The following is a 288,358-nucleotide window of genomic DNA, read 5'->3' on the forward strand; positions in this document are numbered from 1 at the left end:
AGATAATCATTGCTGTCAGGCATAGAATTCCACTGACTGCCACCTAGATCTGCCATCAGTGATATTCTAACTAGCACCAATCTGTGAAACCACATAAGATGTGTGATAAGCTGGTACCTGGCCCAGGGGAAGGCAACTTCCTATAGATAGCAGCCATTTTTGTATTTAAAAATGTAAAAAATTGTCTAGCGATATAAATATATTTATAGAGAGCAGCACTTGGCCACTATAAACACTGTGAATGCCTATTAATGGGTGAGGAGTTCATTTGCTTATTTAATAGGATGTAATGTATGGGATTAATATCAAGGTATAGTGCCAATATAAAAGTGCCATGGACCCACGTGCCACTATTAGTCCTGATACATAAGGGATTTTGCATCACCAGGGGGTGAGTATTAGATACCATTACAGCATGCAGCACACATCCATCCGGTCCCATCTCTATTTATTTAGCCGGTCAGTGTGAGGCCTTTCCAGCAGGGACATTAAACCTGTGGCCTTCCCGTGTTACTGTAATGTCCAGTATTGTCAGACAGTTACACCTCAGCTGGAAAACCACCAGATTGATGCCCCCACTATACAGATCTGCAGTCTTTTAAAGGTCCAGCATGTTCTTTGGATTTTTATTTCCTTCTATTTGATGTGTGCCAATTGTAATTCTGTCTTGATCTCAGTGTGCTCTGCTTTCTGTGTATCCTGTCTGTATATATTTACTGTGTTTCTAACAGGCAGAATTTATTGACGAGTTTGGTTTATAGTATGTGTTCCCATTCATTCACTGTTATGTGCACAGAGCATTTGCCTATTTACTGGGGCGCTGCCATATTGCTTTTGCCCTATTGCGCAGTGGTATTCCCATGCCCATTATCTGTATAGAGAGATAACCTAAAACTACTGAAAGTCAGAGACACACGTGGAGATTCGGGGAGATTTAGTCGCCCAGCGAGAAATCGCCTCTTCTTCGGGCGACTAATCTCACCAAACTGCCTTCCCATCGGCTTCAATCAAAATCGCGCTTCTTTTTCTGAAGTTGCCTCACGAGGAAACTTCGGGCGACTTCGGAAAACGAAGAGCTCCGAGTGCCATCCCGCCGGAGATTTACATTGTAGCCGGCGGGAAGGCAGTCCGGGGAGATTAGTTGCCCAAAGAAGAGGAGATTTGTTGCTGGCCAACTAATCTCCCCAAATCTCCATGTGTGTCTCTGCCCTAAAAGTCATGCTGTGTGGCTGTTAGAGTCTCTGATAGATACAGAAGCCAGTTACTAACACCTTGTAAATTACTCAGCTGGCTAGCCGACTCCCACTATAAGGTTTCCAGATCACTTGAACATTATTGGAGCCTTCTGGAAGTCCAGCAAGTATAAATACATCCATTTCAAAGTGATCTGGTAATTTCGTATTTAACTATTAGTAGCAACAAAAACATGGAGTTAGAGGAACAAAGTCATTAAACTTTAAAATAAAACACAGGTCCCGGTTATCCAGAATGCTCGGGACCTGAGGTTTTCAGGATAAGGGATGTTTCTATAATTTGGGTCTCCATACCATAAATAAACCCAATAGGATTGTTTTGCCTCCAATAAGGAGGCTGGGATCTAGTACAAGGTAACGATTTATTGTTACAGAGAAAAAGGAAATCATGTTAAAAATTTTGAAATGTTTAAAATGAAGCCTTCCCATAATTCTGGATAACAGGTTTCCAGATAACGGATAACATACCTGTACCTTCAAAATACATTATATAATGTGCCCCTTTCTGGTAACATCCATTGGCCATTAATGCTATTTGTACATAGGTTGCATTGTACATTTGGGTACAGGGAATTATTGCAAAGCGCAAAGTTAGTTTACCACTGAAATTCGAATGTTAATTTGAATATTTCTGCCAACTGATATAGAATCCCAACGCCTTAAATCTGCCCTCTGTTTCCAGGCTTTGCGCTGCCTTCAGAATAGTAACTGTGAAATGAAATGTCAGTATTTTCTTCTGTAAGAAACAAAAAAAAAAGTTTTATGAAGTTTATACAAGTCTGTCAAAAGTGGATGTATATTATACATGTAAATAATGCAAATACAATATCTTATGCAGCATTCATACTGTGACATGGCATTACTTCTCTTCTACTTGTCTGAGCAAACACTAACAAGGTGCGACTGGGCCAGTGGGAAACAGGGAAAAACCTGGTGGGCCCTGCCGACCTAGACATGCTCTGGGTGCTGCTCCCTTACCTCCACCCCAGCCCACAGCACAGCTGCAACAAGATGAGATAATGTACACATGGGAAAGGGGCTGGGGTGGGGGGCACATGAGTGGAGGGTTGTGGCTGGGGTGGGGGACCAGTGAGGGTGAGTGGGCCCCTGAGGTGGCAGCCCTGGACCCACCAGTTCAACGCTGAACACAAATGCAGTTTAGTATATACAAGCAGCGCTACACCAATCAGATATCTATACATACAGAGGAAAGGCTGGGACAAGAGACTGATGTCGTACAAGGGACCACACACGTGCATGTCCACCTTTACATTTGGCTCTCTTATATTTGGCTGAAACAATAGGAGCACAGAGATGCAGAGAGATCCTCTATACTTGCTTTTAGGCCAAATGCCAGGGCCAACAATCCTTGAAGCACCAGAGTGACTGGACTATGAGACAGAAGGGCCACATTTGGCCAGTATGGTTGAAATCAGCCCAAACCAGATCTTTCCTGAAGAAAAATGTTTTGTTCATACAAAATACCTAAAATGGTAGTGTATATATCGGTATAATGCACAAAAGCCATGAATAGCCTGTAAATTATATCCTTATAAACGGTGAGTTCTGATGTCATCAGTTATAAACGGTGAGTTCTGATGTCATTTCTGTCACATGACTCATTAAAATTTGTGTATTATAATAAATAAAGTACCCCCAGTTGTAAAATATGAGGATATTAGAAGTAACCTCGGAATTCCATGACCTGTATAAAAGCTCTCAGCCTTCGGCCTCGTGTTTTTATATGGTCATGAAACTCCTCGGTAACTTATAATATCCTTATATTTTACAAGAGGGGGTACTTTATTCACTATATATAATACTCTAACAAACAAGGGAAAGTTGTGCTCACCACTAATTTTTAAAACCATTAGGCGGGGGTGCAATGAGGCTGTGACCACAAAATATATATAGACAAATACAAGAGTCCTCTGCACTCAACCCATTATCAAGAGACATTTTGTGCATACTGCTACTAAAAAATGCCTTACCCTTTAAACAACACAGGGATTGTTTGTCCATATATTGCAATATATTTAAGCTGGCCAACTACGTCAAAGTCATCTCATATCTGGCCAGTCCTACGCTCAATTTTCATCTGATTCATTAAGAATTCTATTGCTTCATTATACATTTTACAAAGGGACCAAGTTTTACCTGCAACTTACTAGCTGCTTTCAAAGTAAACCTCCCAAACTTGAAAGCAGCAATTAAGTTGCAGGTAAAACTTAGTCCCTTTGTAAAATGTATAATGAAGCAATAGAATTCTTAATGAATCAGATGAAAATTGAGCGTAGGACTGGCCAGATATGGGATGACTTTGACGTAGTTGGCCAGCTTAAATATATTGCAATATATGGACAAACAATCCCTGTTTTGTTTAAAGGGTAAGGCATTTTTCAGTAGCAGTATGCACAAAATGTCTCTGTCTTAAATATATTGATAATGGGTTGAGTGCAGAGGACCTCTTGCATTGGTATATAATACTCAATATAGCATATGATACTTATAATTTATGGTCCCTCAAATTCAGAGTTTTATCATGAGCCAGTGAACTTGTCTGAAGGTTTTGGGAATGTGGGAGGAAATCCGAGTGCCCGGAGGAAACCCACACAGATACAACAAGACCAGACACACTCCAAAATGCCAATGTCACAAACCAATACTGCAACTTGTCAGTGCGAACTACTAAGCATAAATGTTTCCAAAATACAGTGTTGGTTTCAACTAGACTTTGCTGAGTAAATACATTGCCAGGAAGCAAGAATGTTCCCTGGAAGTTCCAATTTTTCTTTTAGTTGGAATGTGAAGGGAACAGTGACGTATGAATGGCCGTTTCTTGCCTATTAAGCTAAAAACCCTGACTGCACAGAAATACATGTAGTTGAAGCCTATTGGTATGAGGCAGTGTAGGTGCTAATCTCTTAGGGCCTTTACTTTGCCCATCAGTTTCAGCTTAATTATATGTACATCATATGGCCAAAAGTACAGTTAGGCCAATAAATCTTTGGACAGACAACTTTTTTCTAATTTTGTTTCTGTACATTACCACAATGAATTTTAAATGAAAACTCAGATGCAGTTGAACTGCAGACTTTCAGCTTTAATCCAGTGAGTTGACCAAAAAGATTGCATTGTTTGTGGGCCTTTCTGTCCGAAGTTCAGTCGTCAACAAGTGAAATGCAGCTCAATTAGGTTCAGATCAGGTGACTGACTTGGCAAGTCAAGAATATTCCACTTCTTTGCTTTAATAAACTCCTGGGTTGCTTTGGCTGTATGTTTTGGGTCAGTGTCCATCTGTATTATGAAATGACTCCCAATCAGTTTGACTGTATTATGCTGGATTTGAGCAGACAGTGTCTCTGAACACCTCAGAATTCATTCAGCTGCTTCTGTCCTGTGTCACATCATGGATAAACACTAGTGTCCCAGTGCCACTGGCAGCCATTCACGCCCAAGTCATTACACTGCCTCCGCCATGTTTTATAGATGATGTGGTATGCTTTGGATCATGAGCTGTTCCATGCCTTCTCCATACTTTTTTATTGCCATCATTCTGGCACAACATTTGAACAAGCCAATGAAATTCTGGGAGAATATAGACTGGTCAGATGAAACCAAAAATTAACTCTTTGAATTCCATTGCACAAATCATGATTGGAGGAGAGATGGCACTGCACATCACCCCAAAAACACCATACCAAAAGTGAAGTTCAGAGGTGGGAACATCATGGTGTGGGGCTGTTTTTCAGCATATGGTACTGACAGACATTTATATAACTGAAGGAAGGATGAATGAAGAAATGTACCGGGACATTCTTGATAAGAATCTACTGCCCTCTACCAGGATTCTGAAGATGAAACAATGGTGGACATTTCAGCAAGACAATGATCCCAAACACACGGCCAAGGAAACTCTGTTTTTTTCAGATAAAGAAAATAAAGCTGCTAGAATGGCCCAGTCCATCACCCGACTTGAATCCAATTGAAAATCTATGAAAAGAACTGAAGATCAGAGTTCATACAAGAGGCCCCATGGAACGTTCAAGATTTGAAGACGGTTTGTGTGGAAGAATGGGCCAAAATCACACCCGAGTAGTGATGGGCGAATTTCTCCCGGTTCACTTTGCTGAAAAATTTGCGAATTTCCTGCGTTTATTCGAAAAACGGTGATAAATTCGTGAAAGATTGTGAAATCAGAAAGTTCACAAAATAGTTCATGAAAAAACGTGAAATTCAAACGTTTTCGCAAGAAAATTGTGCAATTCGAACGTTTTCACTAAAATCAAGCAATTCGAACTTTTACAATAAAAAATCAAGCAATTCGAACATTTACACTAAAAAATCAATCAATTCGAACGTTTTCACAGAAAAATCGAGCAATTCGAAGTTTTCATGAAAAAAATCTAGCAACTCGAACGTTTTCACAAAAAAATCTTGAAAAATCGAAAATTTAGGCCAGCGGCAAAATGCGAAAAATCGCTGCAAATTCGTGCCAGGCAAATTTATTCGCTCATCATTACACTAGTTTCTCCATACAGGAGGTGTGTTGAAGCTGTCATTACCAACAAAGGCTTTTCCACTAAGTAATACATTACAGTAAGTGTGTTCAATACATACATACATACATACATACATACAGTACATACATACCACACATACAAGAGGTCCTCTGCACTCAACCCATTATCAATATGTATGATTAACAGAGACATGTTGTGCATACTGCTACTAAAAGAAATGCCTTACCCTTTAAACAAAACAGGGATTGTTTGTCCATATATTGCAATATATTTAAGCTGGGCATCTACGTCAAAGTCATCCCATATCTGGCCAGTCCTACGCTCAATTTTCATCTGATTCATTAAGAATTCTATTGCTTCATTATACATTTTACAAAGGGACTTGGTTTTACCTGCAACTTACTAGCTCCTTTCAAAGTAAAACTCTCAAACTTGGCTGCCCTTTTATTAGACACCAGTGGGATCACCTGACTATAATTGGGTAGGATGGGAGCTTCAACATGGAGTCATATGAAAAAGTTTGGGAACCCCTCTTAATTCTTTGGAGTTTTGTTTATCATTGGCTGAGCTTTCAAAGTACCGTAGCAAACAATTCGGAAACGTTTCCAACTGCCATCGGTCTTTTATCAAGTCACCTCAGCAACACCTGTGCAAGTTATTTATATGTTACATCACAGTGACCCCTGTTGGTGTATTTAAACATTCACACCCACCTAAACAATGTATCACATATGCTGTCTGCAACATTTCTATTGGAATGTTTCTATTCCAACACATCAAAGTTACATGTAGATCCTTCTGTCTACCTTAGTGCAACATCCTTTTCCATAGTGTCCATATGTTTTCTCGTGAAAAAGCTTAACTGTAAAAATATACAAAAGATGCACATAAATAAAATATTCTCCATAAATACACGGATTAAAAATTATTTGTTAAAAATTGTTTAATGGTAGATCTTACTTAAATCGTATTCCCTGTTGAGGCCATGGGGAGCTAACGTTTCCAATTTTCTAATCCATCTAACTTCTTTTTTAAGAAATAATTTTACTTGGTCTCCTCCTCTCCGTAATTTGGGTACACTGTCTATTATTTTTTTTTTTTTAAGAAACATTTTTTATTTGAGCAGTTGGTCAATACAAGTCTTCCATTTCCATATACATATATGTGGTTTTTGTTTCCATTTGCATAATACACATAGCTCGTTTATATATAGTAACATACAGTTGGAGTTCTCGGTATAATTAGTGGATCTAGAAATGGGAGGGTGAAGCGCACAATGCAGTATCAAATAGATATTCAGATTGCTGTATGCAAACTTGTAAATATGGGTAACATTTTAACCTTATCATTAACCAAAAAAATAAATAAATAAATAAAAGAAAAGGATGATCATTGCAATTACTCTTTCTTTCTCTTTATAGGTCTTTTCTTGTCTCTGAAGCTGCTATGCCGGAAGCCCCTGCTAGTCACAGATTAATTGGAGGGTCTCCAGTTATTGTCCTCTTGATGCCATTCCATGTAAAGAAAGCACTCGTGGAGTTTAAGCCTTATAGTTTGTGGAATTATGTCAATAAACGTTTCCCAGGTTTCGAAAAACCTTTGGACAATTGCGTTTTTATTAAGAGATGCTTCTATCCAATCCATGTAGAAAACTCGCACCAATTTCTCCAGGAATAGCTTAACAGTGGGGGGGGGGGGTTGTTTGTTATCCAGACTTGTAATATAGTTTTTTTTGCTACTGCTGTTATGATCAACAAGAGTCTTTTTGCACCCCTTGTAATACTGGTATGGGTGTTGGGGGTTGTGCCCCAAAGTGCCCAAGCTGCTGTTAGTGGGACAAAATTCACTAAATGTCTGCTTGCATAGTCTCGTATCTGACTCCAGAATCTTTGTATGTATGGACAGGCCCATAAACAGTGCATAAGGTCAGCTCTGGGTTGTCCACATTTCGGGCAATTGCTATTTTCCCTTCTCTGCATTTTATAAAGTATTTCTGGAGTCAGATAGGTTCTGTGCAGCAAGTTCAAAAACATTTCCCTATATATGCTAGAGCAGGGATCCCCAACCTTTTAAACCCGTGAGCCACATTCAGAAGTAAAAGGAGTTGGGGAGCAACACTAACATGAAAAATGTTATTGGGGTGCCAAATAAGTGCTGTGATTAGCCATTTTGCAACCCCTATGGGGATTGTCAACCTACATTGAGGCTCTGTTTGACCGTACACCTGGATTTTATGCAATTAAAACTTGCCTCCAAGCCTGGAATTCAAAAATAAGCTCCTGCTTTGAGGCCACTGAGAGCAACATCCAAGGGGTTGGAGAGCAACATGTTGCTCACGAGCTACTGGTTGGGGATCACTGTGCTAGAGGGTAAGGTGCACCATAGTTGTTTATACATCCCAAATATAACTTCCATGCTTAGGTCAGGTATGTCCACTGTTCATTGTTTAGGTCCTTTGGGTATGCTGTCATAGTCAGTATTAACCTGCATAAATTTGTAGTTCTGCGATATGGTTCCCTTGGTGGAGTTAGTCCGTAAAAAAAATCTGTCCAAAGAGTTGTCCCAATCCTTATCTGTTAGAAGTCTGATAGACTTGCTAGTATACATCTGAGCTTGTAAAAAGGCAAACACATTATGCATGATGGAGGGAAATGTGGTTTGCAGTTGCACAAATGTAAGTGGTTTGCGAGTATCCGTCTTTGTGAATTGACGTATTGTTGTCACCCCTTCCTTAAGGTGGCCATACACGGGCCGATAAAAGCTGCCGACAGACCGTGTCGGCAGCTTATTGGCCCGTATATGGGGCCCCCCGACGGGCTTCACCGATCGAGATCTGGCCCGAAAGTCGGCCAGATCTCGATCGGATGGGACAAAAAATCCCATCGGATCGCGGCCGCATCTATTCGTTGATGTGGTCCCACGATCCGACCTCCCGTTTAGGCATTGTTAGGATCCAATTGTTGGGCCCTAGGGCCCACGATCGGATCAGCCCGATATTGCCCACCTCAATAGGTGGGCATATCGGAGGAAGATCCGCTCATTTGGCGACATTGCCAAACGAGCGGATCTCTCAGTGTATGGCCACCTTTACCCCAGTCCTGATAATTGTCAATGCCCGTCCGCTCTGGAATTCTGGATTGAATAGGAGAGGTAAGTATAATGAGTGATTACTATTCAAGCAACTCTGTTTTCTCAAGTCTTTCCAGGTTTGCCAAGTGGAATATAATAAGGGATTGTCTATAATGTCAGTCGTAAGTTCAGCTCTATGCATGTGTAGAATATAGAGTAGGTTCGTCTGTAGGATGAACTGTTGTTCTTGGTAGGTATTAGTATATATGTCAGAGTTATGGATCCAGTCTTTTAAATGTCTCATAGTGGCTGCCAGGTTGTATTGTTTGATATTGGGGAAGTTAAGGCCACCGTTTAAGGTGCTTTGCTGGAGTTTTTTGAGACTAAGTCGCGCCTTTTTCCCATTCCATATGAAATTCCTGAACAGGTTGTAAAGTGATCGGATGTCCCTATCATGTACTAATATGGGAAGACTCTGAAGGTTGTATAAGAGTTTGGGGAACGCCACCATTTTGAGCAAATTAGCCCTCCCCATTGCAGAAAGGTGATAAGTTTGCCAGTTTTTTATGTCTTGCGTTATTCCCCTAATACGTGTTATATTACGGGCATAAAGCTCATACGGCCTTTTTGGTATTTGTATACCCAGATAAGTAATTTCGTCCTTAGTCCACGTAAAATTATATTTGTTACCCCATCGATGTTTCCCTTTGTTTCCTAACGGCATTATCACCGATTTGGTAACATTGATGCAGTATCCCGAGGCCAGCCCGTATTGGTGGATCATGGAAAGAATGTGTGGTAAAGCTTGTCACTGTCTATTATTTTATATTTTAATTGTTGAACCCCATGTCCCGCAACAAGGAAGTGGTTTGCGACTGCTTGATCACTTTTTTTAGTATTGATAGCGGATTTGAGTTCTCTTATACGTTCTTTTGCACTTCGTGTGGTTTGTCCAACATTAGCTAGCCCACACGGGCACTTAATCACATATACAACAAAGGTGCTTTCCCATGTATAAAAGCCATTTATTTTGATAGCTGTCCCTTTCCTCGGGTGATAGAACACCTCTCCTTTCTGGCAGTTTGAACAGCAATTACACCCCAGACAAGGATATGTTCATTTTTTTCTGGGACGTAATTGTCGCTCTTGGGAATGGGCCCCTCCTACATCGGCTCGTATGGCCATTGACCCAATGGTCTTTGATTTTTTATAAGAAATAATTGGGGGGTTCTTAAAGTGATTTATATCAGGTAAAACTTCCACTAATATCAAGCAATGTTTTTTTATGGCCTTGTCTACCTGAGTACTTACTGTATTATAGCGGGATATAAATGGGATTCTGTCTTTCTGATTTTTTTTGTTTTTTTTTGATTTTGTGGTCATTCTGTACATCTGAACGTTGTTTCCTTAAGAGTCCCACCGGGTATCCTCTCTCTTCAAATTTTATTTGCATTTGATTTAGTCGGGTTTCTAATGCACTGTCATCAGACACTATTCTTTTCACTCAACTAAATTGAGATTTTGGTACTGACTTCTTCATTTGTATTGGATGAAATGAATTATAGTGTAATAGATTTACACACTATAATTTTTATCAGTAGATTTTATGTATAGGTCTGAGGGCAGTGCATCTCCACTCCGACTAATTCTGCTGTCCAAAAAGGAAACATTGTTTACATCACTGTGTAGAGTCAATTTTAATTTTGTTCTGGTACAGTTCATTTGATGAAACTCTTCAAGGGTCCAACGTGGCCCTATCCAGATAGCAAAAATATCATCGATGAATCTGTACCAACACAAACAATGCGCCTTATATTACTCATTGATGTACACAAAAGTTTCTTCAAATGCATTCATATAAATATTTGCATAGGATGGGGCCACGTTCGACCCCATAGCTGTACCCCTTATTTGTAAATAGAATTGATCCTTAAACAAAAAGAAGTAATTATACAAAACCAATTTCAGACAGTATAGGACAAAGTCCTTTTGTGAACCATCTAGGGATTCATCACGGTCCAACTCGACGCGGATCACCTCCACACCCCCATCATGTGGGATGGAGGTGTAAAGGCTCTCCAAGTCGAGAGTGACTAAAGTGATGTTCTCGGGTAAACCTTTACATTGTTTTATTTTGGACAGAAAATCTCCTGTATCTTTTATATAGGAATGGTGTTTTAGTACATAAGGATTAAAAATTTTATCCACAAAAATTGAGAGTGGGGATAGAATAGACTTTATGCAGGAAACAATAGGACGCCCTGGGGGATTCTCAAAACACTTTTTTGGTAACATATAAAAAACCGGTGTTATCGGGTTATCAATTTGTAGGTATTCCCCCAGGGGTCCGTTAATAATTCCTGCATCGCAAGCGTTCTTTATAAGCGTTGATATTGGTGTCTTGATTTTAAAGAAGGAGTTGGTGGCCAATTTTTGATATGAAGTTTCATCAGAGAGCTGACGCTCTATTTCCTTAATATAATAATCTTTATCCATGACCACCAACGCCCCTCCTTTATCTGCTTGCTTGATTATTATCTTTTACCAAATTTTGTAACAATCGATATTCTTCCGATACATTTTTAGATATAGTTTGTAGGTTATTATTTCTAAAAATTCCTTTCTATTCCAGCTATATCTCTAGTAACATTTTCACAAAGGCTTCGACAAAAATATTTTCACTTCGAGGTATGTACTGACTTTACTTTTGTAAACTTAAATTATTTGCCTTAAATATGCCAAACCCATCAGCTACATTTTGGTCAACCATATTTTGGAAATCCACCTTAGGCTTAATGTTATGGAAAAACCTATATAGATCACAGTCTAGTTCGAAGAAACCAGGGCCTAAGACTAAACCATATGAGAGTCCTTTTGAAAGTACCTGTATTTGTCCCTCTGTCAGAGGAACACTTGATATATTCACCATTGTTTGCTGCGATACCTCGTTACTGGGTTTTTCCCTTTTATTCTTATGTTTCCAGTCTCCTCAATGCCTTCTATTCCTGGGATGACGCTCGCCGTCTGCGAGCCACTTAAAAAAGAAGAGGACCGATGAGAGGGAAGTGGATGCGGAGTTTGAGCGCTCCCGGGTGTATCTTTCTTCACTCCATGCTGCATTACTGCGTCTGTAGTAATCTCCAGGGACTCCCCTTCTCTCACTCGCGGTTTCACTTCTTCCGCGTGACCAGCTATATACATTGCCGGTGCTGTAATCTGCCGCTTTGCGCTGAAACTTCGACCGATTCTTTTCTCGCAGCTCTGCGTCTAATCGCTCCATATGGTCTGTCAGTTTTTTCAGTCCCTCTGCAACCACATTCACAGTGAACTGTTCTTTCAGTTCCTTTTCCACCTGCTCGACTGCCTGTGTAATTTGAGGTATTTCTTTTTGCAAGCGTTCTATTGTGGCCAGCGTGAGATCAGCTGAACATTTATTCATAATGGCTTCCCATTTAGAATAAAATTCTTTTTAATTAGAGAACAGTGTAAATGTACTCTTAAGCCACGAACATATCCTTGTCTGGGATGTAATTGCTGTTCAAACTGCCAGAAAGGAGAGGTGTTATATCACCTGAGGAAAGGGACAGCTATCAAAATAAATGGCTTTTATACATGGGAAAGCACCTTTGTTGTATATGTGATTAAGTGCCCGTGTGGGCTAGCTAATGTTGGACAAACCACACGAAGTGCAAAAGAACGTATAAGAGAACACTAATCCGCTATCAATACTAAAAAAAGTGATCAAGCAGTCGAAAACCACTTCCTTGTTGCGGGCCATGGGGTTCAACAATTAAAATATCAAATAATAGACAGTGTACCCAAATTACAGAAAGGAGGAGACCGAGTAAAATTATTACTTAAAAAAGAAGCTAGAAGGATTAGAAAATTGGAAACGTTAGCTCCCCATGGCCTCAACAGGGAATACAATTTAAGTAAGATTTACCGTGTATTTATGGAGAATATTTTATTTATGTGCATCTTTTGTATATTTTTACAGTTAAGCTTTTTCACGAGAAAACATATGGACACTATGGAAAAGGATATTGCACTAAGGTAGACAGAAGGATCTACATGTAACTTTGATGTGTTGGAATAGAAACATTCCAATAGAAATGTTGCAGACAGCATATGTGATACATTGTTTAGGTGGGTGTGAATGTTTAAATACACCAACAGGGGGTCACTGTGATGTAACATATAAATAACTTGCACAGGTGTTGCTGAGGTGACTTGATAAAAGACCGATGGCAGTCTGAAGCGTTTCCGAATTGTTTGTCTCAGAGCCCATGGCTTAATAAAGGCTTTTTAAAGAAAAGGAAAATCGTGAGTGGTGCTGTCCATGATACAAGTATTTGGCAAACAAGTTGTGTGGAAACTGTTGGACTTGCACCAGCCAAACTGAAGCAATTTGAAAGGCACAGGTGATGACTGAATTGCCTTGTGAATTAACAGAAAATATACAATATGCATCATAACAAAATTAGACAGGTGCATAATTTGGGCACCCAAACAGAGATATTACATCAATACTAAGTTGAGCCCCCTTTTGCAAAGGTAACAACCTCTAGACGCCTCCTATAGACTTTGATGGTGGATTCTGGATGGCGGTATTTTTGACCGTTTGTCCATACAAAATCTTTCCAGTTCAGTTAAATTAGATGGCTGCCGAGCATGGACAGTCTGCTTCAAATCATCCCATAGATTTTCAATGATATTCAAGTCAGGGGACATTCCAGAATATTGTACTTCTCCCTCTGCATAAATGCCTTTGTAGATTTCCAAGTGTGTTTAGGGTCATTATCTTGTTGGAATATCCAACCCCTGTGTAACTTCAACTTTGTGACTGATGCTTGAACATTATCCTGAAGAATTTGTTGATATTGGGTTGAATTCATCCGACCCTCAACTTTAACAATGGCCCCAGTCACTGAACTAGCCACACAGCTCCACAGCATGATGGAACCTCCACCAAATTTGACAGTAGGTAGGAGGTGTTTTTCTTGGAATGCAGTGTTCTTCTTCCGCCATGCAAAGCTCTTTTTGTTATGACCAAATAACTAAATTTTTGTCTCATCAGTCCAAAGCACTTTGTTCCAAAATGACTGTGGCTTGTCTAAATGAGCTTTTGCATACAACAAGCGACTGTTTGTGGCGTGAGTACAGAAAGGGCTTCTTTCTCATCACCCTGCCATAAAGATGTTCTCTGTACAAATTGTGCTGAATTGTAGAACGATGTACAGATACACCATCTGAAGCAAGATGTTCTTGCAGGTCTTTGGAGGAGATCTTTGGGTTGTCTGTAACCATTCTCACAATCCTCCGCATATGCCGCTCCTGTATTTTTCTTGGCCTGTCAGACCTGGGTTTTACAGCAACTGTGCCTGTGGCCTTCCATTTCCTGATGACATTTCTTACAGTTGAAACTGACAGTTTAAACCAGGCATGTCCAAAGTGCGGTCGGGGGGCCAATTGCGGCCCCGTTTCCAAATTTACACTGGCCCTCAGCCTCCATCATGAAATTAATAATAATGAGGTCCCCCAGCACAGTGCGATCAGGAATCCCATAGCAGTAATATTTGGGCACATTAGTGAAATGATCTGCCACTTGATCTATACTGCTGTCTGTGTACTGAAGGTGGTAGCAATAGACACGTACTGGCACGTAGAGACACGCTGTTTTCGCATACTTCTTTAGGGCTGAAGGTTTCAATAGATATACTGACGTGCCAGTACAGTAAACTAAAGAAGTATGGCGTCACTACGTTCCAGTAGAAATGAAAGGCGCATCCGCTGGCTCAATGGAAGGATAACTTCAATGTAAAAGTAAAAACCACGTTTATGCACTCCCCTGCTTTGCTCATTCATTTTTGAATTTCTGAATTTTTGCTTCATGATTCTAAATGATACAATAAATGTGGTTTTTACTTTTACATTGGAGTTACCCTTCCATTGAGCCAGCGGATGCGCCTTTCATTTCTCCGGTTTGCTTCAGCCCATGTGACCAGAGTGGATCGTTTCAGCTGGACGGAGGGTTAGTGCTCTCACCCTACCACACCTTCAGCACACAGACAGCAGTATAGACCAAGTGGCAGATCATTTCACTAATGTGCCCAAATATTACTGCTACGATTACTCGATTCCTGTAATTTAATGTTAATGGTTCAAAGAATGTCGGGCTGAATGGTCGGCCAACACACATTTTCACCTCAACATATCTGTGATTTGCAAAAAGTTTGGGCACCCCTGGTTTAAACCTCTGAGATGTACTCAGATGTTCCTGGGAAATGAAAGACATACCACTGTTGGAGTAAATTATTATGCAGGCTGAGAGGGGTTCCCAAACATTTTCATATGCGCTCTTTACAGAGATTATACATCATTCTCTCTCAGTGCCTGCCCCAGTGGAGCTTACAATCTAAAGTCCCTATCACATTCACAAAACTAGAGCTAATTTTAACAGAAACCAATGAACCTGTCTGTATTTTTTTGGAATGTGGGAGGAAATGGATTGTTTTGGCATTAGCTCAGCTCCATATGAATCAGTATATAGTCACTCAGTTCTTTCCCTTGGGATAATGCCATTACTAGACACAAGACTTGTGAAACAATGGTGACCAGGGCCTCCATTAGAAATCACTGGGCCACGGACAACATTTTCTGGGCCCGCCCACCCACACCACAGTTAAAAGACCACACAGATATCTGGTACCCCCCCCACAAGTTATAAAAAGCTATTGATGGTGAGGCCCCCCTATAAGTAAAAAAAAAAAAAACATTGGCGCCAGCGCCCCTCCATAAGTGTTTTTTTTTGGTTTTTTTAAAAATCATTATTGGTCAGGGCCCCCCATAAGTTAAAAAAAAAACCATCTGCGCCAGGGTCTCCCATAAGGTTTTTTTTTTTTTTAAAAAAAACAAACATTGGAACCAGGGCCCCCTTACAAGTTAAAAAGAAACATTGGAGCCCCAGAGAATTGTTTTTTTTTTTTTTTTTTAAAAAAACAAAACATTGGTGGCAGGGCCTTTAGAGTATTAAAATAATCCATTGGTGGCCAGTGGTTTAATAAAATAAAAAAACACACATTGGTGTTCAGTAGAACTGAACTTGTGGCTTCAGGACTTCAACTTCGGCTCCTTTCGTGTCTTTGGGTCTTTTTGCGGCTTCTGGACTTCGGAGGTTGGGGACTTCGGCAGGTGCGGCACAGCTTTGGCACAGTCTCAAGGGGGGCCCAGCTATTTAGGCCCGGTACAACCAGTACCCACTGTGCCCCCCTGATGGCGGCCATGATGGTGACACATCAAGGTCTGTAATGACTTGGTGAATGAGAGGCTTTCACTGTTCATTGAAATAAGCGCTTTGCCGTTTCTACCATGGAAAAAGCAGCAGACACTCAAAGATCCCACAGGCAAAGAAAAGGAACTGCAGATTTTATTTCAGGCAAGAGGTGAATCATGTCAAATGTTTTGACCGTTATGCTTAAGAATATTTCTTTTGCTCCTTGTTGAAACACTGTATGTTTATCATATTGTCATATTCTTGTATTTTATTGAAAATCTCAATAAAAAGAATTTCAAAAGAAAAGAAAGAGGTGAACACACATCATACTGTGGTGTCTCCAGGTTACCCATAGGTGGCAGTGCTGTTCCATAGCTACTAACAATTTCAAACATCTCCTTCCATAAAGATCTTTGACTCACAGTCACTTTTGTACTAAACATCTCTAGCACATGTATGGTGCAGGCACTTGGCACATTCTGCCACATCTTTTTAAATGCATCAATGTATCGTGTTCCTATGCATTTACTTTTATACAAATTATACTCCTCTAACTTATTCTTCATTGGATGGAATACAATAGGGTTAAAGACACTGAACCTATGACCCTGGCACATTACAGGGAGTAGGGCTCCTTGTAACCTCTGTTAATAGCATTATGGCTGTATTTCATAGAGTGCAAAGTACTGGCCTATACCAAGCCCTTCACATGCCAAACACAATACAAGCTGCTATACACAATACAAGCTGCTATACACAATACAAGCTGCTATACACAATACAAGCTGCTACATGGAGAGGACATTGTACCCTCAGTGCCAGTTTCAGTATTGTGCACTTTCTACATTCAATGAACAGGGCTTTGTTGGACTGTATCTTTTGTAAGTTTCAGAAATAATTAGTGCCAGTCTGCCAGTCAGTTTTTATCCCCAGCAGTTAGAATGTTCTATCACTACATAGAGAAGGGTGGCAGCAGACAGGCCCGGACTGGCAATCTGTGGGTTCTGGCAAATGCCAGAGGGGCTGCTGTAAGATGCCATAGACACTCTCTATTTATTGGACTGTGGGGGCTGTTTGGGCCTCTGTGTGTGAAATGACAGGGCCTAGTTTGCATCCCAGTCTGGGTATGTCTGGTGTCATCATGGTAGGCAATTTTGAGCACCAGGTACATTACCATTCACTTGTAAGTGGCCATTTTTAAAGCTCAAAATTGCCTCCTATTCATATATTTCAGAGAGAGCTGGCGTCAAGCAGAGCCAAACAATGCGCCATTATTTTATCCATCATGAGTGCCCATACACGGCCAAAAAAAGCTGCCAAACAACTCCTCCAGACCAAGTTGGCAATTTCTCAAGACGTGTATGGGGCAAATGTCTCTCTCAACAAAGAAGAGAGGTAGGAAACTGCTTGGCTAATTGGCTGTGATTCTTACATAGATGTGATTGTTACCAGCTATTGCTTCCCAATCCTTTCAATTATACGTATATACTGTATGAGCAAAATATAATTTCTTCCCCCTATGGGATGTAAACGATGCACAGTAGCGCTAACTAGCTGGATACAGCTACACATCTGTTGTACAAGAAGTCAGATTTCTGGCACTTTATGAAATGGCGTTTATTGCATATGTCCGTAGCTTAATGTACATCACAGTAAAACAGTGTTTCTTTTTCAGTCTGAGTTTAACATTCCACTTCCTAAAACTCAATTAATCTACAAGCTGAAAGCCTGGGGCAGAACACACACGTTATATAAATCAGGAATCATTTCTAAAATGACAGAATAAAAGGCAGAAGCGCTATTCACTCTGCACTGACCCATGTGCTTTGTACAGCAATGGCACCTGGTAACGGTGGGGGGGGGGGTTATATACAAAGGTGGACTTTAAGTAAAACTTTATGAATGGATATTAAACTAATATTACTAAAAAGAACATCAAATTCACAAAGCCTCTCCTTACTTCCGTGAATGCAGTGTTCTCATATATTTTGGCGTGAGACTGTCCTTCCCATTAGGTATAATGCAGACCACACCAACTGGTCAGAACTTCTTAAGAACAAATCTGAGAAACAGAAGAGGATTCCTACTCAGCTGTAGATTTCCTTTAGATCGGTCTTGTTATAAAACCAAGAGGCACATCAGAAGCACCAGTATATAGCGGAGGTGCCGACACTGGGTTTATGGGAAAACCCGATAGTGGGGGTTCTACTAGTTTGGCCCTTACAAGCAATGCTCTCAAATACTTAATAGGAAAGGAACACCCACATTCCTATCTTCTCAATGAGCAACTGAGAAACAATGCATAGAACTGAATGTGTGGTGTGAACAAGGAAGGCTCAGCATGGTTACATGGGAAGGAGGGGCATTATTATTATGGGAGAGTGCATTCCTTATAGGAAATACTATACAGGTATGAGATCCGTTATCTAGAAACCCATTATCCAGAAAGCTCAGAATTAGGAAAGGCCATCTCCCAAAGACTCCATTTTATCCAAATAATCCACATTTTTAAAAATGATTTCCTTTTTCTCTGTAATAATAAAACAGTAGCTTGTGATCCCAACTAAGATATAATTAATCCTTATTGGAAGCAAAACCAGACTATTGGGTTTATTTAATGTTTACATGATTTTTTTTTTAGTAGACTTAAGGTATAAAGATCCAATTACGGAAACATCCGTTATCTAGAAAACGCCAGCTCCTGAACATTCTGGATAACAGGTCCCATAGCTGTATAATCAGTCTACCAAAAATTTATTGGCAAATGGCAAACATACGTCTGCAGAAAGGGTCAGGCTTTTGTCAGTCCAGCTTTAGATTGGGGAGATAAAGTTCTGGTATGATACAGCTCAATGCCTTTGCTGGCTATGCTGGGAGACATTGTTGTGTAAAAGCAAAACCTGTTGGCTATCTCCGGCACATGGCAAAGTCTTGGTGATTATTTGGTTGGCTACTGGTATGTTGTGTTTACGTTGCCCATGTTAGCTGCTCTTGACGTGTGAACGTGGGGAAGTTGCTTATAGCGGAAGATACATGGCTTCTTGCTCTAGTGTTAAACAACAAGGATTCTCCGGCAATGTGAAGTGAGTGCACTCTGGTAGAGAAGGCCAAGTGGAGTTTGTGCTAATAAAATGGGCGGAATGGCTCCCTCTCCTGTTTTAGTTGAGGTGACTGCGGCATTAAGTCTCCCCAAAACCAATGGAAACATTAACATTCCTCTCACCCAGTTATATTGTGCCTGACGTTGTGCACAGTGTCCAACTTCCCACCACAAAGTGTGACATAAAGGAAAGAAAGGTGCGTGTGAGGTGCACAAAAGTGACATTGCAGAAAGAAAAACCACCGCTTAGAAACTCGCCGGGAGCTTTTATTTCACAGCTTTCATCAGGCACAAAACATTGGCTGTGCTTGGAAAGTTATTGTACATGGAATCATTAACACGCTAATGCTAAGGTGAGAGAAAAAAGTGAATACATACAAAGTGGGACAAGCTGCAAAAATACACGTTTTGTCCGTGTACGAGAGAACGTATGAAATGAAAGGCAAAGTGGCAGTGGAAAACAAAGTGTTTGCATCAGCACAGCGTGTGCCCCAATACTGCACAGGGAACATTGGCCACATTTTCCCCAGGTTCATGCTCTCCCTTATCAGAGCCGTTTGCATTTAAGCATGTGTCCCCTTAAGGATTCAAAGGTGCATTTACTCCTGTTGAGGTAAAAAGAAAATCCTGTTGTGTCTTGCGGCTCATTAAAGGGGTTGTTCACCTTCAAACAACTAGTTGTTTTCAGATAGATCACCAGAAATAACAACTTTTTCCAATGACTTTCTATTTTCTATGTGTCACGGTTTTTCTAATATTGAAGTATAAAGTGTCATTTCTCTCCTTCTGAAGCAGCTCTGGGAGGGGGGGTCGCCGATCCTGTAAACTGTTCTAAATAGATACATTTAGTTGATACATTTCTTATCTTTGTCCCTGCTGAGCAGAATCTCTGGGTTTCATTACTGGCAGCTGTTAGACTTGATACAATAGTTACTGATACTCCAGAGATGCTGCTGAGAAATGTATCAACTAAATGTTGCAAAATTGTAACAGTTTAGAGTCTGCACCTGAATTACTGAGCTGTCAGACTCAAACACCAGAGAGAGGGACATTCAACTTTAAACTTAGACTTTGGAAAAAACGTAAAAAATAAATAATGGAAAGTAATTGGAAAAAGTCATTATTTCCAGGAAACAATCTAAAAACAACTAAATTGAAAAAAGTGTTTGGAAGGTGAACAACCCCTTTAATGTAATAGAAACAGATGAGGAGATGGAGGCATTGTGCATATTTCTCTGGTAGGTTAAACCATAGCACCGAGGATTGCAATATTAGACAGCACTCTGACTCTCTGCAGGGAGAAGAAAGGTAAACTACAGCTTTAAATCTCTGTGACCCCACTAGGCTTCATACACATGGTCTATTTTACATGCGTCTTTACATGTGTACATGTGCTGGATTTATAGGTGTTCACATGGCAATGCAAGATTTAGTATCAGTCTGTTCTATAAGCCAACACACATGGGTGTAGCGGATTAATAGTATATGTAGGTAGTTACAGCCAAAGTATGAAGCCTTAGAACAGGTTACTGCTGATTGCACTGCAGCATATTTAAAGGTAAAGTCCCTATCTTTACTCTACAACAGGAATGTTAAACATGGGGCCCCATCAGCTATCTGCAGAACAACTGGAGGGCCCTGTGTTTGACATTTCCCATTAAAGCACTTTAGTACTAATTAACATGAAAGGACTGGTTGTGCCTTTAACCAAACAGCTACATGGGGCCAGTTTACAGCAGGGATCCACATCAGTTGGTCTCGAAATGGACCACTGAAAGCAATGCAGATGCAGGAGGTAATGTTTCCTGAAATCCATGCAGCATCAGTTCAGACCCTTCCCATATAAGAGGTGGAGGAAATTCAGCACCATTACCCCCACGTGGTGTAGCTACTCTATTCTGCATACTTACAAGATATGGATAAATATCAAACCCTAAGTTGCATATTGGGTCAGTTTTGTTTCAAATTATGTCATATGACATTATAGGTTTAGCTTTGGTTTAGCTGAATCTGTATCCTGCAAGACTTGATTGTATTAGTCCACATTGCAGATGCAACCCTATCAGAACCCTCAGCCCATCCATCCAAACAATGCACAAGGTGAAAGTTGGAAACGACCAGAAGGGACTCTTTGCTCTTGTTTATTAGCACAGGGCACACAAACTGTCAGCAGACTGTACAAAGCTGGTCTATGGTAACAAACAAGTGCCAAAAAGCCATATGACACCTGGTTGTCCCCTGAGAATGAGGCATAGTACAGATTGTGGTCAGTACTCACAACTTGGGGTACAACGCTGATAACCCCTGCTGCCTTAAATATTCCAGATGATTGAATTCTACTGCAAACAGAGATCTCCCTGCAGGTACAATATAGAGCATGTAAGAGAATGAAGCATAATAAATAAGTAAATAAACAGTTGTGAAAGTGTGTATGTCTGCGGGTTGTGGGAGCCTCTATGTGTAGCTACAGTATGCCTGCTGACTGCTGGAGGGAGGTTATTCACGGTCCCTGAGAGGTGCACTGCCACAAAACCACTGTAACTTCAATTTCTGTAACAAATAAACAGAGCTTTTGGGCCATTTTACAGAACAAAAAGAACAAAGAGAAAAAAAAAAAGACTTACCTAAATGCAAGATGATTCTGGTGTTTTTTTGTTTTTTTACCATTTAATTGATTAAATCACACAATGTTTTCAAACAACAGAAACATGGCATTCCCTATTCCATGGTAAAGCCCCATGAAGCCTTGCAGCTGTTGCATTTTGGGATTTCTAGAGCACAAGAACTGGAGGCCCTATTACAGGAGTCGTCCTGCCCATCACTGCCAAAGCAGTGGCCATTTTGCACTTAAAATATTCTCTCTTTTGTTGGGCGCAGTAATTATAAGAGACAATGCAGCTCTACCCCAAATGCTTTAGCTGCTCCGAGCCTAAAACTTACAGTCCCATGAGATGAAACATGTTATCAGTGGTTACTATGCACATTATTACTCAGCTTTATGAGTGGGGTGAATGTCCGTTTTTTCAGTACAGATCCTATGAACTTATTATTGGTCCAGTAAGATTTACAGAAGATGCAGAGCCCCAGCTTTTTAACCATTGACTATACATTCCAAATCCCTTATATACAGACTGTTCTGTGTGTATATATAAGAATGTAGTTGCCCTCTTTCTGCAGAACAGCTTGTGCTTTTGCACGATATAAAAAACCATTGCAGTGCTTATGTATACATGTGCTGGGTTCTGTACACATATACACATAATACTGCCGTAATTACACCTTCTCTTCCAATCTATATACATACATGTGTGCATGACTATGCACAAACATATGCACACGCAATATTTTACATATGGTACATATGTACACAGACGTTTACCCTCTCTCCTAAGCAGTGTGTTCCAAGGCAGTTGGACAGAGGTTTATATATATATGTATAGTCTGCTAGGGGGTTAAAGGCAGGTAACTGTAATTAATAGTTCAGCTTTGTCACAGGTCTCTCCCGGCTGCTCTCTGTAGTCTGGCTGACTATGCGCTTGCGGTTCCGTTTGAGTTTGGAAAGGTCCTTATCAAAGACTTCGCCTGAACGTAAAGCTGAAACCAAATCATCAAATTCACCCTCTTCTTCGCCATTTTCCTTGGCTTTCCTTGCCTTGCGCTCTCTCTCACGCTGTTCCTTCAGCTGGAAGCACAACAAGAACAATGTGAATAATGCTTCTGAAATGCTTCTTTAACTTTATATCAAATGCACATTGTCGGGATGTTCCTTTAGAACTTTTTCCCCAAAGCAAACAAGACACTGAGGATATGGGAGTGGGTGGGGCATGGTGTGGAAACATGGGGTTAACCCTGCAGAAGATATTTCTAATATACGAGAAGTCTCTTTCATGCATTATACACCAGGATAATTGCCACTGCCTCAAAAGAGACCAAATTCATAAATTTTACTGGCGTCAGAAAGTTAAAAGGAAAAAACGCATCAAAGGGCAGATTGTCTGGAGATGTTTTCTTTATTGGTGACACCAGTTCTTGCAGGATCTCCAGCTGACTCAAGCTTGCTAATTACACATGTGCACTGGCTGACAGCAAACAAGGACACATAGACATATGAACTTTAGAGAGTCAATGACTCCACCAGAAGGAACTGATTAAAAGCCTTCTAGTTCTTTAACCATGCCAGGCAGAAGCCCAAACTGAACTTAACCCAGACTTCCGTTCAGCAAATAATAAGCAGTCTCTAACAATGGAAGCCACAGACAGTTTCTAATATTTATCTTCCATCCCTTGTCCACTGAAAGGATTATAAACTACTTAAACACAATGTGCATTCCATGCTCCTTGACAGAAATTGCGTGCATGGTAAATGAAGTAAAAATACAGTAACTAGGTCTACTACACTTGAGGCAGTACCATGTGAGTACTAGACGGTGCTATTTCATGTAAGTCTTTGGGGAATGCCCCTGCAGTGGCAGCAACTTATTTCATCATACTGAATCAGTCAAAGAGATAATCTATACTTTATCCTGCTGCCCCTTGGACTGGGTGCTGATTCCTGTGTTCCCTGAATTGGGTTACAGGCTCTTGGTGTGATTTGGCTGTATTGTTTTGGGGCTTGGTAACAAGAGAAAGGTTAAAATGCAAATTCATTTAGTTAGGACAGGGTTTTGCTGCTTTCAGTTTTTAAGCTATAACTACCAGGAGGTACAAGAGAAAGCACCAAAACAATTTTCCCATCAAGTTTGTGAGAGGAGGGGAGAGTTGCTGCTGCATTATATCTATTACCTGCGCCTCCATACGTATTCTTCGCTCCTCCTCTTCTTTCCTTTTTCTAATATTTTCATTTTCCTGTTTGGCCTCCAAGAAAGCTTGCAGAAACTGATCGAATATGCCGAAGAACTCATCCGGCTGTATCTTATTTGTCTCTTCTCCAAAACGTTTGGCAGACTTCACAAACTAGAACAATGTTGCATAGGAAAATGTAAAGATGAGTAAATCTCCTTTGTAGGTGCCTTTATGGCAGCATTTTTAAGTACTTACTCAGGTTTAGGCAAACATTTTATAAGGGCACCCTCGTTTATAACACAGTTAAATATAAAAAAAAGTAAGCTACAAATGAGTTCTCACCCAGTTTGGGGACGACTGCTCTAAGGCAATAGTGAGTGATTTTATACAGAGAAGGGCAAAAATCACTATTGAGAAAGAGAGGTTCACTTACATAAAGAATTGAACTAAACATGCGGGACTGCATACTATTAAAGATATTATTGGAGGGGGATAGGTACCCAAACAGTTAATAAAGAAGCATCGATTAAGGTTGCATCACTGCTCACTGGAGAGGTCACACAAACACAATAATGTGCTCATATGCTCTGTTTTATCGTTTCCTTTCATTTCACAAGTGCCAGTAAAATCAGCAGGCCAAGCCTTGCACGTAAAGGCTGAAGGTTTGCACTCTGGGAGGCAGCTCTAATGCAAACCTCTCATTTACTGTGTGTGCTTGGCATCACTTTGAAGTTGTTTTCCTGCTAGTTATCAATTATAGCCACATGGCATTCAATCAAAAACAAATGCGTGTTGGGGGGGGGGGGGGGTGAGGGTGCTTGTTTATGGTAGGCCATTCCATTTCTCATGGGGATCTCTCATCTCCACACTCTTGTATAAGTATGTGTAAAGAGCAACTGAAGGCATGTTCATGAAACTGATGGAACTGAATGTTTGTTACAGACTTCTAGACCTAGATAAAAACAGATAGCACAGCAGTGCTGGGTGATGCAAATGCTGCCTGTTTAGAAAGGGTTTTAAGCATATTCTTTATATTCTAATTTCTTTACTAATAAAGCTCTACTAAAACCTTATGTGAAAGCACTTTCTAGGAATATGATCATAAAAATAGAAAGCCCTGCAAGGGAATTTTTTCCATTTTGCTTCATTTCCATAGAGATACTGTTCATTAGGTTTGTAAAACCTCTAAACACTAAACAGCAATTTAAAGGTTTTTTTTTATGGGTTTAATGATCACATCTGCATTCACATGAAAAGGAAAAGCTATTCAAAGCATTACTGCACCTTCTCTCACACAGGGCACATGTGCCTGGCGGAGCCCCACGTTCCTGGCTTAATGCGGTTACATGTGAAGTTGGAATTCCTTAAGCTCTGGATGTAAATCAATATTCTGACTGCAATCAGCAAGCCTGTTATTGTATACCTGCTGTGCAGTCTGCCCTGGGACTCTGTATAGGCAGTACAGCCCCTGAAGCCTGAGTAACTGATATGAGACGGCTGCTCATGATCTGCTCTATACTCACTAGTTCCTTGGCTTCTGATAGCAGATCTTCTACATCACAAAAGCTGAAGCCGGCAACAGTGATGAACTGGCTGACAACAGAGACAAATTTATCTCCTGGGAGTGTGGGCTGAGTCTTCTGATATTCCAGCTCCTAGAGAAAAAAATACAAGTATTTGGAATTCTCAGATCTGTTTATTGTAAAGATATCCAACCACAGTGACAACTAAACTTTATTGCACTGACTTCATCTGACATCAACATATATTGAAGCAGTGGAATAGATCCCCGCTAATAAACATTGTCTTGTTGCTATATACATTGTGCTGAGGCCTTGGAATATGCCTCTCTGAAGTCAAGCATTATGGAAGCCCTTTCATATTTGTCTTGTGTCTCAATGCCTCTTTCTCCAATTAGAATGCAAGTGCTTTTGAGCTGGGCCGCTATACCTCTTGTATTGGTAGTATTTTTGAATGTAATCAGTATGTTCACACACCCATTTATTGTACTGCACTGCTTTATAAATATGTATATCAATAATAATAGTATAAAGAGAAGGAATGATTTGTGCTGACATGTATCTGGTCATTCAGCCTAGGAAAGTGCATAGTTCCCAGTTCACTAATATTGCAATCACTCCTGATTCATAATAATCACACAGGGGCCTCATACATGGACCTACAGTGCTGGGATTGTATAGAAAATGGCCATTATTAGCAGTGCCAGTTGATTGGTGTGTGAGCAGCTCAGAATATTGTCACAGGAAAGAAGTTTAATATAAGCAGCTTGTTGTTTTTCTTACTTAATATACCAGAGAAGTTTAACAACTGGAATGGCGACAACACCCAAAAACCTGATTGTGTCACAAACACTTAATCATAGGCTAGATAGGATAGCCTATGATTAAGTGTTTGTGACACGAAACGCGTCAGGCTGTGGACACAATAAACCTTTTTCACTTTTGAACATTTGCCTGGTGGAAGTTTGCCTTGTTGAGTGCCTGCTCCATATTGTTTGCTTCAGAAAGACTACTATAGTTTATATAAACAAGCTGCTGTGTAGCCATGGAGGCAGCCTTTCAAGCGGAGGCTCAGGTTACATAGACCATAACAGATAATCCCTGTCTAATACAATGGTGTTTTATCTGTTATGTGTGATGTAACCTGTGAATTTTCTCCTTTTTTCTCCAATTTAAATGGCTGCCCCCATGGCTACACAGCAGTTTATATAAACTATAGTAGTCTATCTGAAGCAAACACACCATTTTTACCAGTACAGAGCAACAGTACATTTTATTATAATTACTTTGATACACTTTCAGTTTTTGGTGTTACTGTTCCTTTAAAAACAGAGGAGTCGGAGATACCATAAACTAGGAGTCGAAGGACTTATGTACCAACTCCACAGTCTTGCCTGTCTTTGCTGGGGAACTCAGACTTTTGCAACATTGTTTAATAAGTAACAAACGCTGCTTTCAATAGCAATTGTTTTTACAAATAACTTTTAAAGTACTGACAATTTTTAATATCTATATATTGGAAAGTTGTTTCCATGAAACTCAAGCACATATTGCACGTTTATGACAGAGATTAAAAGATAATAAATTGCTTGCTCTCTTTTTACCTACCTGGGCAAACAACATTTTCTGTATCCTCCCAACCCGATTCCTTATTATATCACAAAGTTTTTTCAAGACATAAGTCTTCCATTTAGATTCAGGTTTGGGGAGCAATGTTTTAGAATTAGCAGCTCAGAGCATTATTCATTTTGAAAACCAAAACTTACATTTTCCACCGATTTTAAACCATTTCTCAGGGCGCTGATTTCTTTCTCCAGTTCAGTCATACTGAAATTGACAAGAGGTACACAGAAAATGTCATAAATTATCAGGTCAAGTATCATGTGTTTGTCTTCCTGATGATCAGAAAAGCCATCCCATACCAACCAAACAGAAGGAAGATTATAGGCAACTCATTTTTGTTAGGAATTTATGATTTTCTTCTGTGTCAGTATCCTCTTTACTTGCCACACCATTTTGATGTAAAGTCTACATTTTTAAATTTCAAGGCTCCCCCAATAAAAAAGTAACAGTGGGGAGTGGCGGCAAGTCACTTGGTGCAAAGCATAACTTTAGCACAGGGCTCTTTATATATCTCTATCAATTTTAGGCATGAGACAGGTAAGCTAAGAACCAACAGAGAACATTAAATTGTATTTAAACTGCTCATATTATTTGAGGTGCAATACTCAACTTGTATCCCTGACCACACACAGTCCTTCCCTTCAAGTGTGTATGTGTATGGTGGGTAACATGTTGGGCAATGCATCTCATACAAACTCAATAACATAGATGAATGGAACACAATGTACAGATCTTGGATTCAGGAGACCTCCCAATAGAGACATGAGCTGGGAATTGATCCCTCAGTTTGCACTAAAAACAAGACATTTCACTCACTGGAGTGTTTAGCGGAGTTGTGCTATGTAATAATCTCATAAAGCCCAGATTTGCCATCACTTACTTCACTTTTGCTGCCACGGAGATGGTCTGCAGTTCTTCATGCAAGTTTACAATTTTAGGGTACTTCTTCTCGACAACAGTTATAAGGTAGTGCAAGAGGGTGATGTTCCTGTAAACAAACATGGATTTTACTGTGAAGAAATGCAATTTCCAACCAGGGGAAGAACAATTCTACAGCAACCTCAATTATAAAAATATCTGTTAAATGTCTGTTCTTAGTACTCAATGCAATAGTTTTAAAGCTCACTGCAATTCCAGCAGGGGACAACTGATGTGACAGTAATAGTAAGAGAAATTACTGGGTGTCTGTGCCTTCCAATAAACTGAAAAGTCACTATGAACAAATATTACTGCAGATTTCTGCTTATGATAGGGAAAACCTTATCATGGAACAAGATTTATAGTACAGGTATAGGGCCTATTATCCGCAATGTTTGGAGCCTGGGGTTTTACAGATAAGAGATCTTTCTGAAATTTGGATCCCCATACCCAAGTCTGCTTAAAAAATGGAATGATTAAATAAACCCAATAGGATTGTTTTGCCACCATTAAGGATTAATGCAATTTAGGTACCGTCATGTACAAGCTATTGTTTCATTAGTACAGAGAAAAAGGAAGTAAGGAATAATAATAATTTGTTTTATAATTTATGGGAGATTGTCGTTCCATAATTTTGAGCTTTCTAAATATTGAGCTTTTGCATTAAAATAATGCTGTACAGGTAATAAGAATACTAAGGGAATTATAAACCTGTGGAGTGTTCCATTAGCAGCCACTATTCATGAGCCTAATAACGACAGAACATGAGCTAATCCCCCAATGTTTACTAAAACATTTACTAAAAAGTGAATTGTGTTTTTCTGATGAATTTTCATTAAAAAGACAATTGGCAATGACATTGCCTATTTACTAAAAGATGAACAACACACTTCACTAGCGAATTACCTTGTTGCTTCGTGCTTCGCCAGGCAAAATTTTCACTAATCCGCTAATTTATCAAAGTGTGAAAATGTCAGTTTGTTACCCTTTTCACCAAAATCTATTTTGCCAGGTTCTGACTGGAGAATTAATACAATGAGGCTACAGCTTAACATTATTATGTCAGTGATATCATAACCCTTTCCAAAATAGTCATAAGCAAAAGTCAAAACGCTGGTGTTTTTTCATATTTAAAGTGGGATTATGTTAACAAGTTGCAACTGTTATAAATAGTACGCCAGCGTTCCCTTGCAGAGACGTAATTGCGCATTTTGATGAATATTCGTTACAAAATAACGTCTGACGTAGTTGCACGAAATCCGGTGGAGACTTCTGAAGCAAAATTTGCACATAAGCAAATGTGCCCCATGGCAGTCGTACGTGAGAAGTTTCTCTCAGTATAGCGGAGTGATTTAAGATAAATAGCATAACAGTGTGCCTTGGGCAGTATTTTCCCATTCAAGTGAACACGAAGGAGCAACATTCTTCCCAAGATTGTAACAGAGACAACACCCCATAGGAGGGCTATGGGAAACAAGGAGCTTATAGGCATCCCGCTTAATAGAATGGTAGCCTAGGTATGGTAAACATGAGCCAGTAAAACCTTCATAGTAAGAAGGGATAACAAAATAATTATAGATCACTTACTATTCCTATAAGAGAAAAAAAGGATTTAACTGTAGTACATACAGGGCATTAACACGTCTGTACAATACAAAATAAACTGGCCTAGAAATAACCAATGTAATTCTCCTACCGCACACCTGTAGTTCACCAATCCTGCAAGCTGGTGGTGCGTTCCTTCCGTTGACCCGGCCGGGGTCCCTTAGCAACCAATGTGTAAATGAAACAGATCCCCCCGAAACGGTGTTTGGTGGCTGAATAAAAGGGGATAATCCCCGACTGCATTAATCGTTGTGTGTGCGGATCCGTTTCATTTACACACTACAAATAACCAAACCAGGGAAGCACTAAGTGCTGAACTGAAATGTACAGGCCCATCAAACTGCCTCTGTAATCCAAACAGCTGAATATCATCAGAGATTCCCTGTTTCTAACATTACATCATTCGTCCCCCGCAGGAGTGAGTTCTCCATGCATTAAAAAGCCACAATCCTGATGGGAAATGAGTGACTATCCAGCCCACCACCCTCTCTCTTTCTTAAGGGATGTCAGCTGCAGGAAAACACAAGCACTTCCTACAGGAATACAATCATTCTCTGAGATTTATTCCTGCGTCTTCTAGAAGAAATCTTAACACAGACATTTCCTGCTTTGTAAGAGGGTCTCACGCAGATTTAACAGTTTGATGTCAGAGTGGCTGAAATGGGATAGGGGCAATAGAGCAGTAAAGAGGCTTCATAGTATTAAGAAATATACAATGTGTAAATGCCAGGCCCAACACATACACAAACAAAACAAATGAAACTGTCTCTAAAATTATGTGTTAACAAGGGCAAAGTCTATGTCCCTAAGAAAGCAACCAAATGCTTTATTCTATTTTTTTTCACAAACTGGTCCATTTACTTACTTGTCAATACTGGATTTGGTATCAGCAATCTTATTTAAGCTGGAGATTTTAAACCCGTAAGCATTTCCTCTTTGGCCTTTATTCATGTAGTTCCCAAAGGCAAGGACCACCTCCAGCAGCTGCTTTAAGTTCTTACTCTGCAGAACCTCTTTGGAAGCATCACGGATAGCTGATTCAGAAAACATTTAATATTATCATTGGGTTATTTGTCAAATTAAACAATAAAAACTCTGCAGTACAATGAATTTGGCATGACACCAAGCAATAAAATCAGCTATCGGCTCCTTTTGACTCCACCAGAATTAGAGTGGTGGCAGACGGGGAGATTAGTCGCCCATCGTCAAATCTTCGCTACGGCGGGTGACTAATATGCCTAAAACACATTCCCGCTGGCAAGAATACCAATCATGGCGGGATGGCATACGAATCGCTTCAGATTTCCAAAGTCGCCCAAAGTTTTCTTGTGAGGCTACTTCAGAAATTCATAGCAATTTGTTTGCCATCCCGCCGGCGATTCGCATTCTTGCCGGCCGGAAGGCATTTGGGAGATTAGTCGCCCGCAGTAGAGAAGATGTCGTTGGGTGACTAATTTCCCCGTCTGCTACCACCCTTAAAGACTGCCACTTGCTAAAAAAAAGAAACTACATTTCAAACACCTTTCATTAATTTACCTTTACAAGCAGATTGTCCTGCACCCAAGCGAATATAAAATGGCTGCTTTAACATTGATCAGCATCTATCTGCTCTACATTCTTAAATACAATTTTACCTTCCACCTTTGGCTTGACTTCTGCAACCCTCTCGGCAAATTTCTTCTTGAAGTATAAAGATTGCAGCCTCTGCTGATAGTGATTAATCCTGAAATGAAACAAGACAGTTTTGTTAATTATACACAGACATACCTAATGGACTAAATTCTAGAAATGTTTCAGTGAGCTGTGGCACATGTAAGCCTGTCTGTACTGAGCTCAGCAGATTATATACTAGTAAAGACTGTCATTGTCAAACTATACCATAACTGCCACTGGTGGCCCTACCCAACAGAATGCTGCAGCTTTGTTGCACCATATAGCAATACAATACTGAAAATGAAAAAGACAACTCAACCTTGAATGATACATGTCTCTAGCATGAGCTTTATCAGGGGGTGAAGACATCTGGGTACCTGGTTGGAAAACAGCTGGAGCAATGGCTGTTGGGCCAATAGTCTTATCTTACTGCAATGAATTGTTATGAAACTCCAAGATTAGAATAATGTATATAGTAGGAATAAACAGCATCAAGGCAGTATTTTCAAAACTGCAAGTGTTTCATTTATGAGCAGTGTCAACACTACATGTTTCTGGTATAACCCTTTTTTTTTTTTTTGACACTTGAAAAAGGGTTATACCCGAAATATGTAGTGCTGACACTGCTAATAAATGAAACACTTGCAGTTTTGAAAATACTGCCTTGATGCTGTTTATTCCTACTATATACATTATTCTGATTACTTTGGGGAGTGTGACACAGGCTCCTTGGAATCTACAGTAATATATCATTTGGAATTTGCACGCTGAAACCAGCAACTTGCCTTACCTTGAAACACCAAGATTGACTAGAGAAAGTAAAAGAGATCCAGAGTGCAGTCAACTGCAGTACAACCACTATATATCTAAGCCAGAAATTGGGCAGATTAGAGTTGCAGCAGATCCAATAGCACAGACCTTTGTCTCTTTAGGTCAATTAACAATCCCATGATTTATACCTTACCTAATCATCTGAACTTTATTAAGAGCCAGCCACACACTACAGAATTAATACAACCCACAAAACTATTGAAGATTGGCTGTAAATTCGCCTTTAAGTTAACTTTTAATATGTTATAGAATGGCGAATACTAAGCAACTTTTCAATTGATCATCGTTATTTATTTTGTGTAGTTTTTTATTTATTTGCCTTCTTCTTCTTCTGACTCTTTCCAGCTTCTTCTTCTGACTCTTTCCCCATCTAATAACAGATGCCTGTCTTTCTATTAAGGCCCTCTGCTATTCATATTCTGTCTCTTTTTCCACTCAGTGCATGGTTTCTAGGGTAATTTGGACCATAGCAACCAGATTGCTTAAATTGCAAACTGGAGAGCTGCTGAATAAAAAGCTAAATAACTCAAAACCATAAATAATACAAATTGAAAAACAAATGCAAATTGTCTCAGAATATCTGCATCATACTAAAAGTTAACTCAAGGTGAACAACCCCTTTAACCCAAACAACATGAGAACATTTGGGAACTGAAGCAGTCCTCTCTGTGATTTACACTTGTCCATTGACAGCTTAACTGTAAGACAAACAGAGGGCTGATACTGTGTCACCTAACCCGATCACTTGTTTGGACTGCAGGGGCTGCTGTCCTGGGGGGGGGGGGGGCAGCCTTTCTAAACTCAAATATCACCATCAACATATATAGGAATCAATTTACAGACTGCAAAGTTGAAGGCAAGAAATAACAATAACTAGAGATGTTGGTGTTCTTTTAAAGAAGAAGCAGACTATTGGGCTCATGTGCAACACAAGCATATAGAATACATTTAATCCCCCTTTAATAGTAGAGGCTTGCTGTAGATTCCAGTACTTATGACTTTTTTGGTGGCCTATTTTGCTAATACATATTTTTATTACCTCTATAAAAGAGCCATGTGATTCTTGGCATAGTGACTGGGGCTTCTGAAGAAAGCAAATTTACAATTATAATCTACACAAGACCAAAGCAAGCCTCCTGCTGGTATTATCCTTATTGGGAGCAATACTGGGCAGGCAACTAGTGTGCTGCAGTGCTGGGAGTAGTTCAGATTCCCTCCCGTGGCAAACTGCTATAAATTCAATATTAACGTTGTTCTATAATGTGAAAACGTAGGAAGAGAAAATCTTTTGCAGCTGGAAGAATAACACTACCCTCATTTCCAAGACTTTACTGGACAAATTAAAAAATCATGAGAGCGCAGCGCCAGGGAATTCTCTGCAGAAAGAACAGTTTTAGTTTCACTGTAATGCTATCCATCTGCTCAGAGCTGACGATTCTGCTAGTTTCAGGAACCTTTCTGCTTACATTTGTGTGTGCTTTCTATTATCTTACACACAGAGACAGAAAGCTGCCTCTTCACAGAGCTATTGTGGGCCTAAAAGATGAATATTGGGAGTGGAAACAATGAAGAACAGTTTAAAAGGAAGTACAAAAGTCATCGACACATTAAAACAGCTGCTTTCCTAGAGAGCTGGTGGAGGCTTGCCAATAATAATAGAGATAATTAGAATTAGGCATTAATTTGGCAGAACCACATACCGACTCATCTCAAACAGAAATCGGTCAGCTTTGGCCATGCGATCCAATTCGTGCTTGTGCTCTTCTAGAAGGTCTATGTCACTCTTTTCAGGAACAAATTTCAGAAGCTGAAAAAAAGGACAAATTGAGAAATTATTAGGGATGCACTGAATCCAGGATCGGGCGGGGAGGGAAATTGCGTGACTTTTTGTCAGAAAACAAGGAAGTAAAAAAATGTTTTCCCCTTCCCACCCCTAATTTGCATATGCAAATTAGGGTTTGGTTCGGTCTTCAGCCGAATCTTTCATGAAGGATTCGAGGGTTCGGGCCGAATCCAAAATAGTGGATTTGGTGCATCCCTAGAAATTACTAATGGTTTTCAAGTCCCCAGTCAGGAAAGTGTGACAAAAGCATCACAATTCTCATTGGGAAGTGATTTGGGACAGTTTATTGGTATGCTTTCCTCTGAACGTAAACATGAAATGTCATATATTCTGTATGGAGTTCCTATAACGGAGACTTTCAGCAATTTGTAATAACAAAGCCAAAGCATATCCTTGTAAATGGCCCAATGTGAGGCCCAAAGTGTAGCCTACTAATACCGACATTTTGTCACATTTTTGACTCATTGAAACTTGTGTTTTATATAAAAAAAAAAAAAAAAAAAAAAGAAAGGCAACTTTACAAGTCTTCATGACTTTGCATCTTTATATGATCATGGGGTTATATTACAAAGCAATGTATCCTTTATTTACTCAAACTGGCACTGTTCTTATGCATATCCAGGCTACAATTTTTAGTTGCACCACATAAAGGCAATGAGGCAACATTCCATGGGAGCCAGAGATTCTAATCGCAACACCTGTTGCTTCATTTAAAATGCACCTGTTAATGACTAATGCACAGTACTGAGGACTGGCATTCTAACAATGACCATTATCTCACCCCTTTCTTCTGAAATCCCAAAGACTGATATATTGTGACTCAAAACTTTATAAACCAACTCATTTCCTTATCAGTGTGATGGAAAGTATTTATACTGGAACATAATCAAATCCCTTTAGACATAGATCTCTCCCTCACAGCTCCCAGCATCCTTCAAAAAAACAACAACATCCTTAAAAAAATCAATCAGAAAATAATAAGAGATTTTAAATACTAAAATGAATCAACCATTTTTTGCATATGTACATTTCAGAATAATAGCAATAGTTTTATTCAGTTCTTAAAAGTTACAAGACTATGGTTTGAATTAGCTTGGGATCCAGCATAATAACAAAACAACCATTAATTCAGTGCATCCCTAAAGGTGGCCATAGACGTAACAATTACGATCTTTCTTGGAAAAGATCTTTCCAAGAAAGATTGTTTGTTTCAATAGACATGTGTAGAGCTGAATCGTCAGATATACAGGAAGGAACAATAGAATTCTACCTGTATCTGAGGATCCAGCACTAACAATGGCTGATGTTTGGATGCCTTCAAAAGCGCCTGATCAAAATTTTCTGTCCAGCCCGATCGATGAGCCGACCGATATCCAAGTCTTCTGCTGATATTGGTCGGCTTGTTTCCCACCATAAACGCACCGAATATTTTATTCATTTCGTACGATATCTGTGCGTCTATGGCCACCTTAAGGGGCCGGGTAATGCCTACATTCCATCCCTCCCACCCCCCATGAATACAAGGCTGCCTAATGCAGTTAGCACTGTATTCATGGTGACGGCCACAGCTCTGAAATTAAATAGATGTGCAAGTCAAGGTGCAAAATGCAAAAACTGGGAGCATAATTTTTAAATCTTTGCACCTGGCCTTCCACGTTGTAAGAGACCCCTTAAAAAAGTCACCAAAATTGTAGCTCAGTCACAAGAAACAGAAACAAGACATGTCCATAATATGTAACATTTTGGCAATCAATTCTAACCAATCACACCAGTCCTTATATTTTCTGCACCCCATGGGCTGCTCATTAAGCATTTATAGTACCGGTACAAACCTCAAAGTTTCCACAGGTGAATCAAATACAATATAATTTTATGAAGTGCAGAAAACTTCATTTACATGCAAATTTTATTCCCCCCATCTGATACCACTGGTGTCCAACTATAACTTGAAAAAGTTGGTCTTAATATATTCTTCCTATGGCATTACCTGCTCTAGCATATCCTTTGGCAAATCCTCCTGCTCATCCATGGTCAGAATGGCTCGTTTGATCTCTTCATTTGTCAGCTTTAGCCTGCAAGAGAGGACAGAAATGTATTTCTAAGGTGTAGTTTATAAGAGAAAAGGGGTGCCAACATTCAAACAACAACAAACACAGAAGCCTAGTAATCTACTTAGGGAAATACAAAATAACATATATAAACCATTAACAGGCATTGCACTAAATTGTATTCGGTCTGTTTGATTTAATATAAAATAATAAAAATATATTCTTGCAGTGCAGAACAGTGCAATCAAAGCACTTTTGTTTTACATTTCTACCTAACTCCTGGGTTCTTTAAAGCCCGATAATAGAAGGTTGTTAATTAACTTATCCCACTCCACAGTTAAACCCCCTGATGGATTAACGCTTCCTAAATCATAGGGCAGGGAGAGGCAGCAAGAATAAAATACAAAACAATCATTTATCAGTACTTTTTAGTGAACAAACAATTAAACATGACTTTTTTTAAAGCTAAAATAACAATTATAACAGATTTCATTACACACCCTACTTCGTTGTGTTGACTAGACAGACATATATTGCCCTGCAATCTCTGTAATGTGCAGCAATGCATACAGTATATTAACTAGGCTTAGGGATGATTCTCTGTGTATATAATCTATAGGTTTGTTATGTGTAATATATAAAATGCCAGTACATAGCATGTAGTTATACGTGACTCTTCATATTACTAATGAAGGCATTGTTAATGAAAAGTGCAGGTGAAATGGAATTTTTTGCAGGTCACCTTGCTGTTGTCAGGATATTATTGATACTCCAAAGGAATTCTAGAACTCTCAAAAGCAAGTGTTAACATGAGAAATTTGTACTGGCTTGCCACTCTAATGCTTGAGCTTTCATTAACCACAGCTTCTGGTATTTTTGGCTACAGTGGTCTAATGGTACTGAAAATTATTTGAGTTCCAGTTTTTAAAAAGCCAGATCAATGAAAAAAAAAATCACTACACAGAATGTCCCATGAGACCGGAGGAAACTCATTTGCAGGTCTGCTAGTCAGAGGACCTATTTGTGTATTGTAAGGGTGCTCCTATGAATAGCAGTTCTAATGCTAAAGGACAGTACAAGACAAACCAATGAAAGAGAACATTAGCAAGTTTAGAATAAATCCTTAGCGGTTTCATTTTAGCACAATATTTCTGCTTTAATATATTTGATAATTAGCAGTGTGACACTGATGGTATGTAAATGCTATTGTTTGTAATATAGATGTACTGGTGTATACAGGTATATATTTTAAATATATGAATGTGTGTGTTAACTTTTGCATATACCACAGTGTCCTATATTAACTAAAGGTATGCACTGGGCTATTCTAGAAGTCATGTTTGCAACCTGCCCATTTCATACATTTTGGAATCTAGCATGCATATGAAATGCTGCTCATCGCAATGCTACTCAGAATTTCTCACTGCTCTTTTCTTGTCTACTTCTGTTTGCCAACTGCACGGCAGATAAATGGGAAGGATACACACCCTGCATATTTTTACTTGAGTTTCAGCATAAGCACAGATATATAATGTGCCAGCATTCAGAAAGTGCTGCGAAGTGCTCCGTGGTGTCTATTTAAAGATGTCTTTCCCCTGTATTAAAGGAGTGGCCTGGGAATTGGCTTAAGCTCAAGAAAATTTTGGACCAGACCCTAATATAAAACAATGTAACAACAGAAGATCCTTGTAAATACAGCGTGTAATTTAGCTATCCTAAGCAAGTAGTAGACCAATATCAAATGCTGAAAGCTACTATCAAGATGATTTACAAGTGTGTGTGTGTGTGCGCTATATTTTCGTAAGCTTGTGTGTGTGAATATTATATTTTCATAAGCATGTAATCTTGTTGTCTGAAGAACCATTTTATTGCAGAGGCTAGAACCCAAAAAGTCCTAAGACATAGCAAACTTATTTTCTTATTGGATTACATTTAGTTTATCATTAGTAGCCCTTTAACAAGCTGGTTGCAAAACTTTTTTGCATTAAGTTTTGTCAGTACCAACAAATAACCCAGTGAAGGAGAGGCTGCCAAACACACAAGCTGCAGGTGTAGTATAAATAAATCATACTAAGTAAATATCTGTAAGAATTCAGTTTTTCTCACACTGGCAGAATGAATGAATGCACTACAGAAGAATGTAACTGTACATAGCCCATTACAGATGAACCAAATCTTTATTGGCTCTAGAACCATTCCAGGCTATCTGCTTGGCATGCAGCGGAAAATAACTTCTGTTGCACGATTACTCTAGATGATTACAACTGTTTAGTTAACACACTAGCGTGCCAAAGAACATTCTTCGGTCTGGGTCTGGTTTCGTTGTGTTATCATTCTCTAGTGTTCCAATATGCTCAAAATAGCATGCATAGCTCCATAGCAGTGTATGACACAGTGTATGATTTCAGTAACCATTTCACTACCAGAGGGGACAGCAAGGAGGCTTGTTAGATTTAGAGAATCGACTGTACCGGGGAATATATTGGCACATAATAAATATATGTAAATAATAATAGCTTAAAGAATAAGACACGTTTGCAAGATTATCTTCAGATCAGAATGAAAATCTCTTTTAGCGAACCAACAAATATATGGTAAATGCGCTATTGGAAATTTATTAAAGGAGAAGGAAAGGTTAAAACTAAGTAAGCCTTATCAGAAAGGTCCATCTAAATATACCAGTAAACCCCCAAAGAAGTGCTGCTCTGAGTCCCCGTCAAAAGAAACACTGCATTTCTTTCCTTCTATTGTGTACACATGGGCTTCTGTATCAGACTTCCTGCCTTCAGCTTAAACCTCATTGCCCTGGGCAAGAGCATGCTCAGTTTGCTCCTCTTTCTCCCCCCCTCCCTTCTCTGCTGTAATCTGAGCCCAGAGCAGGGAGCGACTCAGGCAGGAAGTGATGTCACACCATGTTAATACTGTAGCTCCTATCCTAAACAAACAGAGAGTTTCTAGAGCTTTTTACTCAGGTATGGTAAAACATTCTACAGAATAAATATAGCATTCTAGCTTGTGCTATTGCAGCTAATCTATTGGCAATAAAACACCTCTGTAGCTTTCCTTCTCCTTTAAAGGGCAAGGGGCACATAAAATGGGTGCAAGTGTTCTTATAGCTAGTAGGCCCAAGGCACAGCCAACAATGATGAAAGGGAGTAAAGTACATAATATTCATATAAGGGGCATGGTGTAGTTACACACCATGCCAATGGCCAGAATGCTCTGGATGCAGCTTGCCCATCATTTTCTCCTTACAGGTACGTAGTTGCAAAGCTGAGCCAAACATGTTGTGCTACATTTTGTTTGTGGCAGGTGCAATGTGGGAAAAAAACATGAGACTGTGCTAATTTTTGGGGCCAAGTGCTAGACCCCAGTTAATAAATGAGGTCCCTGTTTATCTGAAAGTTAAATTTTAGCCAGTGCATGAAAATAATAATAAGAATGTGTACAACTGTATTCTGGTACCTACATGGTTTTCCTGTTCAAGTTTCACTGGAGATTGAAAATGCTACTTAAAATAGCTTTTTCTTGCATTTTGCACACTGCCTTTCTTGTATAAATAATTGCCACAGGTCTCTACGCTCTGTTTTGAAGTATGGAGACACGTGGCTATCCCCATGAATAGCGCTGTATTAATGGGAATAGCCCATGAAACTGAGAGCAGATACAGCAATTATTTATACATAGAAAGCCGTGTGCACAGTGCACATGGCCTGCCTAATAATAATTGACCAATATTGTGTTTGTGATTGGTCCTGGTAGTTGTTGGTGAACTCCAAATCTATAGACTGACAGCTAAAAGCATACTGGGAACTTTGCAGACATTCAGTTGAAGAACCCAGGTAAGAGGAAACAGCATACCTTGAGAGGAGAATGTTGCAGTTCTGGGCTCTTCTTCCATCTACCACTGAAAGTTCCTTCACTTTCATTTTTGAACTGAGCGTATCATCAGTACAATCCATTTCTTTCTGCAAAGAGCACAAAAAAATGTTTCACTAAACTGTTCCAATAAAAGCTATACATTTTAAATGTGTGTGTGTGTGTGTTCAATACTTATCAAAGCAATGCAAACTTGTTAGGACACACCAGTCTCTTTTTTTTTTACTGTTAGTGCAAAAAAAAAATCACAGCAAAAAAAGTTTTTTTAGCAAAAAAAGTTAATTCTGTTATGAAATGCAAAACAATCATCTGCCACTACCAGAAGGGGGCTGCCTTAGTAGAGTTACCAAAATACTTTAATGTCTGTTGGTTCCACTTCTGTGGCTAAATTTGCTTAAACACACCATGAGACATATTAGCAAATAAAACCCACAGATCTAGACATTCAATAGTCGGGATAGCTAACAGCCCTTTTAGTAAAATAAGCAGTGACATTTATGTAATGTTCAGGCAACCATATATTCCAAGCTGCCTGATCCTAAACAGCTTTTCATTTTGGCAAATACATTGAATTGGTATTGGACAATCATGTATAGTCTTTCTGGAATCGGGGTGATGTTACACTAAGAACTCCCAGATGGTGGCCTAGAGTGACAGTTTTGCCAATACAGTATCAACACCAAAACGCCATTACTGTACCGTAGTATTAAATGTCTCCCGTCTTGAAAGTCCCTGTGATATTAAAGTAAATAACCTTAACATAAGAAGGCTGATGCAGATATGCCATGATATTAAATGCAATCTTGAACCCGTCTGCCTTACAAAGTCACAAATTCCTGTCACTGGGCTTAAGAGAGCAAAAATGATAAGGAATATCAGTCAGTGGAATTTGCTTCTGAGATGTATGACAGCTGCCTATTCATCTGTTGCAGACGGTATGCACTCTGATTGGTTCTCTGCACTGAAAAGCATGTGCTAATTTAAATTTACAGTTAACTATCTGCATTTCCGCTGGTATAAAGAGAAATTATATAAAAATATAATACTGCAAATGTATTATTGATAAGTAAGTTATTAGAGGCATATGATAAGCTCTATATAAAAGAAAAATCAATGTTCCGCTACGTTTTTGTATATGTATCATTTTACAGTACATTTGATATGAAGTTAATACATCGTGACCACAGTCCTGTTGCTCTCAACACTACAGGTTGTTGGACTTTTCTGGTCGAAAGATCGCCCAGGAGGAACAAGGCTTGTTCAGCCACCCTTAGTTGCTAACAAAGTTACAGATATAGGAAACTATGTTTAACAGTAATGTAGGTTACTTGTAAACTTGGGTTACAGATATCCAGTCACCCCAAGTTTCAGGGTTATGTAGGAAAACAAAAATAAATTATTCTTATTATTGGAAATTACTGCTCTAGACACTGAGGCAGGCTTGCGGGGCAGCTGGTAGAAGTAGGTGCTGCAATGTTGTAACCTCACTTCCAGTCCTGCCTCAATACTGAATGTATTGAGGCTTTAGATTAATAAACCCAAACATCTTCTCAAGAACTATACTTTCCCGATAATGAATGATCATTAGAAAATTATTAATGCAAATTAAAGCATAGGCGGCTGTGTCTTGTTCAGTAACCAGAAGCCCTAGCTAGAAGTCATTTGTCTGGAATTAAAGCAGCAGCTTACTCACCTGTTTGATGCCGTTATTCACGAAGAAATCCTGAAGCCATATCACAAGCATTGGAAAAGGCAATCATTGCGTGCAATTCAGCGGTCACAGCAAATAAGAAGAGATAGAAAGTAGCCAAAGCATAGTCAGCAAGATTCATTGTACATTTCAGAGTGGCTAGCAGCAGAGAGAGGTATGGGTTCAAACCAAACACTTGCTCAAATGCAAGAATACTGTTATTGAACTGAATAGTGAAAGCATGTGAATCAATTGCATATCATGAAAACATTTAATTGAACTTGATGTGATTTGCTCTTATAAAGAAAGGACATGCTACAGATCATATAGGTGATAATGGTGCCAATAATGATTTATAGCCATGCACAGGTATTCTGCATGGAGCATGCTGGAACATTCCCATAAATCAACATGCTAAGATTTTCAGCCCTGTCCAACTTGTACCCCCCTTCAACTGCTGATGAACTGTTACACATTGGGTAAGAAACACTAGATTTAGTAGAAACCAGCAGGTGATGGATTCTGCCCTGGCTTTTGGTAAGTGGCAAAGTAAAAGAATGCTCCGTCCCCTCCCATGCTGATTAACAGAAAAGACCTCTTCTGTACTTGTTTCATGTTATGAAGCTGTTCAGTAAACCAAGAGGCACTATGAATGCTTGAGATAGATGCTAGCCTGTACTGTATCCCACAGGGCAACATGTCAGATACACATGCAATAACATGACAGCTGACATTTAAGGCAATGAGGTGCTGTCATGATAGTCTTATAGTTATCTAGCATCATGCTGCATCACCTTATTTACTATAGATTCCAAGTCATTTAATATTATACAAGCATATGTATGGGATAAATTCAAATATTTATAAGCAACCACCCTCCTGCATAAATGCATAAAATATTTGAATAGACATATAAACCAATACACAGGAGATTTGCCACCTGCTCATCATTCATTCGAACATGTAATATAAATATGTACATTTGTTTCCTTTTTTAGCAAAATTTCTTCATTGCTCTAAAAGGTGCTAAAAGGAGTGGGTCATGCAACAATATACACACCACCATTAATTTAAATTTGCACCAAGAATGCAAATGCTTTGCAGCTGTTTAGGAATTACACTTCCCATCATAATAATGAAGACTGTAATTCCAATACAACTTTGCTATGCCAGTTTATTTCAGACAACATGCTGTCTGTAACAGATTGCCAGTGAAAGGTGGTGCCACAATGAATAGGTTAATTAAAAAATGCTGACAATTCCTAGGGCAAAACAGAGATCCCTGCGACTTTTAGCTATACACTAGGAGTCTAGGGTGCAGACGAACATAATTTGGAGGCTCCGCATATGCAGTAATGGCATTAAGCAGAATCAATTGGGAGATTGCAGGATCTGTCTGCCCCATGCTACAGGATGAAGGAGAATACTTTTGGGGTTAGGGCATATTACAGTTACTGCATTCATGCAGTGGTAAGAGGGAAATAAGCTTTGATAATTACAATTCTAGCCAGCCTGAATGATATCTGACCAAATATCTATCGGGAAGGTTTGAAAATTTAGTTGGGAAGGCAATACTTTGCCATCTTCCTGTGATAGATCTTGATGATGGAGCAAAGATCCACTGATTTGGTGACCTCGATAAAAAGAGGTGAATATTTGATTTCATCAGTTTTTGGCTCTTCGTTGAATTAAAAATTAAAAGGGTCAGAGACAGAGACACACGCTCAGATTAGGGGAGATTTAGTCGCTCAGCGATAGATCGCCTAATCTTCAGGGCGACTAATCTCCCTGAACTGCCTCCCTCCGGCTGGAATCTAAATCGCCAGCGGGATCGCACTCAGCGATTCATTTTCCAAAGACGCCTGAAGTTTCCTCGAGAGGCAACTTCAGAAAAAGAAGCGCACCGATTGCCATTTTGCCGGCAATTTACATTCTAGCCGGCGCGAGGGAATCGGAGCATGTGTCTCTGCCCTTAAGCCCCCTGAATGCTTGTAGATGAGAGATTATATGGCTCATGCAATCAAACCCCCTTTGAGAACAAAACTGCCCTTTTTTAAAAGTCAGATACTGCAATTGAATATCCATCGAAGATAAAAATGGATCATTACCTGCTGTCTTTGGTAAGCAGAGAAAGTGCGTTCAATATCTTCTAGATCTAAAATCTTCAATACTTTTGCGTCATCAAGATCAATCCATAGCGTTCCCTCCAGCTTGTTCTGCAATTTAACCAAAATGCAATTTGTTACATTATTCAAGACCTAAAGGGAAGGTATCACCAAATGCTGGCCTAATAAAAAGCAGCGAGGATAATTTTGGATTTTTTAACCTATTTAAACCATATATGTTCTTTTATTCGGACTTGATGAAATATACAAATTGTAAAGGGGAACCACATCCAAAAACCAGTTACAAATGCATTTACAAATAACTTTAGAACCAAAATACTTTATGTGTACTGGAAATCTGCTCACAAAAACTTCCATATTTTGTAATTTACCTTATTATACCAGATAATCCCAGCATTACAAACCCATTTTTGTGCTTTGGCACATGTGTATAGAATTATTGGTAGTGGGTACTAGAGCTAAGAAAACCACAGGATGTTTTTCAAATTTCATGTTTCTTCATGGTTATACGGTGTGTTGGTGGACGTGTTTGGTATGTATCTGTTATAAAATGAACTTGCAAACACACCCTTCCCCAATTTCCAAGGTAAATTAATAAAGATGGACGTTTCCTTGTGAATTTCAGATAAACCACTTAAGAAAAAATTTCTGAAACCATTAACAGTACACTGTGTTCAAACTCACATATTAATATTAGATATAAACAATCAGTGTTAAGACTATACAGTTCAAAAAGGAGTGAATTATTCAGAAGAGCATACTTACATCTGGAAGTTTAGACCAATTGAAAGATTTCAGGGGGTTTTTGGGTTGAGGAATGTTTTTCTTTTTCATAGAAAGACCCAGAGGAGCCCCTGGAGGCGCAGCACCTAATAGTGGGAGACCAGGTGGAGGGGGTGGCCCTCCTGGTGGAGGAGGTGGTGGAGGAGGTGGCGCCATTCCCCCGGGAAAAGGTGGTGGAGGAGGAGGTGGGGGTGGCATAAAGTTACCAGAAGGCATAGACATTGGTCCACCAGGGGCACCAGGCGGAGGTGGAGGGCCACCAGGACCTGGGGCACAGACTGTTCTCTGAAATAGAACCAGAACATATACTATTAAAACATACTCTTAAAATGCTTTGTTGGTCAGAGATATTTTGATCATACCCTGTTACTTGCAGCCTCCCTAAAGATCACACAGGTAGATTTATATTCTACTGTATATATCCATCAATATTTGAAATCTTTCTGGCTGATGCAATAGCTGCTGATGCCCTTAGTTATCTACTCATAAATAGTCATTCGGGGCAGGGAGTAATACTAATAAGAATCAGAACTTTTCAGGTAGCCAAGCTCAGGGGCAACAAGAAATTAAATATTATAGGAATAAAATGATACTCAAAAGCTGTTGATGAGTGTTTTTTCCTTAATAACTAACTGTAATGTTAACTATAAAGTATCAAGGACAAGGCCTTATCTCTCTCTTTGCAGAGATCACAAAGCTGGACATTAAACTGCACCATACCGCTAAGGGTTGGGGCAGACGAGCAGATTCGGGAAGATTTAGTCGCCTGGCGACTAATTGCGTCTTCTGCATGGTGACAATCTCCCCGAACTGCCTTCCGTCTGCTTGAATGAAGAATCGCCTGCGCTAATACACTCATGGCGCTTCGATTTCCAAAGTTGCCTCACGAGGAAACGTTGGGCGACTCGGAAATCGAAGCGCCGCAAGTGCATTAGCGACTAAATCTCCCCAAATCTGCTCGTCTGCCCCAACCCTAATACAGTATGATCAGAGGTGTAACAGTATCAATAGCAGATTCTGTGACTGTGGGAGCCAGGGGATATAGAGGCGGCCCAGTGGGGTCCTCGCAATGTAAAATTTAAATTCTCCCAGGGGATGAAGAGTAACCAACAAAAATACTTATGCCACCACTACTTACACTGTTCAGCTCCTGGATCTGTGCTGTCAGCTCTGCCACTTGTTGTTTGACATTTTTATATTCTGTGGTTTCTTTCTCCAGTTTTTCTTTCATTTTATTCAGAGTCTGCATCATCTCTTCTTTCTCTTGGGTTTTGGCATCACACTCCCTTTCTTTCTTCTCCAGCTTTTGCTGCAGTTCATTGTGCTCTGAGAAGGTGGCAGACACAGAAAGAAGCTTGATTAGAAATGCAACACAGACCAAAGCTGGAATTTTAGATTCTCTACATACAATTTTTTTTATTAAATATTCTTATTCTGTTAAGAACAGTAGCGACATTCAGCATATTATTCGTTTATGGCTTTTGTGCAGCCACCACTTACCACACTAATGTATCTATGTGTGGCTCTTTATTATTTAAATGGCACATCACAATTGAAGAAAATCAATAGTGTCATGGCTGTTGAAAACCCTCTGGACGTTGTGCATAAGGGCAAACAAACCAATCAGCTGTTAGTGTTACACTGTAAAGTAGCCAAATGCAGAAACCTCTATAAAAGATTCTGTTTAACTATCAACTAAATCCAAACCCACATTTGCTTCATCAAATATGAGCAAGATTGACAAAATGTCACATGACATTGTTTGAAATCAGGATTTGAGGGAATGAAAGATCAAATCTTGAATTCATTTTAATTTTAAAAACATTTTGATTTTTTTTTTTTACAAAGCTCTGGAAGAGTCCCCACCTCATGCTCCAGTTACTACTTCTGTACCCAGCTTTGCACCATTCTATGGGGATATATTCACACATATACATTCATAGCGTCATGACTATATAGAAATAGAGTTGCCACAGAATGCAGAATCGGATTTAAATCCACTAACCTTTTCTCATTTTTTCAGCTTGTTCCTTCCATTGCTTGACTTCGTTTTCATTAACTAACCTAAAACATGGAGTAAGACATTAGATGAGGACTGCTCCCCAGCTAGAGGTAAAAACTTAGGTACCCCTGAAATTCATATTCCCATTCCAACAAACTTCAACTTAGGATATAGAAGAAGAAAAAGTTGAGTTCCCTGTGACATGTGAACATGACTCTTGATCTGATATGTCACAACTAGCATTCCCCAAAACTTGTGGAAACCAGAATTAGAGCTATCATGCCCAAGCCAGTTTTTAAAGTTGGCCCCGTCCAGGTGCAATGCCTTATGGGTGCACAAATGTCTCTAATCCACAGGATGAGCCACCGCAGTAGAGTAGTTGCTGTACCCTTTTGAGTCCCCCTTTAGGCAAGATATGTGTTAAGCGGCAGTTTCTAGCACCCCCATTCAGTATGTAAGATAGACCCATCTCATGGCCACAGAGCTAGTGCTGGGAACAGATCTTTTTCAAGGCTATGTACTTAACTACAGTGTGGGAAGGAGTGAGTTCATTTGTATATGAATGTAACTTGCTTGCTATTTTAAACTTCTGAATGTAAAAGTTCTCAATACATGATAATGTTCATGATAATTGATTGCACCGTCCCTGGCTTTAAAATTATTTGCTTATATACTAGTAGGTTTGCGTTAAAGGGTTAAACAAAATGGGTCAGACTATGCATGTATAGTAGTTTTTCACTTAGGCTCTAAAGTCTGCTTTATAATTATAGGCTGACTGAGATGTTGCCTATGGAGTATACAATCCAAGTAAGAGCCATGTTCATGCTGCCCATTAAAGGAGATCAACTAATGCTCTGTTGACGTGATTTCCACATATTTTTCACCAAGGTCTTATTTTCACCACCCAGTCCATACCCTTTTGATGGAACAATAACAAAATTACAATTTGGGCTCTGGTAATATGGCTTTATGACTATCCTTTCCTGTTTATCTCCTTAATAAAATAAGTCAATGCCACAGAAATGTTAAAGCACCACTTACATCCGAACAACATTTTTAACATTAAAATTTTCCAGTGGAGAGGTGTCTGGATCCTGTCCTTTTTCATTCTGGATAACTATTTGCTGTACTATCCGGTCAAGCAACAGCCAATAGTGGACAGTGTTCCCACTTCTTTTATCTGGCAAAACAATGCAACAAGGGCTATTACTTCAATCCATACATTATATTTGCAGAACACAAAGCACAGTCTGTTCTTGAAGAATTTTATAGAATAACATTTTGTCTGCTCAAGGTTAACAGATACGCTTTGCTGGAAATAAACCAACTTTTGTTAAAACAACTGCACTCTTAACAGGAACAGTGGACTAAAGGTGAAAGAGAGATAGGCACCAAGTTATTTGTTGTTATTCAGGGCAGGGGGCACAAAAACACAAAAATAAATAGTGTTGGTACAGTTCTGCCCTTTCCTGAACAAACATGAGAATGCCACAAATCCTTCACATAGCAATAGGCTTGCCAAATTCCATGAGGATTCTGGGATCTGTGATAACATGTAAAGAAACATATTTTAAGAATTAAAACAGTAGTTTGTTAATACTAGCTTAAGAAAACAATTTTTAAATGAAGGAACATTATTAACTCCTTTAGGCTAGGCCAGGCCACATTTGTTAAGACTACTTGCCAAAGGAGTCAGCAAGGGGTTCTATCAGAACTACAAATGTGCATAGGGTAAGATTATTAATCACAAATGGCCATAATGAGGCAATTGTCGTGGAATTCAATAGGAAGATATTTGTCTCAATCTGTCAGCTTGGTATGTGGCCTTTGTATGGACTAAGACAAGATGTCAAGGTCAGTCAAAAGAGTTGAATGTCTTCATTTTGCTTGAATCACATGCTCTTATATGAATAAGTTGTTGCTGGCCCATGTCTCTGGTTCCATTTGTGTCTTTATTTAGATTTCAGTACAAATATGAATTTTATCTAGGTTTACTGTGTTTTTGTAAAAAAGTGTGGTTATATTTTTTATTTACATTATGCCACAGTAAAATGGCAAAGTTATACAGCTATCAATTATCCTAATAAACCAAAATAACCCTGGCATGAGCACGCAGCACTCACTTTGTCGCTCTGCATGATACTTACAAGGCATTTGGAGACAGTGGTGCAGTATAGACGTAAAGTGTGGGTAGGACTCTGTGTGTGTTAAACGTTTTCTTATCAGTTCAAACATTTGAGTTGCACTTTTGGTGTCAATGTGAACCTGCAGAAAGAAATAAGCATCCGTAAATATATATGTAAATATACACCAAAATAATTTTTATAATAATATACTCATTATTAGTAATGGAGGTTTATGACGCATACCAGATCAAATCTTTTGGCAAACTCCAGCTCATCTTCATTACGCAGAATTTCAAAGAAATCTAAATGTCTGTTTAATAAACAAAACATTTTTGGATGAGAGGTCAAACTTGAATTTTGGTTGCACTTTATGAATGTTCATTTTTGTATGAAAACAACTGCCAGACCAAGGTGGTGTCAGCCATTTTTTCTTACCTATCTAGTGTTGAATTTTCATGTTCTCTCAATTTATCTATCACTGGCTGGATTCCAAGCATTAGAAACTCATATCGCAGATGAAGCCTGAAGTCCAGGCTCTCCTGGAAATAAACCATATCAGAGGATATTAATATTCTAAATATTCATATAGTTTTTACCAAGTAAAAAAACTAGATAAAAATCCTTACCACGCCAGCCCCTTGGCTCAGAACGGCATTAATAAAGGACATAATTGCTGTCTTCAAACTGACTTCATCCCTGTACCGTCCTGTACTCCGGTCCAAATCATTTATGAGGGTCTATAAAAATAGATCACAAACATGATTACAGTATTTATTTTGCAAAGTACATTATAAAGGATGCGCATCCATAAGGCTACCATCCCCTAAGAAGACCACAAACTTCCTTCAAGGCAGCACCAAAGATCTACATTAAAGGGATGGCAATCTGAAATTGTATAGTGCAAGATTAGCACATATCGTGTGTGTACATATGAATATTCTCTCAGGGGCTACTTTGATTAAGGCTATAATAAACTGGTGGAAAGATATGAAGAGAATTAATAAGTCATTAAAGTCATAAGGGGGTACACAGGATACTGCTGTATAAGACTTAACCATCCTTGATGCCTAAGAAATAGATTTCCCCAAACAGCAGTGATAAAAATGCCAGGTATTGCAGTAAGTTGCTCCTGTTTTTATAGAGTCAATGTTTTAATCATCAAAAAGAGTTGCAGCACAAATATTTGAATAATTATTATGATACTCTTTTTCTATGTGTATTGATGAAAGCTAAAATGATAGAGGGAAACATTTTGTTTCCTTGACTTTATTTATTTGCTTGAATAAACTCTTATTTGGTCTACTACTTGAGTTTCTGGCTTACTAGCATCTGCTCCCAACTAGAGTAAGAGTTCTTAACTTTCAACAGGCCAGTCAGATGAGTAAAACTAGCTAGTTTATTTAGATGAATGATTTATATGCCTTAGTTTAGTTCAGATATCAAGGGTAAATGCCAAGCCTTGGGCTAGACAGCATCACAGCGGCATACAAACAGAAGGGTAGGGAGTTGTTAATGGTTACTGTAAAAGCAGAAGCCTTCTTAACACATAGAAAGCCATGTATTATATGTAAGAGAAAAGAAATATAATATTTAGTCTTTCTTGAATGTAGTTCCAAAGGGGCATACGTACAATCCTTCATCATCCCCTAAGCGATACACCATAAGAGCCATACTGTCAATACTGCACCTGGAAGCGTGTCCGCTCGCTGGCATAGCGTTGGTAGTGTAACATGGCTTCTAAAACTTTCTTGTGTCCTCCCGGAACCAAGCAGACAGCTCCCATTATTTCCAGCACTGCTACTTTTGTTTTTATATTCTCAGTGGCGAGACTCTGGGCTATCACATTTATGCTCTCTGTGTGGGCCAAGACATGAGCCCGTCCCTGAGAGTTGTTCATTAGTGCTTTAATGCAGCCAATGAGAGAGGTATGTATTTGAGACTCTGCTATTTCATAGTCCATGCTTTTCAGGAAGTTCAGAATGCATGTTAACCCATCCAGATCGATAAATCTGGTCACAAACCTATGTCAGAAAGAAAAAAAGTTGATTGTATGCTTAACACTGGCTGGTACAAGTATCTTATTTAAGGTAAATACAAGCTCTACTTTAGAACACGATTGGGCTAAATATTATTCCAAGTATTTCACATTTGCTAGAGCCAATTTTGGCTTTAATACATGGCAAAATAATTAGTACTGAAACGTTAGCAAACTTCTGTTCTTTTGCTGTTGAAGGCCTGAAGCAAAATAAGCCATTTCACTTTTCATTTCAAGCTGTCAAAGGAAAGAGTACAATTTAGAAAGTCTTTAAAGCAAATAATTGATCCACAAAACTAAAGGGCATAGAAGGTCTACTTTTTCTGCTTATAAGATCAATAGATAAAAAAAAGTGCATATGCATATTTCCGTTATATTCCATGCCTAATCGCCATTAAACTTGCTTTCAAATGCACTGTAGGCAATAAAAGCTCTGCCTTCTGTCTGGGAAGAAGGACTACTGAATGCACTTATGTTAAGACATCAGGCACCCCCTCCTCAGGATTCACTTCTGCTGCATAAGCACTTAACTTACTGTCAGAACATAGAAATATCATTAATTAGACAGCAAGCTCTTTAGGAAAGTACTTCTTTCCCCAATTTTTGTTTAAGCCGGATGTGTTTATCATCTTGTTCCACAGAAATACATTTAGCTTTCTTATACTCTCTATATTGACATAGCTTTATGTACAGGATTATATACATTATACCAGGCAGGCACAAAATACCCAACAATATTTAGCCTTTTCTTTCTAGACAAATAAGACAATTGTTCAGGATGCACCATGCAAGACAACTTCAGGTGGCCTCTATATTTCACATTTGCTACTAATTCTCTACTAGGGTCAGTCCACACGAGCAGATTCGGGGAGATTTAGTTGCCTTGCGACTAATCGCCTCTTCAGGGCGAATGAACTGCCGTTGCTTGTCTTCCCGTCCGCGATAATGAAAAGTCGCCTGCGCTAAAGCACATGTGGCGCTTTGTTTTCCGATGTCGCCCGAGGTTTCCTTGTGAGGCAACTTCGGAAAACGAAGAGCTGCGTGCACTTTAGCGCAGAAGACTTTCATTATAGTGGACGGGAAGACACGCAAAGGAAGTTCAAGGAGATTGTCACCCAGAAGAAGAGGCGATTAGTTGCCAGGTGACTAAATCTCCCCAAATCTGCTTGTGTGGACTGACCCCTAAATTGAGCTAGAGCCAGGAAAGATTGTGGTTGTCTAATTAGCAAGTGAAAGGATAAGATAGATCCATAAACAAGCATATAATTAGTAACACTTTTGCATATTGAGCAATTATCTCCTAGAATTAATTAACACAGGAGTCAGTAAACCCTGCAAGATTATCTTTTGTTTAGGGTCAGAATGGAAGCTTCCTCTCGTGGTTTAATCACTGTCAAACTGTAGTCAAATTTGACATGAAAAGAATGCTATGAGCAACATGTTGGCTACTCAGTATGCTTTGTCAGTCATGAGACAACAATGGCAGGCTGCCAGATGAGGGACAGGTTGTTTAATATGCAGCCTCTTACAAAGAAAGGGTGGCAGACTGTTTGTTTATAGGCCTGCTCTGCATCCACACTTTGTAATGAGGATTCTCGCACCCAACTAGTGAAAGATAAATCTGATGGGCGGGGGGCACACTGGCAACTAAAGTCACCACATGATCTAAAGCTTCTTTTGCCTCAACTTATTTCAAACTTTTTGCTGATTTTTTTGCTTAAATCTTGTTCACTACCCATTTAAATCTTGTAGTACAACAGTAATTGGAATTCTATTCTTTCAAGCCTTTTGGGAGGAGTGCGGTAGTGTTTCAAGTAAAGTCTAAAGCTAACAGCATCAACCTCTCATAGCGCTATAATGTGACAGGGCATGCCCATGTTTATAACCAAAGGGCATCATATTCTAAACCCAGATAATTGTTTAGGTGCAAGGGTGTACCTTGGCTCCACCTAATGCTTGGGGCCCAGGAGTACAGAAGACCTGGACAAATCTAAGAAAAGCCACAAGCGTTAAGAGTCTCTTAAGAAATTTTGCCTTGGGTCCCAGTAAGTCCTAGTTAGTTTTTCCACACTAATCACAGGTGGTGTTTTGGGAGGGTTGTGAAATAGGGACATACATTTGACATTACCAACTAAATGGTCAGAAACTAATATATACGGTTTGGTCAATCAAATGAAATAACTGGAAAAAGACAATTAGCTACAAAATGCATGTATGTGTTAGCTACAGATTTCCTTTAGAATTAAAAGAACCTTGAAATGAAATTTGGTTCATTTGGTGAGACAGCCCTAAATGATGTGCAAATTAAATCCCAAAGTGCAGAATAAGTGAATATCATGCACTGCGCATCAGAAAATTAACGTAGCAGTCGTATTAAAATCTGAAATATATTGCCTCATAGGCTTGGTCCTAAGTGCAGTCTTCAGGCTTTCTATTGTTTTGTTTCTTTCTTCTTCATCTTCCTTGTCCATTGCAAAAAGTGTTCTTCTCTGAAAGACAAATGAATAAGATTACGGATTTAGGGATCTCTATTAATACTTTCAAGTAATGTATAAAAGTGAAACACGTTTCTGAATTTAAAACAGTAAAATAAAAGACATCACATCTGAATTTAAAACACAAAAATAACATCATCCAGGAAATAGCTTAAACTAAATGTAAACAATGAACTTGAACATGGTGATTACATAATGGAATAACAAATTTTGCACCCATCTTATCTATCTGTCATGGACAACCCTCAGCATATTTGGCATTATTTCCTCGTTTCAAATTCAAACATCGGTGCACTTTCTGCCTTTTAGGATACATATATATTTTTTAATTCAGGTAGCATTTATTGACCAAATTCTGAAGCATAGATTGACACGTTTGATATTTTTATACATTACATTGGTCTTACATTTAGAGTGAAAACAGTTGTTAAACTGCAGTGTAAATCATAGAGACATAATCTGCACATTCATATCAGAGGCATACATGCGGTACGTGGCATTAACATATCATACATTTATTTTGTTGGTGCCTTTTAGGATATTGTAAGGGAATTATTTTAAACGCATTTATAATAATTTTAAATTGATTATTTTAAACTGATTTCTTAGGTACTTTGTGCATGGGTTGAGGGGTACGGGTTGAGCAATTTGCTTGAGATTGTCCCAAATCTATGACCATAACCCCTTATGTATGACCTAACTGGGAAGAGAAAGTTGAACACCATGATGATGCAGTGCTCACCAGAAGCAGAACTACTTAAAGCATTATAGTTTCTGTTTGATCCAGAGAAAACCCTTAGTATCGTATATTCCAGCATTTAGTGGCTTCCACATTTATAGCCCAGCTGCTGTAAAACAGCTGCGGGTCAGAAGCTCACTCCTGCATTGGAGAACTTTTACACACTCACATACAAGAACATTTCTATATCTTGTTTCTCAGCATTGTGAAGGAGATCAGATGCATACAGACATCAAACAGCAGGTTTCGGTAACAAATAACAGAACACAGTTTGCGGATAACCACCCCTATTATGGGAGTGTATTGCCGTGGAAACAAACATCACCATAAACATTAGCGGAGGATATGGTAATATGGCTACAGTAGAACAGAACAGATATTTTAGCATTACATTCCCTGTTATTCCAAGCCACCGGCCTGCCGAGTTGTTTTTTTGCCCTGGTACAGAATTTCTAAATAACAGTGAATTATTTCATTGTGCTGGTTTCAGGGTGAGAAATAGATGAGGCAAACAAGGACATGTCTTTGCAATAAGAAGTTCTATCTTGAAACAGAAGTAACTTTGTATTAAATATTCTCTTTGTCCTCTAGAAATCTGCCCCATGGCAATGCAAGCAGACAGCTGGGGCCAGTACAAAGCAATCATCTGCCCAGCAGGGATATCTGACTAGTTATGTCATTGACAGCAGTACTCAATCACCAAATTCAACAAAGGAGGGGGCTGGATGTATAACTGCTCAGCTTCCAGACTGGGGCTGCTCCCACTAGGGGGACCCAAAGCAGTGTAAAGGTAAAGGCCAGTGTAAAGGTAAAGGCAAGCTCGCCAAAGAAGTCTTTCCCGATATGCCCACCTTGAGATGCGAGATATTGGCTCGATCCGATCATTTGGCCCTCAAGCCAGGATCACAGTAACAGGGATAAAGGCTGTTAGGGTAAGGACTGCATCAACAAGCTGATGCAGTCCTCATCCCAATGGGATTTTCAAACATGTCCCGTTGACATCTGGGTGATTACGCCAGATATTGATTGGGTAAGGCCTGTAGGAGGGCCCCATGCATGGCATAATAAGCAGCTTTTATCGGTACTTGTATGGCCACAGTACAGATAAACCAAAACAAGTGCAAGGTTTCTCTTTCAAATTGGAGCACCTGTTCACTTTATTAGAAGGGATTGTTAGTTTATTAACCCAGTAATCAAAGCGAATATTGCTGGTTATTGGATATCTCAATAAACAAGACCAAAAGCACCAGTATTGCACACTGGAGTGAAATAACACACAGAAGCCATAAGCTTTTATGGATCTACTGCAAATTAGACTAATGAAAGGAAGGTCTTCACTTGACCCCTTTTGTTTCATTATTAGTGAATGAGCCTGGGCAGCAGTGCCTGAGTGACAATATTAAACCACACATAAGCACTGTCTGAGACCTTAGTATTTGAATTTGGCTTTTATATATGGTAGGCAATGGCTTCAAGACAAAATATTTGAATGAATATATATTAGGTAGTTGCTTAGAGGTATATTTTATTTCACGAGGAAGAAGAAAAAAAACTGATTTTCGGTTAATGCCTTTTTAAGAAATCTGTATATAGTCCAAGGTATTTTTGCTTATCTAAGGGAGAGTGATAACAATACTACAGAGTGCTGGTTTCTTGCTGTGTGGAGCCTTTGCTTTAATGCAATTTCCCATAGAATTATCTCTATAGAATGCAGCATCTGTTATGAAATGTTAATAAGATTTATATACTGGGATAAAAATATATAACTGGAGAAATTGGAGCATTAATTGAAAGAATATGCATAAGTGTTCCTTTAAATGCAATTTGACCGTTTAGAGCACAGATCCTTAAAAAAATGAGAGACAGAGCCAAGATAATTACAAAGTTAACACAACTCAGTAATTCATTCAGTATCTGATTTAAACAATCTAATTATAGCAATTACAATAAGTACAGTTTACCCTTTAATACAAATTAGCTCCAGTCAGGTTCTCATTTGGTCTGTACCACTCCTTTTTGTTTGAATTGGAGTTAATTTCCCTACTGTAATTTACATCAGTGTCCCAATAAGGGCAGAGACACACTCTCAGATTCGGGGACATTAGTCGCCCGGGGATAAATTGCCTCTTCTTCTGGGCAACTAATCTCCCCGAACTGCCTCCCGCCGGCTAAAATTCGTTTTCCGAAGTCGCCCGAAGTTGCCTCACAAGGAAACTTCGGAAAATAAAGATATCCGAGTGCAATCCCGCCGGCGATTTACATTCTAGCCGACGGGAGGCAGTTCAGGGAGATTAGTTGCCCCAAAGAATTGTCGATTTATCCCCAGGCGACTAAATCTCCCTGAATCTGAAAGTGCGTCTCTGCCCTTATAGTGGTGCTATAAGATATTTGTCAGAAGGGGCTGGTGGGGAGTGGCACAAGCCTTTAGTGAATAGAATCAATACAGCAATACACTACACGCAGAACACAGCTGCTCACTGGGAAAAGCTGCCTAACCTTAGGCAATCTACCACAGCAGTGACATGAACAGAAACATCAATACGTAAAGCATTTGGGGATGAGCAGTTTCAGCCCAATTGCAAACAAGCTCTTTCATCTTGGTGCCTTTTTGACTGGAAAAATAACGTCACAAAGCACCCACAGACCAAAAATCTATATACAAATGGCAGAACTTCAATAACATTGTGCCAAAGGCAATGTCTGCTCCATCTGAACAAAACTGCCCATACCGTAGCCAGAAATGAATTTTGCAAACGCTGATAGGAAAACTACACCCTCCGAACAACATGTCTCTATAAAAATATATATTGAAAAACAGCTCATAGGCAAGACCCTGCTTCATCTAAATTAGGGATGCACCGAATCCACTATGTGGGATTCGACCGAACCCCCGAATCCTTTGCTGAAGATTTGGCCGAATACCGAACCGAATCTGAACCCTAATTTGCATATGCAAATTAGGGGTGGGAAGGGGAAAACATTTTTTATTTCCTTGGTTTTCTGAGAAAAAGTCACACGATTTCCCTCTCCACCCCAATTTTCATATGCAAATTAGGATTCGGATTGGCTGGGCAGAAGGATTCGGCTGAATCCGAAACCTGCTGAAAAAGGCTGAATCCAGGCCGAATCCCGAACCGAATCCTGGATTCAGTGCATCCCTAATCTAAATGAATGATTTTAATAAAAATATTAGTTACTATTCTAGTAGCATGTGCCATTGGGTAAATCTAAACATAAAATTGCCATTTTAGGTACTTAGAACGCCCCCTGGGACCATAGACGGTCCACACAGACAAAGCAAGGGCACACATATATGTTAGGTCACATCCGCCAATTAATGCATGAAGTTCTGTCTTTTACACCCACACTTCTTTCTGTTACAGACAGAGCTACATTATTTCTGGTCAGGTGATCTCTGAGGGAGCACAAATACCGTTACACAATGGTGGCTCAAGGTAAACATTTACGGATACCTATATTCCAGTTTGGTAAGATTCTTTTATAGGCCTTTTAATATGATATAAACTGCTGGTTAACTATTCATTATGGGGATATAATTCTCCTTTAATAGGTCAAGACTATGTAACTTAAAGGAACAGTAACACCAAAAAGTGAAAGTGTTTTAAAGTAATGAAAATATAAAGTACTGTTGCCCTGCACTGGTAAAAATGATCTGTTTGATTCAGAAACACTACTATAGTATATATAAACAAGCTGCTGTGTTGCAATGGTAGAAATTGAAAAGAAAGGCATGGGTAAGTGTAATACTGATTGCCATTCACTGACACAAAGGAGATAATGGTATTGGCGAAAAAGAAGTATACTTCAATAGACCTGTAAAATAGAATAAGTGTGTTTTACAGATAAAAGAGCCCACACTGGCACCCACAGACACATTTGTAGAACTCCAGGGTAGCAATTTAACTCATTATTTGCATAGTATCGGCACAACAAATTACAACAGTAGTGACATTGGGCATGGATTCCCTGTGATGGAGCCGTTTAGTCTTTCGGCAAAGTAACCTGATTGTGTACAGTGTATACAGTTTGATAGTTAAAGGACACGTCAACCTCAAAAAAAAAGAAAAGTAAACATAATTTAAAGCAACTTTCCAATACACATCTATTAAAAATGTTCAGTGCTTTTAAAGTTACTTGTAAAAACAATTGCCATTGAAAGAAGTCTGAGTTCCCCTGCAAAGACAGGTCTCTTACTCAGCTGCCTTGTCTTGCATTGTATCAACAGTCTCCAGGGCATAATATATATAAATAATGTAAGAACCATAGGAGATTTGTAATGCTTGTATAATGCAAAGTTGCTTAGAATTATGTTTTCGTTTATTAGGCAAAAATAATTTTTTGGGTTGACAGCCCCTAAGGTTAGTGTCACAAAAGGCATTTCCTTCTCTGGTGTGTGATCCACTGCCCTCTGCCCCAACTTTCAGTACATGTGCAAAATATCACCCTTAAGAGGCTTACCTTACAAATACAGAGTAAGTACACTTATGGCAGGTTTCCATTTCATTATATAGAACCAGCCTGATACAGGCTCTTTCCGAAATGCACTGTAATGATTTAACCAGACAAAGATCACTCTGCCTTTCAGTGGGAAAGCCATGCCAGACTATGGGAAAGACTGGCACACTGCAGTTGGGAAGGTACCTCCTGTTAAACTATTTGGATTTATTTATTGGGGAAGTAAATGACTATGGGTGAGGTTATACAGTCTGTAAGCTGGTAGTAGAAAGGAGTATGTAGAAATTTTTCAAACTACAAAAATATATTACATAATATATATGTTAATATTCTTTCATTTGTTATGCAATCCAATAAAACCATTATAGGTGTCTCTGAGAATTGTCATAATAACAATATTGTGTTACAGCTATGGCATGACGTGTAAACTAAGAAATGATACACTCAAAAATAGGGGTATAAATTCAGTTCAAAGTGCAATTCTGTATGTGTTACAGAACTACAGTCCCCAAATCCTTTGTTAACTAAAGACAGATGTTCCATGATACATATGTGTAACGTAATAAGATATCATGAAACATTTAGTCCTCCATCATGAACTACATCCTACCATTAACATAAGACTTTCATTTTTTCCCCAATAACCCCATCCTAACAGGAGTCACAACAGTCTCATACTCATTTCTTACAAGCAGGTACCTCCACAGCTCAGGCCTTACAGCTGTTAGTGACCTACAACTCCCTTCAGCTGCCCACCTTCTGCCCACTTTAATGGCAAATGTGCTGCCAAGCTCCTGTGCTAGGTATCTAAAGCATTTGTAACCGCAGGTCCTGCTATTTACAAGAAGTACATTGCATCTATACTGAAAACATCTGCTTCTTTCGAAAACCACCCCCTCCTCCTTTCAGTTATCTTAAAAAGATGTTTGGAGATATTCCCTTTATCTGTTTCTTGCACCTGGCAGGCTTCCACCGCAGTTGCTGGACAGCTGTGCTGCGCAATGAGCTCTTCACATTGCCCTTGTCAATGTTATCATTGAAAGCAATTCAATAGACACAGATAAAGGGAAGGGCAAGAAAACAAGACTGCAGTGTGTGACCAACATGCAGTGCCAAGCTTTAACATGAGGAGGAACAGGGGCTTTATTCAAGAAAGTTAAATGTGTAGTGTGTGTGACCCTGTCAGAATGGGCTGCCCATATCGTGGGTGGACATTCACCCTCTTCATTCTTTCTAAGCCAAACAAAAGAGATCCTAACTGCTAAGGAGCTTCATCAGGCAATGTAAACAGGCAACTCATAATTCTAATTATTATTTTATGTAAGTTATACATAGGCATTCACATTTGCCAACAATAACTTCTTAAATAAAGGTAGAAACGTGCAGTAAGCAACACGCAGGATTTAATTGGTAGAAGTCCTGTGTGTACATCTTCTTCGTGGTAGAACGTTTGCTTAGCTTTTCAAGCCATTTATCACAGCATTTAATGAGCGTACCTTTTTAGCTCAGTTTAGTATTCATAGATCCCCTTTAGGGAGAGTTTACCTTTGCAGTCATATTTAGGGTGTTATAAGATGGTTCTATAAAGCCATCTTTTTTAGTAATTTATGTATTGTTTTTAATTTACTTATTAGCCATCCTATTATGTTTCTCCACTAAAACTGTAGGTGAATACACTGACCCTAGCGACCAGATAACAGACTGACTGTGTGGTTTCACTAAACATATATTTTTATTTCAAAACCGTTCCCAGGTTGTTAGGGTAGTTTAAATTCCAAGCCTGAGAAATGTAGAACAAAAAACGTCACTAAAAATTTTTGCATCAGGCCCTCCCTGTTCATAAGCAGTTCCTCTGCAGCAATGCCACAGAATCACCATAGTAAAAAATTAAGACCTGATGCTAATTTCCCTAGAATTCTGCTGTCTAAACCATATCAAAGTTAGTTTTAACAACAAACCCCTTTAAAAGGGAAAACTAAAACACAACATTTCCAGGAACCCAATTAGTATAGTGTACAGCATATTTAAGTTGGCTACACATGGAGCAATATGGGTTGTCAGTCCATTGTGGGGGCAAGATCATGCAAATACCCATTTAGGCTGATCGCTCTGTAGAAACTAAACTGCAAATAAAAAGCACAAGAAAGGGGGAACTATTTTACAACCTCCTGTACTCTATGGCTTCATAGAGTGTTTTGAGTATGAGCTCTATATTTGGATTCTGTAGTTCTAGGCTTTGAAGACAAAGGCAGTTTGCGCAATTTTGTTTGACTTGGGCAAAAAAAGAAAAAAAAAACAGACAAGTATGTGACAAATGCCTTAGAGATTTTCTGCTTCCAGGAGGCCTTGACTGGGACAGCCTGCTAAGTGTGCACCTTGCATTACTTATTTAAAATACAAGTTCTATCACTGCTTCCTATGTGATCATTTCATGTATGTGTTCCATCCACACCAAACAAGGAAAAGTTGTGCTCACCACTAATTTTTAAAACCATTAAGTGGAGGTGCAATGAGGCTGTGACCACAAAATAAATATAGACAAATACAAGAGTCCTCTGCACTCAGCCCATTATCAATATAGTTAAGACAGAGACATTTTGTGCATACTGCTACTGAAAAATGCCTTACCCTTTAAACAAAACAGGGATTGTTTGTCCATATATTGCAATATATTTAAGCTGGCCAACTACGTCAAAGTCATCCCATATCTGGCCAGTCCTACGCTCAATTTTCATCTGATTCATTAAGAATTCTATTGCTTCATTATACATTTTACAAAGGGACTAAGTTTTACCTGCAACTTACTTGCTGCTTTCAAATTAAAACTCCCAAACTTGGTTGCCCTTTTATTAGACACCAGTGGGATCACCTGACTATTCCTACACCAGCCATACTGTCCAATTGGGATGCTGAACCGGACTACATATTCTAAATATCAGTAATTTACATTCATTTTCCTTCCCCCAGTCCTCACAGATTTCTGTTTAACATTGCATAAAAGCATTGGGCAAATACTTACAGCAGCCATTGAATTCAGCTGATCGATGTAGAACTCAGGCCAGCTTGTAGCTCCTTCTTCATGATCCTACAATATAAAAAAAAAAAAACATAGTGCATGTGTGTAATTAGGTACCAGCAAGGGAAAAATTCTTTTCAATTAAACACTACATCAAAAACATATAAACGTTAGGTTTTTGGTTTGATGGCCTTTGTGGTTATTGGGGTCCCAACACCACCGATCAAAATGCAGCAGTCATTGCAATGTAAAATGTTTTCTTTAACACCCTTCAGTCTAGAATTGGAGCCCAAGCTTTGTTCACTACTGGTAGCAGTTCGTCATAGTTCTTAAAGCTGGCCATAGACGCAAAGATCCGATCGTACGAATTCGAGGATTCGTACGATTTTGGGACCGTTTGTGGAGAGTCCCAACATTTTTCGTCTGGTGGAGATCGGTCAGGTTAAAATATTTTGGCTGCCGATATCTCTGCATGTATTGATCATACGATTTTCAGTGGGAGACTGTCACCAGCTCTGTCGGACATAACTTTCGTACGATTGCTGTCAGCGGCCGATCTGTTCTTTTACTACTATATTTGATCTGAATGGTTAGTGGCAGGTCGGGAGATGGGGAAGTCTGATCGTTCGAGGATTTGAACGATCGGATCTTTGCATCTATGGCCAGCTTTACTTCTAAAACAGAGCTTGCTCCTATATGTTTTACAGGAGAAGTAGCAGTTGTTTCTATGTGCAACTGGTGAAATGGACAGCACTTACTCCTATATGTTTTACTGATCAATGATTGAACTGAATAATAAAACTAATTTCAGTGATTCTGCTTCATAGTCTTGTGAATATCCAAACAATAAAACACAAATGGCAATTATAAAAAAAAAAAAAGGTCATATGAAAATGCAGGCCAACATTATCAATGTACTTTTCCAGTTATTTGATAATATACTACGATTTGGCACACCAAATTATAATAGAAGCATGAGATCATACAAAGTAATCTATAATGTTCTTTGATAGGCTGGAGCAGTAAAAATCCTTTGAGGGCCCATCTAGGCCACAGCCTGCCAGCAGAACTTTCTTACAGCTGAATAAGTACTCAAATATGTAATTAAGTATGTAAATTATTTTCTTGACACAACTTGCTGTACAAAGTGTGTGTGTGTGTGTGTGTGTGTGTGTATACACACACACACATATATATATATATATATATATATATATATATAAATCATGTAGTAGAGCCGGCACTCACCCTCAAAACGTCAGGCCCCGGGTGCTACTTCAGAGATTAGCATATTAGATCATTTAAGAGCACTCACGGGTGTTATGAAGAATACTTTTTATTGGAGTGTTACAATCTACCCCACATCAACGCATTTCGGTTCTCTCTGAACCGTCGTCAGGACATATATAGACATATATAGACACATTATATATATATATATATATATATATATATATATATATATATATATATATATATATATATATATATATTATTTTATTGCACAGAAAACAATGGCCTGAGTGAACTGCCAAAAAGATAAGAAAATGCCCATGCAGCGGTCCCAACTTTAGGAAAGCTGCAGGCTCATCAGCATGGTTGAGTGTGGCTGTAAAAATAAAGTAAAAAAGAAAACCAATAGGAAGATTCTGTTATATAAGCCTAATGCAGAGTCCTTCCACAGTCAGAAATATAACCTGGCACATGTCCATAGTTAACATGCATGCTAAAGTCAATAATAAAATCTATAATATGTGAAAAGAATTCATGTGGAAAGGGAGGTGCCCTCTGTGGTTTTGCAATTTCCTTGCTGTCCCAGGCAATTTTTAGACATGTTCCATATAACTGTACAGAACATGGGGCTAGATATCAATCACACTTGTCCCATATCAAATATAGTACGTAATGGATATAAAATTGTATAACAATATATGACAGAAGAATATTTCGAGTACCCAAATGTTTTTTTTAATCCATTTTATTTCAGTTTTACATTTAGTAGCATTATCTGTCCTTCCATTAAAGCAAACAAAACTAAAATAAAAGTAAACACACGTACTCTGTAGTCATTTATATAGTGAATAAAGCCTTGTGTTTTTATACAGGTCATGGAACTCCGAGGTGACTTCTAATATCCTTATATTTTGTAACAGGGGGTACTTTATTTTCGTTCAGCATAAATGGTTGTGGGAGCACTTACCGGTCTTAAAACGGTCTCCCATGTGCATCACATCGACTGCAGTTACAATAATCAAAAGATGGAGCACCAGATAAATCAAAGTCAGTTTAAAAAGTGAAGTTTATTCCATCATCATTAAAAATATTGCATGCCTCCATCATCCAGGGGGCTGCACGCTTGATGCGTTTCATGGCTACCTGCCACTGCTTTTAAGGAAGTGTCAGGTAGCCATGAAACGCGTCAAGTGTGCAGTCCAGGGGATGATAGAGACATGCAATATTTTTAATGATGATGGAATAAACTTCACTTTTTAAACAGACTTACATATAGTACATCGATCTGAATCCGCCATTCTCTTTTCAGTATCTAAGAGGGCAGATCGATTATAAAAGACCAGCAGCATGAAAAAAATTAGGCTACATCACATATGCATACATAGAAGAAAATGCAATCTGTGTAGAATACAGTGGGTTTAGCTCTAACACAGGAAGGTAAACGGGGTCAAAAGTCATTCATGGCTCATTACAGGACTACTGATTGTTAAACTTTCTCAGATAAAATAGTGGATTTGTAGCCAAGAAATAACTTATTTGCAAATTTGTGTGTATCAGAGACAACATGTCTCAATTGATGTGTTGAGAATTATGATGTCTTTCTGAAAAATCCTTCAAGGTTTCTCATAAGAATGTTGAATCTATAACTTACAAGATCCAGTAGAAAGGAATATGTGGTTGGAATAAAAAAAATATGATTCAAGTAACTGTTCTGTTATATTATAACAGGTGTATGGTTACAGTATGTGAAAGAGGTTGTTCACCTTTAAATTAACTTTTAGTATAATGAAGAGTGATATTCTGAGACAATTTGAAATTGGCTTTCATTTTTTATTATTTGTGTTTCTTGAGTTAATTAGCTTTTTATTTAGCAGCTCTCCAGTTTGCCGTTTCAGCAAATTACCCTAGCAGCCATGCAATTGATTTGAATAAGAGACTGGAATATGAATAGGAGAGGGCTTGAAAAGAAAGAGGAATAATAAAAAGTAGCAATAAAAATACATTTGTAGCCTTACAAAGCATTTTTCAGTGAAGCCATTTGAAAGCTGAAAGAGTGAGAGGCAAAAGGCAAATACTTTAAAAACTATACAAAATAATCAATGAAGACCAAATAAAATGTTGCTCAGAATTAGCCATTCTATAACTAAAAGTTAATTGAAAGACGAACCACCCCTTTAAAAACCTGATTAGTAGTAATGCCATAATAAGAAAAACTTTAATATTTGTAATAGCACATACATTTACATTACATATACATAATATTTTCACACTATTTATGTATAAAATGATTTTGAAACATATATTTATAATGGATTAATAAGGCTTGAAAGCCAGCCATATAAGGGTTAATATGATCGTATGAAGCCACTAGCACCTGTACTTCTGTGGGAGGTTGTTGTATAACTGCACTTTGTTCATGCTTTCCATAGATGTTGGGACTTTTTCGAGGCATAAAAATGCAAAGTGCAGTTATACAACAACCTTTTTATGCCTTGAGAAAAGTCCCAACATCTATGGAAAACATGAACAGAGTTGGGAAACTTCAGAAAGTGACAGTCGTGAAGTCCTTGCATAAGCTTGGTAGTGTACTGGAACTGAAACATAATAATCCTATTCATGAAACAGTGTCAAATATGATTTCTACTTAACTGTCCAATGCTAAACTTCCTATGCATTTATTCAGCATATTACCCTTTAGTTTGTAGATTGGTTAAAAAAAAAAAAAAAAGTCCATATTTCCCCTCTATTGCAAATGGTTCAGTCTTAGCTTTATTATATCTTATGTGCCTTGCAAGCCAATATACATTTACAAGCTATATATACCCTTAGTTGTACTTTGAGGCAAACTGGAAAAATAAATTAACAAAGAAAAAAAAAAAAAAAAAAAAAAAGCAGCAGACTGCAGTTCTGAAGAACAAAAAGGATGGTCAGTGAAGAGACTAAACATTTAGGTTGATTAAGTCCAACTTATTTTTATAGATTTCCCCTTTAATCATCTATATAACCAAAGGAATAAAATTTCTACATCAAGGAGTGACCTTGAAAGACACCCACAATACAAGACATAGGCAATATTCTTACTGAAACTTCATGAATGTTTTATATTTAAAATGAAAGGAAAAAGTAATTATGTTAGGCTCCAAGTTTACTCTTTAAATCCATAATTTATTAAAAGAGCACAATATGGTTCCCACATTGTACCGGTTTGATGGTCTGCTGGAAAAAGGAAAACATTCTCAAACTTCAGCCAAATCCAAATTTGGGCAATATAAAAAAAACAAAGTATTTTTTTTTTCAGTTAGTTGCAAGACTGCTCTTCTAGACAGTGCGCCGTTTCATTTAGACGCTATAAAATGTATTCTTACAATTTGGTGTGGCTTAAAATGCCCTTAAATGTGGCGAGCCACTAAAATGAGGCAAATTATTCAGTTAAAATTAATTTTCCCTGTTCAGTTGGATTAAATTTCCATAAAGCTAACTGTTCTTTAAAAAGGACAGGAAGCATAGCACATTATGCTAAAAGACTTGCTTTGTGAAAAACAATCAATGATATGTTGCTAAGACAATGGTGTATAAAATACTGTTCACCTTAAAATACATTTTTTGCATGGCACAGAGAGCAGAACTGCAAGAACAGTTGCAACTGGTCTTCACTAGGGATGCACCGAATCCAGGATTCACCCCTCTTTTCAGCAGGATTCGGATTTGGCCGAATCCTTCTGCCCGGGCCGAAACAAATCCAAATCTAAAATTTAGGGGCGGGGAGGAAATTAGTGTGACTTTTTGTCACAAAACAAGGAAGTAAAAAATGTTCCCATTACCACCCCTAATTTGTATATTCAAATTAGGATTCGGTATGGAATTCAGCCAAATCTTTGGCAAAGGATTCGGGGGTTGGCCGAATCCAAAATAGAGAATTTGGTGCATCCCTAGTCTTCACAGTTTATCATGGTTAACATGGTTTACATTTTTTTGATCTGCAGATCTTAGGCTTAGAATTCAAATGGTTATCTGGTTGCTAGGGGTTACCTTAGCAACCAATCTTGAAATCAAAATGGAAGATGAATAGCAGAGGGCCTGAATAGAAAAATAAGCAATAAGAATACAAATAAAACTGAAACATAACAGCTTATTTAGCTTTTCTTTTTTTTTTTGGTTGCAGGGGTCAGTGATCCTCCACAACCAGACACCGCTTTCAGCTATAATCTAAAATGAGCCGGCTAGGAAGTAAAAAATAAATAAAAATAATAAAATAAATATAGAAGACTAACTGAAAAGCTGCTTAGCATAGGTATATCTATTAAATACTAAAAAATATGCAAAGGTGAAATTCCCCTTTAACTAGCAATTACTTTAGATGGATACTACATGGCTGCATTCAACCACTTCAGTCTGCAGTATGCATCTAAATTAATTGCTTATTAGCCATGCAAGATGTGGATTTAATATTTGGCCAGAATTAAAGGGGAGAAGTGGCAATCATACCTTTAAATCTAGTCACAGGTTCTGTCATAACAATGGGAAATAGTCTCCAGCATGTTGTTTGACAGGTTTGCCCAGCCTGTTGATGAATTAAATCTTTCCCTTATGTGCAGGTGCCAGCCTCCATAAGTTTTGGCCTTTACCTTACTTCATTCTAATACCTAGTGGATTGGGGGAATTGGAAGTCTTCATCTAGAAGTTTATAAAACCCAACCATACCCTCAACTGCCAAACTCGCCCCGCTAAATAAACAGCTCAAGACTCCTTTGAAGGCGCTTGGCACACTGAGCTTTGTGTATTGTGCAGAAACCACATGAGAGGATGCAAGTATAATGCATATTTGTTCAGTATTTTTCCTTGCCTTTTCATCTGCTTTTCATCAGCTTCCCATGTATTATATGTAGAAGAGAAAAAAGAACTGACCCATTAGGCTGTACCACCCCATCCCACAATCAAATCACTCCGTCAATCAACTTTAAAACATAACTTTTACTAAGTACAAATAAAAATGAAAGTCCAGGTAAGTAATTAAAATACGGTTAGAGCAGGGAGATGGAAAGACCCTAGGTAAATGGTTAAAGGTATAAATCTATACTCTTCAGAAAGGGTCTCAGACACTCTTAAGTAAAGGGTAAGTAGTATATGACTATACTCTCTAAAATGGGCCTCAGACCCGCCCAGATGGTTAGGAAGGTTGCCACAATGTTGGAAACATTTCTGTAGATTTATGTGATTTGCTGACTTTTTGACTTGGGAGTGGCCCCTTTAAATTTGGACTTCAGTAAACAAGCAGCCTCTTTATTTGCAGTGTTACAGCCTCTCAAACATCTGAGCAGAGCAGTAAGAGTGGCTGGTGAAAACAAGAAGTTAATACTGATGGGTGTAAGGGTTGAATTGAAAAAACAGAGCATTTGCCTTTTAGGTGCTTTAAGAGGCAATTAAATGACTAGCAGGTTAGCAATAAACAGCCTCTGTGATACTCTCTGTAGAGGGGCTACGAGCTCCAGCTGCAAGAGTGGGAATCATTAGCGCTCAGCATTATCTCTGGCTGGAGTGCAGCGAATGCTTTGAATATACATTGTGGGAATTTCTTATGCGGGGACCATGGGGAATGTCCATATCTGGCAGAAAGTATCAGTGGTGTAGCTCTCTCAATCATCTCAGTCCTGCAGGTTTACATCAAGCTGGCATTGAAGGAATGTGTTTACTGAAGGATCCGAGCAGACATTTTAACCGTTTGTACATTGCTTAAATGTGAGCCATTATGTTCTCTCTCCCCCCTCTGGCCTGCTTTTAAAGGTAATTAAGTGAAACATTAATTGAACAGATCACAGCCAGTCCAATGTCTGACCATATACATATATACGGGCACTTCTGCAAAAGGTTCTGCACAGATTGCAGTTGGTCTGTCCAAACTGAAATTTTCAGTTTATGTTCATCTCGGGGTGTGGATGGGGCATAAGCAGATGCAGAACTTACAGGGGTGACCGCTCCTTATTCCTTCCATTCATATTTGATTTGATTTGGGTTAAAAAATACAAATCTGTGCTTTCAATGGCTACCAGCTGCATAACACATAAATGGGCATTTGCTTCTGCCATAAAGCAGGTATGTCAGACTGCCCTCACAGCCCCATAAACTAGAGTGTCATAAAAAAAGGTAAATATAACAGGTAAATAGCATTTTAATATTTTGTGTTTTAACATTGTAGAATAGCTAACTTGACTTTCAATGAGACATCCTTACCTTTTTCTTGCTGCAGTAAATCTGCCATTTCTTCTCAGCTGACAGGGCAAACATGGCTTCCCTGTGCTTCTCTGACAGGTCCAGTTCATCCTAGAGAAAATAAGACAGTCTTATTACACTTACAGACATGGCTGGATAAGGAAAAGCTTCTCATTCTATTAACAGTATCTTCATGGGCCACATTCAGAAACATGCATCCACCATTTCTATTTGGCATCTGCAGATACATATAACAGACAGGAAAACACATGTATTAACACAATTGCCTATAAAAATTTGTGATCATTTTTCTACATAGATACATTTTTTATTTTTGTCCATGATGAGCAGAATCCCTGCGTTTCATTAAAGGCAGCTGTTTTAATTAATTAATTAAATTAATACAATTGTTGCTAATATTTCAAAGATACTGCTGATAAATCTATCAACTCCAAATCAACTCAAACACTAAATGTATCCAATTTTAACAGTTCAGAATCTGCTCCTGGATTACCGAGCTGCCAGATTGATTGAGACACCAGAGACAGGAATATTAAACTTTAATTTTGGAAAAATTATAAAAAAAAATAAAAATGGAAAGCAATTGAAAAAAGTTTTTAATTCTGATGAACAATCTGAAAACAACTAAACTGAAAAGAGTGTTTGGAAGGTGAACAACCCTTGTTGTTCATTTTATTTTGCCATAAACTATAATAGTATGTAGAGATCATTATGTACATGAAGCATTACTATATATTTTCTGTATTCCATGATATAGATGGAACATCAAATTTTTATCGGTAAAAAAGGAGGTTCAATATTAATGGACACCAAGTCTAGACACCCGAAGCAACCAATAAGATGTTTACTCTTAAACAGATGACTAGTAATTGCAACCTGCTGATTGGTTGCTATAGGTATCTGGACCTAGAGAAAAAAATTGCATTTTTTATTAGTGTGTCTTTATCCACATTACAAAGGACAAAAATGCTACCACGTATGAGAACCACCTGCCCTAGACACACTATTGCTACGGGGGTATGCTGTGCAATATTCCCACTGTGTATAGTAATACATGTACAGTACAGATACGGGGTAATCCATCTTGAAGTTACACATGACACTTGGACCAGCAGTTCCAGCTGAACTATCACAAGTCTGGATCACTCAGTAAGTAACTAATGCAGTTTCTGTCACCATGTAACACAGAGACTTTTCGAATAGGTAAGTGTAAGAACTCCACGGGCGATGGACGCGCTGAGACGAATCGTCACGTCGGATGTGCCGAATCTAAGGTAAGTAATAGGAATGTTGGACGCAAATGCTGCATGTTCCGTCTTTATCCGACAGTCGTGTCGGATGCAGGCAGCGACAACATCCGACATTCCTATTACTTACCTTAGATTTGGCACATCCGACGTGACGCCTGCGATTCATCTCCGCTTGCTGGCACAGACGGTATCGCACTTAAAATCTCCCATGGAGTTCTACCCTAAGGTTCCTCTAAAACAAAGAGAAATTTCACACTTTTATGAATCATCAAGCTTTGCTGATGCAGGAAAGCAAGGCAGTAAAGACAGTGATTCTCCAAAGTCAAATCACACCCAGAGTTCTTTGCTCATTGACTTTATTTCTACAGCTAAAGATCCAGAGACAGAAAATGCATCTGTGACAGAACTAAAACTAACGGAATACACTAACCAAGATGCTCAAGAGCAAATGGGCTCCATTTGGCCCTCCAGATGTTGCTGAAGTGGGATTCTGGGAGCTGTAGTTCAGCAACATCTGCCAAGCCATAGGTTGGACACATTGAATTAAATGCATGAGCTGGAAATCCTTCATTATACTGCCAACAGCTGTCAAAGCCGGGCTGTGCTTGGTCCAAGTCACCCTAAAACAAGGGCTAGGCAGCCTGCCTAGGGTGCAACTTCTGAAAAGGGTTTTTGCTTTTTTTGTTATGGGCTCAAGGAACTTCTAGATACTCCACTGGCACAAGCTCATCAACTGGGTGAATGGACAGGTGTTGTACTACCAACTATGGATGCACTGAATCCAGGATTCGGCTCAGGGTTCAGCCAAGATTCTCCTTTTTCAGCAGGATTCAAATTCATCCAAATCCAAGTGCCTGGCTGAACCGTATCCGAAAAATCATGTGACTTTTGGTCACACAAACAAGGAAGTCAAAAAATGTTTAACTGTGCGTGCACTGTGTTCTTTTCCTCTCTTTTCCCTAATTTACATATGCAAATTAGGGTTCAGCTTCTGTTAGGTTTTCACCCGAATCGCATTACTACCAACACATTGCTCTTTACTCTCGCAGCAATGAGGATAAAAATCAGCTTTTGAGAATTTTACTGAGAGGTTAACAGCAGCAACGTCTCTTTTGGAATTGCCACAGAAATACTTATGGCTATTTTGGTTAAAAGGAAATCAAACATGAACTTCTACAGATCATGCTACATATGTTATCAGTCACATGCAGGAAGATATGTTATGGGCAAGTTTACTTTAAAAAGTGGAGATCTGGTAAATGCACCATGAAATATGAAGCAAATGTTTCACAGCTGAAGGCTACAATATCTGCTGCACCATAAGCCGGCTGTTATCAGATCGGCCCTGCAGAGTGCGAATACACAGAGAAATACTTGGTGTCTGTGTGAGGGAGACAGGCTCCCTAGAGCGGATTTATGAGCCATTATATACTCGTGTGCACCTGGTTGGAAAATGAACACGCAGGCTTTCTCTAAATCCCACTGCTTGCATGCAAGCCCTTTTGCATTCAGTGAAAAATAATTGGTGGCTATTGCAGCTTAAGTGCTCGAGTGATTGATTTATCTGCCTGGCTGATTCATAAACATTGTCATCGTACATAAATCATTCATCTCATTCCAACTAAGCAACCAATATCGCTAGCAAAAACAAAGAAAGCAAGCTTGCCAACAAAACTTCTAACGATTAAGACCAGGACTAAAATCTCAATGGCTGGGACCAGACAGACAAATTTCCATATCTGCAAAACGTCAGGCAAAATCAGCTTCCCACAACTGAGTGGTGGCATAGTTTTTCTCCTAAATCTAGCTCATTACTACAATGGGCATTAGTGGTCATAGACAAGCTCTCAGCTCAGCTGAACGTCAACCAATGGCAATCGACCTTGACAGCGAATGAGAAAAAAGTTACAGACTCATTTGCCATCCAAGAGAAGAACTAAAGCCACTGACTGGGGTGTGACTGGGATTTAGAACTGTATGCCTGTTTTAACAAATGCATGCCACAGATTTGTTTGCAGTAATTTGTAATAATTGAGGCAAAAGTGGCACAAAATGCCACCATGCAAATATCACTGTGGAAAACATGCTACAAAGTGTGGATTATAGGAATTCTTGACCTGTAATCAGGCCCCATGTTCTTTTAAAGGAGAAGGAAAGGTTAAAACTAAGTAAGCCCTATCAGAAAGGTCCATCTAAATATACCAGTAAACCCCCAAAGTAATGCTGCTCTGAGTCCCCTGTCAAAAGAAACACTGCATTTCTTTCCTTCTATTGTGTACACATGGGCTTCTATATCAGACTTCCTGCCTTCAGCTTAAACCTCATTGCCCTGGGCAAGAGCATGCTCAGTTTGCTCATCTTCCCCCCCCCCTCCCTTCTCTACTGTAATCTGAGCCCAGAGCAGGGAGAGACTCAGGCAGGAAGTGATGTCACACCACATTAATACTGCAGCTCCTATCCTAAACAAACAGAGAGTTTCTAGAGCTTTTTACTCAGGTATGGTAAAACATTCTACAGAATAAATATAGCATTCTAGCTTACACTATTGCAGCTAATCTATTGGCAATAAAATGCCTCTGTAGCTTTCCTTCTCCTTTAAAGCAGAAAAAACAGTAACACCATTAAACAGTTTTCAGTCTGTTGCATTATAGAGGATATTAAGCAATTTAAAGGGTCTCAGAGTACATCTATATTAAGCAGACTTGACCCAAAATGCCTTCCCTTTGGCAATTTTTATGCCTCTTGTAAGTAGGCAGCTCTATCAGCAAGCAGATCTTTGAAGTTCGGATGCCGACAAGCAATTTCCCAGCTCCATGCTTCCATTTCACATGGTAAGAATGCATAACACAGTCTGCCACTTACTGCTTGATTACCCAGGCTAAATTCTGGATCTTAGTCCTCTGTATAAATGAAGAGCAGATGTTTGGGGCACAAAGACACCCTTTTGAAGTAGAAATAATGGCATCGTTTTTTTTCTTGAAGTCATTATAAATCAACGTTAAACACTTGTATATTTGACCTGCTAATAGGCTCCACCCTTTTAGATTAAAAGCAGTTTTAATTAAGTTACGGAAGTCAACTCTATTAGTTTAGCCAACCTTTTAACATTGGCAAATTCAATAGAGTTTTCTGCTCTTAACCGTTTTCTTTTTTACATTTAAAAGAACCCCACTCATAAGAGACATTGGTGAAAGGGTCTTGTTTGGTTGCCCCAGTCTCTACACTGGACAGGGGCAGGGTTCCATCACCTAGCAGTCTGTAGGTCTTTGGCAAGTAATTATGACACACCTTCTCGCAATTCCCAATTGGAGTACAGAATGGCCAGTTCCTTCTGAAAATTGTTGTTGATGCCTGCTATAAGTACTAGGTCAACCAAAAGCTTTGATCCCCTAAGTGTGTCCCTTTAAGGTATCATATCCCTAATATCAAGAAGAGCCTAACATAATGCAGCCAGCAGAAAGTACAATATTCTACATCCATTGTACACAATAAATGAATCTTAAAGTCCATGAGGTGATTTTAGTAAACAATACTGCTGTGTCAGAAGACATGCTTCCAAAGGGAACTCCTGATGTCCCTCAAGGCTTATTGTAACTGCCTGCTAAACTGTGAGCAGTGAGTCTTTCCATGTTGTAACCCAGTGAATTTAAACAGCATTCAATAATTTGAGGAGGTTATATTGCTGGTTTATCATTTCCAAATCTAATTTCATGCAGTCTTAAAGTGGCCATACACTGTAAGATTCCTTGGGTAGGTGATATTGTGGTAGGGCCAAATTATCCCATTACAACGAAAGGGATACAAAAAGTCGGAGGGAAGACTGCATCAATGAGCTGATGCAATCGTCAAATCGACAAAATCAAGCCTCCCAATCGAGATCGGGCCTATTTTTAAGGGATGCACCAAATCCAGGATTTGTTTCGGGATGCGGCCAGGATTCTGCCTTATTCAGCAAGATTCGGGCGAATCCTTCTGCCTGGCCGAACCCTAATTTGCATATGCAAATTAGGGGCGGGAGGGAAACAAGGAAGTAAAAAAATGTTTTGCATATGCAAATTAGGATTTGGATTGGTATTCGGCCAAATCTTTCGCACAGGATTTGGGGGTTCGGCTGAATAAAAAATAGTGGATTCGGTGCATCCCTACTATTTTTGGCCAGATATCGATCGGGAAGGACTGTTGGAGGGCCCCACACAGGGGCAGATAAGCTGCTGAAATGGTCTAAAAGACCCAAATTGGCAGCTTAAATCTGCCCATGTATGGGGTCCTTTATTTTGGCAGAAGGTTACAATGTGATAATTAAACAGGCTCATTATTTCAATTTCAAATTCTATAAAATAAATGCTTAGCTCCTTTATAAAATAACTTTTACAAGAGTTTCAGTCACAGAAAATATCTGCTCACCAACAATTACCTTTACATAAAAGATATAAAAATATGCCCCAAGCCCTATAATTACTTACGATCACATGAATCATGGAATGTCCCTCAAATGCCATTATTATATAAGAGAAGCATAAAGGTGCTGCCATTAATACTCTGGGACAAATACATTAATAGATCTAGAGAATACAAACTGAGAAGCAATTAGTGTGGGTGCTAAATACTAGCAACAGCCAGCAAGATAGGATTTCAGTGCATTTAAGTGCACATAGTGTTATTACAATAACAATTCCATGTTCCTTTCAACACCACACTACTGATACATACTACAGAGGATGCATGATGCAACATCCCCTTCCTTTGAAGCCTTTTGGTTTCCTATACTCATACCCAATTTAATAGCTATTCAGATATGGGCAGCAACATTGCTGGTTCACAGGAAGCACAAATCAGCACTTCCTTCTCCAAGTCATCTCCTTCCTTTTTACTCCCAGAAATCAGTCATTCAGTCCACAAACCATGCCACAGAATACTACACCAGGGACAAAAGAAAAACTCATTGTCCTCTAGCTGTTATAAACTACATTTCCCAGTGTCCTTCCTCCCCCAAATTCACAGGTTCACTACATTTGGAGGGCTCAGCTTAGACTATCAGCATGGACACTTTGTGGTACTTACTAATCAAAATGCATTTTATGCACTTAAAATGCAGAGATTTTATTTGGAGTGCATTAGAAGACAAGGTTAAGGTAGAGATGCTTAGAAATATGCATGCTAAGTCTTCAAAATATAAATAAAGCAACAACTATGACATGAGAGCAAATTATTTTTGGTAGACTGCGGGGGGGGGGCAAAATACAGTATTTTATTAGATCAAAAGTATGTTTTGGCCATTGCGAATATGCCCCAGTACATAGTATGTAGAAAGACCGCCACATTAGTAAAAGTACAGCAAAATAGAGCATTTTAGGGGACTTTAATAAACGTAATGCTTTGTTTGTCACTAGTAATATTTATCCAGTCTTCCAAGGTCTTGATAAAGTTCCTAGTGAAGACAAAAATATTAGCTTAAATAAATAATTGGTGATTGTAACACAAAAGATATCTGTTTTTTAAAATTGTATAGTCTCCACTACTACGCTACTGCTTTAAAGGGAATATATAGCCTATTCAGTTGATGGTGAGATGGAACTGTCAGATTGCTGTATTTGAGTGGAATGCAGGGTGGGAAAAAATGCTATACCAACTGTCATTACAGCTACTACTACAGGCAATATTTGAGTTACTGAGCACTTTTGAACTTTTGTCAAGCTTACAGCTGTTGCTCCAAGGGGTTTTACTATGTGTAAGGACCATTGCAACCCTGTCCCAAGACATCATAAGAAACATATTTGAAAAGGTTAGGACGTTGCAACCCTTTCAGTGAACAGGGCAGATTACCCAACAGATTAGATGTTGAAGGGCAACATTAAACTAAACGATGTTGACATACAATTAAGACTATGGGGGCCCTTAGGCAGTTTGGAGCAATAAAAATCCTATAAAGGGTCACATCCTGCCAGCAAGCCTCAAGCCACCAAGTCAATCTCATTTATAGACTGTAGCAAAGCAGTGGCCAAAAGATCATGATAGCCCTGCTTAGTTTACCCCATGATTACATTTGAAATGCAGCACCGCATAGACATATGGGTCAGTTCAAAATTGAGACCTGATGAGTAATTTGTACTGTATCCTCAGAGCCTGATGGACTGGGACATCTCAACAAAAACTGGTAGAAGAAATTGTGACCTTTGATGAAGTAGAAGTTAGAACTATGTGCCCATTAAACTAAAGATGAAAGAAATATGGAAAACCCTTGAAGACTTAGGAAGCCGTAACTACACATAATGACAAACAGGCACCATGGTTCAGAAATTCCCTCCAGCTATTTCATTATACTTTCTTCATTTTATTATTCATGTCCTGCTTTCCAAAATGTACAAAATTAGTGTAAAGCTGTGGAAACTGACAAGAGGAGAAGGAACTTGGCTGCACAATAATGCAAGTCAGAACAGTCACCAGCACTTCACCCATTCTGGGTTAAGCAGAAAATGGTTTGAATGTTAATGAGCATAAGTATAAGTTAATGAGCATAAGTATAACATGATTCAGCTGCCTTAGTACAGTCTGGTGAGACATCAGGCTATTCTTCAACCTGTACACCCATAATTAGCATATTACTCAAATGGTTATACCTCATTAAGATACTCATAATATTTCAGGATTTTTTAGCCCTGTGCTATAAATTCTAATTAAGCAACTTAATCATACATTTGGTGATATAGTGTTTAATCTATGGTGAGTTCATGTACAAAAGAGATTTGCAGATGAAAGTAAGTAGTTTTCTAGTTTAGAATCACTAGTTATATATATTTTTTAAGGCACAACAGTTAAAATTGTGGGAAGCATTTCAGTATGCACTCCTTAGTTTGCCATAATAAACAGTTCCCCGTTAAAATATGTGGTGTTCTATCTAGATACTATATAGCTCAAGAGTCTATGTATTATAGAAAAAAAGTCAGATCGCATTCACAACCAGCACACATGCTATTCATACCTTAGAGATCTTAATAAGCATGGAATAAGTAGCACACATGCTGGTTGTAGTGTCATCTGAATTGGACCTTCCCCCTGCAGAGAAACCCTCTTATATAATACACTGTATGCAAGTACTTGGGTTCCCAAGGGTTACAGTTCAACTGAGGATTCACACTATATTTTTATAATTTGTTATATTAGAGGCACATAAACATATTGCAGGTGACTGCTCCAATGAATACTGTACAATTTTCAGAGGAAAAAAAGACAGAACATTTCCATGTACAGAATAGAAGCCCTGTTCAAATACAATGGGCTCTGTGATAGACTGTGTTGGAAACTGCAGCATACATTGCCTTGGAACCTTTTGTTTCTATGATGCCAATGTAAATATCAATTGTTCACACTTTGTAAACAAACACAGAACATACAATATACTTAACATTTGCATCCCTTTAACACTTTGCATGCCAGAAACATTTCTCTCTCTCTCATAAGGAGTCAAAATATATATAACAGGAGGTCTGGGCCTTTTAGTGTTAAATGCTCTGCAGTAGCAAACTAACCTCATCCAGCTCCCTGGCAATACAGGTTCCTGGGAGTGGTTACTGAATTGGTGCTACTGAGTTTTTCCGCCTTGGGAGGCAGTATAGCCTGAAACGGCCCTAAGGATCACCCTTACTAACAATTAAATTAAAATTGTACCTGGAAAATACCTATGCTGGCACATTTTAAAAGGGTAGTAGTCCAATCAATAGGGCTTCTGCTAACTTTCACTTTGTCTATAGCTAGAAAATAGCTGGTTTTTTTTCAATGTCTTTCACTAAAGAGGGCAAAATCTAAAATAATAGTCACCTTTTACTTCCTTGTTGTATAAACACAATCAAAAGAAATTACCAGTCCACTGAAAATCTCTCTAAGCTGTTCCTTGTCACAAAGCCTAACAAAGACTGCAGCTAGGGGATGAAATTAGTTTGTTTATACCGAGGGCTTTTCACTGCCTCTTTAAATGAGGCAGTTTCAGGCTCCTCCGGGCCCGAAATATTGCCCTTTTGCAGATACACATGGACTTAATAAAACACTGATTTCACTAAGCAATCTATTGGTGTGCTTCTGGATTTTTCACTACAAGTATCTATGAACCTGTGCAAGGGAAGGGTCTTCGGGTAAAGCACCTAGCACCTCCAACCAGTGATGACCAGTCAGGTAGAGCACTCCACTATCGTGCAGTCTTTAAAGGAACAGTAACATCAAAAAAAGAAAGTGTTTTACAAAATACAAATATAATGCAAATATAATACAAATACAAAACATAATACAAATATAATGCAGTTTGCCTGCACTGGCAAAACTGCTGTTTGCTTCAGAAATACTACTATTGTTTATATAAAGAAGCTGCTGTGTAGCAATGGGGGCCGCCATTCAAAGGAGAAAAGGCTCATGTTACAAGGCAGATAGCAAATAAGCTCTGTTCTCAACTATTTAACCTGTGACATATAGCCTTTTTGCAATTTCCGCCATTGCTACACAGCAGCTTGTTTATATAAACTATAGTAGTGTTTCTGACGCAAACAGATCAGTTTTACCAGTGCAGTGCAACAGTACATGATATTTTCAAACTTTGGTGTTACTGTTCCTTAAATGGGATCCTGCATACAAAGAGTTTAATTTATGACTCAATTTGTTTGACTATATCCCCAATAACATCCATGGGTTGTCATGTGATACACCCTCCTGATTTGTGTTAAAGATTACAACACAAGTGGATGGAAAAGAGAAGCTATAGAGAAGCTTGTGACAGTGTACCAGTAAGACAATGACTGGCCAGGCAAGCTAAACTGGTAAGACTCCTTTCACCTTTTACTTTATTCCCTCCAGCATTCCAGCAATGCATTAGCAGCTAGTAAATACCTCATATAATACAGGTGGGAAAAAACCAAAAAGGAAAATATTTATACATCCACCAATAAACATTGCCATTAGACAAAAACAAATAAAAAAATAAAGGCATAGTGGCCCTTTAATCAATCTTACAGTTGGCCATGTCTGACAGCAATAAGTAGCAGCTATTGGTAGAGAACCTCAGGAATGCTAAACATAGCCCTGTAGCCAAGAACATCTGCAACTCTAATTATTGATGCTGGAGGTTTGAGACCCATTTGTGCTCATCTAAGAGGTACTAGAGATTATCAACTCCAAAGGCGCCATTGTCATCATAAATATATTTGTGGCTGGTATATAAGCATCCCTATATGATAAACTGTACCAATGTGATTCCTAAATGTCTTTATTTGCCATTCTGGAACTTTTTATCCTAACCAGGTAATTCAAGATCTAAGAATCTAAATGCATCTGTGTAAAAACAATGGTAACCAATATATCCCGAATGCACAACCAGAACTTACCACCAGTTCAGCAAACATGGCATCCAACTCCTCCACAGGAGGCACTGGCAATGCTGGCTCCATCGACTGCAGGGCAAAGTTACTGTCATTTCGTAACCGATACGTGATCTCTGGGTGCTCACTGCTCCGAAAACAGCAGAAGATGAAGGAGACCCCTCTGCTATTCCTCTTTCTTGGGGCCATGGCCGCAGGTCTGTCAGTTGCTTCTACCTATGAAATCCTAAAAAAGAAAATAAAGGATTTTATAAGACATTCTCCACCATTAAAAGTATCACTATGCAGTCTATATATACATTTATAAACACCTCTTCATGCAGTTTATGCAAGCAAACAAAATATGTAATGTACATTATGATAAGTACTTTACAAATGCTATATAGCACAAAAATATTATATACAGGACGAAAAACACAATACTTTAGCCAGCACACACAGAATGCTCTCTACCATATTTTTATGTGCAAAGAAGGAAATTTCATTTCATATTTGTATAATGGCAACAAAATACACGTTTTTAAATAGTGTATATGTAAAATAAATGTCAACTTCTATCATTATAAAAAGTGATAAGATATTGTTTCACATTAATATCTATAAATACAGTCACATTAATATCTGACCTTCCATCCCATGGGATAAACAGTGGTATATCACGATACTCAGCCACTGTGTAGTAAAATTAACCCAACCTAAACACAATACAGCAGCAGTGTGCACAGATGAAACGGAGAATTAGATACTCTGTGTGCTTTGAGTTCCATATAGTTTTGGAAATTTTTTCATACTGCTCTGTTAATGTTACACCTTAGTGTCCTATTCATTTCAGTCTATAAAAAGCAGACCTGACCTGCTTATTCTGCTAATTCACTGGAATTATTCAGTGAAGGGCAGCACATAGTGGTTTGCTTCTTCACTGAACTTGCTATACTAATGGGCATTTTTATATAGCGGTCTAAAAAAAACTGGAAAAATCAATTTATAAAGCTGTGGATTTATTGTATGCAAATGCAAGAAACTGACACCTGAACTAGTCCCATAGTCATAAGAAAAAATAAAAGATAGACAGATCTATCTATCTATATATATTCTTAATTAAGGTACCATGGTGGACTGAAATATTTGAATTGTAAACAATTTAACAAAGAATACCACACTCACAGGTCTTAGCAACAATACAAAATTGTTTTTATTGAAAATGCAAGTCCCAAATTCCATAACTTCGCAATGGAAGTGAGTGAGAGGATGCATGATACAATAAGCCTAAGGGGAGTGGGGACAGAGATGACCTACCATGATTTCCTTTCAGTCTTTGGAATTTTGTCTGGGTAACATATATACATTTAGGTTTATTTTTGAACATTCATAAAGTGGTTAAGCACCTTTTCTTAATAAGACCAAATACGTAATATTATCCCTTTAATACAGGTATGGGACCTATAATCCTGAATAAACCAACTAGGCTGGTTTTGTTTCCATCAAAGATTAATTATATATTAATTTGGACCAAGTACAAGGCACGATTTAATTATTACAGCGAAAAAGGAAATCGTTTTTAAAAATTTGGAGTATATGGGAGATGGCCGTCCTGTAATTCGCAAGTTTCTGGATAACGGGTTTCCAGATAACAGATCCCATACCTGTAGAAGAATGACATGGATAAGATATATAAGCTACAACAAGAGGTTTCATTGAAACCTGCGGCTAGGTTATAAGCCATGGCAAGCCCTTGAATGCAAAAGAGTGAGGCAGCAGTGCAACAGGCACGTCAGGTGAAAACATGGTGTTCTCTTGGCTATAGCCCTGTAGTTAAAGGGATTCTGTCATTGTTTTTTATGATGTTGTTTTTATTTCTAAATTACACTGTTTACATTGCAAATAATTCACTCTACAATATAAAATATTGTAAATAGTGAACAGTAAAGAGTGACTGAAGTTTATCAGAGCACAAGTCACATGACTGGGGGCAGCTGGGAAACTGACAATGTCTAGCCCCATGTCAGAATTAAAAACAAATCTTCTGGAGCACCACTATTAACTGGTGCGTTTTGAAAGAAACATTTTTCCCGTATGTTACGATGTTGGGAATGTTTCAAGCAATTGATCCTGCTCTTTTCAACAACAACTGATGAAGTCATCAATACACAAAGCAGAATTGGTCTTGGCTGGATGTCAGCACATGTTTACCAGTTGTTTTATCTAGTAATTAAACTAAGATAACTTCTCTGTGACCCACAGCTCTCCAGTGATTGTAACTGAATACACCCGGCATCCATAGCCAGCTGTTGCTGGAAACGGAAAGTCCAAACAGTCTGAGGTTTGCGAGCTTTAAATTCCTGGTCAATACGTATTCCTTAAAGTGGATTTGCCTAGAAAGCCAAGTGTAAATGAAGAGAGGTGACGATAGCAGAATGTAATCCTCCTTTAGCAGGCCAGAGAAATAAAGTCACTCATGCAATAGGGAATCACAAGGCAGTTTAGGGTTTCACCAAAATGGATTATTTTTCAATGAAAGAATTGGACACCATGAGAAAAAAAATATTAGGCCACAGTTATATACTGCGTGTGTTAACTCGAACTTGTTATACAATCCTATCACATGGCTTTCTAAGGGTAGACGTAACACATGAATGCTGAACTCATATGGTGGGGGGTGACAAAAATAAAAAAGCCAAAATAAATCACTTTGCAATCTACTTGTTTCATTAGTCTAACATCAAACGTGAGTTCTGGCTGCAGATCTGAGAGCAGGGATAAAGGAAGAGAAACTGAATATGCCCCGATAACTCAACCTGCTATGGCTCAGCACACTACAATAATGTCTCCATGGCACAGTCTCAAACTTACACCACAACATGTTACAGCCAGAACAAAGATAAAAGCCAGCCTAGTTGCCAACCATGCCCAGCCCTTGGGCTGCTAGAAGATCACTGGCCACTTTTTCACCATAGAACACAAAGACAATGGCTGAGACATTTCACAAGATGTGTACTTACAAACAAAATACAGCTTTGCTGCCATTCTGCCATAACATTATTATATATTGGCTCAGCAAAGCGTGTTTGCCCTGCAACATAACTAGATGTTCCCTTCACTAGAACACCTTCAGATCCCCAATGATCATTGGTTTCATGAACCCATTCATAAAGGATTATAAATTGGGCCCAATAGAGTCCATATGCTATGGGGCCCCCTTAGTCCTAAGTGGAGTCACACCCCTGTTTTTATCAGTCTGTTAAAGTACACTTTCTCTGGACATTTCCCCCAAAACGCATCATCTTAAAAAAATCAGTATCAAAACACACCAATAATTATTATATTGCACTGATTACTGTATCTAATCATAAATAAAGCAGTACATCAGCAGAAAATGGAGTTTATTTCCTCACTTTCAGATCAATTGCTTTTATGTACGATTTGTTTTCTATACAGACTGACAGAAAAGATGAGCAAAGCAAAGGTAAGAAATCCTCAGACTACCCATGGCCGTGGTGAAAGTGGCATAAATAATGCAGCTTTCACAGTATTTTATTCAAAGCCAGTGACTCAGGAGAGCATTGTATTCACATTAAGACCAGCTGAAAGTGATACAGTCCAAAGGGAACTCCCCTGTTCCTACAACTTCCTATTAATGTGATATACAAGTGGTATCTTCCATATATGCCTTATCCTGTTTTGGAATACCCATAGGAAATCCCATTCTATATTTAAAGTGACCACAGCAGATTGCACCGTTAAATGGTGAATCGACTACTAGCCATTTCATAGCACCAAGACAAGCGTGCCATTAGATGAAAGTGCATACTGAATTATGTATCAGGACCCATGCATAATAGATTGATGTACTACTGTAAAATGAACAGACATGGAAGGTTATGGCAAGCAGTAAACACATTACATGTGCAGGGTTAATTAATGAAAACAAAACCAGCTACATTTAGCAAGTTATAATAATCTATGCATTATTACTATTTCCAAAAATAGTTTCATTTGCCTCAAAAGTACTGCAATCCAAGGATTTCCTGCTATGAAACAAATCAGTACGGCAAGCAGACTTCCCTAGAAATAAGGGATGCACCAAATTCAGGATTTGGTCAGGATTCTGCCTTTTTCAACAGAATTCGAATTTGGCTAAATTCGTGTGCCGGGCCAAACCGAATCCTTAAAATCATGTGACTTTCAATTTGCAAATTAGGGTTTGGATTCGGTTCGATTTTCAGCAAAATCTTTCACAAAGGATTCTGGGGTGTGGCCGAATACAAAATAGTGGATTTGGTGTATCCCTACTAGAAATAGTTTGAAGCAATAAACTATACTATTGATGTGTGGGCCGACCTCGCACTCCTCTTCCTGGGGTGTTGGCTTCCAACTTCTGGGATCTTTTTATATAGACGATGTGCCTGCTGCCTCACCCCTTTTGTGACAGATTGGCGCTGGTCTATAAAAGGAACCTGGAAGTCGGGCTCAGGCAGGTGGCAGGTGGGTGCAGGAAATCCTGATCCGCACATCACTATACTTTTTTTCTTACTTTCCTTTAAAGTAGGGATGCACCGAATCCACTATTTTGGATTCGGCCAAATCCCCGAATCCTTCGCGAAAGATTTGGCCGAATACCGAAACCTAATTTACATAAGCAAATTAAGGGAGGGAAGGGGAAAACATTTTTACTTCCTTGTGTTGTGACAAAAAGTCACGTGATTTCCCTCCCTGCCCCTAATTTGAATATGCAAATTAGGATTCTGATTCAGTTCATCCTGACAGATAACATTCATTGGAAGGGGAAAACATTTTTACTTCCTTGTTTTGGGACAAAGTCACGTGATTTCCATTTGCATATGCAAATTAGGATTCGGATTCAGTTCATCCAGGCAGAAAAATCTGCCAGAATGGGGGACCTGCTGTCCATGCCTATGCACTGGCTACAGAATTTGGTGAGGAGGGAGGGGGATTGCTAAGAATGCAGCAACATCTAGAAAGTGCGGAATAGAAAGTGAAAATAACCAACTGCCCAACCTCTATGCCTGAGCAGGCAACATATAAATGACAACTCAGATGTTTAAATACATTTTTATCAGGTATGGATATTTTAAGAAAAAAAGAATTTGGGTTTCAGGTTTAATATGCAAAGGACTTTTTATATAGATTTTTGAAGTGTGGGTGGCCGGTGCCCTTTAAGCAGAGACAAAAATATGACAGAATAAAAATCACCAGTTAGTCCATCTAATCATCCATTTACAGTAAATGCTTTTTTCTGGTTTTCAGTCCTTAAAATTGCTATACGTTTATCCCATGAGTGTTCAAACACCTATAGTGAATTAGAACCCACCACATGTAAAGGAAGGCAGAGTGAGATTTCCTCCTCACAGATGTATGATGATTATTAGGGCACCTCTTCTCTTTTGGGCACCGTTGCATTATATTATGCTGTGAATCTGGTGTTTGGTGCACTATATGCCCACTTCAATCCACCACACGAGGAGACAACAAATGTAGACTGATTCCCACATCGTTTTTACAGTTTTTAAGCAGGCTGGTGCATTGCATATAGATCCTAAAATGTTGGATGGATAGAACACGAAAATGCAAAAGGAATTTTCTTCACTAGGCTTTCTGGAGAGCAGTACAAGTTCTGCTTCTGCTCATGGAAAGTTCCATATAAATGTCACTGTGTGTGCAAGAAGCTACTTTAAGGACTATTCTATTAAAATGACACACAAAAACATTTGACACTCAGCAGACAATCTTTGTTGGCCACAGTTGCAACAGTACTATCCAGAGCAGCAGCTTAACATATTAGTAAGACTTTGTACAAGGGAAGTTGCTATGTTAACTCTTAACACATGTGGTTATAACTAGTTCTCTTGGACAATCCAGTCATGTTATATCAATATGGCATGGAGTTATATATCCCTTGTATTTAAAGTACACAAAGGTCCAAATATTACTAATAAATAGTGGGAGTCTATGGAATCGAAGAGAAGCCACTGTGGCACTTGCCAGAATTGGCAATCCATACCTGCTAGATTTCCTCCAAAGTTTGACTATAAACTCAAACTCATAGATCACTGCATACAGTGCCTTTATGAGTTGACTGGATCATGTTCTAGTTGTGGATCACTAGTTATATCTGGTGAAGCTGTATCAGCCTTTGCTTAAAATCTCCTCCATTTTATTAAAAAGATAATATATGGAGTTCACGGACTGGTTCTACCATTTTTCCTTTGCCAAAACAAACCACCCAAACTTAACCATTAGCCCAACATAAACTTATACCATTAGTTATTACTGCAACTACAGTAATGGTTAATACTCCAGACGGTACACGTCATTATTTGCAATCGCTTTACAAATGAGTTAAGTGGAAAGGCAAGGCATTAATCACAAGGAAAGTACAAGAGCTGCTGTAAATGAGCAATGGCCCAACCTTTGCCAGTTGAGTCATAGGCAGCAGAATGTGCTGCAATACAGTTAAAACCCCACTGTTGTCAGATTTGTACAAAACCAAAATTGAAAAAAATGAAAATAACCACTGGAAATCAGTACAGACAACAATTGTTGGTGTTTCCTTTTCTTCAAACAGTTATTTATATATTTGAAAAATTTAGCACACATGGTGTACATTTGCTAATCTAATATAAACCTCCTCAGCAAAACGAAAGTGCTGACAAGAATCATTAACCGCACGGCCCCCATACCATGTAGTATTTCATTTACACATGCCCTGGGAATCTTAAAATCCCTCTCAAATATGCAGATTAGAATTGCACCAGCAGCACAACTTCAGAAGTCTTTTCCTGCTGTTTTATGCTGGGCTCCAGGTCCCCTAACAAGCAATTAGCAGCCATATAAAAGCCTGGTTTCACATAAGGTTTTATTCTGCATGTTCCATGTGGATGGCCCCTTGTTAAGGCAGCTCTGTGGTGCCACTTGTTGCTGGTGAAGGTAGATTCTGCACAGCAGAAATTTCACTAAAACATCTACATTAAATGTACATTCATTTGTTCATCTTAATTCTTCACACTGACATAACATGTCCATGAATGCAGAACAAGAACAAAATCACTTGGATATCAAGGCATTCCAATGCATGCTACACCCTGATCAGAGGCTGCCTAGAAGTCAGTCTGCTAGGCATTCTTGCATTTCATCCACTGTGAATATTAAGGTAGCATTTACTGTAAATATAGAGCAAGTGAGGGGGGGCAATTTAGTTGCGACCCCTAACCGGGACACAAAGGATACCTGCAACTGGTTTGGGGATAGGAAAGGGTTTTTACAGAGATGATAAAGAAAGACCACAGAGAAGCAAAAAAGCAAGATTAAAGCAACTGCCTAAAAAAGAAAGCAATTTGTTTATTTTTTTTGCCCCAGACAAACAAAATGGAGCAATCAAAAAGCAAACTGCATTCCCTAGTGTTCAACACTTGCAAGGGAGCTGTTCTGCAACAGAAATATTATTCACATTTTGGGTAATGCTATTTGACATACTGTAAGCCAAAACAAGGTGGAAACCAAACAAAAGTAACAGGTTTACTGGAAATCACATGGCTCCTTAATACTTAAATTTGCATTTGTCCCCAACTATTAGGGGACTATAAGGGCTTTTAGCTGTGTACAACACTTAGGGGCCGATTCACTAAGCTCGAGTGAAGGATTCGAATGAAAAAAATTCGAATTTCGAAGTATTTTTTTGGTACTTCGACCATCGAATTGGTTAAATTCGTTCGAATAGGAACGAAATCGAACGAATCGAATGAAAAATCGTTCGACTATTCGACCATTCGATAGTCGAAGTACTTTCCCTTTAAAAAAAACTTCAACCCCCTAAAACCTACCGAAGTCAATGTTAGCCTATGGGGAAGGTCCCCATAGGTTTGCTAACCTTTTTTTGATCGAAGGATTTTCCTTTCGATCGTTGGATTAAAATCCTTCGAATCGTTCGATTCGAAGGATTTAATCGTTCGATCGAACGAAAAATCGTTCGATCGATCGAACGAACGTTTAGTGCTAAATCCTTCGACTTCGATATTCGAAGTCGAAGGATTTCAATTCGAGGGTCGAATTTCGAAGTATTTTTTACTTCGAAATTCGACCCTTAGTGAATCTGCCCCTTAATGTTACCGGGCACCAAAGCAAATTCAATTTAGGGCACGAAAACGTTGGTAAGTCGTCCTATTCTTCCAAGATATATTTAAATTGCCCTTTAATTAGGGCCTCACTGGGGGTCCTACACTCGACCCCCCACAACTACAGGGTCTGCTTCCTCTGTAGTTAAGCTCCTGCCTCAGTGCAACAAAATGAGGGGTTAGTGTACTGAAAATTATTAATCCTAAATAGCTGGAGGCAAGTTTCACATTTGCTGTTAGCATGGTAGATCCTATTTCAATAATGCAAGGAAAGGTATATGGTGTCGGCTGCAGCAAGGCCTTTTAAACTTTTGGCAGGCTTCATGGGATCTGTATTTTAAAGCAACAATTCTCAGGAGTAAGTAGACAAATCAACCAGGTTCCCAGGCCAGCACAATAACGCCCATTCAAAGATGACACACGGGCTTGGGGTTCCACCCATCCTATTTACAAAAGTTCTAGTGTCACTGGCTGCCGTTGATGGCACAGCATTCTATTTTCTCTTGCTGCAGGATGTTGCCAGCAAGAAAAATAATAACAGATGAAACCAGTTACCTTCTCTTGCAAATTTCCTCAAAGTAGGATTACTCGAGAGGTTTCAGCAAGTGAAAAACAAGAAGTGTACCGCACCCAAAAACATGACATGGCTTCCTGCAGAACTGTGCATTGTGGAAACTAGTAGTTGTCAACGTTGACAACTCAGGACATTAAAACACATCTTCATCAATAACTGACATTATACTACCACACAAAAACAACAACTCTTTTGCTTGTTTTGCAGCAGAATGGATATTTGATATCAAACATGATGTAGTATTGAGTGTAACTAAGAACTAATGGAGCACGAAACGCATGCAGCAATAGAGGTGGTGTTTTAATAAAGCTTTTTTTTGTTTTTAAGATTTTTATGGTGGCCTACATGGTTTACAAGTCCCTTACTCCATATATGTTTGAATGTGGTGCCTGCCAAGATTGGGAAGATCTAGAGAACAACATTTAGGGGCATAAGAGCATTATCTGGAGATCAACCCAGACACTGCGTCTTGATTTCAAACTACTCTATTGTTGCTAGGGAAGCAAGTCGAGCAAACAGATAATTTATATGATAAATTACAGAGAGAGAGAGTTGAAAGGTAAACAAATCAAAACTACAACAATAAAAATAAGGTGGGAAAAAATCATTAGTTAATTACTACGGTCTTCAACACGGAAAACATGTTTTCAGGAGCCATTAAGCTTACTTTCCATTCAAAACAAAATGATACTCCAGAGTTAGACCTAGTCATAAAGTCTAAGATGGAGGTGGGTGGGTATTATCAGAGTCACCCAGCTGTTGTACAGTCACTACCAAATAAATCTGGCGGGTGATCACTGTTCCACCTAGCTATTAATCGCAGCCTTTTCTAAATAACTTTGAATACAACACTCAAGTTATTGTAACGTTCAGGTCTCCTGACAAGCATAATACGTTCTTCACTCAATGACATTTTTGCTCCTTAACAATGATTTATTGAATGCATGGCACCGGTTGCTAGGATTTCCATTCCGCTGCACTCCGTTTTATTGTTAATCCCATGAGACAATCTGTGCAATTGCAAAAGGCTGGTGTGAGTAATGAGTTTTCCCAGTAAAGCCCCTAATTAATCGGCATGGAGACTGGCTGTAATCTTTAATCATACAGTACCTAACATTTACTACATCCACACCAATATGAGACATCTATTAGAATCACCATGGCAACAGCCTTCCTGTGCAATGGCCAGCCAACAGCGTGTAAAACCTGGTCACGCTCGGTAGCATTTAGCACATAAAACCTTCAAAAATTATTTCACTGTAACTTTACATTATGAATAAAAAGCAAAAACTGTAAATCTGACCCCAAAAATGGGAGGTATGGGTGGGACACAGATTTAACAAGTTCTGCCAGTCATCTATAGGAAAGCTTTCTTTAAATATTATAGAATTATTATAGCATTATTATATCTTTAAATATTATATCTATATACATACATATATTTGTGTGTGTGCGCGCGTGTGTATAAAGCCAAGGCTTTCAAGGTAGATCAGTGGAGGCTACTGAAATGAATCATTACACAGTTGGGTGCCCTTGGGCTAACATAAAATGACAGATGGGCTTGAGGGGGTTGCCTTGGTTTACCCACCAATCAGAGCAAAATATACAGAAAATAAAACGCATATCTAATGCTACAGCATTATAACTATTCTTTTCAATACATAACACTAGAAACCCTTCCTAATAGATATATATATATATATATATATAGATATATATATATATATATATATATATAGATATATATATATATATATATATATATATATATATATACACACACACACACACAGTATATAGTCATGATATTCAGACACATATATACACACACAAGACACGCGTATCTACACTACTCGCATGCTAAAACTACTGAACATACACACATGCTCACAGATGGATCCATACCTGCTGAGAACAGGGTGAGTTGCAATCCGATTCCTCACTCCCACAAGGCGAGTCCCAGCAAGCCATGAACACAATCTCTCCGAGCATCTAGTCACCTTTCACCATTTCTCTCATGACAGATGTTTTTCTCTTTTAAAGGCTGCAAAATATTCCACTACCCCCCCTTTATCCCCTTCTCCAGCCGCTCTGGCTACACTGAGGGTTACAGATGTGGCTCTTCATTGATGCAGTGGGTATGCCGTGACTCCTCCTCTCTCCAATGACACAGATCTCATTGGACAGAAGGTGCCAGCACCAGCCCACTGGTGAAGCCCACTAGCATGAAGTGACAAGCAGAACTGTCACAGGCACGGCTGAAGGGACGCATGGTAATGAATGAAGAAATGACAAAGCATAGTTTTCAGTGTATACAGCAGCTGTCTGTTAATGAGTAACCCCCTAAGCACATATCATTTTCCTATGCACTCAGCTGCACTGTATCTTCTATACAGCAAGGAATGCTTCCTTTAATGTGCCGCTAATTTACAGTTTTTCGGTTTGTTCTGCCATATATATATATAATTATAATACACAAAAGCCATGAATATCTTGTAAATTATATCCTTATAAACGGTGAGTAGTGATGTCATCAGTTATAAACGGTGAGTAGTGATGTAATTTCTGTCACATGACTCACTAAAATTTGTGTATTATAATAAATAAAGTACCCCCAGTTGTAAAATATGAGGATATTATAAGTTACCTTGGAGTTCCATGACCTGTATAAAAACACTCGGCCTTCGGCCTCGTGTTTTTATATGGTCATGAAACTCCTCGGTAACTTATAATATCCTTATATTTTACAAGAGGGGGCACTTTATTCAATATATATATATATATATATATAGTGCCACTTTGTATATATAGTGCCACCTCTATTTTACAAGAGGGGGCACTTTATTCAATATATATATATATAGTGCCACTTTGCATTTATCAATAATTAACTGCTGTTATCTCATAATTTCTGTTTATTTGGGATAGATGCTTGTTAAAATAGAAATAGTGATTATTTTGCAGTCCCCAAGCTTAAAGGGGTGGTTCACCTTTCAGTTAACTTTTAGTATGTTATAGAATGACCAATTCTAAGCAACTTTTCAATTGGTCGTCATTATTTTTTTATTTGGTATTAATTGCCTTTTCTTCTGACTCTTTCCAGCTTCCAAATGGGGGTCACTGACCCCATCTTAAAAAAAAATGCTCTGTAAGGCTACACATGTATTGTTACTTTTTATTAATCATCTTTCTATTCTGGCCCTCTCCTATTCATATTCCAGTGTAGGGTATTTTGGACCCTAGCATTGAGACTGCTAAAATTACGTACTGGAGAATATCACTCTCTACATCAGTGATCCCCAACCAGTAGCTCGCGAGCAACATGTTGCTCTCCAATGCCTTGGATGTTGCTCCCAGTGGCCTCAAAGCAGGTGCCTAATTTGGAATTCTTGACTTGGTTGTATAACGGGCGTACTGCTATATAGAGCCTCCTGTAGGCTGCCAGTCCAAATAGGTCCCACCAAATAGCCAATCACAGCCCATATTTGGCACCCCAGGAACATTTTGCATGCCTGTGTTGCTCCCCAACTCTTTATTTTTCAATGTGGCTCACGGGGTAAAAAAGATTGGGGACCCCTGCTCTACATCATACTAAAAGTGAACTCAAAGGTGAACAACCCCTTTAAAGAGTCATGTGCCAACTTTCAGGGTCTTCCTTTTATCCTTTATTTCTTCCTTTGTGGCTGTGAAGTAAACAATAAAAAAATCCCAAAAACCTTTATTCTCCAAAGGGTTGGAACAATTTGAACAATGGCAGGAAACAACGTGAATATAAATTATGCATGCTAATAGAGGACCACTGAAACCCATATAATACATAAATAAACACATATAATATAGCTAAAATCCATACACCTCTACAATATAAATCTCACATTCCAGTCATAAAGCATGACAGGACTGATATTTTACGACTACCAAGAAATGCTTATACATCTTTATTTTTGATGACAGACACCATTTAGGAATGCAGTGCTCCTGAAGAACAAAAAGTCAGAGACAAGAATTTACATCACAGAATGAATGCCATCTGAAATACAATTTTACTCTAAACAGAGTAAAAAAGAGGGACATGCCATGGGCACATATATTTGCTTGGTGCCAGGGATGTGCTGATTTAGCGTTATAGGACCTTTGTCTACAAACAATTTGAAAATTCTGGTACAGATATACCTTTTTAATTCTCTTTTGCATCTGTTTCCAGATGGCCCTTTCTCTAATAATCAAAGATCTTGCTGCTAGGCTGTAAAGGCTCACAATCATGTAAGGGGGTTTTGACACAATTGGAGAAAGCAAGACAGTAATAAGGGAGGTTGAGGCCATTCAGGAAAAAAAAAAAAGTGACACATACACAAGGCTGAAGCTGCTGACAGTAATGCCTTCATAGATGCCATTTAACACATTTAACTTTAAATTTGCAAAGTCGTTTAAGAAAGAAATAACTTCCCAATTCTCCGCTTGCGCTCCTCCCCCAGAAACGGCGACAGGGCAATGATCCATCGTGCGGCGCTCAATTTCTCCTCTATGCCTTCTATAGGAGATAGCCAGGGAGGAGAAATTGAGTGCCTCACGGTGGATCGTCGCCCTGTCGCAAGCGGAGAATAGGTAAGTTATTTCTTAATAAAGACTTTGCGAATAGTTAAGTGTGTCTTGGTGGTTTTTCTTTCGTTAAGTACAAAAGATTAGAAAAAAAAAAAAAAAGTTTATGTTACTGGTCCTTTAAACTCTCAAGCAGCTTTCTAACAGAGCAGGTTATATACAGAGCTTATTGTTGAGCAACTGCCAAAGTGTAAATGACTATTGTAGCCCATTAAACAGATCTGCAATACATTGTACAGGTATGGGATCTGTTATCCGGAAACCCCTTATCCAGAAACCTACAAATTACTGAATAACTGTCTCCAATTTCGACTCCAAATAATCCAAATGTTTAAAAATGTTTTCCTTTTTCTCTGTTATAATAAAACAGTACCGTGTACTTGATCCCAACTAAGATATAATTAATCCTTATTGGAAGCAAAACCAGCCTATTGGGTTTATTTTATGTTTACGTGATTTTCTAGTAGACTTATGGTATGATCCATTATCCAGAAAGCCCAGTGCCCCGAGCATTCTTGATTACAGGTCCCATTTCTGTACCAGAAAATGCTGGAGGTGCAAGCCCTTCCAATAATATCAGCAGTTACAACTGTGCAACTATAGGCACAGCTTAACTCTGGCACAGTGTAAAGTTGGCTCCTCACTATCTACTAGAACTAGCTACTTTAGAGAGGGCCAAATCAGCTCATTTATAATCAGCCTAAGAGGCCAATGTAGGTTACTGGGATGGATAGATAGCAAAACATAACATTTTACTTCTTTTCTGTATGTATTGTACCGCGCCACAGATTGTAGCACATTTACTGCTGGTAATATTATTTGTCCTTCAAAACCTATATAAACGAGGGCAGGTGGTGTTATTGCACATCACATCTTTAGGAATGTATTACATGGTTATATGTTTTTTTTTTTTAAAAGCATCATTAAAAAATTGGATTTTGCCAGATATGTTTTATGGTTACAAACTGCTTCATCTCTCATCAGAAACTCATAGGGGCAAATTCACTAAAGGGCGAATTGTCGCCACCCTCCGATTTGCAACCCTCCGATCCACTTAACCAGGCGCAAATTCGTTACCACTATGCCAATTCACTAAAATGCAAAGTTGTGATCTGGGCACCGAATGCTGACGACTTTTCGCTATCAGTGCGAGCATTTCATATCGAAGATTCACTAGGGTTCTTTTGTTCCTAGCTAAAATTCGCTAGTAATCTTATGCTTAGGTCAATATGAATAGGGGAGGCGCATAAAAGTCGTATACACTTCCTTTTTTAAAAATGTTGGTCAAATGGTTGAAGTGGCCACTTTTTATTCCAAATGTCCAAGTGAGGTTAATAAAGACATAAAAGCTCCTCTAATGCCATAGGCATGAGCCTGTCCTAAAATATATGTGGCAGGCCCCTTAAATGTGTTAAAAAAATGATCACACAAAAATCGACTGGCGATAGAGATGCGAACAAACGCTAGCGACAGTCACTTTCTGCGGATTGGATTTCTGTCAATATTCGCTAGCGACAACCACTTCGCACTTTAGAGAATCTACGCCATAGACAGGACAAGCTATACACTGCTCATTGGGTCTGGGGAGCGCATGCAGGATGCTGGCATTTACATTTGGATTTTTAATTTATAAAGTTATGTAAAGAAAATAAGCTAGCTATCTATTATTCAAAGGTTGTCTCTTTAGCTTACCACCAAAATTCTGCTTTAGTTTTATCAACCGGATATGACTCAGCCTCGGCCCATGTCACAAATGGACAGGGCTTGCTCTGATGATGTCATTGGATAGAAGGAGATGGTGTGATTGCATCACAAACAAGGTGGCGGTATGCTTTAAATTTGGCCCTGCCAAACCCAATGCCTGGAGCTCAGTTTTCTGGCCTAAACCTGATCTGCAACATGAATATTTAGCAAAGCTCACTGTGGAGGTTGGTGACTATGAAGGGCTTTTAAAGGGATTGTTCACCTTTAAATTAACTTTTAGTATGATATAGAGAGTGATATTCTTAGACAATTTGCAATCGCTTTCAGTTTTTATTATTCATTTTTGAGTTATTTAGCTTTTCATTCATCAGCTTTCCAGTTTCCAACATGTTGATGGTGCAAATTCTAGTGCATTATCCTATGCAAACATGGAGCTCCCTCTGCACTCCATTATCTTTACTCCTCACACCTGCAAGGCTGTTGGCAGATTATCAGTCTTTTGTCACCTAAACTGCTTAATGCAGTAGGCCTTCTCCCCCAGGTGTGGTAGGCGTGTGGCCACATGTTTTACATGAAAGGTGCTTTATATGCGCAGCATGAAAGGCCCAGAATGTAGAAAAACTTTAATCTAAATACCAGCTACACTAATAACTAGTTGTTATTTGCCTTTTTAAACCACTCTGCAGCAAATTCCCAGTGATGTAAATAAAGTGAATTTTAAGTCGCAGATCTGGCAAGCCAACCTGGATTTATGTATGCAGGAGCAGCTGTCCACTACTTCAATTAAGGAGAAACCTGCTGAACGGTTACATTTTGGAGACATTTTTAAATTGTCGACAAAAGTGCCAATCCATATATTTCTGCCCAAAAGAAACTTGAAAATAATCAGTGTAATGGTACAAACGCATGTCTGGTTCCTATCCAGAGACATTGTGTACACAAAGCACACAGTAACAAGGACAATATTAGCATGCACTTAGCTGCCACAGTAGAGTTCAATCATGTATAAATTGATCCTTCCAAGCTAACAGTCTGAACTATAAGAGAAAAAAAACAAAGTTATACCAACTCACAGCATCAAAACACTCGAATTGCTATTGACCTCATGACGATCAAAATACTGCTGTATTTATGAGGGCAATATTATGTGCCGTAAAATTCTTTAAAAAAAAAACTTTCTGAATGAAAAAGTTTTTCACTTTCCCGAATCCACTATTATAAGAAAAATAGAATTTAGGGAGAACAGCACACACTGCATATTAAGAAATTTTTGAATTCCTTGTGTGTGTGATGAAACGTCACGTGATTTTTTATAATCTGATCCGGTTTGGTCAGCCATTTGGATTTGCCCGAATCTGAATCCTGCTGAAAAAGGCTAAATATCGGCTGAATCTCAAATCGAATCCTGGATTTGTGTATCCCTACTTTAAATAAGCCAGAGCTAACCAAATGATGAAAATCCTACAAAGAACTGTGTACATATTCAGCATTAACAAGTGGCGACCTGACCACACGTTAAAATACATACATATTTTTATGAGTTTAGAAAACAGAAAGGCAATTAATTTTTCATTGGCTCATATATCATACTCCATGTTATAGTTACAATTTCCACACTGTTCCTAAATATGGACATAAAGTTTGCATTCTTGAAGGCCATGTTCTTAGAAGGCAAGGGTGTATATTCTCCTCTGCAGAGACTCTTATGTGTATGGGAAAGTTTACATTTCTTTCACATGGTTGTGCTGCACATTCTGTCACTGCTGTACAAAATGCCACGATTTACAAAGAAGCCATTGTAATACTTGTTACAGTAACCAGCCATGTGTAAAGGAAACACAATTTAAGGAGATATATAAAATGTTTTGTTCCCAGGGTTTTAATGGATTTAGTTTCCCTTAATACCCAGTTAGGTGCAGGCTACTATGTACAAAGAGTTCTACTCTTCATATTCAGTGCAGTAAAGTTGCTGTAGTGCATACTGGGTGAATAAAAATGTAACAGGTATGGTGGGACCTGATATCGAGAATGCTTGGGACCTGGGGGCAAATTTAATAAAGGGTGAAGTGACTAAATTCGCTAGCGAAGGAGATAGACTCTTGCGCTACTTCACTCTCTAACACCAGGCGAATTTACGCTCTGGCGAATGGACGTAACTTACGCAAATTCACTAAGATGCGGATTTTAATGAACGTTACCTCTTGCGCCAGACTTGCCTTCGCCACCTCAGACCAGGCGAAGTGCAATATAGTAGATAGGAGTTCCTATATACACTGGGCACATGTGTAGGGCATTTTTTTTTTTTTGCAATAAGGTTCCCTGGGCTTGTGTATTGCAATGTATTTGCTGCAAAATATACGTCCATTGAAATTTAACTTCCCGCCGTATGCAAATTAGCCAATGCTATCGCAACTTCGCTTTGCTTGCCGAATTAACGTTATCGAAACTTCGCCATCGTTCGGCTCCCTGGACGCAACTTTGCATTTTAGTGAATTAGCGTTGTCCTGGCGAATTTTCGGAGGTTAGTGAATTTGCCCCCTGGTGTTTTCAGGATAACCGATCTTTCAGTAATTTGGATCTTTATACCTTAAGTCTACTAGAAAACTAAGTAAACATTAAATAAACCAAATAAGATGGCTTTGCTTCCAGTAAGGATTAATTATATCTTAGTTTGGATCAAGTACAGGTATGGGATCCATTATCCGGAAACCCGTTTTAAGAAAATTGAGAAAAGACCATCTCCCATAGGCTCCATTTAAAATAATCCAAATTTTATAAAATCATTTCCTTTTTCTCTGTAATAATAAAACAGTACCTTGTACTTGATCCCAACTAAGATATAATTAATCATTATTGGAATCAAAACCAGCCTATTGGGTTTATTTTATGTTTACATGATTTTCTAGTATACTTAAGGTATGAAGATCCAAATTACAGAAAGATCCATTATCCGGAAAACCCCAGGTCCCGAGCATTCTGGATAATAGGTCCAATACCTGTACAAGGGACTGTTTTACTATTACAGAGAAATTTTGATTATTTAATTATAATGGAGTCTATGGGAGACACCCTGGATAATGGACCCCATACCTGTATAAGCTTATTAATCTTATGAAAATAAATATCTAATTATGATCTGTTAAAAACTCTGTACGATTTCTGAAATAGTCAAGTTACTCTTCACTATGAGTAACTATGAGTTGCTGGGAGGGGATACTGAAGAGTAACTTGATTATTTTGAAAACAGTATGGAATTCTTAATTGGTTACAGTTAGAAATATTGTCAGTTCCATGAGAACGTTCCTTTTAAATGTGCATTTTCACTATAGTTCCCTTTAACTGCACTGTTTTCCTTTGCTCTGTACAAGCACTTAATTATGAGAGGGAGCTGTCATATTGTGCCCCTCAGCCAAGTTAATTTTTCATTTGATATTAAAAACCCATTGATTACATATGACTGATATAGCCTTTGCATTGATGTGAAATGCTTCGATATTTCCAATGTTCAGATGAATATACAAAGGATAAATTAACCCAAACTCTCAGGAATTTATTATTACTTTTATAAAACTATTTTACTTAAGAAAAATCCCCTCCAAGAAAATGATAAATTCCCACTATTCCAAGAAGCGTGTTGCCTCCTGAGTAATTTTACAGTTTTGTTTGTGAAAAGAATAAAAGGTCTTCTCAAGGGGTCATTTATTTTCTGCAGGAGCTCTTCAAACAGACTGCTCCTTAAAGTAACATAGTTAAAGTCATACATTGATCCATGCTCATTTCAAAAAGATAGTGGCCCTTTAACAAGCAATTCTGGAATATGCTATCCAGTCACAAAATGTACAAAGGCAGCATTGCTTGTGTTTTGCATTAACACAGGAACAAATTAATCAGCCATGAAGGCCCCTATTGCAAAATTTCAATAAATTGCTCCCGTTGTCAAACTTTCTTTTTAAACTGTGCAAAGTAGGCTCAGCATGGTACTCCATAAATGTTTACGAAAAAGCATGGGGTGTGCACACTCAAAAAATCCCACTTTGTTTCTCTTTTGATGGGCAGAAGGATAGTCACTGATGAACAGATGCTTCTACAAAAAGTACAAGCTGATCATATATAATAAACATGTTGAAACAGCCACAGGCCTATCTAAAATGTTCCATTTCTGAATACTATTGCGGTCTCCAAAATACATTCAACTTGGGTCAGAGAGGCAACCAGGTCTTGTCGAGGGTGGGCAGTGAAGATTTTCTGCTTGTAAATTTGCAAAGACCCCTAAGGTTAGCTTCTCAACAGCTGCTCAGAACCCACTGAGCATGTGAGTGTCGCAGACACTTTCCAAGATGGTGACTCCCTGTGACAAGTTTGAAATCCTGAATCATTGCTGCTATTGAGAAGCTGAAACTTCAGGCTAGTGCAATAAGTTCAGTATGGAAAATATGGCATTTTTAATCATATTTATTTTTAGGGTTTAGTTCTCCTAAAACTACTATCACACAATGACTCTGCTTGTTGACAAAACCAGGTATTACATTGTATACATGTATAGAATTAGAAAGCATTCAATCAGAGTATATGTATAAGGAAATGTGGCCTAATATCAGCCATCTAGGCCAGAATTGTAAGAATGTTACGAGAATGAACTTAGTTATGCAATACAGGGAGGTGCAGACAATGTTTTGTTATTACAGATGTGGAAAATAATTACTGGCTACAAAAATTGCACAACAGAAGGGCAAGTCAGGGCAAATTCTAGTGGAAAATTATATATATATTTATTTATGGATATATATATATATTTATTTATGGATATATATATATATAGTTGTATGTATACATAAATGCCTACACACATATATACACTTTTTTCTCCAAGTACATAAATATATGCCTACGTATGCAACCATTGGAATGCGTTGATGACAGCACTACACATGGTACTGTACAGTGCCTACAAGTTCTGTCTTGCACAGGCTGGATTGTCTGCCAGTTCAATTCTCAGATGACACCATGGGCACTGTTGACACTCTACTTTTAAGCATTATGTCTAGACATTAAACACCTCTGAAGAATACAACAATAAACAATTACACATCTTTTGAATCATTTCTGACATGCAAACGTTATAAAACTGTTGGAAATTATTTTGGGGGCAAATATCAATTACACTAGGAGGAATACATTTTTGGGTAGAGGTTTTGTATGTTTATTTTGATCTAGTACCTGTGCTGTGAGCAGAATTGTGATTGTTGGGTAAAAAAAAAATATGACCCAAGACTGCTTGCTGAACTTCAGAGAGTTTGCCCCACCACACTTCTTTTCTTTGTGTATACAGTCGTTAGGTTACATTACCATAATTTCTATTTCGGACAGACTAATAAACAAAAAATAAAAAAAACAGAATATAAAATGTGGTTAATTCTAGAGTTAAAATTTAAGGCTAGGGACAGACGATGCAGATCTAGGCAGAGAATCCACTGCACTCAGATGTGCCTGCACTGAATACATTGCCAGACAGATGTGGCGTATTTTGGCTCCGAAATGCAAGACTTGAATTTTGCACCAAAACCTGTCTTGTCTGCCTCTAACCGAGCCGAGGCAATGTTTCCTGGTGGCAGCAGAGCAGCAGCAGAGGAGCATATTCTAGTCCTCCACAGGCTGAGATCAGCCTCAAGACCCTACCCTAAAACACAGTCAGTTGCTGAATTGTAGGCTGTCAAGGATCAAATGAATGTGTCTCTCTGCTAATGAATTAGGTTAGTCAGACAATGGTTTTGTCTACTAACATGCCCAATTTATTCTCGAAAACAAATATTTACAAATTCTATACCTAGGAGGGCTGATAATGGCCATTGTACAATATTAACTGGTAAGCATTATCCAACTAGCTGACCCACCACCTCAGCCTGTTGAGATTTGTCTTGCTGATCACTCAAGGTCAGAAGTAAGTGACTGAAAAGACAAATGGAAGGGCCAATGGAAGGTTTGTCTGAAAAATGATCAATAAAGCATTTTCTGGTTAAAAAACACTATCTGCACCATCACACCAGCAGAGATAGTTCCCTGTTGTCTGCAGATCGGTGCGCCTGCAGACAACACTTGCTGCTGGAGAGGCAGAGGCTGCCCTCCTCCTCTTCTTCTTCCTCGCCGGAGGAGGAAAGGCTGGAGTCAAAGTCCGACTGCTGAGAATAGGGGAAGCGCTGCAGAGGGGACCTCTGCCTCCTTCACATACTGTCACTAGAATAGCCAGGGAGGAGAAGTTGAACACCACTGCATGGATGGTCGCACTTTCGCCGTTTTAGAAGAGGACAGGAAGTGGAGTTTTGGTAAGTTCTCTCTTAATAAAGGCTTTGCAATCAAAAAGTTTTATTTGCCTTGATGTTTATTTTTCGTTCTATACTAACGAATTTTGAAAAATAAATTTTTAATGTTACTGGTCCTTTAATACAATAGGTTTTACATTTTCATAAATTTTATGTTTAATCAAATTAATGGATGTTCCCTCTAATTCCTGCTCGGCAATGTGTGCAAAAAAACTTTTTTTGTGTGCACATTTAAAAAACTGTGTTTTCAGGCCAGAATTAATACATAATTTTGCATTTTCATACAAAATTCTTTGTGCGCACCACAATTTGTTATGTGCGCTGGCCTCAAAATTTTTGTGCGCACCTTAGAGGGAACATTAGTATGGAGGCCTTTCAGGGATTAACTTGCTTCACTGCTGTACAACACAAATTCTACAGCACTGGCTGAAAGGGATCTGACTGCTGGCACAGTAAAATTTTGAGTTTTGAGGTTACTCTATACCACTGGTAACAAGAGTAGCAAGATCAAAAGACATGGCATGGGGGGGATAATGGTTATCAGATTCTCATTTAAACTATAAAATTGGCTTGTCTGATCATCTAGTTTAAGGCCAGCTAAAGCAGAGAAGACTGCCGATTGCATAATATCCAGAACTTGGAGAAGGAAGGATGTACATAGTGTTGCCTCTTGTCATAGCTCCTATAATTCAAACTCTTTTCTGGGACAGTCAGGAAACTTTTGATAAACTGTACATCACATCAAAGTGCTGGGACTCCTCCTGGACTCCCCTAGTTTGATCTGTAATAAATTTGCCCCTAAATATCCTAATGAACTTATTTTAATTAGTGTTCTAGCATTGGTCTACTGTGCGGTACCTTTAACGAAGGTCAAGATATTTGTAAGTGTAATTGCTATTGGGAGTAGTATTTGTCTGCCTCTTGGTTTCCTCCACATGGCAGGCTATGACTATTGAAACAAAGTAGCAGCAGCCAGCCGATTAACAGACCTGTGATGAATCATGCAAGGCACTGTAGGAAGTGGGGACTTGAATGGAGGAGATATGAGTTCTGCTACATTTGTTTAAAAAGTCAGAGCCAGCAGTGCAGAAAGGGAGAGAAAAATACTGCTTTCAATAGCAAATAACAAAAAACAATTTGAAATGTGTAATGAATGTATTATTGAACGTTATTTAGAATAACTGCTTTCTTGTGGGGGTTTTTTTCGGTTTAAACCCTCCTTCAATTTTAATTCCTCTTTCTCACCAGATGGAAGCAGCTGGATGACTATAATTTAATGTTTCTACGGCTCCACAGGTTACACAATCATTTAAAGGAACAGTAACATTAAAAAAGTGATTTAAGTGATTTAAAGTAATATAAATATATTGCAGAGTTGCCCTGCACTGGTAAAACTGCTGTGTTTGCTTCAGAAACACTATTTTTTATATAAATAAGCTGCTGTGAAGCAATGGGGGCAGCCATTCGAAGGAGAAAAGGCTCAGGTTACACAGCACAGAACATAATGGTGTTATCTGTTAGCCTCTATTTAACCTGTGCCATATAGCCTTTTTTCAATGTCCGCCATTGCTACACAGCAGCTTGTTTATATGAACTATAGTAGTGTTTCTGAAGCAAACAGATCAGTTTTACCAGTGCAGGGCAACAGTACATAATATTTTCATTACTTTTAAACACTTTCATTTTTCAGTGTTGCTGTACCTTTAACTATGATTCGTGAGCAGGGGGTCTATCATACAATCCATCTGCTATAAGGGAAAAGCCAGAGCTGCTAGAGAGTGATAAGGCAAAGGGAAATTATTTTCTTTGATCTTTGTACAACACATCTCAGTCAAGATATGAGAAATTGTGACTGATAAATAAGCAAACATTACAGCAAGATTATGGTTCCTTTGAGTCACGCAGTACTTACATATCAGTGTAGATGAGAAGGATGGCAGCTTCTTAGATTAGAGATATACTTTGCCTAGAAAACAAAAAGCAACAATTAACACATGTTGCTAGCCTTGGTGCACTTTGTAGTGATGTCCCCCACAAACATCTTTCAATATTTTAGGCCAGAGACAGTGAAACTAAAGGACCCCTGCTATTGCTAAAATATAAACATATTATAACCAATATAATTAGCTGCTGGCAACAACTGGCCAACGAGGTCTTCCTGTAATATGGAGGGTAAATGGTGAGCATATAAATCTCCAGTGTTTATAGAATGTTACTGCATAATGTAAACACATCAGTGATAAACTGTATAAATCTGTATGAATTCAGGACCAAGGCTTTGTGGCTGGGATTTCAGAATCAAGACCCAAAGTTCATGCCCATTACAAGAATCTGCTGTGTCCTGTAATTATTTGGGAATACGCTCATGAATATCAGCTGAGCAACATTCTCCTTTTCACTTCCTCTATTTGTTCCTGTTAATATTTAACTACTAAATGTATGGAGTAGTCACAGAAAAGGTTTTTCTGTTTGTTTATAGAGACACAGAAAATTGCAGTGTTGGATTGCACACTCATTCAGAAAAATTAACAAAAAAAGAAAAAAAAAGAAGTTACAAAAGTATAATAATTAGCCCAAGTTACAAAAGCATAGTCATTAGCCCTACTACGTGTTTCAGCCGACAATCGGTCTTCATCAGGGGCATAAAATATCAAAAATAAAAAAGGGAGACAACCAAATAAGTGAGAGGAGCAATCCATAGGGACTAGGCTGTTGCATACTGTATACAGTATTAAAATGTATGCTCAAAATTCCACATAAGCCCAAAAGTATTACAGATGTGCTTTGCTTTCAGGATTATACCCTCAGGAGACTGGCTTTAGAGACTGTGTAGCCAGACATTTCCCTTTCAATCCAGGTGTACAGGATACATTCTGCTCCCTGTGTTTATTCAGTGCAGTTACTTGTTTCCTTATAGGGAGGAACTTGTTTGGGGAAAATGTTAAAACATCCTATGTGCTCTGTGAAGAGCCATGCACAATACAACACGACACGTAGAATAAGAACGGGTAAGCCTTTATGTTGCAGGGGACACTATTAAAAATCCTCTATTAGGTTTTTAGAGTGTAACTGAATTATGAGTTTTCTGTTTTATAATGGGTAGTTCGAAAACAATTGGTCTTAAAGGTGCTTGGTCAATAATACTATGGATTAGCGTAACCTTGCTAACGCTGCATTTTTCTCCCTCTTTTTAATTTACGGTTAGCTGCTAGCACACATAATGGCAACGCTAATGTTCTCAGAATGCTTCATTGCTATCGATCACAGTAATGCGAATCACAAAGCCTATCTGCCACTCTCGATTCCATTGCCACAGACCACACCAATATGCCAAATGTCAGCTACTATCGGGGCACACCAGGATGAAAGCCAAAGTTTTACCTATATATTAGTACGGTGAGATTTAAAAACTGAACAGTAGCCCTGATGTTCTACAAGCAATGGCTGATTTTTAGTAGTAGTTGTAGCAAACAGAAATTAATGTAGCCATACATGTTGAGATCCGGTTCAAATTTGATTGTTGGCCTGGGGGCTGATGATCAGATCCTACAGTAGGTCTACAGGGATCCTGTCAGATGAGGACCACATCAACACACCAATGTATGGTCACTTTTAGTAGCCAGGTCACTTGAAATCCTCTACCCATTCCATGGCAAACACTTGAGGCAGATAAAAGCTTGTCAGATGACTGCCACCTTCAGCAGCCAAAAGCTCAGACCAAAATGTTGCAAATACAATTCCAGATGCATAGTAAAGGAATGACCCAGTCTATCTTCAGAGGCAGAGCAGCATGAAAAACATACAGTAAGCATTCCAATTGCTGCGGAGAGCCAATTGGGCCAACTTTACAGAAAATACACGTTTTAAACACATTTTACCACATTCTTGGTCTATGAAATTAGTCAAAGAAATCATAATAATACCTGGCTTTTCCAGATAGAGATGATATGATAGTCATTGCTGTCTCTAACAATGCTCAGTCACAACCATGTCTAGGCACAATTTTGTGGCAGTAGGAAAACATGCAAAGAACTGCAAAATTATCGTCAAAAGCATTACATGAAAGCAAAAACATGAAAGAAAATCTGTGTTAAATATATGAACTTATCCACATTTCTACACGGGTTCATGAACAAAGAACATGATTTTGATTACAGTTCGGATCTTGATGTAAGTGTATATTATACTGAGTCACAGCCCGTCTGCTGATATTGAGTTCTTTTAAAAAGGCTTCATTGTCTAATAATGTAAATATTCTTCCATCAGTTAAAATACAATGATGTCACAATCCTTCAATCACCATCTATTGTATTGTACAATATATATTCCTTTACAAACTAAAGTGTTGACATGTGCTCTAGAAAGACTGCCACAAGAAAGCAAATATTTGTGCAACAAATCGCATTCCCCACCACACCCCCTAAAAAAAAATATATATAGCTTATGATACACAAAAAATACATCATGTCCTTGAGCAAGAGCAAAATGTTATCAGCTGTTACTGGTTTGCATTCCACCCTATAGCTGGACATACCAAATGATAAAAGCTGGCAAGGCTAGGAATACATAAGTGCGTTGATGTGGTGCATTCCCAACTGATCCCTGTAGGCCCACAGTATGATCCAATTGTTGGCTCTGGCCTGATTTGTTCCCATGCTTGGGTGGCCATATACTGGCTTCCATAGGGAAAATCGCCCAAATTTAGCCCTCTGCACAGATAGCCAAATTAGGCATATGCTTGTTTTGGCAACTTCAGCTAGCTTTGTCTAAATGCAATTTAAAGGGGACCGGTCACCTAGACATAAAAAGCTGCATAATAAAAGTCCTTTTCAAATTAAACATGAAATCCAAATTCTTTTTTTTTTTTTTTTTTTTTTTTAATTAAAACATTCATAGCGGTTTTAAACTCTTAAAAATCTCAGCTGTCAATCAAACAGTCTGCCCCTACTTTTACTTTCCATTCAGCACTAACTTGATGTCACTGCACTCCCCACATTCCCCCTCTTTCTTTACCATTTAATTGTGTAGCCAGTGCATGGGGATGGACATCAGGTCCCCCATTCTGGTGCACAAAAAAGATTTTGAGATGATGCAATGCTTACCTTAATAACAGTGTCCACAAAATGGCTCCTGCCTCCTTGCTATGATTATGAGTTCCCAGACCAAAGAAACCGATTCAAATATATTATATAGTATAATTAAAGTTCATTTTGTTTGTCTAAAGTGATATAATAGGATTTGTATTATTTTTTTCGGGTGACAGGTCCCCTTTAAAGGGATCTCTACCCCAAATATTTTTGTATAATGAAATATAATTCTAAGCAATTTTCTAATTTACATAAAATTTTTCAGTGACAAATCTCCTCTTCTTTGGGACGACTAATCTCCCACCGGCTAGAATGTAAATCGACGGCGGGATAGCAATCGGTGCAGTTCATTTTCCAAAGTCGCCCAAAGTTGCCTCATGAGGAAACTTTGGGTGACTTTTGAAAACGAATCGCTCAGAGTGCCATCCCGCTTGCGCTTTAGATTCTAGCCGGCAGGAGGCAGTTCGGAGAGATTAGTCGCCCTGAAGAAGAGGAGATTTATCGCCGGGTGACTAAATCTCCCCGAATCTGAGCGTGTCTTTGCCCTTAAGGCCGACACATGGGCGCAGACCTTAATCTATGGAAAAGTGCAGGTTGAGAATCAGCCCCAAAGTTGGCATTAGTTTTCTTATGTGTGTGCCCAGGTGGCGGCAAATGCAGTGGATTTCAGTTCTGAAACTTCATAAACTGCAATTTCACGCTGATTGTTCTCTAAGTCTGGTAATAAGTTGCTTTATGCGACCTTACTAACAGCCAGATACAGCATTAAATAACAATTAAAGTAACATTGAAACCAATGATATATAGTAATTGAATGTATATGGGAAAGTTGCTTAGAATCATATTTTCTTTCATTACACAAAGATAAGAGTACACAGAGAGAAAAATAACTCACCATAAATACTTTGCATGAAGTTCTATGGCTGCAGCAACATAGGTGATTTACATATGAGACACTATCCCCAGCATCAAGAAATGTAGAGATTCCATTCTTCATTGCTGGCTTCTGGCCAGAATGAGATATAGCTTTTATTACTGTACATTAGTACATCAGCTGAAGACACCATCTCACCCAAAAGAACACAGATTCACCAAAGCAACTAAACCAGCTAAATATACTTTGAGGAACACAGCTGTGGGAAAACTGCATTCTACATTCACGCTTAAAGGACAATTAAAGGTAGTGAACATTTAAATTATCTTTTAATATGATACTAACATTGATTTTGAGACCATCTGCTATTGTTTCATAATTTTTCTTTTGTGTGCATTATTTCTGCATCAATAGCGCTTCAGTCTGTAATTTCAGCAGCTGCCTGGTTGCTAAGGTTCAATCTAACCTATCAACCAGGCAGTGCTTTAAAGGTAAGACTGAAAGATGAACAGGAAGGGGTCTGAATAAAATTAGAAGAAATCAAAAGCAATAATAAAATATCCTTTATTTATGGCCAGCTATCAATGAGCAATAATAGTCTGTAATGGCTGATACCTATACACAGCCACCATAAAACAAACTGAGCTGCCAGACAAACACCACAAGAAACGAACATTAAAGAGATCCTGTCATCGGAAAACATGTTTTTTTCAAAACACATCAGTTAATAGTGCTACTCCAACAGAATTATGCACTTAAATCGATTTCTCAAAAGAGCAAACAGATTTTTTTATATTCAATTTTGAAATCTGACATGGGGCTAGACATTTTGTCAATTTCCCAGCTGCCCCTGGTCATGTGACTTGTGCCTGCACTTTAGTAGAGAAATGCTTTCTGGCAGGCTGCTGTTTTTCCTTCTCAATGTAACTGAATGTGTTTCAGTGAGACATGGGTTTTTACTATTGAGTGTTGTTCTTAGATCTACCAGGCAGCTGTTATCTTGTGTTAGGGAGCTGTTATCTGGTTACCTTCCCATTGTTCTTTTGTTTGGCTGCTGGGGGGGAAAGGGAGGGGGGGTGATATCACTCCAACTTGCAGTACAGCAGTAAAGAGTGATTGAAGTTTATCAGACGACAAGTCACATGACTTGGGGCAGCTGGGAAATTGACAATATGTCTAGCCCCATGTCAGATTTCAAAATTGAATATAAAAAAAATCTGTTTACTCTTTTGAGAAATGGATTTCAGTGCAGAATTCTGCTGGAGCAGCACTATTAACTGATTCATTTTGGGAAAAAAAGTTTTTCCCATGACAGTATACCTTTAAACTTAAATGTTGGAAAAACCATAGAAATAAAAGATGAAAAGCAATTGGAAAAAGTCTATTTCTGAAAACTAAACATAGAAAAGTTTTTGGAAGGTGAACAGCCCCTTTTAGAGCAACATATATTAAAGCTAGCAGTTTCCCAGAGGTGTACATACGTGACAGTTCCTATGACTAGCTTTATATGTTTGCCTTCAGTACAAGTGAATAAAACTGGCTAAAACACACGAGTGTTTTAAATTTACAGAAGGAACTGCGTGCCGTGAGTTGACATAAAAGTATGAATAGCTGTGGCAGCTAATGTATGAACCTCACAACTGTGCAGCAAACACACAATATCCAAGGGCTGCCATAAATCTGAAAATTCTGAACCGACATACAGATTATTGTAATCCAGTGCAAATTAAAATGTATTTTATAGAACTTCAATTCCTGGTTTCTTTTTTGTGGTATAACTGGTCAGTTAACTGGAAACATTGGGCCTCCTGTGACAAAATATTGCATTTAAAATATTGATTTGTGGCGACCTCTAGAGCTGTACCACCCCCATCTCTCATGCCTGCAATGCATTTAGAATTTTGCACCAACAAGTACCCTGTGAATGACGCACAGGTAAACCAGATACCTGTGGGCACTGGGTCGGAGAAAATATTTCCAATAACAGTAGGAGCACCTTCTCCAGTAAGATAATGTAAGACTACACAGAACATAAGACCAGCACTAGAGAGTAATTGTGGCCATATAAGATCCGCTCGTTTGGCAAGGTCGATATCTGGCTGATTTTTGGGCTGATATTGATCGAGAGGACCCATTGGGAGCCCCACACATGGGCAGATAAGCTGCCAAATCAGTCTAAAGGACCAATATCGGCAGCTTTATTCTGCCAGTGTATGGCCACCTTTAGGGTTAGATTCAAGTTGTACAGTTGTATGTCCTGCTCATTGCTGCTTTTAAGTCAGCTTTGGGTCCACGTTCTCAAAAGACCTTTAGAAAATATTTATGATTTGGGACAAGCAGTCCAACATAAAGAAAAAAAAAAGGCAGCTTTTAATAAAGGTATGGGATCCATTATGCAGAAAGTTCCAAATTACGGAAACACCAACGCCATCTTTTTTGAAAATTGATTTCCTTTTCCCCCTTATCTGGAAAACCCCAGGCATTCTGGATAATAGGCCCCATACCTTTAATGTATGTTGTATCAGAAGTTTTCGATGATGCATAATTCGATAAATACATATAGAGTGGTATCAGGAAAAGTCTTTTGCCTTCCAGATAATGAAGAATCAGTATTAAATCAGTGCATTGAGTTCTCTGACTGCTACATTGGGCAGTACAGCAAGAATTGCTCACAAAGTTAATCACAGGAATTGAGCATTCAATCGAAGCAGAACAATGCAACTACACCAAAGGCAATGCTTTGCTTCATTGTGCATGAGTGGATCTCTGGCAAATACTGCCACACCATTGGTCTACTGTGGCCAAATACCACATATCTGATAATTAAACCTTGGGCCAAATACCACATACAGAGTGAAATAATCTAATGAGATATTGTACCAAGCTTAATATATGAACATATCATTTGGCAAATGTTATGCCCTCAATGCCTGCCAGCGAAAGAGAAAACTATAATTAAAGGAAGATAATTAGTGAGATACCGATGGAAAATGAAAACATGTTGATTGTGTAATGATTGTACACTACCCGCGATTTGCACCAGCTCAACATTTGTGTAAGGTTTATATCCAGCGCTTTCTCCTGTAAATGCTCAGTAAAACATACGGCCACAGGGTATTCAGAACCTATAATGGGAAATGAAATTCTGCAGCAGAATTTATGAGAGAATAGCTGAAAACAAACCTGACCTGCAAGCAAGCTGATGTAAACAGTGTGCTGTCTGCGAGTGGCGCTCATAGATTATACATAATGCAATATTTTTGAGGTTCACTAGTCAGGTAAAGAGCCTAATAGGATCTCCATTCTGCATCTTGGAGAGGCAGAGGATAATGGCTCCCAATACAATGATGTATATCTTATGACAGATAAGCAGGAACAGTGGTACAAAGAGGACATGTGGCCTAGATTTGATGGGGCAGAGTTACAGGCTTCCACACTGCGCACTGAGGCGTAAAATAAGTGAAAAGATAGAAAATCAGAAACTATTAATGGAGGGAAGCCAAAGTAGGCTTACAGCATTTCCATCCATCTTTTAGGAAAGGACGATGAGCCTAGGCAGCTGAAAATGTTTCACTATGAAGAGTTCTCCATAGACATTAACATTCATCTCTATGATCGATCTGAACTTTCCTTTTTACATAATCATAATCTTGCTCAATCCAAGAAGTTAATTGTTCTCATTATTCAATTGTGAGTGTGACTACTGACATTCCACCAGATTCAACATATAGTGAAACCAGATGTTTTTACACAGGTGTTGTTCCTACACTGACTAAAGGCAACTAAAGTCTTTATTACAGTTAGGTACTTCTAAACATACTTGGGGCATATTACTGTTATTCCATTCCTACAGCCAAAAACACTGTGCCGCATAATTTACTTTTGGGGTAATTCCAGAAGAACCCTGCAACTCAAGGTCTAGACCCCATAAGGAACAGGGTAGTTAATAAGCGTGTGCAGCTATAACCTGTACCCTAGGGTGGTGTGCCACAAAAGAGGGCTATTCCAAAAGACCAAAATGGGTCAGTTAGAACTTTACAGTGCTCTGCTTGCCTGCAAAGAAGAAGCAGCACAAATACCATATCCCATAACAGGCTCTGTTTCCCTTTAAGTAGTTAACAGCCCAACATTCTCTGGGCAAAGGTACACCACATATTTGAATTGATGTAGTCTTCCAAGAAAAACTGCAGCAATTAAACTTACCTGAAACCCAGGCAGCCATTTTATAGTGTACAGAAATCACACTGCATTTGGACAAGCATGACGTGATCAAAATGTGAATTGTGAGTACAGTTGACTACCATGATGAGTGGAAGAGTCATCAATGTCTTTAAGACAGGGAACTCCTTCAGTCAAAGTGACAGGGAACTCCTTTAATCAAAGTGATTCACTGTATTATAATGTTGTTGGGTGCAGAACTTATTTAAAGGGACAGTTCAGTGTAAAAGTAGAAACTGGGTAAATCGATTGGCTGTGTAAAATAAAACATTTTTTTGAATCTCTATGATTTTTTAAATTTTTCAATAAATCACAAAAAAATACAAAAAAAAAAACAACAAAATAAGGTAGCAGTCCTAGGACACAGTGTAGTACATACACATATTTTCATCATAAATGTTATAAGCCAAATATGAATAATTTCCCTCGGCACAACTTCAATCTGTTAGGACTTCTGTGGTAGACTTATAGTTGTTCCAAAGGGCCCATATTTCTGAGTATGTATCCAGAGCACCCTTTAAATGAGCTGTGAGATAATTTGAATGTGATAAAAAAAAATTAATATTTAGTTAACCAACAATGTAATGTATAAAGGCTGGAGTGACTGGATGTGTAACATAACAGAACACTACTTCCTGCTTTTCAGCTCTTCAACTCTGAGTTAGTCAGCGACTATAAGGGGGGGGGGCACATGGGACATAAATGTTCAGTGAGTTTGCAATTGATCCTCAGCATGCAGGTCAGTTTCAAAAGCAAACCGTTTGGACCACGTGGCCGCCTTCAAGTCACTGATTGATTACTGCCTGGTAATCAATCAGTGGAAACCAAGAGAGCCGCAAAGCAGGAAGTAGTGTTCTGGCTATTATGTTAGACCCCACCTTGGAGTTTCAGAATTTGCATAGTTAACTAGTCTAGAGGATTCCACTTACAGCAAATTTATTTTGTGATATATGCAAATAAACATAATGAAATGGGGAAATTAGTTGTTTTTTTATAAAAAGGCTTCATAAATAACACAATGGCAGCAAATAGCAAGCTCTTCATGTCTCCACAGCACACACCTCTCAGTAAGGGACTGCTATATAAGCCTCACAACCTGCTTTTCTATTCAGTTCTTTGTAAGCCAGTTGGAGGCTTTTTGTATGACCCAGATTTTATTCTGAGCCAGACTGTGAAGTGACCTCAATTCTACAGCTTGCAGGACAGCCACGACATAACTATATACACGCAACGCATTGTGGGACAGATCAATTTAATGATTCAGACACAACAAAACAGCACAATAGCCATTGTAAACTGTGACCATCATGCTTTATATCACTGCAAATTGAAAGAGGGTGGATTATAAACACTACAAAAACCAAACTAACCCCAGGAGATATGGAAAGGCTGAGCATGCACAAAGAATTCAAAATTAGTTTATTTTTATTAGCATATGTGCTGTGTGGTGTAAAAATGTTGTAATTCACTGGTAGTTGCACATCTCTCTCTGCTATAGATCACTATAGGCTTTATATACAGACAAATTCAAATTCTATGCTGTTGCCTATGTAAATTGCCTTAATAAGCAGACTTGGCTGCTCTACTGAAACACTAAGGGGGTAATTATTAAACCAAAAATTTTTCTGTTCGGGCTTTTTGGGGCAAAACAAATTATTTCGAGGAAAAAAAAAATACTCATTTATTATACTACAAAAAGCCAAAATCCAAAAATCCTTAATTTCAGACCTGTATAATCATGTAGTCGAGGTCCTGTATAAGTCAATAAAAGAGGCACCTATGTCATTTTGAATCTATTGTGAGTTTAGCCCAAAAATCAAACAAAAAAAGAAAAGAAAATGAGCAATTTTGCAAAAAAAAAAAAAAAGTTTGAAAAATCAGGACAAATCGGTTTTTGCTAAATGTTATTGAGTTTTTCCACAATCCAATTACATAAAGTTTTTTTTTTTATTAATAAATAAGCTAAAATCAGGCACGGGAGTTTGGTAGAGCTATTTTTATTCTTATTATGAGATAAATTCGGATTTTAGTAAATAACCCCCTAACCGTAGTATATTATGGTCATTGCTAATGAAAACAACATGTTAAAACAAAAGGTTGTGGAATAACGTCCTGCATGGTCATTCTAATAAGAAGAGACCTTGACAAATACTCAAGAAAGGAAGAGCCGTAAATCCACTCAAGATTCTTCATGTGGTTCTGGAACGGAGACCTCTGTATTTTTACGACAATAGCTGCTCACATGTCGTCAGCAATTGCTATTTTAAAGTGATATTTAAAAAAAAAAAAATCTAAATATTCTTGCAATAATTATTTATTCTAGAGAAAGAACTACATAAAAAACCCAGAGTGGTCCAAAAGGGCTTTGGGAGGAGAGAAATGGCTAGGAGAAAAATTGTTATCTGTAGGTGAGAAGAAATCACACCTTGGCATTTATACAAGTTTAGGAATATCCACCAATAAGATTATCAAGGGACTGGTTCTTGGATAAACCTGAATGCTTTAAATCTACAGTGCAGATATTACAGCAATTTTTTTAAAAAGATAAGTCCCATAGCATGTTAGGTTAATTTAGTAGAATTTCAAACAGAATCAGTGTTGTCTGTGTAGGAAGCATATCTGGGACAGAACGCAAAATGAATCTTACTTTATTCATAGCAGAAGAACAGCCTTCATTATCAGAGTCTGAACGTTTCCATCAACACCACCTTTCGTTGCGACGATAAACACCAAATTGAGATCAAATTGATAGCGTAACAGAGCCGAGCAATTCTCTTCTTAATACTCGGCTCCTAAATAATGGGTGTGAGAGATCCAATGGCACACAGCAAATTACATTAAGAACCAGAAACAAAGAGAGCTCTTGCCTGCGCATAGAATACTGCCAAATAAGAGAAAACATATATCACTCAGTCTGCAAAATTCAATTACATACAGGGAACAGCCTTGTGATTTGTTTGTTTATCAGACATCTGGGCATTAGTTAAAAAGACTTCATGTGATAGAACAATGGGAGTAAGGAAAAGGCTGAAGTAAGAAAGATGGGGGGGGCATTACTAGCAGGTGGAATGATTTGGACAGAGTAGGAAACAGAAAAATCAAATCTTAGGCCAACTGGGCAATGAAGGGGAGAAAGATCAGATGGGCAAAATAAACAGAAATTTGTGATGCCAGAAGTAGGGTTCCAAAGCCCAAACCAAAACCAAAAATGTCTACACTAGTAAAAGGTGAGGAAACTTCGGGTGAAAACGAAGCACTGCGTGTGCCTTCCCCCAAGCGATTTTCATTTTAGCCGGTGGAGGGCAAGGGGAAGGCAGTTCGGGGAGATAGTCACCTCGAAGAAGAGGAGATTTGTCGCTGGGGCGACTAATCTCCCCGAATCTGCTTGTGTGGCCAGACCCTTAAAGTTAATTGTAAATTCAATTGAAACTGAACTCTGTACTCCTCTAGGTCTGTTAAACAGCTGGATTCTGCCTCATTGTTTCAGGCATCAGAGCAAGCATTGCAAAAAATATAAACAGCTAGACAGATACTGCATTTTATAGCAATTACATTTACATATATCTTTTCAATGTATATTAATGTTTACATGTGAATGGTGAAGAGGGAAAAGGATGATGTAGAATAAAGGGTTTCCATGTGAACTGAACACCACCCTCCCTCATCCTATATGATCAATTTGATTGTTGACAAACCAGAAATCCAGAAAAGTTACAGGGTCACTAATCATGCTGAAAAGTAAAATGGTGATGTTAATGTAGCAATTTGATTGCCGACTTCTGGGAACAAAAAAATATGAAATCTCTCCATAAAATAACAAAGTTGACACAAATTATATATCTAATCACGTGACCTGTAGGCCCTGATGAACAAGGACCCAGAAAAGTAACTTGATTCCAAGCATTTACAAACCATAAACAGTTAAAAGTTCTTCTGGGGTTGTAGCTCCCCTTTAAGATTACACTGTGGAATATATCTATAAAACAGATGACTTGCAGTAAAAAAAAAAGTTGAAACATTTTAATAAGATCAAAAGGCCTGCTTTCAATAAGCCAAGAATATTTATTATATCATAAAATACCTGCAAGCACTTTTGTTCTTTAGAGAGCAACACAAAGTTGCTTTGACATTTCCCATAACTATCTGCTAGAACAGATTAGCCCAGCCAGATACTTAAATCATTGGGGAGGGTTAAGGAGGCTATGGAACACCATATGTTGCAGAACTACAACCTCCAACAACCTGGCCAGCTCAGATGACTGGTGAGTATAGGCTTGTCTGTTCTTAGAGGTCAGAGGCAAAATAACCTTTGTGGGATGTTTAATTTATGGTGCAACCATGAAGCTCTCTTAGGGCAGAGACACACGAGGAGATTTGTCGCACGGCGACAAAACGCCTCTTCTTCGGGCATCTAATATACCCAAACTGCCTTCCAGCCAGCTACAATCGAAATTGGCGGCACGAAGGCACTCGGAGCACTTCGTTTTCCGAAGTCGCCCGATGTTGCCTCACGAGGAAACTTCTGGCGACTTTGAGAAAACAAAAAAAAAAAAGTCAATTTGTCGCTGGGCATCTATATCTCCCCGGGATCTCTACGTGTTTCTCTGCCCTAACAGTATGTGTGAAGACATGTACAATTATAGTTCAATTCCATTACATAGACACCAGAAGAGCTAATGCAATGGAATATTATTATAGAAGAATATGCTCGCATGGAAACAACCTTCTCTTTGGGTCACTAGACAGAAGAACTAATGAATTCTTTGACATTCCTGGCTTGTACGTTCCTGCAGGCAGTCAAATGAGTAGGGAGGGAAGCAACCCTGGGCATCCCAAGATTCAAGTTCAGACTTATGCATTTAGGACTACCTACAGCAAAATGACCAGGGCACAATTTATGCATTCACACTTAAAATATCTATTCAGCATAATTCTTCCACAAATGCCCCAGCCATTCCCTTTATTTTAAAGATGCAATTCTCTTTCAACAAAAATTTTATTTGTATGCTCCTCTACTACCTTGTACACTATATTTTATAATATATTAATTTCCTTAGAATTCCATATTTATAACCGTTTAAGGTCATTTCCCTTGTTTTGCATATCGCATAGGGCAAAGGGAAGGGTGTCTAACTGAAATAAAAAAAAATTGGGCAGTTATGAAGCACAGGAAAATATTTACTAATACAATAAAAAATGTAGGGTTCAGCTCTTCAAGTTTGAGCAGATGGAATTAGCTGGTACTCTGAGTGATTCTTTACAGGAACAGAAAGATTTTTTAAATATAAAAAAAATATAATGTACTGTAGTGCTGCACTGTTGAAACTGAAACACTACTATAGTTTATATAAACAAGTTGCTGTGTAGCCATGGGGGCAGTCATTTAAAGCTGAAAAAAAGGAGAAAATGCACAGAATATACAGCAGATAACAGATAACATGTGTAGTATACAATGGGATTCTTCAGAAGTTATCCGTTATCTACTGCATATTCTGTGCTTTAATGGCTGCCCCCATGGCTACACAGCAGCTTGCTTATATACGTAACTATAATAGTGTTTCGTGAAGCAAACACACCAGTTTTACCAGTACAGGGCAACACTGCATTGTAGTATTATTCCTTTAAAATGCTTTAATTCTTTGCAGTTACTATTCCTTAAAGATTACATTTGCATCATGGGATAGGCTAAAAAAAAGTGACAAGCATCCGTTAACCAGTTTCAAAACTTTTTTTGCAACAGCAGCACTGTTAATGGCTCATATGGGGTCTATTATTGATAAGTGCTTAATAAATCATGGCAGGCACATATGAAAGTATTTAGAGAACAAAGTTATAAAAATTGGCTGTTATTGATTTAAGTGTGGAGAAATCTAGAATGTCTAGATATGTAGCTTGCATTCCAATAATATCTTGAGGTCTAATCAAACAGTCCCAAATCATTAATGGATCAATTCCATAGCAAAAAGGAATGGAAAGGAGGGAGTATCACAGTGTGTGGGTGTACCCTTTTCATAGATTTTATGAACATTGTTGGCTAATAATTGACCAAATATGGCCAAATTGTCCCCATCTAGCTCTTGTACAGCTATCCGTTTTGTCATCCAACCAGTCAGTACAGTCCTGCAATATGGGCAGAGACACCCTATTAAGGGGCAAAACTACAGAGGAAGCAGACCCTGTGAGTGCAGGCAGGCCCAGGAGGTATATGGGCCCCATAGATTCAATAAATATCAGTAAAACTGGTCAATCTATGGGTAGTTTGGAGGCCTGAAAAATGATTTGCTGTGGGGCCCATTAATATCTAGTTATGATACTGAAACATATTTATAACCAATATTTTACTTCCATTAATAAACTAAACTACAGATAATGGATAGTAAAAGGTGCTATTCTGTTGAATTAAATGGACAATGTCTGTAAACATATGTAATCAAATGGACTGGAATATGCAAACAATAAGATTTACCCAGGCTGATACTGTACTGAACTTACAATCATAAAAGTAAAACATCTGTACAATACAATGGCCACTTTTTTGGTTGTAAATCTGTGACGGGAGCCTCATAGTAACATTCTGCACTAACATAAGCAATGGCCATCTATCACTAATCAATTTCATGTACAGTGTGGATTATAGGCAAGCAATGGGAAACCGCACCTCATTCTTCCCTCAAAAACAACTAATCATCAGTGAAGGAACGGCATCTGCACAATCGCAACTGAAAGCATCAGGTACTATTGATAGATTTGCCTGGTGTATGGGGTGCGAGCACAAAATAAGCAGATGCTTGTGCTTTTCATGCAACATGGCATTAAAAACTTCAAATATACCTTAGCTTATGTCTTTATCTTGTATGCAAGGGCTACTGTTGAAATTCCTATGTAAGTCATTCCATGTCCCTGGCTATTACTTTCAATGTGCACTCATCCAGTTAGACCCATTCCCTTCACTTGTGATGACAGCAGAAATGAAGCTTGTGGATAAGAAGCTCCACATACAAAGGATTAGCAACCCAAGCATGTGCATATTACAAGCAAGAGCAAAAGTTTGTTAAAGCCTTTACTTTTCCCAAATATATAAACTTATTTGCTTAAAGCGCTTTAAAAAAACAGTAACAACAAAAAATTAAAGTGTTTTAGAATAATGAAAGTATCATATAGTGTTGCCCTGCACTTGTAAAACTGATCTGTTTGCTTCAGAAACACTACTATGGTTTATATAAACAAGGCTATATGTTACTGGTCCTTTAAATAGTGGATAACAGATAACACCATTATGTTCTACAGAGCTTATCTGCTATATGATGTGGAAGCAGAGCCCTTTCTCATTTGAATAGCTGCCCCCATTGCTACAAAGTGGCATATTTATAAAACCAATAGTAGTTTTTCTGAAGCAAACAACAGTTTTACCAGTGCAGGGCAACACTGCATTATATTTTTATTACTTTAAAACACTTTAATTTTTTGATGTTACTGTTTCTTTAAGTATTTTGGTTCTTTAAATGGAAAAAAAGAGCAGAAGGATACGTGTTCCTACAAGTGCCTACTTTAGAATGAAAATAAATCTTTTAGAAAGTATGAATCATGTGTAAATCTGACAGAATGCCTTTAACCACCCAAACAAGAACAAAAATCCAGATTACAGTATATCAAGTTTAATCTATTCTGGGACCAAGAAAAACAATTGGTAATTAAAATAAAAATGTGAGCCAAGTTTCTACAGAGCTTACTCGCTATTTCATTATGTGCCTGGTTTGGGGAGTATTGATTGCTATGAGATGAATCACTGTAAGAAATGTCTTCATTAAAAAACATCTGATGGTAATGCGTGCATGCAGGTTACAAAACTCAGCAACAGCTGGAGGGTTGCATGCATTTTAAAGGGATATTATTCATTCTGATTACACACTTTCTTGCTGGTACTGCCATGCTGGAGAGGCAGCAATCACAAGGTGTGTGGCTAGGCAAGCAATTTACCATTTTTCATGACAATATGGCCACAGAGGCTATGGTTTCACAGGAATATATAGAGACGTTCAAAGAGCAGGTGGGAAAACCAAAACAATGAAGAAAAAAAGTGAATGGAAAACCTGGTTATAAACAAGGACTATTGTCCTTTAAACTACATGACAAACTGCACTGAAAAAACACAAAAAGGGAAAGAAGTATTTCTCAAATTATACATTACTTTGATACCCATATCACATACAATTAACAGTATATATGGCAAATGCAGACAGCTCGATTCTCATGACATTCTCAGCTGATACCAAGTCATGTGGCTTGTCCTACAGCAAAATTATTTCTATCATTCTGCATAATGGAACCCTGTATGACACTTCTAATCTAAAGCTGGCTATAGGTAAAGATTTTTAAAAGATCTGATAGATAGATTGCACCTGGACCGATACATTTTTTTTAACCTGGCCGATCAATTTTCTCACAGATGTTGGACAAAAAATCGTAAGATGCATGATCGTTCGATTCCCACTAACTTCACGATAATTTGACGGATTGGTCGGATTGCACTGAAATCAATCGTTCAAATCAAGATCTTTGTGCCTATGGGGACCTTAACACTTAAACAGGTAGTTAACTTTCCACTTCATTTTTTCACAGTTAACGGTGTAGTTAACCTTTGGTGTGATTAACGAACTCCCCAAACAAGTGGATTTTTCCCAGATATGCCCACCTTGAGGTTGGCAATATTGGGCCAAACAACTGGATCACAATGATGGTGATAAAGACCTTGTGCCGAAGGGGTTTTCAAACCTGCCTGATTGACATTTTACCGTTTTCCAGTCAGATATTGATCAGTTAAGCTCATCAAAGACCCCTACAACCATAAAACTAATGATCTGGGAGGCTACAATTTTATTGTAGCTTTTTATTAGTTATGTTTCTATTCAGGCCCTCTCATAATTTTCCAGTCTCTCATTCTGGAAAACATTTTTACTTGTTTTGTGACAAGTCACACGATTTCCCTCCCAACCCCTAATTTGCATATGCAAATCAGGATTCGGTTCGGCTGGGCAGAAGGATTTGCCGAATCCTGCTGTAAAAGGCCGAATCCCAAACCGAATCCTGGATTTGGTGCATCCCTAGAAAGAATACAAAGTTGTGGAAGATGGTGCCCTGGAGCTCTGCTGCTCTGCATTTTAAGGTAAGATTTTTTTTTTTTTTAACTAATGTACAGTGTGGGGAGCGAGAGGGGATGGGGGCAATGGCAGGCAGTTAAGGGGGATTTTTTGGTACGGGGGGTTTAGTTCTCCTTTAAAGGTGAACTACCCCTTTAAAGTGAATCCCTGAGAAACTGGCAAATTTCTATCTCCAATGTGGTTCAAGGCATAACCCTAATAACAATTATAAAACTAGACATGCTATTTTAGGTCATAAACACACTGCACCACAGATATTGCCCTTCTGGCATAACACAGCTCTTGCAGTCAACTGGAATAAGTAAACTACATGATCTCAGAATATGTCTGCAGAAGCTCCATGAACAAGTCAAAGTCTCGCTCCTAAATTTCCCCCACAGCAAAAAAAAATCAATACTTGCCTGCATCTCTCAAGAGATGACTGGTAGACTTTATAAGAAAAGCATGTGTGGCATTCTGCACTAGAGTTTATGTAGAAGGGTACAAGGCCCTGCTCCATATTAGGAGAAAATTAGTTAAAAAACTTTAAACCAATGGTATTTGGGTTGAAACAAGACTTCAAGCCAAATAGTCTTATCTAAGGAAGAAGGCAAACAGCATCAAACTATTCAGCCACCAAGCCATTCCACATAATCTCCAGACAGCTCACGTTAACTTCCAACTCATTGTTAACATACAATAAAAACAGTTTGAAAATAAAACTATGCTCAGAGTTTGTTTTAATCTCATTTTATATAAGACAACTGCACAAAACGTTACCACCTCAGAATTGAATGCTTTTGAATAAAATTAAAAGTATAATTCGTTTCTTTACAACATACTGGTTCCTGGATAAAATTTAAAGGTAAGCATATTCTTCTGGTCTTCCACAATTGTTAAGACAACAATGATGATTTATTGTGGTTTACTGGGGGGAAGGGGGCTAGGAGATTAACCTATGACAGCTGGGATTGACTCTGTAAAATATATGGTAGATTATGTGATGGGTTCCCACAAGTGAAACCATTTTCCTTATAAACCCAGCAGAGCTATAGTCACAGGACCATCTATTGTACAGTGCTTCCAATTATGTCGGTATGGGACCTGTTATACATAATGCTTGGAGTCTGGAGTTTTTGGATCACCACGTTTAATTCTACTAAAAAAAACATTTAAACATTAAATAAATCCAATAGGATTGTTTTGCCTCAAATAAGAATAAATTACATTTTAGTTGGGATCACGATCACAAGGTTCTGTATTGTTACATTTTTTAAATTTGAATTATTTGATTAAAATAGAACTTTCTGGATAACTAATTCCATACCTGTACAATCAAGGTTACCCAATGCACTGCTTATCTACATAATTCCTCTAGCTGTCAGCCTTAAGTGTTTTATCACATACCTAATATTTCAGCAGAGAAGAGCCCAAAGCTTTGCCTTATGTATCAATTATTTAGTGTGTTTTTTGTTTTATGGGTTTGCTCACTAAGCACAGAGATACAGAATGTATCACATCCCTAACTGTGAATATTACACCACTGATCTTCATACAAGAGCAGCTTGTAATTTTCCTCTAAGGGTAGGGATCCCACAACCAAGTTCTTCAAATACATATGGCCAGCAATGTTTGGACCTGGATCAATACAGCTATTTAAATCCCCCACATTCTAGTGAATATGAGGTGAGGGATGAACAGTGAGCCCTGTTTGTGAATTCTTCAGATCTGAGCATTCCAGGCACATAGGCTTGTTTCATCAGTTCGCTCCCAAAGGACAGGCGCAACAGAAGGGAATAGCATAAGGACTAACTATGCTATGTGTGCCTTTTGAGTTTCTACTTTCTGCTGCCTCGACACAAACATGGCCAGCTGTTTATCAGAACATGGCAAGCAGCCTAGAAATGACTGGGAATATAAAAAGATCTTAGTACCTTGCACAAGGGGCACTGAGTGTCACAGTATATCCAAATACCCTTAACTGCCACCAACTATCTCACAATTTAAAAGAATGGAAATTAGACTGCTTTTGGCACACTGTGGCACCACACAGTATTGCAGTGCTTAGTAATCCAGAAGTAGACAACAATACATAATTCAGATTTATTAGCCTACAGATTAAATTAAACCAGAGGACCATAACCTTTTGTTTTTTTTGTTTTTTTTTACCTCTGAGCCACATTCAAATTTAAAAAAAGAGCAAAAGGGAAAAAACACAAGCATTAAAAAGTCCCTGGGTGCCAAATAAGAACTTTGATTATGTACTGGCAGCCACCTACAGGAGGCTCTGTTTGGCATTAAACCTGGTTTTTCTGCAACCAAACTTGTCTCTAAATCTGGAATTTAAAATCTGCTTAGAGGCCACTGAAAGCAGTATCCAAGTGGTTGGTGAGCAACATGTTGCTTGCAAGGCACTGGTTGTGATTAGCTGGATTAGACTATCCAGTAACTAGAAAGGTGTGCCACCATCAAATTTTCCACAAACACCACATGTGTCTCACTGACTGATTGGTCAGATGCGGGGTCAACCTTTCTATGGCCACCTTCAGTCTGTTTACTAGAATCAATCCTGCACTATTATGCAAGGTGGGCCAGATGTTAATTTACATTTACCGGTAAAACATTTTAAGGGAGAGTTCAATCCTCCACCTTCACATTTGTTATCAGTCAGCCCCTCTACAGATTTAACAGCCTCAACTGCAGGTAAAAGGCCCGTGGCCCCATGTACCAGCTATGTAACTGTAGAGTAGTGCAGCAGGGTTGGCAGCTGGCATCTTAGGACGCAAGCAAATCTTGTATGTAAAGTTAAATGTATCTTAAGAACATTTGGATAACCTGTGACAGTATAATCTCACCTCGTTGTACAAACTTGGGCAGGAAAAAAAAAAACACTTGCTTAGTTATATACATTTTCAATCCTAGTCATTTATGAAATTGTTCATAAAGGATTAATTAAATATCACAAGATACTCTTCTTATATCAACTATAATTCAACTTTATTTAACAGAAAAATCAAACCACTGGCACAAAAAATACTTTTGACAGCTAAAATGTAATCTACACGACTAAAAGATTCCCCTCTGAATGAAACCGGAGAACAATAGGCAGACTCCTCAGCATTCCATGTAATAAGCTAAACAAAACAAGAATCCACTTGCCTGTCACAACTAAAACCCTGTATAACACATGCTGTATTTTCACGCAAACATGGAATTCTTGAGTACATGAGGTGCAGGGAGATCTACCCAAACATTGAGTTGACAAAGAAACAAGAGCAGCATTTATAAGCTGAAACACCAAATATGATTCAAGGTCAAGAGAAAAAGAGCATACACTGTCTCTTGTATGATGGGAAATAATCTACTGACAGTCACATGCTGAGTCACACTGTATATTAACCCTATTAGTGCAATCACAGTAACCATATAATCAATTGAAGGAATCAACATCAAATGATGAAGATACATTTTTACAATAACAGGAAAAACATGAATGGGAACTGCCATATTGCTTGTCTTATCGGAGGCATTCTCACAAAAAGGGTGACAGCAAAAGTATATTATTTGCAACAAGCAGGTATGCCATTGTTTTTGTTTTAGAGGCAGCTTCAACTCAAATATCACACAACCATTAAAATGCAGAATTTTCTACTTTCTCAAATACTAGCAGAGGCCAGATGGGTTATAGCCTTAAACTGGGCTGCTCCTAAGATCTCCTTACTACAAATACAACAAATACTGGATTACATTCAAAATATGCACAGCTTGTTTAGCATACTCTACCACAGATGCCCCAATAGATTGAAGTTATGCCAAAGGAAATTATCCATATCTTGCTTAAATCATTTGAATACAGTACTGGCAACTTACAATGTATGTGAATTAACATTTTTATGAAAAAATGTATACATACTACACTGCCATGGGATTGCTACTTAACGCCTATCCATTTCCTCTTTTTTTGTTCTACTTTTTATTTTATAGTTTTATTTGTTATTTGAAAATTGATATCTGCTGCCTGTCTAACCCAAAATTAAAGTAGTACAATTTTTAAAAAACCTGAACGATAGGTAAGATGGGAAACCTCTCAGCAAACTATAATCAAATGTTCGGTTCTCCTTGAACTGTCTTCAGGATCAAGGTTCACGGAGAACCGAAACGCATTGATGTGGGGGACTAAATAAATTCACTTTTCATAATGTCCGCAAGTGCCTCCAGTGCTTCTAACTATTTGATTTCATCGGGAAGCACCTGGGATAGATACACACACACACACACGTTAAAGAATATCGGGGAAATGTAATATCCCGCGCAATCGCATAAACTGTTTGCAAAGCGAATTGTGAGTAGTTTGCACGCGAGAGTGGGTATGTAATAATTCGCTCTGCGAATGTTCTGCTACACTTGCGACTGTTTCCGCCGTTTCCCTCCACTTTGCGAACTTCTGTTATTGCGCTGTTGCGCTATCAATGTAATAAAACTTCTTATCGCAAATTGCTTATATTGCGCTTGGTTTTTTAACGAGTCGTGTCTGTAGCCGCTGTTCAGTGCAAATGTTATTCGCAATCTAATCACAATGTAATTGTGTTCACGTGACTTTGCTATAAGTCAACATTTATATATATATATATATATATATATATATATATATATATATATATATATATATATATATATATATATATATATATATATATATATATATATATATATATATATATATATATATATATATATATATATACACGAGAACCCCCATTTTACGGTTTTTAAGGGACCAGAAAAAATGGCGTAAAGTCCAGGAAAATGTAAAATCAGGGAAATGTATTATGCAAAATATATAGGCAGGACCACAAAACAACAATGTTAAATGAGGGAAAACTTAAAATCAGGGAATGTAAAATGGGAGAGAGAGAGCGAGTGTGTGTGTCCCAATTATCTTCAGACCAGCACTCCCTGTTATAAAAACTCAATTGTTTATTGTTGCATAGTATAAATGCCCGACGTTTTCAAGGTGAAAAAGGTCCTAATGAGGACCGAAACGTTGGCCATTGATACTATGCAACAATAAACAATTGAGTTTTTATAACAGGGAGTGCTGGTCTGAAGATAATTGGGACACACACACTCGCTCTCTCTCTCCCATTTTACATTCCCTGATTGTGTGTGTGTGTGTGTGTGTGTGTGTGTGTGTGTGTGTGTGTGTGTGTGTGTGTGTGTGTGTGTGTGTGTGTGTGTGTGTGTGTGTGTGTGTGTGTGTGTGTGTGTGTGTGTGTGTGTGTGTGTGTGTGTGTGTGTGTGTGTGTGTGTGTGTGTGTGTGTGTGTGTGTGTGTGTGTATATACATCAGAGTTCCATGACCTGTATAAAATATGATAATGGAACTCCTCTGTAACTTATAATATCTTTATATTTTACAATGGGGGTACTTTATTCACTATACATATATTTATACAGACACAAACACACATTTCCTTTCTACACAATTGCCTTTGCTTGTTCTATTAATGTATTAAAGTGCAGCATTGCTTATAATGCAATATACACAAATACATTATGGTACAATGCATATTAAAGTTTTACAAAGCAAGAACACATGCATAACATTAGATTTGTTTTACTCAACAGTAGATTCCATACTAATATCAAGTCTGATCAAAGATGTCCCTTTAAGGAAAATGAAAGCAAGCTACTTTGGCTACAGTTTGTAAATTTGCAAGGTTCATGTGTAGCTTTATTTGCAGAGAAATGGAAACATTTTGATGGAGCAGAGAAAATGCCACTGACACTAAGAAAATTCTGCTTGGTGCGCCACAACATGTATACCTCCCGGAAACAGAGCACAGGATCCACATGTTCCAGGGACACAGCTTAAATCTCTGCAGCTATGCATGGAAGGCAGCTAATAAAGAAGACTGACAACAAACGGAGATGTAAAATAACAAAGTACCTTTTCTTGAGATACTTAAAGGGATACTGTCATGGGAAAACATGTTTTTTTTCAAAACGCATCAGTTAATAGTGCTACTCCAGCAGAATTCTGCACTGAAATCCATTTCTCAAAAGAGCAAACATATTTTTTTATATTCAATTTTGAAATCTGACATGGGGCTAGACATTTTGTCAATTTCCCAGCTGCCCCTGGTCATGTGACTTGTGCCTGCACTTTAGGAGAGAAATGCTTTCTGGCAGGCTGCTGTTTTTCCTTCTCAATGTAACTGAATGTGTCTCAGCTGTTATCTTGTGTTAGGGAGCTGCTATCTGTTTACCTTCCCATTGTTCTTTTGTTTGGCTGCTGGGGGGGGGAAGGGAGGGGGTGATATCACTCCAACTTGCAGTACAGCAGTAAAGAGTGATTGAAGTTTATCAGAGCACAAGTTACATGACTTGGGGCAGCTGGGAAATTGACAATATGTCTAGCCCCATGTCAGATTTCAAAATTGAATAAAAAAAATATCTGTTTGCTCTTTTGAGAAATGGATTTTAGTGCAGAATTCTGCTGGAGCAGCACTATTAACTGATTCATTTTGAAAAAAAAATTTCCCATGACAGTATCCCTTTAAGAAAAGAAAATTAATTGGGGTCCAATGAATCTCAGCCAATCAACCAATAAAGTCTGTGGACAGGCAACAATAAGGTCGGTGCTTTGACAGCCCCAAAAATAAAGATATGCAGCAGTTAGAAAAAGCAAGCTGTAACATGAAGATATAAGAAAACATTTCTATGCCTCAACTGATAAGTAAAAGCAGTGTTCCTCTAAATGTTGGGTTAGAATAGATATGTTCATATCTGCCTATAATAATATTTTCTTGTATCACTTCCCCTTCTGCCTGGTACAGCCTAAAAACATAATTTGCAAGATATATACAGCATGTGAGCCTTGGTTACACTAGAAACACATGACAAATTGACTTGGCTGTCTTCAGCAGCAATGTTGACATTATCATCACATTTAAAGGAACAGTTCAGTGTAAAATAAAAAATGTTTCTAATATAGTTAGTTAGCCATAAATGCAATGCTGGAGTGACTGGATGTCTAACATAATAGCCAGAACACTACTTCCTGCTTTGCAGCTCTCTAACTCTGAGTTAGTCAGAGACTTGAAAGGGGGCCACATGGGACATAACTGTTTAGTGAGTTTGCAATTAATCCTTAGCATGCAGCTCAGATTCAAAAGCAAACAGTTATGGCCCATGTGCCCCCCTCAAGGTTGAGGTTACTTATTGGATACTGCCTGGTAACCAATAAGTGGAAACCAAGAGAGCTGAAAAGCAGGAAGTAGTGTTCTGGTTATTATGTTTATACATTATATTTTTGGCTAACTAAATATTTTAGAAACATTTTTTTATTTTGCACAGCCTATCTATTAAGCCAATTTTTATACTTAACTATTCTTTTAAAACCTAGGCATCACAGTTTGGTTCCCAAACTGAGGGACTGATGCCCTAGGGGGGCCAGGAGCAAGGGTTGTTGAACTCATACTGAAGGCCAGCAAGGGTAAGAATTTCTGTTCTCCTAGATCAGGGGTCCCCAACCTTTTTTTACCCGTGAGCCACATTCAAATGTAAAAAGATTTGGGGAGCAACACAAGAAAATTAAAAAGTCCCTTGGGGTGCCAAATAAGGGCTGTGATTGGCTAATTGGTAGCCCCTATGTGAACTGGCAGCCTACAAGAGGCTCTACTTGGCACTATACTTAGTTGTTATGCAATTAAAACTTGCTTCCAAGCTTGGCATTCAAAAATAAGCTCCTGCTTTGAGGACACGGAGAGCAACATCCAAGGGGTTGGAGAGCAACATGTTGCTCATGAGCTACTGGTTGGGGATCACTGTCCTAGATACTACAGGAAGCCTAGTTAGAAAGGCAGTTAAGAGTGAGATTTGTGATAAATACTTGTTTCCTGCCGTAGATATACTTGGAAATAGCTCATACAAGGTTTTCATATATCTGTAACTTTTATATTGGGCATCAAAGAGGAGCATAATCCAAAATAGTTCAAAAACACAATGCTCTACCAAGAATGTGTTAAATAGGGTTTGCACTTGAATGTAACATTGTAGCACAATAAATACTTCATGTGTAGGGTGCAAGAGATTGGCCTAAAGTACCCCAACAAAAGTAATTGCAGTCAGCTTCAGAGAAGAACAAAAGTATCAGTGGTAAATACACCCTCGTAGTTGTTGGCAAATATCTGAAAGAATGTTAGCAGATAGTTAGGCCTCTGCCAGCATCATACCAGCCTTTATGAAACCATGGACTGACAACCCTAGACACTAAAGCCTGACATCAATGTACTGATAAAATCTTACAAAGCAGCACGCAAAGTGGACTGCCGATCACAAACCATATCCAAATACTATGGACACTGGATGGTTTGTCAATTGGGCATGTTATCTGATGATGAATCATAGCTGCCAGACTATACAGGGAAGTGTAAACACTAAATTGGGGGATTACAATGGTGATTTAAATTGTAATTGCTACTGGTTCTCCACAATGGAGTAGAGACCAGTTGGTTAATAGACTGAAGAAGAAATGGCTTACAACATTGTTATAAGATTCAGAACCAGAGAACAGACTGTGATAAACAAATACAGCTTTGAATGGCAATTATAGAAGTCTATGGTCAGAGAACACAAATAAATGAGACCTTGGTTATCAGGGAGAGAATGATAAGAATTCTAGAGGGCTAGTTTCATTGTTGTCTGGAGAATTTTCAGCAACGTTATTTTCCAAGGATTTTATAGAAGCTTATCTACAAAATAATATTTATAAATTGGTTAAAATAAAGGCCACAGATGCCTTTAAGACTGAACACATGGTCAGCTAGAAAAGCACCCAAAACTGTCACCTGAATGGGAACAGCCACAAACACACTACCGAGTTTTTTGAGCTTGAAAAACACCAATACTGGTGCAGTCAGCCATGTGTCATTCAGTTCTATGTGGGGAATTAGGGCATAATTTCATGTGCTGACTACTGACCCGACCATTCAGTAGACCACTAGACAGTGCATGGGGAGAAAACCAGCCTGTCATCAAATAATCAGGCTAGGGCCCTTTCAGATAGCAATGAGGGTGGCTGAACCCATATCCGTGAACTTTTATAAAGAAGCATATCTTGACGTGTCCAGCTCTGATAGACATCATTGTACAGGTATGGGAACTGTTATCCAAAATGCTTGGGACCTGGGGTTTTCCGGATAACGGATCTTTCTGTAATTTGGATCTATATACCTTAAGTCTACTAGAAAATCATGTAAACATTAAATAAACCAATAGGCTATGTTTGCTTCCATCAAGGATTAATTAGACTAACAAATTGGATTATTTGGATAAAATGGAGTCTATGGGATTCCGTAATTTAGAGCTTTCTGGACAACGGTTTTCCTGATAACAGGTCCCATAACTGTAAAATGCCACGGACAAGGCTAGCAACTATATCACGTAATAAATGCAGATGCTGGAAGCAGATGCTGAAAGGCTACTGACTGGACATATCTATTTTGAAGCACAACTACCAGTTTGATAGTTATAGTTCAACTGGATATTCATGACTACCAATCCTGCCCAGCTTCTGCACACCTGTACATAACCATTTCACTTCAAAACAACCTCAGTTACAAACACGCTGTCCTCTGATGGTAAAAAAAAAGCTGTTGTGCCAGATACACAGCTGACTCATGTGAGGCACTCATTTCCATCCCCTAAATCAGTCATTAATCTGTGCCGGTGCACTCTGCAGTGCCTTATCAGTGGCGTGCAACAGGCCTGGGAGGCAGGAAGAGAACAAAGTTCACAATCAGCCTGCATTTACTTGAGCTTCTCTAAACAGCAGACTAGGTGCTAACACCAATCTCTGAGCACACAAAGCACAAGTAAACACGTAAGCAAATAATCCCCGATGAGCAACTCTGCATAACATGCAAATATGAACTGACCACTTCTGCATGTTGTAATGAAACACTCATGGGGGTGGGGGGAGTTGCAGCTTCACAAGTACACAATCCCTATCCCACAGAGCTCTCAATCCATTGTACAGTAACAGGAAGTGTGAGAGATGAATAAAAGCTATGACTTCAGCCTCACCATTACTACAATTATAGGAAACGCAGGGTCTGTGGACAGGGAATGGTTTACTAATGAAGATACTAGAGTCTGGAACAGGCAAGCCTGGCAATGTGTGACCTTGGCCAATACAACCACCTGCTTCACACAATACTGAATGGATCAGTAAAATTAGCACTTATGTATTAATATTCATCATATTTATACCTACAAGTATTAGCAGGTAATGTGCACAAGCATGAAAGCTAATCTGCCCACATGTGCCAATTGCGTACAATTGTAGGTACCTTGTCCAGCAACAGAAACTCAGTAATCAATATACACAGCAGAGCAGACAAGGAAATGTGTCGCTGCTCAATGTGCGCCTTCCTAAGAGGTTCTGCAGCAGCTACACGTCCTATTCTATTTAACGTATTGGTCTTGAGCCTACAGCTGTCAATGGATAAGACGGAGGATATTAGCGCATATTAGAAACGTGCGGGGAGACGCCTTGCAAATGAGCGCATCTGACGCGCTAACCGCATTTAAACGGAGGGAGGAAAGGATCGTCCAGACGCCACATAATCCCGCCGGGAATGAAACTAAATGTTAACAATTGCCGCAGTGCGATTGCGCTGCCATATTAAATGAACAACTGCTGCACCGGCACTTAAACCGCAACAGCAGGCGGAATATCTCGCCTCACTCACCTCTCCCTTCCTTGCCCTCCGCGCACACACTAACACACCGGGACTAGTGCACTAGCACAAGCGTGCAGCCGGCTCCGCCCCCTGGAAACGCCCCACACTGCCTCCAGCGCCAGCCGACCTCTACAGCAGAGCTGCGAGCAGATGCGAACGCTTCATTGGCAGGGAGCGTTACTAAGGCAACGGCAGGCCCATCTCTCGCTCTGCCAGACAGATAGGCAGCCGGCCAGATCCCTGTCTCTTTCAACTATCCCGCAGCTGTGCCACTGTGTAACCAAAGCCCTATCTGCACTGACAATCCAACATGGCTCGCCCGAGTCCATTGTGTAGGTGGCGGAAAAATACTTTTCATGCCATATTCATTTACTACTACTCATGGAAACAGTGCTTTCCTTTTGCCCAGTGTTGCTGGGCAAACATTATCAGCGTTCCCTCTCATGTGACAGCTAGATGTCTCCCTCCATGGCAGAGATTTGATGCCATTTCATTTTGCGCTTGCTCAAATTCAGTTCTTCCTCTTCATCACTGGTGTGTTAATCGCCTGGCTTCTGCTAAATTGGTTGAAGAATAGAAAAATATTTTTTTTTTTTTGGCAAAAGCAACTCTAACAAATACATACTGGAAAGTTCTTTCACCAGGCACATTTATTTTGGGGGTTTACATCTTGAATTCAATTAATTTCTACAAATTGATGGTATGTAGGGTTGCCAACTTTTCTGGGAAAAAAATACAGGCCTTTCTATATGTTTATCTTTTTCCCCTATTAATAACATTGGGATCAACCATTATTTTTACAGGCCAGGCCGGTAAAATGGCAACCCTAATGGTATGGCTTCACCCAGGCCTGGACTGAGATTCAAAATAGGCCCTAGCATTTCAGGTACACAGAGGCCGAAACAGGCCAAACAGCAGCCCAAACAGGCCACACAGCAGCCCAAACAGGCCACACAGCAGCCCAAACAGGCCACACAGCAGCCCAAAATATAGTGACTGTATATGGCAACTATGGCAGCCCCTCTGGCATTTGCCATAACCCACAGATTGCCAGTCCGGGCCTGGCTTCACCCATAATACAGCTGCAGTTTGCTAATCACCTCTAATCCATGCAAAAATACAGTCACAGTTCAAGGAAAATTCCTCTCTCCCCCCCCCCCAAACATACTTTCAGTTATCCCTCGTATCTAACCAATTCCACAAGGCATGCACATGAGACTGGGTGTAATCACTTTCCCCACCAGGGCCCCTACAGTTGTAACATCTGCCCCAGCACCTGTGCTGTATAGACCATACCACAGCTTAAGTGAAAGTTACACAAATGATCCAAACCATATGAGATGGCATAACATAGTACAGTTTAAATCAAAGAACATATAGGCTTTCATAAGCTAGACTGAGCCTAAGGGTAGAGCTCCACGAGCCTTTTTTCGTCGAATCGTTGCCCGCCGACAAAATGCCCGCAATAAGTCGGATGAAGTCGCACGCATGAAGATATAATTGGATTGAATGAAAAGTCGGAAACTATATGGTCCAACTGTTGGATGAAGACGCTGCTTTCTGCTTCCACATCCGACAGTCGTGTCGCGTCGGATGTAACATAGTTGTTACCTCCTGCTTTTCATTCAGTCCAATTAAATCTTCACGGGTGCGACTCCATCCGACTCGTCGCGGGCATTTTGTTGGCAGGCGTTGATACAACGAAAAACGCTTGTGGAGCTCTACCCTAAAGGGGTTGCTCACTCTCAAATTAAGTTTTAGCATGACACAGAAAGCAATATTCTGAGACAATTTGCAATTGGTTTTCATTTTTTGTTATTTGTGGTTTTTGAAATATTTACCCTTACGGTGATTTGAATAAGAGACTGGAATATGAATAGGAGAGGGCTTACATAGAAATATGAGTAATCAAAAGTAGCAATAACTGTGCATTTGTAGCTTTATGGAGCATTTGGGTTTTTTTTTTTTAGATGGGGTCAGTGACCCGGATTTGGAAGTTGGAAAGAGTCAGAAGAAGGAGGCAAATGATTAAAAAAATATAGAAAATAAATAATGAAGAACAATTGAAAAGTTGATTAGAATTGTCCCTTCTATAACATACTAAAAGTAACCCCCCCCCCCTTTAATAATCACTTTAAATCTCCACTCTATCATTACACTTCACTTTTCATCTAGGGCATTTTTATTCTGCTTAGTTTTACAGATACGGACCCAATGAGATTCTTTTCAAAGATCAGCAGGGATAAACTGTAAACATTCCATAGCTATGTAATGGTAGAACACAGGGGTGGGTGTAGGCTGATAATCATCATAGCCTTAGGCTAAGGTAGGGTTGAACTGGAGAACTGTATCAATACAGTGAAACCTGATTATCTAGTCCTCTGGCCAGTCAGCGCCAAACAGGCACATAAACAACATTTTCTAAATACTGATGCTAACATCACACTATTCACCAGATGTGGTTCCACAGCACCCGCTCTATCAAGTGGTATAGGGTGGACTGACAGACAAAAAATGTTATCTTTTTTTTTATTATATCACCATGAAACAAAGCGCTGAAAGAACTTCAAGAAAAATAAGGTTTGATGATTTGCCCAAGGCCACAAGGAATTGTTACAGTAGTTAACTCCTATGCAGAAAGATGCCAATCCAGCCTTTATTGGTCAGATCACTACCATTCTGGCCAATGTATGTATGTGTCACTTATTGCCTATCAATATCTGGGCATAAACATTTTGATAACTTTGATATCTAATATCTAATGAAGTCTGTGTATACAGTTTGCAGCTGACCAAACTTCACTAACCCCCACCCTAAAATGATCTCATTGTTGGCTCAAGAGACAGTTGTTCATATCAAACTGATTTGGCCCATCACCTAGGAGGTGAAGTCACATAAAGATCTGCTCATTTGCAGCCTGGAGAAGCAAACAGATCTTTAAATGTATGGGCCGTTTGGGGCCACTGATATAACCATTTCTGCACCTGAATATGAGATTTACAAGCCAAATGGAGTGTGTGGTTGAGAATCCCCAGACTGAAGTGCTGCATCCCACATCTAGCCTTGTAATTTGCTTTGTTGAGGGTTATTTGTTAGTAACTTGACTAACCTCCTTCCCTTCCATGGTTCATTTTTAGGGCAGAACTCCAGGATGCGGTGCATTGGGAGTAAACGCAGGCGACCAGACGGAGGGACAGAATATAATTTAAGTTAACAAAACATCACAGCACGCTGCATCTTCATCCGACAGTCGGATGCATGTAGTTTGTAGCTGCAATGTTTTGTGAACTTACATTATATTCCGTCCCTCTGACTGGTCACCTGCGTTTCCTTGCAGTACAACCTAGAACACTGCATCGGATCGTGGAGTTCTGCATGGCAGGGAAGGGGGTTGTATGTTATAGAATGGCCAATTCTAAGCAACTTTTCAATTGGATTTCATTCTCTTTTTCTCTTTCTTCTCCTTCTTCTGACTCTTTCCAGCTTCCAAATAGGGGTCACTGACCCCATTAAAAAGAAATGCTTTATAAGACTACAAATGTATTGTTATTGCTACTTTTTATTACTCATGTTTCTATTCATGCCTCTCCTATTCATAATCCAGTCTTTTATTCCAATCAATGCATGGTTGCTAGGGTAATTTGGACCCTAGCAACCAGATTTCTGAAACTGCAAACTGGAGATCTGCTGAATAAAATAAAAAAACTCAATAAATAACTCAAAAATCAAAAAAAAATAAAAGATTAAACCAGTTGCGAATTGTCTCAGACTTTCACTCCCTACATAATACTTAAAGTTAATGGACCAGAAACATCAATTTTTTTTTTTAAATTCATTAGTATAAAAAAGATAAAAAAAACATAAATTAAACGTTGAAATCGCTAGTCTTTATAATAACCTACCGGAACTCCACTTGCACTCCTCTTCAGAAGAGGCGACGATCCATCGTGTGGCGATTGATTTCCCCTCCCTGGCTCTCTCCTATAAGCAGGGTCGGACTGGACATGGGGGGGCCCACCGGGTAATTATACTCCAGGACACTCTGGCCGCACGCCAACGCACATGCGCGAACGTCTGGGCACACGCCGGCGTGTGTGCGCAAATGCCGGTGCGTAAATGCCAGTGCGTATGCGTGAATGCCGACTCGCATGTGATACCGTCGCACCGATTAATTTTTATTTGGGGGCCAGGACATCGAAGGAGGGGGGCTGGTGGGGGCCCATGAGGGCTGGGGCCCACCAGGTTTTTTCCTGGCTTCTCGCCGGCCCAGTCCGACGTTTGCCTATAAGGAAGGCAGGGAGGAGAAAACGAGCGCCACACCATGGATCGCCTTTTCTGAAGAGGAGCGCAAGAGGAGTTTCGGTAAGTTATTTCTTAATAAAGACTTAGCAATTTCAAAGTTTAATTTGTCATGTTGGGTTTTTTCCCTGTATACTGACAAAAAAAATGTAAAAAAAAATTTATGTTACTGGTCCTTTAATTGAAATGTTACCAACCCCTTAATAAGCCACTTCTTAAAATACAATGGTGTCTTGAGAATTAGTGCACATAACCTAGTTAGTTGCCCCATGTAACCAGTGAACCGACTGTGTCTGGAGAGGGAGCTGCCATACATTTCCACACCCAGAGCAGCAATCTAAAGTATTATTAAACTGCAACTCGCAATAAAAATAGTGGCTATAAAAAGAAAATCTTAGAGACAAAATTAGAGAACATATTGTGGCAAGACATTGTAAAAGATTTGTAGCAGCCCTGTGAATCAGCTGGTAAAACCAAAATATAGATCAGCCCTGATTAGGCCTCTCTGCAAAGCACTTCCCTGCTGACATCATTCAGTTCCACATGATTTCCCCTGGTGACTTTTTTGTGGGGTTAACCATCCATAACAACCCATACAAGAGAGATGGATACTAATTACCTTATCTAAGGCCAAGCAAAATAAGTATATATAAATATATATGTATACACACACACACATACATATATTGTATACCACAAATCTGGATGTAGATAACACTGTCTGTCCTATTTTTAAATTAACATATTATATGCACCTTTGAAAATAAACCATTTAAAAGCAGGGCAAGACACAGCAGTGGGACCATTGTTATGCAGTGACTAATACAAAGTGAGCAGCAGATCAGAAAGGCAATTCAATGAACAAGAGGCATGTCTCGCTTGAATGTGACCTTATTCAACAGATTAGCAAAGCCCCCATTAACCTTTTATCACTAAACTCTACCCAGGGTGGCAACTGCTCCTCCCCTGGTTTTAAGTTGCCACAGTGGGTCATTCATTCAACACCCACGTCCATAGCTTGCAGCTATCATAGGATCTATTGATCCACATGAATATCCGGCAGTGACACACCAGGCGATTAATCGCTAGCGATAAATCGCTGCTTCTCTGGGCAACTAATCTCCTGCACTCTCCAGTAAAAAGCTTTCCCATAGGCAATAATGAGAATCGCTGGTGGTAAAACACATGTCGCTCCAGTCTCCCAAAATCGATACAAGAGGAAACGTCAAGCGATTTTGGGAAACAGGTGCGACTCATTTTTTACCACCGAGATTTACATTATTGCCTATGGGAAAGCTTTTTACTGGAGAGTACAGGAGATCAGTTGCCCAGAGAAGCAGCGATTTATCGCTAGCGATTAATCTCCTGGTGTGTCACTGCCCTATTGGTGTCTTAAATGAGTTGTAGAACCAAAAAAAGCAAATGTGCATAATGGAAGAAAATGGGATTCCAAACAACATTCTAACATAAATACATTACAAAATGCCAAAATGAATATAAAGTTGTCTGTAAATGTAACTGCTATTGAAAGCAGTATCTGTCCCTTGTCAGTCCATGCACTGCTGCCTCGGACTCTTGATACAATGCAGCAGAATATGCACAAGGCATTGTGGAGATTAGAGTGAAGAAAGGGACAGAAAAAAATGCTTTCAGTTGCAATGGAATTCATAACTACCTTTAAAAACACATATTTTTTTTAATATTGGTAAGATGCTTACAATAGCATTGTCTTTTATATTTGGGTTTACACCCCCTCTAAGTGGAAGTAACACCTAAAAAATACATTCTCTAAAGCAACTGCACACAAAAGTACAGGCTCTTTCTAAGTTCAAACTGGGTATATACATTAAAGGCGGTAGTTCACCTTTGAATTAACTTTTAGTATGCTGTAGAGAGGGATATTCTGAGACAATTGATTTTCATTTTTTATTATTTGCAGTTGTTGAATTATTTAGCTTTTTATTCAGCAGCTCTCCAGTTTGGAATTTTGGCAATCTGGTTGCTAGGGTTCAAATTACCCTAGCAACCATGCATTGATTTAAATAAGAGACTGGAATATGAATAGGAGAGGACCTGAATAGAAAGATGAGTACTAAAAAGTAGCAATAACAATACATTTGCAGCCTTACAGAGCATTTGATTTTAGATGGGGTCAGTGATCCTCATTTGAAAGCTGGAAAGAATCAGAAGAAAATTGCAAATAATTCAAAAACTATAATAAAAATAAATAATGAAGTCCAATTGAAATGTTGTTTATAATTGGCCATTCTATAACATACTGAAAGTTCACTTAAGGGCAGAGACACACGCTGCTATTTCGGGAGATTAGTCGCCAATCGACAAATCGTTTCCTCTTCGGGCGACAAATCCCTCCGAACTGCATTCCCGCCGGCTAAAATGTAAATCGCCAGCGGGATGGCACTCAGATCTCTTTGGCTTTCTGAAGCCGCCGAAGATTCCTCGTGAGGCAACTTTGGAAAACGAAGCGTTCTGAGTGCTATCCTGCTGGCTAGAATGTAAATCGTAGAATGTTAAGGCTGTTTGGGAAGATTAGTCCCCCGAAGAAGAAGCGATTTGTCGCTGGGCGACTAATCTCCCGAAACAGCAGCTTGTGTCTCTGCCCTAAAGGGGAACCAACACCAAGACAGTAAATCCTATAAAGAGGTTCTGCACCATTTCCTATAAGTGGAAGCAACATCAAGATGACTGACAGCATAATACTGTAAATAGTTTCTGCAAAGTTGCACACACGGGTAAGGCCTGAGCAGTGCTTAAATCATGCGTGCCCATCCTATGAACACCCTGCTGCAACTCTCAGTATCCCATGATGCTGCGGCATTGCGTCCTACTTGTACAACACAGGTAGCACTGCCAAGTCATTGAGTCTTAGGGTAAAGAGCACATGAATTGCACAAATACATGTTTTAAGTGAGTTACTGTGCATGTTTTAAATTTCTAATAGTATAAGAAAATGCAGCACAAGCACAGCAGCTTTCCCCCGGCACACCCATAACCCGAACGACTGGTTTATAGCTACATCCCTGTATCCTGGATTTTATACATCCTGGAGTTCACCATTTTTTTAACTGGCACTGAGAGCAGCAGCACAGAAAGCTGTGCAGGATCGCGCACTACCTTACCTGCACAAAGCCATGCATTTTCTAGCAATCCAATTTGAAAGAAATAAGCATACAATAGACCCTATCGAAACTATTTCCTTCCTAGCCGCTGTGTGCAGGTGACATCATCTTTCTCTGGTGTGATAGGATTACAATGCAACGCTTTCCCCGTGCGCATGGAACGCTGATAACACGCAGGGCATTCTGGGGAGTGTAGTTTCTACCTGGTCTTATTCCGTTACCTGCCGTCATTAACAAACTACATTTCCTGGCGCAGTATTTCGAGGGCACCGTTTCCTCTTATCTGTAGGAAAAGAGAATAGTATCTGCTGTTGACAATGGGACAGAGTGGTGGCCTAAGACAGACAATTGTGGTGGCTTTGATTATTGTGGCGATGCGTTTTTATTAAATCGCTTTGATTATTCAGAATTTTTAGCTTATTTTAATATAATGATGTGGAAACTGCTTTGTGTAAATGTTATTCTAAGGGTAAGGACACACTGGACGATTTGTCGCCAACGTTTTAAAAAAGTCGATCGTCTTTTTTGAACAGACGATTCACAGCGACTATTGGCACAGAGCGATTTGTATCCCATTACTCTGTGCGGTACGTGCTCCACCCAAACCGGAAACGGTTTGTGCTTCCCGCTGTAACCTGGCGTCTTTACGTGTTTGTGTCATTGCGTTCGCTTTGTAATTTGAATACAATTGCTGCTACTTATCTGTATGTGTGTGCGTGTCTAGGAGATTTCAGTGCTTTTCTAAGTACATGCTATTTCTGATAAATCACTCGGAAAAGGGTCTCAGTGCGTTTTGGAGCTACAGGCGATTCACAAACGCGCTGTGGGCACAGGAGCTGGCGTCTTTCATTTGTTTTTGTTCAGAGACAAAACGAGCGATATGTTGCCGCGATTTGCTTTTTAAAAACGTTGGCGACAAATCGTCCAGTGTGTCCCTACCCTAAGGACGATTTGTCGCCAACGTTTTAAAAAAGTAAATCGCGGCGACAAGACGATCCTCTTTTTTGAACAGACGATTCACAGCGACTATTGGCACAGAGCGATTTGTATCCCATTACTCTGTGCGGTGCGTGCTCCACCCAAACCGGAAACGGTTTGTGCTTCCCGCTGTAACCTGGCGTCTTTACGTGCTTGCGTCATTGCGTTCGCTTTGTAATTTGAATACAATTGCTGCTACTTATCTGTATGTGTGTGCGTGTCTAGGAGATTTCAGTGCTTTTCTAAGTACATGCTATTTCTGATAAATCGCTCGCAAAAGGGTCTCAGTGCGTTTTGGAGCTACAGGCGATTCACAAATGCGCTGTGGGCAAAGGAGCTGGCGTCTTTCATTTGTTTTTGTTCAGAGACAAAACGAGCGATATGTCGCCGCGATTTGCTTTTTAAAAACGTTTTCGACAAATCGTCCAGTGTGTCCCTACCCTAAAGCTCCCCAAAGACACAAAGATTTTTCTTGCCGAACGACCGATTTTAGCGAAGTCCAACCAATCCTACGGAATTATCATGAAGTTAGTGGGATTCGAACGATCGAACATCGATTTTTCGGCCGACATCTGTCAGAAAATTGATCAGCCAAGGTTAAAAAATCTTTATCGGTCCCAGTGCAATCTATGTTTGCTGGGCCAAGCAGGAAGCTCCCCTTTGTTTTCCTGGCAAATTGGTCTTTTTAGTTGATGGACAATTCGTACAATCGTTTCAAGATAATCGTGGTCTCACGGTGACGATCAGATCTTTTAAAAATCTTTACATCTATGGCCAGCTTTAGACTACTACATTTACAAATGTAAAGATATATTTTAATTATTGGTCAAATAGGAGACTTTGCTTGCGCCGCCTTCAGCTGATGGGTATAATATATATTGCTCCAACATCTGGGTAGCCAAGGTTAAAGGATTCTGTCATGATTTTTATGGAGTAGTTCTTATTTCTAAATTACACTGTTTACACTGCAAATAATTCACTCTACAATATAAAATTTAGTTCCTGATTTTTTTTAGTTTAATATTGGTGTGTAGGCAGCCATCTCAGGTCATTTTGCCTGGTCATGTGCTTTCAGAAGGAGCCAGCACTTTAGGATGGAACTGCTTTCTGGCAAGCTGTTGTTTCTCCTGCACAATGTAACTGAATGTGTCCCAGTGGGACCTGCATTTTACTATTGAGTGCAAATCTTATATCTACCAGGGATAACTACCAAGTTACACAATATTACAGCTATTGGGTTTGCACACTCACAAAAAACTGCAAATACACAGTGGTATGAATTATAAAAAATCTTTATATATATTTTTTCAATTAATACATTGCACAAATGGGTCACTCATTTATCTATCAAAGATTAACATATATATATATATATGTACAGCAATGTCATCAAGCAAAAAATACATACCACTCTTTGTGTGAAAACAAGAAAATAAGGAAAAAAACACAGACAGCGGTATTAGTATTTTCAGGCATATAAACATATCTTTCATTATATTCTTTTTCATTTTGACATTTTTAGAGACCTGTATCTTGGACTATATTTATATAGCGCTACAAGTATATGCAGCAATGTACATTTTTAAATACAATGCAAATGGTGGGCAAAGGCTGGAATAAATAAACTTTAATATACAGAGATTAAGTGCCATGTGATGCCCCTTAGAGTTTACAATATAAGTACAAATTCTGTACCAGTAAAATGTTGGAATATCTGCTGAAATATCACAAAAACTCTTGTAGATTTGGAAAACTTAGATTATCCTGGAAAAACTCCAAATATATAGTTTTCATGTAAATGTTACATCCAGCAAATGTCTATAATAACAGAGCACAGGCAAAATTACAAAAAATTGTTTGGCAGTTGGTAAGTACATTTGCTGATAAAGATTTTGTGCATTTATTTTATATATATTTATTAAACAGGGGCACCTCATAAAATTTTTTACAATATGGGTAGGCTTCATGAATAAGGATTCACAGCATTAATAATGTTCTCCCAGTTTCCTGAACAGTTTCAAAGCTACGCAGGCCGTATGGGTCAGTACAGATCCACTGTACTCTGCCTTCTGCAAAAAAGAAGGAGAACCCTTTAAGTACCAGTAACCTGCAGGGGAGATATAAAAGTTTATTATTGCTCATGTTCAACACTGTATGACTGAGAGGAAGGTGTTAATGAATTTATCAATGCAGATATACGTGCATCGACAGCACTGAACTCTCCACCCCCAATAGATAAACCCAAGCAAGTATTAATTTGAAAATATGTTAAAAGTTAAATATGCACAGTGATGCTGCCAGCCTTGGGAGGCTCAAATTCAGCGAATAGGTAGTGCACCCTGAACAGTGTAAAATTTGGGGTGAATGCTAATGGCTATTGTTGATATTCTTGTATATTGTAGTAGAGCAGTTTGGCTTTAAAAAGGAATCCGTAAATGAAAATGCGCTCTGTCTATTCTCAGTACTAATCAGTTCAGTAACTCTAAAGTAAGGGATATATTTACCATGCTGTGTAAAAAGTGGAGTGAAGCATTTATGGTGATGTTGCTCATAGCAACCAATCAAATCTTTGCTAACCATTGAAAACTAATCGCTGATTGGTTGCTCTTAGCAACATCACCAGGAAAGCTTTACTCCACTTTTTACACAGCATGCTAAATAGGCCCCTTAAATGTACTGGCTAAAGTCTCCAGATGGTCCCCTAATCTTCCTGTTATTACAAAGCATGTTTTCCCCAATAACTACATTCCACATATCCTAATGATTAAACAAAAGAAATATAAATAATCCATAAAGATGCAGGGCCTGCTATGTTCTGCTTTGGTTGTTTATCATATATAACTGAACATTGCTGAAAGATGTGGCCTAGCTCTGAATAAAGTAATCATTCTTGTTTACAGAAAGCAGATAAACTGGCAGGGATAAGGGAGGTGGTATAAGACAGGGATCTCTACAAATGACTGTGTGCTACCCTGATGTAGGTAAGACCAAAACTATTCTAGAAATGTTAAGTAAATATAAGTAACACATTAAGGATCAAATGTTTCAAGAAATATATGACACGGTATTACTCTGTTTAAAATGAGTGCACATGGATAAAAGTCTAAATGAGCAGTAACACTAAAAAGAAAAATGCCCTATATACTGTATAACTAATAGCTAACTATGTATTGAAATTTTGATTCACCATTAGAATAATTTTGATAACATTTGATCTTTTTTTTTTAGCTGTTTAGAAAAGGAACCTTTCAAAATACAGTTTTACTGTATTTTATTATAAAGTGCAAGCCTCAGAATGTTTCATGAGCAGGGTATAACTTTATGGTTCTTTGTAGACTCATTGAACTGGAAATATTCAAAATAAGGCCTCTCCTATAGGACAATTTATCATCAATTGTTATTTTTTAATGACCAGTAACGATGCTTTCATATTTAACCATTCTGCTGAATTGACATAGTTCTTACCGGATTAATGAGAGATTTTTTAAATTTATAGGGTTGTTAATTTTTAGTATATTATATATTTCTCTTATGCCTCTTTCCAGCATCCAAATGGGGCCCAAAAACCACTACAAGCTACAATTGTATTATTATTGTTACTTTTTATCACTTATCTTTCTATTCAGGCCCTCTCTTATTCATATTCCAATCTCTCGTTCAAACCACAGTTTGATTACAAATTGGCTTAGCAAACTTAATTCAAAGGTGAATAACCCTTTAAAGAGCAACACGACCTTACTATTTCATATGGCTGTATAGTGAACTACATGTGACCCAGGGCAGCCATCAGGGGGGGACAGGGGGGAGAGTTGTAGGGGGCCCGAAGGTAAGGGGGGACCAGCCACGCCGCAATTTATTGATTAGCCGGGCCCCCCTGCTTTCTGGATGCTGCTGACTTAGGGAAGGCAGGGCGGGAGCACAAGGGGAGGTATCTTCTGTCCATTCCTTTCCCTTATTGGTCACTGAGTTTAAGTCCCGGTTGAGTTGCTCAGGGATTGGATAGCTGAGGTTTGAACTTCTCCTCCAGCTCATCCAATCACCATGCAGCTTTACCAGGACTTGAAATTCTGTGACCAATAAGGGAAGAAAATGCTGTCACTGAAAGAAGATGCAGCCACCTGTGCTCCCCTCCTCCCTTCTGTAGTTGGCAACTCACGTTTGCCTTTTGTGGTCCCTGTTGTGTGGTGGGGCCCTGGGCACTTCTGGGGGGGGCAAGTTTTTTTACATGGACGTTTAAGGGGGGCCCTGATCACCAATTTTCTTACAAGTGTGGGGGGGGGGGCCCTGGCCACCAATTATTTTTCCCCATGTGGAGTCCTAGCCACCAATATTTTTTAATGGGGGGGGCCCTGACCACCAATATTTTTTTATTAACATGTGGGAACCATAGCCACCAATGTTTTTTTAGTGTGTGGTGGGGGGTGGACCTGTGGGGTGGGGAGGGCGGACCTGTAGGTGGGGCTTTTGGTAGGTGCAGCCCAGGGGGCCCAGGACATTTTTTCGTATGGGGCCCTGCGATTTCTAATGGCGGTCCTGATGTGACCTATAGGGAGATTTTGAGGGAGGTTTGCTACAGGAGTTCCTCAATATAAATTCAATGAAGCCTGGTAAATTCTAGGACCATTAGTAAACCTAGCCTTGCACTACTTAGTTCAAAATTTCTTATCTTGAGTAATAATATCACAGATAAGTAGGTATGTGGTACACGGGTTTCCCTACAGAAAGGCTTATCCACTGACTTTTGAGATAAAGCCTTAAAGAAAGACTTAAGCTGGCCATAGATGCAAAGATCCGATCGTACGAATCATCGTACGATCGGACTTTCCCATCTCCCGACCCGCCACTAACCATTCAGATCAAAGTCTTACCAGTCAGATTAGTTAAAGAACAGATCAGCAATGTTCTGCCCCTGACAGCAATGGTACGATATCTATGTCCAACCAAAGCTAGTGACAGTCTCCCACTGAAAATCGTACGATCGGCAATACATGCAGAGATATTATCGGCAGCCAGCAGAAATTTTCTAACCTGTCTGATCGACCAAACAACCGATCTCCGCCGGACGAAAAATGTCGGGACTCTCCACACACATTCCGAAAATCGTACGAATCCTCGATTCATACGATCAGATCGTTGCGTCTATGGCCAGCTTTAGAAAGCCAGAAAGACTTAGGAGCTGAGTACAATCCTATAGTGGGAGGAATGAAGATGGCCCTTCCAGATGTCTAGGACCTGCCCTGAAAAAGTAGTGGAAGCAAATTAATACAGAAAATTCAGGTGGCCTCCATTAACAATGGTTTAGCAAAATGTTATAAGGCCTCAGAGCAAAATCTTTTAAGCCCCTCCCTTACAAAAGGCGACTCAATATGCTCACATGAATTAAAACTATGCATTATTTAAGACTTATTTGGGCCCCCTATGCTCACCCATAATCTACAAACTACCAATAAACTGAAAGATTTGCTGATCTACTGTAATTTTTAGGTCTCTGCTTAGAAGTATAAAAAAATGGATTGTGTGAGTGGAGTCTAGGTTGACATAAACACCATCTGGGAAGGGAATGCAACAAGGGGCTAGACAGAGAATAGGTTCTACAATAGCACAGTGATGGCTACTGAGTTAGGCACCCAAACAAAGAAGTGTCCCAGTGGTTATAAATGAAGTAGCAGAAAAGCAATCATGGTTTCTTTATTTATCCCAAGTGTCAGACCAAGGTAGTTGTGGCAATCTGTAGCCCAGCCACTCTCACAGTCCCACCAGGCCATCACACCTGTCATAGTTAGTGGCAGATGAAGACCTTCCGACATGGGTAAAGTGCCTTGTTTCCCAAAATGGTTGTGCATAAGCAGGTGCCTCTGCTCTCTACCTCTAGATTTGACCAATTGTTCCATAGCTCGGATTCTTAGCATTAGTGCTGCCACAACTGCAGTATACATAATCATTTGTAATCAGTAAATTACAATGATAAATATTCATGACAGGATTTGTACTTTTTCCATTACACATTTTCATTAGTTCATGATTAATACTTTTCTCTGGCAAGCCTTCATGAAAACTGCAGAGCACTGCAAAACGACAGATCTGTCTAGTGTTCTGGGTTTTATCAAAGCTCTATCAGTGAATAGAACATGATTAATTTGCCATAACATGATAGGGGCTTGCGTTAAGAATGGCCTGCAGTCTGCAAAAGGGAATGCAGCTTGTGCAATAAAGAGCATGTTACATCCATTCATTCATGGGAAAACTATTTCAAAACTGTAGATAATTAGAGGTGTATACACTACCATGAGCAGGTCAGCCTGCTGAGGTATGTGTTTTAGTTTTCTGCTTTATTTAATTTAATATCCAAAGTAACCATAAATTCAACATATATCATCCCCATTCTCCCCATTGTTGTGAACATGCTTACTGCCATATGTGCCAGTGACAAACTGCAGTGTTATTGTGTAGCTTCGGCTTGGACAACGTTGCCACCTCTCAAGCGATCAACAGCAGGGAAACATTAAAGATGGCCATAAATGCTTATATTTCCTTGTTTGGCGGTGTTGTCAGATGAGGAGATGTTTGCCTGGTGTGGCCACCCAGACAGTGGAACAAATTGTGCTTATCCAATTGTTTAGCCCTACTCCACTAATTGTATCAAAGAGGAGTGTATAGATTCATCAAGGGAGGACAGCACTACATCCTTATATGACAGTATATCCCAGCCACTAGATATCTGCTGAGCCCCAGCTTGGCTGAGGAGGTCACCCTTTTGGCTCCATACAGGGACCAATAAGCTGGCAACTAGTTTAAGAGTGCCTGAATTGACATGCAATTTTAAACAACTTAAGAACCAGATTTGGTAATGGCCAACATTACTGCACTACTGTAATAGTGTGTTCAGTATAATGAAACCCTGGGTGATTATTGACTTCTTTCATTATCTTTTACAAATTTTGCTTGTTCTTGTATCCAATATTACATTTTTTCAAATGCTTTGCCCCTTTTTCTTTACCTTTCCTTTATTGTGCAGGCATAAAAGGACAAATGACTATGAAGAGTAAAGAACACGGCCCACTGATGGCTACTGAGATTTTCTGATGTTCTTGTGGACAATTTTGACCCTGCATTCCTCTCAGCATCGAGAAATACAAACACCTTAGAAATAGCTATGATGAAGGAGTGGCACACGGGTGGTTTTAAATGTCCATCAGGACCATCATTTCACTGGTGCAGTTTGCTAAAATAGGGCTTATTTATTTCAGATGTGTTAGTTAAGTCCAGTGAAAGATGACACCTTCTGAAAAAAAGGTTTAATTAAGTCTTAAAATGGCCACATATGGACACAATACTTACACACGAGATCAATGCAATACTCATATTGATTCATAAATCCATATGCTGCACAATAGCAAATGCAAGCATAGAAAGCTGTTCCCTATATAGCATGGCATGGCAAATCAGTCCTATTACTCCATTATAGACAGATTTGACACGTCTTCACTTATATAATATTTAGTATGATTACTGGATATTGCAAACCGACTGCTCTGAAAAAAAAATTTGGCTGGAAAACGCTAAGCTTCCAGTAATAGGTGAGCTAAGACGGTAATGTCTCCTTTGATATGAAAGTAACAATATGACCAGCAGAGCAGACGTAGCTGGGGCACAGGAGTGAAGAGGGCCCTGTGGGGTCCTGACTGATGCCTAAATCAATGTTTAGGGGCTCTAATATATGCTGATACATCTATAGCTGGAATTTCTTCTCAAGAACTTTCTAGACAGACACACAATAGTTTACGGGGGTCTGGACTCCTCCACAGACAAAATAAAGTACAGTATATGTACTTCATGTGTTTGTTTACTTAAGTAGTCACAAACTGCACAAACGTTTCTAAGGACTCTGTAGCTTACCTAAACATTCTCTGCCCAACACAAACTTCACTGCTCTAACTGCCTTACCTCTGTGTAAATATAATCATGTATTGGGGTTGCAATGCTAGATAAGAAAATCATACCTAGCAAGTTTTCATTTATGCTCATAACAGAACTTTTGACACATTCACTGTGCCTGTATATACAATAAATACCTATCATGCCTCCCAAACAATACCTAAAGTTGTCTGACTGGACATCCCAGTGACTGAAGTGACCCCACTTGGTGCCTTTGGGTTAAGTAAACTACCTGTACATAATAGGTAGAAATGCAGAGAAGTGTAGACTTGCACACCCACAAAGATATTTTAACATTTTTAAGATTCTTAAGATCCTTTAACACGTGTGACTAGCCATTTGCTGCTTTGTCTGACACCATGCCCCTAGTGGCTACTAACTTCATAGATTCACCCCCTATGTCTCATGTCCCCTGTATATGGAACTGTGCTGTACTCTTCATATTGCAGGTTTTTCCCTACCCAAAGGTGCTGTGCAATGAATGCAGACACTATATCTGTGACCCTGGAGTTTGATCATAACAGTGCTTGTGAAATCCCAAGAATGTGTGCATAACGTTCTCTCGATACAGTCTCATTCTGCCAATACAACAAGCTACCCATAGACAACTGGGAAACAGTTTGAGGCTTTTGGGAGTGTATAATTGTGTGACTGGAAAAAGATGACCCATGTTTTGCAGCATGTGGCTAATATGATACCATCTACTGCACATTTTGAAGAGGCAGTTTAAGGGCAATGACACAACGCATTTTGTCAGCTACAAAAAGCCAGAAAATACTATGCCATCGAGAATATCTCGAATGGCCTCTTCTAATTGGTTTTGTAGGCATTTTTGAGCTATTATGCAAAGATTATTTTTAGCAGAGCTTATTCTTAGTATCACCTATGGCACTGCAGCCTGGGAAAGCCAAGTCCTGATTTCCAGGGCTATTTGAAGTCCAGCACTGCACATCAAATACACTGTATTGACTGTACCAATAATATTCTGCAGCATATTGCTGTGCGCAAATCATTTACATTAGTTATGCAATTGTCACTAGACTGCCCTGCTGATTCCCAGGCAGGGAACTTGGCTCTGATGTAGGTAGTTTAAGTGAGCTGTATCAGATAGGGCCCTGCTGAGTGACCTAATTGATTTATGACCATATCATCAAGTGGCAATGCTTAAGGGTAAAAACAGGTTCCTTGCAGTGGGATAACTAAATCACCTACTTACATGTATAAATAACCAGAGCAGCAGGGAAGATTCTGCAGTATTAGTCTGTTTTTTTTCTCTCCATTTTATTTATATTGGTTCCTGATAGTGAGCCTGCACCATCTTCCTGAAATTTAACAGACTGAAAAGTGCACCAAAGCATGACTAGAATCCTAATCATACTTTGGGCAGATTTATCAAAGGTCAAATTGAATTTTGGAAGGAAAAAACTTAGGATTTCGAAGTAATTTTTGGGTACTTTGACCATCGAATAGTCCAACTTCGAATCGAAGTTGAAAAAAACGTTGAAATTCGAATATCAAAATTTATCATGTACTGTCTCTTTAAGACTTCGACCATTCGCCACCTAAAAGCTGCCGATAGTTCTGTTTTAGCCTATGGGGGACCTCCTAGAACCTATATGGAGGCAATTGGTGGAGTTTGAGAGATCGAAGTTTTTTTGGGGGAAAACTTCGAATCAAAGTAGATCGAAGGCGCTATTTCTTCAATCGTATGATTTGAAGTAGGCCGAATACGGACCACTTCGACCCCCAAAAACCTACGACCTCTATTCGATTGGTCTTTCTGAATTCAAAGTTTTTTTTAACTTTGAACTTCGACCCTTGATAAATCTGCCCCTTTGTCTCTGCATGGTTGCACCTGTGTAGTCAGAGGAATCCCTATATACAGTTACTGTAGGTCCATACATATTTGGTCAGAGACAACTTTTTTTTTCTAATTTTGGTTCTGTACATTACCACAATGCATTTTAGATAAAACAACTCAGATGCAGTTGAACTGCAGACTTTCAGCTTTAATTCAGTTGGTTGAACAAAAAGACTGCATAAAAAAAGTGAGGAACTAAAGCCTTTTTTTTTTTTTTTTTAACACATCACTTTATTTCAGGGGCTCAAAAGTAATTGGACAAATTAAAAAACTGAAAATACTGGCAATGACAGTCTTAAGTCTTGAACTCATGGACATCACCAGATTATGGGTTTCCTCCTTTTTAATGCTCTGCCAGGCCTTTACGGCAGCGACTTTGAGTTGCTGTTCTTTCTGTCCGAAGTTCAGTCGTCAACAAGTGAAATGCATGCTCAAATGGGTTCAGATCAGGTGACTGACTTGGCCATTTAAGAATATTCCCCTTCTTTGCTTTAATAAACTCCTGGGTTGCTTTGGCTGTATGTTTTAGTCATTGTCCATTGAATGCATTTAGCTGGATTTGAGCAGACAGTGTCTCTGAACTTAATTCGGCTGCTTCTGTCCTGTGTCACATCATGGACAAACACTAGTGTCCCAGTGCCACTGGCAGCCATGCACGTCCAAGTCATCACACTGCCTCCGCCATGTTTTATAGATGATGTGGTATGCTTTGGATCATGAGCTGTTCCACGCCTTTGCCATACTTTTTTCTTGCCGTCATTCTGGTAGAGTTTGATCTTAGTTTCATCTGTCCAAACAATGTTTTTCCAGAACTGTGCTAGCTTTTTTAGATGTTTTTTAGCAAAGTCCAATCTAGCCTTTCTAGTCTTGATGCTTATGACTGGCTTGCACCTTGCAGTGCACCCTCTGTATTTACTTTCATGCAGTCTTCTCTTTATGGTAGACTTGGATATCAATAAGCCTACCTCCTGGAGAGTGTTGTTCACTTGTTTGGCTGTTGTGAAGGGGTTTCTCTTCACCATGGAAATGATTCTGTGATCATCCACCACTATTGTCTTCCGTGGACGTCCAGGTCTTATTGCATTGCTGAGTTCACCAGTGCTTTCTTTCTCAGGATGTACCAAACTGTAGATGTTGCCACTCCTAATATTGTAGTAATTTCTCTGATGTTTTTTTTTCTGTTTTTGCAGCTTAAGGATGGCTTGTTTCACCTGCATGGAGAGCTCCTTTGACCACATGTTGTCAGTTCACAGAAAAATCTTCCACATTCAAGCACCCCCCCCCCTCACATCAACTCCAGGGCTTTTATCTGCTTCATTGATAATGACATAACGAAGGAATTGCCCACACCTGCCCATGAAATAGCCTTTGAGTTAATTGTCCAATTACTTTTGAGCCCCTGATTGTGTTAAAAAAGGCCTTTAGTTCCTCACATTTTTATGCAATTTTTTTGTTTAACCCACTGAAATAAAGCTGAAAGTCTGCATTGCAGCTGCATCTGAGTTGTTTCATTTAAAATTCATTGTGGTAATGTACAGAACCAAAATTCGAAAAACGTATCTGTCCAAATATTTATGAACCTAACTAGTTTTCAGATAGCATCTTTAGAATGTGCAGCTCCACCAATAAAGTAGCCAGGTACACTTCAGAAAGGGTAATGCAGAGGGCACTGCTTCCCAGTTAGTGTATTGAAACTGTATAGTGTAAGTAGGAATTATTTAGTTACCCTTGCTATGGTCATAAAGCAATTAGGTCACTCAGCAGGGCCCTGTGATACAGCTCACTTAAACTACCTGCATCATAGCCAAGTTCCCTGCATAGGAATCAGCAGAGCAGTCTAGTGACACTTTAATAATTAATTTACAGGATTTGCTCACAGCAATATGCTGCAGAATATTATTGGTACAGTCAATACAGTGTATTTGATTTGCAGTTCTGGCCTTCAAATAGCCCTGGAAATCAGGACTTGGCTTTCCCAGGCTGCTAGGGGTTACTCATGAAATGCGACTTGCAGTGCCATAGGTGATACTGAAAAGATTCTGCAGTATTAGTCTGTTTTTTTTCTCCAACCATACAGAGACACTAAGGGGCACATTTAATAAGCTCGAGTGAAGGATTCGAAGGTTTTTTTGGGTACTTCGACCATCGAATAGGCTACTTCGACCTTCGACTTCGATTCGAACTTAAAATCGTTCGACTATTCAACCATTCGATAGTCGAAGTACTGTCTCTTGAAAACTTTGACTCCCTACTCCGCCACTTTAAACCTACCGAGCTACAATGTTAGCCTATGGGGACCTTCCCCATAAGTTTGCTAAGATTTTTCTGATCGAAGGAAAATCCTTCGATTTGTGGATTAAAATCCTTCGAATCATTCTATTCGAAGGATTTAATCGTTCGATCAAACTATTTTTCCTTCGATCGAACGATCAAAGTATTTGCGGTAAATCCTTCGACTTCGATATTGTATGAATGAAACTGGTATTGCATTGAATGATTTATAAAATATTAACTTTATACTGTATATAACTTTATACAGTATCAAAGCAAGGTGATACACTAAATTAATATGAATATTATTATCAACAACTTGCATTTCTAAAGTGTCAACATATTCAACATATTCAGCAGAGCTATTAAACAGACTGCAATTTTAACCATGAAGATTTAAGTATTACAGTATCCTATTTTAAAAATACCTTTCCCACTATTAAAAATTATTACAATGTTGCAGTACTAGGTAACACCTAAGCAGTTACATGTCAATCTTTTGAAAGAATGAACCATTAAAGGAAAACTATACCCCCCAAACAATGTAGGTCTCTATAAAAAGATATTGCATAAAACAGCTCATATGTAAAATCCTGCTTCATGTAAATAAACCATTTTCATAATAATATACTTTTCTAGTAGTATGTGCCATTGGGTAATCATAAATAGAACATTGCCATTTTAAAAAATAAGGGCCGCCCCCTGGGATCGTAGGATTCACTGTACTCACAAACATACCAACAAACCATACATGTTAGGTCACATGAGCCAATTAGCAGACAGAGTTGTGTCTTTTGCTTCCACACTACTTCCTGTTACAGTTAGAGTTGTAGTATTTCTGGTCAGGTGATCTCTGAGGCAGCACACAGACCATCACAAAATGGGGGTTCAAGGCAAGAGATATAAAAGGACAATATTTACTTAAATATATTTTCCAGTTTGGAAAGATTCTGTAATATGCCACTTAATATGATATGAACTACCTGTTGCTTAAGTGTTCATTTTGGGGGTTTAGTTTTCCTTTAAAATGATGTAATGATATAGTCAGCTCTACTCCAGCCTACCCGCCAATTCTCACAATGCCTTGCAAACTTCTGTGATTCTCCTTCTTAGGTGTTTTAATTACAGTCCTTGCAAAGCATTGTGGGAAATTGAATATTGGCTGAAGGAGAGCTGACGACTGTTACATTGTTTCAATGGGACATGTAGTTAGAATGGTAGTGCAGAGTGAGAGGCTGCATTCAATTAGAATGACATTTGTAATTAATTTATTAAAGATAGTTTAGAATTTTATCTCTGGGTTTACATCCCATGTTTACATCTACTATTTCTATTTCTGTAGAGCTGCACCACCTGCTGGCTACAGTTAGATCTAGCTAGGTATGATCTGTACACATATCTAACCCCAAGGCTGCTTAGATTTTTCTGTTTAACACAAGGTTAAATGCTATTCTACCCCAAAACCAGGCACCAAAAGCAGTTATTGGATTCATGCCTGCTGTACAGTCAGCAGCTGTATCAAGCAACTTCCCCTGTCTACCATTGCTTGACCACTTTCTGAGTTACTATGCATTACATTACATAAAATCAGCTGAACTGGCATAATCAAAGATGCAACTACAAAAAAAAAAGATGTTATTTGGTGCCAGCAATATCCAACTATTACTTGTATCTGAGAGTTGAAAAAAATGACTGCATGCCTTGTCAACCATACCAGATTTTGCAGGAGTCACCCATATTTATACCCAGTGGGAGTAATTCAAGGAGCGCAATGGGACATGGTTGTCGATATGTAAGCAGGTGGCACTTTACCAGAGGAAACTGTTGCCCCCAGTTACTTTGTGAGCTGATTTTTGTTTTAATGTAATTTTAGGTGTTTTAGCGCAGAGAGGGCAATTACATTCTCTGCAATAGAAAGGCCCCCCCATAGGTGCACCCTAAGAAGTTAGCTGGGTGCTTTGGCTTAGGACCATCTATGGGTGCAATAAAGACTGCTATTCAAGTGAGGAACTAAGGGTAGGCAGAAGAGGCACGTGCCTAAGGTGCAACAGAATGGGGGTATAGGCACATACTCTGCCTCCTTACCCCTAGTTCAGCTTTCTATTTAACTGAAGCTGCTTTGGTGATGGTCACCATCTCACGTAACCGCTGCTTGTCCCCATCAAGGGCATGAAAATATTGCTATGTAAGTTAATACAGAATTGCCAGGATGTTTTTTCATTTTGGGTAAGTTTTCAGTGTACCTTTATGAATAGTGTCAATGCTTGCTCAGTTTTGATCCATCTGAGCACTATGCAAATAGCACTTGCATTCATAAATAAGCACTTCGAAAATGCAAATGAGAAATTAACTTGCAGTAAATCACTTGTCTTCTAAAAACTTGCCTCATAAACAGATGAATTGGTGCAAACAACATTTTTTAAAAAAACGAATAGATAAACAGTGCCCACAGCTCACACATAATCTACTCATTGAAACAAAACAAATAAGGAAACAATACTGCCCCCTAGTGGAATTCAAGATAATATGTGGTATCAGCTATACAATATCAGCATAATCTTCTGGAATACAATTAATCATTTAACCAATTACTCTCATTATGCTTTAGGTGCCAATTTGTTTATTTTAGGTTATTAACTGCCAGTCACCCCTTAACTGTACTGACAGCTCCTTCATCAGGTAAAATGACAGTTAAGTGCAAATTACTCAAGGAGTGGATTTTTGCCTTACCTGGTAACTGGCCACTAACTGCCAGCTGTTCACTTTGCCTCATGGCAGGTGCAGCCCTGGTGTCACCTCTGGCATGTGGAATTAATAACAACATTTGTTTCTGATTCACTGGGTGCTAGTCAGTTGAGGATATTGCTAAGGGAGCCTAGAAATACTTGCAGGTTTAGGCAGGCAAAAAGTCCAGGTTTGCTTTGTGTCAATGAGTGCTTTTGTGCACTATGTATCAGAGCCCTATCTAGATTAAGGTCAGGCAAGTGCAAGAGTTTAATATACAGAGCTATATTCTAAGCTGCAATTGGTCTTCATTTTTTGTGATTTATGATTATGAACTATTAAATCTCCCCAGTTTAAAACTTCAGAACTTGTTGGGGTCCAGTTTACCCTAGCAACCAGGCAGTGGTTTGCATGGGAGACTGGAAGAATAGCAAAGGGCCTGAATAGAATTAGAAGTGATAAAAAGTAACAATAACATTGTTGCCTCATCCATTGATCATCCATAGAGTCCATTCTTAAAAGTTACTTGCACCAATTCACCCCCTCCTGCCTGCTTGGCCCAAATTAAGATTTGAATAGGCCCAACCAGCCCCCCACCAGCCCCCCCACCAGCCCACTAAATAGTCACTGTCTATGGCATCTTACAATAGCCATCAGGGGGGACAGGGGGTACAAGTGTACCAGGCCCGGGCCTGAAGGGGGGCCTGGCAGTGCTGAACTTTTTGAAAGAGCCGGGTCCCCCTTGACAGCGCCAAGCCTTGCCGCCTCCTTCCGAAGTCCTGACAGCTGAAATGTGGAAGTGCTGAAAGTCCCGAAGTCCTGAAAGGGCAAAAAGACCCGCCACAAAAATAGCCGAAGCCAAAGTTCCGAAGCGGTGAAAAAACCCAAAGTCACGAAAACATCCGAAGTTGAAGTCCTGAAGAGGTGAAAAGATCCCAAACTCACGAAAGGAGACAAAGCTGAAGTCCTGAAGTCAATTCCTCTAAACACCAATATGTGTTTTTTTAAATTTTTTTAATCCCCTGGCCACCAATGTAATATTTTAATACTCTATAGGCCCCTGCCACCAATGTTTTTTTTTAAAAATATTCTTTGGGGCCCCAATTTTTTGTTAACTTGTAAGGGGGGCCCTGGTGCCAATGTTCTTTTAAAAATATTCGTGGGGCCCCAATTTTTTTTAACTTTTAAGGGGGGCCCTGGCACCAATGCTTTTTTTTTTTTTTTTTTTTTTTTAACTTTTATGGGGGGGCCCTGGTGCCAATGTTTTTTTTAACTTATAGGGGCGCCCTGGTCCCCAATAGCTTTTTATAACTTGTGTGTGTGGGGGGGGGGGGTTACCTTTTTTAACGCTGATGTCTGTGTGGTCTTTTAACTGTGATGTGGAGTGGGCGGGATCTGGGGTATTCAATTCTAGTTTAAGAAATAATCAAGTTACTCTTCAGCATCTCACTCTCCACAACCTCACACTCTTCATGCTGAGGTCTGGGTCAGATTTTGACAGGTAAGTCTAATACATCTTTTAGGAGGGCTCCCTTTCTTAGCTGAATAACTCAAATAACCAACTCCAGCACAAACAAAAGGTAATAGCATACTGTGGCAAACACCCTACACGCAGAGACATCAGAGCCAGTTATTTTAAAAGAGTGAACACCTAAAGGATGTATTAGACCTAACTGCTAATCAAAAACTCACTCCAACTACTGCATAAAGACAGAGAGACAGGTTGCTCAGAGAGGGAGGGTGAAGAGTAACTTGAGTAACAGAATTTTTTAATTAATTATACAGTATTTAGAACGTTTCTTATTTTAGCAAGATGAACCTTATATCACATTTTAATTTTTGCAAAAGATCCCCTTTAAGTAGTGCCTAATAAGGAGTGTTCCATTTACATACCTATTCAGCGACCACATCATCAAAGACATCAGTCTATGCCTCCACTTATCTTCTTGTAAGGAGATTATAAAACAATAAAAGGTCCATGGCTGGTATGACACAGTGACTGTAAAACACCCAGAGAGAAGGTATGCCACTCCCAGAATGCTGTATAACACGGGGCAGATGTGGAAAAACTGCAGAAGCCAGTACAGGTACAATTAATGAACAAAGGGAAGGGCTGTCATTGGGTCATCTCTCTATCCAGGAAGTAGGAACCAAACAAGTGAAGAGACAAGCCTATGCCTGAGCCTGAGAACTGAAAGAAAAGAAAACCACTAAAATACTTACCTACTAGCCGAGGATGAGTAGAGTATAACAGTGCTTTATTAGGAGGCTCTCAAGCAGCCATCACACAACAGTAAGCTTAAACTCTAAGAGTGGAGGTGTTTTTTCCCATTGGACTACCTGAGGTCTCTTGGTTAGGAAGTCCAGGATCCAGTTGCAGATAGAGATGTTCAGGCCCAGCATGCTCATCTTAACACTCAAGTGCTGAGGAATGATTGTATTGAATGCTGAGCTGAAGTCTATGAACAGCATATGTACATATGTGTCTTTATTGTCTAGATGGCTAAGTGACAAGTGCAGGATAGTGGCGATGGCATAAACCCCTTTAAAGAATGGATATTTAAATAATTTTGCCCAGGGTTCTTTTCTCTGAGAGGAGTGAGGCTTTTCTAGTCATGGATTTGTAGCTGTGCAGCTAGGTACTATTAATGCAAATCTGACAATGAAACTACTGTTTCAATGCCTTGTGTTTTCCCTAGATCCCTAGATAATATTGTGATTAAAATAATAACAGAGTTATGATTTACAATGTTTAGAAAGGATTTGGGTGACCTATTCAAAACAATAAAGGAATAAAACACAAATTGGAGGGGCCAGTTCCTACAATTATGTGTTTAGTTAATAAAGTGCACGCTTATTTAAACAAATGATGCAATTAGTCTTAGGACGGCTGTTTCCTATAAACTTTCAGGAAGTGCAAACATTGTCTAAACTCAAAGTACAAAGTTTGCCTATGAGACAAGAGCTTATTCCTGTCACTGACAAGCCACCTACTTTACTCGTAAGGAAACGGGGACCCGTAGAAAAAAAGGCTCTTCACAGTCCAACCTCATCCACCCTTGAGTCACAATCTGTGTTTCCTGCTTCTCACAGATATCAACAAGGAAGGCACCACAGCAGCAGGGAGAAGAGCGGTGGAAGCCACATAACAGCATGCCTTGTGCTGAGACATACAAGAGCATTTTCTTAGCTGTGGCATTCATGGTATATTTGCTGGCTGGGGCACTTGTATTCCAGGTGCTGGAAAAAGAAGCAGAAGATACAGCAAAAACTGACACAGAGCGCCATAGACTGGACTTCTTGAAGAATTACACATGCCTCACAAAAGAAGCCTTGGATCATCTAGTTCATGTAAGAAACATGTTTACAAAAGCTCTAAACAGATATTGTTTCTGGGCTCAGTAATGTGGGATAGGAGCAGATATCACAATTATACATAGTGCAAGTACGGTCAAAGACCAAGATTTTAAAGAGGCAGCTTAGTTCAAAATGATTTACTAACATTTTATATCATTTCCTTCTGTGAATTTGAGCAAAATAGTTTTTTTTGTAAATGTGAATATTTTTCCCATTTATGAAAAGTTACATTTATACTAGAACAAATTCTCTCAATGTTTTTTTTTATGATTTGTTTTTGTGTAGTTCACTATTTTCCTAAATGGCTCACCTTCATATTAACTTTTAGTATATTATAGACTGGCCTATTCCTAGGAACAAGCACTTGGTCTTCATTATTTATTTTTTGTTGAAATAGTCCTTAATAAGTTTAACATTATAAAGAAGTCAGGAACAGTGCACTTAGAGAAGCCAACAATCATTTCAAGTCAAAAATATAATTTCACAGTTCCCTCAGGGCATAAGGGGAGGAGAGTCTGGTGGAGTGTTAGTAGGGATAAATATCTTGAGACAAGGGATCTGGCAACCCCATAAAGTGAATATGCTAGGTAATAGTAATTTTCATTATTTTTTATAATTTTTCAATGATTTGCCTTCTGTCTCTTTACATCTTTCAAATGGAAAAAACCTGCAAAAAGCTGTTGCTTTGTGTGGCTATTTTTTATTGTTATTATTACTTTTATTACTTAACTGTTAACTTCATATTCAGCCCCTCGCCTATTCATATCATTCAAACCATGGTCTGGTTGCTAGGGTAAATAAGGCCTTAGCAACAAGATAGCCGCTGAAATACCCAACTGGGGAGCAGCTAAACTTAAACCTAAATAGCTGAAAAGCTACAAAAGATAAAAAATGAAGACCAGCAAATTGTCTCTACATAATATAATGAATTAGTTTAAAGACGAAACCCCCACCTGAAAGTGTTTAGGTGCTATAGCAAACATTTTTGCTAGTTTTTTTATTTGTGATTTTTTTTAATGAAAATGTATGATTAATTTCTGCATGTGAGAAAATATTTTTGCATTCCTGTAAATGTGGGATAGAAATATTTGCAAATAATAGCAAAAAAACATACAAAAAAGGCAGAGAACGTGTACAGGATTGTTCGGAATCTTAGGAAACTCTTCCTATAGTGTGGTTTAGACAGGAGTAATCAGATAGTGACTAGTGATAGTAGTGCTATATTGGATTTATGATCAAATGACACGTTACAAGTGTGCAAGTAATAAAGTACCTTGGTAACAGTGATAGTAATATTGCCTTATCTAATGTACGTTATAAAAAACAAACACTGAGTCAATGAAGACACAACTTCAGGACAGTCACATTTATGACTTTAAGGTCATATATAGACAATTGTTTCTAAGCACAGAACAAATCTGGTTAATATTAACCTATTACTGTTCTCAATGTAATTACTTGTCACATGGTTTTGTATTGGTTTCACTTTTATTGAATCTGTTCACTAATGACTTAAGCTGGCCATAGGAGCAAAGATCCGATCATATGAATCAACGTACGATCGGACTTTCCCATCTCCCGACCCTCCACTAACCATTCAGATCAAAGTCTTACCATTCCAATCAAATAAGAACAGATCAGCCGATGTTCTGCCCCTGACAGCAATCGTACGATAGTTATGTCTGACAAAGCTGGTGACAGTCTCCCACTGAAAATCGTACGATCGGCAATACACGCGGAGATATTATCGGCAGGCGACAGAAATTTTCTAACCTGTCCGATCGACCAAACGACCGATCTCCACGGACGAAAACTGTTGGGACTCTCCACACTCGGTCCGAAAATCGTACGAATCCACGATTCGTACAATCAGATCGTTGCGTCTATGGCCAGCTTTAAGGAGGACCTTGAAAGCAAAGTATCTGCCATTGGCACAAAATCATTCAGAACTTTTGAATCTATTTAGGATACGTCATACTTGCAGGGGAATCTTAAGAATGTAATAGGATTGTTTTCCAGTCTATGGCCACCTTAAGTCCTGTAACATTGACTCCTCTGTATTGTCTGAGAAAAAGAAATGGTGCTGTACAAAATGTTTAATGCTACAGTCCAGTTATTCAACATTCCACAGTTTGTGGGCTTTTCAATTTCTTTGCTCACACCAGCGCTAGCATGGGGAGGAGGGTTGCATGTGGGGGCAGCTATGTGCACTGGACCCCTCTGAATATTGTGCCCACGTTTTGTCACTTCTGGGAACCATAAAACATATTAGAGGGCTATATGCTGAGGATGGGTCTCCAGTTAGAAAGCCCTGAACGTATTATAAATAGGGTTATTATATACTTATTGTACTCAACTTTTTTGAGGGAAGAGTTTAGTATAGGGTTATTTTTAAAGAACCAACTCTGAATTATTACGATTAATGTTCAGAACATATGTAAACCCAAACTGAAGCATGTGTTATAATATTTAGCCCCACTTCCCATATCATTAGCATATAACTGTGACAAAAGGGATATAATTGGTGGCAAAAGATGATTTTGTTGGCTAGTTCATCAGGCAAGCTTAGGCCATGACCCCACTCACCAGAATCTCCTCCCTTTCTTTAACTGACCCACTTTCTCAGCATGTGCAGCTCCTGCTTGTTCAGGCCATGCTGTAAATGGGCAGGAGATACAGAAGGTTATGCAGTATTGAAGCTTTGTGGTGCAATTCAAGAAAGCAGACATAGAAGGACAGCCAGCTGAGGGTAAAGAAATCTTCACTAATAGTTGCGCCTAAAAGGAATAAAGAGAGCAAATTAAATCTCACCCACATTTACAAGTAAATAATAAGTAGTGGGGTTCTGACTGCACTGGGACCCTACTATATAAATTCCCCATTAAATAAATGTATTACAGAAAAAGAAACGGCTGATGATATTACATGCAGCAGCTGAGGAAAGGGTTGGCTAGTTTAGTTGTTATCAAGTAGAAGTGAGACTGTGATAACTGCACCAGGGAAGGAGTTACTGCACTAACAGAGAGGGGCTACTGATTAGATTTGTACTGAAGGCACTTTGGGAGTGACATGAACATGATATGACATCATATTAATCCGATTCTCAATTTGAGAATTCAGCTCGCATAAAAGTGTCTTGTAGAACACAAATATCTTAACTATAAAATGCCTACCTGGTGCTTTAGAGGTGATGTAATACAAGGTATGGCAAGATGTGGAAAGGTATGGATAATACACTCCACAAAGGCAGGAGTTAGGTGTACCCTCCTTAATTTCCCTAGTGCAATAAGTTAGGGGGTGTTCGTACAAGAAAACGAATAACCCTACATCTAGGAGCAGTGATCATGTCAGTCATCTCTCCAGACTCCCAAAAGTCCCTTACATGAATAGTCTATTTTCTTCTTAAAGGTACAATTCTTTAAGAACTTAATAGCAATAAAAACTGCTTGAAGTAAACCTGTTGATGTTTCCATAAGACATTGCTATAACCTGTCTAAAACTAAGCTCTGAAACCAGAAAATAAATGTTTTCTTTCCAGTGATGCTGCAGTATACTTATAAACTATCTATGTCTTCAGTTACTTTTCATCTGACGGAAGAGAGATCATTATTTTATAAATGCTAATGACTGTAGGATTAAAATACAAATCACAAAGTAGGTATTATAGAAAATATTTCAACTTTAAGGCATCATTCATGCCAATTGGATGAATGCTGTCCAACTTAGTGATCCATTTTGCTTTTTGGTGCAAGTTTTAGCACAGTACAGGTTAGAAGTTTATATAAGTATAAGCATCTATATTTGTAATACATGGTTATTTATTAACAAAGTAAATGCAGGTTTAACAGACACTCCTTTTATACAAATTCTATTGCAGTTGCAATTTTATTACATGTAATAGCATTTTGATTGAACTTGACTGAAGTTATTCTTGCAACTATACTGAAGGCTGGTATGCAGGGTAAAGTGGAGCGGCTATTTGCTATTGCCAACTCCAATCACTCCTTTCTCTTTACTACACCTTTCCTAATATTGCTATTATGAAAGAGACATGCTAGAGTTATTAAACCAGGAGGAGCAGCTGGCTTGAGGCCACCAAGTCCTAACCAAGCCCTGGTGGCAACTTCTTGCAACTTTAACATACAAGGGGACATACATAAAGTTGTGTAAAAAAACAGCTATGTAATACACTATACATAGTTATATACAGTACAGTTAAGTTGTATTGAGAAAAGACCAAAGTCCATCAAGTTCAACTGCTCAAACCAAACCCCATTGCACATATATATGCATACTTATAACAATCTATTTATACACTCACATATATAAATTATATATACCAACATTTATACTAAAGCACTAGGCACTAAATCTTTGGTTGAATATCAGTTTCTCTAATAACAATCAGAAAAGAAAGTGTCACTTTCACATATCTAGAGTCCTGAAGTTAAATAACTGTAGACTCATGACTTCAGGGCTCATCTAAGTAGCAGCTTTTTGTAGCATTGTGAATCCTACAGTTAAAGGATAAGTAAACCTTAAAAAACCGAAAATAAAATTGCTCAGGGTGCTTTTCCAATTTTTTTTTCCGTTTCAAATCTAAGTTTTTACTAACAGACAATATAATAAATTGTAACAACGCCACCTGCTGGTCTTGGTCTTGTAACTGTACAGTCAAAGACAGTCAGAGATATATGTTCAGAAGGAAAACAGAGAAGGGTTCTGGTGGTGCTCTGTAAAGAAAGAAGATAGGAAAGAGCATCTTATCTTTTTTCTAAGCACAGCAACATCAAAGCATTTCTCTGTTTTCCTTCTGAATGTATATCTCTTTGAAACAGAAAAAAATGTAAACGTGCTTAGAAAAACACCCTGATCAATTTTACAGTAAATTTTTTGTAGGTTTACTAATGCTTTAATTAAATGCCATATTCATTAAATCTCTAAAATACCTAACACCTAAATATCAGCATTTAAAAACAATGGCTGACAGTATTGCTGAGCAGCACAGGCCTTGTGACTTTTAATGTAATGTTATTTAAATTAATACTTATTTGTTTTTAAGAGCAGGTAATTACCGATGCTGTTAAACAAGGCATTCATCCTCTAGAAAATCAAACTAAAAACAGCCACTCCAACTGGGATATGAGCAGCTCCTTTTTCTTTGCTGGTACAGTAGTGACTACAATTGGTAGGTATCACCCTACACTATTTAACAAAATGTGAATGCAATTCTAAATAAACATTGGGAGAGTTATTTGCAATTCATTTATGGGGTTTCAAATTGGATTCCAGCTTAGGCACTATCTGCAAGAAGTGTGTACGTTCTCTCTGTGTTTGTGTGGGGTTTTCCATATATATAAAAAAAATGTTTTATAGGCCAGTCAAAAAATTCCAATACATTTTCTATTCCAAAGGGGTCACCATGTGGCTGTCTTGGCAAAATCCTAATCTATATCGGTGGAGTTGTTGCTAAAGTGAAGTTATGTCCATATGTTCATATGTATATAACCATTTATTATATAGTGCTGCAGATTATGTTGGTGCTTTATAAATACATGATAATAATAATATATGGAAGTGTGAAATGTAATTTAGATGGATACGAGGAGGAGCAGTTGTAAAGTGCTCTGATATATTGTTTTCATTTATTGTATAGGATATGGCACACTTGCACCCAGAACTCCAGGAGGCCAGATTTTCTGTGTTTTCTATGCTTTATTTGGAATCCCATTGAATGTAATTGTTCTGGGTCATGTCGGAAAACTTCTTTCAAGAATGTGCCACAGATTTGGGCAGTATTTCTTTAATAAAGGAATGAAACCGGTAAGAAAAGTTAAAATTGGGTTATTATCTTACTGATGTCTTCTCCTAAATATTTTTTTATACCATGGTGTATATGTACATAGCATCCACTGTCTGCATATATTATATTCATAAGAGGAAATGTCATACTGTATTAATTGATATTTAGGCTTACCTTTGCAAGTGGTTCTTTTTGTTGCCTGTATCATATACCATTCTTGTGTCACAACTTCCATTCAGTAATATGTAAGTTCATCCAAGAGTATATATGCCCATTAAGCAGGATGTGTGAATTTCAAGCATTAAATATCATCATTGAGATGTCCTAGCAGAATGCATGGTGCTTCAGAATTATACCTCTCCATCCAGGGGTATCTCATAACTGTTATAAGCATTCAACAATGGGTAAATGAAAAGCTTATACTTTCAATTAGAAGTCACCCATGACCTGTTTAAAAGCACTCAGTATTAGGCCTTCTGACAAACTCCTTGGTGACTTATAATATAGTGACTAAAGTACCCCCTCTTGTAAAATATAGTATATTATATGTTACCAAGGAGTTCCATGACCATATAAAAACACGAGGCCGAATGCTGTGTGTTTTTAGTCAGGTCATGAAACTATGAGGTGACTTTTAATATCCTCATATTTTGCAACAGGGTGTATTTTATTTATTATAATACACAAGTTAGAATACACAAGTTAGAAAGAAACAACATCCCTAAGCTCCAATTATAACCAATGACATCACTAAGCACCGTTTATAAGGATATAATTTACAGGCTCTTATGTATCATATCCTCATATTTTACAACAGGGGTACATTATTCACTATATAAATGGTACTTAGTGATGCCTTCTGTCATAAGCATTGCTTAGTGATTTAATTTCTTTTACACGACTCACTGAAACTTGTCTGTTATAATAAATAAAGGCCTCAGGCATTTATATGGTCATGGAACTTATGTGTTACATGTATTACTTATAATTTTGTTATATTTTACAATAGGGGTAGATTAAACACTATACACTGTGTATAATAGAAATAAGATTCCACCAAGGAGATTTTTGATGATAGGTTTAATAAGCGGCAAAAGGCTTTCATATATATATATATATGTAATGTGACTTCTAATATCCTTGTTAATTTTAGTAGGGTGTACATTATGTATTCATCCATCATCCAGCTGGTAAAATGCTGTTATTACAGATAAATGTGGGATGATTAGCACTCCTGTGGCGAGACTTGTTAGCAAAATCAATCATAAGCAGACTGACCCTGCTTGTGTGGCCAAGGGATGCTGAAACAAGTTTGTAGCAACAGATCTTAAAATTCATCTATCACCTTTTCAGGGCTTAGCTACATTCAAACATCGGCCAAACTTTTGATCAGAGCGTTATTCCTTCTGCCAGGCAGTCTGTAAATATTTACCCGGTGCACATTATTACTGGTAGATGGCAGAGCTGCACTGAATAAAATGTGACTGGTGTTTGAATTATCCACGACATACCTAAATGGCACACAGGAATAATTTTCCACCAGTGTGTTTTAGCTGGCGAAAGGCCCAAATGACAACTACCCTGTAACCATCCACTTGCATTAATTCAGCCCTGCTCCTTATAAACATAAACATGTAAGGGGGTGAAAAGTAAATTAAGTAATGGCTAATGTATAATTAGTTTGGACACTAGGTGACAGTGAGTCATAAGCTTAACTATGAAAGTTGTTGGTACTGAAGAGTGAATAAAGAAAACAGGAACAGGAAATACAGTGGCCATTCTGGCAGTGATAGAGGAAGGGGCAGCAGTCTTTGTTAAGGTGGCCATAGACTCAAAGATCCTATCATATGAATCGAGGATTCAAAGATTTTCGGACCGTGTGTAGAGAGTCTCAACCTTTTTCGTGCGGGCGGAGATCGGCCGTTTGGTCAATCGGACATGTTTGATTTTGTCCTGACCGTCCCACCGGAGCCCATTGCGCTCTCATCGTAATACGATCATTCGGCCATATGGCCAAACGTTCAGATTACCCCCAATATAGCCATGCCCGTTAGTGGCATATCGGGGGAAAGATCAGCTCGTTTGGCGATGTCGCCAAACGAGCGGATCTTTGCGTCTATGGCCACCTTTAGGGAGAGGCGAGGAGGAAAGCCACTGTCTACCAGTTATGAAGGAGTCGCAGCAATAAACTACAACAGTTTAAGAGGAAGTCTTCCACACCTCGTGTATTAAGGTTACACTCATACTCATATTTGTTTTTTCTTCCCACAGAAAAAAGCAAAAATACTGACAATTATATATTTCTTGGTGACTGGAATCATTGTCTTTTTGGGGCTCCCACCACTGCTATTTACAAAAACAGAAAAGTGGACTTACACAGAAGGTGTTTACTATGCATTTATTTCACTCAGCACCATTGGATTCGGGGACTATGTTGTGGGCTATGGTATGTGCCACTAAACTCAAATGTTATAACTTTAATAACACATCTGGAAAGCTTTACAATTAACATTATGTACCTCATTTGTACTGTTGTTATGCTATCAAACATTTTAAATGTAAAAAATGTACAATACGGAAATACTAGTAGAGCAATATATGAATACTGGTTTATAAATCAGGGGTTTATTCATGAAAAATATGCTCCTGTCTGAATCCTGACTCCCTAAAATATAATGTATATGGGGGGGGGAGAATGAATTTCGACAAATACTATTATTATTACTTTATCGGGTTATGTGCTTTAGCCTTATGTCACCCAGTAATATTAGTAGCTGCTACTTGTAGCTGACTACATATAATTGTCATTGCTTTCTTATAGGGGTGCACTCATTTAAAAATTTCCGGCTCAGCAAAATCATCCACAAAATATTCTTCTGAATTCCCAATTGTAGCCAAACCCTAATTTGTAAATAAAAAAGTGAGATTTATGTGGCAGGGCCCATAGGCAGACAGTGACCTTTGTTTTTTAAAAAAAACGAATTATATCAATATTTTTATCATCATGATCCATTATCATACATATATCAGTATATATTGCCCAGATTACAACACAAGGTAGAATAATCAATGAGATTAATTATACCTTGATGTGGTGGACATCTAGTAGAATAAATACAATCCCAATTTGTCATCTAATCCATGGCCAGTTTAATGGCTAATGCTTGCAGAACCCATGCTTCTTTTTATAATACAATCAAGACCCAGTTACCACAAGCATGTTCCATGTTTAATGCCCCCAGAATGGCACAAAAATGCCGTTTAAATTCAATGTGTAATACCCTGAGAACACATAGCAGATTAAGTACAGTGCCTGATTGTTGTATGGTACCACCCAAAACAGACAGCAGCATAAATACTGAGCCACTACATATGACTGAATAAATACTGGGCAAGGGCCATACAATTCACAGCTTGATATATAACAAATGGCAAGATAAAATGTGTCATGTTCCCTAAATAAAAATGGCAAAATAAACTCCATGTACAACACCATTCGGTATAAATATGAAGGTGTATCAGAACTACATTTCAATCACCAACTGGAAACATCTACTTAAAGGCAAAATAGTTTTTCCAAAAATGCTAAATTGATAAAATGTGTGTACACAGAGAAATTGGAGGACACATTGTGGCAGATCCCTTATTACAATACCAGTAAATATTACATATACCTTTTATTGTTGTGCCTCATGGGATAAAAATCAAAAATATAAAACTTCAGGCTTGGTAGGAATTTAAATCATCAAATACCCAATTAAAAATCCAACATGTACCTGTTTTATAATTTGTTTTTCCTTAATATTTTAGGGGTGGTTCACCTTTAAGTTAACTTTTACTATGTTATAATAATAGTCAATTCTAAGCAACTTTTCATTGGTCTTCATTAGTGTTTTAAATATTTGCTGCCTAATTCTGGCTCTTTACAGCTTTTAAATGGGGGTTACTAACCCCATCTAAAAACAAATGCTCTATAAGGCTACAAATGTATTGTTTTTGTTACTTGTATTACTCATCTTTCTATCCAGGCCTCTCCTATTTATATTCCAGTCTCTTATTCAAATCAATGTATGGTTGCCAGGGTAATTTGGACCCTAGAAACTAGATTGCTGAAATTGCAAACTGGAGAGCTACTGAATGAAAAGTGAAATAACTCAAAAACCACAAATAATAATAAAGCAAAACCAACTGCAAATTGTCTCAGAATATCACTTTCTACATCATAGTAAAAGTTAATTCAAAGGTAAACAACCCCTTAAAGCAACCCAAGAAAACATATGGTTTATTTTCCCTCTCATTTTTTTTAGGACCCCAGCACTACATGCCATTTCGTGGCTTCCGTGCCTTGGTATGCCTTTGGATAATATTTGGACTGGCATGGCTTTCTCTTCTGTTTAACTTACTGATTTCTCTGCTAGAAGACACAGAGAAAAAAATAGCCAAAGATATCCAGAAGAAAGTAAAAAATAAAAAGGCTAGTGAGCATATAGCATTGGAGCCCTTAACCAGTTCTCATTTGTCTGAGAAAGAGGAGATCATGGAACCAAGTGACTGCAATATTTCTGGGAGAAAATCAGAAAAGGCAAATTATGAATTATAAACTCCAGGACTTGGATAGAAGAAACTGTGCAACTAATGTGCTGGAGAAAAAACTATTGTTTTAGTGCATGGCTGCCAACATTTCAAGTGCACTGGTGACTGGCCCCTTATACAGTATTCTACATGTCCCCGGAACAGATTATATTATAAAAAAATATTATGCAATGACATCTACAGAGCCATTGGGCAGGCCACAGGCCATATGAATTCTATTAATAATCACATGTAGTCTGCAGGCCACCTTTGAATAAGTATGTTTTAATACATGGTTACATTGTTTTAGGCTTCAGTAGGAAACTTTGTGTTTATAATAGCATATAGCATGGATACTGGGACTATGCACGGCAAGCTAATGGGATCAGGGCCACCATCAGGGGGCACTTGGGGGACCGTTGCCGCCTATATGTTAAGGAGTCACCGAAGTTGCCAAAGTAGGAGCCACGCCGAAGTAGGAGCTGAAGCCGCCGAAAGGAGCAGAGGAAGAAGAAAGGTAAGTTCCCCATGGCACTATTTTTTTAACTTAATGGAGGGACCCTGGCAACCAATGTTTAAAAAACAAACAAAAAACTTTTATGGGGAGGGGCTGGTCACTGATTTTTTTTAACTTATTGGGGGTCCCTGGCCACCATTGTTTTTGTTTTAATTTGTGGGGGGCTGAAAATGTTGTCATGTGGGGCCCGCAAATTCTGATGGCAGCCCTGAATGGAATAATGGGATTAGCCTGTTGTCACAGAATATTTGTTACACTCCATGTTGGATTGTTAAGAGCAACTCACTGAAATAGCTTCCCAGTGGATGTGCAAGTGATGAATGTGTGTCTTACATTCAAGTGATGCCAGGTGCACTGGCTGGCGTAAGGCATAACAGCGTATTTACTCAAAGGAGAGTACAACAAGTTTTGGTAAACATTCTATTTTAATTGGCACATTCACATTTTCACCAGTTAAAATATCTCCAGTGAATATTTACCAATTAACAAAGAACACAAGAATGAGGTGCCAGGTGTTACTAATGATTTTGTTTCCTTTAAAGTCAGTGGCGGAACTACCAGGGGTGCGACTGCACCAGGGATTGCGAATCCTCAGTGATTTCTGCTTCCGGAGGAGGGGGGTGGCCCAGTTGCATAGCCTGTACCCGGGCCCTGTGCCTCCTAGTTTGTTAATGTTTAAGGTTAAATGGATTTTTACTCTTTTAACCAGGGCCATATGTAACATATTGGCATCCGAGTTCTGTTGACTAGACTAGGATGGTGCCTATATAGAAAAAAATTGCTTACCACCCGGCCTGCCCCCTATACCTTTAGCTAAATCTGGCAGACAAGGGTAAAAGGCTAAGCCCAGAACCTAGGGCAGCTTCAGACCTAAGGCTAGAGACAGACGTAGCAGATATTGGCCTGCAGAGAAACACATGCTGAGAACCTTCTCTTCCAATGATTTTTGCTCAATGTGCCTGCACCCAGATTCATTGGGGCAAATTTACTTACCTCCGTAGTTGCGCCAACTTTGACTTTGCCGCACTCCGCCAGGCGTAGATTCGCTAGGGCTGCGCAAATTCACAAAGATCCGAAGTTGCGCACAAGTTACCGATAGCTTGCGAAGTTGTGCTAGCAATGTTATGATCAGCGGTTCGAAGTTGCGCTAGCGATCGCAAATTTGCATACGGCGTGCAGTTAAAGTACAATGGCCGTATATGCAGCAGCAAACACATTACACTACACAATGCCAGGGAACCTTAATAAATGTTTTCTAATGCCCCCACAGTATAGTTTAGGTGCCATATGTTAACAAAAGTAGGGTACAAGGAGGGTAATCAAAATTTTTTTGATCTTTTTCAGCCTATCACCCTATAAAAAGTAAAAAATGCCAGCTTTTTTTGGGAATTAGAAAAATTGTCTACTTTTTTTTTACAAACTCCTATCTACTCTATTGCACTTTGCCTGGTCTGACCTGGCAAAGTAAACTCTGGCGAAAGAGGTAACGTTCAGAAAAAAAAAACGTAGTAAATTTGCGTCGTTTTGCCCCTTCGCCAGAGTGCAACTTCACCTGGCGTTAGGCTGCGAAGTTGCGCTAGTCTATCTACTTTGCTAGCAAATTTTCGCCAGGGACACTTAGTAAATTGGCGAAGTGGCAAAATTATGTAATGCTGGTGATATTTCGCTAACCTTAGCCACTTTGCCGGATAGAGAAGCTGTGGATTTGGGCGATGAAACACAAAGTTTTGCATTTCGTGCCAAAATCTGACATATTTTCCTGCACCCGAGTGGAGGCAATGTGTCTGGGTGCAGGCACATGGAACAATGGAGGAGTAGATTTTCGGCCTGTGTTTCTCTGAAAGCCATGATCCCTAGCCAAAATACAGTCCTGTCATGTACACTAGCCAAACAAGTGGTTTGAATTCTTAATATGACTCATGCTATTATGAACAACTGATCCTCCCTTCCTTCTTTTTATACATTCTGTTGCTTTAAAGTTTTGTTATGTAATCACCCTTTACTGTTACTGAATTGGAGAATTTATCTGATGTCTTATTAGTTATGATTTTTCATATAGAGTTCCACTTCTTGGTATAATTAGCCTATGGAGTCCTGTATAGAGCAAAACATCTGTTCTTGAATCTGTGAGTTCCCGATCATATTTTGAAAATAGAATGCCTAGGCAACCAACTAGCTGGTAACATTTACTGGTCACCTGTTTGAAAGCTAAAATCTTACTGGTTGTGATGGGTTACTACCCCTGGGCATTTTTGATAGATACGGGGGTACAGTTCTCTAACAGACTTTTCTTCATCTAATAGAAGCATGCATTCATATCTGCCATCTCCAGGTAGTTGTGTTTTCCTTCATAAACCAATAGCTTCCTAAATAAATGCAGTTTATAAACCATGTTTTGTACTGATGTTAGAAAATAGATATATTTATGTTACTTTTCACCTACATATGTTTATGTTCTGTATGGCCAACTTACCATGAATATTTAATACCACAGAAATGTAAATATTTTATGTACAAAGTTTTAGCATTAATAAAAAGATTATTTGAAACCTTCACATATTTTCATTTCATTTCAATGTCTGTACAAACCAAGAAAGGGTTGTAGCCCACTCTTGGGGTAATGTAATAAAACTAGTAGAAGTCTTGCAATTAGTCTAGTAAGCCATAGCAACTGATCAGTAGGTAACATTTACTGTTGAAAACACATACATATATAATTGGTTGCTGTGGGTAACTAGACCTGGGCAAACATAATACCATTTGTTTCATTACTGTGATCCATTGTCTAAAAAGCTATTATTATGGGAAAACTATCTCCTGTTGAGTTAATTTTAAGCAAATTATTCTATTTTTTAAAAAAAAACATTTCCATTTTCTCTTCAATAAAACAGTATCCTGTACTTGATCCTAAATAAGTTGCATACATCTATATTTTATTTTATATTTTATTGGGATTAAATGTTTTTAGCAGTCTTGTGGTGTGGTGATATTAATTACAGAAAGATGCCTTATCTGGAAAACCCCAGGTCCCAAGCATTCCAGATAATGGATCCTATGCCTGTATACTGTATATATAATCAAAATATCTCCATGTAGCTAGAAGAGATGGTTTCTGATCAGCTGAAGATCTTCCTCCATCTTTGATATGTGTAAGAGAATGACAATGCCACATAGCATTTATGCCAGTTAATGCTGGGAAGTGGGAAAGTGTTTTTTTTTCTTTTTTGAAAATTTTCCCCTTGAATTTCTAAAGTTTTCTTGCCATATTTGTAGTTTAGCAGATATGCCCTCACTTATGACACACATACACGTTCACAGACAGTTTTGAACATACTAAAGACTTTCCTTCATGAGCTATCTTTTAACTGCAGCACCCAATCATGAACACAACTGCATCAACTGTAACACAACTACACAGATGCCTTTTTACTATACTGTGTATTGTGTATACCTGGGTTCTACTTTTCCTTCCTCTATTTTTGTCTTATTCTCTTTGTCCACTATAACCCTTCAATTGATCTCTTTTTTCTCTCAACCTTCTTGTTTTTCTGCTCTTTTATACTTGTCGTTAATTCTTATATGTGTTCTTTTTCTTTCTTGATTATTGTTCACATCCCCTTTCCTATTTTCACCTTTTCTCTTTCCATTCCCTAATTTATGTTCTTCAATGTCCAACAAGTTCCTGTTTGATCTTGTTTCCCTTTCTTCCTATTTCATTTTCCCTTCATCTTTTATCTTGCACTACCCTAATTTGTTTAAGATGTTCAGTTGTAACTCCCAATCACCACTAGATGTCAACCCATAACCACACACAGAACTCAGTACCCAGCCTTTGGGAGCAGCCCTGCCCTACTGCTTTCCTTTGTCTTCAGTTTTGCTGGTGACTGATGAAACATTTAGTTTGCAGCCACACCTCGCCATGCCTTTTGTTATTCCTCTAATGTAGGAATAATATACCATCAATTGGACTTTCTTTCTCTGTGTTGACAGAAAGCTACAATGTTTTGAACCAGAATCATTTAGCAGCTATAATGGATGCATTGTAGAAAGTACATTGGTAGCTTGCTATGGTTCAGAATGGTGCAGTGAAGTACATTTCTACAACATTCATTTTTTGGAGGAGGGCTATGCTGTTTGCAGGAAACGTGTCAGGCTCTGTTAAGAATGATTTTTCAATAAATATTCCGATCATCCTCTTCTATTTTTGCGTTTTGGGCTATGGCTATAACACAATACTGTAAACATCCTGATGCATTTCAAAAAATAATATTTCAAGCTTCACTATAGAAATTGCAATTAGCTACAATTAGTTCATTAAACACAAAACATACAATTTATTTTACTTTACACAGACATTAAAATATTTGGACACAGCTTCACCTGTGTGCAAAACATTTCTTCTTACATATTTGCATTTACATTAGAAGGAGCAGCCATAATGCTTGTAAATGCGGAGACATTCTCCAAAAGAACATTCCCCTGTAACTGTGATTGATATACTGATTATATCCTTTGTAGAATGGCTCGGTATGTGGCAGCTTTTTCTCGTATTTGTAAATACAAAACTGCATTACTGACAAAGATATTTGCATAGGGGAAATATTTTACATACCAGTTGTATGACCCATTCAGAGGCTCAGTTCAGTGGTTGATAGAACATTTCAGCTCAGTTATGGGCTGGAGAAAACGTATCTTATTTTTCATGAATTCTTGTAAATGTAGTTGTAAATGTATTGTAGAGGTTTATCAACCTCTCTATTGTTGTATTTTGTGCTAAATTAATCTAAAATCAAAGCACAGGTACTGTTTGCATCCAACAATTCTTATATGATAAATCTAGTGTGGGGTCAGAACAAGAAAAGCCATAATGTGAGCACAAGAGATCAGCAATACAGATTCTATTATTCAGAGGCTTGGATGACTTCTTGAACAGGCATAATAACCATGACTATAGTGATACTAAGATCGACAATTAATACAGATACTGGTATAGCGATGATCACATTTTTTTGGTAGACATGGATTCACAGCGAAATTCCGCATTTCGCCATCTGCAAATTTTTTCACCATGACAAAAACGTCGCCGCAAGAAAACACGCCCATTGAATTAAACGCATTTGGACAACATAAGTCAGGACAAGAAAAAATGGCCATTCACTTTAATTTGGAGTGAGAAAAAAAATAAATTCTATTGTAAAAGTAAATACTTTTAATTAATATAATTTTTTTTATAATGCTATCTGTTGTGTAGGTATTGGGATACAGTCTAATATTCTACTCTTATCTTGGCCCAAAAGTGCCTTCTTAGGTAGAACATGGGTCATACAGGGCTCTCTTACCTTGCTGGGGGTTGGTGGGGAGAGGGTGTTGTGCAACTACACCTCTCCACTGCTGTGTAGAAACAAAATTCGTACACTAAAGGTTCTTGCAAATAAAACAAAAGGTGTTTTATTAAAACCACACAGGATTAATATTCACAGATCAGCAAGGTAGGATTACTGGTGTCAGATACAGTCGCTTGTAGAGCAGGGTTCTGTGACACCACTGTGGAGATGCTTGGCAGGTAACTGTTAACCTGGATGCTAATGTCCTCAAGGGAGTGCAGGTCCAACTGCTACCAGCTAGTGGTCCAGTTGAATCAATATGCTAAGCCTGAATTCCTTCAGTACTGTGGCCCCTAAAATTTAGGCCAGGGATGCCTAAGAGCAGACACCCACGTTGAGATTCGGGGAGATTTAGTTGCCTGGTGACAAATTGCCTCTTCTTCGGGCAACTAATCTCTCCCCAAACCGCTTTCCTGCCAGCTAGAATCTATGGCACTGGGAGCGCTTCATTTTCCGAAGTCGCCCGAAGTTGCCTCAAGAAGAAACTTTGGAAAACGAAGCGCTCCAAGTGCCATTTAGATTCTACACGGCAGGAAGGCATTGCGGGGAGATTAGTCGCCCGAAGAAGAGGCGATTTTTCGATGGGCGACTAAGCTCCGTGAATTTCCACGTGTATCTCTGCCCTAAGGGGAGCTACTTCCAGCTTTAATCCTTTGTTAGATATCACTGCTGTTTTTCTGTTGGAAAACAACAGTCAGAGATTTTTCCAGTGCATGTTTCTTATGCATGTTATGTTGCAGGGAGGGTCTATTGTACTGTACTCTTTACTGGGCCTTGTTGACACCAGGCTCCCCAGACACATCCACCTAGGTCAGATCCACTCCTTTCCAATCTATATCTATATTAAAGTGTGACAGCGAAGTAGTCACTAACTCCATCGGCCAATAATGTAACTATGCAAATAAGATATCTTAAATACAAAGGCTAGCAGCTGTCTAGCAACTAGGGAAATTTCCATCCATAGGGACTGTTAACCCTATGGGTCCCTACACAATCAGTTACCATGAACCAAAGACACTAAAGTGTGCAAAATCACTGCTGCACTTGCTGAACAATAATTTGCAACTAATATAAGGACTTTTTTACTTGAATAGATCATTATCTGTGTTTGTCAGGGGAAAGGGCAGGCCCTTACATTAATTATACATTTTTATTGGCTCTAAAGTTATTTGTAAATGTTATTGAAAGCAGCATTTATCTGACTGTTTACATTTTTTGCACTTCTGAAACAATGCATTTGTTTCCTAAACCACCTTGTCTTCGCTTCTTACGAAAAGATTGTAAGCTCTTGCAGGGACTTTATTAAGCACTTAAAAGTACAGATTTATTTACTTTCATTGTTTGATTTTATTATTACTATACTCCTATTTGTGTTTCTGACTTGTAAAGCACTGCATGCATTTGTGGTGCTACATAAATTAATACATACATACATGTACTGGATGTAGCAGAAATAGCTAATTTAAAGACTTGTCCTTTTTTTACATTGTAACAAAATAACATTCTTAAAGACCCATCATCATTTACTTACAAAGTTTGTTCATATTTTAGGCTTAAATCTGAATTGTTTAATTAATTTGAGACCAATTAAAAAATGACTTGTCAGAATCCTGGAGCAGATTGAGCTGTCTGATAACAAGTGCAGCATGAAGATATATTTTATGTAGGTTTAAAAAATAACTAGTGTTAACTTGTGTAAAATCAAAAATATAGATCTGGGATTCAGCACATTATGTTTTATTATACACCATCTAAAACCTGTCGTGTCAACGGCAGAGGTTCCTTGAACCACATGAAGATCTTAATAGCCTTCATGATGTTTGGGTTTTTTCAATTAATTCAAGCGTTTCGAGTTTTTTTTCCCCAAAAACTTGATTCAATTCAAGTTTTTGGGTTCGCAAATTGAATTTGCTGAATCGAGTTTTTTCCATTTGAGTTTTTTTCTTAAATAAGAAACCCTTCGGGTTGTGAATTCATTTGAGGTCAGGATGCACCAAATCCACTATTTGGGATTCGGCCGAATCCCAGAATCTTGCATCAAAGATTTGGCCGAATACCAAACCAAATCCGAATCTTAATTTGCGTATGAAAATTAGGAGCAGGAAGAGGGAAAAGTGGAAAACGATTTTTACTTCCTTGTTTTGAGATGAAAAGTCACGTGATTTAACTTCCTGACCCTAATTTGCATATGCAAATAAGTATTTGGTGCGGCCAGACACGAGGATTCGGCAAAATCCGAATCCTGATGAAAAATCCTGGCGAAATCCCAAACCGAAACGCGGATTCGGTGCGTCTCTAATTCGAGGTATAAAACTTTTAACGTTTGACCTTTTATAAATAACTTCCTTAATCTACATGTATCTATATGTCATTAGTTATATCAAATAAAATTCTGGAGCAGAGAAACTGAATCACTGGAGTGCATGCTATTTTGGAACTAGAATTCCTCTTATCCAAAACAGTTGGGAAACCAATATTTGCCTTTTTTTCTTGTATATGTCTGTGTATTTATAACTTTATTTAGAAAGTGCTACAAGCATGCACAACGCTGTACATTCATACAATATGCAAAAATGAATATAGGAATTATAATAAATACAATACAATAAATAAATATAAATAAACAGAGATTATGTGCCATATGGTAAGAGACATGGAAGGCCCTGCCAAGAGTACATAATTGTTCACCTTATTTGCACAAATATTGAAACACAATCCTAAACTGAGTTACCCAGGCCACTAAATTATCAAGTTGGTCATACACAGACCTATATACTGTAAGCTACCAACTGTGGCCTTCCAGAACAAGTCTGTATATGTAGGTCTCCAGCTGGCTAAAAACCATATGGAAATCTGTAGGGCAGGTTGGAAAATCTCACATTATCAGGTTGATGTGGTCAATGCCAGATAAGTAGTCTGTTGGCCTACAGTAAGATCTGCTCGTTGGCCTCATGGCCAATGAGTGAATCAGCCAATTTGGCCTAGCATATGGGTGGCCAAATGGGGCAGAGATCTCCTTATTGGATGACCTCACCAAATAAACAGAACTTAGCATGTATGGCTGGCTTTAGGTTTGTTGCCACTTAATGATATTTTTAAATATACTTCATTGTACTTTGCCCGATTTCTGATACACTCAGTCCTGCACTTGCACATCCACCTATTTAAACTTTTTAGTTTCTGCTGGTACTTTCCTATCTTCAGGGCCAGAACTAGGGGTAGGCAGAAGAGGCAGCTGCCTAGGGCACAATGATAGGGGGGTGCTGGGCAGCTACCTCTAAAATTGTCTTCTGCCTACGCCTAGTCCATGTTCGCACCCTTCAGTCTTACTCCCATTCCTTCTCTCTGTCACCGACCACTCCGTAGCTGTCCCCTCCCTTGCTTTTTCCTCCCCTCTTTCGCTCACGCTCTCTCCTTCGTCGAGGTCGGGCACACGCACGTAGTGGGGGCAGCTGGGTTGCCTAGGGCGCCTGGCCCTGGCTATCTTAAAACTAACATGGGGTAATGACTCCCATCCTCATAAGTCTTCCCTTGATCTATTCCTAGCTATCCCAACAACAATCTTCCTTTCTCTTCACCAAAGTAACCAATGTTCTTCTCCTGGCAAAGTCTAAGGCTATGGGCACACACTCTGAAGGCTCCAGCTGTTCTCAGCCTGCGTATTTTTGCAGGCTGAGAGAGAAGCAGATCTGCTGCATGCCCCTATGGATCTGCTGCCTGTCCCTGGTCTGTTGATTTGAATCCAATCAGCCAGCATGCACACACAAACACAGCAGAGCTGAAGCTTAGGTCAGCCCAAATACCCAAAAGGAGGTATCTTCGGGTTGACCTCCGCTTCAGCTCCACTGTGTGTGTGTGCGCACACTCAGGCGGATTGGATTCAAATCAATGGAGCAGGGGCAGGGAGCATATGCACTTTTCTCAAGCTGCAAAGATACACAGGCTGAGGATAAATGGAGCCTTCAGACTGCCATAGCCTAAAGGCCACTATTCTATACTCATCTTTTTAGATCTCAATGCAGCCTTTGACACAGTTGACCACCCACTCCTCCTAGATATTTTGTACTCAGCTGGCTTACTGACACTGCTCTTTCTTTGTCCAAATCTTATCTTTCTGATAAGGTAAGGCTCCATGCAATGTGCAAATGCAAAAAAAGGACAGATTACAGTCCATTTTTTGCACTTAGTAGTAAATGTCTCCTATAAACTCTTCAGGTCTGCTTTATATAAATATTATAATCCTGCAAATAATGTTTTGCCCTGGGGGCCCACAATCACTTAAGATTTTTCTAAACACAGGTGTACTACGAGGATCATCAATGCAGCTTCACTTGTTATAACATATACATCTTTGGGGGAAAACAACATTTAAGATTCCGTTATAGCACATAATAAATGCCTCATATCCAGAGACCTGTCCAGTGTTCATAACAATGTTAACGTTTCATTTTATAAAAGAAAAACAAACAGCTTCTGATTTCTGGACAGATGCCACGCTCTGCAGCAAGCTTATTAGTATTAGAGACCAGGAAGAAACACGGCTCTGTTTTGCAGGTTAAGAAAAAATGGTCGGTTAGGCCAGAAATGAAACAAAATGGCTTTTTCCACGAAGCAACTCCCAAGAGAATACATTAAAAAAATTCACTGCTTCTCTTTTACTTGTTACAACCAACCAGACTTTTATTTTTAGACCCATGCAAATGAAAGGGACCCTTGTTTTGCAGGCATGTGGCAGAGGAAATGTTATTTCACAGGAACATTTTCCATTACCTGGAAGTAAATGTCACGCTTTGCAACTTTTTTTTTAAGCTTATAGGGTGCTAAATATTTCTGCTTATTTGGCTAAACTATTTAGACATTGTTTGGAAGTATTAAGTCACAAAACTGAGCATGGCTAATATGTTGCTTGTGAATCCATAACAATTTGAACAAATTAGATTTTAAATCTCCACTTTTCCATTTAATGACTCTCCTGGATTATGTACACCTTGTTAAATCTTCCAAGAGTTCTTGATGTATTAAGGTTTCCAGTCCACTTAAAATTTAATTTTCTGAATTGTGCAATAAACCACTTTGCATTCCTTTTATTTTTTAATCCAGCCATCTGCCTACAACATCTCAAATGCTTCCTAGGGCAAAAGAGAGGTCAATCATTTTATTAGGAGCGCAATTCAACAATTGGGGGTGCCCAGGGGGCAGGTTGTGTGTGCCAATAATCAGGGCAGCCATCAGGGGGGACAGGGGGGAGAGTTGTAGGGGGCCCGATGGTAAGGGGGGCCCGGCCACGCCGCACTTACTTGATTAGCCGGGCCCCCATCTTTCTGAGAGCTGCTGGCATGGATGTTTAAGGGGCCCTGGCCACCAATTTTCATATAATGTGGGGGGGGGCCCTGGCCACCAATTTTGGGCACCAATTTGTTTTTTCTCATGTGGGGTCCTAGCCACCAATATTTTTTAATGGGGGGGGCCCGGGGGGGGGCCCTAGCCACAAATGGTTTTTATGGGGGGCCCTAACCACCAATATCTTTTTATTTATTTTTTTAACATGAGGGAACCCTAGCCACCAATATTTTATTTTGTTTTTTTACTGTGTGGTGGGGGGCGGACGTGTGGGGTGGGGAGGGCGGACCTGTAGGTGGGGCTTGCGGTGGGCGCAGCTCAGGGGGCCCAGGAAATTTTGTGGTAGGGGGCCCTGCGATTTCTGATGGCGGTCCTGCCAATAATATAATCTTCCCTAGGGTTAGGGAACCTTAAAATATTCTGATGAAGGACCAACAGCTTCTGTTTACTTCACTGCCTTGTATTTATGTTATAGGAACTAAAATATAATGGAATGATAGATACAGGTATGGGATCCATTATCCAGAAATCCCTTATCCAGAAAGCTCCAAATTACAGAAAGGCCATCTTCCATAGACTCCATTTTATCCAAAATATTAAAAATTCTTATTTTTTCTCTGTAATAATAAAACAATACCTTGTACTTGATCTAAACTAAGATATACTTCATCCTTTTTGGAAGCAAAACCAGTTTATTGGGTTTATTTAATGTTTGCATGATTTTCTCGTAGACAACGTATAAAGATTCAAATTATGGAAAGATCCATTATCAGGAAGACCCCAGGTCCCATGCATTCTGGATAACAGATCCCATACTTGTATGAATATTTCAGGAGTTTGTCACAACAAAATATATCTGACATAAGGCACTTATCTTGGATGAAACTATTTTTCCCATTATATAAGCCTATAATGGCTAGTAGGAGAGGACAGTACATTGCAATGTAATGGTTAATAAGGTTACATACAAAGACAAGAAGCTAAATATCTCAAAAGGTGATTTGCTTTTGATTTGTTTCTATGGTTCCTGTTCAGCATTGATGCCATTAACAATTATCTCACATCCCTGTTGTTAATATTTTGATTTTTTCAAAATATATTTTGACATTTTGCAGATTTAAATGATTTCTGATTTAAAAAAGTGGAAAAAAGGAATTCCAAAAACTTCTTGTGTGCCTGCTTTTCAATACGGAGAAGCACTGTTTTTGCGTAAAAAGATTTGACAATTGTGCCATTCCTAATTTAAAAGCTTGACAGCTATTCATCATGTAAATATATGGAAATATCAAGTCTTTAGGTGTGAAGAACATGGTTGGAACTGAAGGTGTTTATAAATGACTTGGGGCAATATTACCATCCGTCAGAAGCTGCAAATCATTCCAAGGCTTCCAGACAGCAGCACTTCTACCTCTGTCTGTTCAGCTACATTTTAGCTCAAGGTGAATTCATATTAAATTCTTGTACCATCTTGCCATTCTTGTGCGTAAGAAAGGAGAAACAACTGCACACCAATAAATACTAACTTGGCCTGTCAAGCAAAACCTCATGTTTAATGTTTATGTGGTTTTCTGCATACTACTGAAACTGAGTGAGCTGTTACTGAGAAATGTGACAGGTAGGGCAATAATGCAAGGAAAGCTGATTTGGAACACTTATTACATACGATGCCATGGATAATTAAAAGCAATAACACAACTGCAGTTAAAACACAGCACAGAAACATTTATATGTGAGAGTGTGTTTTATAATGCAGTTTATAATCCATACAATCAATAACAGCTCAACGGTGGGACATTTGAAGAGGGAAATGCATTCAATGACTCAGTTGGGCAGTTCTTATCTACCTCCATTCTCTTTCTGTCACTCAAGGATCTCCCTTTGCTGTATTGGTTTTTATTTGGGACAGACAAGGTTTTAAAGTGCTATTAGTGTTGTAGGATCTTTGGGCTACTCATGTGTGTGGGGCAATGAATAATTACATTGTATTCAGGACAATAATACAAGCAAAGTTGCCATTATATGAGGGCATGGATGTTATACTACTCAAAACAGGTATAAGATGATTAAATTATGCTCACTGTACCTCAATGATGAAGAACTCTTCCTTGAACTCAGTGACAAAAAAAAATATTTTTTCCAGTGCAAATGAGCAATAGTCTAACACTAATGATGCTAGCTGCCATTAAAACATGTCTAAATCTCTAAGTCTTAGTCAAGGGGCATCAACACAGCTTGGTGATCGTGGGGGCAACTTGGAATAATGTAATAAAAGCAGCCACCATTGCAACAGGTTTAGCAATCTGATACTTGCTTTCCAACAGATTTTTCATGCTTAAGAATTACCAGAGGTTACTAGACCTAGTTCACATTACTTACATTACTTCTTCTTTATAAGCTAAAATCAAATTGTATTTAATTACATAACAACTTGTAAAAGATGTTCATAAAGCAGCACACAGCTGCGGTTCAAAAACAGCACAGAAGTATTTCTAAGGGCAGAGACAAACGTGGAGATTCGGGGAGATTAGTCGCCCCGTGGAAAATGCCTCTTCTTAGGGGACTAATCTCCCCAGACTGCCTTCTCGCCAGCTAGAATCCTGGGGGGATGGCACTTGGAGCGATCCTTTTTCCGGAGTCGCCCGAAGTTTCCTCATGAGGCAACTTGGGCGACTTCGGAAAATGAAGGGCTCCGAGTGTCATCCCGCCGGGAGATACGTCACCAAAAGAAGAGGTGATTTGTCACCGGGGGACTAATCTCCCCGAATCTTCGCGTGTATCTCTGCCCTAAAAAAGAGTGCATTTCAGTTTATAATCCAAATCATCAATTATAGGGATCTTTAAAGAGGGAGATTCATAAAATGACTCAACTGAGTAATTGTTATCTATCTCCATTGCCTTTGTTGTTGTGTTTTTTTATCTGGCACAGACAAGGTCCGGCTATTAGTGCTGTAGGATCATTGGGCTACTCACTAATCTCATGGGCAATGGCACACACAGTGGTTCCTCCATCTGGCTTTGATGTGGGGGCTGCACATGGTAGACCCATGATACACCAGTTGTACAGCACTGAATGTCCCAAGAACCTTTACTGAATGCCATATATTTACAGAACGATTGCAGCAACGAGCCCGTCTGTCTATACTGACTGCCTGCTCTTACAGGTGGAAACAAAAAAGGAATATGTCCTGCACTTTCTAGTACAGGTATGGGACCTATTATTCAGAATGCTTGGTACATGGGGTTTTCCGGTTAATGGACCTTTCCGTAATTTTATACCTTAAGTTTATTAGAAAATTATGTAAACATTATATAAATCCAATAGGCTGGGGTTGCTTCCAATAAGGATTAATTCGTTTGGATCAAGTGCAAGGAGCTATTTTATTATTACAGGAAGAAATCATTTTATTTGGATAAAATAGAGTCTATGTAAATCGACCTTTCCGAAATTCGGAACTTTCTGGATAATGGGTTTCATACCTGTACAGGTATGGGAATTGGCTTGGTTTTAAAAGTAGTATAGTAATATAAAAATAATATTGTTATGCTGTCAAATGGACTTACGCTAGCTTAGTTATTACTACATGCACTGCACTTATTAGGGCAGAGAAAACAAATCAGTTAATAATAAAGAATTGTCTGTGTAAATAGAGATGATATGAAATTGAAATGCTGTATTTCAGAGATGATTTTCTGGATAACAGATCAGAAGAGTGGCATATCAGTATAATACTAGGAAGTCATATGGGAACTATAGAAGCAAATGGACCTTATCAATCAATCCTACCATAGAGAATTCAGAAACAGGGTTATAATAGTACATATATGTTCTAAAGAAAGATATTTATTAGGCTCATCACATACCTACATCAATATAAACGGTATTTTCATGAACCATTTGTCAGAATGTGCTGAACTGCTCAGGCCATTTTGTGTAATGTGGTGTAAGAGCTCAGTAGTAGGGATGTAGCGAACGTCGGAAAAAAAGTTCGCGAACATATTCGCGAACTTGCGCAAAAACGCGAGCGGTTCGCGAACCCCATAGACTTCAATGGGAAGGCGAACTTTAACATCTAAAAAAGACATTTCTGGCCAGAAAAATGATTTTAAAGTTGTTTAAAGGGTGCAACGACCTGGACAGTGGCATGCCAGAGGGGGATCAAGGGCAAAAATGTATCTGAAAAATCTGCCTGTGTGTGCTTGGAAGAGATAGTGTAGGGGGAGAGCTGTTAGTGATTTCAGGGACAGATGATAGTAAGTTTGCTGGCTAGTAATCTGCTTGATACTGCTCTGTATTGGAGGGACAGAAGTCTGCAGGGATTTGAGGGACATTTTAGCTTAGGTAGCTTTGCTGGCTAGTAATCTACTGTTCTCTTTAAACAACTGCCATACGTTGACCTTGTAGGCATTGTTTGCCCAGTTTTTTTGGACGCAGCCACTGAAGCACAGTTGCCAGAAAAAATATGCCATATAAATGCTTAAAATAGTAATTTTTCGCCATACGTTGACCTTGTAGACATTGTTTGCCCAGTTTTTTTGGTTGCAGCCACTGAAGCACAGTTGCCAGAAAAAATATGCCATATAAATGCTGAAAATAGTCATTTTTTGCCATACGTTGACCTTGTAGGCATTGTTTGCCCAGTTTTTTTTGGTCGCAGCCACTGAAGCACAGTTGCCAGAAAAAATATGCCATATAAATGCTGAAAATAGTCATTTTTTGCCATATACGTTGAGTCAACGTATGGCAAAAAATGACTATTTTCAGCATTTATATGGCATATTTTTTCTGGCCTCTGTGCTTCAGTGGCTGCGGCCAAAAAAACTGGGCAAACAATGCCTACAAGGTCAACGTCGTTGACCTTGTAGGCATTGTTTGCCCAGTTTTTTTGGCCGCAGCCACTGAAGCACAGAGGCCAGAAAAAATATGCCATATAAATGCTGAAATAGTCATTTTTTTGGTCGCAGCCACTGAAGCACAGTTGCCAGAAAAATTATGCCATATAAATGCTGAAAATATAAATTTTTTTGGTTGCAGCCACTGAAGCACAGAGGCCAGAAAAATTATGCCATATAAATGCTGAAAATATAAATTTTTTTGGTTGCAGCCACTGAAGCACAGAGGCCAGAAAAATTATGCCATATAAATGCAGAAAATATGCATTTTTTTGGTCGCAGCCACTGAAGCACAGTTGCCAGAAAAAATATGCCATATAAATGCTGAAAATAGTCATTTTTTGCCATACGTTGACCTTGTAGACATTGTTTGCCCAGTTTTTTTGGTTGCAGCCACTGAAGCACAGAGGCCAGAAAAAATTAAACCAGTAGGGTTTGCACCCTAGTTTGTAACGGTGGCGGAGGGAGGAGGACGCTAAAGGACAGCTGTGTGTGGAGTCATGAGGCTTGAAGAGAAGGACAGCTGCATAGAAGTCAGAACAAGTCTTCCGGCGTGCAGTAACCCTCCGAGATCCACCCCTCATTCATTTTAATAAAGGTCAGGTAATCGACACTTTTGTGACCTAGGCGAGTTCTCTTCTCAGTTACAATCCCTCCTGCTGCACTGAAGGTCCTTTCTGAGAGCACACTTGAGGCTGGGCAAGACAAGAGGTTCATGGCAAATTGTGACAGCTCTGGCCACAGATCAAGCCTGCACACCCAGTAGTCCAGGGGTTCATCGCTCCTCAGAGTGTCGATATCTGCAGTTAATGCCAGGTAGTCCGCTACCTGCCGGTCGAGGCGTTCTTTGAGGGTGGATCCAGAAGGGTTGTGGCGCTGCCTTGGACAGAAAAACATTTGCATGTCTGACGTTACAGACTGGCCAAAGGGCTTTGTCCTTGCAGGTGCGCTCGTGGCAGGATTACTGGCACCTCTGCCCCTGGAATGTTGATGAGTTCCTGAAGTGACATCACCCTTAAAAGCATTGTACAACATGTTTTGCAGGCTGGTTTGTAAATGCCGCATCTTTTCGGACTTGTGGTATGTTGGTAACATTTCTGACACTTTATGCTTGTACCGAGGGTCTAGTAGCGTTGCGACCCAGTACAGGTCCTTCTCCTTAAGCCTCTTGATACGGGGGTCCTTCAACAGGCATGACAGCATGAAAGACCCCATTCTCACAAGGTTGGATGCAGAGCTATCCATCTCCGCTTCCTCATTATCAAGGACTGCATCATCCACGGTCTCCTCCCCCCAGCCACGTACAAGACCAGGGGTCCCCAAAAGGTCACCACTAGCCCCCTGGGAAGCCTGCTCCTGTTGGTCCTCCTCCTCCTCCTCCACAAAGCCACCTTCCTCCTCTGACTCCACTTCTGGCACCTCTCCCTGCGTTGCAGCAGGTGCCTGGGTTCGTTCTGGTGATTCCGACCAGAAATCGCGCGCTTCCAGCTCCTCGTCACGCTGGTCTACAGCCTCATCTGTCACTCGTCGCACGGCACGCTCCAGGAAGAAAGCGAAGGGTATTAGGTCGCTGATGGTGCCTTCGGTGCGACTGACCATATTTGTCACCTCTTCAAAAGGTCGCATGAGCCTGCAGGCATCGCGCATAAGCACCCAGTAACGGGGGAAAAAAATCCCCAGCTCTGCAGATCCAGTCCTACCACCCAGTTCAAAAAGGTACTCGTTGACGGCCCTTTGTTGTTGCAGCAGACGTTCCAACATAAGGAGCGTTGAATTCCAGCGAGTCTGGCTGTCAGAAATCAAACGCCTGACTGGCATGTTGTAGCGCTGCTGAATGTCAGCAAGGCGTGCCATGGCTGTGTAGGAACGTCTGAAATGGGCCGACACCTTTCTGGACTGGGTGAGAACGTCCTGGAATCCTGGGTACTTGGAGACAAAACGTTGGACTATTAAATTTAACACATGTGCCATGCAGGGCACATGTGTTAAATTGCCCAGTCTCAACGCTGCCAACAGATTGCTTCCATTGTCACACACCACTTTTCCGATCTGCAGTTGGTGTGGGGTCAGCCACCGATCGGCCTGTGACTGCAGAGATGACAGGAGTACAGATCCGGTATGGTTTTTGCTTTCCAGGCACGTCATCCCCAAGACAGCGTGACAACGGCGTACCTGGCACGTCGAATAGCCTAGGGGGAGCTGGGGGTGCACAGGTGTGGAGGAGGAGAAGGAGGACCCAGCAGCAGAGTAAGAAGAAGAAGAGGAAGAAGACGAGGTAGAGAGCGATGGAGGAGTAGAGGTGGTGGCAGAACCGCGTGCAATCCGTGGCGGTGACACCAACTCCACTGTTGTTGTTGAGCTACCCATTCCCTGCTTCCCAGCCATTACCAAGTTCACCCAGTGGGCAGTGTAGGTGACATACCTGCCCTGACCATGCTTGGAGGACCATGCGTCAGTAGTCATATGGACCTTTGGCCCAACACTAAGTGACAGAGATGCGGTAACTTGGCTCTGCACATGTTGGTACAGGTGTGGTATTCCCTTTTTAGAAAAAAAATTGCGGCTGGGTAACTTCCACTGCGGTGTCCCAATTGCTACAAATTTGCGGAAGGCCTCAGAGTCCACCAGCTGGTATGGTAAAAGCTGGCGGGCTAAGAGTGCAGACAAGCCAGCTGTCAGACGCCGGGCAAGGGGGTGACAGTCAGACATTGGCTTCTTACGCTCAAACATGGCCTTCACAGAAACTTGGCTGGTGGCAGATGACTGGGAATGGGAACAGGTGGTCAAGGTGGAAGGCGGAGTGGAGGGTGGTTCAGACGGGTCAAGGAGAGCAGAGGTAGAGCAGTAAGATGCTGGACCAGAAGGAGTGTGGCTTTTAGTTTGCCTGTTGCCTTTGAGGTGTTGCTCCCAAAGTGCTTTGTGCTTGCCGCTCATGTGCCTTCGCATAGAAGTTGTACCTATGTGGCTGTTGGGCTTACCAAGGCTCAGTTTCTGACTGCACTCATTGCAAATTACAATGCTTTTGTCAGAGGCACACACATTAAAAAAATCCCACACTGCTGACTTTTTGGAAGTGTGCGATCTGGCGGTAACAGTAGAAGTTGGCGGCATTGGCGGCAATGGCGGGTGCGTTGGCCGGCTGAACACAGGTGCCGATACATGTTGTTGCCCTACTGATCCCTGCGGGCTGTCCTCCCTGCTTCTTCTAAGTCTTATTCTCCTACTGCCTCTCTGACTCCCCGTCTCTCCATCTGAACTACCCTCCTCTTGCTCTCTTCTACTAGGCACCCACAAAACATCAATCTCCTCATCATCATTCTCCTCAGATGCATCAATTTCTTCTGACACATCACAGAAGGAAGCAGCAGCGGGGACCTCCTCCTCATCACTCATTATGTCCATCTCTATCGTGTTCTCTGCCAGAATTAAATCTGGTGTAAGGTCCTCATCTCCTTCATCTTCTTCTGGCAATAATGGTTGCGCATTACTCAGTTCAAGAAACTCATGGGAAAATAACTCCTCTGACTCCAGTGAAGAAGGGGCACCGGTGGTGGAGGAAGTGTTACGTGGGGTGGCCATAGCAGTGGAGGATGAGGAGGATGTTGTGGTAAAGTTAGAAACGGTAGAGGATGGGGTGTGCTGTGTAAGCCAGTCAACTACCTCTTCAGCATTTTGGGAGTTCAGGGTCATTGGCTTTTTAAAACTGGGCAATTTGCTAGGGCCACAGGATTGCATAGCAGCACGGCCCCTAGCACGGCCTCTGCGTGGCGGTCTGCCTTTGCCTGGCATTATTTTTAAAAAAACAACAACAACAAAAACTGGTTGGTTGGTTTTTCTGGAAACGATAATACACACAGCTAGATGGCAGTTTGAAGAAAACAGTGTGCAAATAATGCCTACAAGGTCAACGTATACACTACTACAGTGGTGGATACGGATTACGTAAAATATATGAATGCTGCTTGAAAAAAAGTAACTCAAGTGGTTTTTCTAGAGACGATAATATTATCAATATTTAGACAAAATGTGAACAAGCTCACACAGCTAGATGGCGGGTTGAAGAAAACACTGTGCAAATAATGCCTACAAGGTCAACGTATACACTACTACAGCGGTGGATACGGATTACGTAAAATATATGAATGCTGCTTGAAAAAAAGTAACTCAAGTGGTTTTTCTAGAGACGATAATATTATCAATATTTAGACAAAATGTGAACAAGCTCACACAGCTAGATGGCGGGTTGAAGAAAACACTGTGCAAATAATGCCTACAAGGTCAACGTATACACTACTACAGCGGTGGATACGGATTACGTAAAATATATGAATGCTGCTTGAAAAAAAGTAACTCAAGTGGTTTTTCTAGAGACGATAATATTATCAATATTTAGACAAAATGTGAACAAGCTCACACAGCTAGATGGCGGGTTGAAGAAAACACTGTGCAAATAATGCCTACAAGGTCAACGTATACACTACTACAGCGGTGGATACGGATTACGTAAAATATATGAATGCTGCTTGAAAAAAAGTAACTCAAGTGGTTTTTCTAGAGACGATAATATTATCAATATTTAGACAAAATGTGAACAAGCTCACACAGCTAGATGGCGGGTTGAAGAAAACACTGTGCAAATAATGCCTACAAGGTCAACGTATACACTACTACAGCGGTGGATACGGATTACGTAAAATATATGAATGCTGCTTGAAAAAAAGTAACTCAAGTGGTTTTTCTAGAGACGATAATATTATCAATATTTAGACAAAATGTGAACAAGCTCACACAGCTAGATGGCGGGTTGAAGAAAACACTGTGCAAATAATGCTACAAGGTCAACGTATACACTACTACAGCGGTGGATACGGATTACGTAAAATATATGAATGCTGCTTGAAAAAAAGTAACTCAAGTGGTTTTTCTAGAGACGATAATATTATCAATATTTAGACAAAATGTGAACAAGCTCACACAGCTAGATGGCGGGTTGAAGAAAACACTGTGCAAATAATGCCTACAAGGTCAACGTATACACTACTACAGCGGTGGATACGGATTACGTAAAATATATGAATGCTGCTTGAAAAAAAGTAACTCAAGTGGTTTTTCTAGAGACGATAATATTATCAATATTTAGACAAAATGTGAACAAGCTCACACAGCTAGATGGCGGGTTGAAGAAACACTGTGCAAATACTGCCCACAAGATCAACGTATACACTACTACAGCGGTGGATACGGATCTCGTAAAATTTATTATGGCTGCTTGAAAAAAGTCACTCCGGTGTTTTTTCTGGAGACGGTAATATTATGGATATTTAGACAGAATGTGAACAAGGTCACACAGCTAGATGGCAGTTGGTTGAATAACACACTGGGCAAAAAATGCCTACAGGGCAAATAATGCCTAAAGGTCAACTTATACACTACTACAGCGATGGATACGGATTACGTAAAATATATTATGGCTGCTTGAAAAAAGTCACTCCGGTGTTTTTTCTGGAGACGGTAATATTATGGATATTTAGACAGAATGTGAACAAGGTCACACAGCTAGATGGCAGTTGGTTGAATAACACACTGGGCAAAAAATGCCTACAGGGCAAATAATGCCTAAAAGGTCAACTTATACACTACTACAGCGGTAGTAAAATAAAAAAAAGTAAAATAAAAAAAAAATGAATATTAAAAAAAAAAATTAAAGTTGGTGCTGCTGAACTACTAGGAGCAGCAGATTAGCACACCAGTCCCACTCCCCAACACTGCTAGACTAATAGCACTGGGCTCTTATAGTAGTAGTAGTAGTAGTAGTAAAACAACAAAAAAATAAATAAAAGCAGTCCTTACAAGGACTACTGTTATTGCAGCAGTCAGCAGATGAGATCAGAAGCAGGACAGCTGCCCACTGCAGCTACATACAGAGCACTGCAGTAGAAGGTAGATTACTAGCCAGCAAAGCTACCTAAGCTTAAATGTCCCTCAAACCCCTGCAGACTTCTGTCCCTCCAATAACAGAGCAGTATCAAAACGATTACTAGCCAGCAAACTTTCAACTGTCCCTGAAATCACTAACAGGCAGCAGCTCTCTCCCTACACTATCTCTTCAGCACACACAGGCAGAGTGAAAAAACGCTGCAGGGCTTCGGTTTTTATAGGGAAGGGGAGTGGTCCAGGGGAGAGCTTCCTGATTGGCTGCCATGTACCTGCTGGTCTGGGGTGAGAGGGCAAAAAAAAGCGCCAACAATGGCGAACCCAAAATGGCGAACGTCGCGCGACGTTCGCGAACTTCCGGCGAGCGCGAACACCCGATGTTCGCGCGAACAAGTTCGCCGGCGAACAGTTCGCGACATCTCTACTCAGTAGCAGTGTTGAGTTCTAACACCTCTACCATCCCATAAAAATCAGTGCAATGCAAGTTTATAATTTTCCACATTACAACAAATGTAGTTGAAAATGATTATTGCATCTTTTCTTTTAAACATTTTTATTACATACACTGTGTGCTGTTGCACAAATCATAAAGAATTCAATCTTTTTACCAGGTTAGCTTATAAATACCTTTGTGGCTATGTGTAAAGCCAAATTTGTTTGCACAAAGAAAAAAAATCTGTGCACATTGCAAATTCTTTTTCCGTCAATGACTTTTATTGCATTCCTCCATATGTTCTATTGGGTAATGAATTGCTATGGTTAAAAAGCCTGTGTATATTACTGCTTAAAACTCAGTAGCACTCGTCCTTTGCTTTTTAACTTGGTTATTATGACCTGGATGTGGGCATTGAAAGTACTGTTTCTATTTTTGCTGATGATATTAAATTGTGTACTAAATTGTCCATTCTGCCACCTTGCAGAACAGGAACAGAACTTTAATTTAAAGCAGCATAGGTGGCTCTCGGGGGCACTCCTGCCATGAGGAAAGTTGAGGACCTTGCCTGAGGTGCCAGTTACCAGGGGTGGCAAAAAGCAAATTCTGGTGAGTGGGGCGGCATCGGGGCATAGATTGTGATTCTATAATCTATAAATTTTGATATATATATATATTTATATTTTATATATGTGAGAGTACAGATAGTTCTGAATGAGTGTTTGTATGTACTGTATGTGCATTGGGGTTCATTTGAATTGGATTTTGCCAAATCACAAACCAACCCAGGATTTGGTACATCCTCCTCTCTGCGTGTCAAACTTATTTTTCCCAGGAAGACTTCATAATTCTGCCATGGGTAGAGCCTAGTTGTTTTTTGAGGCAATCAGCAAGACCTTGCTCTCTACTTTACTCCCTACTGCCCTATGGACTTAGGGCAAATTTTGGATTGCACAAACAACACAAGGTTGTTAACTACTCACAGGGGGAAAATATAGTACCCATGTTAGATTAAGTAGAATGGATCTATAATTTATTCTGTCTTCTCAAGTCAGTTTCCTGCTACAACATTGTACACGATAGCAGAAGCATCTTATTTAACTAATATAGTAAATGTCACTCAACTTATTTTTGTTTGAATGTTCAACCACAGATATTGCAGGTTAAAGTGTTGCAGTTAGAGTTAGTTGAAGTTAGAGGTTCCTGTGGCTCTCTCTGCCTTCTTATTGCAAGAAGGCAAAATACATTGAAAATTGAAACTTGCCCTTTTACAATATACAGGTTTGTTACTGAATTGTGTTCCCTGGGGATAGGCCTTTGGGTAGAATTCATTTCTACAGGAACCAATACCAGAGCGTAAGACTTTGACCTATAATAACAATGTGGTTTGTTTACAGCAAACATATACATCCATTAAAGTTCATGCCAGGGTACAGCTATTAACACTTATTGAGCTATCTGAATAAGAGATTTGTTTTTTGCTTTTCAAAAAAACTAGCCCTTTGCTGATCCTGTGGCAGATTTTACTTCCCAGAAAGAATGGTTTACTTGTATGTCAAAACCACAGCATGAAAGAAAGCTCAGTCTCAAATATAGAAGGACTGGAGCCTTGCAGACAATACTAAGATCCATAACTGTAGGTCAACACCACTAAAATGTTGCAACTTAATCAAAATGTCATTTAATGAAACTAACTATTCACGATTATCAATCATTCATCTACAGCCACAGTATTCCTCTATTTAGAAGGTATGTTACATAAAAAATGTTAGCTTTTCTAAAGCAAATGAGCACATATACTTTCATCAGAATGATACAGAACAACATGGCATCTACCACTTAACTGATCGCTGAAGAACAGCCTGCCTGTAATGTTATCAAATGATGCTAATTCTATTCCTTACATACTGTAGGTCTAAGGAGTTAGTATAAACCCTGAAATGTAGTTTCAATTAAAATTTCAGACATATGTAGCCTAGGCATTCTGTAAGTTTAATATTTTTTTCATCAGCATCACTACATTTAGAAGAAAGTCAAAGTGCTGCTCTTTCACTTTATCACATTTATCCATTACAACTTGACAGCAAGGGTTATGCATTATATGGAGTACTCTCTTGTAGTTTAGGCTGCTAATCTGAATGAACTAACTTCTCAGTCATTGTATGGTGGTGAACACTGCAAACAAAAGACAGATAAAAAATGGTTCAGTTCAGGTACAGGTATGGAATCTGTTATCTGGGAACCCATTATCCACATTACGAAAAGGCTATTTCCCATAGACTCCATTTTATCCAAATAATTCAAATTTTTAAAAATGATTTCCCTTTTCTCTGTAATGATAAAACAGTTCTTTGTACTTGATCCAAATTAACATATAATTAATCCTTATTGGAGGAAAAGCCAGCCTATTGAGTTTATTTAGTGTTTACATGATTTTTTGTAGGTATGAAGATCCAAATTACGGAAAGACCCATTATTTGGAAAACCCCAGGTCCAGAGTATTCTGGAAAACAGGTTCCATACCTGTACCTCCAACAGATATCTAGGGCAAATGTTGACATATGGCACTAAGTATATAAAGAAAACTGTATTTTGTACAAACTTGGCAAAAAGTAAAGAAACCTATTTGTCTACCAATTTGAAATATTTAATAAATATCTAATTTTACAAAAGATGGTTGGTCCCTTTATGGCTGAGAGTAAAGAGCAGATATACTCTCTGCCTGACCCTTAATCAATCCCTTATAAACGATATGGTTCAACCTGTGACGGCGTGCACTTGCAGCTATTTTAACACATATATTTATACTTACATTGAGGGGCAGTTTTACAAATGGTCGATTATCGAGGGTTAATTAACCCTCAATATTCGACTGGCGAATGTAAATGCTTCGACTTCGAATATCGAAGTTGAAGGATTTACCGCAAATAGTTCGATCGAACGATTCGAAGGATTTTAATCCATTGATCTAACGATTTTTCTTTAACCAAAAAATTGTTAGAAAGCCTATGGGGACCTTCCCCATAGGCTAACATTGCACCTCGGTAGGTTTTAGGCGGCGAAGTAGGGGGTCGAAGTTTTTTTTAAAGAGACAGTACTTCTTATCGAATGGTCGAATATTCGAACGATTTTTTAGTTTGAATCGTTCGATTCAAAGTCGAAGTAGAAGGTCGAAGTAGCCAATTCGATGGTTGAAGTAGCCAAAAAAATCATTCGAAATTCGAAGTTTTTTTTATTCTATTCCTTCTCTCGAGCTAAGTAAATGGGCCCCTTAATCTGTCTATCTGTATGATATTTTTCTGGCATTACAGATATGAGCCTTGCCAACAGCATACAAGCAGATAAAATGATGTCTTATTAGCTTTCAAAACATAACCCAATATATTTTTTTTCATTTGGGCGTTGTTCCTCCAAAATATATTGATATCTTCGCAAGCCCCCTCATTTGATTTTTTTTTAAATTGCATTGTGGCAGTTACATTGTATGGGCTGATGTTACCTTGAATGTCACAATAATTTACTTGCATGTAGGTGTTTGGCAAAAAGCACAAATTATTTTCCTAACATAATATATATAACTTGGCACTATAACGGCTTTGCTCTTATGAATTATTATGCACATTAATTGCAAATACTGGAAACACTACTGGGCTGGTCATTCAGTGCTTTGTTAGCTTATACATTCTGCACACATTGCAATTTCTTTACCTTTTTTTTTTTTTTACTGAATCTTTTTTGCTGACTGCTAGTTTGTTAAATGACATCTGCTTGTTTATAGATAAGAACCCAATGTTACCAGTTCTTCTTGTTGTAAGCAGGTTCGTGATTAAAAAATACATGCTACGTTGCCCTGCTGTAACCATTATCGTCTTACTTTGAATCTATCTGATGCCTAGTCCATGTCTGTAGCGTCTTTGTTTTTCTTCTGTGTTTTCCAAAATTGGTGTCTATATGTCTGAAAAAGTCTGAAACTGGCCCCAAGTGTGAAAGTGAGAAATATAAATCTGTCAAGTCTTTGCACGCAAACTACCTAAGACTCCACGGGGGAGCTGCTGTTCTACACAAGTAAAGTTCAGTTCTACACAAGCTGAATAAAAGTAGTTGGTTAGCATGAGTTACAATTATTTATGACTCAGGAAAGTCTGTGTCTGGTAGCATACTAAGGCACTCAAAGTGTTTTTGGTGCCACCTAAGCACCCTTTGTAGGATGAACATCTATAGCACTTATTATAATCTTTGGTCACCAAGTTTACAGTATGTGGATATGGATAAAACCATTCTGGGTGATAAAAGCAATACTGTTCTGCTTTTCATTCTGATTACAGGAAATTAAGCATCCAGTACTCCTGGAGTATATATACTGTATATAGGAAAATAGTGTTGTACAATTTTATTAAGACAATATCTAATTTTTCTAGATACATAGATCCTGAAAGTAGCCCAGGTATAATTGCACCACTGAAGGTTTGTATGGGACCCTAATGTTTCTTGATGACAGACATTGATAATAGCAGCTGAGCTTCAGTCATCACACTGATATATGACATGGTTGTGACTATGAGAACAAAGTAAATGAGCCAGTGTTTTGTGCATTCATTGGTACAATTGCATCTGCATGTACTACATGTACAATTATATTGCCATAGAATTGCTTCAAAACTGAAGGTCAGATTGAAGCTGACTTTCTAATTAAAAAAACAAATTAAGCGTCTTGGTAGCTTGTACTCCTTTCATATATTTGTACACAATACATTTTATTTCAGAGAGATTATATAAAAATTGGCCATGCATGTACACATTTTGTCATTAGATACTATTTTTGGAACGTTCATCTGTAAGGACAATGATAATGAGAACATACATCGTTGTAGCATGGATATTTGTTGATTTTTCAGGTTCAGAAAATGTGGTTGATTCAACAATAATAAAAGTTTGTGTACAGCCAATCTCATGATTGAATAATAGTGGCAAAGGTTGATGTACCTTACTGGTTCCGAAATAGAGTCTAAGCAGCCATGGCCTGTCTGCTTTCCCCATGATCTTTCCTTTGAATGATTATAATTCCTAGCAGTCTTGATGTGAATGATTGATTGTTCTATATACTACAGGATAAGTCTGCGTTATACAAGACATATATTTCCTGTGAACTGTGATCATTTAAGCAGTTAGGAACTTAATGGAAATACTCCAATAATCAATGCCAGTGACCGTCTTCCAGTCTCTTCTTTTTACAGCTGAACAAGCAGGATTTGGAATATTGATTAGTTCTCCTGTTAAAATCTAGTAGTTAATGAATTCTCACTATGTAAAGATTTACTGCTTGTACTTGAAAATATCAATAGCAAATCATCAGATGTGCAGTATTTGAGATTATATCATATCATTATTTATTACTTCTTTAACTCCATCCTACATATAGCAAAGTTGTAAAATACTTTAAAGAATTGCGTCAATTAATATGCAATAAATTATATTTTACACTTTATGTTAAGCATGCATTCTCATTCATACTAATGCCATGTGCCTATTTGCTGGTGACAGGGAGATGGCCTGCCTTGAGTAGGCAGTAAATACTATCTGTATTACACCTGTAGCTGATCCATATTTCCCTGGACAGATTGCACACAATTGAAGGATGTGTAAGTGCTCCTTCATGTATATATTAAGGTGGACGGAGGCTATACTGCTAAAAAATTTGCCCTGAGCCCACAAGTGCCTCAAAGTGGCCCTAAACCAAGCCAGATGCCATTTGTGAATTTACTTAGGCACCCACCAGAATAATCTGCTTTCAGTATCGGATCCCTGTATTTTCTTTATTTTTCTGCAGCTAGTTATACATTCACCAGATGGTAATATGCCTACATATGATTAATAATGACCATCTGTTTTTTGCTATAAATTAATCATTCATATAATATAAATACATTTTCTTATGATAGTACTGCCAGTTTTTTTGCCAATTATGTTAACATAATATTTCTTGATAGAAATGTCTGTCTGAACAAAGTAAAATCTGTTCTAAAAGACTAATGTTATAGGTTTTAAAGAGCATATATCTAGTTAGTTTTAAAGAAAATCACATTAGTTCTGCCCAATCTAACACCATTTCCATGACATAAGAAACCAGTTCTGCTCCATCAACCTGGAAGTCAGAAAACATAAACAGATATGGAATTTTGGGGAATTATGGGGTGTGAACTGGTCTTTTTTCCCCTGAAGCACAAACACGAGAGGAAATGCCTAGCATGCCTTCTTTATGAAATAGTTATGTAGGAAAAGCTTTATGAGTGGGACATGGCTCTGAGACATCAGTTAAACTTTAGGGATAACTTCTTTGAGAAATAATTGTATTGTAGTAGCATGTAGCCTTTATTAAGACCAGGAGGGAAACTCGACATTGAGGGCCTTATTTGCAAAAAGCAGTGAAGTGCTAGGTGAAAATATGGGAAATGCACAGCATGGAGTAATATTATAATTCCTGGTGCACTGCAATTACACCTTATAACTGCAACTGAGCCTCAAGGTTCAATGTGGAACACTGCAGAGGCTTATTTATCAAAGGTCCGATTTTAATGTTTTTTGAAACCACAATGAAACTCATAAACTAAAAAAATCGGGAAAAAAAGTACATATATAATATTACGCTATATCTAGTATAAGTGGATCTAAAATATACCATGACCTGGATGAATGAAAATCTTCATAGTCATATGTAATATTACGCTGAACGATGCACTTAAAAAATCTTGATATTCGTACCCATGCCTGACCTACCCATCTCTGATGTCACTGGAGAGGGCAGGCACAAATATATATATATATATATATCTATATATATCTATATATATATATATTAATATATATATATATATATATATATATATATAAATAGTCCAATATGTTCAGCACACCACTAAACAAATGATAATAAATATTCGACCCAGGTGCTACCATCCAGATGCCATATATATATATATATATATATATATATATATATATAAACAGTGGAAATCAAGCATGAGGTTGAAGCAGGAACAGCTGGGAAAGGGCTGGGCTGTCGGCCTACTCAGCCCAACTGTGACCAATTTCAGGGGCAATAATACAGTAGGTGGACATTAGTAGTGTGCTATTCAGCCAGAAAACCAGGTTGCTCCATGCATCACTAGGGTCTACTTATTATTATTATTTTCTTGTTTAAAAAAAAATAAACAAGATTATTAAGATTATTTGCTTTTATAGTTTGCCTTTTTTCAACCTAAATGGTTGTTTTTTTTTTTTTAATAATGACATTCTTTATTCAGACTCTCTCCTAACAGTCTTTCAATGAAATTCTTATTATATGAAAGTTATATATGAGCACTTATATAGACTAAAAAAATACACTTTGCTTTTTTTGTACAGTTTTGCCCCCGAATCCCATCATGGAATAGTCTAGGAATGTACAGTAAATGCAATGATAAGATCTAAGTCTAAGCCTGGCTTCAGCGTATAATTACTTCTAGATCCATAATGAAAACTGACATTACTAAAGACAAACCATTCTTTGTTGCAAAATAAATTTCCATTCAATTTGTTTGTTTAATATTGATAAGGAAATATTTCCCATGAATCGATTAAAGACCCCTTTCATTTATGGAGAAAAATAAAACTAATGAACAAATGGCTACCATAAAAAGTAGAATTTGCCTTGTCAAATGCTTTTTTTAAAAAAAAATGTATAATTTTGGTTCATTAAATGTGGGACATCAATCTGTTAAAGTGTCAGCATGAAAAATGCACACAAAGCCCTTCAGCAGAGGCAAGGCTCTTCAACAGCTGCTGCGCATCTACCAGAAGATGGGATTTGTGTAGGAGACCCTGAAAGTCATTAATATTGTCTTTGTAAAATGAATGCAGACCCAGCTATCGTGAATGTTCTGCCTGCCTGTATGTTTAGCTGATATTAACGAGAACATCTTTAACAGCGGGGATTAAAATAACAATGTTATCATTTATAATGCAAAGATACTTTCTGCCATGCTCAGTCTGTGACAATAAATCATTGTGTGGCATACGAATAAAGTGTGACATAAAAACTGGCATTCATATTTTTATTAGTTATTTCCACATGTAAATGAATCAGATTCTATGGAGCTGAATATGGAATAGATAGATATCAGTAATGTAATAAAGACACAAGGCGACCTTGCTAAGTTTAACCTTAATAAGACACCATGAAGGACACAGCACTGCTTTCCTTAAAACATTTACAATCCTCCTTGTTATTAATGTTATGAATATAAAAAACAGGAACACTTTAAGCCACCTGTGGGCCCAAAGGCAATGATCCCATTTGTTGTCTTCAAAAGATCAAGATCCCCCAACAAATTAGTGACAGTACTGCTCTAACCCAGCTTTATTTTATTAATTATTTATGAATTAGTACTGTTTTAATAATGTTGTTATTGAACCCCCAACCACAATGCCAGTACACGTATAATACTGAATAAAGAAATCAGGTTAATTTTTTTTCAAAAAGCTATGTAAAGAAAATAATAATATGATAGAGCTCTTTCAGCTTATTAAAATGAGGGGTCTGCTATTGCTGGGGAATGTTTTAGAATGAAATGGTAGAAGTGGGTCCAACTGCCCTGGTGGTCCATGAGCAAATGACCCTTGTGTCTATTTATTAAAGTGGCTATGATTATGATTGGAATTCCCGTCATAAATGATGTCTAAGTGTTATTTTTTTGCTAGGAAGGAAATACAAGAGGACCGAGGAAGAAGACTCTCCATGAATGCAGTGATTTGATCAAAATGATGCAATATGCCCAGGATCACTTCCCATTTAGATGAATTCATAGCAACATGGGTAGTCTGGCATCCAGGCCCAGATTTGTGAGAAAGCCACAGTGGTCCAGGGGGCAAGTTGTAAGTTGTAGAATGCCAGCTGCATCATTGATGGAATTCACATATCACTCCATTTTCTTTTTTTTCCTAATGTAGGTATAGGTTCTATTATCCAGAATGCCTGGGTCCGGGATTTTCCAGACAAGAGATGCTTCCTTAATTTGGGTTTTCATATCTTAAGTCAAAAGTGATTTCAAAATCACTTACACATTAAATAAATACAAAGCCATTGTTATTTCCACCAATATGGATTCATGCAGCTTAGTTACCATCAGGTACAATGTGATTTTTTATCACTTTTCCACTAGTTTCATACCTGTGCTAGTGGTAGGCGCAGGTTATGAGTGGGGGATGGGTGCAAAAGCATAGGGGTGGAATGAGGGCCTATAGGTGCACTGCATCGAAAGCAGGCTCTGCTGGTATCTGCTGCTAGTGATTGAAAAATACACTTTATATTTACCTGATTGGAACACTAGTAATTAGTTACCCCACAAGAAGTGCCAATCAATGCTTTGTTTTCTGTATATCTAGTGAAATACTGCTAGTAATTGGTTTTCCATTTTTGCTGTTGTACCAGACTTTTGAATACATTTTATGGCTAAATTGATTAAATTGTTTGGCAAGGGGCCGCACACTCACCAAAGTTCATATACAGTAGCTGGATTGGAAAACTGAACTGTATGAAGATCCGGTCCATGTATGGCTAACATCGCTATTAAAAACTCAAGCAGACTACGGAGTTTGATGGGATGTGGAAAAAGCCATTTTTAAAATCATTTTTTATATTAAATTATTTCATATTTGTTGCTAATGAATGCTGTAACAAGCTAAATTGCAAAAGAATATATATATATTGTATATATACAGCCCAACCCCTGCCTAACCCACAGATCTGTGAAAGCTTTCATTGGCAACTTATCTGAAATGAAAGTCACTTGAAAACATACATGTATGAGACATGAGCAAGCTAGGCCAAAAGAAACAAAAAAACTCAGGCAACTGGACAGATTTATTATGTTTTAAAAGTAATTAAAGGGAAACTGTTGCCCAGAATAATTGAGCTGATTGAATACAACTAATAACTTAATTTAACATGACAGTACAGTTTTAGTTTAAGAAAGTGGGCAGAGAGGTACAGAACAGGTTCGGGAAATAAGGCATTTTTTCAAATGAATATAACAGATTTGGTTTAAAGGTTTTGTAACTTTTATTATAAACAGACACCTACTCGCATATTTGAATTTGGTGAGTTAGTTTAAGGCTAGGACTGCAACAAATGTGGATCTCTGCCTACGGAGAAACTCAGGGGGAGAATCCTCTCTCCCGCGGATCTTCTTCTACTTCTCTGCTGCACCCGGAAGCATAGTCTTTGCTTGTATGCAGGCAGAAATTGTGAATTTCAGCAGCTGATATCTGTTGTGTCTGCCTGCACCCGAGCAAAGACTATGGGGCAGATTCCCTAAAGGGTGAAGTGACTAACACTAACTTTTTCCGATTTCCTAACGGGCGCAGGCGTCACTTCGCTAGCGAAGGAGATAGACGCTAGTGTTGCTTCGCACTCTAACGCCAGGCGAATTTTCGCTCTGGCGAACGGACGTAACTCCACAAATTCACTAAGATGCGGATTTTAATGAACATTACCTCATTCGCAAGACTTACCTTCGCCAGCTCAGACCAAGCGAAGTGCAATGGAGTGCATAGGACTTCTCCTCAATTTTTAAGTCCCAAAAAACACTGGTGTTTTTTTTTTCTGAGTCGCCTCCAAAAGTCCGTAAAAGTTTTTTTGGGTAACCGGGTTCCCCCCTCCATTTTCTAACATATGGAACATAAACTATACACTTGGCTTATGTGTAGGGCATTATTATAACAACTCTATTTTATTTATAAAGGTTCCCTGGACTTGTGTAATGTAATGTATTTGCTGCAACATATACGTCCATGTAACTTTATAATTTTCCTCGTATGCAAATTAGGCAACGCTAGCACATCTTCACTTTGTTTGCTGAAGTAACGCTAGCGAAAATTTACCAGCGTTTGGCGCCCTAGACGCAAATTCGCACTTTAGTGAATTGGCGTTGTCCTAGCGAAGTGACGCCTGGCAAAGTGTTGCGATGGCTGCAAAGTCATCAATGCCGAATTTTTGCTGGTTAGGGAATTTGCCCCTATGCTTCCAGATGCAGGCACATCAACCATAACAGAAACAGTAGAGAAGTAGATTCTAAGCCCGTGTTTCTCCACAGGGCTGCCTAGTGTGGACCTAGCCTAAAATCGAGTAGAGAAGACACTATTCCCTGTACCATAAGCACAGTTGCCCCGTATGAGTGAGTAGATTTAAGTGCAAGGGTGCTTTCATATTGCATGAGATTTGTTAGATGTTTTGGTATCTAACAGCTGAAGTGACACAACTCCTACTTCTTCCACCTCCCAAAGATAATGGTCTCATGATTCCAGCGTTGCCAGAGGCCCCTGTTTTCTAAATCTATATGTATATTTATAGAGCAGAGTGTGACAGTGAATAACACCTTGTTGCGTTCTGCCCTTGAGAGGTAAACTGTAGAAACTAAGCAATAAATGGTTAGATGAAACCAATTGTCCTGGATGGAAATCACTTTATGTCACTGACAGAATTCGTTTTTGTTGTGCAGCAGTCCAGCTTGGAATTTTACTAGTTATCGGAATACAAATATATACAATAGATAATATAAATAAAGATAAAATGACAGCCTTGCAGCCACTTATTAAAATGTAACTTATAAAAATGTGTCTGTTTGCCACATGTGTTACGAATTTCAGAATAAATAACAGTTATTACTTTTTAATTCATAAACTTTGTACCCCACACACCATGTTATTAATGTTACTACTCTACAGTGTGAGGCCCACTCTAGAGCCAGTCTCAGGGTTTATAGTGTCCAAGGCAAGCGACTAGACCCCCTCTTCTGCCTACCTAGTCCTGTTCCTGACCCACTCTCACAATAAGTACTTAATGTAACAGGCGTCATATAGGTGGATATAAGAAAGAAAATGTCCTCGTCAAATGAGCAGAATCTTGACCAGCTTTAGAGTTTGTTTTCTAGAAATGATGCACCTGTGATATTTAAATGTGCAGTCTAGTGCACATACATGTTAATGTCTTAGTGCTACTTAACAGACCTGAAAAAGAACAGACTTCTGCTACATTCAGTACCAGGAGTTAGTGTAAAGAACAGAAATTGCAAACATGACTGTTTTGTAGAACAATTTTGGAATAATAAAGTGAAGGCAAATCTTACTATTCAGATATATTTTATTGTAATAGAATAGAATAGAATTTGGTAGAGGAATTGGAAATAAACATTGCAGAGAAACCAACCCAACAATATACATTACATTTGAAATTTCTTTTTATTAACATAAATAGTAACTGGCAGCTGCTTGCTCTCCCTAGGTAAAATATAATATCATCTCTAGATGTCAGTGAAACAATACACCCAGAGGCAAAAATAATCATCCAAATTGGTAGAATGCATGATTGGTTTTTACCAGACAACAACCATTAAACAAATCATTTCTCAGGCATGGAAGAGACCTTGTTTTAATCATCTGGAAAGGCCATAAAAATAATTGCTTCCAAAACCCATAGTTAAATCATACAGTTTTGTTCCATGCAGGATCATAATGTAACAGAAAACTACTAAGCTGCACCGGAGCGCAATATATTAATGGCAATATTAAAGGAGCAGTGACATCATGTTAGTTTGGTTTAAAATATTGCTCTCTGCTGCTCCAGCACTTCTACATTTTATTTGTTCCCATTATGTTAGAGGATATTTGTATCAATATAAAGGTGTTATGTTTGTATTTTTGTATGTATGTATAACTTTATTTTTGATTTGGTTTTAATTCAAAGATAATTCAACCTAGGTAATGAATACAGATTTCTCAACTTACATACAAGGGAAAAGATACACAATCAGCTCTAGAACAAGTAAGTAGAGGAGTAGAAGATGCACAATTGTGCACAGTGTTCTTACAATAAGTTAAGAAATAACGTTAACACAGACGCATGCACCATTTTTAAATCCCAATCTAGTCCTTACCAAGCAAAGGCTGTGCACACATTAGACCATGAGCTATATTGGAGCCAGCAGGGGACATAAACGATATGCCAAAGGTATTGAATAAATACTTTATTATAACACAGGATTAAAGCTGGCCATAAATGTACAGATTTAATCATACGAATCCTCGATTCGTAGGATTTTTGGACCGTGTGTGAGTGTCCCGTCATTTTTCATGCCATGGAGATCGGTCGTTCAGACAATCGGACAGGTTAGAAAATTTCTGTAGGCTGCCGATAATATCTCTGCATGTATTGCCGCTCTGACAATTTTCAGTGGGAGACTGTCACCAGCTTTTGTCGGACATAAACTTTCGTACAATTGCTGTCAGGGGCAGAACATTGGCTGATCTGTTCTGTTACTACTTAATTTAAACTGAAGGTTAGTGGCAGATCGGGAGATGGGGACGTCCATTTTATTTGTCCGATATTGCAGGTAAACCTGCACGTCTATGGCCACCTTAAGGTAACAAGAAAAGTATGTTGTCAAGCTGCTTAGCTGTTCATTTACAGGCTGGTTCCACACTCTTTCGCATGTAGCAGTTGGCAGCACCCCAGCCACAAAAGACCCCCGTGCCACCCTTCCCAAGCAGTAACACCCTTCCGCCCCTGTGCGTACCCTTTTCTTCTTGTGGCTGCCTGGGGGGGGAACGTAGGGAGGGCAGAAGTAGAGGCAGGATCATGGTGCAAGGAACGGGTCTGGGCCAATGGGGCCCACAAAGGCAGGGGCCCACCAGGTGTTTTCCCAGTGTCGTGCTGGCCCAGTCCAAACCTGGCAGTGGGTCTCATCCCCCCTGCCTACACTGCCTTTTATAGAAGAAAATGTTTTAACAATCCCCAACATGTCAGAGCCTGTATAAGGGTAGTATGAAAAGTAATTTTAGGTATAGGTACTCTACCTATACCTCTACCTATACCTGTGACGGTGTAGCCTTTCTGCCCAACCCTATAATTGACCCTAATACATAGGGATTGTTAATACACCCCTACCTTTAGTATAAATTAGGGATGCACCAAATCCACTATTTTGGATTTGGCCGAACCCCCGAATCCTTTGCAAAAGATTCTGCCGAATACCGAACCGAATCCTAATTTGCATATGCAAATTAGGGGTAGGAAGAGGAAAACTATTTTTACTTCCTTGTTTTGTGACAAAAAGTCACGCAATTTCCCTCCCTGCCCCTAATTTGCATATGCAAATTAAAGTCCGGATTCGGTTCAGCCAGGCATCCCTAGTATAAATATTAATGTAAGACACCCCTCCCCTCTCTACCCTTTATAAATATCAAAGACATGCACAGTTTCTCGCTTAAAAACATTTATTGGTGCATATAAACCACAAAAAATAACATATCAATATTCAATTCACACACACCACAAAGCAGTGTCTCCCCCCCAGTCTGCCTACCTGTTGTTAGCCACACCCTCCTGACGCGTTTCGCGCTATTGGGCGCTTCATCAGAGGAGCTGATGAAGCGCCCAATAGCGCGAAACGCGTCAGGAGGGTGTGGCTAACAACAGGTAGGCAGACTGGGGGGGAGACACTGCTTTGTGGTGTGTGTGAATTGAATATTGATATGTTATTTTTTGTGGTTTATATGCACCAATAAATGTTTTTAAGCGAGAAACTGTGCATGTCTTTGATATTTACCTTGGTTTAATTGGGCCTGTGCACAGGACTCGCTGTATAGACAGCAGCTACCCCATAATTGATTTTCCTCTCTACCCTTTGCAACCCTGCTACATATATCTGGAGGAAACGCTGGCCTAGAGGGCGAATCAGCAGCTTAAATCTGCCCGTGTATGGCCACCTTTAATGTGAGTATAATGACTGCTTGGCTTGCTGTTAAAGCATCTCTAGAACAAGTATAAAATATAATTTTTTATATCACAATGGGAAAAAAATCTGCAGAATGCATTTCTGGTAATAGATTTGAACAATGTACAATAAAATATATATATTTAGGTGTATGAGGGGTGTGTGAAATTCAAGTAGAGCCTGAGACTTCACATCTCACGCAATGTGGAATGTTGATGTCATACAGTTAGGTACACTAGCCTGTCTGCACATGAACACATAACGGTCTTTATTTCTAACCTTAGTTATGAGATGTAATAAAGCTCATTCTCCTTTTTTATTGTTCATTCTTTTTTTTAGTCCAATTGCATGTTCCCCCCTTACTGCTCCAAGCAAATCCCCTGCCACTGAGGCTATTAGGCTGCCATATATCCAAGCAAATTATTTAAACCATACTGGAAAGTTTCTGTCCCAAAATAGCTGTTTGCTCATTGTATTACTTTTATTCTGCTGCCATATGGTGTCTGTAAACCAAAGGTCCTTCTGCTTTCTAGATGTATTTTTATAAACCATTGTTATATTTCAGCTACTGCATATTTTGACATTCAACGTGAAAGCATGAAAAGGTATTGGAAAATGTAGGTAATTTTCACACACACCATATGAAGAAAATGTGACATTTTGCTGGCAATGGAGAAATAATGGTGTAATCCCTCTGTAAATGTATACTGATGTCCCTAGGGGGGTCAGGAGGGAGACGCTGCTGGGTAATCAGAGAAATCTATTTGTTATCAATGCCAAAAGCTTTCTCTGCTGAAAATGTGCAGAGGGTCAGAAGTGCAAAGCATGAATGCACACAGTGTAATCTCGTACTTCCATTAGTATGCAGTGTATTACACCAGCCGCATTCTCCGTTCCATTTCAAATAGGCTTATAATAAAAAAAAATATATATATACATACACACTTTAGTTATGCATTCCTACTGAAAATATAAGTAAGAGTGCTGGACATCAGTCATCTTTTTAATCACAGTTCCAACAGCAGAGCATATAAATTCAGAGAGCATCTGCGTCTCTTGTTATTTTCATGCCAAAATATCTAAAATGGAAAAGCTGCATTCTGTTTGATAAGCACCGGGGAGAAAGGCAAAGATGCTTAATTATGTGATTGGATAATTGCTCAATTCTTTGGTCAGGTCCCTAGTGCTTATGTTAAGTAAGCGGAAAAAATCCAATTATTCAAGGTAGAATCCCATACAGGATTAGTTTTGAATCCAGTAGGTGCTACTTCTATCCAAGTGTCACTGTATAATAGTTGTATAGTAATCATAGGAATTATTATGAAATGTAATGTATACCCATGGTACTGACATACAGTCTTGGCACATAATAACATCTGCTACTTATTTTCCCAGGATAGTAGTGGCTATAGGACATGAAAAGAGCACTTACAGCTCATTTATTATATATATACCCTCCTGAACAAGCACTTGTATTAAAAATATTTGTGCCCATTTACATTTTTGACTTACCCTACCAAGAAAACACTGATATAATGATAATAATAAAACCACTGATATAATAATATAAAACTTGAAAAGAATATTGCCCATGGAAAAACACACTTTGTGCATGCTGGTATAATTATATTTGAATAACCATAAAACCAGAATGAATGTATAGCCTGACTGCATGGCAATGCCTGTACCATTCCAGATACTGACCCACTGAATTGGTAATTGTCCAAATTACTTAAAACAAAGTCCGTCCATGTAAATCCAATTGAATGGTAAATTTAACAGTAGCAAATTGAAAAGTTAGGAGCTGTATATTAAGGAAAGAGGCATGCATCTTCAGATCTACCAGATCCTTGTTCCATTAACAAGGTGCATAGGTACTTGCCTGGCATTCAATGAAAAGTTACATTCATTGGAAAGGATATGCAAATATGATGCATTTAATTTTCCAAAAGAATGCCTGGTCTCCAAACTGACCGACATTCATAGTTCATGGATATTGGTCAGGATCATTGGCCAACCATTGAAGTTACCAGTAACTTTGTTTTGTACAACATTATCAGTATGTGTATGACCAGCTTTAGGCAATTCAATCAAGGTAGGTCACAGGGGTAATGTTCCAATAAGGGACCAGGAGATCCAAATTTAAATGCAAATTTATTGGGAGCGCTGCTAATCTGACCACATTTAAAAATATAATTTAGAATAATAGTGCACATCCATTTAAGACATTTTGAAGAAGCCCTGTCAAATTGGAACTCTTTCTCTTGTAGCATAAATTAAAACAGCACCAGGCAACCTCTGATGCACCTTGACATTCAATACAGGCATGGGATCTGTTATCCAGAATGCTCAGGACTTGGGGTTTTCAGGATAACAGATCGTCACGTTCCAATATATCCAGAACCAAAGCTAAGCTCCCTGGTCTCGACTTTCACTTCTGCCTCTAACCACCGCCTTTAACCTCGGTGCAGGTCTTATTTGAGAGAGGAGCAAAGCTAACGGTTCTGGACGAGCAAAGGGGCACGATCGTCTCACCAGGATACTGGAAGGAAGAACACCACCAGGAACAGGCAGGCCGGGCCCGCACAAGCAGAGAATTGTCAGACAGGCCGGAATCAGGAAAGGAGAATGAAGAATAGTCAGTGGACAGGCAAGGGTCGGATTGGAGAGGTCAGAGTAGTCACAGGCAGGCTAGGATCAGGATTGGAGATATCAGAGTAGTCAGGCAAAGCAAGGGTGAATACACAGAAGATCAAGACAGGATTCATGTCACGATTCACACACCAAGGAACTTACTAATAGAACCTAACAACGGGCAACTTGCTAAACACGGAATTCTCCTTTTATAGTTTTGAATCTCACGCCAATGCGTGATGAAGTCAGCATGCCGGCACATAAACCCGGAAACGTGCCGGCGCGTGCGCCATAGGGGAACCAGACACGGAAGGAGGAGTATCAATGCAGCGGGCATCCATGCCGAAGGAGTGGCGATGGACCCCGCTGCCCACTAGACTACCAGGGTGAGTCCTTACACAGATCTTTCCATAATTTAGATCTTTATACCTTAAGTCTACTAGAAAATCAAGTATAACCAATAGGATGGGTTTGCTTCTACCAAGGATTAATAATATTGTAGTTGGGATCAAGTACAAGGTACTGGTTTATTATTACAGAGAAAAAGGAAATCAATTTTGAAAATTCAGATTATTTGGATAACATGGAGTCTATGGAAGATGGCCTTTCTGTAACTCAGAGCTTTCTGGATAACGGATCCCGTTTCCATACTTCATGAGTAACACCACCAATGAGACATGTCCATTGGCGAAGAGTCTATTTTAAGAAAAACAAAATACATATAGCATATCATCTAATGTGGACGTAAGAGCAACCCTTTAAATATATCAAGATTTCAGGATTTAAAGATCTACAGCGGGGTGTCTATAGGTGTGGAATTTTCTGCTACTTGAAACAGAGGACTCTATTCCTTTACAATAATATCTCATCAAAATCAGAAGTTAACAGAAGGTATAAGCGGTTTGATGAAAAGGTTCAAAATAAATATTGTGAGATATGCATTATGACGCCCAGTAAGTAAGTAAAGGCTTGAAGTAATGATCCCGCTAGCTGAAAGACATAATAAGTGAACATATTCTGTCTGTACAGAGGGACAGGTGATGGTAAAAGTTGTGATCATGTTGACAATCCAATAGATTTGCCAAAAAGCCCTCAGATCGGGCCCAAAGCTCAGTATAGTGTAAGGCACCCAATTCAGTGCCTAGCCCATAAGCCAAGCTCTACCCTTCAAGAATTCATCTATAGAGGTACTTGGCCTTTTCCTTGGCAGATTAGCTGCCTGCTCTTATATATGTTACACATGACTGCTGAGTCACTCGCATCTTATTGTGTGCACATCTGCATCTATCATTGTATATATATGTACATATTCATAGAATATGAATATTCTATGAATTTTATAAACACTATAAAAATTATAATATATGGCTTTGTCAATTCATATGACTACATAACAATCTTTGTTTTAGCAGTGAAATCAAATAGGTTAAAGGCTGAGTTAAACAGAAAGCTTAACTGTTCATGGAACAGATTTTATCTTATATCTAGGGATGCACCGAATCCAGGATTCAGTTTGTTGATTCAGCCAGGATTCTGCCTTTTCAGCAGGATTCAGATTTGGCCAAACCCGTGTGCCTGGCTGAACCGAATCCTAATTTGCATATGTAAATGTAGGGAGGGAAGAGAAATCACAAAACAAGAAAGTAAAACATTTTATCGACTTTCCTCCTTTCTTACCCCAAATTAGGATTTGGATTTGTTATTTGGCCAAATCTTTCATGACGGATTCAGTCAAATCCCAAATAGTGGATTCGGTGCATCCCTACTTATCCATTTATAAGTATGTAAAAAGTAAAGGCTAACTTTAATTGAAATCACCCGTCTTGGCACGCTAAATAAAAAGAAATCAATGACCAACCTATTTTATTTACAGAAGGCACATAGTGCCAGTGCCATAAATTTCTTCTCATCTATGATAAATAACTGAGCTGAAGTTTCAATATAAAAAAAACTTCATACATGTTTTAGTGAATTGCCCATAAAAGAACCAAAAAGGTTTGCCATGTAGGGAGGGCAAGCAGTTTTTGTTTTGCTGTTTTCTTTTTATGCCACTGGAGGCTGCTATTGGCTCTGTTGTTCAGCAGTCCGTTTACCATAATCTGGGTGCTGAATTATTTCAGCATCATAAACTACCTACAACCTCTAAATGCCTTTGTAAAACATGGCCGCAGTATAAGCCTCCCTCAAAGAGATTTACTGCACCCTTCTCTTATCTTCTTATCTTCATGAACTTAGGAAAGTGTTTATCTATATCACATCTCTGTAGAATCTGGGTGGTTGCACTAAAAAAAAAAAACAACACCTGCAGTCATAGACAAACAAAGAAGTGGACTCTGGCAGGCGCAGCAGGGATTCAGCCACCCAAGGGATGAGAAATGAATTTGCAACTCCAACCAAAGAAATCTGTTAAAAATGCTATTAAACAGACCTTCTCTCCCACTCTATTCCTTTCCCTCCTCTTACCACAAAAGCACTTAGACTCAACATTTAAAAAAATGTCTCTCTATAAACAGAGGGGAGAGCAGGCTTGATGATAACCAGCCAGCCTTTGCTATGCAACACAGTAGTGCCGAGATTTGTATAATATATACTTCCTCCCCAGCCAGTTAAAAGATTCCCTTGTATTTAGAAGACTATAAATCTCTTCATATCTTCAATTGTAGGAGTAAAGTTGAAAATTCAAAGGCATCTGAATATTTTGTCTCTACTGTACAGTTATTCCAGTGTCATGTAGACCGAGCCCTGCAGTTATATTTCAGTCTCTTTGACTGCAGAAAATAGCAATGAAGCAGAGGATCTAGGATAAAAAAATAGCTTTATCTGTGTAAATGATTATCATTTCCTGCAGTTTGTTTACTCCCAGATGAGGAGTCTGATGACTTTGTATTTGAGAGGTTACTCAAAGTCTCTGTTATATCCTCTTTGGGAAAGGCAAGCCTCTCTTATTTGTTTTTGATGGTACAGCATTCTGCTCTTGACATCTAAATGTAAGATAGATGTATGAACATCATTCATATGGAGGAGTATTTGACATATATTTGGATCCTGTTTCTAATTAAGGTAGCAGCTGCCTCTGTTAAAGGAGAAGGAAAGTTGTTTCACACTTGGGGGTGCCAAATGTTAGGCACCCCAAGTGATTGTATTGACTTATCTGAAACCCCGGGCTGGTGCTCCTATCAGCAGAAAACTGTACCGGCTATACCAGTGAGCATCACGGAGCGAACCTCTTCCATTTTCCTCTTTCTTCACGTGGCTGCGCATGCGCATGCGCAGTAGAACGAAAAGCCGAACTTTAACGAAAAAGTCGGCTATTTTGTTCCAGTGTCGGACTGGGGCAGGTGGGGCCCACCAGAGAATCTTATCTGAAGGAGCCTCCATTTACTCACAAAGGGAAAATAAAGGAAATGCATACCAATGCATCACAAGTATGATACAGGCAAGAGAACACTGAGCTTCAAACTGACACACCATGCACAAAAAAGCCATGCCATCATGCTGCAGTATCATGCTTAAAAACATGCAAAAAAAAGAATGAATCATAGCATGCATTTTGCTTCATACCAACAAATGACAAGCCATAACAAATATTATCTTTCTTTCCCTGATAACATCAGGGTATAATCTCCCTGCCTGTCATTGAATAACTTTTTTTTACACCAATCAGTCTTACTTACACCGAGAAACTCAAAATGATTTCAGAATTCTGCAACAAGAATGTTAAAAACACCGAACCGTAATTTCATCCTCAAGCAAAATCGGTATCAAGCATTCATGCAATTGCCCAAATAGATGTACAATAAATTTTAAGTATTGCATAAATGCATATACATTTAGGGAGGAAAATACTAATTTGCCGATCAGATTAAGTGACTAAATAACAACAACCTTTTACCTGCATTGAATGCTTGGTTATGTTAATGTTTGTATGTATGGATTTACTATAGATTATTCAAATTGCCACCTTTCTTTAACATTCAATACAATGGTGCAGAATCTGATATAAATTTGATAGGGATCTTAAATTCTAATCTGATTGGGCAGGTACTGGTGGGAATGAAATATGGACCTTAGATTGTAATATCACTAAGGCAGGGTCTGATGGGAATGTTATAGGGACCTTAAATTGTAAGCTCACTGGGCCAGGAACTGATGCAAATCTGATAGGGACCTTCGATTGTAAACTCACTAGCAGGCACGCTCCAGGCTGTTTTGCCGCCTGAGGCAGCATTTGAAATGCCGCATGGCTATTGCATAGAGCGAAATTACACTCTCGGCACTAGAAAAGCTGAATTACCGGTTAAAAAAACCTAGATCTATATTGGTATTGTATACAATGTGTACATATATCTATCTATCTGTGTGTATATAGATCTATATCTATATACACACAGATAGATAGATATATATACACATTGTATACACACCAATACTACATCAGCTTTATGAACTGCATTCCATTTAATCAAATTTTAATTCATAAATTTTAAGCACTCCCATTCCCAGTAAAAAAAATTCATAGCTCAACCAGGGGTAGAGAGATGAAGCAACTGGAAATAAAAAGATTGCCGATCTCCCAGTCAGCTTACCGAAGACCCAGAAGATGGATGCCGTTAAGTCGGCTGCCAGAATCTGCAATGAGGGGTAAGTATAAAGTATGGGGCATAAAGTTTTTTGTGACAGAATATTTAACGAAACTCCAGAGCAGGGGCTTAGCGAAAATGCACAATGTAATATACAGTATATACGCAGCGACTGATTTTACACTGCGAGCAGTGCTGAGCATTTGCAAAGGCATGCCTACATGCCAATATTGTTTCCCCAAGTACAGGCTTTACATTCAGGGACACTTTGTGCAGTAATGAACTATGCAGAGAGGAAGCAGGGAGGGGGGGGGACAATGGAGGGTAGCGAATGGGGCTTTTCTCTTTAGGGGAGGTGAGTTCTCATTTAAGACGAAGAATACCTTATAATACCAGATCTGATCTCAGGAGGTTGCTGGTCCATTACAGTAAATGGTTTATTAATCTCTCTTTTGCCTGCTCTGTGAACTACTCTTGCTGCTAACCTCTAATTCTCATAGTCATACTTCTGCTTCAGGGCCTCAACGAAGAAGTTGTTTTTTCCCCAATTTCATTTAACGGTTATCTGGGCTTTCTGTAGGATCAACTTAGACCCGAGACCTTTCCCGAAGAACCCAGGTCTAGGCTGCAAAGTGTGAGTCCCTGATGTTCATATTAGGTTAAAATCTACATGGTTTTCTGTAATCAGCAAGCTTTCTGACTGGCATGTCATATTCCTGTACCAGTTTTAGGGTATTCTCCCCAAAATGAGTAACGATACTTTGATATCCTTATCCCAGTGTTTTCACAATTATTTACACTTCCAGTCATTTAAAATGAACAATTAACTCCTGTCTCTAAGAGAATCATGGTACCACTGTGACTATCACACTTCTGTGAGTTTTAGCGAAAACCTACCTGAGTAAGTTAATGGACCCATTGTGATTGGCCAATTAAATGCATGGGAATTCCCTACCAATTAGTTGAACTGAAGAGTGAAACATTATCAAGAAAACTCAGAAAGTCCAGTTGCTGTAGACTTACCTCCACTAGATATTCATGATCCTTTACAGGGGTGGTTCACCTTTGAAGAAACTTTTAGTATGTTATAAAATAAGTAATTCCAAGCATTTTTTCAATTAGACTACATTTTTCTTTAGTTTTTTGATTACTTGCCTTTTTCTTTTGACTCTTTCCAGCTTTTAAATGGGGTCCACTGACTCCATCTAAAAACAAATGTTCTGTAAGGCTACAAATATATAGTTATTGCTACATTTTATTACTTATCTTTCTATTCAGGCCTCTCCTTTTCATATTCCAGCCTCTTACTCAAATCAGTGCATGGTTGCTAAGATAGTTTTGACCCTACCTACCAACCAGATTGCTGAAATTGCAAACTGGAGAGCTTCGGAATAAAAAGCTAAATAAGTCAAAAACCACAAATGATAAAAAACTAAAATCAATTATAAATTCTCAAAATATCACTTTATGGCGATATTAGGAAAAATATGTAAATTTTTTAATTTTGACCCTCTTCTCTAACAAACATAAGTACATGAATCCTACCATTTGCTGTTACAGTCAATACAGCTACATTCTTGAAAAATACTAATGAAGTGATGAGTTCTAGTCGACTGGTCAGGTCATTTCTAATCAGGTGAGGACTTTTTGATAGAAGCCAGCATAGATTTCCATAACTTTGAAAGGAAGCCGATGCTCATATTTAATGTAGCTGCTGGTGGCATGTCCATGCATCTATCAGGAAACTGTTGAGCTCATCCAATGATTGACAGGCACAGCACACAGCATCTGCTCCCTTTTTAATAATACAGAGAAAATGGGAATTGCTAATTTATTTAATTCTGCTGCAATTATAGTAAATCAGCAGAAAGCAGCCTGGAATATGATAAATACCAATTAACACATAGAATTACTCTTCACTTAGTATGCACATTATAATGATGTATTCGATTACAAAAACACAGTGAATGACTTGATAACTCTGTCAGAAATGTAAGCTACTTGTTTGTACAGCAAGTCCTTGCGGGCATGGTCCTGCCAAGCTTTAGTCTAGCTATGCAAGTCACTTGTCATTACATCCATGTACAGCACTGGGGAGTATAGAGGAACTTTATAAATATAATCTAATGATGCATATTTAGACACAAACATTCTTTAGTGCTAGAAGTGGGTTATTTAACATATGTTAACAAAAGTGCTACATTTAGGGGTTATTTATTAAACCACAAATTTAGCCGGTCTGGCTTTTTGGGGCAAAAACTCAAATTTTTCAAGATTTATGAGACCAATGCTGCAAAAAGGCTCAATCCGAAAATCTGCCATTGTAGACCTATCACGGTCACTTTTAAGTAAATGGGAGATGCCCCTATTCCAAATGGAAATTATTGTGGTTTGTGCTGGGTTTAGCCCGATAATCCGATGTTTTCAGGCAAAACAATGAAAAAATTGAGCGATTTGGGAAAAAAAGTCTGAAAAAAATCATACAATTTGGGTTTTCGCTCGATTTTATTATTTTTTTTCACAATCCAAATTATACAAGTTATTTTATTTATAAATAAGGTAAAATCGGTATGGGAGTTTGGTCGAGCTTTTTTTAATTTTAATTATGAGAGAAATTCAGATTTTTGTAAATAACCCCCTTAAAGAGAAAATGACATATTATGATTTACTGGTCCCAAAACAATGCCATTTTCATTAGAAGTAAAAAGTTTTCACGGCCGGCACCCAATACCAGAACAAGTGCCAAGTACCCTGGTCTCGGCTCGGCTTCACCAGTAGTGTGACAACAATTGGGCTTCGGAGGAGCCCTCAGTTTACTTGGGTGCCACCTGGACTTAATGAGGGGTACAAGGCAAGATGTTCTGGCTGGCAAAGGGGCACGGCGGTTAAAGAGTCTTTTGGGCCGAAGGTCACGGTACAAAAGGATTAGGCAGAAGGATGATCAGACAGGCTGGGTCGAGGCAGGCGGATATCAGAATCGTCAGGCAGGCAAGGGTTGTCAATCAAGGGGTTAAGCTGAAAGAGTTGTCTTAGGCAGACAAGGATCAGGATACAGAATGCAGAATAGTAGGAAACAGGCAGGAAACAGGCAGGAGTCAAAACCGTATAATCAGGACAAACAGATTCAGGATCAGATGCACAAGGCTCAGGAAACCACTAGAAACCAAGTTCTATCACGGGCATCTGTCTGCAGTCAGAATAGGCCTTTTATAGGGGAAAGAATTCACGCCAAACAACGTGCATTTACGCGCCAAAGCGTGCTGGCGCAAACACGCCAGCGTGCCTGCGCCTATAAACAACACGCAGGCGCGCCGCGCGCCCTAAGGAGGGCAGGATGACGCAGGAAGAGGACCACGCGGCGGGCGTCTCCGCCGCCCCACTAGACCACCAGGGCAGGTAGGTTTTGTTACAAAAGTAGACTGAAAAGACAGGGAGGTCTGAGGTATGGTAGCGTAAAACATAAATTAATTAAACCTCGATTTAAACCTCAATTTCATATTTATCAGGGAACTGAGGTAAATATATTTATATATAATTTATTATTGGTTTATACTATGTTGTAACATACAATCTGGGAAAATTGAGGTTTCCTTAAAATTTCCTAAAAAAATGTCAGTTGTAAATGATTATAAACCAGTATTGGACCTTTTTTTCAGAATTCTTGAAGCTAAAAAAAAGCTGGGGAGCAACAAAGGCATCCAAACATTCCTGGGGGTGCCAAATAAGGGCTGTGATTGGCTATTTGGTAGCCCTATGTGGACTGGCAGCCAACAGGAGGCTCTATTTAGCAGAACGTCTAGTTTTTAAGCAACCAAAACTTGCCTCCAAGGCAGGAATTCAAAAATAAGCACCAGCTTTGAAGCCATTGGGAGCAAAATCCAAGGGGTTGGTGAGCCATATGTTGCTTGTAAGCCACTGGTTGGGGATCACCACCAAAAATCTACTAAAACATCTTGTCCAATAGGAATGTTTTGCCTCCAATAAAGGTTAATTATATCATAGTTGGGATAAAGTACAGTGTACTGTTGTTTTATGACAGAGAGAAAAAAATCATTAAAAAAAATATGACTCATTTGATTAAAATGATATCTATGGGAGATGGCCTTCCAGTAATTCAGAGCTTTCAGGATAATAAGTTTCTGGATAACAGATCTCGTACCTTTATTTATATTTGAGCCAAAATGGAAACTTTTTATGAAAATACAAAACAATCAAGAATAACTTATGAAATATATTTTTATCGTGGTTAGTTAAGACATAAGTAATCTGTTTTAGAAATGCAATTTCTGTCATTGAAACATGTATGTTATAAATAATTTATTACCACTGTTGTAAAATATAAGGGTATTAGAACTTATCTTACCAATGCATCAAAACTGACAGAGCTGAGCTTGCACTTACTTGTCAGCATCATTTCCAGCCATGAGTGTGGGATGTGAACCACACTGAGATGAATGATCATATAAAACATTCTATTTGTAAAACACCTTTCACATAAACCCTTTTCATGAAGAACATACTGTTCTAGTAGTAGTAGTAGTATGAGACATTCGATAATGCCAAACAGAAACATTGCCATTCAAAGTACTTTAAAGGAGAAGGAAAGGCAAAAATTAAATAAGAAAAGGTCTATATAAATACACCAGTAAACCCTCAAAGTAATGTTGCTCTGAGTCCTCAGAAGAAACACAGCATTTCTTTCCTTCTATTGTGTACACATGGGCTTCTGTATCAGACTTCCTGTTTTCAACTTAAACCTCCAGGGCCAGTGCTTGAGCATGTTCAGTTTGCTCCTCTCACCCTCCCTGCTGTAATCTGAGCCCAGAGCTATGAGTGAGCAGGGAGAGACTCAGACAGGAAGTGATGTCACACCAAGCTAATATGGCAGCTGCTATCCTAAACAAACGGAGAGAGTTCTAGAGCTGTTTACTCAGGTATGGTAAATAATTCTGCACTATTATGGCTATTATGGCTATTACTATTATGGATAGTCTGTTGGCAATAAACTGCTGCAGTAGCTTTCCTTCTCCTTTAAGGTCCACTTTGAGTCCTCAGTGTCTGTTTTCCCTAAACAAGGCAAACAGTGAAATTAAAGATATTCTCTGTTTCATCCCTATCGGGGTCGATAATTTGATTACCAGAATACAACCCCCTCCCTTCCTCGTGTACCTGTCAAGGACTAAACATGGAGTAGCTTTAATTTCCCTGTTTTTTTGTGATTATAAAATGAGCAAACAGTATGTAAGTCCTATTCACTGTACTCATGTTGAACAAGCTAGTATGCTGCCCCTTTAACCTTACATTACTCAACTATGGTTCTACTTTTTCATTTGGATTTAGTGTTGTAATAGGAGGCAAATATGGGTTGACTTGATAATATTTAAACCTAACAGATAATGCACAGGATCATCCACAGGCCTGAGGAATCCACAGCTGGATTCCATTTTCAGAACACCCAGGTTTCATGACATTGCAAAGATTAAAATGGTGTCTCCGGAAAACACTGGAAGTTAGAGATTGATCATTGTCAAAGCAGCGGGAGGCAGTTTGAAACGAAATGGCACGATATGGAGTTCATTAATCCCATACATCCTCAATTTGCAAGTACGACCTCAGAGAGATCACAATGAGTTGTTTCACCTCTGATAGAGAAATGATCTGGAAAGTTTAAGCAAGTCAGCTCAAGAGGAATCCATAATGTTTGCTTTTTCATTTCCTCACTCAGAAATTTTTGGGGGAAATGTAATAAAATTAGAAAAGAGTCGAATAAAAATGAGCCTGTTGCAATGTAATATTCTTTGTTAGGCTTTTATTGCATTGCAAATCTTAATTACGCATTGTGAACCTTTAACCCATGCTCTGGAGTTCCGTTAAATATTTTGTTACAAAAAACAGTTTGCGATTGCAAAATTTTATTACATACACTGCAACTGTTTGCAAAAGCAGTTTGGTCACAAACTTTGCAAGGAAGTCATTGAGGTCTTAAATCGGTCAAAGATGGCACAAACATGGTTGCTAACGGGCGCAAGCGTCTTTGCAAATGTTTTTTTCGTTAACATAGCATATTCCATTCCAACTTTTGTGCCTTTTCTTACAGTTCCTGTTTAGATTTTTTCAATGAAGTTCTACCAACACTTTTTGAAAGGGATTAGAGTCTCATCTTGAAGGACAAATGAACAAGGGGTTATTTAATAAACACCAATTTTATATCATATTTTATAAAAAAAAAACAAAAAAAAAACACAACCAAACTCCCATGACTGATTTGACCGTATTTATTGATAAAAAAATTTAATAAAACCGAGCAAAAACCCAAATTGTCTGATTTTTTCAGACTTTTTTTCCTGAATCTTTCTTTTGTGCATTTTTGCCCAAAAACTCCAAGTATTTTGGTTTTTCAGGCTAAACTCTGTGCAAACCACAATTGAGATTGGTGCTTCTCCCATTGACTAATAATACAGGACCTCGACAGGTCTGAGATGACCCGACCATATAAATTTGAAGTTTAGTAAATAAGCTCCTAAAAGTTTGTGGAAGTATATGCAGGATAACTAGCAAGTACCTAAAAATGTATTTTAGGAATAATGCAAGCTTAGGTTTTTTTTGCAAATTCTAATGGTCCTTGTGACCTGAAATTCTTTGAATCCATCTTATTTATAGAAATCTGAGATATTTCTCTTGGTTTGCGCGACCTAATGACCAGGTTCGTAATATGGCATAACCCAGCCTCATTATGGAAACTATTAGAAATAACCTCTAAACGCTGGATTAAACATTTCAAATGAGAGGTTTGATTTGTGGTCCAGTAAAAAAGCTGAGGAGAACGGTTTAAAGTCTCCAGAGAGTCTGTAGCACACGATTAGAGAGGAGCCAGTGTCCTGGCTAAACCTTTGTGTGAAGCAGTGTATCATGTCATGTGGCAAGGAAAGACTAGAATTCTTCCTGTAAAGACTTTGAAGGTTTTTGCCACCCTATGCATTTGTTTTCAGATACTTTTGACTTTAAAAAATAACTATGGTTGAAAAAAGTCAGTATAATTCTGCACTTATAAATGATACAGAGTATTACTGCAGCAGGCGGAAGGGACACCTGAACTTTTTAGCTGAAGTTTAAAGGAAATACAATTAATATCATAGATGCTCTTAATTTCATAGCTGATTATTTGAACTACCGGAAGTATATGAAGGTCAATGTATGCAACAGTACTCAGTGTATATTAAAGACCTGTAATGATGGGGTGGGTGCATATTTTTCATGCTGTCGCCTATAAAAGTGGCACTTTTGCCAACCATGGTGGAGAGACAATCTATACATGTGGGTACATCTTTAAGTTTCTGTATAAAGCCGACATACATGTCACTGTCTTTTAATATAATATTCCTTATATGAAATTCATACAATAGTTAGTCACAGTTGGATGGAAAGCTGAGCAAGAAAAATGCATTGGCCTTGTGATTCTTTAAACAATACCCGGTTATTGGTTTTAGCCATGCCCTGCATTTATACCTTCTGTTAGTGCTTCTGCTTAGCTCTAAGAACTATTTATAAACCAAAAATACAAAAGGCATACAAATAAAAATATATAGGAAAGCAGAAGCTGGTGCACACTGGGAATTCTCCAGCATAATTCCTTCCTTCCTTCAATGAACTGATGTTTTGGTCCTTGCCATGGAACTTTATCAAGATACAATACAATTATACTTCCAAGCAACATTTATATGTATATGCCCAATGCATCCACCAGAGTGCCATCTTAGTAATGTACCCAATTCATAAATATATTGTACAAAAGAATTAGGGATGCACTGAATCCACTATTTGAGATTCAGCCGAATCTCCAAATCCTTTGTGAAAGCTCCGGCCGAACACTGAACCGAATCCTAATTTGCATATGCATATGCAAATTAGGGGAAGGGAAGGAAAGGAAAAAGTGGGGGAAATTTTTTTACTTCCGTGTTTTGTGATGAAAAGTCACGTAATTTCCGTCCCTGCCCCTAATATACATATGCAAATTAGAATTCCAATTCGGTTTGGCCAAGCACAAGGATTCTGCCAAATCTGAATCCTGCTGAAAAAAGCCGAATCCTGTCCGAATCTTGAACCGAATCCTAGATTCAGTGCATCCCTAAAAAGAATGAATATTTATCACATTACCTTGGTCTAAAATGACACACAAGAACAGTATTCATTTTTAGATTCAGAATTATATTGGAAAATTCACAGTGAAAAAATAATTATACTAAATGATCCAATTACACTTATAAACAGCATTAAGTACAAAAGGGGCTCCATGGGTTAAAATTGACAATGTGTGTCATAATGAGCATACTTCAAAAGTTTTGGGTATTGATTTCATCTTGAGTGAGGAATTTTACAAAAGTCATTTGAGTTTGAAACTAGAACATTTAAATACATACAGGAATGTACTATTTAAAATGATTAGAACACAACAGTAAAGTATGTTACAAAGTTATAAGAATGACATGATTAAAAACTAACCAAAACACAGTCTGCAGATATTTGAACACAATTTGGTATGAATGTCTAGGAAATTGTGTTAAGAAAATAAGCATCTATCACATATAACACCATGACTTGACTCCAAGTTTCCATATTAACTGATTTGACCCCCTCCAGCCCCATGGTTTGGGAAACTCTGCCAGGATAACACTAGCAGAGGTTAAACTATTAGTTGACAAGAAGCAAAGCAAGTATGTGGGGGGTGTAAAACTATTGCTGGTGTGAACTTAAATTAAACTTAAATGTGATGATCAGTACATGTCCTGAGACACATAATTAAAAAAATAGGATCAGGATATGAATATTTAAAGAAATTTCTGTAATCATTCAGTCCTATTGATTCAGTTAATTTCTACATAGAAAATGAAATGAATAGAAATGAATTGCAGTTTCCACAAGTGGAGCAATATAGTGATATATAGCAAAAATGTCCAGATATCACTGGTGGAAGGGTGGTGGGCCCTTCAGGCAAGAGATAACTGGGGCCCATGAGGGTTATGAGAAGGGGACCAAACAAGATGGAGCAGACAAAGATTTGGAGAGGTTGGAACAGGATTATCTGTAGAAGAATGCATAAAAGTAAAAGAAGGACCAGGCAGAAAATGGAGGCGCAGGTGTAGAGGCAGGATGTGCCTTTTAATAAGAAATCTATGAGTTAAAGCTCAACCAATGGCCAGGGCAGTTGCTGAACAGATCCCAACTACAGATCAGTTTTGCCATTATTGTGGCTCCGCAGTATAGTGTACATGAGCTTTAGCCTATAGGGTAATGGAGCTTGAAACTATAGAGCAATAATGGGTTTCCTTACCAGATTTATGCAGCTTCCCACTTCTAATAACATTATGCATGAATAGGGAATCTCAAGGGGGTTCATATACGTACAAGCACATATATGTTTTGCTATTACACTCAATGTCAAAAATAAGGCAAATATTTCGTTTATAAACTGAAAAAAGAGCATGGAAAAACAATGCTGTCAGTCCTGCAGTATCCCCACTAAGCAATCCACTGGAGAGAAAAAATGTCACAGCACTTTTAATAAAATCTATGCCCACATTTTTTTTTAGATCTTTTATAAGAAAGGTAACCAAGTAAGATGTTAAGTATTTTGTTTGGCATGGAGCTCGTACCTCAGGGAATGTGCAGCCATTCAAAAGCGTTAATGAGGGTTAGATGTTGCACATAAACATTTAGCTGCCATTTAAAATTTATTGCCTGAAGATGGTGAAATGTAATATATTGCTCCAGGACAAGGGTTTCTCTTATAAGGAACATACCCTTTCACTGCCCTCTTCTCTCTTCTGAAAAACAAACACTGTTCTGTGATACAGGAGCACAGCAAATTACACATATACTGTATATGTATAAATATATATATATATATATGTATATCTTACAAAAGGAAAAATACATACGGTAGGCTTTAACTGACTATATAGCATTGTAGTTTCAGCAGAAGGCCATCAAAGGGAATTATACTTATAATTGTTGATTCTTGTTTATAGTTCTACTGCCTGAAGCAATCAAGAACACTGTAGATCGCTTTGTTTTCTCTATTGTCACATTTACCAAGTACCTAGCATGCTGATACTAACAGGAGTCATGTACAATGTTGTGGTTTTTATATCTTAAATCTACTAGAAAATCATGTAAACATTAAATAAACCCAATGAGTGAGTTTTGCTTCCAGTAAGAATGAATTATATGATAGTTTGGATCATGTACAACGTACAGTATTACTATAACAAAGAAAAGGGAAATCATTTTTAAACATTTGGATTATTTAGATAAATTGGAGTCTATGGGAGACAACCTTTTGCATAATCCAGAGCTTTCTGGATAACAGGTTTCTGAATAAGGGATTCTATACCTGTATACACACAGTACTTTGCATATTCATATTTCAGAAAAATATGTGGCGTAACTAGACATATTAAATTTTATTCAGGCCCCCAAAACATCTAGAGGCTGACCTTTTTTAGTAGTATTTTTTTTTATTTTTATTATATGAATTAGGTTCTCATGGGACTCCTATATTTCCTGGGCCCCCCTCAAGGTCATTAGTAGAGGATATGGGATGAAATGTTCATTGAGTTGTTAACTGTTAGATAACATTTCATTCTTAAAGGGATACTGTCATGGAAAAATATGTTTTTTCCAAAACATCAGTTAATAGTGCTGCTCCAGCAGAATTCTGCACTGAAATCCATTTCTCAAAAGAGCAAACTGATTTTTTTGATATTCGATTTTGAAATCTGACATGGGGCTAGACATTTTGTTGGTTTCCCAGTTGCCCCAGTCATGTGACTTGTTATGGAAAACACTGAAAATGAAAAAGGGTTGTTTCTCATACCATATACAATAACTGGGAACACAGAAAATGAGTATGCTAGCATGTAACAAATTGAAAATGAAAACAGATTATAAAAATAGTCACAGATATTTAATTTAAAAAATGCTCAAAACAAGCATCCTTACAGTTTTTTGACCAGTTACATCTATCTTAATTATCTTTAATTGGGAAAAGTGTTCAAACACAGATTGGTTGTAGGTTGTGCCTTAATTGATAATTGTTGAACCCACTGTTTCATGTATGGGAAATTCCCTTTTTTAATCAAGATTTGATCAAGTTAATTCAGATTGTGTTGTGCAGAAAATACAGTGGGATAATGCTTAGCAGCATTGGCCTATGTCTGCAGTCTGTGTTAAGTTCACTGATAATGTATCCCACTGGAGCCCACATGGTAACAGAACACCAAAATTAAAGCTGAAGGGGCATAGAGTACCTCTACTTGCCAGGAATAGTGATGAACGAACTTACTATCAATTGCGTTTAAGAAGTTTTTAACGATGCAATAGCGTATATATTATACTACATTGTAGGAACTTCCTTTTCACTATGCTACAACTGTTCTTCAGTTTTTATTTTGGCATACAAAAAAGTTGCAACAGTAATCAATACAAAAATATATGAAAGCTGACCACTACTAATTTAATTTAAAGGAGAAGGAAAGCTATGGAGGCATTTTATTGCCAATAGATTATCTGTAATAGTGCAAGCTACAATCCTATATTTATTCTGTATAATATTTTACCATACCTGAGTAAAAAGCTCTCTGTTTAAGATACAGCTGCCATATTAGCTCAATGTGACATCACTTCCTGCCTGAGTCTCTCCCTGCTCACTTACAGCTCTGGGCTCAGGTTACAACAAAGAAGGGAGGGGGGGAAGAGAAGCAAACTGAGCATGCTCATGCCCATGGCAAGGAGGTTTCAGCTGAAGGCAGGAAGTCTGATACAGGAGCCCATGTGTACACAACACAAGGAAAGAAATGCAGTGTTCATTTTGACAGAGGATTTAGAGCAGCACTACTTTGAGGGTTTACTGGTATATTTAGTGGACCTTTCTGATAAGGCTTACTTAGTTTTAACCTTTCCTTCTCCTTTAAGTGAAAACAAATAAATGGTAGGAGCATTTTGTCCCCTGCATGAATCAGAATGCATGGCAAATTTTTCCTGATGACTTGCAAAAATTCTCACTATGGGGTGCAAATTTTCGCTTCGGAAGTCTCCATACTTTTCGCAAATACGTTCGTTTTTTTTTTTTGTGACGAATATGCAAATTCATCAAAATGCGCAATTAAGCCCCAGCAAAAGGACATTGGTGTACTTTCGTCAGCCATTGTTGGCATGAAAATGTCATACATTTTCTCTAGCTTTACTTCCTTCATAGCAAAATTTTGTTAACTTACTTAAGCTTATGTCAATTTAAATTATGTATGTAATGTATACAGTATATGTGTTATATATATATATACATATTAGTGATGGTGAAATTCCTGGAAGTGCCCACTTATTAAAAATGTCCCAGGAAGCAAAATGAAGACAGAGATCCTCTATTGTCCTAGGTCATGAACTCATCCTAAAACAAATGTGGCATGAGCTTCAAATGTAAAAAGTGTAAATAAGATATGTTTAGCAGTTACAACTGGTATTCACATCATTGCATGCATGATGATGTCACACGGTTGCACGTTTTGACATCGCAAGCACCATCTTTGTCTTGGGTTATGCTTTATTTTACCCTTACTTTCTGTCTCCTGGTTTTTGGTGCCAAATCTCCCTATTTAAACCTGCTCAGTCAATTATTCCTTTCCCAAGCTGGCTTCTGGTTCCATCAGATCCTGCTCAAGCCTTTCCGTGCATTTTGATCCTGGTTTTTGACTTTGGCCTGCCCTTTGACTACAAAACTAGGCACCTGTCCAGACTTCTGCCTGTTTATGACTGCTTTTTGTTTGACCCTTGTCTATACCTCGTATTTGGAACTTCTGAACTCTGAAGTTGGTAGGATCTCAGCTAGAACTGTAGCAGAAAGATCCTGGGCTCCAAAAGGGCATAGCTCTCCTGCTATACGGAAGAGTTAGAACTGTACCAACAACCCCACTCCAGGTGTCGGCTTAACTAGTATTGTACAGTTTTTCACAAAACCATTGTGGCCCATGTTTACTTGTCCATAGCCAGGTAAGGTTTTGCAAGTTCAGCTAAAAAAAACAGAATAGCAACCAGAAAAGTCAGAAAAGTTTGTATCTGAGCCCATGGCTCCATGTAACGGTCTATGATGATGTGTATGCAGGACATTAGTGCAGACAAAGTGCCATAAAGAGCAAATCTTCAAAATATGCCATAAGAATGGACATAAATATCAATAATAAATATTAATGCACTGTGGAAGTGCTAATAGAAATCTAAAAATTACTTTGTTTTCTAAAATCTCAAAAAAACTAACATTCGGGTACAAAAATATAATTTTTCAGGGTTCCTGCAACAACGGTGCACCTAACAGCAGTTTCCCCTATATATCTTGAGGTGCACTGGGGCAGGGTTTCTGGAGGAAAAATATATTGGCAATATATATGGGAAAAAGGAAGAGGTCATAAGAAGAATAGGAATAAAATTGAGAAATGCGTAGATAAGGAGAGAACCAAAGCAGGCTTAAAAGAAATATGCTGACAATTTAACACTCAAATACAGGCAACTTTAGTTTTCTGCATTATTCGTTTTTACAATTTTCAAAATTGCCTCGACACTGCAGAGGAAGATTTTATAATTTCTTAAAAAGCATGTACACTTTTTGGTTATTTCACTAACTCATGCCGAGGTTTTTGGACTTCTTAGGTTCAATCCTACATTTAGTAATAGTTAAAATAGATATAACACATACATTCTTGTCACTAGTCTAGTCACTCCACTACAGTTCAAAGACGTAAAGAAGTATCCAGGACTGCAAATAAGCATTCCCCCAAACTGCTGAACTCCCTTCATATTGAGTTGCGTTCCTTTAGGGAGGACAGTGGTTCTTGACCTGTGGGGCCTAGGTCCCATAAAGGGGCTGATAGCAAATGCTGGGATGTTAGAGTGAGATTTATGGAGAATCCCTATTTCCTTTCCAAGATACCCCTGGAATAACAGGAGCTTTGATGCGATTTCTTATTTGTTGTCCTAGATCTTCTTTTAGAGATATGGCAGATTGACAAATGCAACATTTGTTTCATAACTTTCTGAACTACAGTGGGCTCTGACCAAGTGTTATGTCTTGAAACAAAAAAGTTGGAAAACCACTGATCTAGAGCAATTTAGTTTCTACAAAGAGCCTCCCCCACACTGTATCACTAGTTTTGGTGCCTATTTTTTGGAAACACAAAAACCACATCACCTAAAACATGGATATTCTGCAGACATGCTTCTATATAAGCAGAGGGGTTTTACCAAATTTTTAGTTCTGTGCGCTTGTGTTTACAAACCAATTGTTCCTATTTTAGACTTCATGGTTCCTGTGGCTGTGGTAAACTAATATTCCACATTTGACCAAATGGCAGTCATGTCTTATCAATGGAAGAAAAGCATGTTCTTTTTGTCTTTGAAAGGACAACCTGTAATTTATTACATCAGCTTACATTGTACAGGTGAAGCAATTTTTGTAGCAAATGCTATGTAAAAGATTGGACTTAATACCAAACAAAAGCCAATATTGAATATTTAAATTTGAGCAAGAGCCCCCAAAATTTTTAGAACCCATCAAAAATGGTTGACTTTAATTATAAAGTGCTTTAAAGTTACATGACTGAATTTTACTAAATAATGAACAGTAGTGATACTGAACCCTCCTCCTGATACTACATGTCATGTCAGACCTGTCGAGGTTGCATATAAGTCAATTCAAAATTGGGAGTCCATATAGTTAATCAGCCAGGCCCAGGGGACTCGCCCCAGTTCAGAAAGGCATTCAACTACAAAAAAGTTTATATCAAAAAACTATATAAGTCCCAAGGCCTCTTCAAGTAAAAAATATTAATTTATTGTTATTCACATTAAAATAGTAGCTAGTACATAATACCCCACATACCCCACCTTACGCGTTTCGCACCCTCCGGCACTTAGTCATAGGTGTATCTGATACACCTATGACTAAGCGCCGGAGGGTGCGAAACGCGTAAGGTGGGGTATGTGGGGTAGTATGTACTAGCTACTATTTTAATGTGAATAACAATAAATTAATATTTTTTACTTGAAGAGGCCTTGGGACTTATATCGTTTTTTGTTATAACCTTTTTTGAGGTTGCATATAAGTCAATGGGAGAAGTCCCAATGATTTTTTTGATGTGTGCTGGTTTTCCTGCAATACACCTGGAGTTTTCGGGTGAAAAATCCGAAAAATCATGAAAATCTGATAAAAAATCAAAAAAAAACACACCACGAAAACATGATTTTTTCCCGCAAATTTCAGGAAAATTTAAAGATAAATAAGTGTGGAAAAACCCGAGCGGATTTGATCAGAGTTTGAAGCAGAAAATATTGAGATAAATTCTGATTTTGACAAATAACCCCCTATATATGTGTGGGTCTATACATATACATTATCCATACATAAATATATATATGAATATTTTCACAAAATATTCCCAAACGTCACTTTCTCAATAAGTGTTTTCACAAAATATTTTCCTTATTTTTTATTTAATCTAACCTCTCCTTTTTATTTTAAACTGCATTTCTCCCATGTGTTAATGACTGTTTGAATAACTGCCCAGGCCAAAAACCACAGACAGCATATAGCTCAGTTCAAAGGCATGTTTTTTATTAAAGCAATAGAACGACCTTGTTCAGCAGAAATTCTCTTCTGGCCTGAGCTGCCACAGTCTGGAAGAGAAATATGTTTTTTTAGTTGTTTTACCCACTCAGCAGATGTTCAGTTATCAACGAATCATACACACCCTTTTCTGTTTAAACACAGAACTTGTTGAAATAAAAAAAAGACTTGTTCTTTTAACATATTTTGTACATCTACCATAAATCTCTATTTTTACTTTTAATTCAATGCTATTTCTTGTGTGAAGATCTCTTGTATCAGGTATGAATAATCAGACTGGAATTTAAGTTGTTGAATAGCTATATCTTTGATCCAAAGCATTACCTACAGAATTTCTGCACTTTGCCAGAAGGTATAAATGAGTGATTGCACAGCTAAGCTACTATCAGACTTATAGGTTTCTGCATACTTTTCACAACACTCCTTCTTTAGTAAACTGTATCATAAAGAACCCCTGTTGTAACATACTAATTTAAATAGAAATCACAAGCAAAACTGGCTGTCAGATGTCCCTTAAGGGCCACATTTTGTCAGTGAGACTGTCAACACTAATAAATTTGGAGTGCATCTTGTCATGTTTGAAAAGCACACATTTTAAGCTTTTAGCTCACCTATTTAGCAGGTGAGTAACAATGGGTGGAATTCCCATACAATCTGTGAGGTCATTGACAAGGTCAGTGTTTACTTAGGTTTTCAGAACAATGAGAATCCACTTTTCTGTTTCATAGACTATTCTCACTTTCTTTATTGAACTGTCATTGATGCTAAACACAAATGAAAGGTTTTGAATAAAGTTGATGTTTTAAACCATGAGTCCTCTTACTTAAGTCTTTACCATTCATTATACAGTATTATTGATTGCTAAAGGATAAGGAAAGTCAAATGCACCTTCAGTTTGATGTTACTCTCCATTAATTATACAAAGAAATGGCCTCTTTCTGACATGGGTGATGTCAAAGCTCTGGCTTCCTTATCTTGGCCTAGTGACTTCCAGAAATGAAGCCTCCAAGATGACAGCCATGATACTGGAGTTGTGTAACTTTTTCAATAAGCAAAAATTATACAGTTTGGAAGAAGATTGTGGGACCAAAATTGTAACACATACTCTTCAGGAAGGGTTCTGCTGATATAAAAACACAGTATACTAAATGCAGTGCATTGTAGGCAGTGTTGTAGATAGAGCTCAATGGTCCACAGTGAAAAATTTAACGCAAGACCCTTCCTTATCAACCCCCACTTTTCATCCTAATAACCAACTGTTTCTGAATTGTCCCCTCTCTCTCTCTCTATATATTTCTCAGTGACTGGGTGTGGTGGGATTATGAAATTTAGCAGTTATGGTCTATTTATATTATGCTTTTTGTTCCCAACCACACACTGGTCATGCACAGGAGATAAAATATTATATTTTAAATTTCCTGTTCCGCCAATCCCCATTGCTCTGGTCCCGTTGATGAAAATTTGCACGAATGAAAGGGAGAGGGCAACGAACGTCAGAGAGCCTAGGGGCACCCGCTATGTAAATTTAGCCCTGGGGGAAAACAGGACACAAAATAATAGCATAAGGGAAAGGGACAAAGGCAACAGAAAACTACAGAACAGAAAAGAAAGCAGCCAGAATAGAGAGCAAATAAGAAAAGAGACAATGGGTGGAAAAGGGAAGATAAGGAAATGTGTTGAAGAAAGGGCAATGAGACAAAGAGGTACAGGGTATAACATAAGAATAGTTAACAGATTAGGAAAACAAAAACAGCAGAATAAAAGGATGATGATGATGAAGAAGTAGAAGACAGGAAAGATAAAAAACATGATAGCAGATTAAGAAATGGAAGGAATAAAGGCAAAAGAATAATACAGAAAATAAAATCGAGAGGGGAATGGGAAGCTACAAAATACATAAGGTATCAAATACAAAATGATTAAAAATGTATTTAAAAAAACAAAGTCGTATTTTATTAGCATATCTGACACATGGGTTAGACATTTCAAAGATCAAATACTATAACTTCTTGGAATAACACAGTGAGAATAATCGAGTGCCTCAGAATCATGTGCCTTATATGACCATCTGGGAAATATCAAGTTTTTCATCTTGAAACTCGTGGTTTGTCTAAAATCATTGGGCTCATAGTCAGTTTAACAGGGTCACACAGTGTACGGTTGAATCATGCTTTGTGTGTAATGTTTAGCTGCTAAAACATGCAGTTATCTTGTTCTGACTGGTAAAGTACTACAGTTATCTTTATTTGTATATAGCCAGAGTCAGACAGGAGATTCTGTCTCTGCAGACCCCCCCCTCCCCCAAAGCTTTTGATCACTCCAGCCACTATAGAAAGGCTTGCCAACTCTCCACATTATAGATTATGGGAATCTTGCTATATGCAGCACATGAGGGTTGATACGATGAGAGAATACTATCACAGCTCATATGAGTGCTAATGAGTAACACTGAGCAACCAAAGTTTTAAACTGCTCATTAAGAATTTGCACATCCAAGGGTTTGAGATGGAATTAGACAGCATTTTGGCTCAACTTTATTTGTGATATTGAATTAGAATAAACATTAGGCCAGTGTAGAATAAAAAACATTTTGATAGAAGCAAAGGTCCCCATAGACGCAAAGATTTCTCTTGCCGAACAACCGATTTTAGCGAAGTCCGACCAATCCTTTGAAATTATCATGCGGTTAGTGGGATTCGAACGATCGAACATTTTACTATTTTTCGGCTGACATCTGTCAGGAAATTGATCAGCCAGGTTAAAAAAATCTTTGTCGGTCCCAGTGCAATCTATCTATGTTTGCAGAGACAAGCAGGCAGCTCCCCTTTGTTTTCCTGGCAAATTGGTCTTTTTAGTTGATGGACAATTCGTATGATCGTTCCGAGATAATCGTGGTCTCACAATGATGATCGGATCCTTTAAAAACCTCAACATCTATGGCCAGCTTTACTCTAGAATGGAACATTATAAAACCTGAGCATCCAAAGGACAAAGCAAGACCAAATAAGAGCAAATGTGAGAACTAAACCCGAAAATGAATATGGCAAAAAATTTCATATTTTATATAATGAACTTATTGCACCAGCCTAAAGTTTCGCAAATAAAAGGATAAGTAAACCTTTAAAATAAGTGAATTTAAAATTGATGAGGGTGTTATTCTAAGCACTTTTGTTTTTTAAATTCATTATTTATTTTCTTTTAATTCCAAAATATTAAGGGATGCATGTGCTGTTAATATGAATTAATTTGGTTACCTAAACTGACCGGCGGTACCTGACCACCAAGTAGGGTCGCCACCTTTTCTGGAAAAAAATACCGGCCTTCCTATATATTTATCCTTTTTCCCTATTAATAACATTGGGATCAACCATAATTTCTACCGGCAAGGCCGGTATAATACCAGCCAGGTGGCAACCCTACCACCAAGTAGTCAAGGACGTTATCAGGAGCATTAAAGAGGCTGCTCTGATGTTCTTCAGCTTAGGAATAAAATTAGAAACCTCTCAAATCTTTCCTAAGCAGAAGTACATCAGAGCAGCCTCTTTCTCCTCTTTCTCCTGGAAGTTTCCTTAACTACTTGGTGGTCAGACTGTTTGGAAACTGACCAGTAGGTACCGGTGTTGTAACTAAATTCATTTATATTAACAACACATGTATCCCTTAATATCTTGGAATTAAAAGAAAATAAACAATGAATGTAAATGACAAAAGTGCTTAGAATAGCACGCTCATCAATTTTACATTCACTTATTTTAAAGGTTTAATTATCCTTTAACAAGCAGAAAATGAAGTTGGCCTGTAATATAAGCTGATGCTACATGGCTATTTATTACATTCTGGTGCTAATTGCACTGCTTTCTGTGCTGTTATGTAGCTACCTGTATTAATTACTAATCAGCCTTATATTGTGACATTTATATTCTATGTGAACTGTATATTTTGGGGTGCTCCCTAAGCTTAGTAACTGACAGCAGCACAGAGCATGTGCAGTGAATCACCAGAAAAGAAGATGGGGAGCTACTGGGGCATCTTTGGAGACACAGATCTTCACTGCTAAAGGGCTGTGCTTGCCTTGGGCTGAAACAGAAGCCCAAAACTTAATGTACAACATTTCTGGCCTACTTCTGTAGTTAAGCTTTAGCTCTCCTTTAATAAAAAGTATGGAAGGTCTCAGTTATGACAAAAGGCTAGCCACGTTGGGATTGTTTAAGCTGGAGACAAGGTAAGGGGGATATTGTAACTATGTGTGTGTGTGTGTATATATATATATATATATATATATATATATATATATATATATATATATATATATATATATATATATATATATATATATATATATATATATATATATATATATATATATATATATATACCCTGGGCCCGGTGCTCCTATCAGCAGAAAACTGCACCGGCCCAGGGTTATTCCAGCTAGCAGCAGGGATCGCTCCTCTTATGGCTTCTTCTTTCTTCAAATTTCCAGTGGCAGACTCATGCGCAGTAGAATGAAATAGCTGGCTTTTTAGTTAAAGTTCAGCTTTTCACTCTGATGCGCAGCTGCGAAAAGAAAGAAGCCGGAAGAGGATCGCTTCGTGGTGCTCACTGAAATAACCCCAGGCAAGTGCAGTTTTCTTTTGAATGCAATACTCCCATAAAACATTATTAAAAGAAGGAGAAAATGGTACACACACTTATATGTATTACCCATATCACCTATACAACTTCCTTGCTGAGTTCCAGAAAATACAGTGTGTAGAATAGAGACTTCTGCTTTCACCCTTATAAAGTACAATGTTCCCAGTTAGTAGGCCACTAATTTAGCCTCTCGGTTAGAACTAAATCCTTCTAGGCACTAAAACAGCGATTGTATTGCTTGTATTGCTCCCTGGTAACTTATACTGGCATTTCCAAAAATCTGCACTGGCATTTCCCAAAAGGAAAATCACAGTGTACCTAAACTACAATATATAGTTGGTAACAAGGTAAGTAATGTTATGTTCATGTGATGTACTTGGGGCAGCAGAAATGCAATTATCTGACCCTCGCAGTAGACAGCATTTCTGAAAAAGAAATCCCTAGTCTTTTCAGACACTACCCTTAGTTACAAGACTTGTATGAGCAATGCATTATTTTCCCGCATTTAGTAGGATGTAAGAACATTATGTGGTTTAACAGACTTGTCTGCAGATTTCCATAGCTTGTGTCCCTGAGACCTTACCAAAACATTACCTTTTACTGGGAGAATAACCTTTGGAAACCCCCAGGAGAGTCATAAAAATGCAGTCGTTGGCAGATTTAACAAGGACATGCTCAATGCACAGGGTAATCTCATTATATGCTCAGTGCCCTTCTCTGCTCTGCGGAATTCAGTCTGACAGGAGAATGTCAGGATCCATGTTTATTTAATATACTGAGTGTGTAAAACTTCAATAACCATTTCTATCAAAGGCAGGTATCAACAATGTAAAAAGTTTGCTGTGTAATCAAGCACAGCTCCAGATAATGTTCTATACAAAAATAATGTCCAACATAAGCCAGTCTACTTGTGTTTAGTTCCCAAGAATTCTGACCTCGAATACGGCAACTATTGGCAATAAATTCTCCATGTGACACAGTCCCATTAAAATGTTAAATTGTAAGTGCATTGAGAATTTCTATGAGTGGGTTTTCCCTACAGGCTGTTAAAAGATGCACAGTCAGTTTAAGGCAAATGCAATCATTTAGTGAAAGAGAGGCTGGAAACTGAACTACAAGGCACAGGCCAGAAACTCATTAAAATAAACCTCAAAGGAAAACATGTTTTTTTCAGGCTCAGTTAGAACCTATTTTTTGTTTATTACCATGTCAAATAAGTGATACCTAGTCTGAAACCCTGCTGCTGGAAAACTTTACCCCCAAACAATATATGCATAAAAAATGTCATATCATATGTAAAACCCTGTTTCATCTAAACAATCCACTTAAGTTGTTATCTGGCAGCTGTTGAGAAGCTAAGTTTAGGGGTTGTCACAAACCATTAAAGGGATTCTATCACGGGAAAACATGTTTTTTTTCAAAACACATTCTCCGCTGAAATCCATTTTTTAAGAGTGCAAACATCATTTTTTATTTATTTAATTTTGAAATCTGACATGGGCCTAGACATGTCCGTTTCTTAGGTTCCCCCAGTCATGTGACTAGTGCTCTGATAAACTACAGTCACTCTTTACTGCTGCAATGCAAGTTGGAGTGATGTCATCCCCCCTAAGCAACCCATCAACAGAACAATGGGAATGTAACAAGGTACCATCTCTCTGGTCCATACGAGAATCTCAAAAAGGGGGGGTTGTGGGTGCACTCCTAAGGCTAAGTTAAAATGTGTTTAAGTAAAAAGGAAGTACTACTGATTTTGCCAATTAATAAATGCACATTCCTTGGTCCCCTGTCTAAGTAATTCAGTATATATGTAAGTGCATGTGTTTACAAAAACAGGGGGTTTTAGTTACAAAGTTATGAAGTGTGATGTTTACCATGACGTGGTATGGTGGCTTATCAACTTTATAATCATAATTTTGTAATAAAAAACTAATGCACTTGCATATATACTGAATTACTTAGACAGGGGACCAAGGAATGTGCATTGATTAATTGGCCAAATCAGTAGAACTTCCATTGTACTTAAACACATTTTAACTTAACCTTAGGAATGCACCCACATCCCCCCATAACAACTACACCATAAATATCACAACAGAATCCCTTTAAGTAGAAAAAGAGGCACACTTGTCATAGAAGCTGATGCTACAAGATTATTACATTCTGATGCAAATTGAACTGGTCTCTGAGCTGCCATCTAACGTGAATCTAAATTAATTACCAATTAGCCTCAGATTATGATTTATATATATATATATATATATATATATATATATATATATATATATATATATATATATATTATATATATATATATATATATATATATATATATATATATATATATATGTATATGTTATAGTACAGTATGTTGTGAGTCAGTTCTAAGCTCAGAAGATGGGGAGGTATAGTGACATCCTCAGAGGCACAGATATTCCCTGCTGTGGATGCCTTTTAGACCGGTAGCAAACCTTAAAGAATGTTGTCTATTGAGTTTAATTCAAACTCAATAGACAATGTTACCTTACCTAATACCTTTATAGCGGTTCTGATTGTGTAAACCATTAGTAATGAAATAGAAGATGAGCAGACTACCATTTATTGCAGATGCTTATAAAAAAGGCATTGTCTGGGATAGAAATTATATTTAACCAACCAGAAAGAATAGATTATAATCCAATGCATATATGATATTCTGGATGAGGGATTTTAGTATATATAATGATGACTCAGTGCTTGTATAGTTCTGTTTCCATTCATTACTTGGGTGGTGTTTTAGGTATATTTGATAACATTGATTCTAAACTACAGCCTTCATCTCTATTTGAAAATGTATCATTCTGCAGCTGAGTTGGATCAGCCATAATCACCCTTCTGCTTACTGATTCCCCAGTGCTACTATGAGGATCAGGGATACCAGATTGGCCCACCAGAATGAGTTTACACTTGACCTGTAAACTCAAGTGCCTGTGGACTCTCTCATCTTTCCTACCAGCCTTAATTCTTCATGGCCATATATTTGTCCCAGAGGAAGCATATCCACTGGAAGCACATTGTTGAAATTGATTGTAGTGAGGCAGGAGGTGGTAAAAACCACAGTACAGTGCTGTGGGGGAATTAGGAGTACATCTTTATGCCAGTGTGGGAAGGAGGAAAGCACAAAAAATACAGTAATATAGATGCGAGGCAATGGGTACCACGATTAATATAAAGAATTAGGAGAAAACAAGTCATTGATCGACAACAAAAAAGTAGGGGAGAATCAATTTAACAGAAAAAAGAGAGCAGAGGAGACAAAGAAGAATGAGAAGGAAAGGAAAAACACATGAAATGGAGGACTGGAAAATAAGACTGACGTACAGAAGAGATTGAAGTTGAAATAAACTTCATCGTTACCCCATGCCTATTTTCACAAGTTTCCAATTCACGCTGAGACATGCTATCAAGCATTATGAACTAAGAGCCATGAATGCAGTTAGTACAACCCCAGAATTAACTTTGTATCCATGGACAACTGAAGGAACTCAGCGTCAGCAGAAAGAGCTGCATGTACTTCCTGCTGTTATGGGCAACTCACTATTAGGAGAGACATAGCTTATAGGAATGTAAAATAGTATATGCTCCATAAATGTTTTATACAAGGTGCAGTGCTGTTTATGGTTGATTTTGGAATGGGTGAGCAAGAAAGAAAAGAAGAGTCCTTACTTTTTATTCTCATGGCATATAATATATAGTATGGGAATAGTAAAATCATCTTACTACTTTTAATACTTTTAATTTCATATTGCAAAGTCAGTGCATTAATCGGGTTTGTATTTTCCTATATTCTTATCCTATATCATATATTTGAGAATCTATGGCTAGGGGCAGTATAAAGGTGCCTATATAGAACCTCCCCTACTCCAGAGCCTGTAAAATTGTTGCTAAATTGTACAATTAAGCCAAGGAAGATGCTGACACCCATCATCCAATCTGTGCCTGCACATAGGCATCTAAATATGTATCTTAATATACTGAAGTTATGGCACATTGTGAAACGTTCGAATTTGGTCAGTTTGGTTCCATTGACTTGGTTCCAGTCATGTGCTTTTTTTACATTTTAAAACTCACCAGCAGATTGCATTTTTTTACCAGTACCTGTTACAATTATGACGACCACCCATTCAACACAAAAACTAAGGCTTAAGGGGTTGTTCACCTTTAAATGAACTTTAAGTATGATGTAGAGTGATATTCTGAGCCAATTTGAAAATGATTTTCATTTTTTATTTGTGGTTTTTGAGTTATTTAGCTTTTTATTCAGCAGCTCTTCAGTTTGTAGTTTTAGCAATTAGGTAGCTAGGGTCCAAAATACTCTAGCAAACATGCCATGATATGACTAAGAGACTGGAATATGGAGAGGCAGGTCTAGACTGGGAGTCAAAATAGGCCCTGACATTTCAAATACATAGAGGCCTAAACAGCCCTCAACCAGCCCACTAAATAGTGACTTTCTATGGCATTGAACAGCAGCCCCTCTGGCATTTTCCAGAACGCACAGATTGCCAGTCCGGCCTGAGGAGAGGCCTGAATAGAAAGACGAGTAATAAAAAGTAGCAATGACAATAACAGTGTAGCCTTACAGAGTATTTGTTATTTTATAGGGGGTCAGTGGCAACAATTTGAAAGCTGGAAAGATTTAAAAGAAGGAAGAAAATCATTCTAATAAAACTATGAAACAAGAAAAAATTAAGAACAACTGAAAAGTTGCTTAGAAGTTGTAGTTGACTTAGCCCTAATGTAACTTCAGTTTTCAGGGCCAAAAATGAAATACTGTATATCACAAATACCGGTAAGCAACAATGGTACATGTATGGAACCTGTTGCTCTGGACCTGGGGGTTTCTGGATAACAGATCTTTCTGTAATTTGGATCTTCATACTTTAAGTCTACTAGAAAATCATATAAACATTAAATAGACCCAAAAGGCTGATTTTGCTTCAAATAAGGATTAATTATATCTTAGTTTGGATCAAGTACAAGCTACTGTTTTATTATTACAGAGAAAAGGGAAATCATTTTTAAAAATTTGATTATTTGGATAAAATGGAGTCTATGGGAGATGGCCTTTCTGTAATTCAGAGCTTTCTGGATAATGGGTTTCTGGATAATGGATCCCATACCTGTATCAGCAGAGGTCATCACATCCCACATCACAACAATCAGAGAATTAAGGAAATGTGTAGTAGCACATTTTTATGCAACTTTGCTCGGTGATACCGGTTCCATTTCTCATTGCTGTTAGAGGGAAGTGACCCACAACACGCATCTCTTTTAAGCTACCAGTTTCAGAGGTCTGTAGTCACAAACATATATATATAAATACTTTGAGCTCACTTGAATTATATTATAGACTTTTCTCTCTTCTGGTGAGTGCCACACTTGTCACATGGAAAGATGCAATGGAAAATATGGCGCAATGACGAGATACCATTGCCAACATATGGGGTTGTATTGTTCTTTTTTTTCTCTGGCATCATTCTTCTGGAGGAGAAAACACCAAATGTACAGGCATGGGATCCATTATCCAGAAACCCAAATTCCAGAAAGATCCAAATTATGGGAAGGCCATCTCCCATGGACTCCATTATAATAAAAGAATTCAAATTATTAAATGATTTTCTTTTTTCCTTGTAATAACAAAACAATACATTATACTTTATTATGTATATCCCAAATAAGATACAATAAATCCTTGGTGGCAAAACAATCCTATTATTTAAATTATTTTTAAGCAGACTTATAGGTATAGAGATCCAAATTATAGAAAGACTTCTTATATCTGGAACAGCCCAGGTCCCAAAGACAATGGATAATAGGTTACAATAGTTAGGAGAAAAATGGTGCTCCAGAATGATTAGTAAATGAGTCACCAAATAGTGAATGTGGTCCAGGTGCTCCAGCCCCAGACCCCCAGCATTAGGGAGCGGTACAGCAAAGGATAAATGGAAGCAGGGGGACTGGCACTCAAACGGATCAAAGAAGATTAGTTAAAAATATATTTTTTATACAAAGTTAAAAAAAAGGGTTTCATCTCCATCCGTCCTATGCGTTTTGCACCCACTCAGGGCACTTAGTCATGGGCTCAAATTCTAACTCTGGAAAATAGGCCCCATACCTGTACTCAAGTATGCCTCACATGATGATGCTAATGAGCGATATGAAGATGAATAACATTTATTAATGTGATAAAAGCACTTTGAGAGAATAACAGCAGTTGTTTCTAATACATTCTGGGCATGGAAGCCTTCCATTCTGCAAAGAAGAATAAATAATAAGCAGAATATCATTTCATGGCCTTTAAAACAGAGCAACTTCCTGGTCTCCCTTATCTGGTTCATCAGCTCTCTTCTGAAAAGTTTTTACAGTCAAATGATAATGCAGAAAGAAAACAGGAAACGGTCTGGTTAGACTTATCAGTGTTATCTCATTGTGTACTTAGATAAGAAACCTGCCAAATTTTCCATAGCAATTCTTAATTTATTTTATAATTATGTACATTTTGTTGGTAGTCTAAATGCCCGAGTAGATCATTTTTGACATTTTAAGTCTGTCCACCAGCCAGCAAACAATACAGAAAATTGATTTATAAATAACTTTTTATTCTTTTATCAATTATAAAACAATCAAAGAATAGTGCATTGCATCATTATCTCTTTGTAATTGCAGAGTTGATTTGCGACAGCACCAGATCCAGTTTCTGAATGTGCTCAACTGCTTAAAGTGTCACACAGCACATCTGGATGAATTGACACATTCATCAGCTTACTTACATTTGTCAATTCTTTAAAAATGTTTTTGACATTAAATAAATAAATAAAACTGTTAAAGGGATCCTATCATCGGAAAACATGCTTTTTTTCAAAACACATACGTTAATAGTGCTACTCCAGCAGAATTCTGCACTGAAATCCATTTCTCAAAAGAGCAAACAGGTTTTTTATATTCAATTTTGAAATCTGACATGCGGCTAGACATTTTGTCAATTTCCCAGATGCCCCCACTCATGTGACTTGTGTCTGCACTTTATGAGAGAAATGCTTTCTGGCAGGCTGCTGTTTTTCCTTCTCAATGTAACTGAATGTGTCTCAGTGAGACATGGGTTTTTACTATTGAGTGTTGTTCTTAGATCTACCAGGCAGCTGTTATCTTGTGTTAGGGAGCTGCTATCTGGTTACCTTCCCATTGTTCTTTTGTTTGGCTGCTGGGGGGGGGGGGGGGAAAGGGAGGGGGTGATATCAGTCCAACTTGCAGTACAGCAGTAAAGAGTGATTGAAGTTTATCAGAGCACAAGTCACATGACTGGGGGCAGCTGGGAAATTGACAAAATGTCTAGCCCCATGTCAGATTGCAAAATTGAATATAAAAAAATCTGTTTGCTCTTTTGAGAAATGGATTTCAGTGCAGAATTCTGCTGGAGCAGCACTATTAACTGATTCATTTTGAAAAAAATTTTTTTCCCATGACAGTATCCCTTTAAGAATCCTTCTGGATTCCACTGCTCAGTCTTTTATTAATCTATCTCTTAATATAGTTCTTTACCCTGTTTAGTGTGCAGTGCAGCTTTGATTTGATTTAAAACCTGAAAACAAGACTAAGCCGCTGACAAATAATAAGAGCAGCAAACCCAGGGCTCCAGGTTTGGACCATAAAAGAAATACAGAAACAGGGAATTGTGTCAGCTTTAAAAATAATAAGCCTGAGCAGGATTATCCTTGAATACTGGTTTCAGGTTCAACATCCTTAAAACAAGGTTAAAGGGCTTAAAAGTGGAAGCTAGCAATCTTTGTTTCAACTATTAAAGAACACTTAAACTAAAGTATACTAAAGTAAAAGTCAAAATCTATTCAAAAGGAATATTTTCTTGTTCATGATAACTCAGGTCTTAAAAACAATACTTAACAAACATCAATATGACCAATAAATATTGTCATAACACCAGTATGGTTAATAGTTTAATAATAATCAGGAGTTCTGTGAGGCCCCACAATACTTTAATTTGTAAGCTATGTTATATAAATGAAAAAGGTAATGAACAGTGTCTGTAAATGGCTCTGATATTTTGCAACAATGTGTGGGCAAGTTATTTAAAGGCTTGTTAAGAGATCACATTCAAAATTATGGCATTATGAGCAGTATTCAGCATGGCTTTATGAAGGATAGGTCATGTCAGACAAATTGGATTGCTTTTTATGATGAGGTAAGTAAGATGCTGGACAGTGGGGGGGGGCAGTAGATGTGATCTATTTGGATTTTGCCAAAGTGTTTGATACAGTGCCCCACAAACGACTGCTTTCTAAACCAGGGATCCCCAACCCTTTTCACCCGTGAGCAACATTCAGCTGTAAAAAGAGTTGGGGAGCAACACAAGCATGAAACAAGTTCCTGGGGTGCCAAATAAGGGCTGTGATTGGCTATTTGGTAGCCCCTATGTGGACTGGAAGCCTACGGGAGGTTCTGTTTGGCAGGACACCTGGTTTTATGCAACCAAAACTTGCATCCAAGCCTGGAATTCAAAAATAAGCACATGCTTTAAGGCCGTTTGGAGCAACATCCAAGGGGCTGGAGAGCAACATGTTACTCATGAGCTACTGGCTGGGGATCACTGTTCTAAACTAAGGTCTGTTGGGCTTAATGAAGTCTGTTGCAAATGGATAGGAAACTGGCTACAGGATTGGGTACAGAGGGTGTGTTGAAGCAAGGTTCTTAGTGGGGTCCCTCGGGGTTCTGTATTTTGTCCACTTCTATTTAATTTATTTATTAATGGGGAGGGTATAGTTAGTAAAGTCAGTGTTTGCAGATTTGACACATAACTTTGCATTTTAATTCATTCCATCCAGGATGTAACATCCTTGCAGCAGGATCTTGACAAACTGGCAATCTGGGGAGCTAAGTGGCAAATGAGATTCAATGTTGATAAATATAAAGTCATGCACCTGGGATGTAAAAATATCCAAGCCACTTATACCCTTAATGGGACTGAACTAGGCAAATCCATTATGGAAAAGGATCTTGGAGTCCTTGTAGATAATAAACTTGGCTGTAGCAAGCAATGGCAGTCAGCAGCTGCAAGAACAAACAAGATCTTGAGCTGTATTAAAAGGGGCATAGATTCACGGGAGGAAGGGGTTATTCTGCCCCCACTGTACAGAACACTGGTAAGGCCCCATCTAGAATATGCCGTACAGTTTTGGTCGGCTAAATATTCGGAAGAGGTTTTTTACAGTGAGAGCTGTGAAGATGAGAAATTCTCAATCTGAATCAGTTGTGCTGGCTGATACATTAGATAGCTTTAAGAAGGGGTTGGATGGCTTTTTATCAAGTGAGGGAATACAGGGTTATGGAAGATAGCTCATAGTACAAGTTGATCTAGGGAATGGTCCAATTGCCATCTTGGAGTCAGGAAGGAATTTCTTTCCCTCTCTGCTGCAAATAAGAGAGGCATCAAAAGGGCTGTTTTGCCTTTCTCTGGATCAACTAGCAGTTAGGCAGGATATATATATATATATATATATATATATATATACAGTTTGAATTTGATGGATGTTAAACCTAACATACTACTTAAAAAGAAAGAGGAGACTTTCTCACCCACTACTATGCACCCTGCCTTTCTGAGGGAGGAACATCATAACAGCAAATAAAAACATGTTTTAAAAAATGTTTTATTACGAACATGAATGAAGCTTGCACCTCTAAACATCGACATATGCAAGTCATGGAGGAAACAGTTTTGTGTTTTTTTTTTAAAGTGTTCCACTGGAACCCACCATAAGGAATTCCATATGCAGTCCTGATTTCATGATCCAAAGCAGACCAATTTTGTAATATCCAGGTTTAGGGCTCTTTGAAAATAATACAAGAGCTTCAAGGGACCAGCTTAGAGAAAACATGAACCAAGAGGTCCTTTCCTTGTAGTTATATTGCTTTGGCAAGAAGAGAGAAATGTGATTGTTATTATTAGAAGAAAGGCTGGCCTGTTAAACACCATGACTGTTTAAGTTGGATCACTGGCTTCATTTTGCTGAAAAACACATGGCACTTTATTTTATTTCTTTAAAGGAAAGCTAAAAATAAATGATAAATTAAATTCTATTCAAAGGAGCTATAAAATGAAGGGCAGCATTCTGCTTTATTAAACTGTTATTGAATATGTTTACTTTATTTACACAGTAGTCTGATAACTATTACATAGTTAAAATATTAACAACAACAATTAATAATATACTATATTAGTGAAATAATACAGAAGCAACGTAATAGTTTAATGGTACGGGGAAATACATGCCAGCTGAAATAGAGTGTTGGAGAAAATGTCCCCTGGGTGCCATCAGCCTAAAGCTAGCCATACACGTAAAAATGTTAATCTTTCCCACGACTAACAGTCATGGGAAAGATCATTCTGAGCCAGGGTAACATTAATGCAACGAGCAACTTCTAGTAGATGTCATGGTAGAAACTAAAGTTTTTCTCAATTGGTATAATCAGAATTTAAAAGAAGTACCAATATTACTTTAACCCTGCACCAATAAACATCCCTGGCTGTCTTAAAGTAGTTCCCCTTTTAGTATGTCTTAGAAAAATTGTTCTTATTCATATTTTATAATGTTTTAATAATTAGACTTTCTTTGTAGCCTCTTTCTAGCTTTCACATGGCGGGTCATTGACCTAGGAGGTAAGAAAAAGCTATTGCTCAGTGCACCATTTTATTGCACCTTTTATTGCCCTAAGGTTAAATGTGGCCAACAGGTTTGCGTTAGAGTATAGGTACCTAATTCCTGCATTTCTGGGTTGAGTTTCATGATCTGGTTGTTTAGCCTGTTCAAATAGACTTATCTGTAGTGATGGGCGAATAAATTCATCAGCCGCCAATTCGCAACGAATTTTCGCGTTTCGCCATATGCGAATAAATTAGCGAAACTGCGCTGTAAATTTGTTGACGTCAAAAAAATTATTCAGACGACCATTGACTTTAACACCGGCATCAAAATTGCCGCAAGCGCCAAAATTCATGTTTTCCAAATTTTGCGGGAAATTCACAAATTTTCTGGCAAACCGAAGCAGGACAAATTCGCCCATCACTACTTATCTGCAGTGCTTTACATGTCATTCTTTAATTCAGCCTCTGCTCCAGTAGATCTTACAGTTACATGCTCACGCACCTATGAAGGATTACACCAACATATTGTGTGTAGCTTGACATGGTGAAATATAGATAAGTGATATTCTCTGCATTGTCTGGAAGGAACTGGATGAAACCCACATAGATAACTGGGAATTTAGTAGCTCCATACAGATAATGCCCTAGATGAGAGCAAACTCAGTGCCCCAGAGACAGCAGCTTTAACCCCTGCAGTATTTCATAGTAAAACAAATAGAGACTACTGTAACTAAATAAAGAGAGGCAGTACTTTGTACATATTTAAAGTTCTCATTTATCTCATAGATTTTTGAATATGTTATAAAACAATTTGGCTTTAACTGTGCTCTAAAGGAAATAATACTTCGAGCTCTGGTCTGTGACACGTAGAATGGTTTTGGCTACTGAACCTACCACTTAATTGTGATGATGATTAAAATACTGTGGCTCTGTGACATTGTGCAGGCAAAGAGGGGGAGTATGAAATATGGGATGAAATAGTGAAGTCACATTCACGTGGTTGGAATAGCAGCAAGCCACAGTGCAATGGTAACCAAGCATATAATTTTAGGCATGTAATAATGTGGAATCACATTCCACAGCTTTGCTAAACATCCATTTTTCTAGACATGTCAGTGGATTACATGAAACACCAACGAGAATTATAACCTAGTAAAAAGAATAAATCCCCTAATCGTTCTGACATTGGGCAGGAAATGCATGAAGTGACCTGCCAGAGAACCAAGACCTATTCCAGATATTACATGGTATGACTTGGTTTGCGGACACATTAAAAGCATTACATCGGATCTTTGTGGGCTAAGGCCTGCACGCTTGCTAACTGACAGAATGCACATTTATGAGTCCGAGAGACTGACTGGTGGAAGAGATTTGCTGTCTGGAGCCACAGTGTCTGTCTGACCCAAACTACCTGATCTCGACATGAATAGAGACTGGAAACAATGCTAGATAAGGGCAGGAGCCTTGACTTCATTAAAACAAATACTCCAAATCATCACAAGATGTCCATTTACTTAGTACTTCAGGTAGTAGCGAAGATATTGATTCACATTGACAGTAAAAAAAAAACTTATAGAGAAAAAGCCTCAGACTTACCTAAAATATACAAACCTTGATGGAAGGAAAATGCTCTATTCTCTTTTCAAGTTATCATTACTTTCTAAATGGATGGTTCACCTTTATGTTAACTTTCAGTATATTATAGAATGGTTAATTCTAAGCAACTTTTCAACTGGTCTTTATTATTTATAGTTTTTTTTAATTATTTTGCCTTCTTCTTTTGACTCTTTTCACCAACCCCATGTAAAAAAAAACAAATGCTCCATAAAGCTACAAATGTATTGTTATTGTTACTTTGTAATACTCATCTTTCTATTCAGGCCTCTCCTATTCATAATTCAGTCTCTCCATTTCAGCATGGTTGCTAGGGTAATTTGGACCCTAGAAACCAGATTGCTGAAACATTTATAGGGCAAAGTATTCAAATGGCCTTTAAGTACAGTTTAAATGAATGTGAATTATACAGTGAATGTGTGCTGATAGGTTTGATTGAATATTATTATTATTTACATACATTTACATACAACAAAAAACCGCACACGCACAGGACTTATGAGGTGCAAAAAAAGAAAAGATTTATTGCAACGTTTCGGCTCCTGTACTCGAGGCTTGAGTACAGGAGCCGAAACGTTGCAATAAATCTTTTATTTTTTTGCACCTCATAAGTCCTGTGCGTGTGCGGTTTTTTGTTTGTTCTATGTATGATTTATTATAACCTGCACCTGGACAATTGCCTTATGGATAAAGAGTGCTCCAGCTGCAAGACTATATATATATATATATATATATATATATATATATATATATATATATATATATATAGATATATATATATATATAATTGATTGATGCGCAGTCAATGAGTTGGTTACAATTTTAAGAAGAGTCATATGTTAGGCCTTCTCTCAATAGGCCGGTGTGCTCATCTCCTAATGGCCTTGAGGCAGAATTTCTTATAACTGTGGGCAGGTTCAAATGAAAAAGGACAATGAGTGGATTCATAGCAAAATTCTGCAATATTTTGAGAGACTGCCCATTAACCCCTAATGCATTTTGCTCTTAAAAAAGGTCACCCATTGACTGCAATGTATTTTGCATGGAAAAAGATGCAGGAACACCACCGCTGTCCTAACCATGAACCAAAGGCATGGGGGGGAATCAACACAAAACTGAATTGGACAAATAATACCATTTCGGAAAATTGTTATTTATTAGTATCTTCATTCACAGTTCTTAAAATGAAGGTTGTAACCTACTGATAGGCAAGTGTGCTTACTTTTGATTCATTCTCTAAAATCAAGAGAATTTGTATTCTATGAGTTGCTGCTTTTGATGTAGGAACCAGTGTCATTTTCAGCAAATAAAACAGGGTTTCTGCTCCTACTTCTTAAGATAGTAATTTCTAGAGGTGTAAGATAAATTATTGTAACTCTTGGCCATCAAATGTGCTCTGGGAGAGATGAAGATCTGGAAATATTCCAGTACTGTGTTTGTGTGAATTTACAACTCTCTTACATTTTTGTTCAAATAATTTGTTTTATTAGTACAACAGCGTAAAGCCTGAAGCATGTGTATAAATGTACCCATCTCTTTTAGTGTTGGATCTAGCAGCCCTAAAAAAACAAATTTTTCTGGTAAGAATGCAAGACAGTATCAGGGAGTCAAAGTCACACAAAGATACAACATTGTAATCATAATACATGGAAAACAGTTATTCCATGTTAAATAAGATTTATTGCTGTGACAATGGCTGGTCTCTATTACTGATGGGAGGTGTTATAAGTCTGTCATTTTTTTATCTGTCTCTCTGATCAGAAATCCTACATAAAGAACAATTGTCACTGCTGTTAATCTCTATTTATGACATTTTCAAACTCTACCAGCATCCTGGCATTGACTGTTCCTGACAAATTCAAGATTTTAACCCCTCTTGCTTTAAACTGCCAAATCTCCTCTGTCCTATGACCTAAAATCACCTCTCTGTGTATCATCATCATTTTATTTATATGGCACCAACAAATATTGCATTGCTTTACTTTAGACAATAAACGGGACAGACAACAAATAGCAAACAAAGCTTTTGAGAATACAGTAAGATTAGAGGGCCCTACTCACAAGAGCTTACAAACTAAAGGGCTAGGATAGTATTGAGTCATAAGGGTTATAGAAACAAATTTGTGATTTATAATACATTTATGCCTGATACACCTGATAATACACCTTGTATAAGCTTCCCTAATCAGGTGGGCTTTAGGGAGTGTTTGAAAGTTTGGAATGAAGGAAAGAGTAGGGATGCACCAAATCCACTATTTTGGATTCGGCCAAACCCCCGAATCCTTTGCAAAAGATTCGGCCTAATACAGAACCGAATCCGAACCCCAATTTGCATTTGCAAATTAGGGGTGGGAAAGGGAAAACATTTTTTACTTCCTTGTTTTCTGACAAAAAGTCATGCGATCTCCCTCTCCACCCATAATTTGCATATGCAAATTAGGATTCGGTTTAGCCGACCAGAAGGATTCAGCCGAATCCGAATCCTGCTGAAAAAAGCCAAATCCTGGCCGAATCCCGAACCGAACCCTGGATTCGGTGCATCCCTATTAGAGAGTTCCAGAGAAAAGAAGAAAAAGCCAGAGAGAAGTCTGGTAGAGGAGAATGGGCTGTGATGAGAGGAGATGCGAAGCGAAGATCATAAGCAGAGCGAAGGTTGCGCTGAGTGTATTTAGGGAGGGGCTTCAATGTTAAGGGTGGTTGAATTTGATTCTAGATGAGATTGGGAGCCAGTGAAGGGAGACATTGTCGGATTGGCCCACCGGGATACCATGAAAACTCTCGGTGGCCAGGGTGTCAGTGGGCCCTCATGCTGCTAAACTTTTGGACTGTTTCAAGGCCATTCCCCATTTCTATGAGAACAAAGAGGCTAAATAGGAATAATAATAATAGGTGGAATAATAGATTATAGTATGTAAAGAAAAGAGACTAGGAGAATAGAGGTTGAGTGAGGAGAGGAAGAATAATAGTACTGAGGGTGGGCCCTGGTCTAAGGTTTTTTGGTGGGCCCCTGGTGTCCCAGTCTGACACTGAAGGGCGATGCATAGGGGAGCAGCTCATGTTGAGCGGTGAGATGAATGAGTCTAGCAGCAGCATTTAGAACAGATTGGAGATGTGAAAGGCGACTTATTGGAATACCTGTGAGGAGTAGTTTGCAATAGTCAAGTGGGAGAAAAGAGAATGAATAAGTGTTTTGGTTGTATCTGATTTGAGATTTGGTCATATTCAGGCAATGTTGCGCAGCTGAATATGGCAAGATTTGGCAAGTGTTTAGATGTGCAGTGAAAAAGACAGATGAGAGCCAAAAGATAATTCCTAGGCAGTGTGCTTGTGTAGTTGATTGAAAGGTGATGTTGCTAACTGTGAATGAGACCTGAGGGACGGGGAGGATCTTGGAGGAAATATAATCAGTTCTGTTTTAGAAAGATTCAGTTACAGGTGGCGCTGCAACATCCAGGAGAAGACAGCAGAAAGACAGTCTGTAACTTGGGAAAGGACAGGAGGAGAGAGGTCAGGAGTAGACAATTAAGAGTTAAGGGTAAGGCCACACTGGGCGTTTTGGTCGCCTGGCAAATAATCACCTCGCCTCCCCAAATGCCTTCCCTCACTCTGCACTGGCTAAAATGAAAAAACCCCCGCGCTAATCACACGCGGTGATTCATTTTCCGAAGTCGCCCGAACTGCAACTTTGGGCGACTTCGGAAAACATACTGGCGCGTGTGATTAGCGCTGGCTTTTATTTCATTTTAGCCGTGCAGAGTGAGGGAAGGCATTTGGGGAGATTGGTCGGCGCAAAGACAAGGCAATTAGTCGCCAGGCGACCAAATCTCCCCAAAACGCCCAGTGTGGCCTTACCCTTAGTGTTATCAGTATAAAGGTGATACTGAAGTGCAAATGACTGAATACATTTTCCTGGTGAAGTAGTATAGAGTGTAGGGATTAGCCTAGCAACGCGATAACGGTGACTCCCTGGATGAGTACATTGATTAAAACAGGCACAGTAGAACAATGGGTTTGAGTGAAACACAAATGTGGATTTTTATTTGAACAGCCCTATTTACACCATTTAGAGCTGGACAAAACGAAAAGGGTTAAAAATAAAACAAAACAGCAAAATAAACCCTTGCTAGCTAACTATACATTCAGGCTTCCCTGACTACAGGCCACAGGCCACTAGGTACGAATGAACCCGAGATAAAGCATCTACATTAGCCATTTTAGACCCAAGACTGTGTTTAGCTGTAAAACTAAATTCTTGTAAGGCTAGGAACCACAGGTTAATCTTACTGTTGGTCTCTTTGTTTTTGGCTATCCATTTTAAGGGAGCATGATCGGTAATTAAATCAAAATGTTTCCCTAACAAATAGTACCTCAGAGAGTCTAGGGACCATTTTATCGCTAAACATTCTTTTTCAATTGTTCCATAATTTTTCTCATGTTCATTCAACTTCCGGCTAAGGAAAACTATGGGATGTTCCTCCCCATTCTGCACTTGTGACAATACCGCCCCTAATCCTACATTCGAGGCATCAGTTTGTACCACAAACTCTTGGGAAAAATCAGGAGAATATAGCACTGGCTGGTCACATAGAGCCTGTTTTAAGGTTTCAAATGATTTTTCCGCCTCTGGGGACCACTTAATCATGACTGAATTTTTACCTTTGGTCAAATCTGAGAGGGGAGCCGCTAAGGTGGCAAAGTGAGGAATAAAACAACGGTAATAGCCAGCAATCCCCAAGAAATTCGAACCTGTTTTTTGTTATTAGGGCGAGGCCAATTCTGGATAGCCTCAACTTTATTGATTTGAGGTTTTATCACACCCCTTCCGATGGTATATCCCAAATATTTGGCCTCTTCAAGGCCAATAGCACACTTCTTAGGGTTGGCTTTGAAACTGGCCTCCCGCAAAGCATTCAACACTGCTTGTACTCTTGGCAAATGAGTTGCCCAATCAGCACTATGGATAATGACATCATCCAAGTAGGCCGCAGCATATTTTTGATGATCCCGAAGGATTTTATCCATTGCCCTCTGAAAAGTAGCAGGAGCATTTGGTAACCCAAATGGCATTATCCGATAGTGGAACGCCCATCTGGAGTTACAAAAGACGTTTTCTCCTTGGCTCCTTCAGAGAGAGGCATCTGCCCGTACCCTTTGGTCAGATCTAATGTAGTCATATAACGGGCAGATCCCAGGCGGTCGATCAATTCATCGATTCGAGGCATGGGATAGGTATCAAATTTGGTTATGGTGTTTACCTTTCGGAAGTCGTTGCAAAAACACCAACTTCCATCTGTCTTGGGTACCAGCACAATTGGACTGGACCTGTCACTATTGGATTCCTCTATTACTCCAAGCTCTAACATTTTGTTAACTTCTTGAGTTATCGCGTTCCGTCTAGATTCAGGAATATGATCAGGTTTCAGTTTAACCTTTTCCCCAGGCTGTTACAATGTCATGTTTTGTAACAGTTGTCTGCCCAGGAAATTCTGAAAAGATATCTTTATTCCTAAGCAAGAGATCTTTGACTTCCTGTTGCTGAGCTTTTGACAAAAGTATCTGCTATTTTTATTTCAGAGATCAAACATTCATACTGAGTGGGAACCAGGTTAGTGTTTGCAGTCAAGGATTCTCCAAGGTTTCAGCAAATTGATATGGTCGATTTGCTCTGGTTTCCGTTTTTCTGGCTGACTAACCTTGTAAGTTACCTCACTGACTTTCTCCATTATTTCATAGGGACCTTGCCATTGGGCTAAGAATTTGCTTTCTGCAGTGGGAACCAGTACCAACACCCTATCACCAGGTAAAAACGTATGGACCTGGGCCCCACGATTATAAATTCTTTGCTGAGCCAACTGTGCTTGCGCCAAATATTCCCTTACCATGGGCATTACCTGTGCAAGTCTGTCTTGCATCTGGGAGACATGTTCAATGATACTTCTATGAGGTGTACATTCACTTTCCCAAGTTTCTTTAGCGATGTCTAACAGCCCCCTAGGGTGTCTACCGTACAACAGTTCAAAAGGGGAGAATCCCATGGAGAATTGTGGGACCTCTCTGATAGCAAACATCAGATAAGTGTAATGGAATCTACCTCAGGTCTTCAAGATGGCGTCCAAGATGGCGACCACCTGCCTCACCACATGGCTCCTGCTGGGCACAGGTCTATGACCTCACCTTCTTCCCACTCCAGGATTGGTCGTCGGCGACGGAACGGACGCCGGCGTCAGAATCGGGCGCCGGCGTCGAGACGTCAGCGTGAGGACGCTGGCGTCTGCGTCTGACGCAAGCGCGTCAAAATTTGGCGCCAACCCAGAGACTATTTAAACGTACTTTCCCTTCCAGTCCTTGCCCAACTATAGGTTCCTGCTACAGAGTTCCTGGGTGTTATTGTCTATTTTGATTCTTGTGTACCGACTTCTGCCTGTTCTTCGATTCTGCTTGTCTTCTGCCTGGTCTGACCTATTTGCCTGTATTTTGACGATTCTTTGGATAAACCCTCTTGTACCTCGAACCTGGTCTGGTCTCCTCTTTGGTCTACACTATTACTGTGCCTTCGGGCCCGTTACAATAAGGAAATCCCAGTTTTTCCCATCTCTATCCACCACTTTCCTCAGCATCTGCTTTAAAGTTTTATTAAATCTCTCCACTAAGCCATCTGTTTGAGGGTGATATACTGAGATGCGTAATTGTTTTACCTTAAGGAATTTACAAAGCTCTTTAGTTACCCGGGACATGAAAGGAGTACCTTGGACTGTAAGGACTTCCTTGGGAATGCCCACCCGACTGTACACCTGGAGCAATTCTTTGGCTATGGTTTTAGTTGAGGAATTGCGGAGAGGTATGGCTTCTGGATAACGGGTGGCATAGTCCATAATTACCAGTATATACTGATGCCCTCTAGTGGACTTTAGTAAAGGACCAACCAAATCCATAGCAATCCTCTCAAAAGGCACCTCAATGATGGGTAGTGGAACCAGGGGACTGCGAAAATGTGGCCTAGGGGCAGACATTTGGCAAACAGGACAGGATGCACAATAGGTTTCCACTTCTTTAGCTATTCCCGGCAGTAGAACCTCTGTATAATTCTCTCTCGGGTTTTTTCTGTTCCCAAGTGTCCTCCCAGCAAATGCCCATGGGCTAATTCCAATACCAGCTTCCGATATGTTTTAGGCACCACTAACTGTTCAATTATTTCAGGCACAGTAGAACAATGGGTTTGAGTGAAACACACGTGTGGATTTTTATTTAAACAGCCCTATTTACACCATTTAGAGCTGGACAAAATGAAAAGGGTTAAAAATAAAACAGAACAGCAAAATAAACACTTGCCAGCTTGGCAGCTAACTATACATTCAGGCTTCCCTGACTATCAGACCGGAAACAACCTTGCGTTGCTCTGGTCTCTACGTTAGCAACAGCATCCTTTACCACACACAAAAGAAAGGTTTGTATTTCACCCAAAACCCCAAAAGTTTGCTTACCAAAAAATAAGTCTTTCACAGAACTCCCCAGTCTTATATCTCATGTCAGAACTGGTTCCAGGGTGGACCGAAACCCTAAACAGGCTGGGAATTCTTATAGCAACCTGGATCAGCAGATTCGATTCTGCTGAGCTCGTTAACTGGTCTGTAAGCTGACTGCATTACCAGAAACCGAGAGCAAACTGCTCAAACCTGGGACAGACATACACACCATCCTGCACAAATCCACAAACTTTTACTGACCTGCTGTCACAAGAGTCAGAACAGCAGAGGGCCTAAGGCAGAGCCTTGAGGAACTCCAACAGAGAGAGGGACCGTAGTGGATGTAGAGTTAAGCTGGCCATAGACGCAACGATCTGATCGTACGAATCGTGGATTTGTACGATTTTTTTCGGACCGTGTGTGGAGAGTCCCGACATTTTTCGTCCGGCGGAGATCGGTCGTTTGGTCGATCGGACAGGTTAGAAAATTTCTGTCGCCTGCCGATAATATCTCTGCGTTTATTGCCGATCGTACGATTTTCAGTGGGAATGTCACTTGCTTTGTCAGACATAACTATCGTACGATTGCTGTCAGGGGCAGAACATTGGCTGATCTGTTCTTTTATTACTTTATTTGATCGGAATCGTAAGACTTTGATCTGAATGATTAGTGGCGGTCAGGAGATGGGAAAGTCTGATCGTACGATTGGATCTTTTCATCTATGGCCAGCTTTAAAGAAAGCAACTTTAAAGGAATGATCAGAAAGATAAGATGTAAACCATGAGAGAGCAGTGTCACAAATGCCAGCTGAGTATAGAATGTCTAGGAGGGGTGGGTGGTCAAAGGCTGCTGAGAGATCTGGAAGGATGAGTCTATCAGGGGAATGTAATAAAAGTCGCAAAGAGAAAAACAATTCGCACCAATAAGACTAAAAATACACATCTCGCTATGTAATATTGTTCCTTAAACTGTTACTGCATTGCGAATTTTAATTGCGCATTGCGAATTTTAATTGAGCATTGCGAATTTTAATTGCGCACTCATAAGAAGTGCTTGAAGGTGTTGTAATCTTTTGGAGCAAACATAACGACTTTTTCAGTAAGAAGTTTTATTACATTGACTGCGCATTGGCGCAAACTATAAAATTCGCAAACGGTCTTTCACTGTCGGAAGTGGTCGCTAAACAGTTTCCGGGCTCGCAAAAGCTATATTAAATTCGCACAAAGCAAAATTTGTTCGCGCAAAGGCATAACTTTTCGCATTGCGAATAGTTTTTCCATTAGCGACTTTTATTACATTCCCCCGTATGTGTATAATAAATGCTTGTCCTTTCTCAGTATGAATATGATGAAGAAAATCCCCAAACTTTACTTCCTTGTAGATCTTTGGATCTACATCTTGAGTATTTAACTTATGTGTTTGGTTCTGAGATGTTTGCTATTTGCAAATCTATCAAAGAGAATCTTGCTTCAGCAATCATCATTAGACCTATTTCTCAGCAAGTGTTGGGGTTTCCTTTGTTAATTTTGACCCCTGGCCGATTATTGACAACTCAGTTCATGATCCAGACTACTTACCCTTTCCTCTTATTTCTGAACTTTTTGGCAGAATCAAAGGGACAAATGTGTTTAAGAAGTTAGAGAAAAGTACATAACCTATCTAATGAGAAATATCAATGTCCATGGTCATTATATACAGTGAAGAAAAGCAGTCAACGCATTTTACAAGTGACTCTGGCATATGCACTTTTATAAATAGCACATCCAGAGCCTTATTTTTTTGGGGGGGGGGGGTATACAATAAAACACACTTTTTCAAATATGTTCCTAGTGAAGGCAATACATACACAAATGCTTAAAATCACCCCATTTACTGGTAATGGTGTGTTCACTCATGTATCAGACAATTGGCACTTATCAGTGTTTTATCCACTGTACACAGAGCTTCTAATCACTGCAGGGACAAAATGCTTCAAAGTGCCCCATGTGCCATTACCTATAGGTTTCTTTTAAAAATAAAAAATGATAAGGATAAATCAGTGCAAATAGCAATATTTCAACAACAACTACTCCTCTTTAGCCATTAGTACGGTTTTATGTGCAGTTTTTACTGCATGAATAAAACTTTTTATATGTTGGTATCCCTTTTAAAATGTAACTTAAAAAGCTGGGATTTTAGCTCACTAGATGTTATCTGTCTTGAAATTCCTTTCGATAAGCTGTTTTGTCCTTGGTACAGACGTTTGAAGTGGAGCGGTGGAGCCATAGCACAGTCTGTGTTATTAAGCAGAAAACTCTGCCACACACTTTCCCTTATTGTATTTCAGTCCTTTCCCCCCTTCTTTTAAAATCCTATGCAAATGTGCTGCTTAATGGAGGTAAAGTCAATGCTGGTTTCAGCATAGGGCAGAGAGGGCATATGACCTGAGCCACCAGGATGAGGGGTCCCTTGGGGAGCAATATAAGGAAAAAGTACAAAGGAAATATTATACTGTGTAATTATTATATATTTTTTGGTATATACATCAAGGATGCCAACTCTTCATATACCGTTTGCAGGAAAAAAATAATGGTTATACCAGGCTTATGAAGTTCTGTGTCAACTGAAAAACATTTTCATTGTTCTTCATTTTGTATAATGTTTTAATTAATACCCTTTTTCTGCAGCCTCTTTTTAGTTTTCCTGAGGGTCATTGACCCAAGACCTCAAAAGGCTATTGCTCTGTGAGACTACAAAATAGCTTGATATATAGGGGATACTTATATGCACCTTTGATTTCCGAAGTCGCCTGAAGTTTCCTTGTGAGGCAACTTTGGAAAACGAAGTGTGTTTGGAGAAATTGTCGCCCTGAAGAAGAGGAGATTTGTCGATGGGGCGACTAATCTCCCCGAATCTGCTGGTGTGGCCAGACCCTAATTGTCCTAAGGGTAATTGTAGCCAACACATTTACATTAGAGAATAGGTGCCTAATGCCTGCATCATCTGGTTGTTTACCATGTTCATACAGACATATTTGTAGTGCTTTACAGGCCATTATTGACTTCAGCCCCTGCACCATTGGATCTTACACAATCAACTGTTCACAAACCTGCAGTATAACACCCTGATGAAGCTATGAAGTTTTGTGTCACCAAAAACAAAAACACAATAAAAATAACAACAGCCAAGGACAATGTTGGTTCAACAAACCTTTGCAACCAATCAGCTGCTAACTGGCTTACACTGATCTGATGAATGGCAGTTAGATAAGATAATCAAACCCTATCGGAGTATGTCATAAAAGCTGGTAATGGAAAAATATTCACAAAGCAAAGATGCATGCCTTTGTGCAAGCAGTCTAATAAAAAAATAATTGTGAAATGCAATTTTTTATTCTCATTTGTGAAAGTTTTTTTTTCCAGTTACAATTTTTATTTCATTTTCCCCAAAGCAGAATAGTAATGTGAAATGGACACACATACTACTGCCCATCTGCCTGCACCCAGTGCTGAAACATATTATTAAGACAGACTCAAACAGGGTCTGGCTTAAGGTTTAAACTGGACATACATGCACAGATAAAATCATACAAATTAGATTTCATTCAATTATCTGTGCTTGTAAACATGATTTCTGACAATTTCACCATGTATTTGTTGCTACACTCACATCTTATGCATGTTTCTATTATGTTATTGGCATAAACAAACAATCTTTCCAAAAACGTTGGAAAAATCATAATTTATACACATATACTGTAGCCAGCTATAAATCAGACTCAGGAGCAGTTACAGTTTTGTGTGAATATGTAAGGCACTCCTCTTTCTAATGTTGATGCTTAATAATCTTAAAATGTATTGAGGTTTTCCTTGACTTAAAGGTTTATGCTGCTAAGGATACCATCACAGCAGCAGGTTTTTATTCTTCCCAGACTATACCCAAAAAAAGTTTTGCATCCAAGACTGCAAAACAGCATTTTCACATAAGAAAAACATAATTAAAAGGCTTTATTGCAGCACAAGCTGTTCAAACAGGTCTGTGTACAGGGGGTCCAGGAAAGGAAGATGCATCATTCTATGCTAATGAGTGTGGCTATGGAAATAAGAGTTTGGTACCAATGTGGTTTGTCTGTCTCACCATTGTTTCTCATTTGTTTGCTTATTTACTTTCCTAAACGCCTCCAAGAAAAACTTCCATCACTGGATTCCCACATTCTTGTAAGGGCTAGTCCACACGGGGAGATAGCGACGCGTTTGCGGTCGCGGCGACAAAGCGCCGTGACAGTCGCCGCGACCGGCGCAGGCGACAGTTTTGTATGGGCGCCTATGTAAAAACGCCTGTGCTAACCACACGAGGCGATGCGCTTTTCAACAGTCGCCTGAAAATGCCTCGCCAGGCTTTTTTCAGGCGACTGTTGAAAAGCGCATCGCCTCGTGTGGTTAGCACAGGCGTTTTTACATAGGCGCCCATACAAAATTGTCGCCTGCGCCGGTCGCGGCGACTGTCGCGGCGCTTTGTCGCCGCGACCGCAAACGCGTCGCTATCTCCCCGTGTGGAATAGCCCTTAATGTATTCCTTTTAATTCCGACAAATACAGTAAAGCATATTGTAATTGACCATTCTGGCAAATAATTTATTTGGCCAATAAGGTTAATCATATTCTTAAAACACATACATAAAAAGGAACAAGTATTTCAGAAGCAGAAAGTTAGAGGGTACAACTTTTAATAGGAAATGTAACAAAAGTGATCTTAATGTTATATCTTTATTGACTAACTAAAACTGGGAGTGGATCTGGGGATCAATTTGACCACCTATATTCTAGGCCAAATCAAACCAGCGATTAGATCATCCAATGGGGCTTAAGGGTAAGGACACACGAGGAGATTCAGGGAGATTTTGTCGCCTGGCTACTAATCTCCTTGTCTTTTGAGCAACTATCTCCCTGAACTGCCTCAGCGTTTTTCCCCATAGGCTACAATGAAAAGTCGCCTGCGCTAATGCACACACGGCGATGCGTTTTCAATAGTTGCCCAAAGTTGCCTCAGTGAGGCAATTTCAGGCAACTATTGAAAACGCATCGCCGTGTGTGCATTAGCGCAGGCAACTTTTCATTGTAGCCTATGGGGAAAAACGCTGAGGCAGTTCAGGGAGATAGTTGCTCAAAAGACAAGGAGATTAGTAGCCAGGCGACAAAATCTCCCTGAATCTCCTCGTGTGTCCTTACCCTAAAGTAACTTGTTTTAGAAGGTGTATCAACATACTGATCTACTACTTTTCAAGGTGGATTTTTAAACCTGGCCAATTGATATCTGTCTGATTTTTGCCCAGATATCAGTTGGGCACGGCGATCACTGGGACCAAGAAATTGCTAACAGTAAGCTTTCAGAACATTTCAGTTAATTTTTCAAAGCTGACTACCTGGCAATAATGGTGATGCCATGTTTTAAGTGCAAAATAAATTATTATTATTATTTCTTTTAATTCTATCCACATAAAGCTGTTGACAAATTACACTACATTACACTGTTGATGGGGTCCTCTTCTTAAGGGTTTGCATAGGCCCCATATAATGATGATGTTTTTGGAGGCCAAATGATCATATAAACCTTAATTTGCCCCACAATCTAGACAGCGAAATATGGCAAGCATCCAATTGTCTCATGACCTCAGCAAATGCAGACCTTAAAGTGATACGTTTTAAGTTACCTATAGGTCATGTTTTTTGCGGATAGTTCTGCTTTTGGAAGTAATCGTTACTTGAAGGGGCATATTTATTATGATATGTAATAAACGGTGGTATAATACACCAAACATTGGCTTTTTTATTTATGCTGGAAGCAATGTCAAATAACGGTGGCAAATCTGCCGTTTGCATGGAGTAAAATGACACACATCATGTGATATTTTACACAGCTTTTTACACTGTTTTTTTCTGTCAATTTTGTTTTACACAGCATAATAAATATGCCCCTTAGAGTTTCTAATGCTAACAGACTTCTGCCGCACAAATATAGCAGCCCCCTCATCATACCTCCCAACGTTTTGGAAACAAAAAGGGACAAAAAAGTTAGGGTGTGTAGTGCAAAATGTTATGACCACACCCATTTTTGTGGCCACACCTAATTACCATGTTAATTTTACAAAATTTGGCAGGTTATGAAAGTTTGAACATAGGTCTGTTTTTTTTCAGTTATTACAGTTTTGCTAATGAAGGTGAATTGCCCTTTAAGCTGTGAGTCTAACTTTTCCCAAGAGACCTGTTATCATATATTGTTACAATTACTTATTTGCTTATCTCAAAATTGTTACAAAAGTATCTTATCTGCTGCTGTGGCTGTTCTGGGCTCTCTGGCAAAAGCCAATTAAGTTAGAAACTTTATTTCTTTTTCTGGCTGTTCAGTGCAGAGAAAAACAGGACTTTCCAGTACAAATGAGGGACTGCAGGTTAAGCTGTCAAAAGAGGGACTGTCCCTCCAAAAATGGGACAGTTGGGAGGTATAGAGGTACAGGATAGTAAGAAAGGTCATGTAAAAGCATCAGGCAAATACTTTTATGGCAAAATTATAAATAGCATGCAAAGACAATATTATGATAGATGTACAAAAAAGGTTTCATTTTTGGTGTCAGTAGCTCTAACTTTTTTTAACTTTAAAAAGTCAAAAGAATATAAACCAAACTGACCCTAATACTGCATACAGCATCCCATTTCCAAAGGGTGCCATTTGCTTAGGTCATTTGTGCAAATGAAATAATATATTGGAATCCAAAATGTTCAAGGGTAACTGGCATGAATATTGGCTTCATGTAAATGGTTTATTTACATGAAGCAGGGTTTTATAAATGAGAGGTTTTATGCAATATCTTTTTATTGAGACCTACATTATTTGGGAGGTATAGTTTTCCTTTAAGGGATACTTACACCAGAAATTAAACCTTTTTTATACATCTATCATAACATTATGTTTGCATGCTATTTATAATTTTGCCATCAAAGTATGTGCCCTGTGCTTTTACATTATCTATCTCAGTGCTGTCCAAGTTCTGTGGAACCGAGGGCCAAAATTTTACTGGCCTATGTGGTGGAAGGTCGATAATGGAAGTCAGTGTTGGCCACTCCCCCTTTTAAACCACACCACTGTAAACCACACCCATATTACCACAAGAACTTGTATCCACATTAACGGTGGTAGCACACCAAAAAACCAAATGGTTGGTCCTCAATGCAGGGAAATCCCTCATCACTCATATGTGAAAAATTGAAGTCATGTTAAAAACACACCCTTAAATCCATATGCCTCATCCTTCCCTGTGGATAATACAACAACCCCCCAACACATGATTAAACACCTTAGGGGCGCCTTAACAACAATTTCCAAATGCTAACAACCCCCTAACAACCCCCTTACATCCCACAGGTAGGGTAGGGCAAGCAGAGAATGGCACACACAGGGAGGCAGGGCCAGGCCAAGGTATTTTTGCACCCTAGGCAAAGCCTTCAATAAGTGCCCCCCACCCGGTCCTGCATTACCATTTCCCACTTTACCAGTCATATAGCCCCCTGTACCTGTGCCAGCACCTATCATATTGCCTCCATTTGTACCTATATCAATGGCAATCAATCCCTCGATTGCCCCAGGCCCCAACCTGTACCTGTGCCAGCATAAGCCAAAACATCCATAATATTTTTACCCCCAATCTGTACCTATGCCAGCGGCAACCAAAATAATCCATCATATTGCCCCAATTTGTATCTGTTCCAGCAGTAGCCAAAAATCCATCATATTGCCCTCAAACATCTGTGTACCTGTGCCAGCAGCCACCATATTACCCCATGTACCTGAGCCAGCAGCAGCCAATCCCTTATATTGCCCCCAATCTGTACCTGTGCCAGCATCAGCCAAAAAATACACACTATTGCCTCCATATATGTACTTGTGCCAGCAGCAGCCAAATATCCATCATATCATCTGTTTACCTGTGCAAGTAGCAGCCAAGATATTGCCCACAAATATGTACCTGTGCCAGCAGCTGCCAAAAGGGAGCTGAGGAGTGATCCTGTCTGGAACAGGGGGTTTATAAAGTTGAAAAATTAGTAAAGGCCAAGCAAATCAGGGTTTAAAAAAGAAAGAAATGAAATTCCCCTTAAAATTGTGCCCCGCCCATGATTGCGCCCTAGGTGGGCACCTACTCTGCCTGACCCTAGTTCCAGCCCTGCAGGGAGGGAAGACAGAACAGAGCAGGAGACAAGGAAAACTGTCATTCTAATATGTACTACATACAGTGACACAGTGCTGGTGCCCCATTAGCATTTTGTATAAAGTGTGAACAGGTGAACAATGTGGCAGTTTCAGTCTGGGTCTCAGGTAGAACAGTACAGGCCTTTAGGGGTGTGAACAATAGAGGTGTCACAAGTGTGAACAATACAGGGGGATCACAGGTGTGAACAGTACAGGGGATTATAGTCTGAATTTGAGGTTTAAACAATGCAGGGTGCAGTTTATCTCTACAGTGATACCTTTTAAATCTTACATATGGTAAACAGACACAGCATCTGGGGGACCAAAGAAGGGGAGGGTCACGGGCCGCCAGTTGGACAGCCGTGATCTACTTGATCCCCCATGTTCCTCTATGAGGAGGCTGCCATATTTGTGCAGCAGTATTCCGTTAGCATTAGAAACTCTTACTGACAGGTGGAGAAGGGACAGTCAGGTTGGAAAAGAGGTAACTTGTACATTACATTAATATTTTGAAAAGTAATTTTTTTAGTGTCAGTATTAATATTAGTTTATATTAGCTACCCAAATAAAGAAATCTCATCATCATAAGAGCTGAACTAAAAGCACTGAAAATGAAGGGCTTTATTCAGCTGAACTTTAATAGTTTTCTTGTTTATATTGGCAGTGAGCATGTGAGGTCTCTTCTTGGAACTAAAATTGGCTGAAAAACCATTGCTCTCTGTTTTGCACATGGACACGTGGGTGGGGCCATTGGAACAAATCAAATCACGAGACATGATCAAAAGGAATAATACATTTCAATTTTTTTTAATTTTATTGTTCCTTTTTTGTCAATTTTACATTAAGCAACATATAATACATGAATATATACATGCCATGCTGTAACCTACAGCACTTAATACCCCAACAAATTGGGTCTTTAAGTTACCCTCTCATTTAGACTGTAAGCCCTACAGGGTAGGGTCCTCCTTCGTTTTGTCTCCTTGACACTGAATTGTTATTATATTTTATACTGTATTAATGTAAACTGTATTTCTAATAATGCACTTAGTTACTTTTTATTTCAATGGCCCCTTGTTTGTTACTACTAATTTATTGTTTTGCTCTACAATGCTTTGGCCTCAAGGAGAGCTATACAAATAACAATATACAAACATACATTGAAGGAGTGGGTGGTTGAGAATTCCAAAAATCTGATGAATCTGTTCCCTTATTTTTTGGTTTACATTTAGTTTGTTTATTAATCATCTTTTATCTAAAAGCACGAACAGGAGAGATATTTCTGATGTGATGCACTAAAGTTTTGCCATATTTTTTTTTTGCATTGAAAATTCTGTAACACGAAATGCAAGGAGATCACTCATACTCCACTAACTGTAAGGCGGGATGCCATAGGCAGGTATAGTCTTTTGGCCACTGTGTAGTAGAAGCCCAAGAGAACCCACAACTATTCAGTCATAGTTTGAAGATTATGTAGGATAGTGAATATTCACTGTAACTAATCTTCTAGCTGCAATTTCAGGTGCATCTAGAAGTACAAATGTCTTGTCTCCCCAATTCCATAAAATACCTTCAGACTGAGTCCCCGTTCCACTGCCCCAAGTCCCCCCAGGTATGTCAGCCCCCATAGTTTGGGATCCACCACTTTATTGGCTTAACCGTAAAGCAAATCAGATCAAATGTATACATGTAGAATGCTCATTTAGCCAACATTTACCAGTATTTAGTGGCTTACATTATGAACCTCTGTGGTACTTAACATGGACACCTTCATGGAAGGACATGAAAAAAAAATTGATAGACTGACTTGAAAGAGAAGAGAGGTTTGTTGGGCAACATTTGGATTCATTGGGAGCATAATGGAAAGTTGCATGGTCAGGCAAGCATATGGGGCACTATGACTTATAAAGGCAACCCTGGTACTAACATTTCTATGCTTTGAGGTGTCACTCTATAGCCAAATATAAAAAACTTCTGTCAAATGCAGTTAAGGTACACAACAAGAAGTGCTCTGCTGAACAATTTAGCAATTATTACCCCTATTTTGAGAAAAGGGCTTAAAAATCCTCTATTTCTGTGGCAGCTACAACACAACTAACAGTTCAAAATGTATTTCTCTGTGCAGGAGGACTCTCCAGTTAGAAAAAAATAGATCCTATGCCAAGTAATATTGTGCCTATAGCAGAATCAGGGACACAATAACCCCACAACAAGACATGTCCTTGTTAGATTGCAGATATTTTTGGTGGGGGTCGTACTGTGGTATTACAGAACTGGGTTTGGAAAAGTTGCTCTGTCCTACCGGACCCTGCACCTGCTGCTTATAAAAGTAACTTCTGAACAGCCCAGTCTATAGTGATCTTGCATTCTGCAGGGGCTGGCAAATTAAGGGTGGTGGCACACGCTGCTATTCGGGGAGATTAGTCGCCCAGTGACAAATCTCCTCTTCTTCGGGCGACTAAGCTCCCCAAAATGCTTTCCCGCCTGCTAGAATGTGAATCATCGGTAGGAAGGCATTTTGGGAAGCTTAGTCACCTGAAAAAGAGGAGATTTGTTGCTGGGCGACTAATCTCCCCGAATAGCAACTCGTGCCACCACCATAAAAAATACTTTTAAAGTCCCTCATAATACTAGAATAAAGATAATTAAAATGGAAAAAAAATTATAAATTTTTTTTTTTATACTATGCTGTAATATGAGGATTTTGGAAGTCACCTTGAAATTCCATGTCGATATACCAGTCCTTAGCCTGCAGGGCTTGGCGATTTTTGCTTGGCGATTTTTATTATCCTTATGTTTTACAAGAGAGGGTACATTATTCTTAATGTAAAAATTATGATTGCCTGCCACACTCCCAGGCTGTCTCCCATTGATTTTAATCTCTGGCCCATTCTCTGATTTTTTTGCAGAAACTTGTTCTTAGAAAGACAAGAAATAAAGGACAAATAAGTGATTTCATGTGTCATTACCTTTAGTTGGTGTTTTAGGTAACCTTGCCTTTTTAGTAACTGTCAAATAAGTTGGCAAAGAATAATGAGAAATAATCCCCACATCAGGGGATTTATTTTTAACTGATCTATTATGCTGTGAGATGCCATCTCCTCTATGCGAGCCTATGGGGAGGTTTGAATGCAAGGGCATCCCCTACCTACATCATTTGGCAAAGAGAAGGGCAGTTGGAATGACTAATAGATTTTTATTCAAGCAATATCAAGCTGTCGGTACAGTAAAAGGTACAACTCTCACTGCATGCTTTTTCAGCTGAGAATTATTGCAAAGAATGGACTTTTACAAACTGATATAAAGAGAGCCCCATTGGCAAGGCTTCTGCAGGGAAATGTTAGCTTTTCAGCTGGATCTTAATTAAGCTTTCACGAGCATTTTTATTATGTTCTATCCAGTGGGGATTTTCTTTTTGATGGAAGGGCAAATGACATCATCTAAGCACTGAATAGGGAAGCCTTGCTTCAGTCATTTCATTCATCAAAATATTTTGCTTTTATACTTAATTGGGATGCTCATGCCTGCAGACACACATGTACTGTATTATGTTGATTTCTGATCTTTCTATGCATCAGAGGGCTTTTAGTTAAAGTATTTCTAACCTTCCTAAGGGCTCTTACAGACGAGCGTTTTTACCTGCGCTCCCCTGCGTTCCGTTTTTCTGCATTCAGCCGCAGGGGAGCACAGGGATAGACGTATTACATTTTTTCCAATGGGGCTGTACTCACACAGGCGCGTGTAGGCGCCGAACGTAGGTTGAGACGCAATATGCTGCATCTTTCCTGCATTCGGCGCCTACACGCGCCTGTGTGAGTACAGCCCCATTGGAAAAAATGTAATGCGTCTATCCCTGCGCTCCCCTGCGGCTGAACGCAGAAAAACGCTCGTCTGTAAGAGCCCTAAAATGTATTTATACATTTTGATAACAATTAAAATGAATTGTTCAAAAGCTATTGCTTGGAAAAACAAGCCAGGTTTCTATTGTTTTCCTGATTAGATGACCAGTGACATGAATGGACATGAAGGGGTTTATTTATCAAAGACTGAGTTGCTTTTCCACAAAACAAATGAGTTTTTGAGGGTATTTTGCAGTCAAAACTCAAATGTTAGGGTTAAAAAAAGTTTTATTATACCCCGAAGCTGAAAATAGCTCAAATCCAAAATTACATGATCATGTCAAAGTCATTGGCAGAGGTCCCTTGAACCATTTGAAGATGTAAATAGCCTTCATAATGTTCGAATTTTTTTCAGTGGATTTTGCTCGCAAACTCGATCAATTTCATTTTTTCACCCCGAATTCACTGATTTGAGTTTTTACATTCAATTTTTTTCTTACATTAGAAACCATTCGAGTTCAGAGTTCATTCGAGATCTAAAAAATAATGTATATGAACTGAGCCAGTCAGTGCTGTTTCAGCCATAAAACCAGGTGAGAATCTTGCCACAGATTATAGTTTATAAGGGGCAGTAAAAAGTCTTAGACCTAGAGAGCTAGATGCTCCATAGAGGTCAGTGGGCCAGTCCTAGTAATAATAGTAGTATTAATAATGAACAGTTGTCATACACAAAAATCACATTTCGATTGTTATATACGGTACATCAAATGAAGAATTCCTAGTCTGGCTGAAATATATACATTATACCCCTTACAGGATTCAACACCCCTTTTCTAGGAATTTTATTCGATAGGCGCTCATTTGCGGCGAATTTGCGTGATTCACCGCCGATGAATAAATTCGTGAAAAAAACTAAATTCTGCGAAAAAAACATGTCGCCGGCGTAAAAAATGGATGCTGGCATCAAAAACGAGATGCCGGCGCAGCTTCGCGAATGCGCAAATTCGCCCATCACTAATTATAGGGTTTGTTCACTTTTAGTATGACGTAGAGAGTGATATTCTGAGGCAATTTGCAATTGGTTTTAATTTTTTTTATTTATGGCTTTTAAGTTAACTTTTTATTCAGCAGCTCTCCAATTTCAGCAATCTGGTTGCTAGGGCCCAAAATACCCTAGCAACAATTGATTTGAATAAGAGGCTGTAATATGAATATGAGAGGGCCTAAATAGAACGATAAGTAATAGAAAGCAGCGATAAAAAATTTGTAGCATTACCGAGCATTCGATTTTGAAAGCTGGAAAGAGTCTGAAGATGACAGCAAATAATTAAAAAACTATAAATTATGAAGACCAATTAAAAAGTTGCTTAGAATGGGCCATTTTATAACATACCAAAAGTTATCTGAACGGTGAGCCACCCCTTTAATACACGTTGTTCATAGAACCTTAAAATCCAAATCACTTACCTTTGCAAAAGGTGACGCCTCTCACACATGTCAAAGTGCTGATCCATATTCTCTCCATTATGTCCAGATGGGCCTTAAAATAAGAAAACGATGGTTAGGGGATATATTTAAAGACAAACTGGGAGTAATCCTAGATCTAAACCCACAGATATCGGCGATATGCAGAAATACTCTCCTACTTTAAATTCATAGACAAAAATGACAAAGAAGAAATTGCTCTTGCCTATTGGGTAATTAATAGGTTATTTTGTTTTAAGGCTACTCACTTACTACTTTTTAATTAACAGTCTTTCTAAGTACAGGTAAGGGATTTGGAAACCTGTTATCCAGAAAGCTCCGAATTACAGAAAGGCCATCTCCCATAGACTCCGTTTTATTCAAATAATCCAAATTTTTAAAAATGGTTTTATTTTTCTTTGTAATAATAAAACAGTACCTTTTACTTGATCCAAACAAAGATATAAGTAATCCTTATTGGAAGCAAAACCAGCCTATTGGGTTTATGTAATGATTAAATGATTTTCCAGTAGACCAAATGAAGATCCAAATTACAAAAAGATTCATTATTTGGAAACCTCCAGGTCTCGAGCATTCTGGATAACAGGTCCTATACCTGTATATGTTTTGAGAAGAGATAAGTAAATAATGGTTTATTTTGTTTTAGGTTTTCTTTTTATATTCTACAATTGTTAACTTGTTAAAACGTGAGTATGTTTTTACAATTCATATTGTAGCATTGGCCAGCACTACATAGGAACCAACAGCATAAAGCCATTTGTTAAAGAATGTTCTGTTTTAATGCAAAACTCAAATAAATATACTTCAGCAAAACTCAAATAAATATTTTTCAACCTGTTCTTTGATTGTAATAGACTTCTACTTACTGCTTGAGGAGTTAATTTGCAGCAATCAACAAAGTTAATTGATTCATTACCCTAATAACTACCGCCCAGTGGTTTATTTTGATGTGCTTTCCTTTCTGTAGAACATGTACTTTGAACTTTCCTTTTGTTTTAGGAATTTTTACTTTCAGTGGCTTTCACTTAACTAAAATGAATTGACAAAAAGTCACATGCCATTACGGTTACAGGTTTTATCGATATCAGAGGCAAATAACTTCACTGAGTAGGAGTAGCCACCTCCTTACACTCTATTATATCTGCAGCAACCCTACTGGGAATCCTAACAAGGTAAATCAATGCATTCTTTTATTGAGAGATCTATAGCACTACATGTTTCGGATCACAGAGGCTACAAGTTACAGAAGTATTATTAAAGGTTCTTTCTCATTACTTCTATAACTTGCGGCTGATGATGGACCCGCTGTCCATCTGGAACATGTAGTGCTATAAATCTCTAAATAAAATAATGCATTGATTTTTATGAGGCTGCACAGTATGTTTGTTGTAAATAAAAACATACTTAAAATGGGCTTGCTTAATCAAATCAATTGGATATTTTGATCATAAGGAGGTCAGCATTAAGTCAATTGTTACCATATGACCTCTGGCTGGATCTTATCGCACCGGACAACTAAATCCATCTCAAGCCACTTTCTGGAAGTTAAAGAATTTTCACTTTGTGTTGATTTCCCTCTCCTTCCTTCCTTTCCCTGAGGCACCACAAGTTTCACTGTTTGCAGATGTGCCCTGATTGGTATTTCTTCTTTCTTAAATGGTAGTTAGTTTTCCTTTCATAACCACCCTTTTGGCCTAAACTTAATCAATGGTCAGTTTCATTCTTCAAGCCAAAATTAATTGGAACACAAGTGGCTTCTTATGAAACTGTTGGTGAAAAGGTGCAGTATGAATGCCAATATTGTTATATGTTTCCCAAAACCGCCATGGTTGATTTTATTTATGTGTTGACAGGTCCTTTTTGTCCAGAGACAGAATGCAAAAATCACCACTCATTTGTGTGCAGGAGCATTTCGAATTTTAAGCTTAGTGCTGGATATAGCCAACACAAGGTTAATAATGCTCTCTGCAGCAGTCATGAAAGAAACACGGATTCTGTACATTGATAAAATGCCAATAGAGTCGGCACAGGATGTCGCTGTCTAGAAAATTTCCATAGCAACAACAAAGATTATAATTAGTTTTGTTTGGTATATTTCATTTAGGCCAAGCAGAGAGGTATGAATGAGCGTGGGTTTGAATATTTCTTTCTATGCATATAGGCTGGGGGTGGGTAGTGTCAATCAAATATCTACTATTCAATCTGCTCTACAGTCTGGATATAGCCAAGACTTGCTTTGTAATGCTCTCTGCAACACAGAGTAATGGGGATTCAAGTGAGCACTGATAATGCGACTATAGATTTAGCACACACTGTCACTGTCTAGCAAAATTCACATAGCAACAACAAAGATTTAAATGTTTAGTATATTTAGTTGAGCAGGGATGTGTGAATGACAGTAGGTAAGGTTTTGTATATTGCCTTCTAGGGATCAGGGTCAGACTGGGCTGGAGGGACACTGGGAAAAACCCTGGTGGACACGGGCAGGACCGCCATCAGAAATCGCAGGGCCCCATGCGACAAAATTTCCTGGGCCCCCTGGGCTGCGCCCACCACAATCCCCACCTACAGGTCAGCCTTCCCCACCACACAGTAAAAAAACAAAAAAAATATTGGTGGCTAGGGTTCCCACATGTTAATAAAAAATAAAAAGATATTGGTAGTCAGGGCCCCCCATAAAAAAACATTTGTGGCCAGGGCCCCCCCATGAAAATATTGGTGGCCCCACATGAGAAAAAAAAAATTGGTGGCCAAAATTGGTGGCCAGGGCCCCCCCACACATTATAAGAAAATTGGTAGCCAGGGCCCCTTAAACGTCCATGCCTTCCCGAAGTCAGCAGCTTCAGAAAGATGGGGGGCCCAGCTAATCAAGTAAGTGTGGCGTGGCCGGGCCCCCCGCCGGGCCCCCTTACCCTCGGGGCCCCCTACAACTCTCCCCCCTATCCCCCCCTGATGGCTGCCCTGGACACGGGAACAATCTGGATGAGACCTGCTGACCCAGGCCTGCTCCCCCAGATCGGAACTGTGAGTGCTGGCGCCACCCTCATGATCGTATCTGCAAGGAGGAAGTAAATTGCTTAAATACATGATGTGCAGCGAGGGGGTCAGATTTGGAGACGCTGTAGCTTGCGACTGGGGTGGGGGGCCCCAGACACCCCAGTCCGACACTGGCTGGAATTGCATTCCCTGTATATAACAAACTTAACCAGGGGCAGCAAGCATGCTATTTAGTAATCTGAATCCATTAGGGGACTCCATGAAATCATTTAAAAGCAGAAATCAAGGGGGAAAAGATACACGCTGCTTTTAAATGCTGCATAAATGATTGTGTGGAGGCTAGAGAATAACTAGAGGTGCAGGGGCAAGTTATTGTGGAACTGGGTTCAAATTTATGCCTGATGCAGAGGCTTTTAACCAGATTTGCAACGAAATTCACAGTTTTGCATGAGGCTGAAAATGTTCATGAATATTTGCTAGTATTTGGTCATGCACAAAATGGATTTTATTTCAAAGGGAATACATGAGGGTAAAACTCATATTGACTCCAATGCAATAGGCACAAGCAAAAAACATGGGGAAAAATGCCAAATGACTCCAATGCAGTTAGCGAGAAAAAAAAAAAAAAACACCCATTGACTCCAATACAAGAAAAATACGAGGTAAAAAAACACCAATCAACTCCAATGGATTTTGCAAAATATAGACAATTTTTCACTTGCAGTTGCACATTTTTCATAGAAGCAAAAACACTTTTGGATTCCTAGTTTTCTTTTGCCTTTTGCTTAAAGGTCATGATTTTTATAATATCACTTGACTGGGGGCAGCTGTCTAGCCCCATGTCAGAATTCAAAATTAAATATAAAAAAAAACTATTTGCTCTTTTGAGAAATTAATTTCAGTTCAGAATTCTGATGGAGCAGCACTATTAACTGATGTGTTTTGATTTTTTTTCCCATGACAGTATCCCTTTAAGTGGGGATAAATGTATATACTGGAGTTTGGATACTTCTTAATGAAATGATGATGGCTGTCTAGGGCCCACCTTAGAATTATGTGAAATATGGGTCTGTTACAACTACCACCCCCGAAGTTTACCTCCTGAATACATCGATTACAATGATAAACTTGGCAACATTTTCATATAATAAAATAGTTCCAACTCCAGGCAGTTCTGGAAATATTCAGATAAACCTATGTGTTCTGCTATATGTCATTTTTGCAGTGTGGACCTTTCTCCTCTTAGTGGCTGTGCTCCAACCTCTGATCTCCAGTAACATGAGACCTTAATGAAAGAGACCAAGCAGATCCCCTCAGGTGAAGAGCCTTCTAGAATAAGGAATGCAGTGTTTTAACAATCAACTCCACTGACAGACAACTATCACTGTCTTGTGCCAAGTGTCATCCTTCTCCTCAAAAAACCCCTTCTACATAAAATTCAAGTCATTTTACATGAAATATGATACAGGCTTTGGCAGTTTGTAAGTGGTTTTCTGACAAGTGACAAGTGAGTAATCAGAAAACAAGTGGAAAATGGGACTTGATGTTTAATAGGGATTAGAGAAGTGCTTTTGAAGTATTCTTCATGGTACCACTTCATTATTGAGTTCATTATGTCGTATTTAAGATCATACCTTATTCATTTCTATATTTCACAATAAGTATTTGATGTTTTCATGTGTGAAAATGTACTGATTTTTAAAACTTTAACATATAAATATTTAGAAAGAGAAATAGGCTGGCATATCACGGAGGGCAATGTTATAAAAGCTGCACTTAGTACTAAGTCTGGTAATTGGTGATCGGTGAATTTTCGGCATAAAATTCGCGAAACTCATTGACGCCAATGTGTGCCAACATTTTTAAATTTTTGTCAATTTTGACACAATTGTCAATTTCTATACGCATCACTATTTGGTCCAAATGCATGAAAGTCAATGGGCGTCCTAATAATTGTGCAGCGCGCCAGTTTTTTTTAGACGCGCCGGATCTTTCACTGACGAATTGTCACCGCAGTTTGCAAATTGATTTGCTTGCGGCAAAATGTGGGAATTCACCGCGAATTTGTGTCAGTCTTATTTATTCACCCATCTAGTAATCCATAGCAACTAATCAGCAGTAGGAATTTACTGCTGGTAACCTGAAAGAAAATATCTGATTGGTTGCTAGGGTGTTTCTACATCTGGTATAAGATTTACTCCTTTACTCATTTTACCATCTTAACCTTTCATGCCTAGAGCTGCTGAAGCCGACTTTCTGTCTTTCTTGGACTCTTTTCTGTTTGCTGATATGGTAACAATTATATTTGATAATGCAAGTGAAACTAATACAGTTCCCATGCAAGAATAACTTGGCTCCATAAGTAAAACTATCAATTTCAATTTATTGTGCCAGTTGGTTTACTACTTTATGCAGAAGAACAACTGTTAGGGCTCTTACAGACGAGCGTTTTTAGCTGTGCTCCCCTGCGTTCCGGTTTCATGCGTTCAGCCGCCGAGTAGATGCACTGAATTCTTTTTAATGGGGCTGTACTCACACAGACACATGTAAGTGACGAATGCAGGAAAAATGCAACATGCTGCGTACCAACCTGCGTTCAGCGATTACATGCGTCTGTGTGAGTACCCAGGCGGCTGAATGCATGAAACCGGAACGCAGGGTAGCGCAGCTACAAAACGCTGGTCTGTGCCTCCTTTGCACATATGCTGTGGGAATGCACTTCTCTGGCGCCATTCTGGGCACTGGTACTCAACACGCTTGACGCATTTCTAGAGGTACAGCTTCCCAGGAATATTAAAGTATGCTTATTTGGGATGGGGCTGAAAGACCTACTTACCTTCCATCAATGTTTATTTGCCAATAAATGTCTCTTTATAGCCAAGAAAATGATTACGAGGAGGTGGAAAGACTCTCTCCCCCCTCCTGGTCCACAGTGGGTGCTTGAAGTTAAAAATCTCTGTGCTTTAGAAGCATTTATTTACAAGGCCAGAGGTAGCCCCCTCAAATATGAGAAAATGTGGGGTAAATGGACAGACTGGGTAACTTAATTCATTGTACGACTGTATACTATAAGATGCTATATATTGTATACTATAAGATGCTATATACTATAAGATTAATGCTTCCCTTTGCATACTCATATTCTGGACTCAAATGTAATGACCTACTGTTGTACTCGATCACAATCTATGTACACTTCAAATGCATATGTTTATGGATATAATATCATTGTAACTCTGTACTGACTTTTGTGCTGCTCAAATAAAAATGCCTGAATTAAAAAAAACATTTGTAAGAGCCCTAAGAGTGAAGGAGGCCTTTAGCATTTAAGGAAAAATATATTTCTCCATTATAATTACTGTATCTACATGGGTAGATATGGAAATGTCTATGCAAATAATATGTTGATTGGGGAAAGATATTGGTACTGGCCTCCTCCAGTACGCGTGTAACTGACGTGATCGTAGCCTGCATTTATTTTTTCTCAGTATAGATATGGAAATGTATCCACTCTCAGGTGGTGAAGTGCAGTTTATAATTATATAACCTTCTGTCTTAGCTGGATTTCTTGAAGCACTTAACCTCTATGAATATACACTGACCTAAAGGATAATTTTTTTGTTGGCAAAATATGATTAGGGACACCTTACCTATGGTTGATCCCACTCTCACTCAAACAAACTTGCTCAGAATTGCTAGATTCATGGTGGATAGCCACCCCCATTAGTCTGGTCTATTCCATTATGCATGTCTGTACAAAGGGGTGGTTTGCCTCTAAGTTAGCTTTTAATATGTTAAAAGTTTCTAAGCTAATTTTAAGCAACTTTTCAATTGACCTTCATTATTTTATTTTTTGAATTATTTGCCTTCTGCGTCTGACTCTTTCCAGCTTTGAACTCGGGGTCACTGACCCCATCTAAAAAAAAACAAATGCTCTGCAAGGCTACACATTTATTGCTGTTGCTACTTTTTATTACTCATCTTTCTATTCAGACCATGTCCTATTCATATGTCAGTCTCTTTGGACCCTAGCAACCAGATTGCTGAAACTGCAAACTGGAGAGCTGCTGAGTAAAGAGCTAAATAACTCAAAAACCACAAATAATAAAGAATGGAAACCAATTGCAATGGTCTTGGAATATCACTCGCTACGTCATATTAAAGTCATTTCAAGGTGAACAACCCCTTTAAGTGCTAAAATCAGTACTATCCATTATGATACAAACATAGATTTTCAGTTGTTTTTTGATCGTGTAACTATTACTGAAGCCTCGGACTTAATCCATCTCATATAAACAGTAGAAATAAGGGACTGCATTTGATTATGTGCCAAAAAACAGAACTAGCATCTCTCTAAAGTACAGTCAATTCACAGCAGCACAAGCTGCCATTTCATTTGTTGTCAATTTTATACTTAGGCTGATTAGACTATTAATAACTGTAAAATGTGGATACCCCCAGATGCTGAAATAGTCCCTATGCAAAATATTCTGCTAACTATAGATCATAAAAAGTCTGACTCTCAGTGAAGCTCCCATTTTACAATTTCCTTTGTAATGTGCTTTTATTGTACCAAGTTTCATATTCTGCCATTGATTTTCCATCCCATCACAGCTTATTTCCATTTCTTGTACAAAAACAGAGCACGTCTGAATCCATGCCAATTTGTGCATTAACTCGACATACATTTACAGCGCATGAAAAGCAGAATCACATTGTAGATAATTCTTAAAATGCTGCATTTAGGTCACATGACTTGCCATCATTTTCTGCTCTGCATCCAGAACTGCTCAGATCCTCGGAAATTCAACCAATTCTGAGCCGTTTCTTTTCTTGCCAAAAGCTTGCCTTTGTTCTGAATTCAAAACTGGACTTCCTTCACTATCTGGAACTGATATACTCTCTTCCCAAGTGTTTTCTTATAAAGATTGCTTAAAAGGAATATACTGAAAATGGTTAAATAGATCTGCTAAATTGTTCATGCTGCAGAAGATAATTGATTTTTCCTAGGGAAACAAGCTCAGCAATTTCAGAAGGATTCATTTTCTTTCTCAAATATGTAGCTGTCTTTTAATAGCGATATACTGTAGGATGTAGTAATGGGCAAATGTAGAACTCTGCATAAAGAAATAATGCACTACATTGCACACATAGAAGTGGTGCTGCTCATTGTAACATTTATGTACTTTTGTGTATGTTGTGCATTGCTGACATATGAAGACGTTGGTAGTCCATGTAAAAGCTTATAATAACATTTGCCCTCTGGAAATATGTGATAGGAATATCTGGAGAATAGCTTTGCACCTTGATGTCACTTAGCACACACATGGCACCTAATCAACAAGTAGAGAAGCTAAAATTATAATTTGGAGTTAAGGGGTCATGGCATTAAAATGAGTCAAACTGTGCTGACATAGTTTGATGGCATCCCTCTGCATAACCTAAAGCCAGATTTTAATTTAGTAACTCCTTTAGGTGGTTATATGACCCCTTATACTATACTATACTAGTGTATGATATAGTGAATAAATTACCCCCTATTGTAAAATATAAGGATATTATAAGTTACCGAGGAGTTTCATGACCATATAAAAACACGAGGCCATGGATATTAATAACTTCTAATATCCTTATGTGACAGAAATGACATCAGAACTCACCGTTTATAACTGATGACATCAGAACTCACCATTTATAAGGATATCGTTTACAAGATATTCATGGCTTTTGTGTATTATATCCTTATTATATACTAGTTTCTGTAGAGATATCTTAGAGATTATTCAGAATTTTCTGTTTTGCATTTACAAGTAAATTTAAAGACAGGAAATAACTGTTTTAAGTTAAAGCACTAGGGACAGTTTAAATAAGCAAGATACATCTGTCTTAGTATCTATGTGTGTTGTAGCTGCCATGGGTGGAAGGATGGGAGTCATCAGGACGGTCCCTTGTGGATCGAAATGCGTAGATATGTGGCTGGGGGTAGAAAGACTTTTTCTGTGAGTGCTTTCTGTGATTGGAATCAAACTATTTTTGTGAGCACCCAGCCGGTGATAAGGTGATTGGTGAGTGCCGATGAATGAAAAAAAAATTATTATCCATATATGTTTTTTCTGTTACAGATCTCCATGGTTCTGTGATGCAAATCAATGATTCAATCTAACACTAAGGGGCAGATGTATTAAGGGTCGAATATCGAGGGTTAATTAACCCTCGACATTCGACTAGGAACTAAAATCCTTCGACTTCGAATATCGAAGTCGAAGGATTTAGCGCAAATGCTGCGATCGAACGATCGAAGGATAATTCCTTCGATCGAACGATTAAAGGATCGAACGATTCGAAGGATTTTAATCCAACGATAGAAGGAATATCCTTCGATCAAAAAAAACTTAGGCAAGCCTATGGGGACCTTCCCCATAGGCTAACATTGACTTCGGTAGCTTTTAGCTGCCGAAGTAGGGGGTCGAAGTTTTTTTTAAAGAGGCAGTACTTCGACTATCGAATGGTCGAATAGTCGAACGATTTTTAGTTCGAATCCTTCGATTCGTAGTCGAAGGTCGAAGTAGCCCATTCGATGGTCGAAGTAGCCCAAAAAACACTTCGAAATTCGAAGTTTTTTTACTTCGAATCCTTCACTCGAGCTTGATGAATCGGCCCCTAAATCCTAATAAAACAGCAATAATGTTACAGCATGTCTTTAAGTATCCTCACCCTAACCAGAAGGAAAACAAGACAATTGTGGGCAACAGTAAAGGAATATAGTGGCCCTATTTTAATTATAGCTACTGCAATAACATTATTATTACTGTATTTAAACCCAAATGGGCAATTGCTAAATCATACCACCATGTAGCATAGTGTAAGATAGTGCTGTCCAACTGGCAGACCCCCCCATCTTCTGTGGCCCCTCACATGAAAGTCTACATGCTGTGTTTGCTTACTTTATGTAAGGTTGAAAAGGTCTCAGTACTGAGATAAACTGTTTATACTTCAAATTCAGACCCCTGCAATATTCGTACATGTAATCCCCCTGCATTGTTCTCACCTGTGACACCTCTAATGTTCACAACCTAAAGCCCTGTACTTTTCACACCTCGATATGATGGGATTTTTTAAAATGCCCGATTGAGATCTCGCCGACTTTCGGGGGAGCCTGTCAGATGGCCCCACACACGGTCAATAAACTGCCGTCTCGGTCTGTCGGCAGCCTTTATCGGCCCATGTTTGTGGGCCTTTAGAGTAGTCCTGATAGGTTTCCCTGTCTCCTGCTCTGTTCTGCCTTCCTTATGCCCCCTGTGTGTGACTTACTCTGCCTGCCCTATGCTCCCTGGATGTGCCATATTCTGCCTTTCCTGCTGTTACATACTCTGTCTGTATGTGCCCTGCTCTACCTGTGGAACCTAAGCCTGGCAGGGGTTTGTTAACATTTGTAAATTGTTGTTAGGGGCCTCTAAGGTGTTTAATCATGTGCTGGGGGGGTTGTGTTATCCACAGGGGAGGAGGAGGTATATGGATTTAAGGGTATGTCTTAATTTGACTTAACTTTTTCACATGAGTGATAAGTTATTTCCCTGCAGTGAGCACCAACCATTTGGTTTTTTGGTGTGTTACCATCATTAATGTGGATATGGTCTTGTGATAACATGGTTGTGGTTTAAATTGGGTGTGGTTTAAAACAGGGAGTGGTTAACACTGGCTTCCATTATCAGCTCTCCACCATGTAGACCAAAATAATCCCAGCCCTCACTACCAAAAAAGTTGGACATCACTGGTGAAAGACATCCATATAAGCCATCTACAAATACCTAACATGCACGTTTGTAAGTAACTAAATAAAATTACAGGTACAGGTATTGGACCTGTTATCCAGATTGCTTGGGATCTGAAGTTTGGGATTTTTCTGTAACTTAGATCTTAAGTCTACTAGAAAATCTTTCAAACATTAAATAAACCCAATAGGATTGTTTTGCTTTCAAGGATAATGGCAATATATCTAAGTTCGGAAACAGTACAAAGTACAGTTGTATTATTACAGAGAAAAAGGAAATTATTTTTAATTATTATAATTATTTGAAATTATGGGAAATGCCTTTAATTCATAACATTCTGGATAACATAATATCCTGCATATTTTTATATTCCAGGTCTCTTTTTGAATAGATGCCACAGTGTATGAATATAAGCAGTTATGTGTGCGTGAGAACGTCCCTGTTATAAGGCCTACTGTTTCTCCAGTATGGGAAGGTAGTGTGGACTGCCTTGTGTTTCGCACTTATTGCCCCGCAGTCTTTCTCTGCAGTGTAATTAACTCATTATGTGCCAATCATAATGAGTGTCCAGTGCTATTATTATGTTCCAAGATCAGCTCACAAGTCCACATAGATTCCCAAAAATATTTATAGCCAAAAAAGAACAGTAGCAAAAAAAAAAAAAAAAAATCAAGTGTATCACTTCAAAGGGATTTGGGGGCAATGGCTATTCATATGTCCAGATCATCTCAGGTAACGACAGGTGCATCAGTCATGGCCGCTATCTGTGCATGCTGCTTCTGAAGCAGGTTGATCAGAGCAAATAAATAGTAAATGAATACTTCAATGCAGCCCTCCTCATGGGAGAACCCTGCACAAAAGTAACATAGGAGATTTGATTTAAAATTAAATTTGAATCCCACCCCCCTTATCTCGGTGTACTGTATTACTAAGGGGAGGTGGAGAGCACTATTATGCCATGAATACTGATCCCTCTATTACAAAAGGTATAGCCATGACAGCCCAATCTCTGAGGACTTTGTGAACGAGCAGCCACAGAGATAAATAAATGTGCATAAAGTTAGCAAATAAGAGAAAGAGAAAACGACCGGAGCACAAGAACTAGGCCAGAAAACTGGGCAGAAAATACAGATGGCCATCTGTCATAGACTCCATTTTAATCAAATAAAAGTTTAAAAAATGATTTCCTTTTTCTCTATCATAATAAAACAAATACTCAGGTTCGGAGCATTCTGGATAACAGGCCCCATACCTGTACTGGCAAATGCCACCGCAGAAGAACTCAGATAATGAGATATGTCTGAACTCATGCTGTGAAAGATAATGTTATATCACTATATGAAGTTTCACTAGGATCTGTGAAGAGAAGGGGAGGCTGGTATGAAAAATGAGTTAAAGGTAGAGAAGAGAGATTTTTGTGGAAGGATGCAGATGCTAAATGAAAGAATATTTGTAGAAGAAGTAGAAGTATGTTCTCGGAGGACAGGCAAATACTAGTCCTATGGAACAGTGCCTGTATGTATAGATTTGTTTTTCTATTGAAAAGAGTGAACTTGATGCTGGTGTCAGTGAGAGAGAATGATGAGCAATCCAGTTTTTGACACCTTGAGTCTCAGGTGTTGCACTACCACCCAGTCTGAAATCCCTTTATAACTTTTTGAAACCTGAGACTGTGCTGGGGTTGAAAGGGCAGATATGGAGAGGCAGGGTAGGGGATTGTCTGCATAAAGATAAATGATAATGTAAGCCAAATGAATAAATGACACTTCTCTATACATGCAAGAAAGGAGAGGCCTTACAACATATCCTTAAGGCACAACAACAAAGATGCAAACACTAAAGGAGGAAGAGCTTTCCCACTACAGGAATATTTTGACAATGTGGGGAGTCGGGAAAGAGAGTGATTGATTCTGGGAAATGTCCAGTTGCTACTTTGGGCTTGAGGGGTAATATGGGAAACGCCTTTCTGTAAAGAGTTTTCCAAAAGATTTTTAAAAAGATGTCCAAATTCAGAACTTGAAATATCAGATTTGTAACAGAGCTGCCATGCTGGCAAATAAATTCTCCCTCATACCCCCATGCCTTCCAAAGTACTATTTAATATTATACTTTATTTATACAGTGACAACATATTTCATACCTCCCAACTGTTCGCGGGACAGTCACGATTTTGACAGCTCAGCCCACAGTCCCAGATTGTTACTGAAATGTCCCGAGTTTATCCTTGATCTCTCACTGAACGGCCAGAACAAGATACAACGTTTCTTGCTTTTTGCAGAGAGCCCAGGGTATGCAGCAGCTGCATTTAGATTTTGTAACAAGCAAAGAAACAATTGTAACTATTTAAGATAAGCAGGTCTCTTGGGAAAAAATTACCATAGACACAAAGATACCATCGTATGAAACAACGGTTTGTATGATTGTTGGACAGTGTTCGGAGTGCCCTGACATTTTTCCTACCATGGAGATCGTTTAGTTGGTCAGACAGATTAAAAAGATTTATATGGGCTAATCATAATATCTCTGCATGTATTGCCATCTGATGATATCAATGGTAGACTGTCACTATTATTTGTCGGACATAACTGTCGTACGATTGCTGCTTGTCAATTAATGGCCCAAGCATTGTGCGATTTGCAAAACTGAAATAACATAAAACCTGACCCTAAAACTCCCAGAAATGTGTTCAAACTTTCCATAACTTTCCAAATTTTTTAAAATGGATGTGGTATTTAGGGGTTTTGGCCATAGAAGAGGTGTTTTGCCCTGCTACTCACAGCAAATCTTTTTGTCCCTCGTTCTATTTTCCATATGGTGGTGTATGTATTCTGCAGTGCTTTACAGAAAATATACAACAGCCACATCACACAGGGCTTATAATCTATGGTCCCTTTCACAATTAACCGGACTGTTTTTGGAGGTTGGAAGGAAGCCCACACTATGGTCTGATCCAAAAATAAAACCCCTTTAAGGGAAAATATACAGCCTCTTTCACACAAACTCAATGAGTTGAACTTAAGTAAAAAAGGTGCATAAACACTTTATAAACTATATATTTTTTATACACAGACATCCTGATGCCAGAAAAATCAAGAGGAAACCATGACAGTCTGCCTGGGCTGCAGGGACCACTCACCATAGGCTCATAGTATAACTACCTCCTAACATTTAAAAAATGAAAAAAAAAGACAAAAACTTGTGCCATGTGCAGTGTGGCAAAATAGCTGTGGTCATGCCCATTTTATGACCACACCCCCTAATTACCACATCCATTTTACAAAATGTGGCAGGTCATGCAAGTTTGAACATATTTCTGGCAGTTCTAGGGCCATGTTTTATGTGTTATTTCAGTTTTGGTAATGAAAGTGAATTCAGTTCCCCCAAGAGCCCTGCATATAGTTACAATTGTTTCTTTGCTTATCTTAAATTGTTACAAAAGTATCAAAGTACAGCTGCTGGCTGTTCTGGGCTCTCTGCCAAAAAGCATCTTATTTTAAATAAGCTTCAGAAACTTTGTATATTTTTTTTGAGTCAGTGCAGGAGATCAAAAGAGAAACTCGGGTCATTTCAGTAAGAAACCGGGACTGTGGGCTCAGCTGTCAAATTGGGACTGTCCTTCAGAAAATGGGACAGTTGGGAGGTATGGTATAATGCAATCCCTCCCACAGTTTGTTACATAAAGTGATGGATTCTAGGATGGATTCTAGCTGGTGATTTACCAGGCAGACAGACTTGTGAAATTTTGAATGGGTGGCAACCCAAGGTGATACCATCCATATATTTACCATTGCATAGTAAAAAGTCACAAACTATTAAAGGGGAACTATCGTGATAATGAAAAATTAATATAAGCTTCAGCATATTGAAATAAGAAACTCTCTAAATACAGTCAATTAAAAATTCTGTACCGTTTCTGAAATCAGACATCATGTCTCTCTACATGCAGAATTTGAGCAAAATGCAGTTATTTTGTTAGATTTGGTTTGTACGGGCATCATTTATTTAAGTGAGCTCTAATTCATCTGCTAGGAAAGGAAGCCCCCCCTTCTTACCGAACAACCGACGATTCTTCTTGCCGAACAACCGATTTTAGGGAAATCCGACCAATCCTTTGAAATTGTCGTGCGGTTAGTGGGATTGAACGATCAAACATTTTACGATTTTTCGGTCGACATCTGTCAGGAAATTGATTGGCCAGGTTAACAAATCTTTGTCAGTCCCAGTGCAATCTATCTATGTTTGCAGGGACAAGCAGGCAGCTCCCCTTTGTTTTCCTGGCAAATTGGTCTTTTAGTTGATGGTCAATTCGTACGATCGTTCCTAGAAAATTGTGGTCTCACGATGAGGATCGGATCTTTTAAATATCTCAACATCTATGGCCAGCTTTACACCTAACTGCTGCATGAAGACAGAATGAAGAGAAACAGATGCTGAGAGAGGAATAGGGAATATAAACTTGATTATTTCAGAAACAATGCAGAATATTTAATTGATTGTACTTTAAACGTTTCTTACTTCAGTATGAGGAAACTTATATTCAATTTTAATTTTTTGCAATAATTCCCCTTTAAGCACTGGTAGAGCAGCATAGAATTGTATTCTTTGTGTGATGTCCTTTTTTGGTTTGAAAATAAAACTGCCTACACTCCAGCCTACGGTCCAGTTGTAACTTGAAATAGTTTTGGATGCCTATAAAAAAGTGTGAAAGGATCTGCCCCTGATAATCTAGCTACCTGAAATTCTATGTCTGCCCCTGGGAACCATTTACTCTCATCTTATTGTAACCTCTATTACAGTTGTAGAAGTGATGACATAGAATTAAATGTGCGCCACTTTCTCAAATCCGTGAAGAAGCACTTTATGGTGATGACAGCCAATGTCTAAACAAAGAAGAAGGCAATGCATCCATCAACAGCATCTGCTTTCAAAATGCCAACAACTAGAATAAATAAACTGGCCATTGTTACTGATTGGTTTGTTTTCCTAAAACCTGTGATGAGTCTCCCATACTCTGGATTTGTGATGCATTTAAAGCCTGTGTTATTGAGTAACAGTAGGAAATATTTTTCTAGTAGCAAGCGGGTATAGCTGCCATGGTCTAATCTACAGCCGCAAGTAATCAGTGGGGCATCCAGCACTAAACCTGCTTATTTCACCACTATAATGGATTCTGAAGTTAGTGAAGAAATAACAATTAGGGGGTTATTTATCAAATATCCAAAACTATGAGAAGCATGAATCTATTGGATAAGTTTACTGCTTTCCATGGTGGGTCCGGTTGCTCATGCCCCAGACTTTCAGCAAAGGGGAGTAATTCACAACAATTCGATAGTAGGCAGGCACCACTCCGGAACACCAATTGTAGAAGTAGTAGAATCCAAGAGCCGAGATTTAAATAGTACAAAAAAAAATTATTTAAAATTACGTATGAAATAAAAGCCTTACGCGTTTAGTGTCATCCTAGGGCACTTATTCATATTATTATGTGTCCTTGGATGACATAAAACGCGTAAGGCTTTTTTTTTATACATAATGTTGAATAAAGATTTTTTGTACTATTTAAATCTTGGCTCTTAGATTGTACTACTTCTACAATTGGTGTTCCGGAGTGGTGCCTGCCTACTATCAAATTGTTGTGGGTTACTTATCAAAGTCTGATTTTATCGCAACATTTTCTGCTACAAACTCCGATCAAATCCGCTTATTTATTATTACATTTTTCCAAAAATTTGCTTTGCGGGGAAAAAAAATCAGATTTTCGTGATTTTTTTCAGATTTCTCACCCGAAAATTCTGATTTCTTATTCTTTTTTTCCCGAAAACATTCGGGGTATTGCATGAAACATAGCGCACATCAAAAAAAAAATCATTGGGACTTCTTCCATTGACTTATTTGCAACCTCAATTGGTCTGCGATACTGGATTTTCTGATTCTGACTTTTCCATCCTCGGGGTTTAATAAATTCCAAAAAAATTGTAATTTTTTAAAAGTCTGATTTTATAAAAAAAATCACAAATTTTTTGGGATTTTTGCATTCGGAGTTTAGTAAATAACCCCCTTAATGTTCTATTATAGAAGGTATTTTAATGCTTTAACTTGGAGGCATAATAAATTCATGATGTTACTGTTTACATATATTTAGCATTATCAGGAACTACATTGTCACCAAATAATATTAAAATGTGACTTTTCATGTTTCAGACCCATTTGTTTATACAGTATGTATTGTAGGTGTTTTGCAGATGTTCTATTTTATGGTAAATTCATCTCTTTCTTACTTTGCTAATGCTCCACAGGCACATGGTGGATCCTTCTTACCCATGGAGGGTTTCTGTCTGAGCAGCAAAACTAGGGCTGATTTATTAACACAAATAAAATGCTTTAATTGCAAAAACACACAAATGTCCATTTTTTTTACACACAATGTAGTGTTCTGTCCTACAAAATAGAGGATTCAAACCTGCACATGATTTACCAATGCAAGTACAAGTTAGCAACCACTTTGGAAAATCAAGCACACAAACAGCAATGGCAGTTATAGCCAGTTTGTTTGTAATTAATGTCACTTCCAGCGCGTCACTACAACCGGTGTCTATAACATTGTTAGAATAGGAGTCGCTAAGTGCAAGTGGTATATAAAACTATGTCTAAGGAGTGTGTATGAGCAAAAATACCTTTGAGAATATAGTGTATGGGGGCAAAATAGTGCTCAATTATTATTATTATTAACATGCATTTATATAGCGCCAACATATTGCGTAGCACTGTAAAGTAAATGTGATTATACAACTACATCACATGAATTACATATATAGAATATATGGAGTAACAAACATCACAATCAATACCGGTACAAAGAGGTGAGGAAGGCCCTATGCATAGGCATACAGTCTAAAGGGAAGGGAGTAATACACAAGGTGTGGGAGTGGGCAAAATCTAGGTAAGTGGGTGAGAAATGTGGTGTTGTATGTGGTGTTGCGTTTGGTAGTTAAGCAGAGTGAGGGTAGGCTTCTCGAAAGAAGTGCGTTTTCAGAGATTTTTTGAAAGCAGGAAGGTTGGGAGAAAGTCGGACAGACCGTGGGAGAGCGTTCCAGAGGAGGGGTGCAGCCCTTCCAAAGTCTTGAATGCGAGCATGTGAGGAGGTAATGAGAGAAGAGTTGAGTAGCAGGTCAGTAGAGGAGCGTAGTAAGCGAGTGGGTGAGTATATAGAGATGAGTTCAGAGATGTAGGGTGGAGCAGAGTTGTGAAGTGCTTTGAAAGTCAGTGTCATTAATTTGAATTTGATTCTGAAAGGTAACGGAAGCCAGTGCAGGGATTGACAGAATGGTGAGGCAGAGGAGGAGCGGTTGCTGAGGTGTATGAGCCTCGCAGCAGTGTTCATTATGGACTGGAGAGGTGACAGTCTCTGGAGGGGGAGGCCAATTAAAAGAGAGTTACAGTAGTCTAGACGCGATATGATGAGAGAGTGAATAAGAATTTTGGCAGCGTCTTGGGTGATAAATGATCGTATTTTGGATATGTTCCTTAGGTGGAAGTGACATGATTTAATAAGTGACTGGATATGAGGAGTGAATGACAGGGCAGAATCTAGGATAACCCCAAGGCACCGGGTCTGGGGAGAGGGGTGATAGTGGAATTGTTAACTATGATGGATACTTCGGGGATGCTACTGGTGTTAATTGGAGGAAAGAGAACCATTTCAGTTTTAGAGAGGTTTCATTTAAGGTAGCGTTGCGACATCCAGGTAGAGATAGCGGACAGGCAGGAGGAGACGCGAGTTAGGAGTTCTGGGTTGAGATCAGGAGATGAGAGATAGATCTGAGTATCGTCAGCATAGAGGTGGTAGTGAAAACCATATGAATTTATTAATTTGCCAAGGGAGGAAGTATAGAGGGAGAATAGTAATGGTCCCAGGACAGAGCCTTGAGGAACTCCAACAGAAAGAGGTAGGGGAGAAGATGATACTCCATTGTAGGAGACACTGAAGGAACGATTGGTGATGTAAGAAGAGAACCAGGACAGGGCTGTGTCACGAAGGCCAAGCGACTGGAGGGACTGGAGGAGGAGAGGGTGATCTACAGTGTCAAATGCGGCTGAGAGGTCAAGCAGTATTAGTAGTGAGAAATGATTGTTGGCTTTAGCGGTTAAAAGGTCATTAGTTAGTCGAGTCAGGGCAGTTTCCGTGGAGTGTTGTGGCTTAAAACCAGATTGTAGGGGGTCCAGCAGGTTATTGTCAGAGAGGAATGAGGTTAGTCGGTTGTAGACTAGGCGCTCAAGTAGTTTAGAGATGAAAGGTAGCAGAGAGATAGGTCGGAGGTTGTCAAGATTGGAGGGATCAAGAGAGGGTTTTTTCAGAATGGGGGTGACGAGCATGTTTTAGTTGAGAAGGAAACAGTCCAGTTGAGAGCGAAAGATTAAATAGGTGAGTTAAGGCTTTGATTAGACAAGGATTGGTATTGCAGAGAAGTTTTGAGGGAATTGGATCAAGCGGGCAGGTGGGAGAGACAGACAGGATTCACTCAATTCACTCAATTTTGCACTATACACACACACATTCGGATATTAACCCTACTAAATGTTGATAAAAATATAGAATCTGAGTATTATTAGGAGAACCTGACCTAGAAGTTAATTGATAAGCTATTGATTCTGGTTCTCAAGTATATAAACAAAACAATGGCCTCAGTTGACACATTTATGGGTTCATTAGACACCCCAGAAATATATAGGTTTACACGACCCTGCATTTTAACTCCAAGACAATCAGATGTTAAAGATTTCAAATAAATCCGGTAGAAAGCAAATCAGAAACTTTGTTAAACACATTTTATCAAAGCAGTAAGACATAACAAAATCCTTCAAACCAGACATAATAGCTTAAAGTGGGATTGATTTTTTACATCCTGAACGAATGTTATACTTGGTGCACTTGCAGGTTTTCTTCAGGTTAAAAAAATCTGATTTATTTTTCTCTTCTTCCTCCCTGATTAATTTGTTTAAGAAAAGTTTGCTTAAATGGAACAGCGTCCCTACATTGTAGGGTTAGAGAGAGGTAAGAATCTGCACCATTGGCTAAACAAAACCACTTCTCGTCCATATGTCACTGATACAAGGAGAGTTCTGGAATATACAAAATGTTGTATATTTACAGAGATGTGGAGTGATTACACATCCATCAGTCAACTGTACGAACTGATATACTTCAGAGGATCCCTTCAGATCAACATCTGTGGGAATTTCCACCCCCAGCTTCCCCTTTCCTGTAAAGCTGCAGTAAAGCTGCCAAGCTGGGTCCTTTGTACTACAGCCTGGTTCCTCTTCAGTCCATGGTAGACATATACCCAAAGCAAATTAATTGATGTAGCAAAATATTAAACCCTATTAGCAATGTTTATTTACGCATTACAAAGGGGATTAGGTGAGGATTTTTTTTAAATAGAGTTCACTGGGTTGCGTTTCCCCCTGGAGTTCCCTCTAGTTTAAATACTGAATGTACAGTAAGGACTAATTAGCCAGAAACAAATTAGTTATTGTCTACCAATCCTGCCTTTCTTAGCAGCACTGGTGGTCCATTGGGCTATATATGCTACAAAATTAAGTCTTTCTTGATATCTAAAGGCCAAGGGCAAACAGCGTGTTGGTATAGTTGCACTAAGCTTCTGTATTTTTTTTCAGGCTAAGAAAAGTGGTTCTGAAAATGCCTGCTTTCGTGTTTTTGAGGTGAGAAGTCAAGTTTTGAATGAAAGGGCAAGAGTAGCCACCGCCACCACATACAAAAAGCACATAAGTTATAAAATATATTATCTACTTTGGTAAATATAGATATATTTTCTAACATCTCTCCAGTTAGAGACCACAACTGATAATATTCTGTGGCAGAGTTACCGTAAAGGCACACAGGTAGATTCTGGGAGATTAGTCGCGCCAGTCGACAAATCTCCTCTTCTTCGGGGCGACAATCTCCCCAAACTGCCTTCCCCTACCTTCCCGACGGCTAAAATGGAAAATCGACAACGGGCCCGGCGACAAATATCCTCTTCTTTGGGGCGACATATCTCCCCGAATCTGCCCATGTGCCCTTACCCTTATACTGAGAATTCAAGATAGTAGTTTTGTTTTATTTCTCTAAATGTACCATAAATTAGTTTATTAGGTCCTAAAATGGGAATGAGGTAATGGGAATAACATGATCTAAATCATTATTAGGCTGACATTTACAATCGTAGCTAGATTACACTGTTTGTTTGACTAATTCACAATTGTAGCCCAGAGGCATCTGTTTACAATCTAACTCTGTACCCAATCTAAATCTAATGCTGCTTGACTGATTTAAATAACAATAATGATAAATGCTGCAATGATTGCTTCTTAGAATTTCCAACAGCATACAGACTTCTTTAATTGGTCTCCGCTATTTAACAGAAACAACTGTACCACTGTCTCTTGCAAAATGGATACTAAAACAAATATATATATATATATATATATATATATATATATATATATATATATATATATATATATATATATATATATATATAGATAGTATAGTATATATCTAATTTATAATCTACAGTCTGGTAATTTCTCTGTGGGACCAAACTAGGGTTGCCACCTTTTAGTTTTCACATAGAGAGTGGGGACAGGCCAGAGAGGGGTGGGGTTGTGACATTCCGGGGGCATGGTTGTGCCATTTTGGGGCGAGGTTGTGATATTTTGTGGGTGGAGTCACAAAGTTTCGCTGCCGGTTTGGCCAGGAAGGGACTGCAGCGCTTGGATTAGGTGAGTAGGGGAGTTGAGAGGTGTGGACCTGAAGCAGGCCAGGGGCAGAACAATAGGGATTTCAAATTTACCAGCTAATACATTGATGGGAAAAACTGTAATACCGGCCCCGGCTGGTATTTCACCGGCCAGGTAGCAACCCTAGTCCAAACTGTAAATTATATCCATATAAACAGTGTGCTCCTATGTCATTATAAATTCTCCCCTTACACACTGCTTGTCACTTGTCTAAAAGCCTGACATACGCAATTATTATTTCTGGACAATCATACCCTATGCCACATTTGTACCAACCATTTTTCTGCAGCAAAAAGAGAAAGCTCTTGACTAACCTATGTACTGTACATTTAACTGTAGATTATAATGAATAATGTACTTCCTAAAGATATTAAAAGTCATCTATAATATTCCTATAATATCTTTATAAATTACAGTTGGGGGTACATTATTCAGTATATAAATGAAATATTGCTGCTAATAATCAGGAGTCACTACTCAGGGCCCAACACTTAGGGGTTGAGTTTTGCCATGATTTGTGGCAAAAGAAACACAATCGCAAGTTTTTTATAAAGACCACACATTTGAAACCCCCATCACAGAAGGTTTATGATGACAATATTTTAATTTGTTTTTACATTTTCAACAATTACCTTTAGAAAAAAGCAAGGTTGACAAAAAGAAGCTTAAAATTTGCAATCATGTGAGGTTTTTTGGGTATGAATTGTGGCAAAACATAATCTTGAAAGTTAATCAGCCCCTAAGTGTTGCCTACTGAGCAGAAGAAGGTTGAACTGTGCAGGAGGCAAAAAACAAGAATGGATGCCTGTGCAGGCTGGACATAGCTGCTGTATTAGGGGGAATAA

At 38.7% G+C, this 288,358-nt stretch overlaps 2 protein-coding genes across 6 annotated transcripts; one reads left to right on the forward strand and one right to left on the reverse strand.

The window, feature by feature from the left end:
* Positions 1–21,343: 21,343 nt before the first annotated feature.
* daam1.L (dishevelled associated activator of morphogenesis 1 L homeolog) lies at positions 21,344–138,416 on the reverse strand. 5 transcript variants are annotated; one of them, XM_018230682.2, is made up of 27 exons: positions 138,304–138,416; positions 102,714–102,767; positions 79,485–79,704; positions 68,870–68,959; positions 61,412–61,477; positions 53,077–53,171; positions 50,335–50,668; positions 49,274–49,384; positions 49,083–49,186; positions 48,891–48,957; positions 48,669–48,786; positions 47,563–47,701; positions 46,525–46,583; positions 45,658–45,845; positions 44,502–44,804; positions 43,719–43,826; positions 41,614–41,643; positions 39,903–40,009; positions 35,981–36,065; positions 33,851–33,957; positions 31,301–31,389; positions 30,532–30,700; positions 28,024–28,131; positions 27,287–27,347; positions 25,524–25,655; positions 24,001–24,171; positions 21,344–22,900 (listed from the first exon to the last, which is right to left on the reverse strand). In XM_018230682.2, exons 3-27 carry the CDS (start codon positions 79,665–79,667, stop codon positions 22,691–22,693), a joined length of 3,234 nt encoding a protein of 1,077 aa, XP_018086171.1. In that variant the 5' UTR covers positions 79,668–79,704; positions 102,714–102,767; positions 138,304–138,416; the 3' UTR covers positions 21,344–22,690. The 5 variants fall into 5 exon arrangements, with proteins under 5 accessions (XP_018086171.1, XP_018086170.1, XP_018086172.1 ...); XM_018230681.2 differs by lacking the exon at positions 138,304–138,416 and adding an exon at positions 130,874–130,986; XM_018230683.2 differs by lacking the exon at positions 138,304–138,416 and adding an exon at positions 130,472–130,823.
* An 18,594-nt stretch (positions 138,417–157,010) lies between these two features.
* Positions 157,011–168,367, forward strand: XB5727110.L (provisional ortholog of potassium two pore domain channel subfamily K member 16 L homeolog). Its single transcript, XM_018230830.2, has 5 exons — positions 157,011–157,423; positions 162,497–162,617; positions 163,086–163,252; positions 165,504–165,678; positions 167,540–168,367. Exons 1-5 carry the CDS (start codon positions 157,226–157,228, stop codon positions 167,830–167,832), a joined length of 954 nt encoding a protein of 317 aa, XP_018086319.2. The 5' UTR covers positions 157,011–157,225; the 3' UTR covers positions 167,833–168,367.
* The last annotated feature ends 119,991 nt before the right edge of the window (positions 168,368–288,358 follow it).

Source organism: Xenopus laevis, chromosome 8L, assembly GCF_017654675.1.
Source record: "Xenopus laevis strain J_2021 chromosome 8L, Xenopus_laevis_v10.1, whole genome shotgun sequence".
In the NCBI taxonomy this organism is placed as follows: domain Eukaryota; kingdom Metazoa; phylum Chordata; class Amphibia; order Anura; family Pipidae; genus Xenopus; species Xenopus laevis.

Coding starts and splice junctions, on each gene's coding strand:
- daam1.L (XM_018230682.2), bottom strand. CDS start 79,667: ATGGCCCCAAGAAAGAGGAATAGCAGAGGGGTCTCCTTCATCTTCTGC. Junction 47,702..48,668: donor CCACTGTCTCCAAATGCCTT/GTAAGTATCATG, acceptor TTGTTTTGCCAG/ATAAAAGAAGTGGGAACACT. Junction 41,644..43,718: donor CTGCTTACCAAAGACAGCAG/GTAATGATCCAT, acceptor ATATGGCTTCAG/GATTTCTTCGTGAATAACGG.
- XB5727110.L (XM_018230830.2), top strand. CDS start 157,226: ATGCCTTGTGCTGAGACATACAAGAGCATTTTCTTAGCTGTGGCATTC. Junction 163,253..165,503: donor TTAATAAAGGAATGAAACCG/GTAAGAAAAGTT, acceptor TTCTTCCCACAG/AAAAAAGCAAAAATACTGAC. Junction 165,679..167,539: donor GGACTATGTTGTGGGCTATG/GTATGTGCCACT, acceptor CATTTTTTTTAG/GACCCCAGCACTACATGCCA.